The sequence below is a fragment of the Ctenopharyngodon idella genome, chromosome 17 (genome assembly GCF_019924925.1).
Source record: "Ctenopharyngodon idella isolate HZGC_01 chromosome 17, HZGC01, whole genome shotgun sequence".
Classification (NCBI taxonomy): domain Eukaryota; kingdom Metazoa; phylum Chordata; class Actinopteri; order Cypriniformes; family Xenocyprididae; genus Ctenopharyngodon; species Ctenopharyngodon idella.
In genome coordinates this window covers 7,306,061-7,549,853 of record NC_067236.1, presented here as the reverse complement: position 1 = coordinate 7,549,853, position 243,793 = coordinate 7,306,061, and the positions used below count along the sequence as shown (strand labels likewise).

General features: G+C 36.6%; 8 protein-coding genes across 16 annotated transcripts; 4 read left to right on the top strand and 4 right to left on the bottom strand.

Annotated features, from left to right (window-relative positions):
• The first annotated feature begins 1,086 nt into the window (after positions 1-1,086).
• eno4 (enolase 4) lies at positions 1,087-20,170 on the top strand. Of its 4 annotated transcripts, none has more exons than XM_051867542.1 (14): positions 1,087-1,453; positions 1,544-1,636; positions 5,708-5,836; positions 8,755-8,951; positions 9,078-9,220; positions 9,977-10,146; positions 15,786-15,914; positions 17,161-17,232; positions 18,098-18,256; positions 18,382-18,507; positions 18,617-18,809; positions 18,959-19,011; positions 19,446-19,563; positions 19,672-20,170. In XM_051867542.1, the coding sequence occupies exons 2-14, from the start codon at positions 1,619-1,621 to the stop codon at positions 19,761-19,763; spliced, it is 1,599 nt and encodes a 532-aa protein (XP_051723502.1). In that variant the 5' UTR covers positions 1,087-1,453; positions 1,544-1,618; the 3' UTR covers positions 19,764-20,170. The 4 variants fall into 4 exon arrangements, with proteins under 4 accessions (XP_051723502.1, XP_051723503.1, XP_051723501.1 ...); XM_051867543.1 differs by having other exon boundaries at positions 1,384-1,453; positions 1,549-1,636; XM_051867541.1 differs by lacking the exons at positions 1,087-1,453; positions 1,544-1,636 and adding an exon at positions 1,676-5,527 and having other exon boundaries at positions 18,965-19,011.
• Positions 20,017-54,385, bottom strand: shtn1 (shootin 1). 5 transcript variants are annotated; one of them, XR_007925844.1, is made up of 18 exons: positions 54,013-54,384; positions 52,242-52,294; positions 49,830-49,890; positions 40,620-40,714; positions 35,417-35,582; positions 34,399-34,496; positions 33,958-34,039; positions 32,306-32,400; positions 32,003-32,149; positions 31,166-31,319; positions 29,869-29,995; positions 29,518-29,720; positions 28,205-28,311; positions 27,491-27,541; positions 27,188-27,314; positions 26,952-27,098; positions 20,138-20,219; positions 20,017-20,106 (listed from the first exon to the last, which is right to left on the bottom strand). XR_007925844.1 is itself a non-coding variant. In XM_051867544.1 (17 exons), the coding sequence occupies exons 1-16, from the start codon at positions 54,068-54,070 to the stop codon at positions 26,965-26,967; spliced, it is 1,758 nt and encodes a 585-aa protein (XP_051723504.1). In that variant the 5' UTR covers positions 54,071-54,384; the 3' UTR covers positions 20,017-20,219; positions 26,952-26,964. The 5 variants fall into 5 exon arrangements, 4 of the variants coding, with proteins under 4 accessions (XP_051723504.1, XP_051723507.1, XP_051723506.1 ...); XM_051867544.1 differs by having other exon boundaries at positions 20,017-20,219; XM_051867547.1 differs by having other exon boundaries at positions 20,017-20,219; positions 29,518-29,603; positions 54,013-54,381.
• Positions 54,386-54,919: 534 nt separating this feature from the next.
• On the bottom strand, positions 54,920-83,777 carry atp6v1ba (ATPase, H+ transporting, lysosomal, V1 subunit B, member a). The gene is made up of 14 exons (XM_051867550.1): positions 83,511-83,777; positions 72,470-72,525; positions 71,398-71,496; positions 71,180-71,273; positions 70,998-71,075; positions 70,208-70,347; positions 64,977-65,078; positions 64,063-64,160; positions 63,855-63,978; positions 60,217-60,367; positions 58,507-58,589; positions 57,929-58,033; positions 57,691-57,820; positions 54,920-55,974 (listed from the first exon to the last, which is right to left on the bottom strand). The coding sequence occupies exons 1-14, from the start codon at positions 83,617-83,619 to the stop codon at positions 55,832-55,834; spliced, it is 1,512 nt and encodes a 503-aa protein (XP_051723510.1). The 5' UTR covers positions 83,620-83,777; the 3' UTR covers positions 54,920-55,831.
• Positions 83,778-92,825: 9,048 nt separating this feature from the next.
• vax1 (ventral anterior homeobox 1) lies at positions 92,826-99,522 on the bottom strand. Its single transcript, XM_051868668.1, has 3 exons — positions 98,289-99,522; positions 96,163-96,350; positions 92,826-93,845 (listed from the first exon to the last, which is right to left on the bottom strand). The coding sequence occupies exons 1-3, from the start codon at positions 98,503-98,505 to the stop codon at positions 93,297-93,299; spliced, it is 954 nt and encodes a 317-aa protein (XP_051724628.1). The 5' UTR covers positions 98,506-99,522; the 3' UTR covers positions 92,826-93,296.
• A 5,923-nt stretch (positions 99,523-105,445) lies between these two features.
• Positions 105,446-123,404, top strand: pla2g4f.1 (phospholipase A2, group IVF, tandem duplicate 1). The gene is made up of 22 exons (XM_051868665.1): positions 105,446-105,589; positions 107,407-107,550; positions 109,648-109,691; positions 109,829-109,901; positions 110,180-110,316; positions 110,509-110,640; positions 110,751-110,791; positions 110,924-110,966; positions 111,254-111,311; positions 111,535-111,701; positions 111,914-112,030; positions 112,174-112,208; positions 112,361-112,499; positions 114,276-114,412; positions 114,570-114,792; positions 114,895-115,012; positions 117,912-118,049; positions 118,267-118,374; positions 118,634-118,813; positions 119,084-119,253; positions 119,371-119,557; positions 122,099-123,404. Exons 2-22 carry the CDS (start codon positions 107,547-107,549, stop codon positions 122,395-122,397), a joined length of 2,550 nt encoding a protein of 849 aa, XP_051724625.1. The 5' UTR covers positions 105,446-105,589; positions 107,407-107,546; the 3' UTR covers positions 122,398-123,404.
• Positions 123,405-125,250: 1,846 nt separating this feature from the next.
• On the top strand, positions 125,251-140,790 carry pla2g4f.2 (phospholipase A2, group IVF, tandem duplicate 2). Of its 2 annotated transcripts, none has more exons than XM_051868667.1 (20): positions 125,251-125,334; positions 126,014-126,086; positions 126,246-126,382; positions 127,820-127,951; positions 128,123-128,163; positions 129,048-129,090; positions 130,595-130,649; positions 131,065-131,210; positions 131,348-131,461; positions 131,549-131,586; positions 131,786-131,924; positions 132,193-132,329; positions 133,489-133,711; positions 133,824-133,941; positions 134,117-134,254; positions 134,366-134,473; positions 135,551-135,730; positions 135,840-136,009; positions 136,093-136,279; positions 136,673-140,790. In XM_051868667.1, exons 1-20 carry the CDS (start codon positions 125,326-125,328, stop codon positions 136,909-136,911), a joined length of 2,427 nt encoding a protein of 808 aa, XP_051724627.1. In that variant the 5' UTR covers positions 125,251-125,325; the 3' UTR covers positions 136,912-140,790. The 2 variants fall into 2 exon arrangements, with proteins under 2 accessions (XP_051724627.1, XP_051724626.1); XM_051868666.1 differs by having other exon boundaries at positions 131,062-131,210.
• A 21,148-nt stretch (positions 140,791-161,938) lies between these two features.
• chst15 (carbohydrate (N-acetylgalactosamine 4-sulfate 6-O) sulfotransferase 15) lies at positions 161,939-193,499 on the top strand. The gene is made up of 8 exons (XM_051868274.1): positions 161,939-162,142; positions 185,928-186,766; positions 188,182-188,521; positions 188,782-188,925; positions 189,582-189,738; positions 189,896-190,052; positions 192,315-192,462; positions 192,623-193,499. Exons 2-8 carry the CDS (start codon positions 186,338-186,340, stop codon positions 192,805-192,807), a joined length of 1,560 nt encoding a protein of 519 aa, XP_051724234.1. The 5' UTR covers positions 161,939-162,142; positions 185,928-186,337; the 3' UTR covers positions 192,808-193,499.
• Positions 193,500-229,455: 35,956 nt separating this feature from the next.
• On the bottom strand, positions 229,456-242,899 carry gpr26 (G protein-coupled receptor 26). The gene is made up of 3 exons (XM_051868275.1): positions 236,494-242,899; positions 234,756-234,869; positions 229,456-231,064 (listed from the first exon to the last, which is right to left on the bottom strand). Exons 1-3 carry the CDS (start codon positions 237,162-237,164, stop codon positions 230,800-230,802), a joined length of 1,050 nt encoding a protein of 349 aa, XP_051724235.1. The 5' UTR covers positions 237,165-242,899; the 3' UTR covers positions 229,456-230,799.
• Positions 242,900-243,793: the final 894 nt, after the last annotated feature.

Here is a 243,793-nt window from a genome sequence, read left to right as displayed (position 1 = left end):
ACAAATCTCTCTCTCTCTGGGTCCAGGTATCAGAGCAATGCGCGCGACCTGTCCGTGAACCCTCTTTAGTGAGCTTAGAAGAGTGACTTAAACGAGACCGGCTCATTAGGGCAGGAACTCATTAAGGCAAATCTGAAGAGATCTGGAAAAAAATAATCGTATTACAGTTTTATATGTAGGCTACCAACATTTTTTTTTCTTTTTCGTCTGTTTGCAGATGTTGTCCTCATTTTGTTGAAACCGTATGTAGCCTATTTATCTGCGAATATATTTTGATCATTGTACAGGAATTGCATTCTAATGCACAATATTTAACTAGCCTTAAACACTTTTGATTTTTTAAAAGTTGCTGTTATTAAATATATTTTAAACAATCCCATATGGAAATGTGTTTCTGGATATTAATTCTGTTATTGCTTATTATAGGCTATTACGATTATACATTAATTCATTAGGCTATGTTATATATATTAATTGTCAGTATGTAGTCATTTAGAAGCATATGTAAAGCTATAAATTCCCAGATTTGATATTATTAAATAAAATAATTTTAGTTCGAGCTCGAATAAATAGACAAATCTTTCTCGGGAACCTTTTTACGCTTGAATGGGCTAATAATAGGCCTAACTTTTAGTTACGTTATGTTCGTGTAACTGCACGTAAATGAAACAGTTTACCAAATCATTACCAAAATCAAAACAAAACTCAATTCTTGAATTAGCCTATAAAACACCACAAATCTTTAGTGAATTGTAAGGAATTCCTTATTGAGTCCTTGTGGTCGTATTAATTCAGGATGAAACACAAACAGAGAAAAAAAAACTATCGGTGTTCATTCAGATGACACCTGGCAAAGTTTGAAAACATGACTGGACGAGTGCGCGGCTCTGAAAGCATTAATCAGGGCATCGGGCGATGCATCTGGCGACTTAAGGATGGGAGAAGACGCGCTAATTAGGTAGAAATGACCCTTTTTCCCCGTGACCCAGCGGGACCCTTGGCAAGCTGTTTAACATTAGTTAAGCAATTAAAACACGTGAATGCAAATGTAGCTTTTGGTGAAAGCTCTGGCCGTGGCATAAAGTGCATTATATTCAGTGTTTGTTATGATGCACACGATGCATGTCTTAAAAATATGTGATTACTTGCCTTAACAAAGCAACAAGTGGTTGAGTGCGAGATGGTTGGTCTATGCTTGACACGAAGAAATAAAAACATTAAAATTAACCTACTTTCTAGAACTTTTTAAAAACCAAATAATACAAATGTGACAACACTGCTTTAGGCTCCAAGAAGTTATACAAGGAGGAACAAATCAGACAGCAAATGTAGCCTATCTGGGAGTGTCTGACCCACTGGCAGTCACATGTCTTGACAATGTGGATGTCTCTAACAGTGTTGAAAAGCCTGGGCTTCTTCACAGGCCCATGCGGTCTCCCCAAAACAGGCACAGGTCTGTTTAAACAGGGCGCTTTAGCCATAGCGTATTCTCTTTGTTTGGTGACTAATGTCCTCTTGTGATTTTTATGACTCTTTTATGCAGTATAGAGCTGGAGATATGGACTTGGTTTGTCTGTATCACATTACTTTCGGGTTGTCCTAAAGAGAGTGTCTATGGATGTATCCTCAACAAAATGTAAGTCAATAAACATTCTTAATCAAATTAACAGTAGTCAAGTGAATGTTAATTTACGTTTATAGCCTAGTATAAAGTTCTGCATTATTAGTCAAAGAGTTAATTAAGAATTTTATTATAGATCATATTGCTTGATATAGGCTATAAATCGAATCAATCACTGCAACCTAAATTACATGAACGTTATGCTATATTTATCTATTGCTTTTAGGGAAATTAATTTGAATTTTTGTGACGCATATTCAATGCAAAATGTGCAAGTTCTCGTAGGCGGGATAATATATGAAAGAAAATACATAGGCTGGGCTATGTCACAATGATAGCTTTAGGTGCATGTGTAGTTTGAGAGTGCGCAGACGTGGCCGGCTGGTGGCGACAGTAACATGCAGGCATGTTCACTTGAACTCCGCGGTGACCGCAGTGGATGCCTGTATAAATATCTGCTTAAAGTGATTTTTAGGTCAAGAAATATATTTGAAAACATTTATGTTTAAAGACCATCATTTTTTGTTAATCTTAATGTTCTATTAATTAGAGGGAAATTGTAAATACAGAGGTGTTTTCCCACTTATTCATCATCAGATCTGACGCATTCCCTGTGCATGACATTAGAGAACTTAACTAAGCTACTTGACTGCATCCTAACTGATTTCTCTGTGAATGTTTACTGTGTTTCCCCCGCAATGCTCTGTGTAGCGATGCGCTGAAAAAAACTGCAACATCAATACCTGTTTCCTCTAAAATCATACTGCTTTTGCTCCATGCGGAAATACGATGGAGGCTCGGTCCATGTTTAAGCAAGCATATTTTTTTTGTGTCAGATATTATTTGTGTCTTCCACATCTGCACTACCCAGCCAAGCGCAGGAAAAGCCAATGAAACGCGCTCTAGTCCGTGACGTCAGTGACGATGGTGCCCTCTCGATGACTTCCTGTCCTGGAGCGACTGACCTCCGCGTGAACCTGAGCCCGGTCTCGAGCAGAAGCGCGTGTCACATAGGCCTTAAATTTGGAAAAGTAAAAAAGAAATTGTTTTTAGGCCTACTCCATAATGTTCCGTGTAAATAATGCTCTCAGTTCATTCTGATAAGATTATGTTAAGATGGCGTTAATTTCCGCCTATAGCCTAATCTCTTTTAATAATCAAACCCTAGGAATATCTAGCCTTAATGCATGTGTCGTGAAAATAAATAAATAAATAAATAACCATAAACTAGCCTAATTTTCCATAGTTAATCAAGGCACCGACCTTTAACTTAGGCTACTGAACTAACAACGCAAATTGATTTGTAGCTCATAATTTTCGCCAAAAAAAAAAAAAAAAAAAAAAAAAAAAAAACTTGGGTGAAAATATCCTATCCTGAAAAATGTTATATTTGGCAAATTGAATGTAAATTAATTCTCACATTAGCTCGTAACATATAGGCATATATGATTTAAAAAAAGTCTGGATAGAAAACTGCCGTTGACGCTGCTACGTACTCTAATTTCATTCCTTTAGACGCATCCTGGATTTTTGCAGACTGAATATGTTTTATTAATAGGGCACAAGGAACATCGGAAAAAAAATGTAATTAATTAATATAAAACGGTCAACAGGAGTAAAAAAAATCTGACATGTGCTGGCAAAATAAATATTTAAAAGACCTCTCTTTAAACTCCTAAATCAAAACATTTCAAATAATGTGCTTAATTATTAATAATTCACAGTTTATTAACTAATTTATACTGCATGCAAAATTGTATAGGTTATATGTCGTTAAAGAGCCTACGAACTCAGCTGTAAGTTATGTTTGTAGAAAATCATACAAATGCAAGGTTTAAAATGTAAATTCAGAAAGAAGGCTGTATGAAAATTAAAATATACATTAAAGTATAAAATAGTATCTTTGTAATAATTCATACTTTATATCGGACAAAACTGCGTAATTAATCATTTATAAAGTTAAAACTAATAACTAGTAAAGTCAGAGTGAATTTTTAAAAATGAACCAAAACAAATGTGTATTCACATTGCAGCCTTTTCTTTAGTGTTAAAAAAATATATATTATTGTCAACTAAACATTGTTACAAAATATTTACATATATACAAATATACTTAAACCTCACTTTCAGGACTTGTTTTCAAGGATTTAAAGGTTTAAAAATAAATAAACAAAAACTAATAATTTTCCGTATAACAGGCTGTAAGGCAGATTGTAGTGACAGATTGTCTTTTATAGGCCTATAAAATTAAACCATCGGTTAACATTAAAGTGGCACTGGCGCCCTGCTGCTAGGCCTATTCATACCATCTAACCATCCAAACAAACAAACAAATAATAACTTGAAATGGCAACAACTTTTGCACTTGATAGAATAATTAATGTGGAGTGCATACATTCATTTTGTACACGCTTACATTTCCATCAGGCTAAGCAACAGCAACCGCGCAGATCCTCACTTCGATGCGTATAGGCTACTACTACTAATTAGGCTATTATTAATCTATATACCCGCCAAATAATAGCATACTTGTATTATTCTACTATTATTATTATTATTTTATTTTACTATTTTTTTTATTCTATAATACAAGCTATTTTTCTTTCTTTATCAGTCAGGATGTTTGTTTGTTTAATCAGAAAGAAAATGTTATGACTTTCGCGGTGGGGTTAAAGGCTACATTTTTTTTTTTTTTTTACGTTACCGCCTTTTTCGTTTAGTTTTTGTTTACTTTTTGAACACGTAGAATAACCAAATTCAGGTTTTCCCATTACAGTAAAGTATTTAGAGACATTTAGGCTAGTGTCTTTGTAAAGCCGTAACATAAGTGTCTAGTTAAATGGTCTATATTAGCTATAGCCTAATATAGCCTACGTTAAATTTGAAATACCTTATAAACTTGGAGCCCCTATATTGACACGACACTGGTAAACTAGGGTATCTCTGATAACATTATAATATTTTCAACTAAAAAAACGTTCTCTTTAACAGTGAATAGCCTAATCCTTGTATTACAATTTTCATTGATATCACATGGGCCGCGAGAGTAAGATTAACGTCAATAAATGTTAAATTCGCTGAATCTTAACCAACAGCCTGACACAGAGAACCAAACCATGCGGCCAAATATTTTGATATGGTGAAGTTTGTTGGTTCAGGTTTTCTGAAATAGAAATAAACATATTTAAAATAATTAAATAAAATATAGGCAACATATAGGCCACTATATATGTTTTTAGCCTAGTAACAGTTAGGCCTAATTGTTAGGGCTACGAATAATGGTGCTAGTTCATCTCAACGTTTGCGAGTGCATGTAGTTTTTATTATTATTATTATTATTAAGTTTGATTATGTATTATCAAATCTATCATTCAAAGTAGCCTAATTTAAGGCTTGTGAAGGTTAGGAACAAAACGTCTAGAAATATTTAGCATGTTAGAGTTACTAGACATATATGTATAGCCTACCATAAACACTGTCCATCAATGAACGCAGTATTTTACGTCAAGAGGAACGGAGGGTCCTGTTAGATTTATGGAGGTCACAACAGCGTCAAATATTGAGCTCGTTCCAATTAAATGCGTTATGAAAGAGAAACGCAATCTCAATTCTCGCGGTGTTACATCTGAGGTTGCCGAGCAACCACAGATCATCAACAAACCCTGCGAGGACGCGCACATGACAGCGAAAGACTGTAAACAAATGTTGAAATTCTGTCGTAAACAAACAATCATGTCATACAAAGGATTCGTGAGCCATAGCAAAGTATCAAAACAGGACCAGGAGTTTTACGACTTGAAGAACAAAGCCGCAGAGTATTACAGGTCCAACGGGGTCCCGCAGAAGATAGAGAGCGTGCTGAACGAGATGTTTTGGCAGAAGCCGGATGATATCTATGGTTATCTGGTGGGACAACTCAACATACATATGCTTTTGAAATATGACAACTGAAAACATTTCATCTTAGAATTATGATTATACCCGTTTTAGAATTACGAGTCAGTATTGATGTAGGTCAGATCCCCATAATTACACACCAACATAATGAAACGAAATCAATAACTGCCTACTCACTGCTCTTTTCAGGCAAACTATTTTTCCAGGCTCTCCTGTACTCCTGTGATTAGTAAAATCACCGGAAGGGAGGTGTTTGACGGAAAAGGATTGACAGCAGTTCAGACCGAAGTGCACTGCATCATCAGAAATGAGGAAAAGGTAGATTCTTAAATTATCCACAAGTTTTTCCTGCATTTCAGAGCAGCTACCCATTTGTCACATGGGGTTTAGGTGTGTTACATTAAGCAGGCCTAAAATAATGAAATTAACGCCAGTCAAATGTTGCTTTATGTAGGCAACAAGGTGGATATCAGATCTAAGTGTCTCTGTTTTGATGGTTGTGAGGAACTAGAAACTGGTTGCCCGCCCTGTAACCTTTCACCTTGTGCCATTTGCACCATGCTGTACAGTTCACAGAAGAAATTTGTGGTGACACAATGATAAATTTAGGTCACAGCACGTCCACATACTCATGCACACAGAGAAACACAGAACAATTAGAGTAGGAGAGTGTGTGCGTTTATACAGTGACGTGCTTGCCTCAGCAACCAACCACTATGTGTGACCATCAGATCGCTCTCTGTCTCTCATTCTCCATCTGTTTTGCTTTCTCTCTATCGCTCTGTTTGTGTTTGCGAAATAAGCATTATGTCTTCTGGCACAGTGGCCATATTGCAGTTCAGAGTGCTGCTGTTTGGGTTTGTCACATTCAGGGCTTATGACGGTAATACAGCGGGACAGGGAACAGCCTGACTGTAGGCACGAGCTGGAGGGAGGAGAGGAGAGGTGAAAGGAGGAGGGGAGGGGAACAGTACATAAAAAGGGAAAGAAAAGTTGGAAGAAATATAGATAGGAAGAGAGGATTGGAAACACTGCAGTGCTGAAAAGTGATGTCACACTTTTCAATAAGAACTTTCTGACCTCTGACTTTTTCATTAGCATTACCCAATCCCAAACAGACTCATCTTCAGTGTCAACTGAAGCTCTCCTTTGCAGAGATTGAGAGAAATCACTCATCTACAACACTGTTTAGTATGGTTGTAGAGATAAAGAACAGGATAAATGAAGCATCCTCATCACATCAATCTAACTATATTTGGCACTTCACTTATTGTGTATCCACACATTTTGACATTGAAATCCAAAGAAATCCATCTTGACATCAAGTAGCAAACACCAGCACACATCAGATCAACAGTTCATGTGCAGATTATTATATTCAGATCTTGGTCTTTTCAGTCTTGAAATGGCTTGTATTCCTGATCATGAACATCTTGAGAAGAAATAGCAGTATATTTCTTAAACGGCTGAAGCTGTGTGTGCAAATAAGTACTATTGAACTTTTTTTATATAATGCTTATATTATTATTGTTTTGATTATTCTCTGGAAATGATTTTTGAGCTGTATAAGAGCACTTTTTATAACCAGTCCACAACTCCACATGTTTTCAGTGGTTTTATTGTTAAGTAGAACTATTAAAAATTGTTTTTGTTAACTAAAATAAAGCAATATTAAATATTAAAATAAAATATTAAAATAGTAATAATATATACAGTATATATATACACTACCGGTCAAACGTTTGGAAACATTACTATTTTTAATGTTTTTGAACAAAGTCTCTTATGCTCATTAAGGCTGCATTTATTTCATAATAAATACAGAAAAAACAATAATATTGTGAAATATTATTTCAATTTAAAATGATGGTTTTCTATTTTAATATACTTTAAAATATAATTTATTTCTGTGATGCAAAGCTGAATTTTCAGCATCATTACTCCAGTCTTCAGTGTCACATGATCCTTCAGCAATCATTCTAATATGCTGATTTGATACTCAGTTATTATCAATGTTGAAAACAGTTGTGTTGTTTAATATTTTTTTGGAACCTGTGATACTTTTTCCAGGATTCTTTGATGAATAAAAGGTTAAAAAGAACAGCATTTATTCAAAATATAAATCTTTTCTAACAATATAAATCTTTACTATCACTTTTTATCAATTTAACACATCCGTGCTGAATAAAAGTATTAATTTCTTTCAAAAAAAAAGAAAGAAAAAATTTGACCCCAAACTTTTGAACAGTAGTGTATATTGTTACAAAAGATTTCTATTTTAAATAAATGCTGATATTTTTTAACTTTTTATTTATCAAAGAATCCTGAAAAAGTATCACAGGTTATAAAATAATATTAAGCAGCACAACTGTTTCCAACATTGATAATAAATCAGCATATTACAATGATTTCTGAAGGATCATGTGACACTGAAGACTGGAGTAATGATGCTGACAATTTAGCTTTGCATCACAGAAATAAATTATATTTTAAAGTATATTAAAATAGAAAACCATAATTTTAAATTGTAATAATATTTCACAATATTATTGTTTTTTCTGTATTTATTATGAAATAAATGCAGCCTTAATGAGCATAAGAGACTTCATTCAAAAACATTAAAAATAGTAATGTTTGACCGGTAGTGTATATATATATATATATATATATTAGGGGTGTAACAATATATCGTGTCACAATATATCACAATACAAAAATGAAACAATATCGTATTGTGGATAGTGACAACATGTTTTGAGCATAGTTCACCCAAAATGAAAATTACTATGTGAGAAAAAAAACAGGTTTACAGAGTTTTAGTGTCAGTACTACATTAATCTACTATATATAATGTTGAATATAATGTATAATAATGCAATGGGTCCTGATATTTAATGCAATAATGCAATGGGTCCCACAATATTTGTGGGTCCTGATAATGCCAAATGTCTTATGTGACCAGTAAAAAGTGGCCTACATTATTTTAAGTCTATCTAGATAGTGACAGAGTGCAAACATATTCATCTAAAATAAATCTGTGTTTCAGCTTTAGAATCATGAATATTTTTATTCTCATGCCACCATTGTCCTGTGCATTGGGTTACCAGCAGTCCAAGCCTATTCATAATTCATAACATTAATAAATTCTGTAATAATATATAAAGATTTTACAAATACAGTGGAATTTATTATGGGGGCACATTTTGAATTTCAGTGACCTTTTCTGTAAATCATAGATGGTGTGCAGTGCAGTGATGGGGGGCTCTTGTGATGGTTTGGCTGATGGTATGGCAGAGTCTGGGGAGGCGGTTTCTAATAGCGACCAGCAATGTCTCTCCAACACAGCAGCTCTGAAGTGGATCAGAGAGCATCTCAGTCCAATGCTGCAAGGCTTCAACCCCACTGACCAAAACCATGTAGACAAAATACTCAGGTGATCACACATACAATACAGAAAATACACAAGCAAAGATCCACCCACATTTTGACATGAAGGTTGCTATTATAACCAAGTTTTAATACGCACATGCAAGACTGAGGTAGTTTGTATGTTCTGCAGAGATTTTTTGATGGCACGTTACCTGGAGCACAAAGGCAGTCTTAACAGAGAGAAGGAGTTGAGTAATGAAACAGTGTCTGAGGCTCCGCCCCAGGCCACTCCCACACTGCCCCCTGCCAAAGACAAGAAAAATGGTGATAAAGGTAAAGGAGACTAATGTTTTGCCATTTCTACAGGGTTTTTAGTTGTGTTGCAAATTTGAGATCTCACATATAGTATATGATCTCTCTATATTTAGTAGAGAGATCAGAGCCAGCTTAAGTGAGGTAGCCACAGGAGGACAACAACCTGTGCTAGTGCAGCAAGTCATGCCTGTGGGATTCAAAGACAGAAGGTTACACGAGATTCCAGCCAATCTAACTGATCTGTCACCTTATGTAAAAACAGTCTGAAAGATTCCACACTTCTCTCTTTCATAGAAACCCTTTTGGGAGCTGATTTCAGCTACAAAGCCGCTTAGTACTTTATTTCACATTTTCATTCCAAACTTTCTTGAAATCTTAGAGAAATCAAAAAGATATTTAAAGGTGAGAAACTTTTCTACTGTAAAAAACCTTTTACCCCTACAGAAATGAATAGTACTTTTGAAAGATATGTTTGAAATGATGGCCTTCAGTCATATCAATGACTTAAAAAAAGCTGTTTTATTCTTAATGGAGTGGGTCATCTCTCGTGGTGACCGCCATGTCGACATCACACAATCAGTTGAATGCTTTTCACTTTATCTCAGACAGTAACCCCACTGTTATTGGACATTTACGCTGGTATTTATGACATTGATGCTTCATCTCTCCTTTAAGATTCAGATCATGTATAGGGCACTTTAAACCGCACATCCTTTAATCTGACCTCTCCGTCACCAACACTTTCTCTTGCTGTCACTATGTCTTTGTTCCCAGGTAAAAAAGGAAACAGCACGGAGAAGCTACTCCCTCCTGCAGAACCCCCAGAGCCAAGGCTGCCAGGGGCCACGGCAGTTGGTGTTATTTCTTTGGTGGTGGCTAAAACCGCTGCCAGACTTTTAGGAGCACCCCTATACCGACATATCACATCATTAAGAGTCCTGCAGGTACACTACCACTCAAAAATGTAGGGTTGGTAAGACTTTATGATCACTTTTATGCGTAAAAAGGCTGCATTTATTTAATCAAAAATACAGTAAAATTATTATTATTATTGTCAGTGTTGTGCTGCTTAATATTTTTGTGGAAATGTTGACACATTTTTTTTTTTTTTTTGGTGAATGAAAACATTTACTTAAAATAGAATTTTTTTTGTAACATTATAAATAATATTACATATAATCTTTTAATACATCTTTGCTGAATAAAAATATTAATTTCTTTGATTTTTTTTACTGAGCACAAAATTTCAAATCACCTAGAAACAATAATAAAAAAAATATAGCTGCAAGCAGCAAGTAACGGGGTTCAAGCATTTTAAAGCATTTAAGCACATGCAGAGCTTTAAGAAAGCCTGTAGCCACCTAGATCATAGATGGAAAAAATCATTTACAGCCAAAAACAGGCAATTTACTAAGGAAATATATGTTTTAAAGCTTTTTAACAGTTTTTAACAGTTTTAACAGTTATCGAGGTTGAGCCAAAAACCTAGGACTAGTTTGAGAAAGTAGGTTTTTGAAATAATCTCCTATATTTAATGAATGATTAGATTGACAGCGGCGGTCCTAGAGGCAAAGTTACTCAGAATGAGGAGTTCTACCATTTGGTATGAATGTCGTGGGTGAAAAATAGTGTGATATGCAATCCTTTACGTGCGTGAAAAACGTGAAGGCGCCCCTCGGTAGCCGATTTCTTTTGAATTTCTCACAGGCCTCTAGGGCCTTGAGTCAAACAGTCCCAGCGAGTTTCATTCCGATCGGCCTCCGTTAACCTCGTCTGATAGCTGCTCAAACTTCATTGGCCGATGGCAGACGCATTTTTTGAGATACACAAATGTCCTCAAAGGCAGTCTTGACACCTTGGACAAAGACACCACATGCCAATTTTCAAGTCAAGTTCACGAGGGATAGCCCTTTTAGTAAAAGTGACCATGCTCACCATGCGAACGTTTTGGCATCCCGTCACATCCATGAATCGAAATTTTGAGGTTTTTTGATAATTATTGACAATCAGACTCCAAAGAATCTTTCTGCATGGGTTTGGTTCCAATCGGGCCAAAAACCTAGGATTAGTTCGCAAAAGTAGGTTTTTCAAAAAATACAAAAATATACGAAAATTTCTAATCAAATTAGTCTGATCCATTTTGTCCATCTTGAGCCAAGGATTCCAATCATATAAGACGATTTCATACTTTTTAATCGCTGTAGTGATACCGTCAGGCCAATGGCGAGCCTGTCGGGCGGTGAATGAAAGGAGGACTCAAGTTGCGGTGAACAAAAGAACAAGTTTATTCAGGGTGAAACCTGAGACACCAAAAATAATAGTCAAAGTAACTGGTGACAGTTTGAGGAAACTGTTTGGTGGCTCTCGCTGTGTCTTGCGCACACGACAGCTGACACACAGGCAGGAGAGACCACCGAGAAAGCAGGAGACAGGACGACCCAGCGGAAGACGAGCACGAGCCCAACAAGAGAATCTAACTTGCTAGAAACTCCTCGTCTACGGGTCCTGAACACAAAATCAAACAGGTAAAACACAAACCAAAATGCAGTACCGACATGTAACGTCCACGCGACATGAAGTGATCAACTGACAACAAGGGATAGACACAGCTGGGCACATAAAGGGTAGAGGGAACGAGCGACAGGTGTGGGAGATTAGCTCGTGATTAAGCACCGTAGCGCTGATACTCCAATCACGAGCTGCCAAAAAATGACAGGACAAGACAAACAACAGGAAGAGCCGGTGTCACACCCTGAACCTGTGACAGAACCCCCCCCCTCAGGGACGCCTCCTGGCGTCCCCAGAGGACTCACCATGACGCCGATGGAATTGGTCAATAAGAGTGCGGTCCAGCACGTCCCGAGCTGGAATCCAGCATCTCTCCTCCGGACCATAACCCTCCCAGTCTACCAGATATTGATGGCCTCTGCCCCTCCGTCTCACATCAAGAAGTCGCCTTACCGTGTAGGCAGGCAACCCCTCGATGAGTCTGGGAGGCGGCGGAGCAGAGGTCTGGGGCTGAAGTGGGGAGCGAATAACGGGCTTGATCTTGGAAACATGGAACACCGGGTGAATTCTCTTAAATTGGGGCGGTAATTTAAGTCGAACCGTCACCGGGTTAAGCACCTTGGTTATGATGTACGGTCCAATGAATTTGGGTCCCAGTTTACGTGCGGGAAGCTTGAGGGGAATGTCCTGGGCTGACAGCCAAACCCTTTGACCACACACGTAAAGTGGGGGCTTAGAACGGTGACGATCCGCTGACGCCTTGTTCCTCTCGCCAGTCCGTGAAAGGGCTTCTCTGGCGAGCCTCCACGTACGAAGGCACCTCTGAATGAACGAATGCGCGGATGGAACAATGGCATCGGATTCTTGGGAGGGAAATAATGGGGGCTGGTAGCCTAAACAACACTGGAAGGGTGATAATCCCGTAGACGAGACAGGGAGCGAGTTATGTGCGTACTCGACCATGGTTAACCTGGAACTCCAAGTAGACGGCTCTGCCGACGCCACACAGCGCAGGACTCTCTCTAAGTCCTGGTTGGCTCGCTCAGCCTGACCGTTCGTCTGCGGGTGATAACCGGAAGATAGGCTCGCCGTCGCCCCCAGCTGTCGACAGAATTCTGTCCAAAACCTTGACACAAACTGGGGACCCCTGTCAGAAACCACGTCCACCGGGAGGCCATGAATGCGAAAAACGTGGTCTAAGACAATGACCGCTGTCTCCCTCGCTGAGGGTAGTTTGGGGAGGGGAACAAAATGAACCGCCTTCGAGAACCTGTCCACCACGGTAAGAACCACGGTATTGCCACTAGACGGGGGTAGGCCCGTGACAAAGTCCATGGCTATGTGTGACCAGGGTCTTGAAGGGATTGACAGCGGTCGGAGTAGCCCTGCCGAGGGTCGATTAGAGCCCTTACCCACCGCACACGCCGGACAGGCAGATACGAACTTCCGAGTATCCTGCGCCAGCGAGGGCCACCAGAACCGCTGCCTGATTAACGCACACGTTCGAGCCGCTCCCGGGTGGCAAGCTAGACCGGATGAGTGACCCCACTGAAGAACGCCAGTTCGGACCGACTCCGGCACGAACAGTAGACCCACTGGGCACCCCGCGGGAATCGTGACGTCGTGTAACGCCTCACGTACCCTGGACTCCACTCCCCAGGTAACCGCTGCGACCACCTGACTGGGGGCCACAATGGTCACCGGGGAAGTGGGACTAGCCTCAGCCTCAAAAATCCGTGAGAGCGCATCGGGCTTACCGTTCTTACTACCGGGGCGATAGGAGATGTTAAACACAAACCGGCCGAAGAATAATGCCCAGCGAGCCTGCCGAGAATTTAGCCTCCTCGCGGACCGAATATATTCTAAGTTCTTGTGGTCGGTCCAAACTAAGAATGGAACCCCCGCGCCCTCTAACCAGTGACGCCACTCCTCCAATGCCAACTTAACAGCCAGTAACTCTCTATTCCCGATGTCGTAATTCCGTTCCGAAGGAGTGAGACGATGAGAAAAGAATGCGCATGGGTGTACTCTGTCGTCCGAAGGTGACCTCTGAGACAAAATCGCTCCCACTCCTACCTCTGATGCATCCACCTCCACAATGAATTGACGAGACGGGTCGGGATTAGTGAGAATCGGGGCCGAAACAAAGCGGCGCTTTAGTTGCTCAAACGCCTTCTGAGCCTGCGTTGACCAACAGAAACGAATTCGTGTGGAGGTGAGATTCGTCAGTGGCAGGGCGACCTGGCTAAAGTTCCGAATGAATCGTCGGTAAAAATTGGCGAACCCCAGAAATCGCTGGACCGCCCCCCTCCTCAGATAGGCCGGACTGTTGTGATGTAACCACTCCCGTGCTCTGTGCGTTGCTGACGGATCTGTGAGGAAACCCCGCCCTTCGATGCTGGGAACGAATGGAAATCCGGTTGTCAACCCGGATAGCGAGGTCCACCAGTCCGTCAAGCGCGGGGGGTAATTCCAGCGAGTAAATCTCATCCTTAATGTACTCAGCTAAGCCATGGAGAAAATGGTCCCACTGTGCCTTCGAATTCCACCCACAGGATGCTGCGAGTGTACGGAACTCGATCGAATATTCCGATACGGACCGAGCCCCCTGTTGTAACAGCGACAATGCCCGTGCCGCCTCGGTGCCCAGTGACGAACGGTCAAATACCTTGCGAAGCTCCGCTGAGAAATCCTCGTATGACCTGCAGCAATCATGCTCATTGTCCCACATAGCTGTTCCCCACTCTCTTGCAAGCCCGGCCAGGTGCATGATGACGAAGGCTACCTTCGACTTCTCCGTCAAGAAGCAGGAAGGCTGTAGTGAAAAAGTCAATGAGCACTGTGACAGAAATGAGCGACATGAGTTGGGCTCACCGGAATATGGAGCAGGTGGGTTAAGGCGGGGTTCAGATCGGCGGGGGTTTGCCACCTCAGTGTCAGGTAGACCTGGTGTAGTGGGAACCACGGGAGGATGGGGCTGAAGCCGTTCGAGCCGCCGGGTAACCTCGGCTAGCTGGCGTGACATCTCCGTCATGGCATGATGAGAAGCTGACAACTCCTCCTGCTGCCGTCCTAACAGAATGCCCTGTTGAGCAATAGCTTGTCGTAACTCTAGTTCGTTCGCTGAGTCCATCGTGGTTCAGTTGATTCTGTCGGGCGGTGAATGAAAGGAGGACTCAAGTTGCGGTGAACAAAAGAACAAGTTTATTCAGGGTGAAACCTGAGACACCAAAAATAATAGTCAAAGTAACTGGTGACAGTTTGAGGAAACTGTTTGGTGGCTCTCGCTGTGTCTTGCGCACACGACAGCTGACACACAGGCAGGAGAGACCACCGAGAAAGCAGGAGACAGGACGACCCAGCGGAAGACGAGCACGAGCCCAACAAGAGAATCTAACTTGCTAGAAACTCCTCGTCTACGGGTCCTGAACACAAAATCAAACAGGTAAAACACAAACCAAAATGCAGTACCGACATGTAACGTCCACGCGACATGAAGTGATCAACTGACAACAAGGGATAGACACAGCTGGGCACATAAAGGGTAGAGGGAACGAGCGACAGGTGTGGGAGATTAGCTCGTGATTAAGCACCGTAGCGCTGATACTCCAATCACGAGCTGCAAAAAATGACAGGACAAGACAAACAACAGGAAGAGCCGGTGTCACACCCTGAACCTGTGACAGAGCCTTGGTGACATTTTAGACAAGGTGAGTACTACCAGCCCTCAGAGATTCAAGTCTCTACAACTTACAGTTTGGTCTGCCTGATCACTTTTAGGGGAGAATGCTGATTGTTGGAAATGTTAACAATTACAATAGGGTTTCAGTTCTATGCGCTTGAACCCATAAATATTGCTTTAGTCCGAATGAAGACAAACGTTTAAAGTGCGTGTAAAATCAAACACATGTGATACATGTTAATCGTCAAGTAAACATCTGTGTACTTGAGAAGAACTGCATTGTGGGAGAAGGCTTGTGTTCTGCTGGAATTATTATACAGAAATATACTGATCACTATACAGATGTAAATCTCCTTTTTATCCTTTTCCTTCACTTCCCGTGAACTGCTTTAGGCTCAGAATGAGATGCACTTGCCTGTACCAATGATTACAATACTGAGCTGCGGAAAGAACTCTATGGGTAAACTCAACCTTCTGGAGGAGCTCATCCTTATGCCCAGCTCATCGCAAAGAGTCAGAGAAGTATGCATAAGCTCAAAGATCCTACCTTTTCACACTTAAACCACTTAAACACAAATGAAATATACCTTTATCAAGTGTTGATAAAAAAGAATGAAGCTAAAATAAAAAAGTTTTTGTTGTTGTTGTTTAAAAGCAGAGGCTCTGTCCTTTCTTTTGATTTATAAAATGGTTAGTTCCTGTCCTTGATTCTGCTTGGTCAATAGCTGTGTTTTATTCACAATAAAACACGGCTATGACCACTTCACCCAATGGTTCTGTGTATCACTACACAACACCCTTAGCAACCACTCTTAGCAACGTAAACTGTATGTTCTCAATTGATATTGTTCATTGAAGCTTACTGTATTATGTAGAAGAGTGTTGTGAGAAAGAGATCGATTGAGCAAGTTTATTACCTGCATTCAGATTTAGCATTTTCCTTCAGGTCAGTCCTATGTTCATAATAAAAAAATTGTTTAAATGTCTGATGTATTATCTTGTCATTTTAACAGTTAAGGGGTTTTCCTGTGACTGACAGCGCTAGTCAAAGCATTTGTCAGTTGCGTCTTGTTCCATGTTCACAACAATTCAGTATTTCAATGTAAAAGTCTTCGCTACTCACTGACACACTCATAAAGACAGTCTTTGCTGCCATCTAATGGCGTAATAATGCAACTTCTGTTGCTGTTCAAGGTCAGGGACTATTTTTTCTGGCGGAAGGAAGGCTTTTAGGGAAAGTTTACTTCATGAAAGTTGCATTGATACATATTTTTGGCTTTAATATTTGTATTGTGTGGTAACCGCTTTATAAAAGCAATAAGGTACTCGAGGCTAGTGCTGTATTGTGAATAAGTCATGGCTGAAGGGGTTGCACTAGTGAGGAAAGAGTTAAGGGAACGTTCCATTCTGCAAACATTATGGGAAAGTTACTTTTGAATGTTCTCTGAATATACTGAAAAAAATTTAGACAGACATCCAACTAAAAAAGGCTCCATGAACAATGCATTATTAATGTTTTTGTGCTAACATTATTAAAGATTAGATAACTTTGAATGAACAATTTATTAATGTTACTGGCAGAATGTTTGTTCCTAACTGAAAACCTTGCCAGAACGTTAGCCAATGTTCTGAGAACGTTCCCTGTTAGCTGGGCTTTTAGTAAACTAGGCTGTGTATGGCTCAGAAGTGTTAATACTGTCCTGACTGCTCTCGCTGTTGTCCCTACTGTTTATCTATGTGTATGTGTATGTGTGTGTTGACCTTGCAGGTCATCAGCATGGGCCTTGAGCTGCAGTGTGAAATAAGGAGAGTTTTGAATGGATCGGCATATAAAGCAGGGGTAAGGATGCTTTCATATGGTTTGACTCATTGACAAAAGAACATAATGCCGTATGCTCCGGCTCACACAAAAGCATCAAGCAGCACACATGCTTTGATGGGATAATTATCTGCACATCACCATCTGAATGAAATAAACAGTCCAAAATCGCGTGCAGGGCTTATGAATGGCGATTGAACCACTTAACAGCATGTCACACAATAAACATATATTTATGTTTAGATGGGAGGCTATTAGTGGTGCACTGAATTGTGGGAACCTCAAAGCACTGATGCCATAGCCTCAGTAAAGACCTTCATAACATTATGACATCCTGAAAAAAAGTATCAAGATTTCCTCAAAAATATTAAGCAGCACAATTGTTTTCAACATTGATAATAATAAGATATGTTTCTTGAGCATCAAATCAGCATATAAAAATGATTTGTGAAGGATCATGTGACACTGAAGACTGGAGCAATGGTGCTTTGCCATCACAGGAATAAATTACATTTTAAAACATTATAAAAATATTTAAAAACAATTATTTTAAATTGTATTAATCTTTTACAATATTACCATTTAGCATATTTTTTTTAATCAAAAATAAACGCAGCTTTGGTGTGCATAAGAGATTTTTCAAAAACATTAAAATCTTAAAATCTCACCAGCCACAAACTTTTGAACGGTAGTGAATGTAAACAAATAATTCTGTGAATAACTTAAATAACATTAAGAACTTTTTTGTAGGAGGTTAAGGTAATGACCTCAAATTAGTATAGAGTCTGAAACCATTTCAGTTTTGCCATATGTTGCCAATATTTCATTATGAGACGTTTAGCCTAATTTCTTTTCAACATCAAATGATATCACTCACCTGTCTCAGCCTATAGGTATATCAGATGAGGGAGCGTTAGAGGTTGGGTTTGAACATCCCGAACAGGCTCTTGATCTGGTCACAGAAGCTTGTGCTAACCTGGCATTGCCTCTGGGTTCAGACCTGCGCTTGGCTATAAACTGTGCAGCACAGGGCCTCATGGACTATGTGAGTGATGGGAAAACAGAAAAGGGAAATTATAAGGCTCATATTCACTTATGCAAGTACTTTCAAAATGAAAGTCTTAATAACATACAGTAACCATTTTAAATGTGTCTCTTGCTGACTTCTAGTCCCGTGGGAAGTATGAGGTCATGTCAGGCTGTCACAAATCCCCAGATGAGTTGGTAGACATGTATGAGGGGCTGATTAATAAATATCCAGCTATCAAATCCCTCATTGATCCTTTCAGGAAAGAGGTGAGTTTAAAAAAAACAAGTATTTAACCACTTATTTATCTGTGTAAGTGACTTTACCAAGTGCTCATGCAGCTCATCTGGTAGACTGACAGTGCGTCTCTGAGTTTAGGATGTAGATCAGTGGGAGAGACTGGCCTCAGTGATTGGGCAGTCTTGCTGCCTAATTGCAGATGCTGCATCCAATCTCTGTCCTTGCTGGAGTGATGCGAAACCCCTCCCACCTGGGGTCACTGGGGCCATTAATAGGCACCACAATGATATGACCATCTCTGACCTGATACAAAGCATAGCAGAGCAGAAAGGTAGGCCCCAAACATAAGCAAACAGTACACTAAGTGACAACTGTGTGTTCTAGCATAAGTCGTTTTGACAATAATTTGTAGAAGTATAATGTATAAGTCTAAATATATTGACTGTAATAAGTACACAAGTCTTCCCTGTGTGTATTGAGATGTAGAGACGATACTGGCTGCTGGCTATGGCGATACATCAATTATTGACCTGGTGGGTTGTTCATATTTCTTGTTACATTTCTCAGTGACATGCATATAGTCTTTTAATAAAATAATAATATTGAAATCAGAATCATTTAGTTCCTTAACATGTGCCTATGAATATACCAGTCAAACAACTAATGAAGTTCACGAAATTGCATTTTTATCATAAATTTGAAACGAAATGTTAAACACAAACCAATATTTTTTTCCAATTTAGAATTTTTTTTTATTACAAAATATTATCTTAGCATATTTGCACAAAAAGTGCATGAAAACTAAAAAGAATTTTGCTGATTTTATTAGTGACCTATGATGCAGAATTTTAAATATTTCTTCTTTTTTGTTTTACATTTTTCAAAGTCCTAAAACTTTTCCAGTTTAATTAGATTTTGAGTCCCAGGATTTTAGTTTTGTACCTCACCATATTGTATGTGTTTAAAGGCTGTAGGGTCAGGCGTGTCCTTTCTCAAACTGGGCGGGATGAGAGGAGGGGAGCAAATGGACAAATACAATCGTCTGATAGCGATTGAAGAGGAACTGGTGCAGGAGGGGATCCTGGGTGCGATTCTCTTTCACACATTCTCACACTCACATAATGGCAACCACCATTCGTAGCATCTATATTCAAAAAACAAGCGTGTTTCAATGTACCTTTGTGTCCTGTCAGGTGCTGGAGAAATAAAACAGCCTCTGTCAGATCTTTCCGAAACATTCAACTCCGGAAGCGGCTGCAACTCTGTGACCATCTCTACTAAATGACGTCTTGATGTGACTTCATCTCCTGTCTGCCTAATATTATCACAGTAGGGTTTGTCTGACCTGACTGCATGACATCGAATTCATCTTAATTATAATTCATGTCAAAATATCATTTTTAGTGCAAGACTGTAAACTGACTCACCTCATCTAGCAAAAACATTCCTTTGTCATATGCTTTAGTGCTTATAGATGGTTTATACATTAAAAAAAACAAAAAAAACATAAATGTTTATTTTAAGTAAAGCCCACCCAAAATTTTTGATATCTTTTAATATCACAGTAGACACAGTAAACATTTCCAAAAAGACTTATACCAATATAATTATTGTGATTGAGATCTAATACCAATATAATTATTGTGATTGAGATCTAATTTTGCCCACAAAATTAATTTAATTAAGTGTGTCCATATTTTCCTTCCTGAGGTCTTTTCCATTCCATGTGCTCCAGATTTACCTGCAAGATAAAAATTACATTATTACAAAATTAATTTTATACAATTATATAGTGGGACCTATTTATAAAAAATATAAAAACTATATATATAAAATATAATAAATTATAAAATATAATATTTTTAAATACTAAAAATATAGTTGCCCTGTGAAATATTACATTTCAGATTTAAATACATACTTTCTGCATTTAATTACATAATTTAAATATATAAAACTTTTACTATTATTGATTTAAATTCTAAAATGCTAGTGGGATTTCAGAAAACTCAGACAATGAACTCCTTCCCCCATTTGTTCTTCAATTATGAAGAGGCATAAAACAACCCATCACTTCCTTCGCCACATCCTCTTCTCACTATATACAGACAACAGATACTGACACACACAGTGACTGAATGGGGCCAATTATCCAGCCTGTTCAAAAGGGCAGCAGTGTCCGCTTCATACAAGTGTTTGTGTGTGTTTATGTGTTTGTGTGAAAGAGTGTGAATGGACTGTTTTGTGTTAACAAGTGAGAGAAAACACAAACCCACAGCTGTGCTGTGAAACTACAGACCACTCTCCAAGAATGTGATGCGTTGAATCAACTCACAACATGTTCGTTATCTTGTTTACCTCTTAATTGATTTATATAAATCCTAAATTTACTAACATTGCACCTTTTAAGGAGAGAAACGCAGCTCTGAAAAAGTGCACCAAAGTTACATGATGAGAAGACAGCATTTTGACAGCAAGTGTACAATGGGTGACATCTGTGGAAAAAAAATAGCTATTTGCACACGGCAGGAGTGGAGGGGGTTGCTGGAGGCATCCGCAGAGAGAGAAGATTTGAGACCAGCATTACAAGTTACTCTGGCTCCCCACCAGGCAATCATTCTGTTTGGAAAATAAACAAAATGACTAACAAAACAGTCTAAATTAAGTGTTTTACACATACATACACACACAAGCTGGGCTCCAAATTGAGGTTGTTTTGTGTTGCTTGAATATGGTGCAAGACAAGTGTTACAGAACATGATCAAAAAAAAAAAAAAAAGCAAACACAAGACAGACAGTAACGGCTGCAGCCCAGCATGGTGTTTCATCATTATAAGCTTGTTGAGATTGACAGAATATAGTACGTCGATTAAGAGAAACCTGTAGGCCAGAAGAAGATAGAGAGACTACAATTGAGCAAGATATTTACTAATTTACAACTTACATTTTCAACAAATGGCAAACCAGAAACGTCAACAAAACCAAATACACTACTAGCAAGACAGAAGAGCTAGTAAAAGTGTGAGTTGATTATCGATTATCTTTTGCACGCTGCTGGGAAATGTAGTTGAAATTGATGAAAAACTTTCTCGCTGTAAAAGGATCCAGATGCTTTCCAGAGCCTTTATCATCCCAGTTTCTGATCTCATCTCTTCCGCATGTAGTTTGAAGGTTGTGTGTATGTATACACACACACACACACACACACACACACACACACACACACACACACAGGTTTGTTTTGCTATCAAAGTGAGGAGATTCCATTGGCGTAATGGTTTTTATACTGTACAAACTGTACATTCTATCCCCCTACACCATCTCTACCCCTAAACCTACCCATCACAGAAAACATTTTGCATTTTTACATTTTTAATAAAACATTGTTTAGTATGTTTTTAAAGCTATTTTAAATATTAGGACTCATGAAATTTCCTCATATTTTATGTTAATGTCGTAATACCAGCGTAATACATAAATCACAAAAACGCACACACAATATATATATATATATATATATATACACACACATACACACACAATATATACACACACAGTAGTGGCAGATACAGTAGTATTTGTTTTTTACGACCCTACAAGTTTGATTAAACAATTAACATATGAGGAATAGATTTTATAATTGTTAAATATTTTAAATATGAAGGAAAACAAAACAATAAAACTTGGTTACCATTGTTACCAAATTACATGTTTACTTCAAATGTGACTGACTGCATACTAAAACAGTGACTAAATTTGTTTAAAATTTCCAGAAATCATTTAAAAACACTAGAATTTGTCATTTCAGCCGATCATAAGATGTAACTTAAATCTGATGGAACATTAACATGTATTGTTAAATATGGAGGCAACACACCAACGAATGCTTCATAAATAAAGGTGTACCAATGGAGAAAATGCATACAAAATACATCTTAGCTTTTACAAAAGACTTTTAAACCTAAACTCTTGAAATATCTATATATAACAATAACAATATATATTGTTTTTCATGAACAACAGTAGTTTATTGTTGTTTCCCAGATTCACAATGTGTGGCATTACAAACAACCTCATGGCTTTCCTTAGGCTTGAAACTATATCTGGAAAAATTCCACAAAGCTCTTCAATTCACAATGACACAGAACACTTCTCAAAAACAGCCCTGAATTGGAGTGTACAGTGTGTGTTATTCTCTGTTGCAGACCAGGGTAAGGTGAGGAACAGAGTAAAAGGGAGAGAAAAGGGAAGAAAGAGAGAGTGAGCAGGGAATAAAGTTTCATCTTGTGTCCGGGAAGATTTAACCCCATGAAGAGTTCTAAGCCGCACTGGAAATTGTGCCTAAGTGTGTGAAAGCAGTGGAAAGGCGTCACTGAGCCTTAGCACAGACACACACATCTCTTGTTTCACTGCACAACAACATCACAGCAGCTGCAGCTCACCGGAGGAAATGAAATCCTGTTGTGTAACGAGGCATGACAAACGTCACACCATTGTATAAATCTGATCTAGTGTGCGTTTAGGACAGAATAAAATGCTTCTCTGTGGAGTGGATGGGGAAAGATGCAAAATTTCAAGGATCAAATTCACAGCAGACAATGTGAAACATAGAAGTTGTTCATCCAAAATGCCAGTGAATGAACCAAGCAAACATTTAATCACTGACCTCAAGTCAACAGGAGATGCTTTAAAGCCATCCTGAATGATTTTCCAGCCTTGTAGACTACCAAAAAGACCTTTACATCCCATCAAGGTCTGAAAGACCTTATTCACTTTAATTTTTTTTTTATTTATTTGTTTTGATTAGCTTTATGCACACACTACCATCAGTAAGATTTGTTTTTAAAGAAATTAATACTGTTATTAAGAGCAAGGCTGCATTAAATTAATTTCAAATAAATGCTGTTCTTTTGAACTTTCTATTTATCAAAGAATCCTGAAAAAAAAAGTATCACAGTGTCCACAAAAATGTTAAGCAGCACAACGGTTTTCAACATTGATCAGCATTCTAGAATAACTTCTGAAGGATCACAACATTACTGTTTTTACTGTATTTTTGCTAAAAAAAAATGCAGCCTTGGTGAGCTTTAAAGACTCCTTTCAGAACCTTTGAACAGTAGTGTATTGAAGGGCATTAAAACGGCATTATCGGATATTTTTTTTCTAGTAGCTTTCATGTAATATTAATAAAAAAAATTGAGTGTTTTTAAATTGCACTTGATGGGGGGAAAAGAAGAAAAAACTATAGAAATGTGCAATCATGTGCAATCATGATTTGACTACATCAACATTTTGAACTTCATACTGAAAAGAAATATCATGAACCTTTAAAAAATTGCTCTTTCCATTGATGTTTCAAAAGAAGAGTCTTATGTTGTCTTTGCATGTGTTTAGCTCCAGAAAAGGGGTTCATTTCTACCTAAACCAAAGTATTTTTCTGTATAACAGCACCTTACGAAAATCTTGCCAAAATCTTGCCTCCTTAATGAAGAATTTAGAGTGTCACAAAGATCAGCCACCTCTCACAATGTCTCTTCAGGGTGGCCATAAATGAAACCTCCTCAGGCCCGTGGCTATACACACTTTCACAAAGCTTCAGACACTTAAGCCACCCATTTAAACTAAACTGCTTTATATATTCCATTCAATAGTGCTTTATTGTCATGTTGGCATGTGAACAATTTGAAAAAGAATAACACATTTCATTACAGCTCAGTCAATAGATGTATAAATAGCATCAATTTATTGTCTGTTATTTTAAAAATTTGTCTCCGGAATAATAGTTGTGTGTGATTGATGACCCAAAATTGTTTCTTTTCTCTATTGTTGGCGAAAACACCAATTTCTGTGAGAGAAAGACCAATGCTGAATGAGGAAAAAATATCCAGGTTCAAGAAACAGTAATATTTTTAAAGGGGGATAAGTTCACACTAGTGGCTTGTAATTACAGAGCGGGACATTACAAGGTTAATACTAGTCTAGCCAAAGCCATTTGAAAACACACTAGATTGGCGCATGTTCAAGGCTAGTCACCAACGCCCCTCTAGAAATGCTTCTCACATAAACAAAGCATGTGTCAATGACTTTGTTCAGGGAGAATGGTCCAGCCAAAGTATAAGACTGTGGGACTGAGGGGATTTCGTTTCACTACTATTAAAACCTTTTAGACATTCAAAGTTCATCAAAGCGAAGAAAATAATCAAACATTATACCACTAAAAGATCTGTACATGTTCTCAAGCTAATACTTCAACTAATATGTTTCTTACAAACAGAAGTTATTGCCCAGGGGTTGCTCTTTCACAGCTTAGGAGGATAGATTTATCAGTTTTAAAAGGGGGGTATAATGCTATTCCAAATCCTCATAAACTTTGCAATCTTTTTTTTCGAGTATGGGCCCTTGCAACGTCATAAAGTTCATAATTCCTTGTATGGGCACTTCATCCGGAAGAGCGCGCGCGCACATGTCGACCAGAGTGAGAGAGCAAGGCCACTCCCATCAACGTGCGATCGGCTTTATGGAAGTCGTCGGCAGGCAGCGCTGCACAGGTCACAGGACTATACAAAATCAACAATGTCACCAAAGAAGTGTGTTTTTGGTTGTGAGGGAAAGATAACCTTGCTTCCCAAAGAACCCAGCGTTAAGTGGAGCTGAGAGTTTTGTACTCACACATTACATTGATGCGCTCTTGATATTTGTTATTAAAATAACCATAGAAACTGATAGTTGCAATCACTTTTTTATTGGTTAAAATGAATGGAGAATATCTTGTGTTTTTCCGTGGCTGCTCGAGCCCTCACGATCGGCGCTTATGGTTTCATAAACAAGGCCCAGTTCCACGCTGGATTTACAGATCGTTTGAAACTGAAAGATGGAGCGGTCACAGCGATAATGATCCCGGTCATGAGTCGGAACCGCAGGTGGTGAGTAAAACTGCTTCAAATGTCTGTTTTGTTGGCAATAGGCGCCTAAGTGCATATAATGTAAACAACACGAACGTAGTGAATTCATAAATTATTATTCATCATTCATTACAGTGATTCAAAAGTTATCCAGGGATAATGCAATGGTGTATTGTGTGTGTTTAAATACATTTGTTTAGCTGACCGTTGATAGCTCGCAGACGATCGTTACACAAAAGCTGCGCGTGCTTGTCACTCTTTAGCTCTGCTCACACGGCACGCCTCCAGGCGCTCGGCTGTTTTCGGAAAGACTCGGTACAGCGTATGTATCTTTTATAAATATGATAAAACTAAAGACTTTTCGGAGATATGAAGGATACACTACTACTCTATAGGTACTCGAGATTAACATGAGATTGGCAGAAACTGTGTGCGATACCACCCCTTTAAGTATCAATTTTGTCTCTTCTGAAATAAGCCAGAAAAAACTAAAACAGACTCAAATTGTTGACATGCAGGAATAGTATAAAGATAAAAAATGACTGTGGATGAGACAGTTTAGATAATTAGACATGTGAAGAATATTTGAGTTATCCTGAAATCCCAGACTTTGTCTCAAACTGTGCTTAAATTTGCTAAACAACATTGTTGAGATTATAATATCTGAGATCTCTTGCGATTTTTATTTCATTCAAGCAACCTCTTGTACAAATGGAATGTATACTACTGTTCAAAAGTTTGGGGTTGGTAAGATTTTTAAAATGTTTTTGTAACAGTCTCTTATGCTCACTAAGACTGCATTTATTTGATCAAAATTACAGTAATAATCTAAAATATTAATACAATTTAAAATAATTGTTTTCTGTTTAATATATTTAAAATGTAATTTATTTCTGTGATTTCAAAACTGAATTTTCAGTAGACATTACTCCAGTCTTCAGTGTCACATGATCCTTCAGAAATCATTCTAATATGCTGATTTGCTGCTCAAAAACATTTGTTATTATTATCAACGTTAAAAACAGTTGTGCTGCTTAATATTTTTGTGGAAACTTTGATACTTTGATGAGTATGACATTCATGTGAAAGAGACTTTTTTTTTTTTTTTTTTACAATGTAAAAGTCTTTACTGTCACTTTTTGATCAATTAGTGATCAAGTATTCATTTCTTTCTAAAAAAAACTAAACTTTTTTTAATGACAATATATGTTAATATGCTGAATCATACAGTATATAAAATATTTTCTGTTATGGATTTGGAAGATGTGGAAATTGAATATAGAAACTATTTTTGAACCAAACAAAAAAGAAAAAATAGCTGAACAATTGGGATTAAATGGTTTGACCCAGCCAAAAAAAAAAAAAAAACACCCACATTTTCTTGCTGCTGTCAAGTCACATTACGGCTGAACTTCTGCAAGTATTGCATTTTAAAAATAGTATGTAACTCAAGGCATTTCAATTTTTTAGTCACATGTGTTTGGTTAGTTTGGATGAATTGCGCTGGTGCAGGAAGACATATTTTGTGTGTGCTTTATTTTATGGCTCTGCATAAAAGAGCAGATACTCACAACCTATGAGCTCCTATGAGGGCTTGAGTAGGTCAGTGCATACTGTGGTTGGTGTGTGTTGCGGTGTGTCCTGTTCCCTTGTGTGCTGGCCTGGTTCTGGCTGGGTTTGCTCAATCTGCGTCAGATCCAGAACACTACTGGGATTTGCTGGAGGGGAAGAGTTGAAAAGTTTAACGGATGATCTGGCTCAAGGGACAGAGAAAATGTGGTGAAATGTGTGTGTGTTTTTGACTGACTGTTATTCTTTGCAGCCTTCAATGCTTCCCTCCGTCTGTGCAGGGCTTTCTCTAGCTCGGACTTCGGTGATGGTGATGGAGGGCGTGTCCCAGGCGAGGAGGAGGGAGGAGGGCGCTTGACGGAAGTCTAACAGAAAGATTCCATTACCATGCTAACAGCTGGTTTTCAATTGCAGTGCATTATTATTACATTATTTATTTTTTTATTAAAAACATATTTACTTTCATATAAAAATATATACATTTTTTAAGTGATAATAATAATAATTTATATTCAATAAAAATAAATAAAGCAATCCTGACCAAGATTCCCTGAAGTTCCTGTATGGCAGAATTTGACGGTGTCTGTTCTTTCTGCAGGGAAACCCATCAGAAAAATAATTAAGCAGCATGTCATAAAATAAAAGACTATGTAAATGGGTGTTATTATTTTTAAAATGTTAATTTTTTAATTAAAAAAATAACTTATATATGGCCTACTCACAAGGCTGCATTATTTGAGGAAGAATACAGTAAAAACAGTAATATTGTGAAATATCAAAATTAATTCTTGTGATGGCAAAGCTGATTTTCATCAGCCATCTTCAGTGTCACGTGATCCTTCAGAAATCATTAATATGCTGAATTGTTGCTTAAGAAACATTTATTGTTATCAATGTTGAAAACAGTTGTGCTTCTTAATATTTTTGTGGAAACCATGATTCAGTTTTTTTTCAGGATTCTTTGATGAACTCTTGTAATTCTTTGTAACAAGTCTTTACTGTCACTTTTGGTCAATTGAATGCATCCTTGCTAAATATTAATTTCTTTAAAAAAAATTTTTTTTAAGTGACTCCAAACAATTAATTGGGAGTAATTTGATCAATTGATTGGCAATCATAAGTAATTTAATTTAATTACAATATTTAACTGTATAGAACAGTAAGAGCTTAAGTTAAGAGCAGTTAAAGTGGAGAATTTGTATGGCAAGTTGGATTCAGGCTGAGTGTTTTGTTTGAGTTTTTATGAAACGTGTACCAGTCCAGGTCTGGCTCTGTTGGTTGTCTGGGTAACGCGTCGGAGTTGAACTCCGTTTTTGATTCGCTGCATCATCTCATCCACAGCTTGCTGTTTGATGTCCTTCTCTGTCAGATTAAAACACAGATCAACACACATTCATTGCGTGAATGTTCCTTCAGTTATAGAATATGCAGATGCACTTATGATAAACAGCATTTATGTAGATGAACACACGTCTGCTGCTTTTCATCAGCAGTCAATTTAGACACAGAATAATATCAGACATACTGACACAACTAAACGGAATTGCGAGGGTTTCTTTTTGAGCTGGCATGCACAAATATTAAAAAACAAATCAAAAGAAAGGTAATCTATGATGTTTGTCTTTGTTTAGTGGCCTTGGAAAACACTTTTAATCATTCTGTCATTAACTGGAACAAAAAATCTGAATATTATCTGCTTACCAGTCTGATGTTTTTCTGACATGATAAAAATCTCTAAAAAAACATTCTCTTTTCCAAAGACATTAAATTGGCAGTGCGTTTCAGAGCTTAGTATAGTCCAATAAAAACCTTCTATTCATATGAGATCATAAAAATGTTGTTTGACATTAACAAGAACACCAGAAAGAAAACCGCAATTACGAGAAAGTATCTAAGCTTTGGCCTGCACTTATACTTATTATAGGATGTGAAAGAATTTTAGTCAGTTCGTTCAAAAGATTGGATTCCTCGTAAATATTCAAACCCAGTGAAAAAGTAAATCAAGTGCTAGTGATAAAGGAAAGGCTAAAGTTCACCAGTCAAACTCCATAAACCTGAACTTTGTGAATTGAAGAATAGTTCAATTTTTGTAAGCATAAAGTGTTTGTCCTTCAGCAAAAAGCTGCAAGTCTTCTTTTTTCTTCTCTTCCATCTTTTTTTAGAATAAGGCTGAAAGAAATGGCTCAGGACAAACTTGAACTTGACCCAAGTCTTTTACTTTTACCCACTGCTGTGACGAGGAACAGAACTTTACTGGTATACATTAATTACATTCCATCTGATTGAATTTACTGCAGCATTTTAATTGACACTTAACACGGATCATAAAGGTCTGAAATCTTTCATGCGGCTCGATGATGGCGAACACAACTGCAGTCCTGCTAAAGAAACAAAACAATGAAAGAACCCTGAACCATCAGCCATCACTGATTATGGTGCTTTTAAATTATCAATCTATGTAAACTTTGCATTTATTAATTATTACACGCATCCTTCAAACAGCAGAACTTTTAACCTGAGTAGATTTATAGAATTGAAATGGAAATATGCCAGATCTTTGCTCTTTACCTGGCGTTTTCTCAGAGGAGTCTTTCTCCACTAATGCAATTTCAGTGCTCACATTTTTTTTCTTACGAAGTATAGACAGCAATGAGCTGAAGGAGACAGAGATAAAAGAAAGAATTAGAAAATAGCTACTGGCTATTAAACAATAAAAAGAGAAGAAAAAAAGACAAAAGGACAAGTCCTTCGATATGTCCTGTCCAAACTTCCTGTTTTAACAAGAAAAAATGTCATTGAAACTTCCCAATGAGCAAACATAATTTTTAGATTATATTATTGGGCTTTTGCCAAATGCTAACTCTCATAAGAACATGTATACACTCATTTTGATAGCTTTTGGCACAAATAGACACTCACCTGAGTGGGTTGCTTGAGGGGGCAGGGGGTGGAGGTGGAGGAGGTGGGGGCGGGGGAGGCGGAGGGGGCGCTGGAGCAGCTGGTGGAGGGTTGGAGATCTGCTGGAGCTTCTTTTTAAGTTCCTCCACTGCAAAACACAAAGGTTTCTTAGAGATACAAACACCTGGTTGGTTTTGAGTGCTGTCTGAATTTAAGCAGGTATAGCATACACTACTGCTCAAAAGGTTTTTTTTTTTGTTTTTTTTTTAGAGAAATTAAATTAATACTTATATTCGACAAGGATTCATTAAATTGATTAAAAAGTAACAGTCAAGATACACTGCCCGGCCAAAAACTATACTTATATTTAATAGGCAAATATTTAAGAATCTATGAATGGATCATTATTACAGTGATTATTATGTTTCTAGCATGTTATATGCCAAACATATAACATGCTAGAAACACAATAATCACTGTAATAATGATCCATCTATAGACTATAGTATTTGCCTATTAAAGTCCAAACAGCGACTTTTTTTTTGCCGGGCAGTGTATTTATGTTACAAATTTCTATATCTAAAAAATGTCAATTTCAATTAAACATTGTTTGTTTGAACTTTACTATTAATCAAAGAATCCTGAAAAAAATTTATCATGGTTTCCACAAAAATTTTAAACTGTTTTCAACATTGATAATAATTAAGAAATGTTTTTTGAGCACCAAGTTTAGCATATTAGAATGATTTCTGAAGGATCATGTGACACTAAAGTCTGGAGTTACCTGCCGTCATAAGAATAAGTTACATTTTTAAATATATTAAAATAGAAAACAGCCATTTTAAGAGCTATTTTGTAATACTATTTCACAATATTACTGTTTTTACTGTATTTTTGATCAAATAAATGCAGCTTTAGTGAGCATAAAAGCCTTTTTTCAAATGAAACTTTTGAACAGTGTTGTATCTGCAACTGATTTAAATAAGAGAACTAATGTATTTCAGGCATCTGTCCTACAACACAGCTCAACAACAGACGAGACCTGATGAAGTGGTTTATGTGGCTTTTAAAATATGTGAACCTGTCAGGGTTGTACATCATTTTGAATTGAGAATACTGTTTAAATTCCAGCTCAATTCAAGAATTTGAACTGAGGTATCAAACAATATCCAGAATTGAATTTAAACTTAAGGAAGAGGAATGAAATTGGAATGAAATTCCAATTCAACTTTATGTGGCCAATGCAATTCCAATTGCAGATCAAGAATTCAGAAAAGCTTTTAGTTCTTAAACTCTGAATTATTCACAACAATGGTACCTGTGAATCTGAGGTCTTTGGCTTCAGTTTCAGCTTTAGTGTGTTTGTGCTGCCACTCTTTATTCTCCTCCTCCAGCAATTCTGTCTGTCTCTGTAATGCTATCATCTGCTTCTTTAATTCACTGCTGTGTATCTGTTCTTCAAGAGCTTTTACCTAGATTCCACCAAAATACACAAAGCACAACAATCAAAGACAAAAAACATTGGTCATTAAAATGGAACGTGACCTTTGAATCGTAAAGAATGGTTCACTTACAAAATGAAAACTCTGATATCATATAAAGATTATGTCATCAAATTAAATGGCGACCAGGCTCTCTCTGGGTCACATCCACTTTTACGGTATAGAAAACAGCAGCGTGGACACTGGATATGCTAAATATCTCCTTTTGAGTTTCACGCAAGAGTTGCGACACATTGGAACGACACGAGTGTGATGAAATTATGACTTTTTTGGGTAAACCATCCCTTTAAGGCAGTACAAAATAGTGACTGGTCATGATCTTGTCATATTAAATATGTCATATATTCTGGCTGAAAATATAAAGTGGTGACAGACACCCACAAAGTGAGTCAAGTTGACTCCAGTCATTCCACCCAATCCTTTAATCATACATTAATGATTGTTTAAATGCAGAATACTGCTCAATTTTATTTCTTTTACACAAGCAAGTAATAAACTGCATGTGTGAGTTTTTGAGTGACACTGGGAAGGGCTGGTGTGGTTAATTTGATTGGTTTGTCGGTTATTATTTTAATGACATTCAGTCTGTACCCTCTAAGGACACTGTGACCTAAAGGATACTGTGAGGATTAGTGTGTGTGTGTGTGTGTTACCTGCTGTTGATGCTCCAATCTCTGAGTCTCTAGAGTGTGTGTCAGTGAGTTGATCTCTGCGAGAGCTTTCTGCAGAGCTTCTGCTGGAGACACAGTCTGGATCAATATCTGGCTTTGTCTTTTCAGCTTCTTCTGTTCTATTAGCATCTTCATACACACAGAGAGAGACAAAGAGAGAGAGCGTATACACTCACACACCACTTAATTAACATATTCCAGAATTACATACATATTCAGAGTTCCTAGAATGTCTTATGCATTTCAATAAATTAATTATGAAATCAAATCAAACTGAGCTTTCACCTCATGTGCAAACTTCTCTGCTTCAGAACGCAAGTCCCTCTCAAGCTTTAGATCTTCCTGCAAGGCCTCAAACTCATCTAGAGCATACTGAGAAACTACACACAAATACACAGGTAAGCATTCAGATTAGGGATGCACCGATACCATTTTTTAAGGACCGAGTACGAGTACCGATACTTTTTTTCTAGTACTCGCCGATACCGATACCGACGCCTATACATTTATTAATTTCTCTCTCTTTTTTTTTTTTGTGATGTTGCAGTTTTCCAAGCACAACACAGTGAGACTAATGAATGTAGGACAGCTTCTTTATTATTACTCCAATGAAAAAAGTAATAATTTTGTGCTTGTCACAAACTTAAAGCACAAATTTCACAATGTCCAATAATCTTCAAAGGGCATAATTACCAATATATATAATTGTTGTTATATAAAAAGAAATTTACAAACAATACAACAAATACTATAGAGATACAAATTAAATAAACTTGTTTTTCAGATACAATAGGTTTATTTACAATGTATACATTTATTTAACATATTTTGTTGCTTTATTAACATTAATGACAAATATAGGCTACGGTCCCTTTAAGACCGAATCCATGGATACTGACACATATTCTGTTTTCACCCAAATGTTTACATCCACTTAAGCCATAACCGACTGTGTTCACGTGAGATACTCCACACGAACTATGTGTGCATTTGACCATTCAGGCGCAAGGAGAACTGATCACGCGCTGTCTGAGAGAACTGGGATCGCGCGCAAGAAAGAGAGAGAGTGCGTCCGAGAGAGGGAGCGCTTCTGGTCTGTGTCATTCAGCGCAATTCCGCCTATCCCGCCTTCAGTAATCGATAACGAATTGTGATTGAAAGCATGCATTTTGCAATGTGTGGGTTGTCATCATTAATTGTGAAGTATTTCCACACCTCTGAGGCTGACATTGTTTCTGCTGCTGCCGCCTGTGTCTCGGTGCACGGAAAGTTCTGTCAGTTACGTCACGTGAGGTATCGGTCTTTGGTATCGGGGGTATTTTTACGAGTACGAGTACAAGCACATGAGCTTGGTATCGGTATCGGTGCATCCCTAATTCAGATGGTTAGAGTCTGGAGCCTTGATGTCTGTGGCAAACAATTTCAACACACAATCTTTGAAATGTTTATGGTGCACATCAATGGAACGCACATCATTGTTGAATATTCTCTTCTATTATAGGTAACAAATGTGCAGTTCTCTCATGTACTTCATATAAAAAAATGGGTATGGTTATATTCTTAATTGGAAGTAAAAAAAAAAAAAAATTAATTCATACATTAAACTGTCGAACAACTCAAAACACAAAACAAACAAGCAAACAGAAAGTTTAAAAATGAAAATTATGTATTCTGTTCTTTTTCTGATATGTTCATGATCTGTTATGTGTCTATAGTCAAGCAGAAGGTGATAGAAATAACTCGGATTTGGATAAAAATATACTGTAATTTTAATAACAGGACAAGCAACACAGTAAAGGCTTTGAATGAAGCAAAGAAGATGTACCAAAGTGTGAGTACAGAGGTTAGGATCAATAAATGTCTGGATTGGAAAGCAGTAAAGAGAGAGAGAGTGCTTCATGTAAGAGGATATAGTAGAGAACAGGAGCACAACTGACCTCTGTTGTATTTTCCCAAGAGTTTCTTTTGTTGGAATGTTTCGGCTATTAAAACAGTATTATCATGTTTCTCTTTCAGGAGCTTAGGAAGAAAGGGAGAGTGAAGGCTTCACTTATTTGGGCATTAAATTGGGTCATCTGAAACATTGAACAACATGACACAAAGACAGCCCCCTGTTTTCCTATTTGATAATCGTTATTCTGAGTGAAAGCCATTGTGAAATATGGCAAGGGTTAACACTAAAGACATTAAGGAGGTGGATCAAAACCCTTCCGTTCTGTCATGATGAAGAGGTTTTTACATCCATTAAAAAAAGTGAATGGTTTTAGAGTGTATATACTAGACCCTTTTAAAAAAATATGTACAGAAGATTAACCCTCAAGATGAGTATTGGTTGATTAATGCAGTAAAACCCAAGATTAAATGTCTTTCTCACATACCTCCTGTTTAGTTTGGCAGAGCTGCTCTCTTGTTGCCTCCAGATCGATCACTATCTGCTTCTTCTCAGCCAGGATCACCTCTAGTTTATCCCTCAGCTCTACGACAAATAAACAAGAAATGTATTAATAAAAAACCTACAGTGCAAATCAGCCTGAATTCTCAAGTGTCTCGTATATCTTTTGCTGTAGTGTGTCAGTAGGAAATGTCAGTTTACATGTCCAAACATTCCTTTTGCCATTAATTGTAATAATTGAGTGAGATTTTTGTATGCACAAGGAGTTTGACAACACCTGGTATGCTCCACACAGAGGTCTGACCTCACCATCAGAGTCCATCAGGGATTACATGAAAAAAATTGAGACAGACTAAATCCAGAAGAAATGCAGGAACGTCTCCAAGACGCTTGAAGAAACCTACCTGCAAAGCTACAGTACTGTGAGAAGTTTTAGGCACTTAAAAATGCTGTAAAGTGAGGATGCTTTCAAATATAATGTCATAAATAGATTGTATTTATCAATTAACTTCTATTAACTAAATCAAATCAATATTTGGTGTGATCACCCTTTGCGTTTAAAACTGCTTTTGTCCAGGTACACTTGCAAATAGTTTTTCAGGTAGCTGTGGAGGTAGGTTTTTTTCAAGTGTCTTGGAGACGTTGCTACAGTTCTTCTGAATTTAGTTTCTTCATGTAATCCCAGATGGGCTCGATGATGGTGAGATAAGATCTCCATGTTACATATATGTAAAAGGTGGAGTTTTTCATTTCTGCTCTAGTAATAGCATCAGACTGCAAATATAATGACTGCTTTCACACATCATCCATTATTTGACTTAACAGGTGGTCCTGCCTTAATTTCATGAGGAGCCAGTGTTGTTAGACCCAGTTGAGCTGCTTATTCTTTAGCTGCAAGTGGTGTAGAAATTATACACTTCACCTTTAATATTTAGATACAAAAAGGATAAAGTGATAAAAATATTTTATTAAGCAATACATCATGGGACAGTGCATTGACCCACCTGTGATGACAATCTGACAGTGAGAGGAGCTACAGACACCTGACGACTCCTCCTGTGGATCTTCTTCATCCTCATCGTCAAGCTTGATGTCGGCGATGACATCAGCACCAAGACGGGACATATAGAGCATACTCTTCCTCTTCAGAGAACGGTTCTGTCTGTTCAACTGAGAGAAAGATATACATTTATGTACTGTATTTAGCAGAATGACCTTGGTGTTGCCAGTATCAAGCTGTACCAACTGCTACACAACTGAAATGCTAATTTACTTAGTCTTGGAAAAGACAGTGTCTTTTGACAGTGCAAAAAAAAAATTTGCAAAACCAGCACAAGTTAATCTAGTGAGGGTAATGTCATCACATTTATAGGAATAATCAGAGATCAAAATGACACCAGTAACACCACAAATGATATAAAACCCAATCCGGTGATTTTCTGCATTTGCCTCAGAGTGAAAAGATATGAGAAATCAAATCAGCAGCATGTAGACAGACCAGCCCACTGGAACCCCAGTGGGCGCCCATGCAATTCCCCTCAATCACACAGCCAAACACACACAGCACGAACACTCTGGAAAAGAGCAATAATCAAGGGCAAAATAATAGACATTTCATTACATGTATGCAGGGGCAGCAGCAGCAGACACTCCTGTTTTCATAAATAATTACAGCATTCTATCAGGCACAGCCACGAACCCCCACCTTCGCAACATGTACATACCTGCATCCGAGAAATTTTACCTTTTTGAACATCCAATTAAAGTAATTTAAGACTGGTGATTCACACTTCAATTAGGGAGGCCACTTAATGGAAACTCAGAGAGCCAATGGGGGTGGAGGTATGTAAATTAGTCCCGGATGACATTCCGGTCAAAGAGAGAAAAAGAGCGGGAGGCAGGGATAAAATGCCCCCTCTTTAACGAGCCTTTATTAATGACATCCAAGTGAGGACACACACCATGTGAATCCATTTCCTGATGGCGTCCTTCCTGCTGAATGCATCTTTTAAAAACGCAATCAACAACACATAATATGGGGATAAACACGCAGAAACACACGCATACACGCTCGCTCTGTGATAATCATCCAGCATTGATGAGAGCGCAGCGGCAAAATTACACAGTGGCAGAAATCAGACGTGCGTCCCGAGGTGGCCAGGCCCCTCATCTCCTCTGATCACACATCAAAACAAAATGTCATGTGTTTGGATTGCACTTTGATTTGCCTGCCACCACCCGCGAACCCTCATCCATTACTGCTTTTTAATTCAAAATGTCCCAGAGTTTAAGAAATTGATTATGATTTCTTCTTTTTTGTGTGTGTGTGTGAGGGGGGGGGCATTGGGGGGAAATGAGGTGTCTGCCAGCCTCGGGGTCTCTTGGCAGACAAAATTACAGCCATCATACACAATAAATCATACAGCTGAAATGTAGAGACTTTTTGAGACAATTCCACTCGCTATCCTCCAATCACACCTACCAAAATTTTTGGACTCATTTAAATGTAAATTTGGGATGAGCCAATGCTGTAATTTTCACAATGTATCCTTCACATTTTCAGGAAGAGGTGAAATTTTTTTTCCACCGTGCAGTCTTAGATGCAAATCAAGACAAAGTCTTCCACACTTGTTTTATAAATATTCGCAAAATTACTTCACATAAATACAACAAGCAACAAGTCAATATCAATATTTTCATGTCCAGTTATTTATTTACTGGATAAGAAGGATATTGTACAGTCAGCTGGTCATTGTGGCAAAATAAACCTACACTGTAAAAAAGAATTGTTGGTTTAACTTAAAAAAAGTAAGTTACCTGGTTGCCTTAATTTTGTGTTCATTGAAATTAAAATTTTGAGTTAATACAATGAAGGCGATTAGTTTAATCAACAGAAACTAAAAATATTATGTTATCTGAACCACATTAATTATTGATGTCATAAATCATGAAAATAATTTTTTACAGTGTAGGAAAGCACCAATATTACAATTCTGGCCATTAGTGATAAGGCGATTATTATTATCATCATGTTATGGCAGATAATAGATAAATGTCGAGTATTACAATTTTATTACATTTTATGTATATATATTAAAAATCAAACACTAAAAACTAAAATCAACCGTTTTAATATATTAAATATATTAAAATATTATTAAACATTTATTTTGAATTGTAGTATTTCACAATATTCGTTTTTTCCAATATTATTATTTTTGATCAAACAATAAATAAATTAAAAAAAAATCTTAATGTCCTCAAGCGGTAGTGTAAAAAAATAACTGTTGGGAAAATCAACAATTCTAATGCAAGAAACTAGAACTTAAGAGACCAATGCAATGCAAAGTGTTTCCTGCCTTACAATAAAGACAGATGAGGCACTTGAGATAATTCGTCTATGTGCTGAAAGAGCAACTAGTGACAAAAACAACTGCATCCTCAATCAGACATGTGTCCTGACAGATGGAAGATGAGCAAACCTGTGGAGGCCAAAACCTTGCTGTTAGTTCCACAGACGTGAGGGGTTCGGTGTGTGTGTGTGTGTGTGTGTGTGTGGGGGGGGGGGGGTTGGTTCACAGAGCAGCCAGGACAAAGGGCATCTGTACCGGTTTTCATGCACAGTGGCCACCGGCGAACACAGAACAAGCTGGGCTGTGCATTTAAGGATGTCAGGAAACCACTGATTGGTTAAATCAAGCTTTTATCCAACACACAATGCTGAGGCACAAAACGGCCCAGCTGCAGGTCTATTTCCTCCTCACAAATGAAATGCTCTGCGGTCTTCCTCAACCACAGCTTTCAGAAACATCTGTGATGGCTTCACATACAGTACTTCAGGGGAAAAAATTTATACCTCAAGAGAATACCCTAGAACTACATTAGGAAGTGATTTTTAAGAAATGGCAGGAACAAAAATTTGTCGACCATTCTAAATAGCCAAGAGTCCACAGGGTTTTGTCATCTCAGTCTATTTTGTCATACAAAAATGGAAGTGCGTTTTCCTTCGCACAGTGAAACGTCTTCTTTTCTTGGACAAAGAAAGACGTCACGCGACAGCTAGCCTGCTTCTAAAACGCAGGACAACAGTGTCCTTTTTCAATCAAAAGACTATTTTCTCCTGGTCTTTATCTCTTTTATCTGTGTCTTTATTCCTTTCACTGCTACTGTTCTCTCATTTCTCTCTCTGTGTGTGGTGATCAGAGCTCATCACTGACAGACAGCAGAAGAAAGTTGATTCATCCATCACAGAGACGGCAATGAGCCGGTAATCGTTCCCGCTAATTTGCCTCACATCTGGGCTTTTAGAGATCCATTTACCTGCTGAGCGCTCAGCGTAGATGCCACTTCACTTTTCAGACCGGACTGAGCCTGAGCGGCGGAACCGAAACCCGACTAAACAATGTGTGGAGCAGGTACTGATGGCAAATTGAATACTTCTGTAATGAGTGGGTCCAATGAGGTGGACAGGCAGTCAACACCAAGATGCAGGTATACCGGAGGGAGATGGTCTTAAAATTGACTCCAGCGTGAACTGAATGGAGTGACTGCCCATGTGGAGTACAATTGTGTGTACTTTGCTCAGGATGGAGGAGGAAATAAATGGAAGGTTGGATGGATGGAGGCATGATGAATCCCTACCTATTTACCATGAAAGCATAAGCGAAAACATGAGTGTATGATTCTAGAAGTACCGTTTCTGAGAAGAGTAGAGCAATGACTCAAATGAATCAGAACAGAACAGAGGAGAGCAGAATAGATGACAAACAAATGAAACAGAACAATATGGAAACGAAAGAATTTGAACAAAAGAGAATCACATGTAACAGAGCACAAATTCATTAAATGAAACAAAAACATCAGAATTGAATAAATAAGAACAAAACAGATTTAAATGAATCAGAACATAGAGCAAAACCAAAGAAAATTAAATGAAACCGAACAGAACAATATCAACTGACACACAAAAGAATATTAAAAAATGAACCAGAACACAACAGAATCAAATGAAACAGAACAGAGGAGAATTGAATGATACAGTGAAAATAAAATAATAAAAAAAACAGAATCAAATAAATAAATAAAAACAGAAGATAATCAAATGAACAAAACAGAATGGAATACAAAAAAACAAAAGAGAATATCATGAAACAGAACACAAGAGAATTAACTGAAACAGAATCAAATCAAATAAAAACAAACAAAAAGAAAAGAATATAATCAAATGAATCAGAAAAGAACAGAAGAGAATCAAATAAAGTAGAACAGAACAGAGGAGAATCAAATGAAACAAAACAGTTCAGTACATAATAAAAAAAACAGAACTGAATCAAATGACACAGAAATGAATCAAATTCACAAGAGAATCAATTGAAAAAGAACATAAGTACAAAAGAGAATCAAATGTAACAGAACATAATCAACTGACACAGAACAGAATAAAAAAAGAACCAGAACACAACTGAATCAAATGACACAGAAGAAAATCAAATCAAACAAAAAAACAGAATCAAATGAATTAAAACAGAAGATAATCAAACGAACAAAACAAGATCAAATCAAACAGAGCAGAATGGAAAAAAACAACAAAAGAGAATAACATGAAACAAAACAAGTGAATTAAATGAAACAGAATAAAAACAGAATCATAAATAAGAACAGAACATAATCAAATGAATCAGAACAGAACAGAATTAAATAAAGCAGAACAGAACAAAAGAGAATCACATGAAACAAAACAGTACAGAATGAAACAAAACAACAATCAAATGACACAGAACTGAATCAAATGACACAGAACTGAATCAAATGACACAGAACTGAATCAAATGACACAGAACACAACAGAATCAAATGAAACCCTACAGACGGAATAAACAGAAATTGAACAAATGAGAATCACATGAAACAGAACAGACAGAATCAAAAGAAATGGAACAAAAGAGAATTACATGTAACAGAACACAAGAAAATTAAATGAAACAGAATCAAGTTAAACATCAAAGAACAGAATCAAATGAATCAGAACAGAGCAGAACAGAGAAGAGCAGAACAGGACAATCAAATGACACAGAACTGAATCAAGCGAACCAGAACAGAATGAAATGAAACAGAACAGAATCAAATAAATCAGAAAGGAGGAGAATCAAATGCAATATAAAAGAATAAAACAGAACAGACAATCATAACTTTATTGTAAAACCTCACCTTTGAAGCCAAAGCCTCTACACTCTCTCTGCATGTCTTCTCGATCTCTAGATTCTCCTGAATGTTGTTCACCTCCTCTATCACCCTGTGTGACACTGAAGACAAGAAAATGTCAATTATTTTGATGGTTTCCTCAATGCAAATACACTACAGTTGTCACATTGCATTCATAGACAAGGTCACAACAATTACTCTGCCCTAAAACTTAGAACAGCCCTTTATCATGGTCTCCAGACTCCTTTCACACAAGTTGACTTGGGACATTTGGTGTACAAACAGCTAGAACTACAGTTTATATGGTGAACACAACACATGCTAACACAATCTCAGCAAGGATTTGAACTGTTTGGAAATTTGAAAGCTGTTTGAACAGCACTCACAGCAGTCTTCTGTATAGTGTTAGATGCTATACTTCATCTAAAACATCTTGTCAACATTCTTATATAATTATTATACACGCATTTTCTATGATCTATTAAAATGGACATGAGTTTTGTATCCACCCGTCTGTCATTCTATAGGACTATTTCCTCATCTGCTGCATATTTTAACCTTTTGCAACAGTGACTATATGATTTTGATACATCTTTTCAAGCTGGAGACAATTGAGAGACTCATACACAAATACTACAAAAAGGTGCTAATGTTTACTGATGCTCAAAAAAGAAACAATAAATTAAGAGTCAATGGGTGATCATCTGCTTTTAAAAATTTTGAAAGAATTTGGTATTCCATTACAATACACATGCATATATTACGGGTGTAAAGGTTCAAATTACTCAGTTCGTTTTTTATCACGGTTTTAGGGTCAAGGTTTTGGTATGGTTCGGTATGTGCTATGTTCAGGGAAAAAGTACTATTGTCAAATAAAAATAAAGAAAATTACAAATAATCAAACTATAAGCAAAAGCACAAATAAATACAATAAAGCAAAGACACAAAAAAAGTGCTTTTTAGGTTTTTCAGGTATCTAACAATAGTTTTCAGGTACAGAAATTGAATAAAGTAATCAAATGTAAAACCACATTGCATATAATCTTCAATGTATAAATTAAGTGAATGATTTCCTTGTCTTTTGTTGTTTGATTAACATTAAAAAACAGACAGCAGGAATATCAGGCTGCTGTCACTTTAAGTCAGTACAGTACACTGGTACACATGCGTTGTCTTTCTTGACTGCTTACATTCACTTAAGACCTACAACAGGTGCATCTCAATAAATTAGAATATCATTTCTTTCTGTAGTTTAATTTAAAAAGTAAAACTTCAATATATTCTATATATATTAGACATAAAGTAAAATATTTCCAGACTTTTTTGTTTTCATTTTGATGATTACAGCTTGCTGCTCATCAAAATAAAAAAATCAGTATCTCAAATTATTAGAATATTTAATTTCAAGTTCTATTAAATTACCATTCTCAGGGTATAAATACTGGGTTTAGGTCAGTAATCCCAACAGCAGTCATGGGGAAGTCTGCTGACTTGACAGTTGTCCAGAAGACGATCATCAAGACCCTCTACAATGAGGGTAAGCCACAGAAGGTCATTGCTGAAAGAGCTGGCTGTTCGCAGATTGCTGTGCCAAAGCATATTCATGGAAAGTTGACTGGAAGGAAAAAGTGTTATAGGAAAAGGTGTACAAGTGAAAGGAATGACCACAGGCTTGAGAAGATTGTCAGGCAAAGCCGATTTAAGAACTTAGGAGAGCTTCAAAAGGAGTGGACTGAAGCTGGAGTCAGTGCATCAAGAGCCACCGCACACAGACGTCTTCAGGAAATGGGCTACAACTGTCACATTCCACGTACCAAAACACTTCGGAACCAAAGACAACGTCAGAAGCGTCTTACCTGGGCTAAGGAGAAAAAGAACTGGACTGTTGCTCAGTGGTCCAAAGTCCTCTTTTCAGAAGAAAGTAAATTTTGCATTTCATTTGGAAATCAAGGTCCCAGAGTCTGGAGGAAGAGCGGAGAGGCACAGAAACCATGTTGCTTGAAGTCCATTGTGAAGTTTCCACAGTCAGTGATGATTTGGGCTGCCATGTCATCTGCTGGTGTTGGTCCACTGTGTTTTCTGAAGTCCACAGTCAACGCAGCCATCTACCAGGAAATTTTAGAGCACTTCATGCTTCCTTCTGCTGACAAGCTTTATGGAGATTCTTATTTCATTTTCCAGCAGGATTTGGCACCTGCCCACACTGCCAAAGGTACCAAAAGCTGGTTCAATGACCATGGTGTTACTATGCTCGATTAGAGAATCTATGGGATATTGTCAAGAGGAAGATGAGAGACACCAGACCCAACAATGCAGATGACCTGAAGGCCGCTATCAAAGCAACCTGAGCTTCCATTACACCTGAGCAGTGCCACAGGCTGATTGCCTCCATGCCACGCCGCATTGATGCAGTAATTCATGCAAAAGGAGGCCCAACCAAGTATTGAGTGCATAGAAATGAACATACTTTTCAGAAGCCTGACATTTCTGTTTAAAATATCCTTTTTTTTTTTGTGATCTTATGAAGTATTCTAATTTATTGAGATAGTGAATTGGTGGGTTTTTGTTAACTGTGAGCCAAAATCATCACAATTAAAAGAACCAAAGACTTAAAGTACTTCAGTCTGTGTGCACTGAATTTATTTAATACACGAGTTCCACAATTTGAGTTGAACTACTGAAATAAATGAACTTTTCCACGACATTCTAATTTTTTGAGATGCACCTGTATGTTTGCTAGGATAGCCTACTTGCCAAGACTGTATGTTGACATAATTTTTGTGTGAATTTGTCTGTTCAAGCACAAGAAAGAGAACTCAATATTTGTGCACTGTCGTGGCTTTCTGTGTGCGTGCTTCAGGTGAAGGCACACACAAATCTTCTGACAGCATGCCTGAGTTCTCTTTCGTGTCTTCTTGCACTTAAATGTTTGAATTGGCAAGGCTTAAATTAGTTTAGTTTAAACACAGCAATGTATGCTGTTCAGGTTCAGATGATGGCATAAATGACTGGTCATATTAGAGTATACGGCACTGAATAAGGTTTAGGGGAAGCCAGAATGCATATCCATCGAAAGAAACATACATTAGCTTAACTCTGTTTTGTCTGTTTTACGCGCTATTTATTTTCAACAAACCATTTTATAGATGCGTGCTTCGTCAGATTTGAGATGAACCATGGTGCATGCCGATCCATGGGTGGAGAATGGTAAGGTTAGATTTTTTACCAAGAACCATTACACCCCTAATAAAGACCTATATACACACAGTATACACACAGTACCTGTCAAACGTTTGGAAACATTACTATTTTTTTTTTTTTTTTATGTTTTTGAAAGAAGTCTCTTATGCACACCAAGGCTGCATTTATTTAATCAAAAATACAGCAAAAAAGGTAATATTTTGAAATATTATTACAAAATAATACAATAACTGTTTTCTATTTGAATATATTTTATATATTTTTCCTTTGATGGCAAAGCTGAATTTTCAGCATCATTATTCCAGTCTTCAATGTCAAAAATCATTCTAATATGTTGATTTGGTGCTCAAGAAACATTTCTTATTTAATATGAATGTTTAAAACAGTTGATCTGCTTAATATGTTTGTGGAAATGGTGATAATTTTTCAGGATTCTTTATGGGGGGTGGGGTATAATGCTATTTCATGCATTCTGACTTATTTACACTGTTAAAGAGTTGCATTCTCATGCTAAACATGGCCAAAGTTTCAAAACACGAGTTGGACGTATGACGTATTTCTGTGCCAAATACACTCCTTCCGGATTCGAATAAGTTTTGGAAAGTTTTTTGAGTATGGCTCTGTATAACATAATAAAGGGCAGAATTCTTTGCATGGGCACTTCTCCTGATAAGCGTGCACCCACACATTACCCAGAGCGAGAGCAAGAGCATGCCCACCAGCATGCTTCGTTATGGAAGCCGAGAGATTTTTCAACAATGTCACCTAAGGAGTGTGTTTTTGGTTGTGAGGGAAAGATAACCTTTTTCAGCTTCCCAAAGAACCCAGCATTTAGGGAACAGTGGATGGAGTTCATTTTTCCGGGGCAGCAACGGAGTTGTGCACATATGTTTGCTTGTTCCCGGAATTTCGGTGACGAATGTTTTGTAAACAAGTCCCAGTTCGACGCTGGATTTGCAGATTGCAGGCGGTGAGTAAAACTGCATCAAATGTCTGTTTTGTTGGCAATCGGCGCACAAGTCCATATAATGTAAACAACACAGACGATTTTGTTCCCTTTTTTTAATTCATAATGATGTCGCAGCTTGCAGACGATCGCTACGCAAAAGCTGTGCATGCTCGTGCCGCTTTAGCTCTGCCCACGACACTGACGGCAGGCACGTCTCCAGGAGCTCGGCTTTTTTCGGAAAGAGTCGGTACAGCGTATCTATCTTTTATAAACATGATAAAACTAAAGACTTTTCGGAGATATGAAGGATGCTATACTACTCTATACTCAAGATTAACATGAGATTGGCAGAAACTTTGTGTGTTATGTACCCTTTAATGAATATGAACAGCATTTATATGCATTTATTATTAAAGCATGAATTAAATAGAAATCTTTTGTAACATTATAAATGTCTTCACTGTCACTTTTGATCAATTTAATGCATCATTGATAAATAAAAGTATTCATTTCTCTTTCTCATTTTTTTTTTTTAAATCTTACCACAAATGTTTGAATGGTATCATGGTTTCCACAAAAATGTTAAGATGAAAATTCAGCTTTGCATCACAGGAATAAATCACATTTTTAAATTAAAATAGAAAATCATATTTTTATTCAGCAAGGACGCAGTAAATTGATTAAAAGTGACAGTAAAGACATTTATAAAAGTAACAAAAGATTTCTATTTCAAATAAATGCTGTTCTTTTGAACTTTCTATTCATCAAAGAAAAATGTAATCCCGAGTAGTAATCACCAAAGTATCATGGTTTCCACAAAAATATTAAGCAACACTACTGTTTTCAACAGTGATAGTAAGAAAATTATTCTTGAGCAACAAATCAGCATATTAGAATGATTCCTGACACTGAAGACTGGAGTAATAGCTGCTTAAAATACAGCTTTACCATCACAGAAATAAGTTAAATTGTAATAATATCTCACACTATTACTCATGTTACAGTATGTTTGATCAAATAAATGCAGCCTTGATGATCATAAGAGACTTCTTTCAAAAACTGACCCCAAACATATAACCTTATGCTGAAAAATGTTCATGTCCATCTTATTTAGTAACGTCTTTCAGACCCTCTTTTCTGTTGAATCACCTCACTTGACCTTCATACAATAGTTGTCTGCTGTATAGATCTGTTAAAGTCAGCTCAGTGCTGCCCTTCATAATGATCCTATAGGGACAGGAGACTGAGACCAACACAGGCCAGTCTAGCCGAGCTTATTGTTTGGATTAATCGAGTTATCCGTGGTATGTCTTTGCTTTCATCAGCAAATGCAAGAACCTTCAAAGGTCCACAGGTCTCTAAAGATTCTCTCCTTTTGAAAATATTTGTAAATGCTCAAGATTTGTCTCTCGTGCACAAAAAGAGTCCCAAAACAAGACGGATTGAAAGGAAACTTTCAAAATGACGAGCAGCCGCAATCTATCAACTTCTAAAGAGGCGGAAGATGGGGAGACGGAGGAGGCAGACACTCTTAACGCCTGGAGCTCTTACCTTATTTGTGTCCGTAATCACCAGAGACTGGCCACGGACCAGCTCACAGCCTCTTAACTAATTACACATTGTGGTTGAGAGGCAAAAACAGGAATTAGCACCATCACGGCCAGCGGCTGCCTCCCAATGACACCTAATTAAAACTTGATGAACGCCTGTGTCTGCGATATCCAAGTTCCCGCTGTAAGCCTTTCCCTGTCACTCATTAAAGAGTACTTAGCTGCCAGTTGGTCTCCCTCCACCCCATCTTTCATCTTTCTCTCTCACTGGTAGTACTAGCACTAAGTGACAGGTTAATTGTAATAGCTTCTACACATAAACCAGGCTAAGTGTGAGGCAGTTGCAGAGCAGGAGGGGGACGGGGGGGGGGGGGGGGGGGGGGGGGGGGACTTCACACGTCAGGCTTGGCAGCTTTAATTGTAAGTTTTGGCCTCCCCATCAACGTTACATCTTCAAATCTCTTTCTTCTCGTGCCGTTCCTCGTGCACGCGTCTTCTCTGAGACAGACAGTGATTACGTGCACGAGGACGCCGAGTATAATGCTATCGGGCCTGCGTGTTGGAGAAGTGAATTAGAGTCTCTGATGCTGTTTCTACAGCACCGAGCTTGATGAGGGGGCAGATGCCTTTGTGGTCTTATCATTAGAACACAATGGTCATGTTGTCATCAACCTTGCCATCTCCAATTGAAAAGACATGATTGTGTGTTGGGGGCTTTTTCCTTGCTCGCTCGCTCACTCACCATCTCCCCCCCACCTAGCCAGCCTCCCCCTCGGTCCGCTTTGCACTGAATAGAAGCAATTTTCCGAGAGCTATGAAATCACGTAATAGCTCCTAATATGCAGCTGCTCTGCTAGAAGCTGCAGCCACTATTTAAGTGGAAGTCATACACAATACGTGTTTATGGCGGAGGAAACATGAGCAAAGGCCAAGATTATTCACAAAAACACACGCTCTTCTCTATCAAATAATGACCTATTTCATGCATTAAAATGAGAATGTAATGGATTTTTTCTCTCCTCCCCAACACCGGCGGCCATTTGTTGTGCTTTTTAAAATTTCGCCTTTTAATTCACGTGTTTGAATTCCATGTTTCCCTGGAGAAGAAAAAGAAGGTGACATTTGTGCAGACATGCGAGAGAAGTGAAGTGTGGCGATTTGGCGAGGGAGGGACCGTGAAAAAACCCATTTGAGACTGAAACCTGTCGCATTCCCCCTCACTCAGGTGTGTGTGATTGATATCAACTAGGAATGCTCTGATCAGGATTTTTGCTGCCGATACTGACTACCGATTTCTTGTCATCATGATCGGCCAATACCGATCTAAATAAAGATGTGCGATTTAGATCAGCCAAACGGAGCATCCCTAACGCATGGTCAATCAAGACCTGTCAATCTGAGCAATCAATCCAATCCAAGCATGCTCCAGTGTCCGATTGGTCTCGTCCATAGACTGTAAAAAAAGCACCTTCACTCTCTTCCATTGTAGTAACTGAAGCCTCCAGTGTGCCAATATGGCGCTGACATCTTGAGTCTCGAGTCCGCGGGTAGTGAACTTGGAGCCCGAGTCTGCGCAGTAGTGAGCATGAAGTAGAGCCGCGATATCAATGTCCCGCTCAAACTCAGAACAACTCATTATGTCAGTGTGAAATAAACAGTTATGGAAATGTAGAAATTAAAGTTAAAGCTCAAATCACATCGCGAAGATCCAGAAAAAAGTCCATTGGCGCCTCAGTGACTACTTCACTCAGTGCAGCTGTCAATCTCAGCTGTCAATGATGATGTCTCATCCCTGTTTTTGTAGCATCAAATAACTAACTAAAACCAAACTTTTTTTAAGAACGAACACTTGAACTAACACTAGTGTGAAAATATTTGAAATGTAATTTAATTGTTTAAAATGTTATTTAAAAACCATACAGTAGCAATAGTACTATTGTTAAGACACAAAGGCTGCAATTCAGTGAAATATAAATATATGCCCTGTGGGTTTAATATATAATTTAATTATTTATTTACATGCGTATACTGTAGGTTACGTGCGCCTCAGAGCGGCTTCGTTCACAGTGAATGCTGCTCCACATGTTATCATTTACAAGTGTGGAGCAAGTCTCAAATCCCATCTCTGCATATGATGTAAGTTTGGGTTGCTTATAATGTTCATCTGGGAATGCAATGTGCACCACTTCATCAGATTTGTAAGGCAAATCAATTATAAACCTACACCAACACATTAGAATACATTAATATGTTTCTTAATATGCAAACTGTTCATTGTGATTTCAGCCAGTATTAAAGATTAAGTAAACATTTTATTTAAATGTAGTTTGGCCAATATTAAACAAGGATATGATCTGCTGTAAAGTGTAACAACACCAGGTCATTGGTGCCCTATGCAGGCATTTGTTATAATACATAATGTACATAAGTTGATTGTTAATTTTATGTATATTATGTATTTAAACAGTGTTGTTCTATACCATATGATTACTGATTACATATGACTGAAATCGATTACTCGATTAATCGCCAAAATGATCGATCGATTACTCGAATACCAAAATAATCGTTAGTGACAGCCCTAGTCTCAACACATCATCACTACCCACCATACCTGAGATCCAGTTTCCACTGAATAAACCTTCAAATGACGTTGAAAAACACTGCATCACAATTGCCATGCGATCGGATCCCGGAAGTCCTAAAGCTTTAGTCAAGCAGCATGTCATGTCACTCCGTGAGGATTTTCTCAAGATCTACGCATCATGTTATGTTGTGTGTGTCTTTTTGTGTGTGTATTTACTATAGTTTACTAATGTTTCACGGAGTTACAAAGCAGAATGTGGTGCAAAAGCCTCATCTGTATGCTATATACATGCACATCAGACGGCAACTTTATACGGTTTTATCTCATCAAATTGCAATTGGTTCGTGAGATCGGCCAAATTTAGTGACTACCGATCGAGTCTGTGATTATTGGCTGATACCAATATGCGGCCAATTGGTCGGAGCATCCCTATTATGAACCCCAAACTTCAGACTATAAGAGTAAAACGATCAATAGCTCCACTCATGTCTGCAAAAGGAATATCTTAGATGTGAATTTGGCACCTAATGCTTTCATCAAAACATTCTAACCAGCAATACATACCCACTTAAGCAGAGTCAATATAAACTCGAATACATACTTTTTATTCACAGAAGGAATTTTAGTAGGATTATGCCTATTATTTGGACAACTACTCCAGTTGCTTTGATTTAGAGGAAATAATGATTACGGAACAACTAGGTGTGTCTATGGAACAGTGTCCTAGTTGTTGCAAGATTCTGGGATCAAAGTCCAAAAGAGCAAAGCACACAGCCAGTATTTCCCACAGAAATTGAAGCAGCATTTATAAATCAACGTGATTTACAACATACTATTGTTTTAATGTACTACACAGAAGAATGTGATTGGATGGACATTAAGTGAATTTGAGAAGTGAATGAGATAAATCTAAGATATTTAAAACCAACCTTGTTCAAATTCTTTCAGCTTCCGTAAGGCCTCATCTCTCTCCTCTTGCATTTTTTTACACTGAAACAAAATCAAAAAAAAAATTTATATCATTAAAAAATATATAATACATTTGGTTCAGTGGCCAGAGTATACAGTGCTCAGCGTAAATGAGTTCACCCCCTTTGAAAAGTAACATTTTAAACAATATCTCAATGAACACTAAAACAATTTCCAAAATGTTGACAAGACTAAGTTTTATATAACATCTGTTTAAATTATAACATGAAAGTAAGGTTAATAATATAACTTAGAGAACAAAATTTTCAGTTTTACTCAAATTAGGGTGATGCAAAAAAGAGTGCACCCCACTGAAAGTCTCTGGAGCAAAGCTAAATTTTAGACTACAAATGTCTAATTTAACAAGAATTCAACCACAGGTGAGTCTAATTATTTATTACACAGGTGTCCAGCTTTCAGCTGACTATAAAAGGGTGTTAAAACCTCTTCCCATTTCATGCTGTCAGCAATGGCACCACATGGAGAAATGTAACAAGACCTGAGAAAGAAAATAATTTCTTTACACCAGAAAGGTGAAGGCTACAAGAAGATCAGCAAAGCTTTACTTATCAGTCAGAATACTGTAGCAAAAGTGGTACAAAAATTTTAAAAAGATGGAACTGCAACCATCTCCAGACGTCCAGGGAAGTTAACATCTTGACAGGAGCGTCTTCTGATGAGAAGTGTTGAAGAAAATCGGCATGCAAGTTCACTGCAGTTATCTAAAGAAGTAGAAAGCCAAACTGGGGTGACTATTTCCTATGACACAATACGGCATACACTGCAGAGGAATGGCATGCATGGGTGCCATCCACGAAAGAAGCCTCTCCTAAAGCCCAGGCACAAAAAAGCCCACCTAGAGTTTGCCAGGGCCCATGCTGACAAAGATGAAGACTACTGGGACTCTATACTCTGGAGTGATGAGACCAAGATAAATGTTTTTGGAACTGATGGCTTCAAAACTGTATGGCGTCGTAAAGGTGAGGAATACAAAGAAAAATGCACGGTGCCTACAGTTAAACATGGTGGTGTCAGTGTCCTTATGTGGGGCTGCATGAGTGCTGCTGGTGTCGGGGAGCTGCATTTCATTGATGGCATCATGAATTCACAGATGTACTGCTCAATACTGAAAGAGAAGATGCTACCATCACTCCGTGCCCTTGGTCGTCGTGCACTTTTCCAACATGACAATGATCCTAAACACACATCTAAGGCCACTGTTGGCTTTCTGAAGAAGAACAGGGTGAAAGTGATTCAGTGGCTCCTGATCTGAACCCAATCGAACACCTATGGGGAATTCTGAAGAGACAAGTTGAGCATCACTCTCCATTCAGCATCCAGTCTCTAAAAGAGGTCATTCTTGAAGAATGGAAAAAGATAGATGTTGCAAAATGTCGCCAACTTGTTCATTCCATGCCTAGAAGACTTGGTGCTGTCATTAAAAATCATGGAGGCCATACAAAGTACTAGATGTAGTAGTTTTTGTTGTGGGGTGTAATCTAAGTTATATTATTATCCTTACTTTCATGTTATAAGTTAAACAGATGTTATATTAAACTTAGTCTCGTCAACATTTTGGAAATTGTTTTTGTGTTCATTGAGATATTGTTCAAAACGTTACTTTTCAAAGGGGGTGTACTCATTTATGCTGAGCACTGTATAATGCACTGATAGAACAGATTTTTTATTTAAAAGAACATCTGCATTTAATTTATTAAAATCAAAAGCTCTGAAAATATAATTTTAAATGTATAGATCACCCAAAAGTGAAAATTCTGTCATCATTTACTCAACTTAATGTATGCAACCATTTAGAAGTTTGAGGTCTGTAATTTTGTTTTTGTTTTGAAAGAAGTCTCTTATACTCACCAAGGCTGCACTTATTTGGTCAAAAACACAGTAAATATCATAAAATATTATTACAATTTAAAATAATGGATTTCTATTTTTATATATCTTTTAAAAGTAATTTATTCCTGTGATGGCAAAGCTAATTTTCAGCATCATTACTCCCGTCTTCAGTGTCACATGATCCTTTGGAAATCATTGTAATATTTGCTTCTCAAGAAACATTTATTATTATTACCACAGCTGTGCTATTTAATATTTTCATGGAAACGGTCATAGTTTTCAGGATTATTTGATGAACTGAAAGTTCACTGTATGAACAGAAACTGCTTAAAAATATGTAAAGATAAAACTATAAACTATTTATATATATTTATAAAGCTAAAAACTATTTAAACTATTTTCAAAATATTTTCTTTTAGATTTGTGTGAACTATCCTTTTAAGACCACACACAGATGTGGTCTTTGCAAAGAACAAAATACATTTTTGAAAGAAAGGACAACATGACAACAAACGTCTTACCTCCTTTTTGATTTTCTCATGTTCTCTTTGGAGGCTTTCATACTGGAGAAGTACTGCAGAAATACAAGGCCGCCAGTTAAACATATCTCACAACTTCCCAAGAACTACGCAGTTAATGCAATACATAAGAGAGATCAAACTCAAGAGGAAACTTTTACGACAACCCACAACTCATTTCCAGCATGAGGATCGCTCATGGAAACAAGCGCTAATTTACACATAAGTATTTTTAATGTTGCAAAAATATATAATTACAAATAGAGGAAATTCTCCTCATGGATGAGAAACACATTTGCTGGTCAAGACGATGACAGTTCCACTCATATCTGTCTACATGCCGCCTGTAGTATGAATCAGCATCAGCTCTACTGAATATGCATCTAATTTTAGAAGCCATGATCTGTAAAGGGTTTACAAACCACACTGTGTCTGGGTTATTAATGTCACAGTGAGACAGACAATCATGGAAAAGATCATAGCACAGAGTCTCTTCAGTTTAATTTTGTAAAGTTTCAGAGCACAGCAGAATAATGTGAATAATCCTAATGTTCTCTGCCTCTATTTATGAGGTCTGCAGGGCGCTTTGAGCAAAAGGATAGAAAGCAAATCCTGCCTGAAAGATGTCTTTCAGAGAGTTGTTTACTAACCTAATTCTAGAGGGAAATTATACAGCAGTCAGGAACATTTACTCATGTAATCATAACAGTAACATTTGTGGGTTCAAAAAGAATTTATGTATTTTACACAGCTGAATGAAAGTGCAGCCTGTCTTAAATTCGTGCAGTTTTACATGGTCATATGACTAGAGAATTCAGAGATGATGTCTGCATCAAAGCTTCAAAAAACATGTCATAATACAGACACAACTAACATATTAACATTCAAAAGGGCCAATATATAAATCAAATATGTCATAAATCATGATCAAAATATATGTAAACATGTCAGTGGTCATATCTGTGTCCACTGGGAAACCAAAGCCCCATTCTGAATAAGTAATGTAACTGTTTAATACACATTAAAATGGTAGATTTCTACAGTAGGTATTACTACATTACAAAGAACAAAATAGAAACATATATACATTTATTCTTGGTTTATCAATCACAATTTTCCCCCAAATGTATCTCTTGTTTTATTGATAAACTGAGCAATCAGTTTATCACCGGTTACAATTTGTGACCAAAGATAAAGCATATACATATACCATTCGCATTTATCTCATTTATTTTATTTGGGTATCCAATGAGTAAAATATCCTGCTCGCCTAGCTGGGAAAAATGGGATGACATGAGTAAACTTAAAAAAGATAACTGTCTTTTAAGGCAGACTGCCATTGCATAGGCTACATGAAAAACAAAAGACATCCCAGGATGTTCACCAGAAATGTTTGTGCATGTCCAAACAAGCCTCTCAAAGCAAAAGAGTTTATAGAATTATAAGGCTTTGTGGTATTTTCCTCTGCCTGCAGATAGGTTTAACACTACACTGGCAGAGAATGCGATACAATCTTTGTTCTACTTCAGAATATGTTGGTTGGTAAATATTCAAGATTGTTTTCCAGACTTCTACAAGAACTATTACGGATTTTTCTTTCTGGGAATAAGAATAAAATCAAGTCGACATCGAGATGAGTGTTATAACAAGAAAAAAAATCGTAGGCCTGTTATTATACTACCTGTGTGTAGACTGTTACAGACAGTTACATCAACCTAGTTCCTATACACCGAAATACCCGCACTATTCATGCATTTAACGCCGTCACCCTTACCTTGGTTGGACAGTTCTGAATTCATTTTCACTTCTTTTTGCTTTCTCGTTGATGCCATTGAGAGTTCCTGTGGTTACTGATTCAAAACTTCGATTAAGCACAGCGCTTACGATACAGGAAATGGTAACGTTACCTGGACACACCTACTATCACTCGCGCGCTCCGTTAAAGTAAAAAGGCACCGTGTTAACGATAGTTTTCACTCGAACGCTATAATTATGCCTAATACAGTAAAAACCGGTAACATGGTATCAGCAAAATGTCATTAACGTTACTTACAATTTTACGGTAGTGTTTCTTCAACTATGGCCTTAGTAAACTTAAAAACATCGCGTTTCTAACTCTCATAAGTTAATTTACTGTAAATAGTCCACATTGGTAGTATATTATATAATATGTGATATAATATATATATATATATATATATAATGATGGTGGTGGAAATGATGTATAAACATTATGGTGTAAAAAATAAAACCCATCAGCATTTTATATATGCTAAAACACGTAATTAAATAATATTTTCACTTTCTGCTCAATATCACAAAATTATATCTAAAATGGAAATGACAAACACGTTAAAAAAACAATAGTTCAAAACTGATATTTACCTTGAATTTTCTGTCTTCCTTATCTTACAATAAGATCTCTACATAAAAAAGCATTAAAAGAACAGCAAAACAAATTATAATTTTACCTTAAATATGACATCTTTTACTTTCAATAAAATCAGCCCCTGGGGCAAAGAATTGCCTAAAGTTAAAGAAGCACCCAATAACTTAAGGAACTATGATATTGATGTGAAAACTGTTATCTTGGTAGACAGTCCCACCACACAAAATAACATCACTGTTATTAATGGGAAAAAAAAAAAAAAAAAAAAAAAAAAAATTAAGTAGTCAGCCAATCATGATATAACAATATAATTTAATTTATCTGAGAGGTTTGACAGGTTTAAACAGCAAACAAAACAGGTAAAACACGTTTACACATACAAAGCAAAAGGGGAATGTTTAATCAGTCTTACATTGCAGAACATATTTCAAAGAACAGTTGCTGTAAACATCCTCCATTCTCCTCTAAAAGGGAAATAACAGCTGACAGTGACAAGCACACACACTCTATGATCATTTAACACCTACAATTACCTGTCTATCAGCAGAACAGAAACTTTGGTGTGCAAGTATTCATTTGAATTTGTTTTTTGGATATTAAAATAAATAAAAGCAAATATTTTCAAGGGAAGGGCCTTAAATTAATTTGTAAATTAAATGTTCTCATTACTTACATTGGAATGTTTGGAAACATTATTTGTGCACTTGTCACAGTGATGAATGGAGGATGTGAGCAAGCACACAAATGTGCGAGTGAGCCCTGAATATTTCCCTTTGAGCGCAAATGTTTTTAATGTTCTCTTTAGGCTGCAGACAGTGAAATAACTCAAAAAAAAGAAAAAAAAAGAAGAAGAAATGAACTACAGGACAGTATGTATCTCCAAAACAAAACGGTGAAACAAAAGCAAAGCACAATTACTCATCCTATCCACATGATACAGTACACACAAACATGTATAACACATCAATTGGGGGACACTGGAATAATCTCTGGGGGTCATAACACATGACGATAACATACATGTTTTTGAAACAATTTTATGCATGTTAAATGTGTATTATCCCAGAGTTATGCCCTGTAATCCTAAACATCACTTGTCAGAGTAAGGGTGGACACAAGGGATGAGATTTTTTTTTTTTTTTGTGAGACAGGTCATGGTGACCTTTAGCCCATGCCTCCAGAAGGTGTAGTGGTCTTAGGAGGCTCAGTGACGGGCAGTGGACTCTCTCGGGTAGAACTCGGCCAGTGTGCTCTGAGGAATTCTCTTCAGCATTTCTTTGGGGAAGATTCGGAGCAGCTGCCAACCAATGTCCAGCGTCTCGAACACAGTTCTGTTGTCATAGGGACCTAGAGAAATGGACACATGGCTCATAACCTTATCTAAATCACATGACATAACACTCAAGCTTCTATTATGCATCATATTATATAGCAAATACAATAGAATGAAATGTTCTTTAAGAAACTTTATAGCCTTGTATTTGGCTTCACAGTGTTTGAAAGAAATATCCTATCAAAACCACTGACTGACACATAGCATCTTTAATGGTGTATTACAGTTAAACAGAACAGTGATGTAACACTGTATTGTTCTACAAAACCGATGGGAAGATGAGTTAATGCATGTTTTGTTCTCTGTAAATAGAAGCAATAACTGAGAGTGTTGGAGTCCCTTATGTGTCTGAGGAACAGACATTAGACAATGTCCTTTTCTACCAATGGCGGTAATGACACAGCGACTGTGTGACAGACACAAAGGAAGCCGAGAGATTTCATCCCAAAAATAGGGCTGCGATCAATATTAAAGATGTATATACTTCTTTTTGAGTGGAGGATTTGATGGAGACAGAGGGCCTTGCACTGAAGACACATTGAAAAGCAGCAGCACTAAGAAGAACATTCACTGAGGTCAAAGTGCTTTGCGGCAGAGCAAGAGCAATGGCTGAAATGCTGTCTAGTGGTTTCCAATACAGAATAATAGTGAACGCACATGCACACACACACACACAGTCGGCAGAACCTTGGGATCTGAAAAAATTCTATAAAACTGCTCTAGTGTGGTAAACTCTCCTTGAAATAAAGCAAAAGTTCCATTTACCAGGGAAAGACTGAATTAATTGGGTCTTCCCAAACTTTCCTTTCTAGTGCAGACATGAAAAACAGTACAACTGCTCCCTTAAAACCTGGTTAAAAGGTGGGATAAGCCATATTTCAAAAACACTGTTTGGAAGTTAGTCGGCCCGACACCAACAACAAACGTGTAAGCCAATCAGCATTAGGGGGCGTATGACAGTCGAGGAGACAGAACGAGCAAGAGGGAGATGAGACACAATACAAAAGAGCTCAAAAGAATATCACTGGAATGAAGGTTTATGACTGGGCAAGCACTTTAGGACCAGCGTTAATATTAGAAAAGTTTTCCAGGGCTGGAGAGCGCTAAGCGGGAAGGCCTGAAAACAGACGCGGAGGCTGCTTTGATTCCGCTTCACACGTGAGTAACACTGGGTTTGAGTGTCATTGATTGTCTGGAGCTGCTGTGCTGTTGGCGACTAACAACGAACACTTGTTTGCATTTACTCTTGTGTACTGTACTTTAAACTTTTTGTGCTTCCTTGTCATTCTTTCATCATCTGCACTTTACTTTTCGTGAAGCATTATTTTGTTTTGTTGCGTGTCAGACATCCACTCTCGCACTGCGTGTGTAACAGTGGCCAGATAGTGAGAGTTGAGCAGGTAAACCACTGCGTACTGATTACCGCTAGAGAATGCAGTGTTTGGCGTCATTGTCACTGCACTCGCCTCGCCTGCCAGCAGTGATCGGGGTTCGAGACCGACTCGGAGCAGGGTGGTTAGGATTGGAGGGTGAGCTTTGGAGCCGGAGCAATGAAGAGAGGGGTGGGTTTGTTTGGGTTGATTTCAGATATCACCAATGTCCAACAGCGTTTTTGAAATATCACTTACAACACCTTTAAAGTGTCAGTTTAAACATTCATGCTTAATTCAGACCTATCTAGAGTGAATGGGCCTATGCAGTATTGAGAACCGCACATTAGGGGTTTGTACCTTGAGCAATGAAATTCTTTTCAAACTTCTGCAAGAACTCCAGGTACAGCAGGTCATCTGAGGTCAAAGCCTCCTCACCCACCACAGCCTTCATGGCCTGAACATCTTTACCAATGGCATAACATGCATACTGTGGAATTGACAGAGAAACACAGCAAGTATTAGCCTGGGAAAAAAGAAAAAAAAAAAAAAATCATACTAAATGGAATTCTGTTGTATGAACATTCAACTTCTTTACCAGCTGGTTAGAGACATCAGCATGATCTTTGCGGGTCATCCCCTCTCCGATAGCGGATTTCATCAATCGAGACAGAGATGGCAGTACGTTGATGGGAGGATAGATCTTTAAGTGGAAAAAAAAGAACACCAGAGAGTACAGTTTTGAAGAAATATACATTCATCTGGCAATCAAGGGTTCAAGAATGTGTGAATGTACTTCTGTATAGTTTGGAGACAAAATTATCCTCAGAAGTGACCTAAATCTAGAAAAACCTTACCTTAGGAACATTAGGGAACGTCCTAATTTGGAAAAATTTAAAATATATAACTATACATATAACTAAAAATATATATATAATATATATAACTAAAAATAAATACATTAACTAAAGAACAAAGAATTTCGAAGGAACTGTATGCCAACTTCAAAAATGAAGATCAAAAAGGTGACGTATTGAATATTAGTAATAATAAATTCATGTGTAAGAAACATATTAATGGGTCCTTCTGTACTTTTGCAGAGGATTATGTACCACTCTTATCTATTTTCTAATCACAGCTTTTCAGCTGTTTATTATGACTGGCAAAACTTCTCACCTGTCTGTTATGCAGTTGTCTGTCTACATACACCTGTCCCTCTGTGATGTATCCAGTCAAATCAGGGATCGGATGGGTGATATCTGTGTGAAACGGAGAAAATGAGAAATTAGCGGATTTGAGCATTTATCTTTTTTTTATTATTAATATTATTATTATTATTATTATTCAGTCAGAATTATTGCTTATTCTAGTAATAAATTATGATATTTATTATTTGTTACTCATTTTTAAAAATCATTTCATTTGCAGCATCTGAAGATATTAAATGGTGCATTAATATTGTGATGCCTGAGATAGAAGGGCAAAGAAAGTGAGGAAAAAAGAAAGATGGAGGTTTCCTGGTGCTGCTGTAATGTGGAACACCCATTCAGAAACACACACGGGTCCTTCACAAGGATGTTTCTATAGTAACCAAAGCCATCAAGAGTGCTAGTTACTGGGTGCAGTTGCTGTGTCCGGCCAGAACACAAAATAAAGCACATTTTATTTCACTAACTAACACAATCAGCCTGATTATGGCAAGTTTTAGAACCGCAAAAAGACAACTGCACCATTAAAAAAAACTAATGAAAAATATAAAAACGCAAACATTTTATCTGGGAATCAAGTGTGCAAGAATGTGGGATTGTATCTGGCAATAGGAGACAAAAAAAAAAAAAAAAGGGATCACAAAACCTCTCTTATGGAACATTGGGAACATCCTCATTTGGGGAAAAATTTTAAATAAATCAACTAAATAACCAATGAACCAACTAAAAAAAAAACAACAACAAATGATTAATATATTTAAATAACTAAAATAACTAAATAAATAAAACTAAACTAAATAGCTAAAGCAATAGACTAAATATAATAAAAACTGAATTCTAACTTTGACTTCATAGAAAAGTAATAGCACACTTTTAAACATTTCATAGCTCAAATATAGTTGCATGCTGAAGTTAATAGTAAATTATAGTTTATTAATTAATGTTATATAAAAATTAATGCTGGCCAAACGATTAATCGCGATCGCATTCAAAATAAAAGTTTGTGTTTACATATTATATGTGTGTGTGCTGTGTATAATTATGTATATAGAAAAAAATTTTTTATATTTATATATAAAATATGTATATTTATATATAATATAAATTATATAAATATATGTACAGTATATACATGGATGCAATTAATCGCAATTAATCGTTTGCCCAGCATTAGTGTTAGTGTTAGTTCACCCAAAAATGAAAATTCTGTCATTAAACACTCACCCTCATGTCGTTCGGAGCGTGTATCAAACTGCCAGTCACGTGATTTCAGAAAACCAGGCTTTGTTACGTCATAAGTGTTTCGAAATTTCAATGGTCCACCACTTGGGGGCGTGACTTTGGCAGTTTGATACACGCCCCGAACAACTGATTCGAAACAAAAAAATTGTAAGGCTTCGAAATCGCCTATCACTAGATATTGTTGAATAAAGTCATAATTTTGTTTTCTATTTTGTTTTTTAATTATCTTGCTGGCAATGGCCTCACTGAACCATCGGATTTTATCAAAAATATCTTAATTTGTGTTCCAAAGATGAACGAAGGTCTTACGGGTGTGGAACGACATGAGGGTGAGTAATTAATGAAAGAATTTTCATTTTTGGATGAACTAACCCTTTAATAAAAATAGGTCTATGGTCTAATTAAGAAAGCTAAATAAATGTGTATGTGTTTGTACCATCATTAGGCATGGTAAGAATAGGGATCTGGGTGATTGATCCATTCCTGCCCTCCACTCTTCCAGCACGCTCATAGATTGTAGCAAGATCAGTGTACATGTAACCTGGGAAACCACGACGACCCGGCACCTCTTCACGAGCAGCAGACACCTACAACCCGGAACACATCAGGACAGAATTGGTGTTTAACATCATGAGAAGTGAAGTTGTGTGTGTGTGCTGTGTGTATAAAAGTTTTCCATTGTCTCCTTTGAAGTTACACAGAAGCATCTTATAAAAATGGAGTTACAATAAATGAAAGAGTAGCATCTGTTCCACACCAAGCAATCAATGATAGCCATTTCAAGCCGGGCAAATGAGGTTAATCTGTTTTCTGCTTGCTGCATCTGCACACCAAGGCACTTTTATAAGCAGAAAATACACTCAGATCTTCTCCCAAGGTCAAAACCAGTGTAGACACTGTTCTGAGCCTCACCTTTACCAGGCTGAATGGGAGAGGGAGTTAAATGTTAACGCTCCTGTAGCTCTTTGGAAGTGGCTGCCAACTGCAGAAGCCAAAGCAGGCAGCTTTGATAGGGCTGAATGTATCCCAAGGTTACAGAGGCACAAAGGCAGGAGAAAATGGTCCATTCACATGCACACAAACTATTTAGAATGAGCATTATGCATTTGACATGTTTAGACATCAAAACATGTTTGTGGCACAAAAATGATAATCACTGGCATGAGGGTGGAAGAAAGGAGATACTGCCAGTAAAAAAAAAAGTATCTTCAGGAGATTGAGGAACATAGTGGAATAAAGTATACACAAATCTTATTTTGTACAAATCTTCTGTTTATATAAAGCTCCACTGGTGTATTTAGAATGGTATACTACCGTACTGCTACATAATATGTATATTTTTTATACACATGAAGTACAGATTAACCACCATGGCGCCGTATACAACCAGAGCACACTGTATGGAATACAGTATCCATAATACAACACACTCCCTTACCCTTGCAGTGTGACAAATAAATCAAAAGCAACATTAACCTTCTTCACTCATGATTCAATACAGAAACGCAAACAAATGTATATATATTTTCTTGTAAAAATCGGCAGTCTTATCCAATAATTAGTCAAGAAAAATATATGAAATATTGAGGAAGATATTACTTCTGGTTCATTCATCACACAGCAAGTGGAAGGTTTGCAAGTTGAGCAAATTACATTTCGGAATAAAGTACCAAGCGTAGTGTGCTCTAGTTGTGTGCTACATATTTTACATATGTAGTACTCTAGGGCCCTCTGCGGATTATAAGCATACAGAACATTTTCATACTTTGTACAGTATATGTACACAATTTACAGCAGAAATAATATTAGTAGTATGCCAATATGCTATTCAAAACAAAGCCAATGTCTTGGTCTTATCGGGTTTTGTTTAAAACATGATTCTTACACTTCGGCAGATGGTGCTGAAATCCATTCTTTATGATTGGACACAGTGGCTCTTCAACTTAAGCCACACAGGAAACATGATACAAACCGTAACGCTGGCCATTGCTCCAAAACAGTTCTAAATGTCAAGAGGGGGTTACTGTGCTTTTGTTACAGGAGATTGTGCCCATAGCTGTTTTCTGTTCACGGCCAAACAGTTGGAATATGATATGACGGAAATGGCTCTGTACAAGCAAAGTCAACTACTCATATTGTTAATCAGAGTTGAGAGACTCTAAGTAAGGTTGTTATATACATATATATATATAAAATGTGATATAAATACACATCTAGTCTAAGAAGTGCACAGTATAATGGCTGGGAAATCATAAAATAATAAAGGAAACCAGAAAGAGAGACTTAGGATTATTTACATGACAAGGTCAATTATGCTTCAGCAGGTATGAAATCTAAATGGCGAACAACATGATATAGCATATAACAGGGCACTGGAAAATCCCCACAAAGCAGAGAATGTGTTGCAGATTTGTTTTGCCCTTGCATTTAATTGAAAACCTACTTGTGCCTTGAAAGCTTTCATAGGTATAAAATGTCAACAGAAACTGTTTATGAGGTATATGTGCATTATGCCTTTGTAAAAGAGACCTTCTAACATGTTTGTCGAAATGGCTGAATTCACCATAAGATTTAATAAGCAAGTATTTCTTTATTTATTTAAATGCATTGAGAGTTCTTACAGCTTGTCCTTTACCAATATAAACCCATTGGAACTGAATTGCTTCATTTATGGTTACTACAGTCCACAGGGACATTTTTTGTGTATTAGAACAGCATTCATTGGAATGTCACATACTTATTTCTTCTCAAGGAGCACTGGTGGAAACCCTGAATTGTTTGATACAACAAGTGAGATAAAATGTGACCAAAAGGAAAAAAGACTTTATTACTTTTTGAAATAAGGCTGCATTTATTTTGATGATAAATGCAGCAAAAACAGTAACATTGTGAAATATCACAATTTAAAATATTAATATACACTATATGAACAAGTATTGGGACACACCTCTTAACTATTGAATTCTGGTATTTCAATCAGACCCATTGCCACTGCTGTATAAAATCAAGCACCACACAGTCTGCATTTACAAACATTTGTGGGGAAAAAAAGGGTCGTTCTGAAGAGCTCAGTGAATTCAAGCGTGGTGCTGTGATAGGATGCATCCTTTGCAATATGTCAATTTGTGAAATATCATCCCTACTAGATATTCCACGGTCTACTTTAAGTGGTATCATGGAAAGTGGAAGCATTTAGGAACAGCAGAAGACCACTTAAAGTCACAGACCGAGGTCACAGAGTGCTGAGGCGCATGGTGAGTAAAAGTCACCAACGCTCTGCTGATTTCATAGCTGATGATCTCCAAATTTCACTGGCATTAATATCAGCACAAAAACTTCATGGAATGGGTTTCCAATTCTTTTGACCATATAGTGTATATATAGTGTACATAAGTATACTTTATTTCTGTGATGACAAAGCTGGATTCTTAGCGGCCATTATTCCAGTATTCAGTGTAGTTCAGACATCATTCTATGATCCTTCAGAAATCATTCTTATATGATGTTTTGGTGCTCAAGAAACATTTATTATTATTAATCAATGTTGAAAACAGTTGTGCTGCTATATTTTTGCAGAAACCATGATACATTTTTTCTCTTTTTTGATGAAACAAAGTTCACTGCATTTATTTGAAACAGATTTTTTGGTAGTCTTTACTGTCACTTTTGGTCAATTTAATAGGTCTTTGTTGGAATAAAAATGTTAATTTCTTTAAAAAAAAAAGTAAAATAAAAGGATGGGACAGTTTAGTGTAAATGAAGACCTGGGCAAAATAAACAAAAATAAAATATACTTCCAGTGATCCTCATGTATTTTTGCAATATGGAAAAGAGGAACTTTGTTATTATATTCCACCGGACAAAAAGGAATATGAATTTTGATCAACAGAATTTTCCATTTAAAGCAAATTTTTTATATATATATATATATATATATATATATAAAAATAAGTTTTTGGAATTTTCGATTAAAACCCACCTTGCTAAAAAATCTGAGGTTCTTGCATTTTTTTGGCCCTTGTTTCTGGCAGACATTATGAAAAAATAATTTTATCAATATGATATGGTCCTCACCTCTCTCAGAGCCTCTGCATAGGAGCTCATGTCCGTGAGGATGACCAACACGTGCTTCTCACACTGATAAGCCAGATACTCCGCTGTGGTCAAAGCCAGACGCGGGGTGATGATGCGTTCAATGCTACGTAGAAAAGATTCACATATTCAATATGTTATACAAAATGCATTACATAAGAGGATAGAGGTCATTTAAATGAATTCTCACGTAGGATCGTTGGCCAGGTTCAGGAACAAGCACACATTGTCCATAGAACCGTTCTCCTCAAAGTCTGACTTGAAGAAACGCGCAGTCTCCATGTTGACCTGGGATTCAAACAAACAAACATGTGAAACGCTGAACAAATCCAAAGCAAGTCACTTCCTGTTTCACCAGACTCTATTAAACTGACAATGTCAGGTATTTCTTGTTCATTGTTAAAACAAAATCTCCACTATTTTGTTCAAAATGATCTCTTGAAGTACATTTCCTGCTAGGACTGAAAATCCTTTTCCCTTTATAAAAGGTCTAGCATTTTGACCACCCTGCACATGAAATCAAGATATAGAGTTACAAGGTGTCAAAAGCAAATGCATTAGCCATGAGTCCGCACCGGGAGCCCAGTGGCCACAGGACACAAGGCTGGGTCAGCGACATTTCAAGCACGGGTTAATGGAAGCCCTCCACACTTGAATACACAGGTGAACCTGACACCTGACGCTGGTAATACCTGTCTGAGAGACCGCAGACCGCAGCCACTCAGGTGACAATAACAAAGGTTTGGAGAGGAAGCAGACAGTTTAGGGCAGAAGGTTAAGGTGGTATTGAAGAGCAGGATTAAGTCACCTATGAGGACAAACATTCAGCCACTCACACAAAATGGACACAATTATACATTCCATCCACTAAGAGGATCATTTTACACAAGCATCCTGAAATTCATGCAAGTTGACGACTCATGAGACCTAGATATAAAACAGGTTTTTATTTTTTTTAAAGAAAATGAACAAACAAGGAACCTCAAGTAAAACAAGAATTTGATTATGGTAAGAAAAAAAAACAAAAAAAAAAACAAACAAAAAACAAAACAAAACACATGCTTGGAAACTGTGGCACAAATAAAGACATAGAAAACCACTCACCCCCATAGCAGCAAAGACGATGGCAAAGTTTTCTGCACTGTAGTCCATCACATCTTTGGATTTCTGCACCAAACCAGCCTGACGACAGATCTGGGCAGCAATCTGCCAGTCACAAAAAAAAAAAAAAATAATAATTAGTTAGTTAGACCTGTACATTTTTGGTTTTATCCTGGAAATTAATTTTAGAAAAAATAATTATTAAAATTAGGCACATTCAGTTCATCAACAAGTACATGTCATAACTCTACTAAACTAGTTGAGTCACAAGCTATAATTATTTTAATTTATTATTAATTAAAATAATATATACTACTGTTCAAAAGTTTGGGGTCAGTAAGATTTTTTAAAAGTTTTTGAAAGTTCCTTATCATCACCAAGGCTGCATTTATTTGATCAAAAATACGGGAAAAAAAAACCCCAGTAATACTGTGAAATATTATTACAATTTAAACAATTTTCTATTTTAATATATTTTAAAAGGTAATTTATTCCTGAGATAGCTAAGCTGAATTTTCAGCAGCAAATTTTCCAAAAATAAATGTGCCGATTGTGCTGCTTAATATTTTTGTGGAAACCATGATACATTTTTTTTTTTATCAGGATTCTTTGATGAATGAAAAGTTCAAAAGAACAATTTATTCAAAATAGAAATCTTTTGTAACATTATAAATGTCTTTATGGTCACATTTGATCAATTTATTGCATCCTTTCTGAATAAAAGCATTACATTCTATCAAAAGAAAAAAATTCTTTTGAATGATAGTGTTTAATATAAAATTAATATAAAATTCAATTCATTTGTAAAAAAAAATTATTTGATGCTATATTCTGTTAAACATGTCGTACCACAGTATAGAGTTAAAATTAACCTGTTTATGTAATGGACTGTATATGTGTGTGGATGTATATTTGTGATTGCATTTGGAACAAAGAGATTAAGACTATAAGCATGAGGAATTTCACGCTTATCACTTAATGTAATGGTCCTGGACGTCTAATCCAGCCTGACCCCTGACTGAACTCTGACCCTGAACACCTGTTTCTCTGTGTGGATAAAGCCGACTGTGACCCCATGACTCCTGTTTAATGAAACGAGAAACTTTTATATCACAGCACAGCGCCTTCATTAGTGAGACACTGAAACCCACTTTACACTTGGGCTGTTGGAAGTTCACACCATTCAGCCTTGGCTTTTGATCATATATTTTCATAACTGACAATCACTAGAGCTTTATTCTCTCTTCACAGCCTATATACTAAAAACTTTTTATCTCTGGAATTTAATCCAATTCATTAACTATTGCCCTATTCATCTTTTAGCCATGGCAGAATTCAATACTCATCTGTCTTTGATGCATGCATTTCTCACATCACTTTTTTCAGGCCTGGAACATATCAAGATGGGCTTTTCATAATTGTGATAGTTAACCAACAGTCATTGTTAACTTGTAATTGTTAACTCACGAAGCTACTGTAATCATGTTCCTTTAAAAGCTTTTTACAGCTTTATTATATAAATGCTTTTTTATTGATGACAAGGACGTTTTAAGTTATGGAACTTGCAGGATGTAATAATGATACAAAGACCTCTTATATGCCAAAATACAAAGGAAAACTTGATTTCTCATGTCATGACTCCTAGTACAGCAGTTTCGCACTGTACCTTTCAATTCGGGGTTGGAACTGCAAAGACAAGACAAACCCTGGTCTGGAGCCGGTTTTCTTGACCGATTTTCTATACCCAGGGTCAAAATTTGTCTTAACACAGGGTTTAAAATGACATAAACCAAGGTTTAAGTATAGTGTGAAAAGCACCAAAGTGTTGTTGTTTATTATTATTGCCTGTGTGTGTGAGCTTAAGAGTGTTAATGGGAACTTTCATGTTGATGGTTTGTAGAGAACAGCTCTTGAGTTTTAAAATCTCAGGGTTGAGTGAACCAGCCAGCGCTACTCAATGACATTCACACAAGATAATAATTGTGTTTAGGGTAGGAAAAATGTACACAACGCCTCATTTGCCAGTAACTAATTATGTCATGCAATAAAGTGGCACATCTAATAAAGATTTGTAATATCTGCGACTGGACCTAAAACATTGCAGATATGGTATATATTTGATATAAATATTTCAAAATGATGCACCATTTGTTCATAACTGACAAGATGCAACATTTACTAAATAAATGTCCTGATCATGTAGCAAAAGCATTTAAAGGATGGATAAAAATTTTTGGGTGGCCCTGAGAAAAAAAAGAAAAAAAAAAAAAAAAAAAAGCCTTGTCCTTTGCAAAAAAGCCCTTAAAACACTGCAAAATATACAAATTAAAACATACATAATAGAAATATCAGTCAATGCTTTGAGAATGATTCATGTTCTTCTTTACAGTTCAGAGCTGAGGAGAATGTAAAGCCATTTACTCTGCAGATGACACGTGTTTGAATGTTTGAGGCACTTGACTAATGTTAGGTGCCGTAATTTTATAATTCTAAACAATATTCTCAAGACAGCACCAAAACTGAGGGTGAAATGATGGCACTGAGGTTTAGAAATTATTTGACCTTGAATTACTAAATAGTACTTGACAAAACCTTCACCATACAAAATTAATTATAACTATGAAAGTAAACCAGACTGAGAACTATTAAACTTGCTATGATACAAAATGTTAGAAATGATTGACCTTCCCACACATCCAACTATTACTACTCAATAGAGTACTGGCAGGGATGATGTATTTTTGTAGGCCAAAACCCACAAATGTGCTAGCATTTTAGCACTTCTGGGTCCAGCACCCCGAAGTCAATGTATTTTATTTATTTATTTTTATTTTTTTATGGGATTTTGGATAAAGGACTGAAATAAGGTCTGTGGTCAGTAAACACAAGATTGAAATGTTTTCACGTTTTATTTTACGACAAAACACACCGGTATTGCCCCACTCATGACGTTGTGTAGTTTGTTTATAGCTTAAGGTTAGTTTTTTTTTTATTTCTGGCGATTGTATTTAGGCTTCAAAATTATTAAATCTGTGTTCATTTCTGAAAATCATCTTTATGGACAAAACGTTTTGGTATCGTACACTTTTGTTAAAACACAGCTTTTTTTTTGTTGTTGTTGTGATAATTCAAAAGCCTATGGAAAAATCCTAGTGGGTTTTTGTCGAGGGAACCAGTGTGATGCTAACTTCTGGGTTGGCTTACAAATTTACGTCATCCCTGCAACACTCTATACAAGGCAGCCTATTTATATCCTTAACAGCTCATGTCGTGGGTTATAACATTCAATTTCAAGCCTGACGGCAGATAAGTTTGGCAGCTGAGTCACTTACAGCCATAGCCGGTGGGCATAACCAACTACAACATCTTCTTTATGATCCTTGGGACAGAAACTACTAAAGCACAAGCAACCTATTATCTATGTGGTGTTATATACTTAGAAAGCCTTTGTAAGACCTCACTAAAGGGTTTGAAAAGTATGTTCCCATATGTGTGTATTCCACTCAATAATTCCTCTAATAAAGTGCTGGTGGCAAAGAAATGGACTGTGACCTCTGCCAATGTTCTTTGAAAGTTTGAGGAACAAATTCAGAGTTCCAGAATCATTTGTAGTTCTCATCATTCAGTTCAGCAAGGACATCACACTTATCTTATAACTAAACAAACCATGTGACCTAAAGCAGGTTCTGGACGTATTGATCATAACTAAGTGGTTGGTTTTGTTTGCTTACTCTAGAGCTCTTGAAATCATACTGGTTCTTCCCACATTCATACGAGAGGAGAATGTGATGAAACGAACCCTGACCCACCTCACTGTTTCCACAGAAACACCACAGGCTGAAATCAATTACAGATCCCTCTCAAATTAACGTTAATCACACAGCCTTGTCTCACTCGCAAGCATAATACAGAAAAAGGAACTGTGGCTGCCTCAGTGCTACACAATAAAGTGCTAAATTTGATCACAACACTTCAAATGAGGGAATTTAAATAAATCCCTGCAGGTTTCATTAAAATAATTAAAACACACTGGCAAGCAGCATGGTCTGTATTGTATCATCTGTTCCTGAATTGGGCTCTGGCTAAAGACCGATTCCTGTGGAGCATTTTGAAGACAGTTAAAATCTGGCTAGCTGAATGAAAAACAAGGTGAATCTAAGTCCATCTGAAACACTGGAAATGTATGCTGGTTATAAAACAATATAATGGTCAGACTGAATAATTATCTAATATCAATAATATCAAAAAAGGCCAAATATCATCAGGCTTACCCTAGTAAAAAATCTATACCAAACATACCTATACCTATATTTAAAATTCATTGATTTCATACTAAGTATACTTCACACATTAACATTTATTGACAAATCACTTAACACTTACTGATATGAAATTATTATTAAACTTTATTTGGAGTATTTCTTTATTGCACAATGCACATTTATTAATATTATGCCTAAAGTGTTTTAATATCACTATTAATAAGGATTGTACGATTTTTTGTATAATATCAGTCTTTAAATGTAAGATATTTAAAGTATACCTACAGTATACTTGCAATAGTTCCACTTTAGCACAATCAAATATATTTAAGTATATCTTTAGTTGGACCTCAGCACTACTTCTGCACAATTAAAGTGCATTAAGTACAAAATTAGTTGTTCCAATTTAGCGGACTTTAAGTATACCAGTTTAGTATAACAAAAGTACAATTGCAGGGTATTTTTATTTAGCACATAAATAGGTAAATGTATTTGTAATATACTTAGCACAAAACAAATGTATTTCAAATACATTTTAAATTTTTTTTTTTTCACTAGGGTAGCCATGCCCACTTGGCCAATAAACAGAAGCAATAGCTATAAGAGCTATAACTATAGTTTTAGTTAAATAAATAAATAAAAACAAAAAGTACTGCCAGCCTCTAAAATGGACAACACACAATTTATGTTTTTGATTATTATATTATATTATTAAAAATAAATATATAGTAAAACTAAAAATGGGAAAAATTAACTATGATTATTGAATGACTTACTGACTGATAAAATAAAATAAATGATGAAGACAGAAAATATTACATTTTAGAATTTAATTATTTTACACAATCAATTATCAATTTAATAATTTTACACAATCTAGATATCGGCCAATGAAAAGTCCATACGAAAACAGACAACCAGCAGAACAAGAATTTCTGTTGTGTAATGAGCTACCTGTGCTGTTAAACACACCTCATTATGTGGTAGTCCAGCAGCACTAAAGATGGGGATCTTTTGCCCACGGGCGATACTGTTCATGCCATCAATTGCAGAGATGCCAGTCTGAATCATCTCCTCAGGGTAGATACGACACTGAGGGTTGATGGGCTGACCTAAGAGGAATCAAAGGGAGAACAGTGATCTCACATGAGCAGAAAACTTAAGAGTACTTAGAGTCTTCAAGCTACAACTTCTATTTCTAAAGAAGAAAAAAAGAGCTAATAGAAAAAAAGATTTTCTTCAGGCAAAACGATCCACATTGTCTACTCATGGCAAATGAGGCTTATATTTTAGAAAAATGTTTTATCGGTGTATATCAGCATGCTATACACTATTTGGAGTGGTGTGACCTTGAGGCCTGATCAACCTTTTATTACGCCCCCTCTTATCCATTTGGCTCATTCAAACGTTGCTTTGAGTCACCATTGTATACCTTTGATGGCTCAAAAGCTCACCTTTGCCATTTCAGCTTAGCAAAGATCAGGGTCATGAGGTCAGTAAATGGCTTAAAAAGCACACAAAAATTCAATCATTCAACCTCTCAAAATACTCAAATATTTTAAGCATTTATGAACATTTTTGGCCATGCTGGCTTTTCAACTAAGCTGCAGACAAAGAACATTTAACATGGCTGAGAGTAGCCTAATTGGTAAAGATGTGCTGCTAATGAGATCACAGTATTGCTTAGTCACCTATGCACCTCTCAAGAAGACTCTTGTTCCTGCAAATGTTATATAAAGCTTCGAAAAAATAAGCCTTTTACCCATGATGTCCAAATAGTCCTCAGCCAGAACAGTAGGACCCCGGTCAATGGGTTTACCCGAGCCGTTGAAAACACGTCCTGACATAAAATGACAAGTTCTTCATGACATCTGTATTGGTTATGTAGAAGACACATAAAGACTATGATTACATAAGCTGCATGAGCATTAGTCACATGCTTACCAAGCATATCCTCAGACACAGGTGTGCGCAAGATGTCACCAGTGAATTCACACGCGGTCTTCTTCGCATCAATACCTGAGGTTCCTTCAAACACCTAATTGGCACAAAATGTACATATTTTTCAGTTGTAATCTGATCTTAACTTGAGATACTGTAAGTATTTATGTCTAGCAAATATATATAGAGAATAGTTATATCTTAAAAAAATTTCAGTGCACCTGGACGACAGCTTTGGTGCCAATGACCTCCAGAACCTGCCCACTCCTCTTGGTCCCATCAGGTAAGGTGAGGTGCACAATCTCTGCATAACGTGGAAACTAGAGGAGGACAATAAAGACAGATGGAGATGAGGATCAATATGTACTACTGTTCAGTTTTTTTGGGGGAAAGAAATAAAAACTTTTATTTAACAACGATGCATAAATCAAAAGTGACAGTAAAGATGTACATTGTTACAAAAAAAAAAATCCAATTTCAAATAAATGCCATTCTTTTAAACTTTTTGTTTAATAATTATAATAATAATAATAATCAAAAAAGCAAGAAGAAATGTTTCTTGGCAAGCAAAGGATCTGAAGGATCATGTGACATCTGGAATAATGATTCTGAAAATTCAGCTTTGCTACCATAGAAATAAATTACCAATATTAAAAGTTAAAAAAATAGAAAAGTAATTTTATATTTGTAATAATATAACAAAATATTACTGTTTTTTAACTGTATTTTTGATCAAATAAATTCTGCCTTGGTGAACATAAGAGACTTATTTCATAAACACACACACATAATTATTCCAAACTTCTGAACGGTAGTCTATGTTCTTACTTAAACATAAATGACCATTAAACAGAAATAATTTAATCCAAAATCTAATGTTCAAAAGTTTAACTATAAAAGTATTCTCATTTTATTGCTGCATTTGGGAAAAAATGTCCTTATTTCCTTTTTCTTTTACATTTGAAAACTAGAACTATTTTCTGTATTGTCTTGACTAAAAATTATAGAGTTAATGTGAGCACTTCTTGTGTCTATTTGCCTCGTCATGACGACTCGCTTGTTGTATTCCTCACTTGTAAATCGCTTTGGATAAAAGCGTCCGCCAAATGAATAAATGTAAATGTAATGTTACAAATTAAAAGCCAAAATAGGAAAATAACTAGGTGAAACTTTATAATTATTATTATTTTCTGTACTCTCACTTTTTAAAAAGTTTAAATCAAAAGAAAAAAAAAAAACATTTTCTCATATTTAGAGATACTTTGTATGTTAAAACATGGAAAAAGATCTTACTTTGACATGGTCCAAGATAACCAGAGGCCCATTTACACCAGACACAGTAGAGTAGGCTGTGGATGACAAAAGTAACAAAATGTAAAATCATACATAATCCTTTTTACAGAATCTGTACTGCCTGGAAAGGATGCTATACAAGACCTCAAAATTAAATTTTTAAATTTATATCTTCAATTTGCATTTTTATTTGACAATTTGAGACGCCCATGAATAGTAAACATGCAATTATTAAACTGGGAAACTTTTATTGATTCTAGGTTGCTGCAAGTCTTCTTGACAGGTGTGAGTGCAGACATGGTCACACACACGCACACACACGCACACGCACACGCACACACGCACACGCACACGCACGCACACGCACACGCACACGCACACACACACACACACACATAAACACACACAAGCACTCACTGTGACCAATAAAGTGCATGAAATTTGCTACAAAAGCCCACAATCACATGGAAATGAGGACTCTTTCTCTTGACACCTGTGCATCTAATTGTACACAGTGACCTTTACTGGAGTATTCTAAATGGCTTTCATAAATTTCCATGTCCAAATGTCAGGGCTACAAGAACATAGTTAGCACATTCGAGGCAGCTTTTTCAGCAGATGTCACGATGGGGGACGACATCTTCGCTCTGTTCCATAAGGGACAATTACTTGGCTCAGACTATGGTAATTTATGATGGTTCCTGGTGCCCAAAAAGTCTCATACAGCCTATATAAACAATGACATTCATTTTAGGGAGGCAGAATGTCTATCTTTGGGTTGAACAGGCCAAGCAGAGTGGGGCACAGATGAGACTTTAAGACGACACTTTTTTTCCAACATGACCGGGGTTCATGTGACTCCTGAATCACTCTTGTCTTTAACAAACTATGACTCACAGATCAAGCTTAGTATGCCCCAAATATAACAACAGAAACATCAGATGGAGGGAAGAAATTCTGCTAAATCTGCCAGAACAGTATAAGTAATATAAGGGTGCAGGTGCATGCTCAGGGTGGGCCGTCATTAGGAGCAGAGAGTGTGGTCTCATACTTTGGCCTTTTACTTTGCATGGGAAAACATTAGCCGTCCTGTCACAGGAGCCAATTTGGTGTGTGTCCTTTCACTTTGTTTCAGCGTGTGTGTATACAAGTGAAAGAGAGAGATATTGCATGCGAGATGGAGAAGAGTCGGCTTTGTCTGCTCTGGGTCGTCCATCACGCCTCAGTGTGTCGGTTTTGTGTACGCCGTCAGACTGTGGTCTGATATCAAAGGCAGTAGGAAATGAGAATGGACCGTCTCTAACGCCCAGCACAGCAGCTCCACGGGGAGCAGACACTATGCCACTAATTAGGCTTCAGAAAGCAGAATCATTTGTCAATGCACTATTGCCGTTTCCCACACACACACCTGCACATCATGACTTTCCTTACTGGCAGAAGAGAAAAGGAAGACTAAAAGAGAGAAACGTGGTTCCTTCCTTTCCATTTTAAAGTGTTTAAATTTTTACATATATTTTGATTATATTATTATATTTTTGTATATATATATATATATATATATATATATATATATATATACACAATAATTTTATTGTTGACATCTTAGCAAAGTAAAAACAGTTTTAGGGTGTCTTTAGTATCTTTAGCATCTGATTTTACTTTTAAAGACAGAAAAATAACCATAAAGTATAACAGAAAATGCATTCAATACAATAACTATTCACAATCTACATTTCAGCCATTTGTTCACTTTGACCTATTATTTGTTGGTTTAAATCAAGAATTTACATGGTTGCACCACCTTATGAATGTCAGTTGTGCCACCTGACAACATTAATAATGACAGGGAATATGCTGAATACTGAATTTCTTTTTCATTTCAATTACATATAGAAATAATATTTAGCACAAATACAAGTGTTTTCAACAGTCTCTGCTGGAGTAAAAGTAGTTAATTGATCAAAAACTGAATAAATCACATTCAGAACGTAGGAACTGGAATAGGCTACAGTGCAAAAGACTGGTTAGAAACACTGTAATTGATTGTGATTGAATAACAACAAAGTCATGTTTTATATTGATACAAAAAGAACCATCAGCTTAAACAGTTGATCATTTTTCATTGAAATGTTACATTAAAACTAACATTTTAGAACAATAATTAAAAAAAAAAAAAAAAGAATAATAACAGGCAATCTTAGCATAATATTAATGTTTATTTAGCTTTTTTTTTTTTTTTAATTTCCATACAGGGACATTCATTGCAGTTGCACCACCTCCCTGGTTGCGTCACCTGACTTTTGCAACTAGTTTTGGGAATGGTTAACCCTCAATAAAACTGTTACTTGCCAATTTAAAAAGGGACAGTTTACCCAAAAAATGAAATTCTGTCATCATTTACTCACCCTCAAGTTGTTCCAAACTTGAATGAATTTCTTTCTTCTGTTGAACACAAAAGAAGATATTTTGAAGAATGTTGGTAATCAAACAGTTGAAGGTAGCCGCTGACTTCCATAGTCGGGAAAAAAAAAAAAAAGTACTATGCAAGTCGATGTGGCCCATCAACTGTCTGGTTACATTCTTTAAAATATCTTCTTTTGTGTTCAACAGAAGAAAGAAACTCATACAGGTTCGGAATAACTTGAGGGTGAGTAAATGATGACAAATTTTTGACATTTGAGCTATTCCTTTAATTTACTTGCACTGAAATTAAATTATTTTTATTTTAATGTGGTTATCCAAAATCCTATTCTACCATCAGTTCTATACACTTCTGATATTACAGCAAAATTAAATGAAAAAAAGAGGACAGATTATGTTATCAACCATCTGGTATACTAAAGTGTAGAGAAAAAAAATCTTAAAAGATGTCTAATAAAACAAGAAAAAAGATATTAGCTGCACAGGTGAAAGACTTGAGCTACCATTATTGTGATTCCCTGAGTGACACGTCTTCCCTAAATAAATGATTAGTCTCATAATTGCCGTTATTACGGTGAAAGAAAAACAGTAGTCAAATCAGCCTAACACTGAATATTTGCTCTCTCAAAACACACAAAAACAGATGCGTTTGGCAAATTCGCGAACACACTAAAATGCATGCTTCCTGCAAATTCCATCATTTTTCAAGACATTATGGCTTTTCCTTCCCTCTGTCCTTTTTTGCCTCAGCCCAGACAAATTGCAGTATGTGCTTCACAGGGAGGTGCTTATAAAATGGATTTAATAGCTACACTTACCCTACAAATTGCCCATATGTTTCAAAGGAGATGCATATGTCTATTTACTGAGAGGTGATCATAATTACGAGGCTGGAAAATTGCGGCCATATAATTGTACATCAACCCCTTAAAAGTCTCTCGAACGCAATGCAAACTGCTAATGGAAAATAGTAAGGAGATGAAATCTTTACTCAAACAAAGCTCATGATACGCTCCTTTATTGTGCACAACATTAGACGAACGCTAAATGAAGGCACGCAGGTGCTAATCTGCTCTGCCAAAGCAGGACGCAGCTAGTTTTTAGTCAAACGACGCAAGCAAAAATTAATTTATATCTAAATACTCTGGAGAAAAGGCAAAAAACGAGCTGTGCAAACCACAAATACACAGTGTAGAAAAATCTGATCATAATTAAGCAAAAAAGAATTGCTTATTTAAAAAAAAAAAAAAAAAAAAAAACTAGGGTGATTAAATAACCCTGCCGAACCATGAGCCAATCTCCTTCCAGCTCTGTGATGAAGATGGCGGCCCACTTCAACTCCACACACAGAGGATTCAGTGCCGCATAAGAGGCCTTGTAAAATAAAGATTAAAAAATGGCTATACATTCACATGGTGTGAAGTAGCAACATTTCCCATTAGGCTTGAAAAACTTTCCCCACCCCTCCCAGGACACTTGAGTTTGAGTGCGCCGGTCCGAGGGCTAGGCATGCAACACTAGCGCGGGTCAACGTGAGGCCTGTGGAGCTGCCAGGCCCTATTGTGTGCCGAGATGTTAATTGGTTCTAATCCGGCGGTAGAAGCTGTTTTGGTAGCCTGACCCCGCGCCCTGAAGGACACCTTGGTGTGAAATACTAAAGGGCCCATTCAAGTGGTGCTGAAAGGAGGCATGGAGCATTCCAACACATTTCCATTTCTGCTGTGAAAGAGAAGCGCTAAAGGGGGGGGGGGGAGAGAGATGCACGGTGGGACAGGCGTTTTTTGGGCCGGCCGGTAGCGTTGCGCTGAAACTGAATTAACGATACAAAAGCGCAGGCAAAGGTGCCAGGCTTCTCTCATTCATGCACATCCTCCTGCATTTCTTCTTTTTCTTTTTCTTTTTTTTTGCAGAGGATCCACATGGTGGTTTCCCATAAGACGATATAAAAGAGAGTGCTAATTGCCCCATGTTTGGGATCAGATGGACACAAATGCAACTGTCATTAAACAGACAAACAAGCCTCACACAATTCCGCCATGACACCCGCTAAACTTTCCCCGCAAGGCCCACATATTAAGATTTGATAATGAATTCAGAGACATCTTTGATACCGTAACTGAAAAAGACTGATCCTGTCGGAGGGGAGAGCGGTATCCATTCAAAGACGATATATAAACGCATAAGAAATCTCATTCTGAGATTGAATAGTTATCATGTTTTAAAATGTAGACCAACAAGGCAATTTCTTAAAGAAATCCTAAGAAAAAAATTTCTCATTTGTGCATTTACGACAGTGTTTGTTTTTTTACGCCATGTTAGCATCATGGATATTTACATGGCCATTTACGACAGTGTTGTGGACACAAAATCAGAAATCAGCTACTGAAAGTGGATTTTGTTGCAGATCTGCAATGGCTTCATAGTTCATATTCATAATTTAGAGACTCTGAAATGACTAATAGTTTGGTATGACACCTCTACTTTTTGACTGAGAGAATAATGAATAGACTGTTTAAGCTGTATAAGTGAGCAAATGTTCAATGGTAGAATTAAACAAACCACCTGCCAAAAAAACACTACAAATCACGCAGCTATTCTGCAATTACGGACAATGTTGAATGCGACCTGTAGCCGCAAACGTAAATGGCACAAAACGTACGTACTGTGCTTTTGATTAAATGCACATTAGCACATTTCTGTGAAAATATAAATTATTTTCATGATAATAATTGCAACCGCAGTCCTGTAAAGACATATAATAGCTGCTGGATTCTAAACTCAACTTTATGCCTATTCAGAAACATGCTGAACAAATGTAAAAATTGTAGGACACAAAATGCTTTTTGGAACAAAAAGAGAAACGTTGGATGACCAATAGATAGACATATGAAAGACAGTGAATCAGAGCTCACAGGGGACCTTGATGGTATTCTCTTGGACTCCAATGCTAACAGATGGAATCCAATTATGGCACTGACAGCACATTGTGCAACACACTCAAAAGGGCAGTTTTTAGATTTAGTAGACCACGTATCAAAATAAATTGAGCAAAATCGAAAGATGATCATTTTGAATGTATAAAATATTAAGAAGATATTGTTTGGAGGGCCTTCATGACTTTACGCACAAACAAATGATTATAGCCTCTTTGAATAACCCATAAGTGCTAGCTAGTTAAATATGAACCTTCCCCAGCAGAACCTTTACTGTCATTGTAAACTGAAAGACTTCCTGAAATAAAATAAAAAATAAAAAAAAAATATAAAAAACGCAAGAGAGGAAAAAACTAACTAATAAATTATTAAATTAAATATAAAGTATTACATAATAAAACATTAAATGATAACATTAATAAATTAATTATAATTTAAAACTGCAAGTTAAATCAAAGTTTGCTACATATGTTTTCAATTCAGTTCAGGTACTTTAAAAAAAAATAATAATAATAATGTAATGCCCTCTTCAAGAGCCATTTAAGAGATGCAAAGAGTCCGTCTGAAGTTACAATGTTTGGAATCACATAACATCAGGATTAAATGGGACGAAAGAAATTAACTTGACATGCAATCAAAACTACTAAAGCTACCAAACAAAAAAGTCCCCTAAAAAAAAATAAATAAATAAACAAAAGCAAGACCTGCATGCAACACACAGTCAGTCTGATAAAGACACACACACACACACACACACACACACAAGCAATTGTGGCTGTTCATCTGTCCTAACAAAGACCTCCACAGTGATGACACCCCCATCAAACAGGAATGCTTTTAACCCCACAGGTAGAGGCAGAGGCTGTAACGGAGGACTCCCCACACGCATGCACTGATTGGGTCGTGTGTAATCAGACGACTGCGTGTGCGTGCGTGTATGGGGGGGGGGGAACGGTGGGAAGAGCTGTAATCTGTGTGTGTTTCCTGGCGGGATGCAGACTGAAGGGGTGACAGCTAAACTGAGACAGCTGGTTAACCTCGCTGCCTCTCGAGGAGAGGTTGCAAAGTGGTGCAGTTACAATAGATCGAAACAGCCATAATGTTACTGCAACAGTTTGAGAGTGATTTGCTTGGATAGGCGGGTTTTCACCCGTACGCTGCCTAGCAACAGATCTATAACAAAAGTCCTTAGCGGGCCCCCTATGACAAGCGAAGTTTACACTTGTTTGTCATATATCATATTCGAGTCGATGCGGAAGTTACTTAAGTAATTTGTACCTAAGTTACTTCGATGTTGGAAACAAGACAAGATCTTTTAAATAAAAAAACATAGCTACATAAAACTGTAAACAGAAGTTCACGGGCTAATAGAGCATTCGATAGCTATTATTTTATGTACATGTAATGCATATTTTTAAGACAATGATAGACAATTAGCAGACCACTTTCTGAAACATTTTTATATAAATTTTAATATAAAGCATTATCAACAAAATGTAAACATCTTAATAATAATTTGAAATAATATAAATTAAAATATTAATAAAAATTAAAAGAATTATAAACAAATACATGATATTTCATATATTTTATATATTTGAATTAAAATGAACGTGTAACTAGTATTACATACTGAGTAACTATGCGATAGACAGACAAAACTAAACAAAATAATTTAAAAAAAAAACATACTACATGCATTTAAGGCAGAACATAGTTCTGTAAAGAAAAACAGTGTGTCATATGTGACGTGCATAATAGAATAAAAAGGATTTTTTCCCCCCTATTCAATTTAAGTAGTCCATAATTTTATATACTTGGATACTATTTTTGAAAGTTGACTGTTCTATACTCGTCTTTCATTTACTTTTCTTTGATGGCAAGATGAAGTCGAACGCCCACCGCGGGCTTTCTTTTTCACTGTCACGACAATTGATTAATTACAGGCGGACAAAAGGATTAGCAACAGGAAACAGTGGATAAAATAAAGGAGGGCTGTGACATCTGAAAGATTTGTTTATAACCATGTCATTACGGGTAATTGTTTCTTCACAGAAATACCATTACCGTGCTGAATGTCTTTTCAGCACATTTAAACGTCTATTCAGCATTAAAACAAAGCGAATAGACAGTCTGGGTTAATTGCTTTTGTTGCAAATGACGTGATTAAGACAAAAAAGGCCTCTACTTCCACAGAAAAGATGAATGCACTGTACGTTTACTTTGTTTGTTTGTTTCTTCAGGCATCTTCGAAATTTGACTGGGCATAAGAATTATTTAAACACACCAGCAGACGAAAGTGTTGAGAAACTGAAAAATGTGTGGAAAAAAATAGGATAAATTGAATTGCAAATATTACAACACTTTAAATCTACATTCTCTACATACCAAACATTTGGAAACAAAATGCCAAAATACTTTTCAGCTGCTGCTCCCTTTCAATGGCCTCATTTTTAGTTTCTTTTTTTAAATTTGAGATTTTAAAGTTTTAAACTTGAAGGTCTTTCACAGTGTTTTTCAGCCTTCTCTAAGGACAAAGCAGGACCAATCAGACCTGGGCTGACAGACACGGCCTCTCGACTGTGGCGGCATATCAGGCGTTGCGAGGACTCATGGGTACAGATCTATGTGTTTGCCTTCCCATCAGTCTTCATTGCTTTCAATCACAGCCCACTATCAGCATGCACTCTGCCGCTGATGAGGCACAAAATGGTGCTGCTATCTGGCATGCCTACATTAGAGGGGCTTTTTTTTTAACAGTGTGCTGGGGGGCGGATCAGATCGGGGGTCTTTACGCATGCAGCTTCTTTGGCTTTCAGAAGGGAAGGCTTCAATTCTTCCATTAAGTCATTTATTTTCTTCCTGGTTTGCTAAGAGGCTTTCAGCCTGAGCTTTCCTTTGACATTCTTAGAAAAAAAAAAGAAAACACACTACCTGTGCTCCTCGGTGAGACGGTGTGTTTTGAGGTCTAAATTAATGAGATTTACACTGAATAACATCAATAATACACATGAAGGGGGAAAAAAATGAGAGAAAGATGCCAGACGTGCTGTAATTTTAGCAAGGTTCTCCATTAAAGGGGTAAACAAAATTAACTACTCAAGTGCTGAAACATCATACACAAGAGTCAAATTATGTTATTGAAGAGATGCTGGTAACACATTATAACTGCGTGGCGTCATCTGATGTTTCAGCAGGTTGAATGCAGGATATTTCAAGGTTTCGAGAAAAATGGAGAGAACAAAATGTACACACAACAACAAATCTACACATACACCTAAAAGATAAAATAGAAAAAAATGTTCAGTGATTATACCAGTACTGCTTCTCAGCCTGAATTTGGCTCATATAGTGCCTACTTCCCCATAAGCGAAATATACACTTCCTCTGGAATTTAAGCAGGACTAAATCACGAGAACACAAAAAAATCTCACACTTCCAAAATCAGTGGCAGTTTGAGGTCAGTAAGTTGTTTCTTTCTCCCTTTTGAAAGCAATTCGTGAATTTTTTTATTGATATACAATAACAAAATGTAATAATAAATAACATTTTAAAATATATTCCATACTGTTTTACTGTATTTTTGATCAAATAAATGCAGTCTTGGTGAGCATATGAGAATTCTTTCAAAAACATTTTTAAAAAAATCATAGAAACACCAAACTTGTGAATGCTACAGTAAGTGAATGACTAAAAAAAAAGGGAGGAAAGAGGAAAATACAGTATTTTGCAACTGGAATAAAAAAAATATGGTCATCAGCAGTATACCTAAGCTCTACTTCCTCCATTTAGCCAACTATTGCATCTCACTGGGTTTTCCATATTACAGCTAGTGCCAGGTTCGAAACTGACCAAACAAATATACATGTTGAACTGCACTTCAGATCTCATAAAATTAAAATTAGATTTCAGATCAGCCATCTATATCCCAGTGAACTCCTAAACATTGACAAAATACACTTTTAGCATATATAAAACTTAAAATTTACAGTCCGGGAAGTCACGCTAAAAACATTGATGACTCATCCTGCACTACACCATTTTGTCCAATCAAACACTTAGAATGAGAATGCCCCTCCCCCTAATACCACCTACAATCAAATAGGAAAACAGGTGAACCCTTTAATATGACCCATTCGAAATTACTAGGAAATATTTCAACACAGGGAAGAAACTGTTTTTTACTGGTTTTGAATGATTTTCTGTTAGGTTGCATGTGACAAGGCAAACAATTTGACAACAAAACCCTTGACAAGAAATGTGAATGACAAGAGTCAGACAGAGGCTTAACACAAAAAGTCAATTTAAATAGACATGATGGAAAAGGATGAAAAGCACTCCTCAATAGATTAGATAGCCCATATTTCTGATGGAATAAAACAGCATGAGCAGATTCAAAGATGGATCTGTCCCACTGGATTGTTCATTGCGCTCTAAATTGCCAGCAGGCGGTGAAGCCACCGAAAGTGTTGGAGCGGCCATTAAGGATTCCCAACCGACAGAGGGCATCACTGACTTACAGCCAAAACATTGACTTAAAATCACCCGATTTGCATCTTGCTTGGAATGACCGTGTTTGGAAATAAAGTCATGTCTGTACCAGTCATAGTTTCACACGCCACTGTTAAATTAGAGCCCGGCAAACAAATACTTTCTGGTGTGTAACTGTTAATTAACTTCCAAACAGAATCATTATGAAAAACACTATTCTGCGACCGGGCAGATGGAATATACTGATGTTATCCCAGAGGGAAATAATGCAGGGATGAAAACTCTCACTGCTGCTTTTGAATTAAAAGATTATGAAAAATTATTTAAAATATGACAATATGTGACTATACACTTCAGTTACAAGTGTTTTAAATGGGTCTAATGCAAAAACATATTCAACTTTTACTGTTACAAAAAAAGTCACATGATTTGTGTGGAGCTAAAGGTTCCTCATTGTACATTATTCACCAGCTCAGCTGGGTGTCACGTGATCATGTCACATGAGAGGGATCATCACTGTCTGTGTGCATGACCAACTGCGTGAGAAGCGAAAACAAAATCATAATAAAAACGTCCATTCCGATCACTAAATACAGACCTAAACTGCATATTTATATAAAGACAGTCATTCAATCAGTATGAAACTAATGAAGCTCAATGCGCCATTCATAGATGGAGCCTTAAAATTTATATAGGACAGTTAAACACCAACCTTAAGCAATCTATGACATAAAAGTATGGTTTATTCTAGCTTTGGATGAAGATTCCAGATCAGATTAACTGATCTGCCTATAAAAAAAGATTTAGCCCTGCTTGGATAGCTAGCATGTTTACGCTCAGACCTTCAAAGACACCAAAGGTTATCCAATTTCTTATTAAAATGAGCTTAAATGACACATTTAATTTGTTTATTTACACAATGGCCTTTCAAAAAATGAGTAAAAAAAAAAGGCAAAAGAGATGAGCGATGTCCCATAACCAGCTCAAGCTAGTTTTAGCACGACAGACGTTTTCTATTGACTCAAATCTGACATTTGACAACACTAGCGGTAGCTCAGCTCCGTCCTGTCGTTCTTTAACCTCTGCTCAAAGACGAAATGCAGATTAAAGAGCAGTGCAGAGAACTAAACGAGAGAGAGAAACGCCAGATGTATTGATGCTGTTAGCTGTATGAATGAAAGGTGAATGTCACTCACTCAGTCTGGGCTGGGAGATGTAGTTTCTGACCACGGCTTGCGCGTGCTGCCGTGCCGCTGCTTCAGGGCCATTCAGATCCACGGGTCGATTAGCTAGTAATGTAGACATTGTTATTATTTTTCTTAATTAAATGAAACTGTCTATGTGTAAACAGATCTACGCAGAGAGCGGATGAACAGACGGAGTCATATGACACCGTGATCAGGAAGTAGCACTCGTGTATGCGCACGTAAAAGACGTGAGTTTTACGAGCGCGTGCATGAGTCAGCAAGTGTCAGGGTACAGTGCCTATAAAAGGACAATTTCCACAAATTTACACTTTGGTGTCCCATGACTTTTTTTTTCTGGCACAAACTTTTAACTCAAATCCCATGTTGTTTTGTTTTTTGATGAGAACAGTTAGATATGTTATGGTAGACTAGGCCATTATCTAACATAAAACTAACCTGAGTAGGTCTAGCAAGTTTTAACATTTAAAGATAAATGCACAATTTCTAGATTATTACCTGTTCTTAATCTTTCTCCACTGTATTCAACTTTTAAAATCATTCAAGAATATCATAATATGACATATAGGCATACTCTCTTGAGTTTATCTTTAAATGAAAGTAAAAATATAAAAAACAAACAATTATTTTAATAAAAGATTCTCCCCTTGGCCCTTTTCACTGTGAATCACAGTGGACATAATTTGACTTCTTGACACTGATGGAAAAAAGACTAGCCTATTTAATGCCAAAGTGTACTCTACATAATTATCTAAAATAATGTACAAATGTAAAATCTCAAATCATTTATTTCATAGGTTTCACCCCTCAATCATCACTGGTGTGGTTATCTGGTTTTAGAAATCACATTAACAGATTCAAGGCTGTAATCGCTGACAAAAGTGTGTTTAAATACTGACATAAAGGGGCTGAATACATATGAAAATGAGTGTTTTGTGTATAATAAATGTAATAAATTTTGACCAATGTTGTAAAATAATAAAACTTATAGGGGGAGAATACGTTTTAAAGCCAATATGAACTGAGAATGAATGAATCACAGATACCTTATTTTACTGAGGTGAAGGCCTTTCTTAAGAAATGGCAGCGTCGTGTTAATTAAGGCCTGAACATTGAAAAGTAGATGCGTAATTTTTAAAAGGTTCTTACTTCTTTATATTAAATGATTTGAAATGTTCTTACAGCATATTCAGAGCTTCATTGACATGTGTTGTGTTTTTTATAAGAGAGACATATAAAGGCTTATAATTGTATAATCTTTGCACAAATATCTCTTTTAATTCACTTCATTCAGGTGCATGTGTTCATGAAAAAGGGATATTTACATTTTATACAAGGAACACACACACACACACACACACACACACACAGAGAAAGAGAGAGAGAGAGAGAGAGAGAGAGAATATGTGACATCTTGTTGTTGAGAAAATACAACTTCAGTGCTAAAGTCAGCAATGTTTCTTACTCCAATAAATCTGACACAATAAATTGCAACAGCATTCCAGAAGTACAAATTACCATTATTTTCTTTCATGGAGAGAATCAAAACAGACCTATGAAAGAGTTTTAAGCGACATGTGCATAATAAATAGTTAAAAATTTGTTTAATCTGCCAAATTCCCCGTGATGAATTACACTACCCATAATCCTAAAAAGAGCTCCACCAATAGAAGACTTCACTGTTACCATGGAAACGCAAATGGCAGCAAAAGATCTCAGCTAGAACTGCCCACTCCTAAGCACTGTGAATGACATAATCAACTTTAAATGTATTATTTTACTAATCAATGACTGTATGTCAGTGTTTTTATATTTTAGCATTTTGATTCGATTACATCTCACATTTGCAGTGTTTCCTGAAGCAAATAGTTCCTTCCCTAAATTCTAAATAAAATAATATTTTTTTCATTATTATTATTTTGCTTTGAATCGAAATGTGTAATTTGATTCATCTCAGAGCTGGTTGATTTACAGAGAAAAAAAATGAAAAAGTGGACTGTCACTATTATTTTGTGGAAAATGCACTACAGAATTATAGATTATTCAGAAAAAAAAGATCTGCCTCTCATAGTGTAACTCACAGGTGCATGGCCTTGGTGGAAAAAAGGGACGTGTGTGCCATTATGAGGCTTTTGTCACACTCGTTCATCAAAAGCTGTTTCAGTTTTTTGGAAGCACTTAAAACAATTTCTGGCTAGTAAAACCAATGGTCATCTAGTTATGATAATATGAAATCCAATTGCTAGACTAAAAAAAAGTCACCTTAACCTTAACAACATAACTTCTTTTTTTTTTTTTACAGACAATTTTAATTTTAAATTTCACATGTGCAACATTACATTAAAATTATTCAATCATCTTTTTGTACTGATGTACAAAAATAAAAAGCATTTTGAATCAAGTAAATTTTGAGAAACCTTTTATCCCTCGTCCTTAAAGCTTTATCCTTCTTCTGTCAGCTTTTATTCCGATCACATTGGATCATACAGTCTACAGTTACAGTTCTTTCTATATAGTTGAAACCTCTCTCACACCTGAAATCAGTCATCTAAATATATAAAAGCTTACCTGGAGCAGCTGTTCAAGGTTACAAGTTACTCTGATTGTAAATTTTCTTTTAAAAATCTTACATGTATATCCTTAATAGGATAAGTCACAAAGAATGGGCTTTCTCTCTAGTGTCACTTTCAGGGACATAGTGATCCAGCTGCCAATGCCTTCTGTCACTTTATCTTTCCATTAAGGCTTCACAGTTTTAAACTACTTGAAAGTGCTATAGACAAAATAAAAGCAACAAAAGACGTCAATGAGTTGAATTTTTTCCTGCTGTATATGGCAGGAAAGTTAAAAGTTGCCCAGCTCTATACAGGGGTTTAAGAGCTTTGCTCTACTATTTTTTTTTCCTTCTTCTTATCAGCAAACAAATAGCTTTGCAGGCGCATATTATGAGAGAGTTATGGTATGATACTTTTGTAAAATTTAAGTAAAAAAAATATCTTGTTAAAGTGAATATCTTCCAAAAATAAAATGTTGTTCCAAATCTGTTTGACTTTTTTTCTTCTGTGGAACATAAAAGAAGATATTTAGAAGAATGTTGATAATCAAATCATTGATTAATTTTTTTGGGCAAAAAAAATTCTCAAAATAATTTCTTTTATGTTATAAGAAAGTCACACAGTTTTGGAATGACATGATAGTGAGTATGATTTTAAATTTTGGGTGAATTAATGATCAGATTGTTTATAATCAACACAAAACAGCATTTACAACCCATTTTACTTATGAAATGTGATGTATTTCTGAGCGAAAAAAGAATATTCAGAAGAAAGAAATGTAGGCCAGGATTTGATTTTATTAATTTTGTTAGTTTTCTATTTTGATATTTTGTGTTTATTTGAATTGACTAAATTGTGAAAGGTGGCGGGAGGGGTTGAAAAATAAGAGGACTTGATGATGTCAGCCAATCGGAAATTTGTTTCGGGCAAAGCAAGCTTTGATTGTTGTTTTTGTGTGTGTGTGTGTGTGTGTGTGTGTGTGTGTGTGTTTTGATGAAACGTTTTTCTTTTGTTTAAAATAAGACCAGAAATTTGCATTAAAAACTAAAAACTAGGGTCAATTTTTGGATGAGGTTCAATTCAAGGAAAGTTTTATTTTTGTGGATTCCGTTTGCATCTTCATCTGCATGTGTAACTTTCCACTCAACTATTATTACTGTATCACTCTTCCTAGCTGACAGCTACACTAGATGTTTGAACGCACTCTTCAGACACTTATCTGTGATTTTCATTCTCCCACTGGATTTGTCTCTCTCTACATGCAGCAGGTACAATAGGTCCAAAACTCAAATCTAATGTTTGAGATTTGAAGATTTGAACCTCTGCCCTAACACACACACACGCACACGCACACACAAGCACGCACGCACACACACACACACATGCAAACACACCCATACTGTATGCATATGAGTATACACACACATACACACACTCCACTGTGAAACATGTTGGCAGGGAAAAGCACTAGAGTTTGGAGTGGGTGGGTGTTGCGGTGGTGATGCTGCCGTTTGTGAAGTCTCTTGAGAGTCAATCCAAATGTTTCAGACAGAATGCAAAAAATAGCAAATTAATGCTCCTGAAGAGTACCCACCCACTGGAGTCGTGCCCTCGCTTAAAATACATAATCCGTTTCACAATCCGTCCACAAAAAAAACAAAAAAAACAAAACATCAGGGCTGTGTGGTGTGGTTTGGTCCAGGTGGAGGGAGGTTGGAGTGTTGATGTATTTATTATTGTTCGCTTGAAGCGACCTTGATCCACGCAAACGCAAATTGAATCAAAACGCAGGGTTGAAACTCTGACGCTGTGGGAAATAAATCCTTTGCTAGTAGACAATTGTGCTATTGTTAAAAAACAAGTGATTTTTAATTGCTTAAAATATTACACAACAATATGAAAACATTATGAAATGGGCTATTTTGGTGTAGTGCCTCTCACACGGGCCAACCAAACCGATTTGGCTCTCCAACACCTCAATGAGATGCTTGTTGCTTCTAATGTGGCGATTAATGGTGTTTATACCACCTGCATAATTGTTGTTTGAAACCAGTGTGATTTGATAACAACATCTGTATTTAATTTACCACAGCAGGGGCCATCACTGGCATCGCTGATTATAATTTCGAGACGTCTGCTGTGTCAGATATGTAATAGGCTTAGTGATATGCCACCTAGTCAGCAGGTTTCTGTCATAAACAGCCATATGCATCTCTTTATATAGGCAGTTAATCAGTAAATGATTAGATTGCTTACAATTAACACAAAACTAAATTCACAACCCATCTTACTTATAAAATGTGACACATTTTTGAGTTAAAAAGGATGTTCAGAAGACAGAAATGTAAGCTGGAACTTGATTTTATTGGAAACGTTTTAGTTAAATTGTAATAAATGTTGTGTTTATTCATAATCATAATTGATTGAATCATGAAAAGTGGTGGGAGAAAAGGGGGTTGGAAAATAAGAGGACTTGATGATGTCAGCCAATTGGAAATTTGTTTTGGAGGCGGAGCCTTTTTTCTTTCATTCAAAATAAGACCAGAAATTTAGATTTTTTTATGAGATCCAATTCAGGGAAAGTTTTACTTTTGTAAAATCTGTTTCAAAGCTCAAAACACTTTTTGCCTCTGATTATGCTTCAGAATGCGATTTATTCATCATCATCATCATCATCATCATCATCACTTACGGGATTATTTCTTAATCGCATTATCTGAAAGTGTTTCCTTTGCATATTCATAACTAATTTTCAATCAGCATAAGGTATATCGAACTTTAAGAGCCCAAGCAAGTCCTTGTGCCAAAGGTACCAGTGTGTGGCTGCTCAGCTTTTCGAAATCCCCTGATTGGTTTATTGGATCAGTTAGTTAGAAAAGCCTGTCAGCATGTATGACACTTCAGGGAAAGGCCAGGAGAGCCGTGATGGGATTTAGCGCTCCCCAGGAACATCGGGGTCACGAGTCCACTCCACACTTGTACAAGGTTCTTTCACAGCGTGCGTTTACGCTCTGATCACCATATGTGAGCACAAATAAAAGAGGAAGTAAGGGACAAACAAAGAGCACAAAACACCCACAGGATGCTGCCTTTCCTCCAGCCGTAGGCCGGGGTTTAAGGGCTAGTCATGTGACGTGGGGAACGTGTTGGTGGTCTCACACAATCCCCCTTCCCTCTTTCACACTCTCCCCCATCGTCTCCACCCGTTCCCTCACCCCCAACCACAATGCAGCTCGACCTTCAGCCTAATTGGGCTGTGAGGGAGGAGAAATGGAGCGAGGGGGGTGGGGAGAGAGAAGGCCAAGACTGTTTTGTTTTTTTAGGAAGATTCCCAAGACTCAGAAGGGCAGAGACTGCTCAAACGCTCCGAGTAGCAAAGTGACAAAGGCCTTTAGTTAGAAGCCTTCAATCAGTGCACACATATAAACAAGCACACATACAGGTGATGGTTCAAAACTGAAAGCTATAACTGGCATGTAATCAAATAAAAAATAAGCAAAATTTCAGTGTCAAAATGGTAGCGAAAAGGGTTTAATGTTTTAAAGTTTTTTATTTTTTTTATTTTACTGAAAATACAAGTGGGGTCCACTGGCATTTTTACGTATTTTCCTTACTATTTTCTTGTATTAAGAAATTGCATTACTAGTAGGGCTGGGTAAAAAATATTGATTTCTAAATTTTAATCAATTCTCATTTTTACGAACCAATATCGATTTTTAAATCCCAAGAATCATTAGTCTATCCTGTTTTCAGTTGATGAATGTAGCGCGCCTCCCATCCAATAAATTGCGATAATCTTTGTGCTTTGTTTCTTTTGATATGAAACAAAGTCTCAGATTTCAAATGACGTTGATTTTATTATAACATTAAAAAAATAAATACCATTTTGGAGCTGTTTAATGTGACGTGACAGATCGCTGTAGCGCAGCTCAGTTCAAGAGAAGTGGCAGCGCAGCGCACACGTGAACCGATCATCTCCTCCGCTATAATACCAGTTACAGTGCGAAATAAACATGAATGAACATCTGAAGGTACTGTATGTTAAAAGATACAGTACAACTTACCGAAATCCATATCATGTCATGTGTACTCGCTCAATCAGTGTTTCAACCGCAGAAAGACTTCAATAAAACAGCTTGTAAACAATAATGTCACATAACGTCACATTTACCTCAGAAAAACCACCAACTTTTCAGTGAACATAAACTCAGCTAGAGAAATTAACTCTAGAGAGTAGCATTCTGATAAATATATGCACTATATTACATAATATTCATTATCATTTTTAATGTTCTTCAATATTTAATGCATGTTTGAATAAATCAGTTATGACAGCCACGATTTAAATGTTTATATTTCAAAAAACGAATTGGAGTAGAAATATGTAATTCTAAAGTTAGTATTATAACTTTATTTATTACCAAAAAACATCCTTGAGTGTAATTTACTTGTATATAAATAAGTTAATTTTAACCTTCAATATTATAGTAATGTACCAACTGACTCACATGTACCTGTAGTTTACAGCATTAGTTGAAAGATTTTTTTTCTTTGAGAAAATTTGCCATGTACTGTATCTGATATGTATCTAAAATAATCGATATCGAATCAAAATTGAAATCGAATCAAAAGCTTGTGAATAGAAATCGAATCGAATCATGAAAATTGTGTCAATACCCAGCCCTAATTACTAGCACAAATAAAACAAAAAATTAATTTAAGTTATGAATAAATATTAACCAAATTTCTATTTTGAATGAAAGATTTTCAGTGTGAACGGCCTACTGTTGAACCCCAATATATCTGCCAGAAAACATTGTTGAAAAAATGTGTCAAGTTACACTTAAAATAATAAAATTATATAATTAACAAATCATTAAAAAAAAAACTGAAATCCTGGTTTTCAAATGCAGATTTATTGTGGGGTTTTTTTTAAATGCCAAGATGTGGTGACCCATCGGGTACCCTTGAGGGAGCGATACAGATGGGAAAGGAACTCAGCGTTGCAAAACTTGCGAAACTGTTTCAGCACTGAGAAGTTCTGTTTTCGTTTGTCTAGTCATTGCCAATCTACAACTTTGCTCTAGAATACATTTACAAAAAAATTAACTCTCCCTACCCTGTTTATAGCCAACTTCCTTTCACAGTCTCTGTCTTTTTTTTAAAAAAGCAACTGTGCAACAACATTATATTGTTCTTCCAATCACAAGGACAGAATTGTTTTTTCTTCTTTACTGCCCCCATTGCTGTGGGGAAAAAACAGAGCTGTCGGGTGATTTTTTACTTTATCCCATTTAAAATCACTGTATCTCACTCATCAACTATATTTAAAAGCAATAAGTTTTAATTGTGTTGTAAAGAAATGCAAAAATTGTCCAAATGAAAAGAAAACAATAAATTTTAAATAAATCAGATGAATGAAATTAATCACTTTGATTATTTACTTCCTGTAATATCACAGTTGGACCAGTAGAGTTCCCATAAATGTCCTGCTATTGTGTTTGCTACGATTGTTTTTATGTCCAAAACCAAGTCAAGGAGTAACTCTGGGAGATACTTCTGTCCAAATTAAATTCTGATACTCCATTTAGATAAAGTAAGAGCATTTGCCATTCCAGGATGTTCAGACACATTAATTCATGCAAGGCTGAGCTCCTGTATGTCTCTCAAACATCACCACAGCAGACAATGTCAGCCAGCGCTGCGACAGAACTGGCAGTGTTAAGTGACCTTGGACGATTTACACTGATGCTGAGAACGTCACTCGAAGAAACCATCACACCATTTAGAATGTACACAGCTAAGAAAGATGAAATGAAAGACTGAAGAGATTTTTGTTTTGACTTTTTAGTTATATATAATATATATCCACACTCATACCACGGTTCACAAACTTCAAGATATTTAACAATAACACCACCAGAGCTTTCATTGGCTGTTCATTCAGAACCCCCCCCCGCCCATACATTCATTCTTTCATTATTTGCAGATATACTAATGATCTATTTATTACAGACGTGAATAATTTACAATAAAATAACAATTTTAGTTATTCAATCTTCTTGCTTTTATACTACAGTAATCATACCCTGTTCGTCCCTCAGAGATCCGCCTCATTTCAGCTCTGATAATTGAAAGGGTGTCGAATTCTTCTGGAAAACTTTGCCGCATTGGTACAGGGGTTGCTGCTCACGGCAAAACGTCTGGTCCGATAACGCGTGGGGTCTTGTCGATCCTCCGGAGCTTAATTCCAGGAAATGACATCTTGACTTTTCTCGAAAGGTTTTCAGTTAAACACGCACCTAAACATGGAAACCAGGACTACAACTTTAGTACCAGCACACACACAGAGAGGAGGAAAAACTGCATATTTAAGACATACACCTCACAAACTGAGACTGCCTTCAAAACTCGTTTTGGGGAGCACCCTCACAGAAACCATTTAGAGAACAACACAGGACTATTGGACTATTTAACGGTGTGACAGCGTTTCCCTTCGATTTAGTCAGAACATGTTTAACCAAACAAATACAAAATGGTATAGACATTTGATATAGCTTGGTACAGCAAATTCATGCCCTCTGTGTATATAAAGCCACAGTATGACTGTATTGTATGCTAACCTTTCGAAATGAGTTCCGATATAATATATATCTTTCATTATTTGAGACTTGGCAAAGGCAACTCTGTAAAAATCACATTTACATCACTCTTTAAACTGAAAACATGAACAATGTTGCCACGAGTTTAGTTTTTATCAGGGGATCTATGTTCTGTACTGTTGTTGTTTTTGTTTTTTTACCCAGCAGCTTTCAGATTAGTTTTTAATCTGTATACAACTGTCCAGCTCCAAAAAAGGTGTACGGGGAAAAAAGTACCCCGAACATATTGCCTCAGAAAGCATTTTCATCTCTCTTCCCCTCCATAATCTCTTGCTACATTCCTTCCTCAAGCTCTCGTTTGTGTCAAATTTGGAGAAACTTTGATTTAGTGCAAAAAGCTCTGAAAATCCTCGTTTTTGAAAAGTATGAGTCCACCTTTTTACAGTTCTGAGAGGCATCAAGTGTGCAGGTTGACGACATGAAAAAGAAAGAAGATACAACAGCACTGATGGGACAAAAGGGGGCGAAAGTGTTTAAAAAAAGAGAGATAATCAGAGCTCGTTTCAGATTCTAATTTCAAAGCCACAACAACAACAAAGACAAAAAGAAACCCCTAATGATCATTCCAAAACTTTCTTGTCTAGCACTTCTTTGCCATTGGTCCGCGAATAGGGCTCAAAGGCGGAGGAGCTCAGGTAGCGGGCAGAAAGTTCCTGCAAGTTCCCTGCGAGGGATCCGGCCATGCCGAGCGGGGTGGAGGAGATGCGTGAGGCGACCGACCCAAGTAGAGAGGGCATAGGAAAGCTAAACAGCCCGTGGGCAGGCGGAGATCCCTGCAGCCCCGTGACTGTCCCCGAACTGGTCACCGCTGGCAGCGGTGGGCTTCCCCCAGCTGTGCCTGAGCTGGCCGCGCTGCTGCTACTGCTGCTGGAGGAACCTCCATTAGCGGTGATGCCCAGGGACGGCCCACGCAGGGCTGAGCCTAGTGACGAGCTCCCGCAGTGGGGCAGCAACCCTGGCAGGCCTGGGGGAGTGAGGAGCCGGCCCTGCTCCAGGAGACGGAGGACGCTGCAGGTGGCGGCTGTCTCAGAGACCACGGAGCGCAGCTCTGAGTCCTTCCCTTGATCCTTCTTTTGCTTAGTGCGGCGATTCTGGAACCACACCTTCACCTGCCGAAGGACGGAAAGAGAGAAAATAGCTTGAAATAGAACACAACAAACAAAATAAAATGGAAAATAGTGTGATCTTGCAGAATACTACTATAATGCTACTTGGTTGCAAATGTAATAAATAAATAAATAAATGAAAAGTAAAACAATTCTTTGATTTTTAGATACCATGATTTAAAGAAGTCTATTTATAGAAACTATATAAGGTAAAATGTGAATAGATTATATATGCCTAAGGTAAATCTGATTCAATTGTGCATGTAGAGCTAAAATGAAAATAAAATGTGTAAGTGAAACTTATTTTGAAATAAAAAAAGGGTAAATGTAACAGTAGATATAAACCTTTCAATTTCTATAACAAAAATGTGCCTTTTCTTTTGAAAAACGCCACAACACAAGCTCCTTTTTGCAAGGACGGATGGATCAATACTGTTTTGAACCACGTAATTGTACTGTATCCATTTCATTTAGGTTTACAAAGAAAGAGTAATAGCAATTTCCAGATAATACATGTTTAGATCAAGCGAAACAAAGTCATAATATATATTTATTTTCTATAGAGAAAAGGAGGTCCGCTTCATATTCACTGTACTTCAAATGATCGATAAGAACAATGAAGAATGACTAACATCTCAGAATTGTGTCACGCAGTTTAACTGTCACATTAAATGCATCGCAATGGTGGTCATACTATTTAAATGTTTCGTAATAGTACAAGATTATTAAAGAACGAATATGCAGCTCTGTTTAACAAAGCTGTTAGTTACATACCTTAACAATTTCATCAGTGCTGTAAAGGAATGCTAATTATTGAGTTATCAGAATAAAGCTGCCATTGTTAAATTACTAACATGCACATATGTCATTTGTATTTATTTAATCTCGCTATGTTTTGTGGATAACATGAACTGGAAGGTCAAGGAAAACATTGAATTACCAGCAATTCCATTTTCTAAAAACACAATATTTTCCCTCTCATTCTCATTCTTTACGCATACTTGACTTTGTCTTTGAGAAATAAAAAATGCATTGCTGCTACACTTTCACAAATGGATGACTTTCCTTGTTTGATCTTTCCACAGAACATTTTGTGTCTCTACGAACACTGTTAATTTCATGATGCCGTCATTAAGGAGCACTTCACCGTCCTCATCAGGCGGCCAAGAAGAGACACGGGAAGCTTTAATGTAATCAAGGCACGGATTTGAACTGCACTGCAGCACGGGGCATTAGAGAGGGCATTAGTGAAGCTAACTCTATTGTGCTCCCTGTGTTAGCAGCACCGATCTGCCTCAGGGCTTCAAATGTCGTAATTTCGCCCCACAGGAGAGCAGAAGAATTTTAAAGTCGTTAGAGGGGTGATGATGTGATAGAATGTGACAAAGTTCAAATGGCCAACAGAATTAGAAACACTGAGACAGCATTGTCGTTTTGCAGGTGTTCAGGGTGTTTAATTAGGGGAGGCCCGATCAATAATAACAACATATGATTGAATAATTGAGAAAAATTATTCAAATGTGTTAAAATACAAAAAAAGCAGCTATATTATTTTGTTTTATAATATTTTTTTGTGAGCCATCCTGACATTTTTCCTTAATAAAGGCAGTACTTGGTCACGCAAGCATGTGGTATAATGAACATGTTCACTGATGAATAAACAAATAAAAACGTGGGCTCCAAAATTAGCTTTACTACTGCAGTCAGAGTTTCCCTGCACTGCAGATTATACAGGGAGACATGCAGAGGCAGAGAGAGAGAGAGAAAGAGAGAGGGATAAAAAAGGTCAGAGAAGCAGAGAGAGAGAGAGAGAGTGCATGTACAGTTCAGTCATGTAATCTCAAGCTCGTGACCTCTTGCTGACCCCTGCGCAAAGCATGTGCTGCAGATGCATCGCTGGGCTTATTTTTGTAAAGCGAGCCTTTATGCCACTAACAAACCATCAAAATATTGCAAAGGGGAATTATCGAGGAAAACGTCAGGAGATGCGACCGGATCATTGATGTTTTAGGTGCCCTGAAGGGATGACACAGGATGATCAAAATGCAAATAAAATAAAGATCAAAATAATATAGTGAGAACAAATTGTTACCAGGTAGCTCTGCGTCTTTTACGATAATACAGAGAAACAAAAATGCATCTTTTTACACATCAAATAATAATTATGATTAGGTGTCAGACGTGTGTCACAAGGATAAATATGTTTGTCATACATGTATTATTTTTGAGTTTGTCTTGTGCTTCAGTAGTCTTTAAATTAATTGTTTTGTGTGTTTGTAATTGTATTTGTGTGTATTGATATGTGCATTTGAGTGTGTACCTGAGTTTCAGACAGGTTAAGTTGTCGGGCAAGTTCGGTTCGTTCCCGTCCCACAACATACTGGCACCGCTGAAACTCCATCTCCAGTCTGTACAGCTGTTCTGCTGTGAACGAGGTCCTAGTACGCTTTGGTCGGTCTAGATCCAAACCCTTGGGGAGAATAATCTCTCGAATCGAACCTTTGGCATCTAAATGTCAAGGGGAAAATGTTTCAGTAAATACCTGCTATAATATTATCATTAAAATATTTGTACATACAATTAGCAGATATCATTATGTAATAAAACATGCTAAAAGTGTTTTTTTTCTTGAGAAATGAATATAGATATTCATGCAAAACATATTAAACATTACAAAACGTTTTTAATCAAGAAAACCTTTTTTCCACAAAGGCCGTCACGTTTTTGAAGGTATGTCGTGGCATGTAAGTGCTAAACAAATGCGGACTACTCCTTTATTATTTTAATAATAAAAACATTGTCTGTTCTTTTAAATACTAACAACTCAACATGTAGGAAAACAGCGTTGTGTAAAATAGTATTTTAAGTCACATAAATCACAAATACACACACAAAAATCAAAACAATTTTCTGTTTTTCTGTCTTTTACATTTTAGTTATAAATATTTCTAATGGTTCTACTTTATCTTAGAACAGATTAAATGATTACTAAAAACTTTTCATAATGAAGTTTTCTAATAAAGTAAATAAAAAGGAGGAAAAGAAATGTGTGATTTAAAACCTAAAGAAATAAAATATTTAAAAACATAAACCAAACATGTTAGCTGGTTATTTAGATTTAAAATCAACAGTCTTTTATTGTTGTGACATGGGGAACCGTGCCCCAGCATGCTTATTAAAAAATTAAATCAATTAATACATTCTTTTTTAAAACAAGTTAAGCTTTGTGACAACTTCAAAATCATAAAAGAAAACACACACACACACTCACTCACACACATACACACACACAGGTCTACAAAATTATTCAAAACAAGATACTGAATTATTGTATTGGCTGCTGAATTGTGACTAAAGAAATGACACAATAATTTCATAAGGTTAATTTCCTCATATTTCAACAGGCCTCTGAGACTGACCTAGATTTAGCTTCACAACCTAAATAAATTAATGGAGCTGATTGCTCTCCAGAATTTTACAATCAGCTGACAGTAGCAGGAGGGGCTTCACAACTATGTTAGTAATTTGACACAAATATTGACAAACTGATTTTTAGCCAACTGATTGCAAAAACATTAACATTAACATAAACATTCTCCGAAAACTTAATGTGAAAAATGTTCAATGTACAAATACACTGCTGTGCATTCTCCACAATCTCAATTACACTGTTTCTGGAAGAAAAAAAATTCAGATCTCCATTCTGATACCTTACTAATATTTCCGATGATGGACAAAAAGCACTGAAGCTCACATATACATATATATATATATATAATATATGTATATATTATATATATATGTATATATTATATATATATATATATATATATATATAAAGCAGAGATTATAAGACCATCTAAAAGCGATAATCAACATAATCAGTAATGTATATAAAAAGTTAAATTTTCCCTTAAGTTATGTACAAAGTAACTACATTTTTCCTTAAATCTTACAATCACAAAAACTGTACTTTAAACAAATAAAACATCGTCAATCATATAGTACAGTGCTTAAGTATTTTACAGCTTTGATAATTATTCTATTAATTTTAATTTTAACTATTAATTTTATGTCTATAAAAGTAATACACAGTTGAAATTAATCTAAATAGCATTTGCAAATATTTGCAACCAAAAGGCAGCGGAGAAATTGGATCATTGAGCTATGAGACCCACCATAACAGCTGATAAAATAACAATCATAATTCTTTATCTACAATACAGAACACATTTTCCCTGTTTTCAATTCAGCGTACATCAATTTACACTTGTGAACGCTTGAATCTATTCACACTCACTCGTGGAAGAAAACAAAACAAAACCAGCGACACAGAAGAACTAGCACAAAAAGCAAAATTAAAAGTTCAAGTTTAGTCAATTTCTTGTTTTTTCCTCTGGAGTGCAGAATGTACTGAAAGCTCTAAAAGAGTGTTTTTAAACTTACCTCGAACTAGAATCCTACGGCAGTAGTCAGGATCTCCTGAGCTTGTCCGGCTCTTTTCGCAGTTTTCCACTGGTCCGGATGGAGAGAAGGACTCCTGCTGGTCCTTCAGGAACGTTTTTGAAATGTTCCCCTGAGAATCCTTTCCCTCCTTCCCCTCTTTTAGTCCATTCTTCAGCAGCATTCCGGACTCTGAGTCTTGGCTGTAGCGGACTTCCATAGTCACTTATCCTCTGCAAAGATTTCTCCTTCTTTTTCTCCTTGTTGGGAAGAAATAACTGTTTGGGTATGGACACACACTGCTTATTCTGGGTAATATAGGTTTGGTCTTTCTGTAAAACAGCAGCTTGGAGTCAGAGTCAGATAGCTAATGTGCCACCAGCACTTGCCCAGTCCACTGATCTGCCCTATTATCTCTGTGCAGACTCACTTGCCCAATGATCATAGACTTCTCACCCAAATTCAACAGCAATTTAACAGCTCCTCTCCTTGTAACATTCACATCAGGCTGATCTCCGGGTAATCAGAGCTGTGGACGGACACATGCTCGCCGCTTCAATTGATTACGGTAATTTTGCTGCCTCCACATTTGCGTAACCTCATGAATACTCTAAACTGTTTGGGAAATACACATTGTCCTGATAGAGGGGTCCACTCACTCCGACCCCCCTCTCCGCCCTCGTTCACACAGGATCAAGGGAGATGATTTGCCTCGAATCGCCACCACGCACAATCACGGAGCCAAAGGACCAACAGAAAAGTTCCACTTCATTCCTCGATGCCCCGGCACTGGCCGTTCCTCTGCTCTCAGGATGTAGTTCGGTCGGGCTAACTTTGCGAGCAGGCTGACGAATCTCCCCCCGGATAACGGCCCGAAACCACACACTGAACCCTCAGAGCTAATACAAGCAAAGAGCGAAAAGAGAGAGAGGGAAAGATCGGTAGAGAGCAAAGAGAGAGAGAGAAAAAGAATGAGGGAGGCGGAGAGACCTGAAATACGAAAAAAATGGAATCCACTTCCCTCGGAATCTGTAGTGGTAATGAACACGGATTCACAAAAGAAAGGAGATGAACACAAGGGAACTCTGTCAAGCAGGGGACAGTGTGCAACAACCACCCCGAGTTACCCAGCACCTCTAATACAAACCGAAACCGAATGCTATGATCACTCAGCCCCCTTACTCTAAAAGAATCCTGCTAAAGCATCGCTAAAAAACTCAACCTGTCCGAGATCCCAATGCTAAAACCCAAAGCGACCCCCCCTCCTCCCCTCTCCCACTCCTTCCACACCACTACACACCCACCCACTCAGTCTCGCCTATTTTCATTGTCAAAGCAACAATATCTGGGGGAACAGCAGTGGTCTGTAATCCAATAAGACCATTGATTAGGCTACAATGATTCAATTCAAGCCAATGGTTGCGAGCATGGAACAGGCTCGGACCCTTCTTGTCACCTTGCAGGGCCAGAGGCCCTCTTCATGCTGAACTCCCCCTTCCCGAAGCCATTCAGTCCTTTATGGGAAACGGAGAGCAAAAGGAGTGAAAGATGGCAATTATCTAATTGGACTATTAACAAACAATTCTGTGAGTGTGTCTGGTAGGGAGCAGAAGAGGATGGGGAGGGGGGTGCTGGACTAACTTCATTTAGCGAGTGTGTGGGGCAGCCTGTTGGAGAGAGGGAAAGGTTGTTTAAAGAAAAGATGAGAGGGAGGGATTGTTTAAAGAAAAGGTAAGAGGAGGCTACAAAAAGGGGCTGCAGGGGCAGCGGGGCAATTCTGCCCGAGCTTGGGAAAAAGAGTTTGGTGGGACGTGTACCAGCTGTGGTCCGAGACGTTCCAGGTCAACAAAAGATGAAGATGTCCTGAACGGAGACTATAGGACACTAAACTGTCTTGGTACGGAGGCATCTTCAAATATCTGTTGCTTTTTAAAACCGTCAGTACTGTATAATACCTGTTGAAAAGAACAACACATTATGTTTGGGATGTATTCTAAAATTACCTCTTATTGTACTAATAAGATACATAAGGTACGAATATCACAAGATACTAATGTAGAGCCTTAAGGTATGAATGGCTATGAATGGACACTAATATGAACCCTTAAGTTACTAATATGAATCCTAAAATTACAAATTTCAAGCCTTAAGGAACTAATATGTTCCCTTAAGTTAAGAATACCAACCCTTAAAATAATAAAAAGAGAACGTGACAGAGCTTGTAATAAAACAAGAATAAACATCAGCTTGGCTTTTCGGAAATAGCGAGAACTGAAGGATTTGAAGTGTAAAATTGAATTGAGATGGCAACTTTATTACTCGACAGGTGAAAAAAGGGATTTTATTGATCAGATAAATTGCCGTATGTAGCTCTGTAACAGAGTTCATTGTAAAGCATTATCTATTGTGAAAGGTCATTTCATTATAGGATGTTGAAGAGCTGTGCTGGAATTTATTTTCAAGGAAGTACCATGTCTGTTAATGGGTATAGCTACAGTAACGTCTTCAGCTAGTCAGTTTGAGATCCTTTCCATCTAAACTGGTTATATCTCTTAAGCCTAGTAGTAAATGTTTTATGAGCAGTAGGATAATCTCTCTCTCTTTTTTTTAGTTATAAGAAAGAACCATATTCATCCGCAGTCACTCAGAGCTGAAGCTCAACCAAAACAGTGTTCTTCTGCAAAATGCATGCTGTTTTGTTTCTGAAAATCAATTCTTAAGGTACTATGTACCTTTAATTTATATATATCAAACCTTAAGATACTAATATGTACTGTACCTTTAAATTACTAATTATCAACTCTTAAACCTATATGTACTAATATGCAAGTTATAAAAAACAATCTAAAAAACAATCCTTAAGATACTAAAATGTACCTTTAAATGACTAATATTAACCATTATACTAATCTGAACCCTTATAGGGTTAGTTCACTCAAAAATTACATTTCTGTCATTAAGTACTCACTCGCATGTCATTCCAAACCTGTGAGACCTTCGTTCATCTTCATCTTCGTTTCCTCTTCCCTGAGGAAAAATTGTTGAATAAAGTCATTATTTTTGTTTTGTTTTCGCGCATAACAAGTATTCTCGTCGCTTCATAAAATTAAGGTTGAACCACTGCAGTCACATTGACTATTTTAATGATGTCTTTACTACTTCTCTGGACCTTGAATTTGGTAATTTCGTTGCTTTCTATGAGAGCTAAAAAACCTCTCAGATTTCATCAAAAATATCTTAATTTGTCTTTCGAAGATGAACGAAGGTCTTGCGGATTTGGAATGACATGAGGGTGAGTAATGACAGAAATTTCAGTTTTGGGTGAACTAACATTTTAAGCTAATAATATCAACCCTTGGGTTACTATTACCATCATTACCATTAAGGTTCTAGTATGTTTACTTTAGGATAATGCACAAAGGTGTACCATCGAGGGCACTGCCCCGTTAACAGCCTAAAAGTACAGATATATATTTTCAACATTTTTGACAGTACAGGCTTTTCAACTAGCTTAATCAAGAATCCCTTGATCAACCAGTTTCCAACATGTCTGATCAACATAACTGCTATACTGGTCCAGTAACTATATGGACAACCTATATATAGCAAAGGTTTATAGCAGAGTGTACTGCTGAGTGGGAGAATGGGATCGGACTTAAACCTAGTTGAGAGCCATCAGTTCTTACGTGTCCTGAGCATGTGCACAGTCCACTGCACCTAGCAACATGTCAGAAAATGTTTGACATTGTAGTCATGCAAATTACTAATCAACATTTTGATACTTATAAGCAAGTATATAAAGTATGTAGTATCAGTGAAGCATTATCTGAAGCATTGACTATTTCACTGTCTAAAGCCTGACTAGACGCAACAATTTAATGATTTATGTTGGAAATGAAAGTCCTGACCTTCAGTTTAGTCATTTCTGTCATTAACAAAAGCAGTCATAACATTGTGAAATGCTAATATTTTTGATGTGACATTTTTTTGGCTTTCATCATGTTTTTTTTTTTTTTTTTAAACATTTCTGTGTGAAGGTTATTCAGATATTTCCTTAATAAAGTAGCTGTGAGGATCCCAGAACAATATGAGTGCCATTTCCTCTTCCTCGGTTTGCCGCTATTGTGTCACTGCTGGTAAAGCCTACCATCAGATGGTAAGCAAAGCCCACAGTGTCAGAATGGCAAAACTCACCCACCTCATTTATTTAGAGACAACAAAACACTTCAGCGTCAAAAGAGAAGAGGGACAAAGAAGAGATGGGTGGAAAAACACAAGATAGAGACAAAAAGACAGATGGTGAGACATATAAATAGATAAATAAGAAACAAGCCATGACAATACCTGAAGATGGGAAAATAAATTTTGTGCAGCTCCTTTGCAGCATTTGGGTTACACAGCTATCAGAACTCCAAGATTTTACAAACCTCCTGTGGATTATGGAGAAAAAAAAAAAAAAACAACAGGTGTGCATAAGAAGGATGGCAAAAAGCCAAGAATATGATCACTACTTTCATTTTAAATATAGAATACCTGCTTCATAAAATGTCTCTGTTTAGTTTTAATGTTATAGCTAATAAACGATAAATTGCTGATATTAAAATGCTATACTATTTTTCTATATTTAATTTTCTATATTTCATTTTAAACAGTGAATTCAGACATCATAATTTAATATATACAGTATAAAAAGTGTGCCTTTTAACAGTGTTATTAAATAAGTCTTAAAAATGTGCACTTTAAGAATATCATACCATATCATATCAATATCATAAAATGAAAAAATATCTAATACTGGCCGTTACACTGATATGGTACCGATATGCTTCCCTAATTACTAATTATTACCATAATTGGTTTGTAAAACTACATCACAAAACTGTGACTGGTCACTTGCTCCTATTAAATAAATGTGCTAAGCACTAAAGTCTAGGTACTTCTGATTCATAATAAAGTATATGTATTCCCCAGTTTCAACAAAAAACCTTGAAATTACTGTAATAGGGTAAAACATACATCAATAAGAGATTCCACTTGCCACTCCCAGTCCCAACTCACACCAGTGCGTTCTTACTCTGCTAATACACCCATTACTAGACAAAGTGTGTTTTGGCTGCAAAAGAGGCCGAGGGGGAGAGACTTGAGTCCTATCTTGCTCTTAATAGCTCATTAGTAGAGCTAAGCAGGCTCTCTTCTGTATCGCTAGCACCTTTATTCTGCTAATGTTCATTGTACCTCTTTCTGCTATCTACAACATGTCAAATGTGCATGGAAGCAAATAGAGCCAAAACCTGGGGATGGTTTCAAAACATACCACGCTGCTACCAGAGAGGTTGTTCTGAAATTATATTTTGAAAAGTCCGTCCTCTCGCACAAAGGTGGATTGTTGTTTGTGTTGGGGGGGACGAAATAGGCAGCTGCTTCTGTATAATCAAAGTAAGAAAGTTCAGGAGTTTCAACCCTCACATGACATGTGAAAGCAAACACAGCCTGCTCTTAAACTCAACACCAAGAGGCATTATGTAATGTCTAATGAATCCACGCCATAATAATAATATGATTTATGAGAACATAAAACTTGTAATTGAGAGAGGTAAACAGTAAACATTGAAAGAGAATTTAAATAAATTAAACCTACATATATTAAACAGCATACAATATTTGGCTCTCCTCAACAGGATAGTATATATGCTACAAAAATAACATTTAATAAAATATTCAATAGTAGCTGACAATCAACTAAACATTTAAAGAAATTATTGTAATGGCTCGAAATATACAAAAGTTGTGTACATTTGCAAGGATTAGACAAAGACCTGACTGTTTTTAAACAGAAGTGATTTTCAGATAATTGTTCTGGAGAGCATGTGGTCAATGTTTTCTTCTCTTTCTCTTCCATCATGTTACCTAAAGCCTCTCATTCAGATTTAACAGATCAATACCGTCTCTCAGCCTCTGCTCTCCTGTTCAAAACAGTGCTAGGGACCATCTTCAAACCATAATAAAGCATTTAATACCAGCAGAAACCTATCTGACCTGGAGTCTGCGTGCGTGTGTTTAAGTACACAGGTGTGTGTGTGTGTAAGTACACAGGGTAAGGATTCTCATCAGAGCACATTTTGTTAAGGTCTAATGTGGGGTTTCAGAGCCATTACAGGTGAAGCAGGAGGGGTGTCTGTAGCCATGGCTCTCATCTTTGAGACGTAATCTCAGACAATCGCTCCAATTTCAATTAAATGAGCTGGGCTGCAGAGATGAGGAATTTGTGCATGTTTTTGGTTTTCTTTTATGTCCGATGAAAGCTTTAACAAAGGCAAACGAGTCCTGTAAAATTAAATTGTAAAATTAAAAAGTTATTAAACGTCTATAAAGAATTTAAAAAGGGGATATGAAAGAAAAACCATTTAATCATCTAAACAAAGAAACTGTAAACATTATTCTGAACATTTAATTATTTTCTTTTCTCTTTACACAAAGAGAATCAACCACGATGTTTGCAATGATAAATGCATTCTCGTTCAACTAAAATAACAGATTTAAAAAACATTTCCTAACAAATAGTAGAAGTATTATGTTACCAGTGGGACAATTTGCAGTTATAAAATGTCATGCAGCATTTAGGCTTTTTAGGATAAAGATCTCCCTTCCCCCTCCAGTGTCCCACTTTAGCTTGGTTTCAGGATTTCATCCACAAAGCTCTACTTATAGGAGCATCCTAAAGACCTCAATCTGTTACAGAACAGCTATGAGTTTGAGGGTAAATTAATGCGACACGCTGTGGAATATAAAGGGCAGACGATTTGCAGGTGTGTGGGCGGGTTTTGGGGAGTACGGGATTTGTAGGCTGGGACTGTGCAAAAGTGATTCAAACCTTAAAAGTCAAATGCAATGTCTGGTCAAAAACACACTACTGCACATACACTTATATCAGGTGTTTTCTAATATTTCTTTTAGCGAAGCACGTGAGCAAAAGATGGGAACACATACAGTCGGTAGCGTCTGGGCATTTTTCACTAGTGCTTGGTTAATTGAGCTACTGACTGGATAGGCCTGAAAAGTATATATAATCAAATGTAGCCAGAAGAGGAAACGTACGAAAAACTGTTTTACAAAGATGTGTAAATAAAAATAGAAACAGACCGTCACCACAGCCTGCCACCGTGTTTCCAAAGTGTTTGTGGCGAGCGAGTCTTCATCAGTCTCCTATAGTTTAGCGACTGACTCCATCTTCTGGTGGTATAACGACATCACATGCTTGTGACGAGGCTAGTTGACACTTTTTCCGCCGGTGAATATCTCCTAGTGTAAGTATTTTTTATTTTTTTATTTAAAGTAAATTATTGTATAATCACATTCCGTAAAGTCTTGGCTACAAAAAGCTTTTGCAAATGTCCATCTTTTCGCTCAGTAAAAAAGATAAAGTTCACTGAACACACTTTGATAGTAAATATCGCGTCACACTACGAGTTTTTACGATAACCTGTCAGTCTATTAGCCTATAGTATAGACTTTTCAGGTAAATTTAAATGTTTATGAAACACGTATAAAAAGCCAACAAGCCATTGTTTTGGTCAATAAATATTGGGATTAATACATTAAATTGAAATAAATTGTCGGTTTACAGTAGGTATATGTATACAGGTTTGGCTATAGACCTTGTAAGGGCCAATTAATATACTAAAATATCATAATAAACAGCGTGTGAGGACATTTATTGTGTCCTTACTTAACTAGTAGTTAAATGCTCATGAATCGACCAAATCGTGTTTAAATAATGTGCACGTGGTTCTGTTAAGACAAAAATTATGATTAACCATATAAAATCAATGGAAGTCAATGTCATCATGGAGTCAAACAAACCTGTGTGTTTTTTTCATACACCATTTCGGTTATAGTACTTGTGTGGCTACAGATCAGTGAAGTCCATTTGAAGAGAAAAACTTTCTCATCTTGGTGGATGATGATAAATAGTTTAAAATCTGTGTTTTTATGGTAATAAATATATTTATAAATAGACACCAAAGTAACAGGATCGTATATCTGATATTGTAGGTAAAGGGTAGGCCTAGATGTGTAGTTGACAAATAATTGTTTTTAATCTTTTAAACCTTTTATCGTTTTGCCATTGACCCCACAATGTAACAGAGAATTTTAGAAGAGAATATAGGCTATGTAGTTAAAATTAAAATGGTGTCATGAAATGTATAATAATTATAAAAGAATCATTTTAATAGGCAAGATCAAGTACAGCACCACAGGACTAGCTTGACATTTCATGTCAACTGCTTAAAAACAGATTGCACAGTGTGAGAAGAGACTTTACTATCTGAATTAGTAAAGAATACTATCAGATTTGACAATGCTTTTTGTTGTCTTTTTATATCAGACATATTTGATGGCACAGCCATTTGTGTGAACGAAAACCCATACATTTTATTAAATTATACAGAGGGGAAACACACACCACTCGGTTTTTCTGTTGAGCCGTAAACTTTATTTTGCACATCCATTTACTCTATGGAAGACAGACAGGTTATACACGTGATGTGATTAGTATGAGGGTACACCTACTACAAATTTTTAACAATCTTAATGGTGATATTATGTATTTGAGAAGGGTGAGTAAAAACCAATTTGGTTATATGTCAAAATGCAGGTGGAGTAGAGACACTGTTCTAAGAAAGACAGGAATTAGATATTGCACAATTGGTGGAGTCAGTTGACTGAGACAGCACTCCTTTTGTACGTTACTAAATATAAAAATAAATACAGGTGAACCCACCACACCCGCTGACTTGGATACTTTGGGCAAATTGGCACATGCAGACAACTACAACATGATGGCAACATTAATACAATGATAACATGTTGACTCTTGTTATGTAATTTATTACTTTAAGAAAGTAATAGCCTATTATAGGATAAGAAAGGTCTGGTTAAGTTTTTGCATTTGTTCAATTACTGTCAAATGCTGAAAGAACAAAATAATAGGTATAATTGTGTTTTGGAGCTCTTCATTATTTCTTTTGCTTTTCATTTAAATATGGTTATGCAAAATAAATGCTTACAAGAAAAGGGAATTTGCATTTTAATGACTCAGTAAATGATTTTGCTGAATAAGTTGACACAGAGCCATTGAAAAAAGCTCTGGGTTGACAGCCATGACCTTGTGACAAATGCCTGAAAGAGGAACAGCACTGAAGCTACTTCACAATTTATAGGCAGACTCACTATTCTTCTGAAGCAACCTTGCATCCATTGATGGGTGAGTATCTTTTTAAAATCCACAGAACAATAAGTCAGCAAGCGAATATAGCAATCTAGATACTAAAGACTGACATAATGCTTAACTTAATGTAAGCATAGCATCAGAAATCTTTTTAGAAACGTTATAAAAGAGGGGACAAAACATTGCAATATGAACACTTGCATGTTTAAAAATAAAACTTATCTGGGTGAAACATTGGCAAAGAGATGACAGCTTTACAGTGTTTTTGTAGAAACGAAATACTGTCATTGAAGAGGAATTTTATGTTGAAACCCACTGAGTTGTATGTAATCAATATTTATGTTGTTATGAAAACCTGCCATTGCAGATTAACATGTATAGGCTAGGTGACTTTCTAGGAAGACCTATACAGGTGCTGGTCATATAATTAGAATATCATCAAAAAGTTGATTTATTTCACTAAGTCCATTCAAAAAGTGAAACTTGTATATTATATTCATTCATTACACACAGACTGATATATTTCAAATGTTTATTTATTTCAATTTTGATGCTTATAACTGACAACAAAGGAAAATCCAAAATTCAGTATCTCAGAAAATTAGAATATTACTTAAGACCAATACAAAGAAAGGATTTTTAGAAATCTTGGCCAACTGAAAAGTATGAACATGAAAAGTATGAGCATGTACAGCACTCAATACTTAGTCGGGGCTCCTTTTGCCTGAATTACTGCAGCAATGTGGCGTGGCATGGAGTCGATCAGTCTGTGGCACTGCTCAGGTGTTATAAGAGCCCAGGTTGCTCTGATAGTGGCCTTCAGCTCTTCTGCATTGTTGGGTCTGGCATATCGCATCTTCCTCTTCACAATACCCCATAGATTTTCTATGGGGTTAAGGTCAGGCGAGTTTGCTGGCCAATTGAGAACAGGGATACCATGGTCCTTAAACCAGGTACTGGTAGCTTTGGCACTGTGTGCAGGTGCCAAGTCCTGTTGGAAAATGAAATCTGCATCTCCATAAAGTTGGTCAGCAGCAGGAAGCATGAAGTGCTCTAAAACTTCCTGGTATACGGCTGCGTTGACCTTGGACCTCAGAAAACACAGTGGACCAACACCAGCAGATGACATGGCACCCCAAACCATCACTGACTGTGGAAACTTTACACTGGACCTCGAGCAACGTGGATTGTGTGCCTCTCCTCTCTTCCTCCAGACTCTGGGACACTGATTTCCAAAGGAAATGCAAAATTTACTTTCATCAGAGAACATAACTTTGGACCACTCAGCAGCAGTCCAGTCCTTTTTGTCTTTAGCCCAGGCGAGACGCTTCTGACGATGTCTGTTGTTCAAGAGTGGCTTGACACAAGGAATGCGACAGCTGAAACCCATGTCTTGCATACGTCTGTGCGTAGTGGTTCTTGAAGCACTGACTCCAGCTGCAGTCCACTCTTTGTGAATCTCCCCCACATTTTTGAATGGGTTTTGTTTCACAATCCTCTCCAGGGTGCGGTTATCCCTATTGCTTGTACACTTTTTTCTACCCCATCTTTTCCTTCCCTTCACCTCTCTATTAATGTGCTTGGACACAGAGCTCTGTGAACAGCCAGCCTCTTTTGCAATGACCTTTTGTGTCTTGCCCTCCTTGTGCAAGGTGTCAATGGTCGTCTTTTGGACAACTGTCAAGTCAGCAGTCTTCCCCATGATTGTGTAGCCTACAGAACTAGACTGAGAGACCATTTAAAGGCCTTTGCAGGTGTTTGAGTTAATTAGCTGATTAGAGTGTGGCACCAGGTGTCTTCAATATTGAACCTTTTCACAATATTCTAATTTTCTGAGATACTGAATTTGGGATTTTCCTTAGTTGTCAGTTATAATCATCAAAATTAAAAGAAAAACATTTGAAATATATCAGTCTGTGTGTAATGAATGAATATAATATACAAGTTTCACTTTTTGAATGGAATTAGTGAAATAAATCAACTTTTTGATGATATTCTAATTATATGACCAGCACCTGTATATTTGTTTGTGGTAGTTCTTGGAATGTGCAGTATGATGAATAAACAGGAAAACTAGCTTTTCAAGCTTTGCTTGCTCTCACAAGTACAGTACTCTCATTTGTCTTTGCAAAGCTGCTGGATCCAGATCTCCGCACAAACCCTCAACAATGCTTAAGGTTAGTGAGTCTTTTCTCTGAATTTCTTTAGAAGACTTATAATTGAGATTTTTGTAAAACAGTATTTTTTGACTTGACTTAATTTGAACTGTCTAGGTGAGTAAACAGTGTAAATCTGGTTGTTTTTCTTTCAACAGAGAGAAGTCAAGCCATACTGGAATCTGTCTGTCAAAGTTTTAAATGCGAAGATCCATCGGTCATATGACTACTGTGAGACAATTCGTGCTCTTAACATCAGCTAAATATATTTATTTACACATTTTAATGTAGCCTTTTTAGCAGAAGTGTAAAGCTTACAGCAAACATGTCTAAACACGTTTGAAGTTTTGATAAAAAAAAAAAAAAATATATATATGTTGTTGTGTGGACTTGCTCTGCTGGTTACATGTGCCTGTTTAAGAGCATGCACTTTTTTATGTAATATAGGGTACAATCAAGGTTTATTGCTCACTGTCAACTTCTCCAACCCCACCTCAATTTCTCTTTAGTGTCTGAATCTGATTGCTATGTCATCCTGAACTTACCCACGGCATCAGCCCGTACATATCGCACCAAGACTATCACAAATAGTAACAACCCTGAATGGAATGAAACTTTTAACTTCAGGGTCCACAGCAGCGTCAAGGTAAACCACTAAAATATTTGCCTGATCTAAGAATGTTTTCTTATACTATATCCTATTTCTACTGTATCTCTACTATTTATCTCTCCTGTAGGATATGTCATATGAACTAAAAATGATTTCAATTATATCTCTCATTAGAACCAAAAAATGTTACAGTACACTTTCAGTTCTTTCTTCTCTTCTCCTACACAGAACATTCTGGAGATCTTGATGTATGATGAAGACCCATTCAACAGAGACGACCAGTGTGCCACGATCTTTTTTGACATCAATAACCTTACACCTGGGAAAAAGGAGACCAAATGCTTTATTATAAATGATACGGTCAGTGCTATATAGAGATCTTCCATCTAGACTGACATAATAAAATGGACACTTGACAGAGGACTTGATATTTGATTGTGAATTTGTAACTTTGATACTTTCTTTTTCAGACTAAGGATGAACTGTGGGTAGAGTTTGAGGTCACTAAGAGGTGTGAGATTGCCTTTAGCAGTTCTCGTTAACATTTGCAAAAATAGTTGCTAGTAAGAACCTGTTTTACAGATGCATGTGCATGTCCATACACATAAATATGAACAGTCAGTTTTGTGTGTGTCTGTTGCAGCTCTGAGACACCAAGGCCATGTGTATCTAATGGAGTATTGGTGGTACGAAACTTTACTACAACTTTCTTATCTATATCATGGGTTACAGTCAGAATATTTAAAAGTAGTCACCATTCTGTGAACTCTGATGGGAATGGAGGATTTTTGTATTGCAAGGTGTACAAGAATCACTTATATGAGTTATAAACTATAAGAGGGGCTAAAGGTGTCTTCTTAAATGCTTTGGTTTCAGTATAGGCTACATTTACTTTTACTACTAAAACCTCAATAAATAAATAAAACCTACATAACCTTAATCAGATGAGCTTTATGCTTTCTCATGAAATCAGACAAGTCCTTTTTGTGAGCTGAATGTGGATATAGACACGCTTCTTAAGAAGTCTGAAGGTAAATATAGACATTTTCATCCAAACTTCACATAGATAACAGATGGCTACTGAAAACACACCAGAATTCGATATTCAGAAATAGATGTAATAAAAAATAAAATGTTAAATTACTCTGTTCTTTAAGTTAATTTTGAAAACATAAGCAGTGTAAAAATAAACACAAGAAAGTCTGATATAATCACAGATTTATGTAATTTCTGCTTATTCTCTTTGTGTTCCAGCAACACAGAACATGGTGTTAAAACTAAAAGGAGCATACAAAGAGGATTTTGTGATCTCAAATTCTGAGGAAAGCTCCAGCTTCCTGAGAGCATTACGTTACTACATCAACCGAGACCTGGAAACTGAACTTAATCTGTCTTCCGAGACTACTATCACCCCAGCAAATGTACGTCATTGATGTGCAAGAGGCATCTCTGACACACATTGTTAATTAAAAACAATTACTTTAAAAACTACACATTCATTCTTGATATGTAGTGCCATAAGAAACAGTATGTATGTATGCCTCACATGTGGGGTTGTAGATTTATAAACACCTAAAACAGAAGTGTGCATCAAAAAGGCTTTAAATGTTTGTTTAAACATACTTTTCTCCAGGCTGGGACAGAAGTGGATGCCGCTATTCCAAACCCTGTAGACACTGGATTGACTTCTATTCCTTTAAAACCACTACCAGCCAAACAACAGCTTACTGTCTCTTTGCCTCTAGGAGAGGTGAGTAGTGTAAAAATCAACTTTGCTTGTAGATTAATTGATTAAATATAATATAATATAAACAATACTGTATTTGTATTCATACTCTGCATTTTATCTAAATGGACCTTTCTTTCTTTCTTTCTTTCTTTCTTTTCTCAAAGAATAAAGTTGATCTGCAACTGAAAACAGATGATCGGTAACCGTGACTTCATTCACACCTATCCTCAGTAGTAGTTTAATAGTAAATTATAATTTGGACATATAAAACAAAACATTGTAAGCATCAATACTATTTATCAGTTTTCATTTCATCTTAGAATAAGGATGTTTTTGTATTTTGTTCTGAAGCACTGATGAACAGCTGGATGTGCGTCTGGATTTTGATATCCCAGTGGAGGAAAAGAATTTTCTGGTGGAGAGACGAAAAGTCGTGTCACAAGCTCTGCAGAAAGCTCTGAATCTCAGCTCTGCACCTGAGCCCAGCAAGGTGCTACAAATGCAAGCACAAAAAACTCAGCAAAGAACTGAAGAGATTGTGATGTTTTACTACAGTGTACGCAAAAATACAACCCAAATTTTGGAAATGTTGGGACGTTTTTAAATTTGAATAAAATTAAAACTAAAAGACTTTCAAATCACATGAGCCAATATTTTATTCACAATAGAACATAGATAACATAACAAATGTTTAAACTGAGAAATTTTACACTTTTTTTTTTTCACTAAATGAGCTCATTTCAAATTTGATGCCTGCTACAGGTCTCAAAAAAGTTGGCACGGGGGCAACAAATCCCTGAAAAAGCAAGAAATTTTAAAAAGATTTAGCTGGGAGAACACCTAGCAACTAATAAAGTTAATTGATATCAGGTCTGTAACATGATTAGCAATAAAAGGGATGTCTTAGAGAAGCAGAGTCTTTCAGAAGTAAAGATGGGCAATCTGTGAAAGAGTGCATAAAAAGATTGTGGAATACTTTAAAAACAATGTTGCTCAACGTCAAATTGCAAAGGCTTGCAATCATCTACAGTGCATAACATCATCAAAAGATTCAGAGAAACTGGAGAAATCTCTGTGCGTAAGGGACAAGGCCGAAGACCTTTATTGGATGCCCATGGTCTTGGGGCCCTCAGACGACACTGCATCACTCATCGGCATGATTGTGTCAATGACATTACTAAATGGGCCCAGGAATATTTCCAGAAACCACTGTCGGTAAACACAATCCGCCGTGCCATCTGCAGATGCCAGCTAAAGCTCTATCATGCAAAAAGTAAGCCATATGTGAACATGGTCCAGAAGCGCCGTCGTGTCCTGTGGGCCAAGGCTCATTTAAAATGGACTGTTTCAAGGTGGAAAAGTGTTCTATGGTCAGACGAGTCCAAATTTGACATTCTTGTTGGAAATCATGGACGCCATGTCCTCCGGGCTAAAGAGGAGGGAGGCCTTCCAACGTGTTATCAGGGTTCAGTTCAAAAGACAGCATCTCTGATGGTTTGGGGGTGCATAAGTGCATACGGTATGGGCAGCTTGTAGGTTTTGGAAGGCACTATGAATGCTGAAAGTTATATAAAGGTTTTAGAGCAACATATGCTCCCATCCAGATGATGTCTATTTCAGGGAAGGCCTTGTGTATTTCAGCAGAACAATGCAAAACCACATAGTGCAGCTATTACAACAGGATGGCTTTGTTGTAGAAGAGTCTGGGTGCTGAATTGGCCTGCCTGCAGTCCAGATCTTTCACCTATAGAGAACATTCGGTGCATCATTAAATGAAAAATACGTCAAAGACAACAACAAACTCTTCAGCAGCTGGAAACCTATATCAGGCAAGAATGGGACCAAATTTCAACACCAAAACTCCAGAAACTCATAACCTCCATGCCCAGACCTCTTCAAACTGTTTTGAAAAGAAGAGGAGATGCTACACCATGGTAAACATGCCCCGGTCCCAACTATTTTGAGACCTGTAGCAGGCATCAAATTTGAAATGAGCTCATTTTGTGCATAAAATTGTAAAATTTCTCAGTTTAAATGTTTGTTATGTTATCTATGTTCTATTGTGAATAAAATATTGGCTCCTGTGATTTGAAAGTCTTTTAGTTTTCATTTTATTCAAATTTAAATAACGTCCCAACATTTCCGGAATTTGGGTTGTAGATTTTGATTCTAATGTTTGTATAGAAGTGCAGCATTTTCAAACAAATACCAAACAGTAACAAACAGATGGAATCTGATCAGTTCTGTGTTTGATGTAACTCCTCAGGTCCCAGTAATAGCTGTAGTGTGTTCTGGTGGAGGGACCAGAGCATTAACAAGCACGTATGGTAGCCTTAAAGGTCTCCAGGAGATCCAACTTCTTGATGCAGTTAGCTACATTACTGGGGTTTCAGGTGCCACTTGGTGAGATCAAAGAGCCTCAGTGTACTTTAATTAACCTAATTTAAGAACAAAATAAGTTGATGGGTCACCACCATGATCTGAATGACTGCATGACACTGCCACAGTGTAATATGGCTAAAGAATTGACTATGTTTTTTGTTTAATCTTTGTATTTCAGGGCCTTATCCTCTCTTTATGAAGAGCCTAACTGGTCAAAGGGGGGCCTTGATAAGTCTATGGAGTCTGTAAAGAAAGAAATCTCTAAAAAGATGCTCAGTATGTTTTCCCTGAAGCAGCTAGAGGAATACAAAAAGAAGGTGGAAGAGCGTGAGAAAGAAGGACACCTTGTGTCTCTCATTGATATGTGGGGTCTGGCTTTAGAGTATCTTTTCCAAGGCAAGGTAAAAAAAAAAAAAAAAACAACACACAAAATGTGTTTGCTGTCAGTTTTGGCTTAGTATTAACATTTGGTACACTATATAAAATACACTTTCCTTTTATAGAAACACATGGGTACACTATCTGAACTGCAGAAGACAGTGTCCGATGGCCAGAACCCTCTACCCATCTTCACAGCTGTCAACCTGAAGAATGGTAAAACAGAAAGTATAGTAGATGCAGGTATGTAAAAAGATAATGGCAGTTCAGCTTCTATTCTCAGATTAAGACATGTAAGGAAATGTACATAAACACCTCATGTGTAACAATTTTGTAATGCAGCTGTGTTAATTTGGTCAAACAAATATTCCTGACCTAAGTTCATTTTCTGAACATCATTTGGATAGATAAAGATGCTGCCTGCTATACTGGTCACACAAGTTAGTCATGTACCAAGTTGACATGTGTAGGAAACTCAGAAGCAAAGTGAAACGAATACCATTTCTGGTGTATCTTCAGCAGGATTCTTTAAAAGTCCAACTAAGGAAGCTATACATTGTAGTTTTATACACAAAATTTAATGGGCAGTCCTTACAGGTGAATACAAAGCACTCAGTTCACAACCTTAAACAAAGTATGCAAAGGATGTAAACAGTAGCCCAGACTTTGGAGTTTTACAATCCAATCAGCATTATTCTACCATGCTGATACCTCACAGAGATAAAGACCACACCTTAAGTCGTTATGATCAAAACATTTGCCATAGCTACAAAGACTGGGCCAAGGGCAACAAAAAACAGACAAAAGGTGATTTCCTCAAGTACTATTCTTGTTTATCTACCAATACGGTGATCAGGAACTGACAGAAACCTCCTAGAATGTTTGCTTAAGAAAAAAAAAAAAAAAAAAAAAAAAAAAAATCAAGCACCTACAGCAGGCATGCAGACTGCTTCTACAAACATTTGTGAAAGAATGGGTCGCTCTCAGGAGCTCAGTGAATTCAAGCGTGGTACCGTGATAGGTTGCCACCTGTGCAATAAGTCCTTTCGTGAAATTTCCTCACTTCTAAATGTTCCACGGTCAACTGTTAGTGGTATCATAACAAATGGAAGCAATTGGGAACAAGAGCAACTCAGCAACGAAGTGGTAGGCCATGTAAACTCAGCCACGGGAAACAACTCAGCCACGAAGTGGTAGGCCACGTAAAATCACAGAGCGGGGTCAGCGTATGCTGAGGCGCACAGTGCGCAGAAGTCGCCAACTTTCTGCAGAGTCAATAGCTACAGACCTCCAAACTTCGTGTGGCCTTCAGATTAGCTCAAGAACAGTGCGTAGAGAGCTTCATGGAATGGGTTTCCTTGGCCGAGCAGCTGCATCCAAACCTTACATCACCAAGTGCAATGCAAAGCGTCGGATGCAGTGGTGTAAAGCACGCCGCCACTGGACTCTAGAGCAGTGGAGACGTGTTCTCTGGAGTGACGAATCACGCTTCTCTGTCTGGCAATATGATGGACGAGTCTGGGTTTGGCGGTTGCCAGGAGAACGGTATTTGCCTGACTGCATTGTGCCAAGTGTAAAGTTTGGTGGAGGGGGATTATGGTGTGGGGTTGTTTTTCAGGGGTTGGGCTTGGCCCCTTAGTTCCAGTGAAAGGAACTCTGAATGCTTCAGCATACCAAGACATTTTGGACAATTTCATGCTCCCAATTTTGTGGGAACAGTTTGGGGATGGCCCCTTCCTGTTCCAACATGACTGCACACCAGTGCACAAAGCAAGGTCCATAAAGACATGGATGAGCGAGTTTGGTGTGGAGGAACTTGACTGGCCTGCACAGAGTCCTGACCTCAACTTGACAGAACACCTTTGGGATGAATTAGAGCGGAGACTGCGAGCCAGGCCTTCTCGTCCAACATCACTGCCTGACCTCACAAATGCGCTTCTAGAAGAATGTTCAAATATTCCCATAAACACACTCCTAAACCTTGTGGAAAGCCTTCCCAGAAGAGTTGAAGCTGTTATAGCTGCAAAGGGTGGGCCAACTCCATATTAAACCCTACAGATTAAGAATGGGATTTCATTAAAGTTCATGTGCACGTAAAGGCAGGCGTCCCAAAACTTTTGGCAATATAGTGTATATCCCTTTAGTTTTTGTGATGTTATGTCAGGACGTAGGATCAGCAGATCTTAAACAGATTCATAAATTTGTAATACCACACATGATAATATTTGGCGTATCTATATATTCTGCTTTGTTTCAAGAGTTATTGTATGTTTGTGCACTTATACACACAGGATTACGTAATGCTTATTTTATGTACTTGAACAGAGAAACTGTTGTGCCGTTGTTTGAATAAGCTAGTGTTCGTATCATCAAATTACAGACAGTTTACATATCTGTCAGACTTTCGTCTAATTGAGTTGTTCAAATTAAGCCAGACTTTGTATCCGATTCTGATAGTTAAAAGTTCCCTTCACTTAATAAATTGCATTCATTCGGTACAGCCTGCAACGTTGTCAAACATAGATGACACCTGAGTTGAACATATTATACATTATACATTACCATATGTTTTTGTAATATACTTGTGTATACGGTATAATACATCCATGTGTATTTATATAAATGTTATTTTAAATTTAATTAATATTATCATATTTATAAAGGCTAAATTGAGTGATAAATGTCTGCTGCGATGTTTAATATGAAAATAAATGTAATTTGGTTATGTTTTGTTTATCTTATTTAATTATAATCATGAGTGTTGCATTGTAACTGTTGCATCTCACACACTTTATACCCTTGAGCTGTCGAGTACAATCCACACCTGCTTTTCACCACCTTTATTTTATTTAAACTACTTTAAGTGCTGGAGTGATCCGCAATAAATATTGGGTAAATTTCCCTCTCAGCTTCCTGTGAAGTGATCTATCGATGGCTATACAAGCCTATTCAGCAATAGCTTCTGAAGATACTGTATAGACACATGCAAATGATTTCCCCAAAGACTTACAGAACATTTTCATAATAGGTTCAGTAGGTTTGGTTGAGTAGATAAACAACTTGCTTGTAACTTGACAGTGTTGTGACTAAAAGTGCATATAGCAGATTAATAATCCCATGTTTATTTCTGGTCTCTATTTAGAATGGTGTGAGTTCACCCCATATGAGGTTGGATTTCCTAAATACGGTGCCTTTGTACCTGCACAGAACTTCGGGAGTGAATATTACCTTGGTCACATGGTCAAGAAACTCCCTGAGACTAGGTTGTCCTTTCTTGTCGGTGAGTGCATGTTTGTTTTTGCACAGACATGAAATAGAAGACAAACTGAATGCCATAAGGAAGAGAAAGAGAGCCATGTTGTGTTTAGCGTCTGAAAATTTGTGTTGCTCATTATGGCCAGTAGGGCTAGTCTGGCCCTGATCCTGTGCTGTAAGCAATCATGTAAACTGGAACCAGTCACCATTAGTAAGTCCAAACTCTGTGTGTGTTTATAAAGGAATGTGGAGCAGCATTTTCTCTGTAAATCTGACGGAGATCTGGCATCTTGCCACAGGAGTCGCCCCCTCCTGGACCCCTTGGTTTGGAGGAGGAGTGAGTAACACAGGTGAGAGTTTGTGATATATTATTATTATTTAAAATACAATGTTATATATTAAATTATAACAAAATTGCACAATGTTATTGTTTTTACTGTATTTTTATCAAATAAATGCAGACTTGGTGAACATAAAGGACTCTAAAAAAACATTAAAAAATCTTACTGACCCCAAACTTTTGAACAGTAGTTAAATTTGTAGTAGTAAAGAAGTCTTTCATGATTATATTGACATGACATAATTGTCTTCTTGTCCTCTTCTTTAAAGAGACTCATAGTAAACCAGCAGCACTTGGCACATACCTGATCGGCCCCGTAACTGACTTTGCAAAAATGCTGTGTGGCTTTATGACCAGCCGTCCCATTGTCAGCCAGATGTACAACTTCCTGAGAGGCTTCAACCTGCACAGGAACTACAATGAAAACACAGGCTTCATTGCATGGAAAGGTCTAGAGCTCTATTTATTCTATTGACCGCTTCAAGTGTGATTCTGTGTTTTTCACCCAACTTTTGTAGTTAACCAGTTTTGACAGGATTACAATTGCTTTTTATTTTTTTATTTTTTTAATAAATATTACTTTTATCCTGCTATATCTCTTATCTTATGTCTTATTTCGGGTTGATGTCTGTCATTGCATGAGATATAATCATTTCCTTTTACACATGAATAGCTTTGCAGTCTTCCATAATATCTGTCTAAAATCTAACTGTCTACAGACACACACCCAGATGCCTTTCCTAACACCCTGACTCCAACTGATCATGTGCTGGGTTTAGTAGATGCTGGATTTGCCTTAAATGCAGGATTCCCTCCTGTGGTTCGCTCTCACAGACATGTGGACGTTATTCTGTCTCTAAACTACTCCTGGGAACAGGAACAGTTTAAGGTGAGGGAGACCTGGAAGATTATATAAGATTTGGTTGAAATGCGTATGTCAGGAACTTAAGAAACTTTAAAATTAAAAATTAAAAACTATATATTTATGATTGTTTGTGTCCAATAGGTCATTAAGCAATCTCAGGAGTACTGCACTGATCGCAAGATTCCATTTCCGAAGATCGATTACAAAAAAGTGGAGTCTGAGCCACTGAAGGAAGTTTATGTGTTTGAAGATAAAGACAATCCAGAAGCTCCCATAGTGCTTCACTTTCCCATGGTCAACGTCTCATTCAAGCAGTTCAAAGCTCCAGGTAAGCACTACCAACTCGACATACCTAATAGGCCAACCCTAATGCCATATTCTTAATAGCAATTACAGTGCATGCAAGGCAGGACATTTACTTTTAATATTATGGTTAGAATGTTTATTTTATATTATATATTAGACCGCCTATCATAATAAATCTATCAAAAACTTTTTTAAAAATAAAAGTTTTATTGTCATTTATTAGTTAAAAAACAAACTGAAACAACTAAATAGTCTTTATTCACACATAATAACCAAAAAAAAAAAAATACATTTTATTTTTATTTTGTAGGCCTCTTTTGGCCTTGATAAAGCTGGCATTTTCCCCAGTCTCTGTTGTTTTTGACTTCCAAATAGTTTCTAGTTGTTCCCAAAGACTTACTTTTGATGAAACTTTTGTGTGATAAATCTTTGAATCCATTAAATCACCACAATAATTATATTTTAGTATTAGAAACACTACTGTGACTAAAGAGCTAAGCTTTCACATACTGGTGTGGATTAACCATTTCAGAAACATAAAAAATGATTTTGATACTCCAGTCTTCAGTGTCACATGATCCTTCAGAAATCATTTTAATATGCTGATTTGGTGCTCAAGAAACATTGTTGAGCTGTGAGTTGTGCTGTGTAGTATTTTTGTGAAAACCGTGATACATTTTTTTCCAAAATTCTTTTGAAAAAAAAAAAAAAAACCAAAAACAATATATATATATATATATATATATTATATATACAATTCAAATTATATATATATATATATATATATACACACAGTGCCACTTGAAAGTTTGTGAACCCCTTGCAGAATCTGTGAAAATGTGAAAAATTTTAACAAAATAAAAGAGATAATACAATATGCATGTTATTTTTTATTTAGTACTGTCCTGATTAAGATATTTTACATAAAAGATGTTTACATATAATTCACAAGACAAAAAAATAGCTGAATTTATTAATATGACCCAGTTCAAAAGTTTGTGAACCATTTACTGTATGTTGCTACCTGGATGATCTACGACTGTTTTTTTGTTCTGTGACAGTCCCTTGTTTGTTTTGAGCAGTTAAATTGCCCAGCGTTCTTCAGAAAAATCCACTAGGTCCTGCAGATTCTTCAGATTTCAAGCATTTTTTGCATATTTGAACCCTTTCCAGCAGTGACTGTATGATTTTGAGATCCATCTTTTCACACTGAGGACAATTAAGGGACTCAAACACAACTATTAAAAAAGGTTCAAACATTCACTAATGCTCCAGAAGAAAACACGATGCATTAAGAGACGGGGGTGAAAACTTTTTGAATTTGAAGATCAAGGTAAATTGTACTTAATTTGTCTTCTGGGAAACATGTAAGTATCTTCTGTTGCTTCCAAAGGGCAGTACTAAATGAAGAAAATTGATATTTAAACAAAATAAGAAAAATTTGGACATCTTCATCCTGTTCAAAAGTTTTCACCCCTGACTCTTAATGCATCGTGTTTCCTTCTGGAGCATCAGTGAATGTTTGAATCTTTTTTAATAGTTGTGTTTGAGTCCCTCAATTGTCCTCAGTGTGAAAAGACGGATCTCAAAATCATTCAGTCACTGCTGGAAAGGGTTCAGATATGCAAAAGATGCTGGAAATCTGAAGAATCTGCAGGACCTGGAGGATTTTTCTGAAGAACAGAGCTCAGTTTAACTGCTCAGAGCAAACAAGGGACTCATGAACAACCATCACAAAGCAAAAAAAACAGTCGTAGATCATCCAGGTAACCACACACAGTATTAAGAATCAATGGTTCACAAACTTTTGAACGGGGTCATTTTAATAAATTCAGCTATTTTTTTGTCTTGTGAATTATATGTAAACATCTTTTATGTAAAATATCTTAATCAGGACAGTACTAAATAAAAAATAACATGCATTTTGTATTATCTCTTTTATTTTGTTAAAATTTTTCACATTTTCACAGATTTTGCAAGGGGTTCACAAACTTTCAAGTGGCACTGTATATATATTGAAATAGATTTTTTTGTAACAATGTAAAAGCCTATCACTTTTGATCAATTTAATGTATCCTTGCTGAATAAAAGTATTAATTTCTTTAAAAAAATATCAGACTTACTGAATGGCAGTGTATTTTTAAGAGAAATTAAAGCTTCAAGTTTGAAAATCTTCCTTTTACTTATATTGATAGAATGCTCAGCATTCAATTTGTAACTAAAGATGACAACATTTACATTTTTGCATACTTATCTGATCTTTCTTACACTATTTGCATATTTAGTTGTGATTGATCTTGTTGTCTTTGCATATATTAACCCATTTATACTTTTACAATGCACATACTGTCATTAAAGGCAAAGCAGCTCTAACTAAAACATTATTCTTTTGCTACCTGGTATGTTCTTCAGGAAATGCAAATCTAGTTTTTAGTTGATGTTCTATGTGTTACCGGTTGGATTGCAGTATATTGTGATTAGACATTGCCATTTTTCAGTATGTCAGTTCAAATGCTCAAATAACCAATGATAATGTAAAATGATGTGTATATGTGTGGTGTAGGAGTGAAGAGAGAAGGCGAGAAGGAGCTGAAGGAGGGAGCGGTTGATGTTGAATTTAACAGTACCTCCTCACCATATCTCACTCAAAACCTGACTTACACGCCGGAGGACTTCCAGAAGCTTATAAACCTCACTTCCTACAACATCCAAAACAACAAAGACATCATTTTAAATGCGCTAAACAAAGCACTACACCGAAACAGAGAAAGGCAGACAGGTGATGAAAGCTGCAGCAAAAAGAAGAAGAAGAAGAAGAAGAAGAAGAAGAATGGCGGTAGGAAAGACCAGTTCAGCGTCTAAACCGAATCCAGGATCACATAAAACAAAAGACTGAGGCGCGGTGATCTGCAGCTCTGTTAATGTGTAGTTTCCAGATCAAAAAGTCTCTTTTCTGCATCCCTAATTAAAGCCTTTTTTTTTTTTTTTTTTATGTTTGTGCAGTAAAGTCTTATCGTTTGTCAGTCATATTATTAAATAAAAAATTGTTTGCGATAAAATACTTAAATATTAAATAGCTTAAAGCATGATTTTTATTAAACCCTTGACTTAAAACTGCGTCTTTGTTTCTGTCTATTTAACTAGTCATTTCAGCTTGATTTTCCTGGTCAGTAAATAAATTCAAAAGGGTTGAAAAAGTGCAGTAACTTTTCTCAGTTTTTAGATTTTTTTATTTAAAAAATGAAGGCATTATTTTCAACAACAAAAACTGTTTTGGTAGGTTAAGGCCACTAATTTGGCAGCCAAATGAACCTAATTTATTAATTAAAAGATTTTATTTTATGTATTTTATTTTTTTATTGACATTATTTTAGATATTAGCCTTCTGTCTAAACACATGCCAGCCAACCCAGCAATATATAGTGTAAAAAATGGTTAATTTCTGATTGGCTAATTACAGAACTGACAGGACACTCAGGATTTGAACAATATCAGGTAGTGAAGATATTTTATGGGTGGAATTCCAAACACAAGATATGTGGCAGTTTCTTTTGGCCAGTATGACTCATTTAGTTGGACAGACTGAAGTTTATGCCCTTTCTTGCTGCGATTCTCTATTGTTTCTCTGTTGAGTGTTGTTGGGGTGTGCCATATTTATGCACAATGTACGTCTATGACATCACTAAATAGTTTCAATATATGACTGATAATAACCATCCTAGTGTCTACCCTAGATTAACAACATGCTTTGAGGGCATGATCCAACTGTAAAAAGCAAAAAACAAAAAACACCCATCTACTCTGATGTGATTATAGACATGTGTATTTATGTATGATTAAAATACATAAACATTCTGTCATCAAGAAAATGTTATTGTATAATTTTTTTTCCACATTTCATACACATACATCATCTTCTGAATAAACAAAAACATACTGCGTAAGCTTTACAAGGAAACAATGCAGTGTTAATGGTTTATAATGGCTCAATTTTCTCAGATTAGACATTAAATCACGTGAATGAAAGAGGGCTAGGCTGGTATTCATGGGCTTGGGAGGGGTTTCTTCCATACACAACTTCCTTATAATATAACCCGAAATGTAACTCTCCATCTTAGTATTATACGCCTTTACAATGTATCACCTTCATTTTTTTATAAACATAATCAAAGACAGTCCACACCAAACAAGATATATAAGGTTGGCATGCAGCCATTGACAGCTTTTTTTTTCTTTTTCAAATGTGTTTTCAGTAAGTTTTTTTTTTTTTTTTTTTTAATTCTAAAGTTTTTTCTTTAGTTATAAAAAATGCTAGGTTGTTTCAACCCATGTTTGGGTCAAATATGGACAAACCCAGCCACTGGTTTAAATTTTGGTAACAGTTTAGTGTCCAATTCTCACTATTAACTAGTTGCTCATTAGCATGCATATTCCTAGGATATTAGCTGTTTATTAGTACATATTAATGCCTTATTCTGCATGACCATAATAAATCCCTTAAAGAATTAGTTCTCTTTGAAATGAAAATTAGCCCAAGCTTTACTCACCCTCAAGCCATCCTAGGTGTATATTTCTTCTTTCTGATGAACACAGTCGCAGAATTATTAATAAATATCCTGACACATCCCAGCTTTATAATGGCAGTGATGGGGATCAATGAGTATGAGCTGAAGAAAGTGCTTCCATTCACATCCATCCATCATAAATATGTGCTCCACATGGCTCTGGGGGGTTAATAAAGGCCTTCTGAAGCGATGCGTTTGTGTAAAAATATCCATATTTAAACAAGTTATGAAGTAAAATATGTAGCTTCCGTCAGACTGCCTCCCGTATTAAAGTTACGAAGAAAGTGTAAACTGACGCTGCGTAAGTTACACTTTTCCTGTAAGTTGAATAGGGAAGGCGTAGGACGTAGCGTAAGCTTTTTGAACTGCAAGAGTTTTACATTTTCTGCGTACGTTGAATACGGAACGCGGCGGAAGATAGATATTTTACTTCACAACTTGTTAATTATGGATATTTGTTTTTTAGACAAACGCATCGCTTTCCTCTCAGAAGGCCTTTATTAACCCCCCGGAGCCGTGTGGAGCACATATTTATGATGGATGGATGTGGATGAAAGCACTTTCTTCAGCTTCACACTCATTGCCATTATAAAGCTCAGACACATCAGAATATTTATTAATATTTCTGCGATTATGTTCATCAGAAAGAAGAAAGTCATATACACCTAGGATGGCTTGAGGGAGAGTAAAGCTTGGGCTAATTTTCATTTCAAAGTGAACTAATCCTTTAATCTTAACCAATATCCTAACTTAGTTTATTGAGGCAAAATTTGTAGTTAATAGTTAGTTAATAGTGAGAATTGGAACCTAAACTTAAATGTGACCAATTTTTTTAATTCAATTTTAAACCCAACAGCTGGGTTTGTCCATATTTGACCCAAACACGAATTGAAACCTATAATTGAAACAAACCAGCATTTTTTAGAGTGTAGTTTGAGGTCCCTCTAAGGGAATGACGAGGGAGACAACATTCACAAAAACATATACTAGTAATGGAAGATGACTGCAAACAGAGGGAGAATTTTGAAATGAAAAAAAAAAAAACATGAACCCACCCTTAATACTTTAAACACAAAGCACCATCAAATATTTTATCAGGGTGTGAAGGATTGGAAACAAACAAGTTCCTCAGGTTTTATGTGTTATATCACACTTAGTAAGACTAGTGAGATCTTCAGTTGATCTACCTTTGAGACTTCACTGTAGGCTTGCTGAGGAGACAACAATGCTGAAGGTATTACTTTAGCTCACATATATTTGACAGTAATGAATTAACCTACTTGTTTTGTAGCATTGCTATTTTAGCTTAAAAACACAAATAGCAACTTTTTGTACAAATCTGCAGGAGCTTGATCAATAATCCATTATGACAGTTTTTTGTAGTTATTATGTTAACTCTTTCAGCTCATTTTTAAAAAAGAGAACAGAGTTGGCACTTTTGTAAAATATTTGAATGTTAATATAAAATTATTTGGATAAGAATTTGTAAATTTTGTTTAAACAATTAACATATAAAGCTCTCTTTGAGTCAGAATAGTAAATGATTTATTTTAGTTGGTCCACATCAAACAAGGTAAATAAAGTTGGCTATTGTTTTATGTTAATTTTATGTAAATATAATAATTTTAACAATAATATTCTAAATTAAAATTCCATATATGACAATTACAAAAAACAACAATACCTGTATGATAATGAATACATTTTCACATATTAAAAGCAAAACTGACATGTCATTTTGTCATCCTATATTTTATATTTTCATTTGTTGTGCATGTTTAGCCTCAAGAGTTCAGTTCAAATGAGTGAAATGAATTCACACGTTTCTTATATCTTCTGTATGAAGCATACGTATGTTGCTGTTACAAAATCCAGTCTGTTTAAACCAGTTTCATTTTACTTCTGTCTCACAGAAAGAGTTTATGCCATACTGGAACCTGAGTGTCACAGTGTTGCGAGGAAAATTCAATCAGTCGTACGACATTTGTGAGTACATCAGCCCTCAAATACATTGCGACCTATTGTGAAATATTAATAAAATGCTTTATAACAGGTGATCTGGGTGTATTATGTGTTTGTGTGTCTTTGCTACATACTCCACCTAACAAGAGTACTTAATGTGCACTAACTTTGCTCTCTCTCCAGTGTCTAAATGTGACTGCTACGTCGTCTTAAAGTTACCCACGGCCTGTGCCTGCTGTCATCGTACCAAGACTGTGAAAAACAGTAACACACCAAAATGGAATGAAACCTTCCTTTTCAGAGTGCATAGTGGTGTCAAGGTGATGAAAACTGTTTCAGACAGTTGCAAGATAACTCTTTTACATAACGCCCTTACATTTTCTTTACTGAAAGGGTTTGTTACAACTGTGCCTTGCCCTTTCAACCTCAGCTGACATTGTGAACCGATTCTCCACCCTGATTATTCTTGAATAATTACAGTGATGAATGACATGCTGGTGAGGCCAGCAAAGTCATTCTTCATAAATAATTAGAATAATTATTTAATCTAAAACTTTAATTACAATAATTCAACTCCCATAATATTTTCAAATATGTAATTGTTAAATTGCCAACCAATGGCTAAATTTGTTCCATTGCCCTGGAAAATAATTTTAAATAGCCTATAATTAAACACTAGTGGTTAAACGGATCGTTGTTGATCCGTGATCTGGACCAAGCCCCACGGTTCGGCACGCATGTGATTCGCGGATCAACTGCAAGTTTAACCGCAATAGAGTGAAAGGTTATCATTTGCACGTGTTTTGTCTTGCTAGTTTACACATTAAATAGATATAAAAAACCATTCCAGCGCTAGAAGAAGTAAAAGAGGATTTAATTCGGTATCGCACGCCACGCTGTTATCGGTGCGAACAGACGCACACACAAGTCTCGCGCGCACACAGAGAGAGGCGCGTTTCAAATAGCTCGCGAACTCCAAATTGATTTTTCTTTCGCGTCCTCAATGCACTTGGATGGACACATACACGCATTATGTCAGTCAAAATACCCCTGTCGTCAAGTATTCTCGTAAACACATTCGGTTATGTTTTAATTGAACGAGGTGAGAATTCAGATGTGTGTCTATTGGATGTGGGCGTGCATGGGGTCTTACTCTTAAAGTGACAGCAACCTATAAATACCTGCTGTTGTCTGTCATGTAAATCAAACAGCAAAACACAGCTTTAACAAAGATTAATCTATATTAAATTTATACACTGAATAGTGTCATTTTAAATTTAATTATTACATTTCTGTACACAAAAATTAATACTACAGCTAGACCTTAAACTTTTTTTGTAACTTTATGTTGTATTTATCTATGCTTGTAATTGGTGTACAGTATTTGTTCTTTTTACAGTCTGTTCACTTGCCTTTAATAATGTATTAATTAGGCTAGTAGTTTCTGCTGTGGTATCGAAGTAGTTAAAGTGGGCTAAGTAATAAATGCAGTTACCCCCCTCCCCCCAATTTTTTTTTTTTTTTTTGTGCTGATCCGAAAAATGATCCGATCCATGACTTAATAACCGAACCATGAGTTTTGTGATCCGTTGAACCACTATTAAACACAAACTGACAGCTTTTTTGTTTTATTTTGAGCCTGTGTAATAGTGCTAAGATGTGATACATAAGATATGATGGGTTTGCTATAGGCAGAACTTTGACCTTATGTTTAGGGGCTTCATAATGACCTCACCTCTATGTTCATGTCTGTTCAGAACATTCTGGAATTCCACATTTATGATGCTGACAAGTTAACGAAAGATGACTACTGCTCCACCATCCTATTCGATATCAATAACCTCACGCCTGGACAAAAGCAAACAAAATGCTTCATTTCAGATGATAAGGTAGATAAATGTTTGAAGATGAAACTATCCTTTTATTATTTTATATTATTTTATTGTATTTAATTTTAGTCTTTGAAGTGGAAGTGCCTTTGGTGTCCATTACTTTAAACATTGCAAATGTTGAGTGAGTATAGTTCCATCCATGATTATGATGTACTTTTTTTCCTTCAGAAAAAGAGTGAGCTGTGGGCGGAGTTTGAGATGACGGAGAGGTGAGTGAAAATGTTCACAATCTGTGAAAAAAAATGGCAAAAACAACAATGGTGGTGTCATTACCAAGAATGTGGTAATGCATATGTAAGCAATAAGGTATGAGAGGCTGTGCACTAGCCTCGCGTACCTTATTGCTTTTATAAAACGGTTACCACACAATACAAATATTAAAGCCTAAAGTATGCATCAATGCAACTTTCATGAAGTAAACTTTCACTAAAAGCCTTCCTTCTGCCGGCAAACATAGTCCCTGACCGTAAACAGCAACAGAAGTTACATTTTTACGCCATTAGATGGCGGCAAAGACTGTCTTTATGAGTGTGTCAGTCAGTAGCGAAGACTTTTACATTGAAAAGACTGAATTGTTGTGAACATGGAACAAGACGCAACTGACAAATGCTTTGACTAGGGCTGTCAGTCACAGGAAAACCCCTTGTTAAAAGGACAGGATAATACATTGGACATTTAAACAGATTTTTTATTATGAACATAAGACTGACCTGAAGGAAAATGCTAAAACTGAATGCAGGTAATAAACTTGCTCAATCGATCTCTTTCTCACAACACTCTTCTACATAATACAGTAAGCTTCAATGAACAATATTAATTGAGAACATACAGTTTACGTTGTTAAGAGTGGTTGCTAAGGGTGTTGTGTAGTGATACACAGAACCGTTGGGTGAAGTGGTCATAGCCGTGTTTTATCATGAATAAAACACAGCAATTGACCAATCAGAATCAAGGACAGGAACTAACCGTTTTATAATAGTTAATAATTGTACGCTTCCTCCCTAGTAAAAAAAAAAAAAATACATTTACAATTACTAGTACATCAGTCTGAATTAATCAGTCATTTTAACTCTTTCTTTTTTTTTTTTTAAAGCTCTGAGAAGCCTGAACCATACTTCTCTAATGGAGTGCTGATGGTAAGAGTTTTTTGATACATTAAAAAGATCAGGTTAGAAATTATCTTGACATTTTATCAAAATAATCTAATTTTATATTTCAGTACATTTAAGCTTAAAAACAAAGTTCTCTCATGAAACTCTAGATGGCGCAGGTTAATTGGTCCTTTAACTCAACCTGCTCGTAATCCATCATGATAGGGCACAGCTGATTGGTTCCTGCTGTATCAGTAGCCAATGAGCTTGCCTTCAAAATACTTTGGTAGCATTGCCTTGGCAGTGCAGCGCGCTTTCAGAAACCCTTCACGTTCCCCAGCTCCACCTGTATAGATCTGCTATGGGTAATTCATGTACGCTATATTGTACAGCAGCAGCATGTCTTACTTGCTCACATCAGCGCGTTGTGTATGTATCCCTTACAGAAAAGAACTGTAGTATATTGAAGTACAACTGCAGTAAAACTGCGGTACAAAGTAGTATAATTAAGCACAACCATAGATTTGCAGTATAATGGAGTATAATCACAGTACAACTGCAGTACATTGAAGGTCAACAGCAGTAAAACTGCAGTACCTACAGTATAAGTACAGCTGCAGTAAAAATGAAGTACAACTGAAGGTTTGCAATATAATGAAGTATAGTCATCACAAGAGATTTCTGGAGCACAGGGAAGTATCAAAGTAGATCACTGGAGCAGAGGGAAGCATCACAGGAGATTGTTGGAGCACAGGGAAGCATCACAGGAGATTCTAGAGAATGTAGTTGTATTCTGTACTGCAGTACTACTGCAGCTGTATTGCATTATTATTTTAGTACTACTTCAGCTCACGTTCCCTATTAGTGGGTGAACAATCCAACTACTTCAGCTGTACTGCAGTATTACTGCAGTTGTATTGCAGCTTTATTTTAGTAATACTTCAGCTGTACCACAGTTGTATTGCAGTTTTATTTTACTAGTACTTTAGATGTATTGCAGTAATACTGCAGTTGTACTCCAGACATCTATTATTATAGGCTATACTGCAATATTGCATTTTTTTCGTGTCCAAAAAAACTGCATTTTACTATATGTAACAAAAACTGTAGTATTACTTCAAAAAAACTGCAGTAATCTTTTGTAAGGGTATTGTATAACCTACAGCAGCAGCATAGCAGATCTATTTCACCAAGACCAAACATACAACATTGTCATACCCATTACCATACCAAACACTCAGAGAGATGTCATGACAGAAATACAGCTAAACCCACCTACACTTAATAAAATGTTCACATGATATTGCAAAATAAATGTACATATTGTATTCAGTAAAATCACTTGGATGCTTTACTTTCATTTGATAAATTTGACATCATGTGGCATTTTTTTATGACTGTATATTTTACACATACATTATGTAAAAATCTTTAGCAGTATCATAAGCAACAAGTTCAGGTTGCCATAGACCAAAATTGACTTTACATTGGAAATCTTAGTTGAACTATGTAAAACACTAAAAGCACTTTCAATTTCCTTAATTTTTAGGCAGGCCCATTCTGTGCATTGGATGTGAAGGTGCAAAAACGTCTAAAAACTAATGGTAAATGGTTCATAATGGTAAATGGATGTTTACAATATTAAGCAGAAAGTATTTTTTAAAATGTATTTACATTTTAATAATTTCATTGATATGGCATGTCTTGTGAAGGCAGAAAATGATTGCTTAATTAATATATTTATAAGACTGATATAGATATCAGACCCTAAATCATATATTTAAATATACATGAGTCTTTATTTAATAACCAATGAAAGCATGAGAAAGAAGTAATACTAAAATATTTTAGTAAAAATTCCATTTCATAAGTATAAATAATAGCAAGTCTTCTAAAATAAAATAAAAAAAATGTTTTTTGGTTTTATATAAAAAGGACCTTATTAATTTTTACAAAGGTGCTGCAATAAGAACAGTGCAAAAAATGATCTTGTATTTTTCTCTGTGTTTACCTCAGCAGAGAAGAGCATGATGTTAAAACTGCGAGGCGCATATAAGGAAGACTGTATGATCTCGAGCTCTGTGGAAAACCCCAGCGGCACACAGACTATGTGCTACTACATCAACCGAGACCTGGAGACTGAGTTTAGTCTCATCCCCCCAAAAGTGTGTCATCGATTAAGTTGATATTCTTAGCAGAACATTTCTTACTAAAATGATTTACAATAAAGCATGCACTTTACAAGAACAGCTGAAAGTATATGATGATTGTTTATTTCTTTACATGTTTGTTGTTTGTCCAGGCTGGGGTGGAAGTGGATGGGACAAATCCAAAGACTGTAGACATTCTGTCATCTGTCTCTGTAAATCCTTTACCAGCCAAAAAGCAGATTAAACTCTCCATGCCTGTTGGACAGGTGAGTACTGGTAAAATCTAATTTTAATGTTATTTTCCACAATTTAAAGAAAAGGTAATAACTAACTGCAGTAATAAACTCTTTTAGGGTGAAGTGGATCTGCAACTAAGCACAGCAGAGGGCCGGTAAACAATTTAAATGACTTTTTCAGGAACCATTTCAAAGAAACTACATATCAACCAAAACTGTGATTTTAACTGCGTTATTGATCATTGTTAAATGACACTGTATACCACCAAAATGTCCTATTTCGGTCTGATTCCATAAATCCCTCAGAATAATCATATGTGTGTGTGTGTGTGTGTGTGTGTGTGTGTTCTGAAGCTATAATGAACAGCTGGATGTGCGTCTGGGATTTGATATTCCAATGGAAGAAAAGAATTTTCTGGTGAAGAGACGAAAAGTCGTGTCACAAGCTTTTCAGAAAGCTCTGAATCTCAGCTCTGCACCTGAGCCCAGCAAGGCAAGAATACATGAGTATAAACATAATTATAAACACATTTAACAGGCTCACACTTCCTGGCAAAGTGACCAGACATACTATTGTTCCCACAATTTACTAATTGTTTTAATTTAATGTAAATAATAATTTGTATAATTATAATTAATTAAATACGATTTAGTAATTTATTTATTTACATTTTAATAATTTCATTGAAATTACATATCTTGTTATGGCAGAAAATGCTTGTTTTAATTAATATATTTATAAGACTAATGTGAATCCTCAGGTCCCATTGGTGGCTGTGGTGTGTTCTGGGGGCGGGACCAGAGCAATGACTAGCTCATTCGGAGGCCTAAGAGCCCTGCAAAAACTCCAAGTTCTTGATGCAGTCAGCTACATCACAGGGGTTTCTGGCTCCACCTGGTGTGTATAAAGAGCACTACAGGCTCCAGTTTGAGCTGTTTAAAGAGTTAGTTAACCCAAAAATTAAAATTCTGTCATTAATTACTCACCCTCATGTCGTTCCACACCCGTAAGACTTTCGTTCATCTTCGGAACACAAATTAAGATAGTTTTCATAAAATCCGATGGCTCAGTGAGGCCTGCATCGCCAGCAATAACACTCCCTTTTTCAATGCGCAGAAAGCTAAAAACATATTTAAAACAGTTCATGTGACTACAGTGGTTCAAAATTAATATTATAAAGCGACGAGAATACTTTTTGAAAAATGACAAAATAGCGACTTTATTCAACAATATCTAGTGATGGGCGATTTGAAAACACTGCTGCATGAAGCTTCGAAACTTAACGAATCATTTGTTTTGAATCACATTTTTTTTTAAAAAAGCGCCAAAATCACATGATTCCACGTGACTTTGGCAGTTTGATACGCGCGAACCAATGATTCGAAACAAATGATTCGTTAAGCTTCGAAGCTACATAAAGCAGTGTTTTGAAATCGCCCATCACTAGATTGTTGAATAAAGTCACTATTTTTACAATATTTTTTTTTGGCTCACAAAAAGTAGTATTTTAGTCGTAGCTTTATAATATTAAGGTTGAACCACTGTAGTCAATAAAATTTTAAATATGTTTTTAGTAGCTTTCTGGGCATTGAAAAACGGATTGTTATTGCTGGCAATGCAGGCCTTACTGAGCCATCAGATTTTATGAAAAATATCTTAATTTGTGTTCTGAAGATGAACGAAGGTCTTATGGGTGTGGAACGATATGAGGGTGAGTAATTAATGACAGAATTTTCATTTTTGGGTGAACTATCATTTAAATCTAAATAAGTGGTTCTGGTTTTCATCAGGTTTTGCTTCAAAACCCAGAGTTTTCTTTGAATTAAATGTCATTAAAGGGTCATGAAACCCCAAAACACATTTTTTGAGATGAGAACAGATAGCCTATGTACAGGCTGCACATCAATGAAAACACTAAAAGCACTCATAAATTTAACCAAAAAGTTAAAATTGGATATTTTTGCGCTTTTCTGAGCAATTTCGTTCTTCCGGGTTGAAAAGGAAAGTCGAAAGTCATGACACTTTAATCATCAAACTTTCTCTTGTTGTCTTACAGGACTATGGCTTATCTTTATAATGACGCTAATTGGTCAAACAATGACCTAAATGGGGTTATGGAGTCTGTGAAGAAGGAGATCTCTAAAAGTGTGTTCAGTATATTTTCCCCTGAGCAGCTACATCACTACAAAGAGAAGATGGAAGAGAGAGTGAAAGAAGGACACCTTGTATCTCTCGTCGACATGTGGGGTCTGGCTATAGAGTATCTCATCCAAGGGAAGGTACATAAAACCCTTGATTGCACAGACATAAAATACATTTTAAGCATAAGAATGCAAATAATTTTGTTTCTCTATCAGAAACGTCTTCATCATAAATTCTTTTCTTCCTCAGAAAAAATTGGGTACACTATCTGACCAGCAGATGGCACTATCAAAGGGCCAGAACCCTCTACCCATCTACACAGCTCTCAACATGAAGAATGGCAAGAGAGGAAGTATCATAGAGACTGGTAAGTAATTCAATTTGCCTGGTTTCATTTGCCTGCTACTTTCAGTCCTACAAGATAATGGTCCTATATGGGCAATAAGTTAATTATGTTTGTTCCTTAACAGATTAATTCTTTGTATTGAATGCGACTAAAGTGCTTACTGTAGATATGTTGCTTCTCTTTACTCTCTTCTCAGAATGGTGTGAGTTCACCCCATATGAGGTCGGATTTACCAAGTATGGTGCCTTTGTACCTGCACAAAACTTTGGGAGTGAATATTACCTCGGCCACATGGTCAAGAAACTCCCTGAATCTGGGATATACTCTCTACTGGGTAAATAGATGTAAATACTCAAAAAGGTCAATGAATGGTAAACAATTTTAAGTTAAAGATATTAAATTATTTGTATTCAACATGTTAGTGTTTGCTGTGCTGTGTTTGCAGGGATATGGAGCAGTGTTTTCTCTTTGAGTCTGACTCAGCTGTGGAGTATTGTGACTGGAGTGACCCCATCTTGGGCCAGTAAGATTGGAGAAGAAGTGAACCACACAGGTAAGAACAAGGCAATATCAATGAGTATGAATACCTGAGCAAATGTTTCCTGTGTAGCTTCTCAAAAGTTTGGTTGACTTTCAACTTTATTAAAGAGTGCCCTTGTGGAAAAAGAAGTGCAATTAATTGTATTAAATGTATACTTGTAGTGTACTTCAGATCTTGAGAGTATTTAAAAAAAAAAAAAAACTGTACTTGAAGATAATATAGCACTAATGAAATAAAAGGCCTCTTAAAGGGTAAATTCACCCAAAAATGAAAATTCTGAAAAATTCTGTCATTAATTACTCAACCTCATGTCGTTCCACACCCGTAAGGAACACAAATTAAGATATTTTTAATGAAATCCGAGAGGATCTGACTCATCAATAGACCACTTTCAAGGTCCAGAAAGGTACTAAAGGCATCGGTATAATAGTCCACTTGACTACAGTGGTTCAACCTTAATTTTATGAAGCGACGAGAATACTTTTTGTGCGCAAAAACAAAACAAAAATAACTTTATTCAATCATTTCTTCTCTACCCTGTAAATATTTATTAAATGGATTTCCACTCTAATAAAAAATTATATAACAAACACAATAATTGTAACCATTTAAAATAAAAAAAATGGTTGTTATAGCTTTTGTAGCAAGAGTCTTCTTACCATCTTACAGTACTACAACCTGTGACGTCACGGGGTTGGTTGGATCCATTGGATTAATAAAGAATAATATTTATATATCCCTAAATATGGGGTAAATAAGTTGTCTCATTAAGGATACTGCAAGTTATACCCTTAAAGGTACAATTTTTTTTCCTGACAGTGCAATTCATGAGGAGATTTGCAAATTAAAATAAGTACAATACAGCACAATCTGAAAACTTCTGTTCTAAAACTAGACATTTCACATACAGACCACTATGCAAAATATATAAAAACTTCAAAAATCAAAATCCCATTTAAACTTTTTTTTTTTTTTTTCAATTTTTTTCCCAGAAAACTAAGTATATACATAAACTGCTGTGATGTTATGTTAAAATTCATTTTATCTACATGCAAACAATGAATAAATGTCATTCTCTCTTATCTGTAGACACAGACGACAAACCAACAACGTCGGACACACTTCAGGTCAGCCCTATGACTGACTTGGCAAAAAAGCTGAGCAACTTTTTGACCAGCCGCCCCATTATTAGCGAAGTGTTCAACTTCCTGAGAGGCTTTAACCTGCACAGGAACTACTGTGAGAACCGTGACTTCACCGCATGGAAGGGTCAGAACATAATTTATGTTGTTAAGTTTAGCCTACTTTGTACCATTACCCTTTTGATTAAGTTCAGTCAAACTGGGAATGGCCTAATTATAAAGTGGACTTTCTGCAGACACACACCCAGACGCCTTCCCGAACTCTCTGACACCAGCAGATGCCACACTTGGCCTGGTGGACTCTGCTTTTGTCCTCAAGTCAGGTTTCCCTCCTGTGTTACGGTCTGACAGACATGCAGACGTCATTCTGTCCCTGAACTACTCTTGGGACTCAGACCACTTCAAGGTGAGAAATCCTGAAAAATTCAATGGATTACAGGGAGATCATGAGGAAAATAAGATTTTGATGTTTATGTGTGTGTCCAATAGGTCATTAAGCAAACTGAGGAGTACTGCACTGATCGCAAGATTCCATTTCCGAAGGTCGATTACAAAAAGTTGGAGTCTGAGCCGATTAAGGAAGTTTATGTGTTTGAAGATAAAGACAATCCAGAAGCTCCCATAGTGCTTCACTTTCCCATGGTCAATGTCTCATTCAAACAGTTCAAAGCTCCTGGTGAGTACTGCCATCTGTAGCTTTTACAATTAACATCATTTTTATCATCAACACAAGTTTGAATTATTAAAGGGATAGTTCACCCAAAAATGAAAATTCTGTGATCATTTACTTTCCAAAAGTAGCTATTTTGATTTTTTTTTTCGCCATGCAACAACTTTGGACCCCACTGACTTTCATTGACGTTCTTTCAATTTCTTAAAAACACGGGAGGCATTTTCCTTCTGTGTTCTTCAAAAGAAAGAAAATCATACAGGTTTAGAATGGCATGAGGTTGAATAATTAATGGAAGATGATTTTCATTTTTTGGTGAGCTGTTCTTTTAAAAAGATACTTTGATACGAAGTGTATTCATATCATCTAAAAGCAATTATGTGTGTGTTTGTGTGGTAGGAGTGAAGAGAGAGGGTAAGGCGGAGATGAAGGAAGGAGATTTTGATATTGACTTCACCAGTATGTTCTGTCCATTCGCCACTCACAACCTTACCTACCAGCCGGAAGATTTCCAGAAGCTGGCCAACCTCGCCACCTACAACATTCTGAACAACAAAGACGTCATTTTTAACACGCTGAACAAAGTGCTTAAGAGAAACATGGAGAGAATTCCTGTTACAAAGGCATCAAAATTTTGAGTTGATTTTGAGGCCGGAAGTTAAGGCAGGAGTAATTAGCCAGTGATTTTTATATATTTAACTCTAAAAAGATTGATTTAAAGGGAGAGTTCACTCAAAAATATCATAATTTTTTCACCCTTGTGTTAATAATCTATTCTTTACACTAAAAGTGAAGGGTAACCAGAGCCTGTCAAGCTCAAAACTCCTGTGTTATGGAATAACACATTATACATTTAAGTTATACATTTAATATTACATTTAACTTTTTATATTTCAATATTCATAAAGCGTTTTAGGCTAAATTGTGCTTTGTGGCTTTTGGATATGAAAGATGAGACCAAACTCACACATCAGCAGTATAACTTAATTCTTCACATTGCCAAATAAAAATATGGACACTGACTAAAAGCTGTTGAGTCATATGGTTTCCATTACACATATTCTGAGTTGTTCCAATTCTCATTCTGACTCTGAGCATGACTGTTGCAACACTGTTATTTTGCAAAAGAGGCCAAGGAAATCTAATTCTGACCTCGTGTAAAGTCAGACTGACGATGCAGGGTGTAAATATGACGCTTCACGATCATTCATGATCATGATCATTTTTTGTAACTCAGATGATTTCACCAATATAGCTGAGCTATATAGAGGAAATCCACCATAGAAGTCGGGAAATATTGCAACACATATATTACAAGAGTGTTTTTGTATGTTTAATATTACACATAAACAAGCTATCTAAGTGAGTTATGTGACTGTAAGCTTAGTGACATGTATTTTTAATGCTTAAAAGATGAAGTTAATGAAAAATAAAAGTAGAAGTTTCAACAAACAGCAGAGGACAAAAAAATCTAAACAAAAGCAATGGAAGGGTCACCAGGGGCTGTCAAGCTTGAAAAATGACACAAAGCATCATAAAAAAAAAAAAAAAAATCTATAACAGTTGTCCATGTGACTCAAGTACCATTTTCTAAGTGTTAGCTTTGTGTGAAGTGCACCCCAAAATGTAAATATTCACCAAAATTCTCTTCCATAGCTCTCAAGATCTCATTTGTGTAATTTTCAATATGCACATATTCTAATTTGGAGCACTGTACACTCTAAGAAAAGGTTCTATGGAACTTTAAAGGTTTCTGTCAGGCTCTTCATATAGAACCATTTAGGAGTTCCCATCATGGGATCATTTTATGGATTTAGTTTTAATTAATAATTTTGTTTTAATTCATTTTGATTACATTTTATGAATTAAATAGCTCATAAACATACTTTATCACTAGAAAAAATTGAAATAGCCCATCAAACATGAAAGTATTATGCAATCATTTGTAGACTTTACTTTATGTAGAACCTTTTTGACATAAAGTGTTTTTAAAATTGAATCAAGAACCATAGTACTCAACTGAACACTTTTTTCTAAGAGTGTAGCTGTTATGAGACACAAGATCCAATGCCGTTTGGCATCATTGGTCATGACCAGTGTTGAGGAAAGTTACTTTTAAAGGTAATGCATTACAATGTTGTGTTATTCCCTAAAAAAGTAACTAATTTCGTTACTTAGTTACTTTTTATGAAAAGTAATCTGTTACATTACTTTTGCATTACTTTTTACCTGGGCTGGGTTTGCTTGTTTGTTTTTTAATAACAAAAAAAGTTCTATTTTTTGCCAAATGTTAAGGCCCTTTCACACCAAAAGTAAAATGTGGAAGGAAATGCATATTTACGCCTGTACAGTAGAGGGCGCAACTCAAACCTTTCAGCTGTGCTGCCATTCTGGATTAAAGAAGATTAGGATACAGGAGAAGGAAGTTCAACATTCTTATTTCTAAATCTAATCTAAAGTCATTTTTGCTTATTAGTATGGTTGAATTAGATCATTGAAGGTCAGCAGCAAAGACACTGGTAAATAAAGTGAGATTAAATACATAAAGTATACTTGTGTAATTTAATGCAGTTAATTATTACAGGTTTGCGTAAAATTCTGAGTTTGCATTTCACTGTTTTTATTCATTTTGAGGAATACTGAATGTTTTCATGCAAGTGAGATGAGTAAATGCATGTTCACATTTAGTTTAGAACTAAAATAAACCATCATGTTCACACAGCCCACACAACACCTCTGCACTTTATTTTTTCTCAACATGGGGACAGGAGAGCTGTCAGTCAATAAATGTGGAAAAGCAACTAAGATATTTTGTTGTAAATTGAAAAGTAATGCGTTACTTTTTTGTTACTAGTTACTTAAAAAAGAAAAAGTAATCTGATTACGTAACTCAAGTTACTTGTAATACCCCCAACACTGGTCATGATTGTGACATCATGATGCACCTTATTTTGAATATTGAGGAAATAACTGCAGTTTTCTGGGAAATAACCGCACATTTTGTTCTTCTTCTCACATGTTTAGCAACTTTTTAGGTGCTTTTTGTCATTTTTGGAGCTTGAAACTCATTGATCACATGGTTTATTACTACATTGTTTGGTAATGAGCAGAACATCTTTTGTGTTTCATGGAAAAAGAAGTTTTGGAACAGCATGAAGGACAGTAAATGATGTAAATAACAGAATTGTCATATATATATTCTATAACTTTTGTTGAGGAGTTATTCAACTAGAGATTTTATATTTGAAGCTAAATGGATGTTAAATTTATTATGTTAAATATGTATACTGTTCAAAAGTTTTGGGTCGGTAAGATTTTTTTAAAAAAATCTTTTGGGGGAAAAAAGTATTTTGCGCATGAAGGCTGCATTTATTGGATCAAAAATACAGTAAAAATTAAAATATTGTGAAATTTTATTACAATTTAAAATTCTACTGTAATATATTTTAAAATTGAATTTATTCCTGTGGTGGAAAAGCTGAATTTCATTTTATACTTGCTTAATAATAATATTAATTTATATAAAAAATCTTATTTTTATGTAACTAGTGTAACATTGGTCAAAGGTTCATGCTATATACGGTTACACTATTGACCACTAGATGGACTTGCTCGCTCATGTCTCAGGCCTGGCTGTCCTCAATTCACCTGAGACCAGCACTTTCTCCAATGTATATCACTATTGTGCTTTTGCAGTTTTTCTCGGGTTTAGCACCCCTCTAATATGTTTCTGACTGGTTTGCAAGGAATTATGGGAGTCTCTCAGGATACTGCTGTTGCCTGTCATGATTTGCTCAACAAGAGTGACATTGATGCACAATGTTCAAAATACCTCAGGGCTATGTATGTGAATGTGTTACCAGACTAAAAAGACATGTTTTATTAATCACCAAGGGGAAAAGCAGGTGCAATGCAGCACCTGTTTGTACAGATTTGATTGATTTGCCCTGGGTGACACAAGCTCTTTGAATTCAATTGAGCTTTTTTTTTTTTTTTTTTTTTTTTTCAAATATCCATGAAGTTATAAAATTTGTTTTTCCTCAGTTTAAAATGTAGACATAAAACTGATCTATATTTAAAGGAATAAAATTAATATTACATTCAACTTTTTATATTTCATTATTCATAAAAGGTTTTAGGATGAATTGTGGCTCTGTGGCTTTTGAATATGAAAGATGAAACCAAACTCACACATCAGCAGTATAACTTAATTCTTCACATTGCCAAATGAAATATGGACACTGACTAAAGGCTGTTGAGTCATTTGGTTTCCATTACACATATTCTGTGTTGTTTCGATTCTCATTCTGACTCTGAGCATGACTGTTGCAACACTGTTATTTAGCAAGAGACCAAGGTAAACTAATTCTGACCTCATGTAAAGTCAGACTGACGATGCAGGGTGTAAATATGACGCTTCATTGTGATCATGATCCTTTTTCGTAACTCAGATGATTTCACCAATAGAGCTGAGCTATTTTTAGATGAGAAAGAAAGAAAGAAAGAAACCCACAACAGAGATCTGGGAAATATTGCAACAAATACTACAAGAGTGTTTTTGCATGCTTAACATTACACATTATAAACAAACACTAAAGCTGCAATCTAAATGAGTTATGTGACTGTAAGCTTAGCGAAACATATTTTTAATGCTTAAAAGGCTTGAGGTTAAAGAAAAACAAAAGTAGATGGCGAAGTTTGTTTCAACAAACAGCAAAAAAGAAAAAAGGCAATCTAAACAAAAGCCATGAGATTTATTTATGTGTGTGTGAGAGAGAAAATGAAGATCAAAGAAGCTTTGATTGAACAGATCTTGAATATCTCACACAGATTACATGTCCGAGTTTGTTTCATGTTTATAGATTAAAAGGAAATAGCAAACTATTTTCCCAGCAGCAATTTGTGATGACGGAAAAACAAACAACCGTTCACTGTAGTCGATCGAAACATGCATTTATCCAAATCAGAACCATGTGCAGCGCTCAATGGATTTGAATATAAGATGAAGCATCATCTGAGTTTTGTAGTGTTTGGAAACAGCAGTGGTGTTGTAGTAATTCAGCCTTATGATTAAGTAAAATTTATTTACTTAATCAGTATTTTTGCCATGTTTTTAAATAACATTCATCCATTTTTAAAACTGCATGAGACATTATAACTTGTTTTCAGAGACTATATCTTGAATTGTTTATTTTTCCTACCCCATTAGTGAAATGTTTAAGAATCTTAAGATTTTTTTAAATTTTTTTTATCAAGGTTTAAATATTAAGCAGCACAACTGTTTTCAGCATTGATAATAATAACAGGGTTCCCACTCTTTCATGAACACCAGATTCAAGGACTTTCAAGGACTTTTTAAAGCACCATTTATATTATATCAAGCACCTATCAAATTCACATCCCAGCATATGGAACGTCATGAAAGACCTCTGACAGTACTTAAAGGGTTAGTTCACCCAAAAATGAAAATTCTGTCATTTATTACTCACGCTCATGCCGTTCCAGACCCGTAAGACCTTCGTTAATCTTCGGAACACAAATTGAGATATTTTTGTTTAAATCCGATGGCTCTGTGAGGCCTACATAGGGAGCAATGATATTTCCTCTCTCAAGATCCATAAAGGTACTAAAAACATATTTAAATCAGTTCATGTGAGTACAGTGGTTCAAAACTGCTTCAGGAAGATTCGGAGCGTAATGAATCAGCGTGTCGAATCATGATTCGGATCGCGTGTCAAACCGCCAAACTGCTGAAATCACGTGACTTTGGTGCTCCGAACTGCGGATTCGACACACTGATTCATAACGCTCCGAAGCTTCCTGAAGCAGTGTTTTGAAATCAGCCATCATTAAATAAGTCGTTATTTTGTTTTTTTTTGGCGCACCAAAAATATTCTCGTCGCTTTATAATATTAATATTGAACCACTGTACTCACATGAACTGATTTAAATATGTTTTTAGTACCTTTATGGTTCTTGAGAAAGGAAATGTCATTGCTCCCTATGTAGGCCTCACGGAGCCATCGGATTTAAACAAAAATATGTTAATTTGTGTTCCGAAGATCAACAAAGTTCTTACGGGTGTAAAACGGCACAAGGGTGAGTAATTAATGACAGAATTTTCTTTTTTGGGTGAACTAACCCTTTAATATTTTAACCCTCCTATTGCATTTGCATCCATTTTAACCCGAAAGAGGTACATAATCAGTTGTACATTAATTTTGAAAATATATTTAAACTGCTTAATGTTAACAATTATTCCACACTAGTTTTGTTTTTCATTTTTATGAATCATTACTTGAGTAAAAACATTATAATATAGAGAGATTATAAAAATAAATTTTGCAATTGAGTGAAAAAAAAGGATTATATGGATTGTAATTGTGGCTTATAAAGTCAGAATATATACAATATAATATAGATATAAACTTGCAATCGGAATTGCAATTTATATCTCACAATTCTTTTAATTGTAACTTTATAAGACACAAATGTGGCTTTATATCACGCAATTCTGACTTTGCAACTCGCAATTGTGAATTTAGGGTAGAGTGGGGGAAAACGCCCATCTACTGTTTTTTCCCAAAATTACCACTAAATAAAGTCAGGATACATTTTTGTTGTAACTATGGACTAAATTGACAAGAGTGATGTAGAAGTATTCACCATGAAGCTTATGGTGATGTAGCCTACCTGAAAGAAAATGGATTTCACTATAAATTATCTAATTTCAGCAGTAAGAAAAAGTGTTTTAAAGTTTGCTGTTTTGTTGAACATACAATAATATATGATAAGAGAATAGTAAGGCCTGTAGATAGGGACTATGTGTTATTTAAGGAAAAGAATTATATTTTCAGATTGACATTTTTTTCAAACCTAGTCTGTGTGGTAAAACGCCCCAGCCACGTGTGGTAAAATGCCCCCGGGGGAATGGCTTCCCTCTATCATAATTACTGTAGCTACTCTGTTCTGAGAATGAAATTCTTTGTTTTTCCATCAAATGTAATCCAACTAGGTGGTTGAATAAAAATATTTGGACTTTATGTTTAAAAATTACCAAAGTTAAAAGTTAGCATCAGGTAGCTAGTTAGCTAGCATCAGCTAACAATATTTTTCAAATAGGATGTTATAATTTTGTTATTCATAATTGATTATATTCTTTTTAATTTTAAAATAAAACTTCCTGTACTCTGAATTTTGCTGTAAATGTGTAAAGCAAATTGCTTTGTCTGACTGGGGGCATTTTACCCCACCAGCGCTCGCCTGAGGGTGCTATACTCCCCTTGTCATTTGTCTGAGTACAAAACGGGTGGGCGATATGGCAAAAATATCATATCATGATTCATGATTTGATCACAAATCTTTTTCATGTTGGTTTTACTATTTTGCCAGTGACTGAGCAGTACAGTCAAACTAATTTCCCTGTATTAAAAATGTGTTTGGTTACTCACATTCTTCAAAATATGTTCTTTTGTGTTCAGCACAAGACAGAAATTAATACAGGTTTAGAACAACTTTAGAGTTGTCATTTTTCATTTTTGGGTAACACTTTAGAATAATGGTCCGTCATTAATAAGTAACTGTGCAGGATGTAATGCAGGACTAATGAGTAGTACTACATTAACACTTCAGCTACTAATTAGAATATTGTGAAAAGGTTCAATATTGAAGACACCTGGTGCCACACTCTAATCAGCTAATTAACTCAAAACACCTGCAAAGGCCTTTAAATGGTCTCTCAGTCTAGTTCTGTAGGCTACACAATCATGGGGAAGACTGCTGAATTGACAGTTGTCCAAAAGACGACCATTGACACCTTGCACAAGGAGGGCAAGACACAAAAGGTCATTGCAAAAGAGGCTGGCTGTTCACAGAGCTCTGTGTCCAAGCACATTAATAGAGAGGCGAAGGGAAGGAAAAGATGTGGTAGAAAAAAGTGCACAAGCAATAGGGATAACCGCACCCTGGAGAGGATTGTGAAACAAAACCCATTCAAAAATGTGGGGGAGATTCACAAAGAGTGGACTGCAGCTGGAGTCAGTGCTTCAAGAACCACTATGCTCAGATGTATGCAAGACATGGGTTTCAGCTGTCGCATTCCTTGTGTCAAGCCACTCTTGAACAACAGACAGCGTCAGAAGCGTCTCGCCTGGGCTAAAGACAAAAAGGACTGGACTGCTGCTGAGTGGTCCAAAGTTATGTTCTCTGATGAAAGTAAATTTTGCATTTTCTTTGGAAATCAGGGTCCCAGAGTCTGGAGGAAGAGAGGAGAGGCACACAATCCACGTTGCTTGAGGTCCAGTGTAAAGTTTCCACAGTCAGTGATGGTTTGGGGTGCCATGTCATCTGCTGGTGTTGGTCCACTGTGTTTTCTGAGGTCCAAGGTCAACGCAGCCATATACCAGGTAGTTTTAGAGCACTTCATGCTTCCTGCTGCTGACCAACTTTATAGAGATGAAGATTTCATTTTCCAACAGGACTTGGCACCTGCACACAGTGCCAAAGCTACCAGTACCTGGTTTAAGGACCATGGTATCCCTGTTCTTAATTGGCCAGCAAACTCGCCTGACCTTAACCCCATAGAAAATCTATGGGGTATTGTGAAGAGGAAGATGCCATATGCCAGACCCAACAATGCAGAGGAGCTGAAGGCCACTATCAGAGCAACCTGGGCTCTTATAACACCTGAGCAGTGCCACAGACTGATCGACTCCATGCCACGCCGCATTGCTGCAGTAATTCAGGCAAAAGGAGCCCCAACTAAGTATTGAGTGCTGTACATGCTCATACTTTTCATGTTCATACTTTTCAGTTGGCCAAGATTTCTAAAAATCCTTTCTTTGTATTGGTCTTAAGTAATATTCTAATTTTCAGATACTGAATTTGGGATTTTCCTTAGTTGTCAGTTATAATCATCAAAATTAAAAGAAATAAACATTTGAAATATATCAGTCTGTGTGTAATGAATGAATATAATATACAAGTTTCACTTTTTGAATGGAATTAGTGAAATAAATCAACTTTTTGATGATATTCTAATTATATGACCAGCACCTGTAGTCATAAAATGCATCATTAATTACTCAAGTGTTACCTAGTACTATGCAGGAACTACTAGTGATCAGGACCATTATTTTAAAGTGAAAAACATCTTTTTCACTTTAAAATAATGGTCCAGATCACTAGTAGTTCTTGAAGACTGACTAGGTACTTGAGTAATTAGTGGTGCATTTTAAGACCATGTTGAGAGTAAAAAAGGACATTCTTCAAGAACTACTAGTGATCTGGACCATTATTTTAAAGTGAAAAAGATGTTTTTCACTTTAAAATAATGGTCCTGATCTCTAGTAGTTCCTGCATAGTGACTAGGTAACACTTGAGTAATTAATGATGCATTTTATGCATTTTATGACCACATTGAGAGTAAAAAAAAAAGACAATTTAATGTTGTGATTAGTAATTAATCAGTAATTCTTTAATAATAATTAGTAATTCTTTAATAATAATTAGTAATTCTTTATAATTTGTCATAGTTACCTATTAGTTCTTAATGATGCCAGTCTCAATCTCTAATTATTGATTAGCTAATAAGGAACTATCTTAGTTCTAAATTTGATATTACTTACTGATTAGTTAAGCTTGTTTCTATATTAGTTAATAGTAGTAGCTGAAGTGTTAATGTAGTACTACTCATTAGTCCTGCATTACTTCCTGCATAGTTACTTATTACAGTCTTTTTTAATTGCTTACACACATTTTCAAAACTTTGTCTCTTTTTTTCAAAACTTTACACAAATCCAAGAATTGCACACACAAAATGCAAAATGTCTTACATCTCTTGCAAAATGAAACTCTGCATTCAAAATATCACAAACACATCTCAAAAGCAAACATTTGTCTTACTTTGCAAACACAATTGCCATAATATTTTATTTGCAGATCATATATACACAATTATTCAAAACCTGAAGCTCTTCTTTCATAAGCTGCTATGTACATTTCTGTACAAGATTGAAAGTAATTTGCAGAGAGATGTTGAAAAATTCATGGTAAGCGTGAAAGCAAGATTGAAACCATACTTTTTTTTTTTTTTACTGTAAGCATTTGTGGTTGTGAATACAGTATTGCACTGTATGAAAGAAAATAAATACATCAACCATGTGTAGTTGGACAAAAAAAAAAAAGAAGAAGAAAAAACTAGCAACCAAAAAAACTAGCATAATTTTGAAAAAGGTGAATATTCCAAGGAATGGTGTGTATGTGTGTCCTGGTAGGAGTAGGAAGTAATACCAGTGCATTTTGACTTTGTGAGGACATTTTTAAGTCCCCATGAGGAAACAAGCTTATACATAAATCATACAGAATGATGTTTTCTGAACATCTAAAATAGCAGAATGTTTTCTGTCATGGGTAGGTCTAGAGGTAAGGTTAGTGGATAGAATATACAGTTTGTACAGTATAAAAACCATTACGCCTATGGAATGTCCCCATAAAACATGGAAACCCAACATGTGTGTGTTGTGTGTGTGTTTGTTGGTGGGCGAGATGGTTGGGTGCATCTAGGCTCCATCTCTCCTCCTGGCTGGGTCCAGCCACAATAATTCATTCACTTCACATGCTATGTTCTCTCTTGCGTATCCTTGGATGGAAGCAGCGTCAGTGTCTCTACATGCCTCCTCCATTGCCCGGAGAAGTGTTATGTTGACATAGGGACGACGATCATGCACTTTCCAGCACCATCCTCAATAGGGTTTAGAAATGATGAATATGGAAGCAAGTAGACAACAGAAAAGTTGTTCAAAACCTATAACTTGACCTTTGGCCTATTTATAGGCCTATTCTAAAGCCATGATTGGTTGGTGTTAAGTAAAGCAATACGTGTTTGCACATGTGAGGTGTTATTGTGAGGCACTGATGAATTAGTGTGGCATTTTGATTGGTTGTGTTTGAAAAAAGAAATCAAGATACTTTCTGTTAGATTTTTGTGTGTTACATAGAGAATTGTGTGCTGTGTTTTGCAAAAAGTGTTTTATTAAATTGAAAAATGAGTCAAAGGCCGAGAATTAGTGTAGGCTATGTGTTTGAGTGTCAGGTTTCAGAAATTGTGTGACAAGTAAGGATTTTGTGTGTAAGCAGTTGAAAAAAACTGTAATGGCGGACCATTATTCTAAAGTGTTACCCATTTTTGTTTGAACTATACCTTTAAGGACAATTCGCAGCATGTGTTGTCTGTCCCTTTAAAGCTTATGCGCGCATCTAATATATTGACACGCATCTGATTTTCTCTAAACTGTTTACTTTCACTTCACACTTCACCGATGGCGTAAACCTTGTGTGTATTGACAGTATTAGCAGTATAAAATGCGAATGATAACTTTGTCCAGTAAATGCAGTGTTTGACAGGCTTTTAGAGTGTGCGTGCTTCGGGTTTACCCACTCAGAAAAGCACATGTCAGACCAGCACACGGATAAAATGTTTAACTGGCAAGGCTTTAAAACGCATGCAAATAATAAACTTTTGTGATTGTGAATAACTGCAGTCTTGTAGTCTTGCAGTCTGCTTGTATAGCAGAATAGATTTACTGTCCTCTGAAAATAACTTAACATACAGCCATTATTGTCAAAATAGCTGGCCACAAAAGTGAGTACACCCTTAGTGATAACAGTTGTATGTTGTTTAACCATGCAAAGCCACATGTCCTATTCATCATGTTCATGTTTTTGCTTGACAGGACCATACAAATGTGTGGATCTTGTATTAGAGCAGTTGGTGAAAATTTGGTGCTTTGAGTACAATTCTCTCATTCTGATCACTGGATGTTCAACATGGCACCTCATGGCAATGAACTCTCTGAGGATTTGAGAATTAGAATTGTTGCTCTCCACAAAGATGGCCTAGGCTATAAGAAGATCAGTAACACCATGAAACTGAGTTACAGCACAGTGGCCAGGGTCAGAGAGAGAGGTTTTCCAAGATGGGTTCCACTCGGAACAGGCCAAAGAAGTTGAATCAAAGAAGTTGAGCCCTTGTGCTGTGCGTCAGGTGCAGAAGCTGGCTTCAAAACACAGATGCATGAGTGCTGCCAGCATTGCTTTAGAGGTTTCAGAAGCAGAAGGTCAGCTTGTCAGTGCTCAGACCATACGCCGCACACTGCAACAAGTCGGTTTGCATGGCCGTCGTCCCAGAAGGAAGCCTCTTCTGAAGCTGGCTCACAAGAAAGCCCGCAAACAGTCTGCTGAAGACAACCTGTCCAAGAGCGTGAATTACTGGAACCATGTCCTGTGGTCTGATGAGACTAAGATAAACTTGTTTGGCTCAGATGGTGTCCAGCATGTGTGGTGACGCCCTGGTGAGGAGTACCAAGAAAATTGTGTCTTGCCTACAGTCAAGCATGGTGGTGGTAGCATTATCATAGTCTGAGGCTGCATGAGTGCTGCTGGGACTGGGGAACTGCGCTTCATTGAGGGAAACATGGATTCCAACATGTACTGTGACATTCTGAAGCAGAACATGATGCCCTCCTTGCAGAAACTGGGCCAAATGGCATGATAATGACCCCAAACACACCGCCAAGATGACAACTGCCTTGCTGAGGAAGCTGAAGGTGATGGAGTGGCCAAGTATGTCTCCAGACCTGAACCCTATTGAGCACCTGTGGGGCATCCTCAAGCGGAAGGTGGAGAAGCACCACGTGTCTAACATCCAGCAGCTCCGTGATGTCATTATGGAGGAGTGGAAGAGGATCCCAGCAACAACCTGTGCAGCTCTGGTGAATTCCATGCCCAGGAGGATTAAGGCAGTGCTAAATAACAATGGTGCTCACACAAAATATTGACACTTTGAACACAGTTTTGACATGTTCACTTAGGATGTACTCACTTTTGTTACCAGTTATTTAGACAATGACTGTATGTTGAGTTATTTCAGAGGACAGTAAATCTGTACTAGTATACAAGCTGCACATTGTCTACCCTAAAGTATATCCAGTTTTCATTTCTATAGTATTGTCCCTTGAGAACAATACTTGAGTCCCTTATAGTAAAATGGTTGCTGAAAACATCCTGAGGGACTCAGACTAACAATGTTCATTAAGCTCTGGAATTGTCATCACCTGACTTAGATTAAGGCTTACCAAGTCAATTAAGATCTGAGACCTTAGAAAAATGTGAGGGGTGTACTCACTTTTGTGAGATACTGTATAAGCCTTTTGAAAAATGGGGACATGGGGTAATGTCCTCATAAGTCTTGTAATACCTATGTCATACCCATGTCATTATACAAATTTGTGTCCTGATATATCACAAAAACACGCGCACACACACGCACACACACACACACACACACACACACTTGTTTTATGGATGTTTACATATTTTTATTGGAACACGAGGTGAACACACTTTAAGATAAAGATAATTAAAATTTAGATAATTATTTTCTTCATTGCTGTAGACTTCCATGACAATAATGAACATTCGTTCATGGCTTCATTCACTTTGCTGGATATATTATGGAAATGCATGCATGCATAATATATAGAACAGCAGGGTTTCCACGCTCTGATAATCAAGCATTTAATTTAATGTAGGACTGAAATAGCAATATTAAACCAGGACCCAGTTTTGTGGTTCCTTTTCAAAATAGTTTGGAATTAGAGGTCAATAACGCTAATTTGAGTACAAAAAGTGCCGTTAAGAGAGACTCTGAACAGAGGACAGTGTTGTGAAGTGATGAAATGCCATCTGACCCGTGCATGGGGTCATTTTCTGTTCACAGCCCATCTCTCTTCCACAGCGGTGGCGTTTTGTACGGACAGGAAGAGGTGATTTTGGTTTGAGATGAGCATTTGGCCTCCTGGCCCTCTGGTTTGATGGAAAACTTCAGCCGAGGGGAGAAACAGTCATGATGACTGGAGTCTGTGGGAAAATGAACATGACGTCTCATCTGAGGATGGAACCACAAGAATGAAGAGAGAATGGAAAAGAAGATGAGACTAACAAGGTGGCGGGTATGGGCTTGAGCGAGAGAAATGAGGGCAGCGAGATGGTAAACAAGTGTTTTTAAAAAGGGAGATGGGCAAGGCAACGAAAATGGATGGAGATCTCAAGAAAGGGAGGGACGAATGAGTATGTTTAGTGTCCTTATTCTCAACCTGGACCTCAGCATGAACTGACGATAAAAGTCAGAGGGGTTACTGTTCTCTAGAACACAGACATCTCTCTGACCTTATAACATCTGCAAATGTTCTTTATATTCCCCAAATATGGACATTTCATGCTTAGCAGAAAATGCCGTGGGGTCTATCATCTTCCAGATGGGATGCATCCTGGAACTGTTAAAAAAAATGTGAGACTATAAATCTAAAACATAAACAGCAACAATTATCTGTGTTAAAGATGATAGATGGTTTTAGATTGCACTGTATTTAACTGATCCTGTCTACATTATAATTTCCTGTCCCCCCTACACAAAAACACAAAAAATGAAATGTGTGCACATGCAATGAAGCAAAAAGTTTTGTGCCGAATCGTTTTGCTCTTGGTTTTTTCTTCTGCATGCTAACAAAAATAAACATTTACATATATTACAATGCAGTTATTGGAAGAATTAGTAAAAATATATTACAATACATTTTAATATTAAAATATATTAATAAAATATAACAAATTATATATACATTTTAAGGCAAGTAGTTACGCAAAATTATCTTAATTTTACATACATTTTTATTTACACTTAGTCAATGTTTTTAGTTATATAAGCTCAGTTATGTTAAATAGATTCTAATAAATTCAAGTCTGTGTTTTGAATAAACGTTAAGACTTTTTTGCAACTATACAGCACAAATAGGAGATTATTATTACCGGATTGACATTAGCTCAGACTATTGCTCATTTAATAAAGCAACATTGTAGTCTTAAAGGTATAGTTCACTCTAAGTCATAATTTTCTTTCCCTACATCAGTTCTAATGCTGTATGCCCTTTTTTGGATCACATCAGCAGAGTGAGTAAATGATAACTTAATGATAACTTAATTTTCATTTTAGGGTGAACTATCCCTTTAATACATGTAGTCACCTACATACTAACCATACGCTGTACTTCAACTTAACAGACACTCTTTTAAATGTCAAATATAAATCAGCATTAGACATTATCTTTCCCTTCACTCAAAAACACATTCTGTAGTTTCAACATTTACTCTCCCGATCCACCGCCCACGTTCACTTAATACAACAAAAAATATTCATTTAGACTTCAAGTAAACTTCAGTATCATATATTTAAGTGGATTGAACACAATGAAATTAAGTTGGTACAAAATGTATAGTAATTGCATTGCTTAGTTTTTAATTAAGTAATTTAAACAAACAGCAAAACTATTTTTTTAGTGTGGCATGTGCAAATGTTTGAATACAATATTAGCTTTAATAACACCCATTTTAACAGACATCTTAACCTCCAACATTTCTTTTATACAGAAACGTGTCTATTCTTGCTGCTTCTATTTTAAAATTTTATTACGATCATCCTTCATCCACTGACTGCATAAGATCTCCTTATAGATTCACAATAATAGGGCCATGCACTGTCTTAATCTTTCATTTCGTGAGATAGTTCATAGTTGAGGTATGTTTTAGATTTTTGTGTTGTTATGTCTTGCTTCTTATCAGTACTTCCTGAATATGATGATGGAGAATCCACTCATTCCTTACTCCCCCATATCTATTGCTACAGGCTACCATGCAACTGCCAAGCATAACCAACCTTCCACCGTTGCTATTACCTGGCATTTGGTTTTCTTTTCCTTTTCATAAACCATTAAATCTTCCTGCATGTCCTTTGCATTGATGTAGAGATTATATAGTACTGTTCTTGATAAATGTACAAGCAGTTTTATTTCTTCTATCAGATTTTGTATCGATTTGAACAAATCCCTTTTAAAGCCCCTTTATTTAATTACATTACAAACCATGAAAATCGCAAGCAGGAAGCACATAGATGGGCTTCCTCTGCTCTGTACGAGTCTGTTTTTCTCATCCTCTGCCAGCCCCTTAGAAAAGCCCAGGGTTGTTGAGCGTATCCACAACATCCTGAGGGACTCAGACTAACAGTGTTCATTAAGCTCTGGAATTGTCATCACCTGACTTAGATTAAGGCTTACCAAGTCAATTAAGATCTGAGACCTTAGAAAAAAGCTCAAGTGGATCAAGAATGGCCAACTTTTTCATAAAATGTAACATTTTTAAAATAATAAAAAAGATGAAAAGTTTGAATTTTAAGTTTGCAGAGGTTAACTGTTTCACTTAAAATCATGGACATAAAATATCTTAAAAAGTGATATTAATAAAAAAATATTTACATATTTCTTTGCTCTGCCATGAATAAAATACAAAGTTCTGTCATGAAACTGTAGAGCTGAATCCTAATTCAAAGGCTGGATCCTTTAAAGGACTCGGATTTCAAAGGCCACACCTTCAAAGTCCGTGAAGGACCTTGAGTTGTTAAATAGGACAGTCTAGACTACAGAGGACTGTTCTTGTCGCCAAGCATCTATGACAGCTGACTAGCGGCAGTAACGTTTAAACTGGACTTTTCTGAAAGGTATATTCAACTGCATAAAAACCAAACAGCATTCAAAATATGTTCACCTTGGCCCATTTATGTACATAATAAAGAATATAAACTATATAAAATAAAAGTGGTTCAAATGTTTATGTTCAAATATATATATATATATATATATATATATATATATATATACATACATATATAATTTTTACATTTGTATCTTATTCGAGTAAGTTGAAACCTAATACTACTTACATTTAAAAGTGTAATCCAGCAATTTCTCTTCTCGTCGTTACAGGTGCGCAATGAATACTGGGGTAGGATCCATCCGTTTTATCCTTCATTGCCTGCGAAATGAAGGACGCATTTGAAGGTTGCATTTGAAGGAGCCTTCGGATTGGGACAGCCTTAAGGCCCTTTCACACTGAACGCGAAATTCGGCGCGAATTTTCGACGCTCTTGAATCGAAACAATAGATCCCTATGAAGCCATTCACACTGGGCGCGATTCGTGAACATTTGTGGCGCGGAAAAGCGAGGATTTTTTTTCAACCTGTGTGTCGATTTTTCCCCCTGTCGCTCCGCGATGAAACGTGCCGTCCAATTTGATTTAAGCTTCAGATCACGTGCCCGGAGCAGCTGCTGTTGCACAGAAGGGCGAGAGTGATGGCGCTGTTTCAAAAACTAGTGTAAACACCGAAGAAGAGTATCATTGGTATCTAAGAACAGACTTATAGAGTACCTCAGGGATGACGTGTTTTTGTAGGCAAAACCTGGAAGCGAGTTAGCATTTTAGGACTTCCGGTTCCATCGCAGTAAAGTCTATGGGTTTTTTGAATGGGTTTTTGCTAAATCGCCTGAAATAATGTCTATGGTTAACAAAGCCTCTAAATATTTTCACGTTTTGATCTATGACATAAAACACACCAGTTATAACCCGCTTGTGATTTTTTAAACCTTTATTGTGTCTTAAAAATTGCGGTTGGTAACAAATTGCTAAAAGGGACTACTTCCTTTGGCTGGGACTTTAGACGTCATCATTTCAAACAGGACATTTGGACAGCCTTTCTAATGAAAAAGTGGATAAATATTCATACACAGCGCAGATCATAATCAGCGAGCATGTTTTTAAATAAAGTTGTTTTTTTAAATAAAGTTTGAGGAAGCTTAGTGGTGGTGAAGTTGATCCGCGACCATGGTGTGCTGTAGTCCGTTTATAGCCTACTGTTAGCTTTTTATATCTGACGAATTTATTTAGGCTTCGAAATGTATAAATGTTGTGTTAACTTGTAAAGATTATCTTGATAGACAAAATGTGTAAGTGTCATAACTCTTTGTTAAACACAGAGCTTATTTTTTGCGATTTTCCAAATGCATCGGCTTTCAATCGAGGGAACCCATGCGCCGCTAACTTCCGGGTTGGCCTACAAAAACACGTCATCCCTGAGGTACTCTATTCTCACATGTTCTTATACAGAATATCATTTCTATTCATTTTCCACTGAATTATGTGATCACTGTACGTTTTCTTCCATGTGCGTGAGTGTTATGATTATGAGAGCGCGTTTTAGATCTGTCAATCATGATGTAGGCTAATTATATCTCCTGCTCTTCTGTATATAAAAATTGAGAGAAACATTTTTCTACAGTTAAATATGAAGGCAAATAGACACATGATTATGACGATATGTTTTCTGTGTGCTTTTATGCAGCTCACGTTATTTTTATAACAATAAAGGATGTTTATGACAAATGATAAGCAGATTTAGCATTCAATCCATTATAAAACATACAAAGAATGCATGTCTGCCCATTATCGAATCAAAACCCTTGCACACAATACCCCTAACACTTACGCACATGGAAGAAAATGGACAGTGATCACATAATTCAGTGGAAAATGAATAGAAATGATATTCTGTATAAAGAACATGTGAGAATAAATCTGTTCTCAGATACCAATAATAATCTCCTGGATACTATTTTTCTGTGTTTGTTTACACTAGTTTTCGAAACAGCGCCACCACTCTAGCCATTCTGTGCAACAGACAGGGAAAAAATCGACACATTTTTTTTACACCGCGAATGTTCGCGCCCAGTGTGAAAGGCTCCATAGGGATCTATTGTTTCAAGAATTCAGGAGCGTCATCGTCCTTGAAAGGGCCTTTAGTCATGCCACAGTGGCACAATTGGCCTTATCAGAAGCCAGTGATTATACTGTAGTTTATAAAGTTATAAATATGGATATTTTTTACTTTATAAATAAAAACACATTACTTCACTTCAGAAATCCTTTATTAACCCCCTGGAGCTGTATGGATTACTTTTATGATAGATGGATGTGCTTTTTTGGGCTTCAAAATCTAGGGTACATTCACTCCCATTATAAAGCTTGGAAGAGCAAGGATTTTTTAATATAACCCTGACTGTGTTTGGCTGAAAGAAGAAAATCATATACACCTAGGATGGCTTGAGGGTGAGTAAATTATGCTGTAATTTTCATTTTTGTGTGAACTAACCCTTTAACCATCCTTTTGACAAAGTACAGAGCGGCTGTCAAGTCATATTCTTGCTTTACGTATAGGCCCATATAGCGTATGTGCGTCAATGTATTATTAGTCCTTGAAACATTTATACCCATACCTTGTCTTTACTCTCTCATAGTGACAGCACACAGGAATGTTTTCTGGAATACTGCTGAACTATTCCATCCCAGCTGTACATATATTCTCAGCTCTTTGGCACACTCCACCATGCCCTGAGTATAAAGAGAGGATGGGGTTATCTTTATGACCACATTTTTTCATTTTCTTTGGTGTTTGTCACTGCTCTGTTAAAAATATATTTTTCAAAAGGACAGCTCTGAAAGAAAGAATAATTACCACACAGAAGAAAGTATAATTAATGCATTTTATTACATGGCTCTCTGGAATACTTAACTCTGATTGATCAGTCGTGGAATTCAGTGGTCAGATATTTTTTAATATTGGCTGTCATCCTAAGCAAAGTAACTAAACCCAGCACTACCTTGATTTGTCTTTGTGGACTTGATTTCCTTTGTTTCATTCAAACACAAAGCAGCATTAAAAATAAAGGTTCCAAAAGATGGCAGTGATGCCATAGAAGAAATATTTTCAATTCCCCAAAGAACCTTTCAATGAACAACTCTTAAAGTAACATTTTTTTTTTTCTTATAGTAAAAATTAACCTTTTTTTCCATTATAAAAAACCCTTTTGTACATGGAAAGGTTCCATGGATGATAAAGGTTCTTCATGGAACCATAGATGCCAATAAAGAACCTTTATTTTTAAGAATGTGGTGCCATGTTGCATCTCAAGTTGCACCTTGATTGATAATTCTCTGTTACTAGGTAAAAGAAAATTTGGATTCCTTGATATTTCAGCTTGACAGCTGTCAAGTTTTGTTTCCTCTTTTGTTATTTTTAGACACACTTTGGCCCAAGTGTTGGCGACATTTAGTTTTCACGAGCATGTAACATGCTGTAGTTTTCAAGCAAAGTAAATTTAGTGTGGATTCAAGACGTTTTTTTTCTTTTCCAGCCCCCAGACAAATATCTCCCAACTGAGATCTGTAACAGCTTGAGAAGAGACTCTTTAGGAACAATAGATAAAAGAGAAATAAAACACTCATCTCACAAAAACATCTTCAAAAACTAAAGGGGAATATTGACATCTATACATCTACATATTCCCTGAAACCATGGTTTGCTAAAGAAATGGTACATAATCTACCGGAATTCAGATGTTGCAAGCTTTAAATGATGACTGTGTCTGAAATATGTAGAAAGCCTAAAAAATGAATTCTGGTCATACATTTGCAGAAGCAAAAATATAGGTTGGTTTGATGAGATTTATTCAGTTGTCTCTACTGGTGTCCTATTTTGACATTTCATCAAGCACCCAGGTAACATTTGCAATGAGTGGGCTGCCTGCCTGATGACAAATTAGAGATATGACCTGAATAAAATATCAAAAAGTAATTTGATATTCCTCATCGACTTGATTAACATCATCAGCTTCATCAAGACATGAAGGATTTCTCAGAGTAGAATGGCGAGTTGATCAGCATTCAGATGAGATGTTTATAAACACAACTCACCCATCCATGTCTCTGTCATGAATATGGATGAAGAACAACTGGCTTATTCAAAGAGCATTTCCACTCAAAACAGAAATAAGAAAACGTATTTTCACTTTGACAAGCACTTTGGGACTGATCGAAGATTTATTTCAGAAAAGATTGCCTACTTTATAGATTTGTTGTGTTGCATTCCCAATGTCTCCCCCAGTCCCCCAGGTTTTCAAACATATAACAGTGATTTAGACAATGTGGAAAGAATTTCATAGATAACAAGCCTTGGATAACAGCCCTCCTTTATCTTATCACACAATTAAAAGCATTTTAAAAAACATTTTTATTTAATCTTTATCGCAATTTTGCTACATTCCCCTGTTGACTCACCAACTGTGTCAAACTGGCAGAATAATCCAGCTGGGTTTGGATGATTACATATATTTTTGGAACCATTTGAGGATGCTTGAATCTGTTATTTTGTTTGCAGTGTAACATTACAAGTAACTTGAGTTATATAATCAGATTACTTTTTAAAGTAACGAGTAAAGTAATGTGTTACTTTTAAATTTACAACAAAATATCTGAGTTACTTTGTCTTAACATTTATAGACATCTACTGTACATGAACCTTACTGTAAAGTGTTACCAACATTTCAAGTTAAGAACAATAAAAATGTATACAAAATAAAAAGTTCTTCTTACTTAAATTGAATTTCTTAACTTAAAAATTTTGAGGCAACTGATTGCCTCAAATTCTTTGAGTTTTACCAACTTATTTGGGTTTACAGGGTATTACTTTTAAAATTTCTGAGGGATTTTACTAAGAAAGGGAGAGAAAGGGGGAATCTATGTGAAAACATCTCCACAGACTCTCAAACAGATGTCAATTGTGGCATCCATCCATCCATCCATCCATCCATCCCAGTGTGGATCTCAACCTTTTAGACTTTAGTCACCCCCAATGTCCACAACAATATTTGAAGGCCCTCCCTCACTCACAATTCACAATTTCTACCTAATAAAAAAATTATAGCTTGGCATAAAGAAAGATGTATATTCATCATAAAAATAACCAAATACTAAGATCTATCTGAGTGGATCCAACGCTATCTCACAACCAATTTGTACGTATTTTACGAGGTGGTTAATTCGTACGAATTCATACGACCTCACTCGTACCAATTCATACGATTTGTCTAAACCCCATTGAATGGGGTTAGGGGTAGGTCATTCGTACGAATTCATACGAATTTGGCAACTCGTTAAATACGTATGATTTAGCAAAAAACGTACAAATTCGTATGAGTGTGGTCGTATGAATTCATACGAATTTGGCAACTCGTAAAATACGTACGAACTGCCGTGAGATTGGGTTGGTGGATCTCAAACTTTTTGACCTCAAACCCCCAACCCCCCCTTTTTAAACTGCTGTGTACTGTGTTTATTATAAGGGGGTAGAATCCGCAACTCAGTACTCGCGCTACTCGCAGTACTTTTAAATAAGCTTCTCTTTTACTCTTACTCAAGTCGTTTTTTGGACAAGTACTTTTACTCACACTACACTTTTTTGGAAAGTAATGGTACTTTTACTTGAGTATATTTTTTCAGTACTCTTTCCACCCCTGGTTAAGGCCTTCTAGTGGGCCCCGGCCACAATCAATTTCATCTGTTTCTGCATCAAGACAAGACCCAGTTGTTCAATCTCTGATTCTGAGTTGAGAACAGACCATTGAACAAACACGAGGATGTGACAGTGTTAGTCAAATCCCATTCGTTACGGCGAATTAAATTTTGATTTCCCAGAGGGCATCTCTCTTTGAAGAGGTGGGCTGCTGGCACTGATGGCGACATGGGGAGATAGACAGAGAGTGAGAGAGAGAGAGAGCGATTAGCTCTGAGACATGGCATCGGAATCTAGAGCATGCTGCTGTAACAAACACACCAAATGACTGAAATATGAGAAAGTAAGGTAGGCCTACAGAGTAGCTTTCAAAAAAATATGCAAATTAATATTCCATATTTACACTTCTGAGGTTTACAAAAAGCACAACTTTTACAGAAATTATAGATGATGCTCTGCCTTAGGACTCAAGTTTGAACTCTGACTCATTTTCCAGTCTTCATCACAGCCGTCTGGGAATGACTGTGCTATTGCTACACATTCACTCTATTGCAAAATATCAGGGGACTGACAGAGGGAGAATTCTGTAAGTGTGTATATCCATATTTGAAAATGACTGCTTTATACAAAATGTATCATGCTAAAAAAGTTCCAGAATAAATAGTGAAACACACAAGTTTCATGTTTGGTTGTTGCAAGTGATCCCTTGACGGAGTAGACAGGAAAAAGCACATCTAGAGCGTGAATGAGTAATCAAGGGCACCAATAATAACAGGAAAACTGAAACAGAGCAAACAGAGAGAAAACGAAATTAAACAGAACATGCACGTCTCAAGAAGTATAGATTATGAGTAAATTTCTGACACATTTATGGCATAATGGGAATTTACACAGCACAGTGCCTTTCCAGTGAAAAAAGAATTCCCCTGCAAAATAAGCAATGTGAGAAAGTATGATGAATCCTGACTCAAAATTAGGCCTGAGCCCACAGATTTCTTCCAAAAGCTCAGTAGATTTGCTCATAATTCAAAGCTCAACACATTATTTTACTGTTCACTGAATTGTTATAACATATTTTTGGTCATTTGATTATACATTCAGTAACTAATAAGTTTCCTACTCAACACAGAAAAATATAAAGATCCAAGATTTCGACCAACTTAAAAAACAATGTTCATTCTCAGAATGTATGCACATGATTCAGTGTTCAGAACTCTGAGACTGACCAGTCACGTTTTGTGATTGTGTGCCAAAGTACAATTGCCTGCAATTTGCACAATAACTAAATGCACATGGCTTGTTGATCAAAACTGATTCTCAGTTGATTCTCAGTGAAACTGTCAAACTCTTCACAACTTCTAAACATTTTTTCATTGTGTGAGCCATCACATGCAAAATGACCCATTCAGTTATCAAAATCTGTCACACATGCAGGTACTTTATATTACATTAATATCTCACATGAAATGTTTGTTATTTCTATTAAATTGGCAAATGGCCCATTGTAATGAAATAGGAATCACAATCTTATAAATCAAGTTTGGAATTATACATACATGGAGTATGGAGTTTGCCCAGCACCATCACTAACAACCCTAAACAGCAACAGTTACAGCAGTACTGTATTTATAGAAATGTAAAACACATATAGGCCTACATTTACAGTAATTAATCGCCAACACACGGCACAGTTAACAGCCTTTTAAAAACATTTTCATTCTTTTAACATTTTAAAACGACCCTCAAATATCACAGATTGTATTATCCTTCAAATGGAGCTTTATATAAACACGGTAAAAAAAAAGAAACATTCCTGTTTCAGGATACTGTATTTTAACCATAATTTTATAAAATCCAAATAAGCTTTACAGATCTTTATTGGAAAGGGTTTAAACAATGTTTTTGCCATTTTTGTCTTCTGTAGATGCTTGAATTTGCATTACCTTCAGCCTTATTTAAATTTTTGTGTGAAAGTGCCTTTACATTCGCCCAAAAATAGAACTTTTTTTGTTATTAAAAACAAACTCAAACAAGTCCATGCAGCCCAGGTGAGAAAAAGTAATGCAAAAGTAATGTAACACATTACTTTTCTTGAAAAGTAACTAAGTAACTAACAATTTTTAAGGGAAGCAATTTTTAATTACTTTTTAAGGGAATAACGCAATATTGCAACGCATTACTTTTCAAAGTAACTTTCCCCAACACTGCATAAAAATGTTTACACATGTTAAAACATTTGCTGGAAATAAATGCAGTTAAAAGTGAGAGGACGTTTCTTTTTTTGCTGAGTATACATTGTCATCCCCCTTATTCAGTTTAACAAATGAAAAGTTACTGAATGAGGAGGACAAACCACAAGTCTCTTCTCAATACCTTTTGGACTTGGTGAATAATAGCACAGCTAAGTACAGCTATATTTTGTAGAAACTCTGATTCTTGGTTATTGTCTTACTTGACAAATTGCCAAGCCTGCAGTCTGAGTGCTAGAAAACAGATTAATCAATTTTGAATCAATAACATTTATGCAACAACTTCTGTTCAAACTGCTCATGCTTCTTTTCACCACTGATTTATTTTGGCATCTATTGCAGTGAATTCATCTTGTATAATCATTCAGTTCTTTTCCTCCCATTGGAAAAAGTAGCTATCTGTGGTCTGCCAAAGGTTTTGACTTTTTGGTTTTGTCATGTGCTCGACCACACACACCATCAATTTCAAAGCTCTACCATGGACCTTTGTGAATCCATCAAAGAGAAGAGGAGCAAGGGGGATGTTTATTTTATTTAAAAGCTATTCACACACATACCAGATTGTAGATGTATAAAAATAACTAGTGCAGTGCAAAGCTGGTTTCCTTGGCAAAAAACCATTAAATTAGTTTCTGATTTAACTAATAGGCTGCATGACAGTCAGTCAGTACAAACATGGGGAGAGATTAGATATAATGAAAACCCAGAATTGGTCCAAGGGTTTGTGTTAGAACATGTTAACCAATGAATGGGTGAGATTTCGCCAATTTTGAAATTTGAAAATATGTCTGTTACACTTCATAGGCATCTTTAAAGTTCTTGCAACAAAATCTCTTCTTTGATAACCTGTTTACTGGCATGAGGGTGGGAGAACTTGTCACACATAATAGCAAACCACAACATTCAATCAATTCCCCATGGACAAAATCATAATTGTTAATTTCATATGTGTACTTATGTACCTACAGGTTGTTTTGCTAAACTGTAACGAAACTCACGAAATAGTCCATTAAATATTTTTTCTTTTATGTTCTGTTTTATTATTAATCTCGAGTAGATTGATTTCATAAATTGCTGGGATTTGTCGGAGCACAGCACATCAGTAGCAGCATGCAGCATCCCACCCCCTCTGCTGAACCCCTGATGATAGAGAGAGAGAGAGAGAGAGAGAGAGAGAGAGAGAGAGAGAGAGAGAGAGAGACATTTGTGCTTGAATAGAGACAGAAAGGCTTTCATCAACTCAGTCGCTCAGAAAGTTCTCTATATCACGGTCTCAAACGCAAACAGAAGCGTTCATTGGAATATTAGCCTAAGCTGGACAAGTTGTCAAGGTAAGTTTTCTACGCGAGTAATATGAAGGTATTTTTGACAAGATTGTTCGAGGGTTTTCGTGTTACACGTTTGATTTAGGCTAGTAGATTTACCAAAACATTAGATGAAAGCGAGCGATGCTCCGTCTGACACTGACTGGATGTTAAAGCGTCAAAAAGATGATTTCTAAAACTGGTCCATTGAGAAGCGCTTCATAGCGGCTCTCATAAGGATTTTTCACACCCACAATGTTTCATTCAGATCGGATGGGATGCTGCTGTGACATAAGATTCGCTGTGTACGACCTCGGGCAAGTTCAACGGCATTACCCTTACAAACATCGTTACCACAGTTTACGCTAAAATACCATAGTGACAGTTATTATTACTGCTGTATCAGGGGTCAATTGATAGGCTAAGGTTTTCGCTCTTTGTTGAATCTCTTGTGAAACAAACATTAACATAAGTTCATGGGTAAACGGACAATTTGAGTGAGACCAAATAACTTTTGTTATCCTAATTAATGACTAAAGTTTTGTTTTTGTCCATTTATACCAACATAATTCAGGTTGAGGGGTTGGATAGTTAACAAGTGTTACAAAAACAAAACAGAGGCAGACAGAAATAAGGGAGACAAACAGGAATAAGCAATTAGGACAAATATATTTTTGAAAGCAAACTAATATCACTCAACACACATTTGCATGATGTGACTGTATTCATGATATAAAAACTTGAACAATTATGAGATATGATTCATCATTTTCACAGAATTTTAAAATTGACCAAATGTATAGGCCTATTGGCAGACATAATTTATCAAATGCTTCTGAACCTTAAATTAAAATGTAAAAGGTTTACATAACCAACATATTTCTCCAGGTTAATTTTTTTTTTTTGTAACATTTGTAGCTAAAGGGGTTCATTTTTGTTTAAAAATGAAAGTTGTCCTCACCTCCACAGGTTTTAATCTTTAGTCTTAATCTTAATAAAATCAATGAATGTAAAACAGTCTGTGCAAACATTTCGAGACATCATCTTTTTTGGTGATAATACCAAGTTAGTAAGTATTTTTTGTTAAAGCTAGGGCTACCATGGTAAATCTTTGGAAGGGTAGACTATTGCTCTTGAGCTATTTTTAGGTACCAACAGCACACTAAACACACTTGTGCTTTCATAATCACACATTATTTCATGTGATTTATTCATGTACATGTACAAGCAGACAACATATGTACATATATGGAATATGTGATTAAGTCAGTCAGCCAATCAGTCAGTCATGACCAGTTTCAGGTCATTTTCCAATTGATCCTTCGCCAGGAGTTTGATTGACAGGCGATCTAACCAATCATAACGCCGAATCCGCCATTTTGTCCGACAAAGCAGTCAGGGGAGTTAGCAGATTAACGTCTGTGGACTTGGAACTTGAAAAATGGCGTGTACTGACTTCTTTCCGTGATTGAAACAACATTCCTTATGATGTTCATTCATGTTTATTTGATGCTATAAATTAACTAGTAAGAAGAGATTATCGGTTCACAAGCCCCTAAACACATTAAAGAGCCACAAAATGGTATTTATTGTTTAAATTTCTTTAAAAATGACAAAATTTGAGACTTTGTTTCATATGAAAAGTAACCTGCTCTGTTTTGTCTGTCGATGCGTTGTCAGTGTCCTCTTTGCTCCATGATGTATTTTTCACTGCGTGAGAACATGATGGTGAGAGGTCAGCATGGCTTGTCGGACGTAGCAGCAGTAACTAAAGGGGGCCGGTCTTTGCGAACGGTCAATTGATATGGGCTTTATCTAATTCTGGAACTCTGGCATTCACTTGCCACCATCCAATAAGCTCCACCCCGGATGGATTTTAGGAACTGAGTTTAGAATGAGGGAAAGAGACTGGTAGGAATGTTGTCCTAGGAACAGCAGTGGTTGTTGACAGAAGAACATGTTTCACTTGGGTATCATGTTGTGCGTATTTCCCCCATGGAATTTATTGACAGATATGTAAGAGAAAAGAACAGATGGATCTAGTCTTACATTATTCTATGGCATCAGGTTGCAATGTCAAAACCTGTTGAAATCCATGCTGTACCATAAAGCATCTGTTAATCAGGCTGTAGCTGGTTAATTCTAACCAATGCATTCAGAACAATTTAAAGTTGCTTGAAATTTTTTATTATTTTGTAAGAAATTAAAGAGAATTAAAGCACTCTATTACCTCAGGAAATTGCCATGGAGAGGTTTCATGTTTGTCATGGCTACTGCACTCTGGAGTGCCCACAAGGCTGTGATGTATTAGTAATTGTTGGCACAAGGAATATGTACTGGATGGCTGGAAAGTCTCTTCCTTAGAAAGACATTCACCAGATCTTAACAGCTGCAAAATATATAACTTAATGCTGAGTCAACATGCTATCCATACCAACAACTAAACCCTTCATTGCTCTGACCCACTGTCTGCCTAGACACACACACACACTGGTTTCCATGTTTTATGGGGGCTTTCCATAGAATTAATGTTTTTTATACTGTACAAACTGTATAGTCTATCCACTAACCCTACCCCTAAACCTGCCCATTACAGAAAACAAAAAACTTTTTAGATTTTTACATTTTCAAAAAATTTATATGAATTTATATGATTTTTCAAAAAATTTATGTTTTCTTCATGGGGACCAAAAAAAAAAAGCCCTCATAAGTCAAATATTACTGGTATTGCTATCCACACACACACACACACACACACACACACACACACACACACACACACACACATATTTCAGTTTCACATGGCATAAGGTTTGGTTTGTGAAATCAATCATATTTTACCTCATAATACTGTACTTGTGTCAAGAAATAACTATTGTAGCTTTTCTTTTTTCTTAGTCTTACAACAACATTTGCTACTTTGTTTTTTTGTTTAAAAGGAACTATTCTGTTTAAAGTTTTTTTCAACTGCTTACACACATTTTCAAAACTCTTTTTTTTTTTTCAAAACTTTACACACAAATCCAAGAATTGCACACACAAAATGCAAAATGCCTCACATCACTTGCCAAATGAAGCACTGCATTCAAAATATCACAAACACATCTCAAAAGCAAACATTTGTCTTACGTTGCAAACACCTTTGCCATAATATTATATTTTTGGATATATCATATACACACCGTTATTCAAAACCTAAAGCTGTTCTTTTATGAGCTCCATTTCTGTACAAGATTGAAAGTGATTGGCAGAGAGATGTTGAAAAATTCATGGTAAAAACAAAAGCAAGATTGAAACCAAATTTATTTTTTTACTGTAAGCATTTGTGGTTTTGAATACAGTATTACACAGTATGAAATAAAAGAAATACATCAACCATGTGTAGTTGGACAGAAACAATGGTTGTGTTTGAAAAAGGAAATCAAGATACTTCCTGTTAGATTTTTGTGTATTACATAGAGAATTGTGTGTTGTGTTTTGCAAAAAGTGTTTTATGAAATTGAAAACTAGAGAATTAGTGTATGGTTTTGCAGATTTGGTGTGTGGATCTGGTGTTTGAGTGTCAGGTTTCAGAAATTGTGTGACAAGTAAGGATTTTGTGTGTAAGTAGTTGAAAAAAACTGTAAGTGAATAGTGTTTCTAACTTTATGTTACATCCATTCACTTGTTCTCGCATTCTGTCATATTGAAAGACTGCCAATATAATTTTCTTATTACATGTCAGATTTTATATGTCATGGTCATTCGGCAATTTTTTTTTTTTTTGTGTGTTACGCTTTGCCTGTGATGGTACAACAAATTTGACTTTCATGATATTTTCCATCATCATAACATTACATAAAACTATACAGTTTCTTCAGGAATGCCATAATAGCATATTTTGTATTAAGGGGGATTTTTATATACTGTTCCTATTGCTTTCAGCAGTGAGATGAAACTCAGTAGTGGAAGACAGCAGGGGCTCTCAGACCTCACACTATAGGGCTCAAGGCCTTTATTAACATTTCTCTTCCTTTTTCTTCTGAGAGCCGCAAAACTTGGCCAGACAGGTAGACAGATGCCCTTTGGCTTCTGACATGAAGCTGTGTTTGTGCGTGTGTGTGTATTTATGTGAATGTCTCTTTCCTTCTACTTATGTGTGTGTGTGGATTGTTTGTGCCCAGCCCCTGGCAAACCCCTCTTTTAATTTTTTTTCTTTTTAGAAAATGAAAGCTGCCTCCCATAACCTTTGGGGGGAAATAAAAGGGGATGAAAGTTGGAAAAAAAGCCAATGAGAAAGAATTCAGTTATTTATGGCTCATGTCATCTGTTCACTGGCACAATTTATGCTCTATAAAGGCTCTCCATTCTCTCTTTTTGCAATTTCATACCCCAGCAAATCAGATATTACACAGCATTGAATTTTTAATATTGTGTGGCCTCCATGTGATAGAAAGAGTGATCTATTAAAAACTTTGAAAGTAGTTTATATCCAGTACTTTAAGTTGAACATTATACAGGAGGAGAACTGAGCTCGTAGTCACAAGGGCTGGATATCTCACAAACTATAAGGCTTCAAGTCATATATACACTATATTGCCAAACGTTTTGGGACGCCTGCCTTTATGTGCACATGAACTTTAATGACATCCCATTCTTAATCCGTAGGGTTTAATATGGAGTTGGCCCACCCTTTGCAGCTATAACAGCCTCAACTCTTCTGGGAAGGCTTTCCACAAGGTTTAGGAGTGTGTTTATGGGAATTTTTGACCATTCTTCTAGAAGCGGATTTGTGAGGTCAGGCATTGATGTTGGCGAGAAGGCCTGGCTCGCAGTCTCCGCTCTAATTCATCCCAAAGGTGTTCTTTCGGGTTGAGGTCAGGACTCTGTGCAGGCCAGTCAAGTTCATCCACACCAAACTCGCTCATCCATGTCTTTATGGACCTTGCTTTGTGCACTGCTGCGCAGTCATGTTGAAACAGGAAGGGGCCATCCCCAAACTGTTCCCACAAAATTGGGAGCATGAAATTGTCCAAAATGTCTTGGTATGCTAAAGAATTAAGAGTTCCTTTCACTGGAACTAAGGGGCCAAGCCCAACCCCTGAAAAACAACCCCACACCATAATCCCCTCTCCACCAAACTTTACACTTGGCACAATGCAGTCAGGCAAGTACCGTTCTCCTGACAACCGCCAATTCGGCTGAGTTGATGTTGTTCTCGATTGCTTCCACTTTGTTATGATACCACTAACAGTTGACCGTGGAATATTTAGTAGTTAGGAAATTTCACGAATGGACTTATTGCACAGGTGGCAACCTATCACGGTACCGCGCTTGAATTCACTGAGCTCCTGAGAGTGACCCATTCTTCCACAAATGTTTGTAGAAGCAGTCTGCATGCCTAGGTGCTTGAATTTATATACCTGTGGCCATGGAAGTGAGTGGAACACCTGAATTCAATGATTTGGAGGGGTGTCCCAATACTTTTGACAATATAGCGTATGTCCTGTAGACCGGTCCATTGCATTACGACTGCAAGCAGTATCAGTAATGTCAAAAATGTGATGTGCAGTCAAATGTCCAGTGTGTATGCTGTTTAAAGGAGTGTTTTCGCTGATATGCTTGTTGTACTTCGTGGAGTTTTGATGTGTTTTATAGACTCGATATTGTTTCTTATTCAAATGTGGTGAACAGTCTCCCCCCCCCCTCCCCACAAAAAACAAAAACAAAAAAAAACTAAAACAAAACAACAACAACAACAAAAAAAACCCCAGCACCCCAAACCTAAAATGTCTCCCTGTGGCCCAGATGAAATTAATACTTTTATTCAGCAAGGGCACATTAAATTGATCAAAAGTGACAGTAAAGACAGTTATATTTTTACAAATAAATACTGTTTTTTTTAAAAAATATTTATTAATCAAAGAATTCTGGAAAAAAACTGAAAATTGTTTAGCATGTTTTTTTTTTTACAGAAATATTAAAAAGTGTTTACAACAATAAATACATTCATGATCACTAAATCAGCATATTAGAATGATTTCTGAAGGATCATGTGACACTAAAGACTGAAGTAATCACACTGAAAATTCAGCTCTGCCATCAATAATAATAAATTCCATTTTATTATAAAAATATATTAAATTGAAAACAGTTATTTTAAATTATAATAATATATCACAATATTACTGTTTTTACTGTATTTTTGCTAAAATAAATTCCACCTTTGTGAGCATAATGTTTTTCAAAAACATTAAAAAACCATTACCGACCCCAAATTTTTCGGTTGTGTATAATGTATTAAATTTACTAAATTTGTAAATTTTGTATTTTTATTTATAAATAAAAATAAGTAAATATATAAAAATAAAAAAATACAATTCTATAAATTAAAAAATGACACCATTAAAGTCAAAGTTCATGCATGTCACATGAGACACTTCATCCTTATGACAAATTGTGAACTTGAATTCTTGAACTGGAATCCTTCTTTATTGTACAGGCCCTTTTTGCTTTGCAGGACTCGCAGCCACTGCAGTTTAAGTGAACTCCATAGCAACAATGAAGTATTTGTTATATTTCACTCCACACTTCACCAATTGTTAACATCAGCCTAGTCAGCAATGTATTTGGCCATCCGTGGGAATATAATCTTGTGTCGCCTCCAGCCATGTTGTGTATTTGAGACATGCTAACAGCATTCCTACAAGCACAGAAGGCCATGAGTGCCATTGTAGAGTCATTTGTATGCAGCATTAACTTGCATGAGTGCTTTTTGTTAGTCTTAATGGTGTCGGCCTGAGTGGTATTAATCTCTTGTGTTGTGTTAGCCTGTCTTAATGGTGTAAGCCTGTCTGAAACCGCCAAATAGGGAGATGTGTCTACCTGCTTCAGTGAGCCATAGTGAGCTTGTGTTAATGGACCACTGAGTTCAGTCATAAAATATTTCTGGTAACTCTTAAGTGACCTTGTGACATTTACTGTAATGGACCTGCTACTCAACTCATGCAATACTTGTTTCCTGTTTATTGCGTAATTGCTTAATTTGGAGCTTAAACTGATTAAATTTTGCAAGGTTTGCGGTTTGCAAGGACTGCTTCAAAACTTTGATAGTATGGATTCACGCCAGAGAGAGGGAAAGAAGCAGAGTATCAGGGGAAGTAATTTTCAGGACGATGGCCCATTCCAACAGGATGATTCATCATGCAGGGCGCCTCGAGGGTTACGTTGCATTACTTTTTGATACATTTACGCACAGTCTATTTCTAAAAAACATGTTTTCGTTTTATAAGCTTACATAAGTGAGTACTAAATGTTAAAAATGAACTTTAGCAAGCTGCTGTAATGTACTTCCTGCATCACTGTATAGTGTATATCTTCTGTATAAGAGTAAACCTGAGGGAAATATATAATTTATGCATTTCCTTGCCCAGTGTTTGGCTCAGTGGCTTAAATGCCCATCTTCATTTCATCCCCAGAAAAAAGAGAGAACTTGTTTTGCAGTTTGTCTGTGCATTTCTATGCTCTTGTCATCCTAAACATAGTCTCAGCCACAGACGGCACACCCACAGACCGCCCACGGTCCGCTCACTGACCGTCTGATGCATATTGGACACAAACCTGGAAAGTACTTTCACAATCTGGCAAGCTATTATCTGATTGGCTGGTCTTGTGCAGTTCAGGGCACACAGGTTTTCTTACTCAGTTAGCCTACAAACAGTCTGCAAGCGCTTTTGAGGATTTGCCAAAGTTTGCCAGGTTAGTATCAAATCTTCAATATTAATATTAATATTCAATTTTGTTTTAAAAATACAAATAAAAAAAAACAAAATTAATAATTTTAAACTACAAGTTTAGGCATGTAAATTTAAATGAAAATGAAGGCATCATAACATTGTAACATAAGATTAAACTTTATTTGGTAACACTTTATTTTACAGTGTCATTGTTACATATGTTACATGTAATTACTATTGTAATAACTATAAATTATGAATAATTACATGCTACTAGCCCTAAATCAAACCAAACCCTAATCCTAAACCTATAGTGAGAACATGTAGTTACCTAATATTACTCAGTACTTAAATGTATAATTACAGTGTAACAAAGACACCTTAAAATAACCCTTTTTTTTAAGTTGTCCTTATTACAGTGTAATTACACATTTAAGTACGTTAGTAATATTATTTAAGTAGATGTACTTAAATACATCCATTAATACTTAAATGAGTTTGGTTGAGGGTTAGTTGCATGTAATTATGCTTAATTTACTGTTATTACTATAGTAACTACATGTAACATATAACAAGGACAGTAAAATAATGAGTAACACTTTATTTTAAGGTGACATAGTTTCATGTTACTACATGTACTTACTATAAAAACAGTAAATTATGCATAATTACAAGTAACTAACCCTAACTCTATAGTAAATACATGTAGTTAATTAATATTAGTCAGTACTTATTTAAGTACAACATAACCAAATAATGTGTTATAACGTTAGTGTAATAAAAGATTAAATAAGTGATCATTAGATGATGCAATGGTAAACTAATGCAAGAATAGAGAAATGTGTGAGAATGAACAATTGAATATTTAAAACATTTACATATGTTTCCAATATTTTTTCCAAAGTCGGTCTCTTCCTGTCTTTTTAGATTGTTCTTCGCTAGAATAAGCTTCAATAAGGTCCAGACCTTTCTTTAATCAGAGATCTGGCTACACAAGACTATGCAAACCACAAACAGCGAGACATTGGCCTTCCCAGTGTCCCCTTCCCCCAATATAGTGTATTTTTAGCAACTGCACTAGTGAATAGGTATTATCAACAGGCACAGAATTAGATCAGATTAAGTCCTAATATGATTTTACTTGAAGCGTCAGGCCCCCTGAGGCTCAGTTCTAAGTTCTGCTTTCATGGCTATTTGAAACATAAACATTGTGCACTAGTATCAATGGAGGGAGGACGGGCTCTAAATGCTGGGCTGAGTGAGTTCACTTCTCCCCCTCTCTCTTCTGGTCATGTGTGCCAGGAGCATTGGTCTGCTGCCCTCTTTAATGATGCATGGAACATTAGCCAGCCACTATCCAAAGATAGGACGAGGCCAATGGCATTCTCTGGTCAAAAGAGGCTGCATTGTTTGGGTTCAGAAAAGCATGGTCTACTGAGAAAGGGGAGAACAAAGTGTGCTGTCTGTCTAGTTTGTTATGAAAATTTGTTGCCACAATCGTAATTTGTGATTGCCACAAATTACATTTCAAAGTCTTTTATATTCAAGCACATTTCTGCCATGCATGGAGTGATGGGAAAGCAGATGGTGTTAGAAGTAATATAGATACAGTACTTGCTGGTTTATTTCACTTAGTTTGACTTTTTTTGTTACACTGTATTTACACTAGGAGAGCATAGATATATAGATATATAGATAGATAGATGTAGATTTTAAAAAGTAAAAAAAAAAAATCAGTGATGAATCATGATTATATTTATGATTATTCAGTAAAAAATTGCAAATAGTTTTGTGATAAAAAAAATGATACATGCAAAAAAATAAAAATAAAAAGAACTTCCTGATAATATTTTAATTGTGTCTTTTGACATGAAAATAAATAGCATTTTACAAATTATTTAAATAACAACATGTTGTCTTTATAATATTAATGGGGCTTTATACTGCACATGAAAATACTTTATACTGCCTTTATATTTTAGCAAAGGAATCTCAAGGAACACATATTTAGAGTTCTTTGGAAACAAAGGGTATATGAAAAACCCTGGTTTAAAGAGTTAAGTTTTGACTAAACTATAAAAAAAACAAAAAGATCAATAGAAACATAACAAGGAAGGGGAAAAAAACAAGAATATATTGTGATAGGCAAAACCTTGTGTTAAGAAAAATGAAAGCTGCCTTCCATAACCTGCATTCGGGGGTGGAGAAACATAAAAGAATAGGATGAGAAAGAGAAAAAATAAAACAAATGAAAAAGGATTCTGGGAGTTATTTGTAGCACACGTCTGTTCATTCGCACAACGGATACTCTATAATGAATCTCCCATCCCTCTATTTTCAGTTTGTATCTCAACTCTTTATATCACAAGTCCCAGGCAGCAGATTTAATTAAGAAGCCAGTCTAATACATCATTTATTTATGAGATAAATTCAAGTGGCTGCTATCTGACGGTATAGAATCTACGTGACTCTGCATTTTTATGCACAACTGCACTGCTGACATTTGCTACATATTATCCTTGTGAATTTTCCTTGTGGAAGGTAACAAAGAACAGGCTATTGATTAAATGGCAAGAAGAACTTGGATCTATTGTTGTACTGTGTGTGTATCTGGGACATAAAAGGTCTGGGAAGAGGTGTCCTGAGTTGCCCATCAAGCACACAATAGTATTTCAACAGTGCATTGTCAGGAAACACATAACAGTTGAACACACAACCATGGAGCTGTTAATTAATAGCAAATGTTGTAGATTTAGTAGTAGATTTTAAAAAAGTCTCTAGCAGTACAGTTAGTAAAGTAATTACACCACGAGTATCTGCATGAATTGATTCTGATAATTCTTTGAGAAGTTTTTATCTGTCTTTTTGATAAAATAAATAAAATAAAACAAATTATATTAGTTCAATCATGACAACTCTCGGAATGAATTTAAACAGCGTTTATTTATATACATGGAATTTACATAGGTTTGGTCTTGGTGGACTAGATCTGCTACGCTGCTGCTGAATGAAATTAAAAATGCACATTAAAACACTGAAGTGAATTTAGGCTGCTGCAAGGAAACATGGGGAGAACCGCCCGAGCAGATCTAAGCAGATGGTGCTAGGGAAGGTGGAGGACAGACGAAATCCCATGGTGCACTGCAATGAACTGATCCGATTCGAAGTCAGGAATAAATAGGTTATGTAGATAGAAAAACGGAAAGATTGGACAACCCATTGGCTTTAAGTGAACCAATCAGCTTCTCGGAAGTGTTTCATGACTGAACTATATATTTATTTTAATTTTTTTTTTATTATATATATACACTTTTATTTTTATGATTATATTTGTATGGAAGTTTGTTTCTGCCACTGAATAAAAAATAAAAAAGGTAATTGTGGCTTTTTATCTCACAATTTTGATCTCACAAAACTTCTCACAGCACTTTTTTCTCAGAATTGTGATATAAATTCACAACTGGGAGATATAAATTCCAAATTTGTGAGATATAAATTCTGAAAAATAAAGTCACAATTCTGATAAATAGTCCAAATTGCGAGAGATTCTCAATTCTGACTTTTTTTCTCACAATTGACCCTTCGCCGGGAGTTTGATTGACAGGCGATCTAACCAATCATAATGCCAAATCTGCCATTTTGTCCAACAAAGCAGTCAGGGGAGTTAGCAGATTAACGTAGGTGGACTTGAGCTTGTAAAAAGGTGTGTTCTGATGTCTTTTCGCGAGTGAAACAACATACCTTATGATGTTCATTCATGTTTATTTAATGCTATAAATGAACTAGTAGGAATAGATGATCGGTTCACGAGCCGCTTGAGCTGAGGCGCTACAGCGATCTGTCACGACACATTAAAGAGCCAAAAAATGGTATTTATTGTTTAAATTTCTTTAAAAATAACAAAATTTTAAATTTGAGACTTTGTTTCATATCAAAAGTAACCTGCTTTGTCTTGTCTGTTGACGCGCTGTCAGTGTCCTCTTTGCTCCATGATGTATGATGCTTGAGAACATGATGTGTGGCAAAAGGTCGGCATGGCTTGTTGGACTTAGCAACAGTAACTAAGGGGGGCGGGTCTTTGCGAACGGTCAGTTGCGAGTTTATATCTCTCAATTCTAAAATGTGTGAAAGATACTGATGTATAAGGGTGCAATCATCTTAACAGAGATCTTTCTTTCTTTCTTTCTTTCTTTTATATCTGAAAAGTGTTTATTCACATAGGCTGCTGAGTGAAGCACCTGAGGGAACTTCTCTCATCTCTGTTGTTTAATTACACTTTTTTCTTCTGCGCTACTGCTCTTTTCAGCATGGATTACATAAACACTTCTCCCCAGCTTCCTTGCTGTGGTGCTACACACGCTGCACAGAATAAGACAATAAAGCCTTCCATCAATGCATTGACAGCCTGAAATCAACAGCAAACCACATGCCCCATGTTTCAAGCACTGAGACGCAAACATCTTCTTCAAACCGCAAAACAAATCTGCCAAACTGAACGTGAGCCTGTCATCACATATATGCATGCTGGTGTATCAGAGAGGGAATAAAGGGGCACTGAGAAAGGCCTGCTTCAGCAGGAGTTCACATAACATCACCCATAAGCGCATCTGTCTGCCAGATGGGTCCCAAGTTATACAAGATGTCTCTAATAATAACTGCTGTATTATTTATGTCCGTAAATTTATCAGCTTAGGAAAAGACAAGTAGCATTTTAATGAGAAAAGTTCAGGCTTTACTGACCTACTGCAATGATAAATACCAAGTGCACAGTGCTATAATTTAGTGTCACATGGTTTTTAGTGACAAATAATAATAATTTAGGCTCTGATTTAGTATAGGTTTGTGTAAAAAAAAAACATGTAAACTTAAAAGCTCTATACAGTGTCAACTGGTATAGATTTTCTTTGGTTGAATATGTAATTTGGGGGGTGTCTCCATTAAAGTGCACAATCAAGGCCAGTGTCAATGCAAACAAATTACATTGTACCTGCAAAGTAATTTGTCAAGTCTGAAAGTACGTTCGTAAACTGCGTGTGCAAATTAACATGACTGAATGGCAGGTATTAATCTGATTCGGGTTATGCACCAGCTGCTGTCACTATGATAAAACAGACACTGAGAACAGAGGACACACAGATATATGCAGTGCTGCTCAAATGGATTAATGCGATACAAATTTATTTCTATGCAGTTGTTTTATTCAAAATTACATTTAGCACACAAAATTATCACTAAATGTAATACAATATATAAAGCACATTATATCTCTAAGAAAAATGCAGTGATAGATGGTACGGTGAGCACAGAACCAGCTTTTGCTAAAATTGCCTTAATATGAAAAGGATAATTCACCCTAAAACAAAACGAAAATTAAGAGATTTTAAACAAATGCTCCAACTGTTTTTGCCCATACAATGACAATCAGTATACGTGCAAACACACACACACACACACACACTATCAAAGTGAGGACATTCCATTGGCGTAATGGTTTTTATACTGTAAAAACTGTACATTCTATCCCCCTACACTATACCCCTAAACCTACCCATCACAGAAAACATTCAGCATTTTTACATTTTTAATAAAACATTGTTTAATATGTTTTTAAAGCTATTTTAAATATGAGGACTCATGAAATGTCCTCATATTTCATGTTTACGTCGTAATACCAGTGTAATACCCACGTCATTACACAAATTTGTGTCCTCATAAATCACAAAAATGCGTACACACACGCACACGTGCACACACACACACACACACACACACACACGCACGCACACGTGCACACACACACACACACACACACACACACACACACACACACACACACATAACAAAATGACATTGCACAGACATTTTGGGGGGCAGGTGGTCAAGTTAAAAAAAATGTACACTATTACACTATTTAACACTATGGGGCTGTTATACCAATTAAATGAAATCAGTATCAACAAAATCCATCTTACCATTTATTAAAATCCATTTACATTGCAATTAATTGCCTACATAGTGTTCTGAGATTAATGTTCTAAATATAACATTTTGAATACAGAAATATGAAATGCGGGAAAAAGGGAAATTATTCTATATGAAACTAAAAGGAAATACAAATAATGAATATATGTAATAAAACTAAAATAGCGCATATTTAATAATATAATGCCTCATTTGCATATTTAAACATTTCAGAAAACTCAATCAATGAACTGGGAATTATGGTAATATCTATTAAATTTATTACCCTATTTTTACCCTGCATTTATACATAGCCTACTTTGTTCACCATAACAATCCGACTGGATTTACAATAAGACTTAATTTATATATATATATTTATATATCTTTGAATTTTTACCATTCTCTTTAGATAGAGACATTTTCAAATGCTGTCTAGTGTTGACAAGGGGACTAAAACGTCTGAGGTTATTCACACTGTGACTATATTAATTGAACTGTCATTCTCTTAGCTTTTTTTTGGTTTCTGTTTATCAGATGTCACATCCTTGTACTCAGAGCCTTCACTCATAATGTCCTTTGTCTTTCTTTTCCATTTCATTTGCAGGGCATTTAATCAACACTGTCATTGTCAGTTGGGAAACAAATTTAATGCATTAGTATTGAAGACATGCAACATGCAACCAGACTTTAGAAGTATTTGCTATTCTCTAACATTATGTATAATTGTGTTTAAACATTGCCAGATAATACAGTAAAGTTAAAAAGTGAGACCACATTGAAAAGCTTTTTTTTTTTTTTTTACTTAAACCTGGAAATAAATTTATTAAAAACAAAACAAAACAAAAAAACAAACAAACAAAGAAATGAATTCAAACAGAATAATAAGATTTCATGTTAGTTTTTTTAATTCAACCTTCCACCCAGTTTGTTAAGCTGATGAAAAATCTGGTAAATTATTTTAAAAAAGCAAAATATAAGAATTTATGACCTCTGAATTTGGCTATGTATGGTAGTTGTCAAAATGCTTTTGTTGAGCATTTTTGGATATTTGCTGATATTTCAGCTCAGCTTTAACGCATTAATAATCATCGCATAATAAGCCTGATTCTCCTTTAATTATGAGAGTCCAGAAAAAAGGTTGGGGGAAAAAATAAAAATAAAAAGAGTGAGAGTGAGAGTATTATTTTGAATAGGTGACTTCAATGAATATATAATCAAGTGGATCCATTACAGATTATTCAGTTTGATGTAATAAATATACTAATATAACTGACTGATGCCATTTCAGAATCGGCTTCACTGAGCTTCATTATCCATCTCTATGGTTGCCGCATGCATTCATTTCCTCTTACTTGTACTGACTGTGGAATAGATGTTATCCCTGCATGTTTTCCCTCTATTGACACTGCACAAATGGAATGTGTACTTGTTAGTCCGTATGTGTGTGTATTTGAGCATGTGTATATTAGAGGAGAATTTAGATTAACTCAGGAAGAGATGATAGTGAGCGTTTTGTTTTCTGTCTTCTTTGAGGTGGAGAGCTGAGATAGATAGATAGATAGATAGATAGATAGATAGATAGATTGATAGATTGATTGATTGATTGAATGATTTACATTTGCCTGAACTAACTTATTCAATATAGAAATTACATTTGTTTTTTCTGTATGAAGTATTTACTTCACCACAGAATTTTTTTTAGCAGTGTATATCTATTGTTTTATCATTCAAAACTTTTTACTTGGAAAGTGTGTTTGTGCGAAAATGTTCCTTGGTTTGATATTTTGTTATCTAATGCAATGACATTCATTCTTTTTTGTGTTGCTTGATTGTACAAACATTTTTTATGACCACTGTATATGCACAGGCATCCACAGATCTTTGGCCCATCCTACTGCTATGCTTCTCCTCACAATATTCTAATTTAAGTATTGTTTTTTTCCATAGTGAATTGTGGGCTGCAACTTAAGCTATGACTTTCCCCCCGGATGCTTGGCATCCCCTTCCATCCACCCGGATCCATTCCTGCATACTCTGATCAGTTAGTCATGGCACTGGCTGGCACGGACAGAGTAGCCTCTGTGCTCAGAGGCAGTGGTCTTGACAGTTCTGCCACCCTCTTTTTATGACTCTGGAAATGGGTGAGGGAGGGGGATCAGAGAGTCGTATGTGAAAAATGTCCTGCAGCACTCATAAAGGAACTCATAAAGGAGTTTTGGGCAGGACAATCCGTTTGTTCGACTTATGGATGATGGGGGGTGTGTTCCGGAAACAAGTGTTCCGGGGCAGTTGTGGCCTAATGATAAGATAGTCAGGCTTGTAACCTGAAGGTAGGGCTGGGACAATAAATCGATGCATCACAAATTGAGAAATGATTCTGGATCGATTCTGAGATTTTTTGAATGTATCACGATTGTTTCTCGAATTGATTTTGAGCTTAGTTTTTAACAGCAGATGGCACTGCGTGCTTTAGAAATAGCCTGTACTCTGCTTGCTTCCAATTCCTTACACACACCACTTGAACCTTCTATAAAATAATCATTCATAAAGTTAGAAAAGGTTGAAGTGAATTACAAGTGTGTTTGCAGTGGGCTGTTTACATTAATCTTGCGTCATAAAAGCATTCTGAGGTGCTAATACATTCTCAGACTCAGCCGAACGCACAAGCCCTCTTCAGCGCTCTTTTTCGTGAGCATTTGAGCGTGCAGTTAAAAACTAGCCTAAAGCGGCATCTGCTGTTAAAAAATAAGCTCGGAACTGTTTCGAGAGAGAATCGCGATGCATTCGGAAAATCGCAGAATTGAGTGATGCATCGATTTATTGTCCCAGCCCTACCCGAAGGTTGCGGGTTCGAATCGGGTTCGAATACTGGCAGGAAATGACTGAGGTGCCTTTGAGAAAGGCACTTAACCCCCTTTCGCTCCCCAGATGCCACAGCAAAGTGGCTGCCCACTTCTCCGGGTGTGTGTGTTCACTACTCACTACTGCTAATGTGCGTGCACTAACTTGGATGGATTAATTGGAGAGGACAAATTCCGAGTATGAGTTACCATACTTAGCCTTCACAAAAAAACTAAAACTAAACAAAAAAAAAAAAACCTGTTTGAAACAGTGCTAATATTTTAAAGGGGTCATGAACATTTAAAAAAAAAAAAAAATTATAATGTTCTCTGAGGTCCACTTATAATGTTAATTTTTTCAATAAAAACATCCTAATTTACAAGTAATAGGCTATTTTCTATCCTGTTTTTGACCCTCTCTTTGAAACACTCCATTTTGATAGGTGTGCCGCATTCAAGACTTTGAAGTAAACGCCCATTGCTGTGAATGGGTAACAGTTTTGCAAATTAAAATAATTTTCAAATATAAAATATACAAATATTTATTCCTTATGGATTTGTGAGGTAGTGTTGTATTTGATGACATTACAATAGTGTTGAAACGAAGACGCTATAGAAAGGTGTTCATCTTGTTAATAGTTGAAACTGTGAAACATTTATGCATATTACATATGCTTGTGGCTGTGGCACATAAAGTTAAAGTTTAAAGTTTACTTCAAGTTAGAACAGTTATAGTTATATATAGCAGGATAACCTACAGTGTTTTGTGTAAACAAATTATGAATTAATGACCATTGTTTTTATATCCATTGTTCATCATTCTCAGTAAAATGAAAGTAGGGACTGTTAGTAAAGATATCAACCGATCTGTAACAGACAAAGCAATAGTGACACATGGTTAAAACATTGTTACACTTGTGTGTTGCGATATTTACTGTCGGATCCAATATACTCGGCACTGCAGCATCTCTTATTTTTAGTCTCTCTGAAAAGCCTGCGTCGAACTGTTTTAAAAATGAATCTGCAGTAAAATGAAGCGAACATGAATCGTGTCTTACTGATGCAATCTGGAACTTCATTAAAAATAAAGTTCATCCATGCTTTCTTAATGTTAGGATCACAAGGAAAGCAATGCAAAACTTTTTTTTTCCACAGCATGGTATTGCAAAATGCTTTGTAATCTCTCATCTCTATCGTTTCAGTGCTGGAGCAATCCTGTGTTTGTGTCTCGTATTTACTACTTCATGACATGTGGGGCGGGTGGCGCTAAACAGGAAATGATGTAGAAAATCCCCTCTGATCTTCTGCAGAGGGGTCTTGTCGCATAATGACGTAATAATGTGACAAAATCCGAAACTAGTCGTTTTCTGAACTTGATTTCAATAAAAACTTTCTTTTGGACAAACGACAAAGTCTTGAGTTTTCATGTCTTCGTATAAACTAAAATAAAAGTAAAAATGGGCACAATTAATTGTACACTTAAAACATATATAACCTGCCTGCATTTAACATGAATATGCAAGAAAATTTTTTAAATAATTTATTGAATGAAAATAAATGATTTTTTTTTTTTAAATAAAGTCTATCAGTTAGCGTTAACTTTGAGAAACTAAAATAAAAAGCTGAAATAAAAATTAATTTAACTATAACACAAATAAACTACAACTAAACTAAAAATAACAATGACAAAAGGAACACTAATGAAAGTTTGATTAACTTGAAAAGAAAAATTTAAAATCGAATGTTCAATTAATTAATTCAAATAATGTGAAATCTGTCATTATTTGCTCACCCTCGTCATTTCTAACCTTTATGACTTTCTTTCTTCTGTGGAACACAAAAGAAGATAATTTAAAAAAACATTTTTTTTTTTTTGTCCATCTAATAAAAGTCAGTGCAGTCCAATGTTGTTTGGACACTGACTTTCATTGTATGGACAAAAACAGTTGAAACGTTCTACAAAACATCACTTTTCACAGAAGAAAGAACGTCATACAGGTTTATGAGATTTGGGGTGAATAAATGATGCAGGATTTCCATTCTTTTGTGTGAACCATGCCTTTAAAATTTCTAAACTGTAAGTATTTTTTAAAATGACACTAGTTGTGCACATATTACACTCTCAAACAGATAACTTTGTAAATGATAACAGAAGGGATAGTTCATTTTTGGGTGAACTATCCCTTTAACCTGTAAGGAGTTTGGACTGTGCCAGCTTTGCATAAACAACATCGAAAGCATCAATAGGCATGCACTTTGTAGAGCTCCTCACTTGTCGTTTTGATTGACAAGCATAATGATGGAGCTTCTCAGTAATGAATCATTGAGCTGTGGACTGCTGTGGCATTCCCGCAGCGAGTGCTCATTTCAACACTAACACATCCTCTCGCTGTCCCGGGCTCCTCCTCTACTTCAGTCAGAACCATAATGAAAACGCGCGCGCAGATGCCTCACCTCCCCACACTTAGAGCTGGGTTTGTTATTCTGAAATATATTTAAAGTGGCAGCACACGTCAGCCCAGCTCCATGCTAAAGTCATCAGAAACGTAACGCTTGTGCTTAAAATAAACACCCACGCTGACAGCGACGAAGGTCCTTATTGCTACGGTTTACCTCAAACTCTTATTTTCGGCACAGATAGCGAGACCTCACTTATTTTCAATCAACGTGACTCAGGGCGCACAATCTGTCACTAGGATGTCATTTAAGGTCAGCGTACACATACAAACAATTCCAGAGTCTATTTTCCATAGCAACACAGATCAATGACACCTGCCTTCATCTCCATGGGAACGCACATGTCCTCCTTTGACTACCTTCCCTCTCTTTTCTTTCATTAATCTCTCCCCATTTGTCTGTCTCTCTCTTACTCACTCTCTCTCTCTGAGCGTTATACAAACCATTTATTTTCGTGCATAAATAGGAAATTATCTATAATTTATGAGACCCACATCTATTTATTAGTTCAGCATGGAATACTGTGGTCTGTGTGGGCTTCGGTAGAATCACATTTCTGTTAATGATCTCCCCAAGGTAAATTTAACCACAATTAGGCGGTAAATAACATCCCTGAACTGTCTGTTGAAATGATGAAGGCAAACCGTCCACCAGAGGATCCTGCAGGCCCTTTAATTTGCCAAAATAAAAGGACAAAATCAAAACAAGACCAAAAATGGCTTTTTTAGGTTTTTAAAACCTCTGCTCTAGAATTTCCAACCCTGCATTTTCAGCGATAAATGAGCCATTAGATCTACATTGAGGAGAAATGATTTGTTGTTCATTTTTGTGCACCCCCAGCCTGACTTGTGACGTTTGTAGAAAGAGATGGGGAGGACGTGTCCTTGAGTTTAATACAAACACACTATTACAAGGAAGTAATGAGAGCATGCTGGTCCTAAACATTTACTTGCAGATATTTATCAAGAATGAAGCCATTAGTTTTAGAAAAACAACCCAAAAACTTTGTATCCACTGGATACAAAAATCTATTATTATAATAATGATATTCCTCTAAAATAACATTAATAATGCATGATATACAGTGCTCAGCGTAAATGAGTACACCCCCTTTGAAAAGTAACATTTTAAACAATATCTCAATGAACACAAAAACAATTTCCAAAATGTTGACAAGACTAAGTTTTATATAACATCAGTTTAACTTACAACATGAAATTAAGGTTAATAATATAACTTAGATTACATATTTTTCAGTTTTACTCAAATTAGGGTGATGCAAAAATGAGTACATCCCACTGAAAGTCTCTGGAGCAAAGCTAAATTTTAGACTACAAATGTCTAATTTAACAAGAATTCAACCACAGGTGAGTCTAATTATTGATTACACAGGTGTCCAGCTTTCAGCTGACTATAAAAGGGTGTTAAAACCCCTTTCTATTTCATGCTGTCAGCAATGGCACCACATGGAAGAGAAATGTCACAAGACCTGAGAAAGAAAATAATTTCTTTACACCAGAAAGGTGAAGGCTACAAGAAGATCAGCAAAGCTTTACTTATCAGTCAGAATACTGTAGCAAAAGTGGTACAAAAATTTAAAAAAAATGGAACTGCAACCATCTCACAGAGACGTCCAGGTCGTCCATAGAAGTTAACACCTCGACAGGAGCATCTTCTGATGAGAAGGGTTGAAGAAAATCAGCATGCAAGTTCACTGCAGTTATCTAAAGAAGTAGAAAGCCAAACTGGGGTGACTATTTCCTGTGACACAATACGGCATACGCTGCAGTGGAATGGCATGCATGGGTGCCGTCCACGAAAGAAGCCTCTCCTAAAGCCTCTCCTAGGCACAAAAAAGCCCGCCTAGAGTTTGCCAGGGCCCATGCTGACAAAGATGAAGACTACTGAGACTCTATACTCTGGAGTGATGAGACCAAGATAAATGTTTTTGGAACTGATGGCTTCAAAACTGTATGGCATCGCAAAGGTGAGGAATACAAAGAAAAATGCATGGTGCCTACAGTGAAACATGGTGGTGTCAGTGTCCTTATGTGGGGCTGCATGAGTGCTGCTCATGAGTGCTGGAGCTGCATTTCATTGATGGCATCATGAATTCACAGATGTACTGCTCTATACTGAAAGAGAAGATGCTACCATCACTCCGTGCCCTTGGTCGTTGTGCACTTTTCCAACATGCCAATGATCCTAAACACACATCTAAGGCCACTGTTGGATTTTCGAAGAAGAACAGGGTGAAAGTGACTCAGTGGCTCCTGATAAGAAAAAAATAATAAATAACAGAAGACAGATTTGTGCAATATGTATATATTGTATATACAGCAGTAGAATAATATATATATATATATATATATATATTTACACAACTAATTTTTTACTCTATCTCAAGTACTAAAAGTGAATACTAAAACTGGGGTAATTGCTATGTTAGCTGTTTAAGCTGGAGATAGCATGGGGAAAAAAACTGTTCTTATGCCTAGATGTCTGACGGCAGAAGTGCAAACAGGTTGTGTCTGGGGTGAGAGGGGTCTGTGATGATGTTATATGCCTGTTTCTTCACTTTAGAGTTGTACAAGTCCTGAAGGTTGGGCAGGTGCACACCAATTATGCTTTCAGCTGTCCTAACAGTCTGTTACAGTCTTCTTATATCTGATTTGCAGGCTGACCCAAACCAAACAGTTATAGAAGTACACAGAACTGACTCAATAACAGCTGAGTAAAACTGTGTCAGCAGCACCTCTGGCAGGTTGAACTTCCTCAGCTGGCTCAGGAAGTACAGTCTCTGCTGAGCCTTTTTCACAATGGAGTCAATGTGATTGTCCCACTTCAGGTCGAACACCTATGGGGAATTTTGAAGAGACAAGTTGAGCATCACTCTCCATCTAGCATCCAGTCTCTAAAAGAGGTCATTCTTGAAGAATGGAAAAAGATAGATGTTGCAAAATGCTGCACATTCTCCCCTTTCTCAGGGGACACCACGTCATTGTCAGGACGGACAACATGCCAGTGGTGTCTCACATAAATCGACAAGTGGCATTTTTCGGCAGAGAAATCTGAGGAGCAGATGGCGCGTTCATCAGTATAGGATGGCGAAGTACGAGCGTCGGGGCGGCGCCCGCGCCATCAGCCAATGAATTGGCGTGATTCTATACAGGCTTCAGACAATTGGCACACCCAGAGGGCGTTCCCATTGCGTCATAGCTACGCAGCGTCTCGTTCCCTATTCAGAGAACATAGGTTATGCCAGTAACCTCAGATGTTTTTGTGTTACTGACAGTTTTCTGAGTAGTCTTGTTGTTCCTGGTTCTGATATCTGCCTTGTCTTGGATTTGGACTGATAACTTGTGCTTTGACCCTCTGCCTGGTTTTTGGACTATGACTGTGGATGTACGTTCTCATTAAACTGCTCATTAAACTGCACATGGATGTTCTCATTAAACTGCACTTGGATCCTCACTCTCTGTGCTCAGTGCTGTCCTTTCGTAACAGAAAGGAATACTTTATCCAGCAAGGATGCATTAAATCGATCAAAACTGCCAGTAAAGAAAATGTCTGATTCAAAGAATGATTTGGAAAAAAACTGTTTCACAGTTTCCACAAAATATTAAGCAGCACAGCAAATCAGCATATTAAAACGATTTCTGAAGGATCATGTGACACTGAAGACTGGAGTAATGATGCTGAAAATTCAGCTTTGCCATCACAGGAATACATTACATTTTAAAATATAATAAGATAGAAAACAGTTATTTTAAACTGTAAAAAAATCTTACAACCCAAACAGTAGTGTAAATAGCGTATACTTGTATGCATAAATAATTCTATACAACTTCTGTATGCATAAATACTTCTAAAGACCAATTCACACCGCACAGACAAAAACCAACAAACACCAACAAACAAGTTGCCAGTTGGATTTTAGAATTTTATGAAAAATAACTGTCATGTTCGCACTGCCCCAAAAGACACCAACAAACACTGATTAAACATTATCAGTCAGGAGAAAACAAACTCCGACCAACTCCAACAGACGCCAACAGGGGTAACACACTGATCAGGCAAAACCCAACAAACGTGTGGCATGAATTGGCCTTAAGACACTAAGCCTTTTGTTTTTGACTTCCTTTGGTGTGTCCAGGCCTTAATTAGGGCAGGTTAGACCCCCTCAAACCTCCCTGCATTTCCATCTCCTCCTCACCCTTTGCCATCTCTTTTCTCTGAATTTCCGCTTTCATTTCACAACCTATTTCTTATATCATTTGTATCATTGCCACACTCTTGTCAATGAGACAGTACCCTTTAAAAAGGTTCTAATATGTACCATTTAGGTTCTAATATGTACAATTTTGGTACCAATATGTATGTTTTGAATGGGTACCTTCCCAGTGACTTTTGTACCTTTTTTCTGAGACTACAGGAATGAAAGAAACAGTAAGTAAGAAAGACACAGAGAGCAGAACAGTGAAAGAGAGGGAGTGGAGGTTGTCAAATAAATGTATCTATTAGCTTGCAGCTGGTCTACTATGTTCTTAATTAGGCATGTCCTGAGGCTATCATGTCTAAATGGATTAAACTCTCCAAAACACAAACAACACACATACACTGTGCAGCCGTACATACATACCCACCCACACCATATGCCACACAGTCTGTGGCCTGTGTGATCTTCCTGCCATTCTTTCTCTGATGCTTATCCAAACCCCATCACAGAGTTACTGGCATGTGTGAGAGACAGAAACCAACATCCACTGCCTCCAAGATTTAAATCAATGAACCAACTTTGTGTATTTATGGTTTATTGCTTTTTTTGTCTTGCAGGAATAGACCTTTCTGTTATCTGAGCTGCTGTTGGGTCGTTTGTGACCTTGACAACTAAATCTGCAGTGTGTTTGTGCTGGTGCGCTGTCAACCCCGCTGCCGTTGTGTCATTTGTGGCAGCTAAATTGAAGGAGTGCTCCAATCGTCTCCCACACGTCTTGCCCCTCGCCACGTGTGCGGGAAGCCCTGCTCATTCCACTGTCTGTCTTCATGCCCACAAACATCCCATCATAAACAATGACCTGAAGCCACACAGCATCTGCTGCACGAAAGATGTTGATTTCATTGGCAAAACACAGATCTTTTGGGTTATGGTGCACTGAGCGCTATGATGGAGCAGACCTTGTACAATAACTCACATTGATGGGATTCACTTTATATGCAAAGAAAACATCTAATGTAACACAAAAATGGACCACAAGTATGGCCTTCTAAACGCCCCTGAAAAAAACCTGGAGTACTGCAAAAACAAGCCCAGCAACAGGTGGACGAGTGTATGGACTGTCATAGAATACAACAGAGCACAACATCAGGCATGGGGCCCGCGGACACTCGGGTCTTTAAGGAAAATCAAAATCTTAAGCTTCCTTTTTGGACTTACAGTAACTGTCCTAATCATGGCATCCTACATCTTGACGAGGGACCAGAAAGGGCTCTTTTTAACGCCTTCACCGTATCACCTTACTGTAGTGTCTCATCCGGCACAGCAGCCCCTCAATCTGTCCTTCAGTACTGACTACACAGTGGTGAGAGAGGTGGTGAGGAGCATTGTGGCCAAAGTGGATTTCAGTCGTAGAAAAGTGCCTGACCTGGGAGAAGTGAGAGAGAAAGAAGCAAACGTATGTGCATTTGAGTTACATTGTTATATACAATTGCAAAATATACTGGATTTTTTTTTACAATTAATAAAAAAAAATCATAAATAACATTTGAATTTTAAGCTTTAGATTATAGATAGCAATTATATTAAATATTTAACCCTTGTTAGAGCGTATGTCAGAGCAAGTTTTTTGTGTTATAAATATAGATTTAGAATATCAGAACTTTAAAGGGTTAGTTCACCCAAAATGAAAATTCTGTCATTAATTACTCACCATCATGTCGTTCCAAACCCAGCAGACTTTCGTTCATCTTCGAAACACAAATGAAGATCTTTTTGATGAAATCGGAGAGCTTTCTGTTCCTCCATAGACAGCTATGCGACTACCATTTTGGCACTTCAAAAAGTTCATAAAGCGATCGTAAAACTAATCCATAATCGAGTGGTTTAGTCTAAATTTTCTGAAGAGACTCGATCGCTTTATATGATCAACAGATTTACTTTAGGCTTTTATTCACATTAGAACATTGATCAGCGAACATAAAAGCTCAACCGAACCTGTTTGATGTGCAAGAACGAACCTCTTCTGGAAGCTCAAATGTGCTGCGTGACACACGAGAATCAACCTCATTGGTTCTCGCACGTCAAGCAAACATGCTTGAGCTTCCATTGTGTGAGTTGATGAATGTTTATATGTGAATATAAGCCTAAATTCAATCTGTTCATCATATAAAGCGATTGTGTCTCTTCAGAAAATCTGGACTAAACGGCTCAATTCTTATGGATTAGTTTTACGATCTTTTTATGAACTTTTTGATGCGTCAAATTGGTAGTCGCGTAGCTGTCTATGGAGGGACAGAAAGCTCTCAGATTTCATCAAAAAGATCTTCATTTGTGTTTTGAAAATGAATGAAAGTCTTACGGGTTTGGAACGACATGAGGGTGAGTAATTAATGACTTTCATTTTTAGGTGAACTAACCCTTTAATATTGGAGCATCCCTACTAAATAATATCATGCCAAACCAAATTTAAACAATTTCATAGCTCATGATAATGCCATATAATTTTTATAAAAATGGGTGGCAAACTTAATTTACATAGAGAGTTTTAAAGTCAAAGGATATATCAGTAATTCTTCATGAGTTGAATTGGAAAGTTCAAACAGCATTTTTTTTTTTATAGAAATCTTTTGTAACATGATAAATGTCTTTACTGCCACTTCACATCAATTTAATGCCTCCTTGCTGAATAAAAGTATTCATTTCTTAATTAATAAAATCTCAATTAAGATCAATACAAACTTACTGACCCCAAACTTTTGAATGGTATGGTATATAAAGTAAATACACACCTTTATATATAAAAATGTGCAAGCTATACTCTGTCAAATCTTAGTTTACTATTATAAGCCTTCTGGTCTTTCTCGTCCACAGATATTCACTGCAATTCCTCGAAAATTTCTTCCCCATCTGAAGAACCCCTGCTGGTATGAAGAATTCTTTGGGAATATCACGGCCGATCCATATAGGAAAAACTTGTATACCCTTTACTCAAAGCGCTTCCAAGCAATATATGACCACCTGCGCAGGGCGTTTCCAGCTCACCTGCATCAGCATGCAGGTAGACATTACCGCCTGCGCTGCCTGCCCTTCTTTTACATCATCGGTCAGCCCAAGTGTGGCACCACAGATCTCTACGACCGGTTACGGCTACATCCAGAGGTCCATTTCACCACTATGAAGGAACCACACTGGTGGACACGAAAGAGGTTTGGTGAGTTTCACAAAAAAGATAAATCAAATATGTAAATATATGATGCTGGTTGGTCTTTTTGCCAGCAAAATGTTCATCCTTCACATCACTCCCATTTTCTTTCAATGCAAAGCATCTGCTTAATGTTAGACAGATCATTGGGTTCTATCACATTTAGTTTATTTCACAAATTTTACAGCTACAGAACAGATGCCCTGTAATTCTGTTTGCAAGCTCTTTTACAACTGAAATAATTGTACTTTGTTTCCCCCTGGTTTAAGGTATCATCAGGTTGAGTAATGGTTTTAATAACCCCTATCCACTGAATGACTACCTGGACCTTTTTGACCAAGCAGCCAATCAGATTCAAGATCACTTGATGAGCAACTCCTCCAAAAGCCACAAAAAAGTTGACATCATAATTGGTAATATTTATTCATTTTAATTGTGTTTTAGGTTTAGTTACTTGTGTAGGCCCTTTCTTTAAGGCAGAGATTCCCAAACTATTTGTAAGCCGAACCTCTCTGACATAAAATATTTACTTTAAGTACCCCCTGAGATTTTAAGATAATATTTCAAATATTTAACAACACATTGGCATGTTCATGGTTCTCTGATGTCAGTTAATAGTCACATGACATGCAGGCAGAGTAAACAAATAAATATTTTGCTTTATTTTGTTTTTATTTTAAAATGATTCATAATTTAATTAATGATTAGCTTTCCATCAACTCACAAACTCCATGCAGTTCCCTCATGAACCCCAGTTTTAGGTATTGTAGGCCTATAGTTTTTGAGGCTGCTGCTGAAAGTTCTCCAATTAAATTAGCATCATCTAGAAACACAGACATTCTCATTAGGGGTGCCAGATGTTATAGTTAAGGTCTGTCCTCTTGTTATGACTCATACCAGAGGTATTAAAATAAAATTAGAGGCCTGGAAAATTACAACACAGTCAAAAAGAAAAACGAACATCATTCATCAGATTATTCCTGTCTTAAAATGAAATATTAAGTTGGTTGGGATCAAGCAGGGTTGTAAACTTTAACTAATATTTTAATACACATTTTTTGATTGACAGGTGAAGCGAGCGCATCAACAATGTGGGACAATAACGCTTGGGTTTATTTCTACGACAATGGAAAGGGGGTGGAGCCTCCTTTTCTGGTGCAAGACTTCATTCATGCTGTCCAACCAGATGCCAGATTCATTGTGATGCTCAGAGACCCAGTAGAGAGGTACTAATCCACTTTTCAAATAAGATTAGGTATATTTATCACTATGGTTCAGATATCATAACAAGTAGTAGGCTACTGTGTGAGAGATGCTCTTTAGATTGTCCTCTTACCTTTTATTGTGTTTGTGCACTGTGTGTATTTGCGTGTGGGAGAACAGGCTTTACTCAGACTATCTGTACTTCGGCATGGCTAATAAATCTGTGGAGGATTTTCATGAGCGAGTATCAGAATCGCTGCATCTGTTTGAGGGCTGCTTGGCTGAGAGGTCCATCCGTTCCTGCATTTACAACACCACTCTCAACAACCTGATGCCTGTGAGTGCAACATGAATCATGATCACCTCAAATGTGAATATTTTATATGATATTGCAATCTTAAAGGGATAGTACACCTAAAAATGAAAATTCTGTCATCATTTACTCAACCTCATGTCGTTCCAAACCTTTGTGATTTAAAAAAGATGTAGTAATGATGCATTGAAAGTGAACTGGAAACAGGGGCTGTCAAGTTTCTAAAACGATTCCTTCAACTCCTTAAGATATTATCTTCTGAACGATAGATGATATTTCTCCCCAAAGCATCACAGTTGGTAATTCTCATTAGGGATGGGCACCAAAGGCGGCTGGTGTGAGTCAGAGTCAGATTTTGTTCAGTGTGATATGATGTAATTGGTTTAGCCACCAGGTGCAGCCGTGTAGATAAGATATACCCACCAGGGGATGAGCTGTTCTGGCTCTTCCCCAAAGCTGTGCAGCCAGTAGATGATCTTCACCTCTTGAGAAAGCTGTTGGAAGGTGAAATGAAAGCAGTTTTAGAGAAAACTAAATGTGTTTTGAAAAGTACATTGTTTTGCTGCACTGATCTGGGGATTAAAGTCATGAATGATTTATGGCTGTGATGCTGGTAAAGCGGGTTGATGAAGCAGCAAAACTCTGGATTGCTGCATCATTGCTGCTTAGTCTGGTACAGTAAATTGGATGTAATATAATCAGAGATACTCAAGTAATTATTTACTGTTATTTAATTACTTTTCCCTTGAAAAATTAAAGTAATGGATCACTCTTAATTTTTCTGTAATTTAATTAGTTGCTTTGCATTAAATACTGGATAGACTATAGAACAATTCTACATAAAACAATAGTGGATTTAACGTCAAAAATTTAACGTCTAATGTTAAAATGTATGTTTTTAATTTTAAATTTAACTTTAAATACTTTGGTCAGTTCAAGAATAATTTATGTAAGCAATAAGGTACGAGAGTCTGTGCTGTATCGTGAATAAGTCACGGCTGAAGGGCGTTGTTAGGCACGACGCGAAGCAGAAAATAGTCGCTGACCGTGAACAGCAACAAGTTACATTATTACGCCATTAGATGGCGGCAAAGACTGTCTTTATGAGTGTGTCAGTCAGTAGCGAAGACTTTTCCATTGAAAAGACTGAATTGTTGAGAACAAGACGCAACTGACAAATGCTTTGACTAGCGCTGTCAGAACTCCTTAACTGTTAAAAGGACAGGATAATACATCGGACATTTAAACAGATTTTTTATTATGAACATAGGACTGACCTGAAGGAAGATGCTAAATCTGAATGCAGGTAATAAACTCGCTCACTCAGTCTTTTTCTCACAACACTCTTCTACATAATACAGTAAGCTTCAATGAACAATATCAATCGAGAACATACAGTTTACATTGCTAAGAGTGGTTGCTAAGGGCGTTGTGTAGTGATACACAGAACCGTTGGGTGAAGTGGTCAGAGCCGTGTTTTATCGTGAATAAAACAGAGCTATTGACCAATCAGAATCAAGGACAGGAATTAACCGTTTTATAAGCAATTTTATATTATTTATTATATTAAAAGAGCAGTTTCATGTCTATCCTTATAACTAGCTGAGGTTGATATGGGATTTACAAAATTATTAGTAATAAGTAATGCATTACTTTTTAGAGAGGGTAATTAGTACAGTAATCTAATTACACTGTTGAAGATGTAAGCTAATAATTTATTACATTTTAGAGTAACTTACCCAACATTGAATATAATGCAAATAGAGGGTTGTTGCACCATTCAGAATCGAATTGAGAATGTCTGTTATATTCTGAAGGTATCATTTGAATTGTTATTTCACTATAACTAAATTTATTGTCATTTTGTGGACCATAGTAAACCATTATAGCTTTATCCAGAATTATAATATATAATCGATAGATGTTAATTTATTGGTATAACATTATCTGAAAACAGCAGTGTGGTGGACACTTTTTGATGGCCGAATTTTTTTATCTTCATATCAAGGAAAATTAGTTGAAATGTTTACATCAGAAGCTATTTTTAAAAAGATATAGTAACTATATCACCATGATATATAGCAATACATAAAATTATGTTATGAAATAAAAAAAAATGAAGGATTGTCTCACTGCTAAATGTTATACTGAACCTTTGGGTCCCTCTGTTGGTGAACTCATGCATTCACTTCAACTAACATCCCTGGGGGCCACAAGATGACTTCAAATTATTTAATTATAGTATTATTTAAAAAGAGTGTGGCACTGTATTTCTCCTTTTTGTAGGTGAGGCTTCAGGTGGGACTGTATGTCATGTACCTGCTAGACTGGCTAAGTGTTTTCAGCAGAGAGCAGATACTCATCCTACGACTGGAGGATCATGCTGCCAACCGGAAAATCACAATGCGGAGAGTCTTTAAATTTCTTCAGTTGGGTGAGTTACGTAGTTTTCATGCTTTTACATAAATTAAGTACGAAAATGTGTGTCTGTTTGTTTAACCTCTGAAGTCTTCATAAATTTGTCATTATGTACAAATAAGTGCAAGAATCTATTATTTCACTGACCGTGTGTTTGTGCTTCATCGACCTTTCAGGTCCTCTTACTCTGCAGAAGGAAGCAGACATCACGAAGAGCCCTGCCTCCAACACAAGACGACCAGCCAATCGAAATCTTGGCCCAATGCTATCCATAACCAAGGAGATCCTGCAGAACTTCTACAGGCCTTTTAACCAGCACCTGGCGCTGGTTCTAAAGGACCCTGCCTTTCTCTGGACGTAGCCCTGAGGAAAAGGGAATGAACAGACATATATTACTGTAATAGATTAAAGTGATACAAATTTAACACTATTAGATTTGTTAGGCCAGTACTTGGTGGCTGGTATCACCTTTGGCCAGAATTTAAATTAAAGCAAACTTTTTCTATATAGTGATACCACTGACTTTATTTTTTTATTTTTATTTTTTTCTTTGGTTATTTGGTGCTGGACACTTTCATTATTGCACTTTGATACTCTGAGAGAGTATTTGGTCACAATGACCGCTGAGAGAGACTATTTATTTAATGTATCTGTTATATGGATCTGGAAGGTGTTTCAACAAATAAACAGAAAAGGCAGCAGTCAGAATTAATATACACTAAAAACAACTAACATTAAATAATAAAAGTGCTGTCAATGTGGCTTTTACAGCTTTAAGAGTTTAGCACTGAGGAAAATGTGAGAGGGCCAACTGTTGCCTGAAAGGACAGAACTTGATCTAAAAGACAATATAAAGGATTGTGGAAACAGAACACAAAAGCCATCATGGACATTGTACTGGACGAATGACATCTGGTGTCACTGTAATGTAATTTTAATGTTGTAATCTGTTATTGTGACTGTACAGAGATAAGGGCAAAAATACATTCATTCCCACTTAATTCAACTTTGATATCTTCTGATTGAATCGCAATAAATAGTGTTTCCTTAATAGTTTTTCTCTAAAACTCAATAATTTGTCAGAAGAACTGGTAATAGTAAGATTAATCAAAAATAAATTAAAAATATTATTTTTATGTAAGTGTCTTAGATACACAAGCCACTGATAATATACATGGAAACTAATTAATACTTTTAATTAATTTTAATTAATACTTACTAAAACACTTCTCCCGGCCTGTCAATAGATTACAATAATTTTTCAATCATATGCTATATTTCAGAAATGTTGGTGTAAGATTATTTGTACCCTAACAAAAACTGTGAATGTTAAGAGCTTTTAAAAATGGTTACTGGTGAAAATCTACTAAAAAATAATTAAATCTTTGTAATTTAGCTTAAGGCTATATGCTTCTTACATTTTTTGTTAGTATAATATGCCTATATGTTTACTTTACAATGGCAAGTGGCAATCAATGGAAACGAGAAGTTTCTCACCTCCCCAGTGCCTTTAATGAATTGTTATATCCTTCATGACATCGGACGATGATTTTCTGGTGGGGTTGGAGGATGAAGGGCGTGGGAACATCAACAATTATGATTCATATGATGCCCTTTGCGGCCCTTCTCCAAATCCACTTTGGTGACGCAATGCCGCATAGACGGTGGGGTTTTTTGTGTTTGTGTGTGTGTGTGTGTGTGTGTGTGTGTGTGTGTTTTTTAATTAAATGCTTGAGAAAAAAAAAATAAAATACGCGTAGACGGTGGGTATCACTGCGTTATCGACAAAGGTATCGTCGCGGCCGCAAGGGCGGCGCTCTTGAACGCTCTACGGCCTCGTGGAATTCACGGGCACGCGGCGGCCATCTTGATATGAACACGGTATTCGTGAGTACTGGGTATTCGGGCATACTACTCATTTGACTCATTTGCTTTTTGCTTACTGTACAATAGTATAGTAATAGTAATAGTGTTAATACTGCTGCGGTGGATAATTTAAAGACGCATCTGTGTTAGTGTGTAAGATTTGAGAGCTATGCCAGATTTTAAGTGAACCACAACTTACATTTCCGTTGGTTGCTCAAAAGTATGGCTTTAGAAGTTTTGGAATATATTTCATAAATCATATGGATTAACGTTGCTACTAAGGACTACAGTGACTATGCAGACATTGCCATTCCAGTGAAGAAACTGGACTGACTGGTGAGTGGCCTATTGATGACAGAATGTTTATTTTTGGGTGAGAAATGATTTTAAAGACGTAATAGTTTCCTATTAAAAAATTGGACGTGAACGTAATCTCAAGTCGTATTTTCCACTGGGAAGCTCTGAGATAATTTTCATACCCAAGTTCTGTAGGTGGGCGGGCCATAAACTTTGAACACGGTAGTAGGGGAAAATTGCTCAGGGGGCGTCTACACAAATCCGTTTTCAACTAAAAACGTTTTGGCCGTTCATTTACACGACAACGTCGTTTTGGGGCCTGAAAACGGGTTTCAGAGTGCAAGCTTTTGAAAATACCGTTATTGTCTCCGTGTACCCACACAAACGCAAATTTGTGAAAACGGTGACGTCTTGCGCATGCGTATTACGTGTTTGGTCTGTAGACGTGTAGTTTTTCTTTACAAAGTCATGGATAATACAGCGGTTTTATCACTTTCGGGGATCCGTGTAAACAAGGGCTCGTTTTGACAACGTTGTTGTCTGTACGCAAAAACACAAAGGAAAAACCTTTCCTTTAGTAGTAAACGTACCCTTAGGTTCTTCCACAACAGCGACATCGTCTTGTCTTGTAATTAAAGTAGCTAATTCATGTTGAAATGGTAGGCAACATGATCAAAATCTTATATCACGATATGATTAATTTTGATACCATAGGCATTTCATAGTTCTTGTCACCAATGTCTAGGCTATATCACAAAAAAAAACCCTAATACTAAATTAAAAAAAAAAAACCCTCAAGCTTACTGAACACATGATAAAATAAGAACAAATAAACTAATTAAAAGTAATAGGACCAAAAAAAAAAAAAACCTACAATGGAACCAGCACAACTAAAATAGACTACCTGGAAAACTTCAACATAAGAAATGCTAAATAAGAAATGCTACATAAATTGTATAAAGCAATAAAAAATGTATATATATTATGGAAGCCCGTTTCCGCCACAATTGAGTAAAAAATATAATTCTGTAAGTCATAATAATGAGAAACTTTCTCATAATTATGACTTAGTATCTCATTATATTGAGAAAGTTTCTCGTAATAATGACTTAGTTTCTCATAATAATGAGAGCAATAAAAAATGCATGATGCAAAAAATGCATAATAATGAGAAACTTCTACGCATGCGCAAAGCAGCGGAACAGCTAGCGACATCCGCTGGTCAAATGCGATAACTCCGCAACCATGGAACGTTCTGCAAAAGTGTAATCTATGATATCATTAAATAAATAACATTATTGATAAATTATCAGTAGCCTATGAGACGGGATATAGTCGTTTATTCATTTGTAACATTCATTTGTATTTTTGTGTACGAACAAGCAGAAACAAAGAGTGGTGATCCATGGATTTCAAACAGATAGAGGAATGATAAGACAGGCACCCACCTACATATCCAAGTCTGTTAAAGAACGCTTCACCTGGAAAGCTGTCTTTTGCATACATTCTAATGAGTCATAAACATCTTAAAAGGTGTTTTCTGTAGGAATATCACTGGAATGAAGGTTTATGACTGGGCAAGTGCTTTAGGACCCGGTTTATATTAGAAAAGCTTTCCAGCGCCTTGTCTAGGCAAACCTGCACATCAAATAGCCTAGACTCATCCGCGAAATACGTGTTAACGTTAACACATAAACCCACACATTTTATGAAGACGTTGCACTTAAACTTAACGAATACATGTCATATTCCTTCGTTAATCTGATAGTTTTGTAAGTCGTCGCGTTCATGCAACAGTTACCACGGAAACCACTTTGCGTTCCACCTTCTCGTGCGCATGGAAAAGTATTGAAGATATACTGATAATTTATAATAACTGATGTTATTTAATGATACTATAGATAGACTGCACTTTGTAGATTACTTTAACGAAAACAACTGTTTTGCATAACGTGCCATGTTTGCTGTTCTCGCATTTACGAGACTTTGAACAGCGGATGTCGCTAGCGTGCCACGCCCTTCTGCTCCGCTGCTCTGCGCATGCGTAGAAGTTTCTCATTATTATGAGAAAGTTTCTCGTTATTATGAGATACTAAGTCATAATTGTGAGAAAGTTTTTCATTATTACGAGAAAGTTTCTCATTATTATGAGAAACTAAGTCATTATTAGAAAGTTTCTCATTATTATGAGATACTAAGTCAAAATTAACGAGAAAGTTTCTCGTTATTATGAGAAACTAAGTCATTATTATAAGAAAGTTTCTCATTATTATGAGATACTAAGTCATAATTGTGAGAAAGTTTTTTATTATTACGAGAAAGTTTCTCATTATTATGAGAAACTAAGTCATTATTAGAAAGTTTCTCATTATTATGAGATACTAAGTCAAAATTAACGAGAAAGTTTCTCGTTATTATGACATAGTAAGTCATTATTATGAGAAAGTTTCTCATTATTATGACATAGTAAGTCATTATTATGAGAAAGTTTCTCAATATTATGACTTAAAGAATCATATTTTTTACTTTACTGTGGCGGAAACGGGCTTCCGTAATATAAATATATATATATATATATATATATATATATATATAATATATATATATAGTGTGTATGTATGTATATATATATATATATATATATATATATATATATATATATATATATAAGACCTCAATGTATTGTCAGGAGCCATGGGTATTAATTTTGTTTTGTTTGCATATCTCAAAGTGACGGCACCCATTGACTTCCATTATATGAATCACTGAGGACCACAGTTTCAGCTAAAAATCTTCGTTACTGTTCTACTGAAGAAAAAAAAAGTCACCTACATCTCAGATGGCCTGAGGGTGAGTAAATTAACAGCAAATTTTCATTTTGGATGAACTATACCTTTAAAGGAACACTCCACTTTTTTTGAAAATAGGCTCATTTTCCAACTCCCCTAGAGTTAAGCATTTGAGTTTTACAATGATATTATGCAGTATCTCTCACAAATGTCTCCATGGTTGCAAGGCACGCTCCCTGTGCAAGCTGGGGGTCACAGGTGCTGCGTAATATCATTGCGCCTGCTGCACCCATGGTACGGCAGCAAAGTTCCTTGATTATTACGCCGGAATGAGAGTATAGTTCCTAGCCATATCGGCCTAGAAAATTGCAACTTTTCATTTTCCATCTGTCTTAGTACATGATGTAACTACAGAAGAGTCAAGTTTTAAATAGGAAAAATATCGAAACTCTTTGGTAATTTTTGAGCGAGATGCTAACGGTCTAATCAGATTCAATGAACTATGCTAAGCTATGCTAAAAGTGGTACCACCAGACCCGGAGAACGGCTGAGTGGATTCGAAAACGGTAAAACTCAACTGTTTAACTTTAGGGGAGTTGGAAAATAAGCCTATTTTTTTTAAAAAGTGGAGTGTTCCTTCTTGTGGAGTGTTCCTTTGTTGGTTCCGTCATGGTACCAGCAAAGCCTGATTGGATTGGTTCAGTTTTGTCAACTCAACTAATCCTGTAACCCTGAATTTGTTCATCTACCATCATGGTATAAGCCCCTGGTGTCCTCCATGAGTTCTGTTCTTTCCACCAACAAAACACTTGAATGCGTCAAGCTCATAACCTAATTACGACTTCAGAAGTGGGAAGTAGGAAATTTCCAATAGTGCAAAAGGCAGCATTAGTTTTACTCACAATGTGACACTCTACATAGAAATATAGTTTTTTTTGTTGTCTAATAGATTGTATAGGCCTATCAGTGTGTGGCAGTGTACACTCTTATTTTTTATTTTTGTCTCTGTATTTTAATCATGTTAAGCATTTTTATTTTCTGTGAGTGACCTATAGTCCTAGTTAAATGAATTCGGTCTGTATGATAGGATTTATTGTTTTAAACGCAATTATGCAGTATCAGCACAAGGGGGCAGAAAAGGCCAGTTTAAAATATCGTGAATCCTTGTGGAATCTCAGTGCCTGATTCTAAACCAGTTATTAACTCCATGAAACATAGATAGCAGATATTCACAATCAAACAGACCCAGAGACAATATATATGAGTCAGGGTTTGTCTATGTTGAAGGGTCCAAATGTTGTCACAAGAATAGTAAAACCTGAATTCCTGTGGATTGTGGTGTCTACACCTTGATAAACATAATGCATTAATGAAAATGTAAAAATGTTTTAAGTTAGGTTTAGGGTGAAGGGATGAAAATATCACATAAGAATAATAACAATAGAAGTCAATGGAAAGTCCCCACCATAATAGATTAACACTTTTGTATGTCAGGGACTGTACAATGATGCTTTGGACAATAACAGATTACAGTCATTAAGGAGCTAGCTTGATAAACTGTGTAAAATCTACCATTTATGCAACACATATATTTGACAAAAAATCTAAATATGAAAGTTTAATTGTATTTGGAAAGAGATTTTCTTTTTGCTGTGTAGGCTGTTGTTGTGTATGTGCCAAAAAGTTGAAAAACAAAGCAGACTCTTTGATCACTTTGATAAGTTTAATAAGCTTTCACTGCATCATTGTGAGTGTCTGTATTAAAAAGAGCTGTGGAAGAAGGCAGGTCTCTCAGGGTCATGCTTTAAAGCATCTGTCCTTTTTCTCTCTTCCAATTTTGCTTTTGTATGACCCTTGACCCAGGTCAGATTGTCCACACCAATTGGTGATATTATTTTGAGCAGCAGTTTTCTCCACAGTCTGACCATTATTGATAACATTGATCATTGATAACCCACAAATTTGCATGAAAGATACTGGCTTGATCGCCACTGTGTCAGACAGGGACTGCTTTACAATTGGTTATAGATGGAACTACTGAAGTAGGGAAATGTCAGTCTTGATATTTGGGTGGTAGTAAGGTGATTTTTGTTGAAGTGTGTAAGAAGACGTGGACAGTAAAGCAAATATTTACACATCATAGCAATATCTAAGGTTCAAATAAGGCAATATTAATTATATTTTTGACAATATGTAATAAGCAATTCAGCTGACAAAGATACTGTGCTTCAGCTAGTATGTATATCTGGTCCCTGAGTGCTTAAATATGTCAGATAGACACAGAACAGAAGAAATCTTAAAATCTTTACTGGGTCATTGTAACATTGTTAGCTTACATGTTCTTCTGCAATAAAGCAGCCCAGTACCTTGTAAATTCACTATTGCTATGTAGAGCCTTTTAACGTTCAGTCAGTTGACCTAAAAATGTCAGGCAGTTCTTACGTTGAGCTCTTTTTTTCTCCATTTGGTTTTTGAATGCCGAGGAAATCAGGACTTCCAAAGATACACATCAGCTGTGTTCACACCTCAGAACTGCACAGAGATGTTTTTGACAGCCTCTTGCTATTGTAGAGATTTTCTAATCAAAATAGCACAACACCTCCTCAATTTGTTGCGGAGAGATGACAATCTCTGTGCACATCTAAACCAGAATACAAGGCTGTATTTGTGAAGCATAATATTAAACCTTTCTTTATATGACACATCATTAATATACCTTTCAGCCTCTATGCTGAGATTTGACTCACGATGAGCTGGCTACACTCTGATGGAGTATGACATTGCAGACACACACCCCTCCACACACATTATTCATGGCTCTCTGCTCCATTTCCTCAAACACATTTCTCACTATGTCTGCCTCCTTTTCACCTGCTCTTCCTAGAATCCTCTGAGTAATACAGGGGTGCCATATTTCTGGGGGTGGATGGAGAGACAAGCGTGCGCATGACTCATCCATTGTTTGTCTTTAGCTGTAATCTCTCAGAGGGAAAAACATATTGTTTCACGGAGATGGATTTCAGGTCTGGCCTCATATCTGTATGACCAAAGTAATGTAGATAAAAGTGAAGTTTTGATTGGCTGCTTGGTGCTGTTTTGGGCTATTGTATTGCAGATAAGAACATATGCTCTGTCTTTGGTGGTTTGGTGGTGCATCCTGCTTTGACGTTCTCGCGGCATTCAGTGGTTTTGATGTTTGGAATTCAGACCTTGATATATTCACGGCAAAGTTTATTTTTGCTTGGAGGTAAAAGAAAGTTTGAAACACTTTAAGCTTTTTTTCTATCACAAGATGTTGTTGACAAATATTTTTGCTGTCGAATAGTCTTTCGATGACCTATTTTAAGGGCCTGGAATAACGCGGTTTGACCAGTGCGGTGCTATAGCACAATACTGTAATGCACCCATTCCCAATCCATGAAGCCAATCCAAGAAAAGAAGACGAAAAGTGCGAACGAAGTTTAATATAACTACAAAAAAAGCTGTTATATGCCGGGGTGCCAACTCTCACACATTCAGACTCACACAATTGACACTGTTTTTACACCACATGTCCATTTTCTCACACAGTCCTAATAAAAACACAGTATAGTCATTTTAGCAGTTGGCCTGTTGATGACTTCTGAGGACAGAAAACCTGAAGGAGATTGGTCTATTCAGTAGGGATGTGAATCATATCGATTCTTGGGGTCACGATTCAATTAAAAATCAATTTTGAATCAAATTTCGATTCAATATATGCATAGATTTGATTTTAGATTTGAGTCTAAACTTTAAATTTTAAACTTTTGAATCTTTTGAACTCAAAATAAAATGAAACTGGAAAAAAAAGGGAATGAAATTATTAATTTAAATATTAGGTCAACCAATGTGCAGTGGTGTGTCAGAGTGCCTCGGTGGAAAGATTGAGGAACTGTGCATATCCTTCACAGAAACGGGTGATCTAAATCAGAGGTTCACAACCTTTGTCCTTGCCCCCAATTGACTGATAAATACAGTAGAACTCATTGGTGTTATTAAACTTTAGTGAATTATTATTATTTCAGTCTCATCATCAATCAAATTATAATAACAAAATATTTTATATTGAACTATTTTATTCTTAATAAATTACATTGTCTGCATTTTAACTTTGTAGGATATTGGTAAAACTTGTTATTGTTTATACTTGTTCCTCTGGTACAGTTTTAACATGTTTGCTTATTATATTGCGTTTTAAGGGGCTTGTTTTGCTTTATTGTGATATCTGGTAATCCTTAACTTTAATGAGGAGAGGGAAGAATTCAGGAAGAGAGCAGAAGAGAAGCAGCATGAGAACTGAACAGCAGCTACTGTTAGTGCCAGTTGGTCGGGAGTTATTTTACAAAGTAATTTAAATTTTACACACCTTGTAACTACGTTATTTTACTCTAGCCTGTCGCCACTCAGGGTTCATATTCGCCTTTCATGAAGCATCACGAGCATCAGCGCGTATTTTGCATCATTAAAATGTGATCTGTTTATGTGTGAACGTCAAGTTGACAGACATAAAGAATGACAGGAAGTGATTATGAGCTGGATCTGATCAGTGGCTGATCGTTTGGAGTTAGAATATATATTATGGGATGTTGCATTCTCAATATTTCTTACTTTAGCCTCAGATACAGGACACATTCGCCTTTAAAACCGTTTGTGCATCCATGTTGAGTGCGCTTCTTGTATGTAAAAGCTAAAGTACCTGTACATGGAAAGAAAAACGTGAGAAAATCTTGACGTGCCAGTAACTAAACATTATTAAAGGCTATTTTCTATTGGTTAAGATATTGATATGATGTTGTCAAGTAAGCTTCATAATGCTTCCCTCGTTGCAAGCCTGTGTACTCTCTAAACTGTCCAGATGCTGCACTCAGTACACTGCTCTCACAGAATCCTGTTTTATATATGAATCGATTTTTTTTTTTTTTTTTTTTTTCTCCCCCCCCACCCCTACTATTCAGGCTCGAAGTTAATTAAAAAGACATTTTCAAAAGCTGAAGTGATTTCCTTGTTTTATTTATTTGTTAGAATAAGTTTAACTCAATATTCGAACTAATTGCATAAGCTGAATAATCGATCAAAGCCTGCTGATTAATCTGTGAAATAATCTACGATTAGTTGATTAATTGTTCTAATAGTCATTAGACTAATCGGTTATCATCATAATAGTTTGTTGCAGCCCTAGTTTGAAATGACGCCACACCAGTTTGTTCTTCGATTCGCTTTTAAGTATATCAGGGCATTCATGAATGTACAATTTTTATTTTTTTTTAATTTATGTATAGTTTGATATTGGATATAAATCAGAAAATATTGGCTATTTAATTGAATTGTGCAGGCTCACAGATTCATACGTAGTGCAGCAGGAATCAGAGTTCACTGATCACGTGACAAGAGTAAGTGACAAGATGACTGACAAGACCATGGCAGAGGATTCCTTGCTCAACAGAGCCTAAGCATCTAACAAATGTCTTATCATTTTGAAAGCGGCTCCCTTATGCATGCAAATATCTCTCAATATAAAAGCTATTTTAGGCTGGGCTGTGTAGTTGTAACCATCTCTTAGCTCTGAATCATGCTTGAAGAAAAATTGAGAGAGTACTTTGATTATGGTTGCACTTATTGTTTGCACTTAAGACTAAGAGAAAACTGTTATTCATTTTTATTTATACTGTTTTTATTTCTATGATCAAATTGTGGAAAGGAGTTCAGTTAGGAGGTCAAAAGTTGTTAAAGCTCATATAAATCATGTACAGTAAGGTCTGAAGAGACTCATGAAATCATACAGGAGAGAAACCAGTCAGTTGATTTGTGGCAAAACCTTTTACAGTGCTTGAGTACTGTTGTCTTTTACTGCATTTGATAATTCATACTCACAAAGTAGAACTGAAATGACATTCATTAAAAGATGATTAGTTAAAACATTTCAAATGCACCTGCAGACTATTTTTCTAGTCATGTATTTCGTCATTGAGGATTTCTTAAAAATACTGTGTAAAAATCTCATCTTGTCTCGTTCTCGTGAACTAAATCTCATGTCTTGTAAGCAAACTGTCTCATCACACCCCTATTACTTTCGCTGTCATCTAACCAAAGGTCGCGTTAACCGTATAATTTCTGTCATTGACTGAATTTTTTAGCGGTAACAGAAAAATCTGAAGGCCATCTGTCATTTTGACAGATTACACTGAGGGTGATCTTTTGTAACATGTAACAAAGCTATATGCTTATTATAATTAAAATAGGAAAATTAAATGACAGGTAATAATAGATTATGACAGATTATTAATACTTTGTTCATCAAAATGATGGACAATGAGAAAGCTCAACCACTATATAAAATACTCACTTTATCTTTGAATTGCTAATAATTTAACAACATGCAAATTTCAAAATTAATATTCATTTTTACATTGTACATTATAATGTTGTGATACATTTACTTAGATTATTTATTTAGACAGAATGGAATTTTAATATTAGAATTTTAGAGTTTTAATAAAAAAATAAATATCTGCCTGTTTTACTCACTTTTATATTTGAAAAGGTTTGTGACGTTTTCAGCACCTCTATCCTGATTTCTTTGTGCTAGCATGCAGTGAAAGCACATAGACTCTCACACATCGACACATACACACACACACACACACACACCACTTTCACACTGCCCACAATGGTAATTTAGGCTTGATAGAGAGCGCTTCAGGCTGCAGGGCATCCTCAGATGGATGATTTTGTGATCCATTCAGACAATAATGAGTATGAATTTGATGCATTGGCCGCTGTGGGGGAAAGAAGACAGCCGCAGATGAGCTTGATTGGTTCAAAAGCAGTTTTTGACTTCATGAGACTTCATGATGTTCTTCAATCCTGTTCAATTTACTAAAGGACACCTATTCTACCCTAAACTTAGAGATGCACCGATGCATCGACCGCCGATATTTATCGGCCAATTTTTGCTCAATTTACAACCATTGGCATATTGGCTATAGCAGGAAAAAGGCAGATATAACAAACCAATGATTTATTAATTAACTGCGTGAAGGCACTGAGCTGTATAATGTCATAATCCTAGCGCTGCTCTCTGTGCTTTAATGTTAATCAATTAACAAAAGACAAAAAAAATTGCACACTATTCTTGACTAAATAACTTTTGTAACTGTCATAAGTGTAGCTGAAGTGTAGTTTGTTCTGTTGTATTTATGTAGGCCTGCTGAATCCAATCCATGTTCATTAGAAATTATTTGATGATGCAGCAATAAACTATCTAGTATAATTTAAAGGGTTAGTTCACCCAAAAAATGAAAATAATGTCATTTATTACTCACCCTCATGCCGTTCCACACCCGTAAAATCTTCGTTAATCTTCAGAACACAAATTAAGATATTTTTGTTGAAATCCGATGGCTCAGTGAGGCCTCCATAGCCAGCAATGACGTTTCCTCTCTCATGGTCCATTAATGTACTAAAAACATATTTAAATCAGCTCATGTGAGTACAGTGGTTCACTATTAATATTAAAAAATGACGAGAATATTTTTGGTGCGCCAAAAAAAACAAAATGACTTATAGAGTGACGGCCGATTTCAAAACACTGCTTCATTAAGCTTTGGAGTGTTATGAATCAGCGTGTCGAATCAGCGGTTCAAAGTCACGTGATTTCAGCAGTTTGGCGGTTTGATACGTGATCCGAATCATGATTCGACACGCTGATTCATAACGGTCCGAAGCTTCATGAAGCAGTGTTTTGAAATCGGCCATCACTATATAAGTAATAATGTAATAAATTACATGCTTAAAAGTGTGTATATTGCCTTGTAGCATGGAACAAATGGACAGTATAACAAGCAAGAGAGGGAGCTGATGTTATCTATGTGATTCCATAGCAACTTAATTTAGTGGTTTGCACTTACTTAAAGCACCCAGATTTATCTCTAAATTTTAGCTCTGATACCACACAGATATATCTCTGACTACATGACAGCTAGAATATTCTTATTTGATCACCTGTGTTGACAGTATCATGAGACTGAAACTCTGCCATTTGTAGATTAGCATTTGTTTCTCTTAAGGCCAGCCCTGGTGATGTCATAACAATTTAATCAAAACTTTTATTTTAATCTGTATTTCTTTTCAGAGATGAATATTCTTATAATGAATTATTCAAATGTGCTCCAAGAAACTGGAGAAGATAAAGTTGATGATTGAAATCTCTCTGCATAAATTGTGAAAAATTCTGTTTAGAAATCGCACAGGCATATAATTCATTATTCATGCAGTTGTGAAGCCTAAGAGGAAAAAATCAGTGGACAATGAATATGTAGCTCACATAAAAGATATCTTCAGTTCAGCACACTGGGAGAAATGGAGCAGTCTTAAGTTTATTGTTCTGAGGTTTTACCACAGAAACATCCTTGCGCAGAATACTATTCTATCCTCTGTTTAGTAACCATGGTGATTTAACTTGGGAAAAAGAACTTTTTCCAAAATGAAGTCAAGAATTAAGATAAACTCTTGATTCCTGAACATGGCAATTAGAGGATCTATTTCTCAAATTTACAAGGACATACAGTATAAACCTCAGCAGTTAGAATGATTAAATCTGTCTGTCTGTCTGTACATTTATCCAATGCATATTCATTTTTTTGTACATATACCACTTAAATCAGTATGATTATATGTAGTGCTTTGTGTTAAATCTCTCCGTGTTAAATCATAAACAGATCTCATCTAAAAGCTGCTCGTTCAAAAAACTGAGATCATCAAAGACATAACATCTCTCTGAGTAATTAGAATCCACATTGATTATTGATTAAAACTGCACCATGACCAACTACTTCAGACAGAGCCTTTTGATGTATAAAGAAGAGCTGGTCTTTGAATTGCTGTAAGTTTCATACAGCAGACCTGGTTGATGTCACACTGTGTATAGTGATTGGGGATCCTTAAGGACATCTGTTTGAATTTAAAGCTGCTGTCTGTAACTTTTTTTTTTTTTTTGGTTAAAAATGATCCAAAATCAATTTTTGAGCATGTATATAACCAGCCAGTGTTCAAAACTATCTCCTTACCTTAGCCCGATTCACAACAGTAAGCTTGTAACAATGTTTTATAGTTTGGGTGGTACTGGTGGGTTTTTGCGGGAAATTCGAGCATGTCGCCGTTTGTCCTTGCGTCATTGCGTCACATCTGTATACATAAAGAATGAGTCCCAGGTAGTAGGCGATTTGGCATGTGAGGCGGATCATTTATAGCCTTTTCTCACAGCAGCTGCAATAATTCAACATCATTTTGATGGCAGATTGTATAGTATGACAAATTTACATTAGAGATTAGACTGTACAGAAATTGAAATCTACTGTACAGCGCTAATACACACTAAATACACATAGTCACGCAATGCTGATGTTGATAACATTAACAATTTGAGAACAAAGTATAACAATAATTTTTTGGTTGTCATTTGTTGAAATAAATACAAAAAATAAAATAAAATAAATACACTGTGTCGGTGTCTGTCATAGTCTGTAAAAAAGAGTGTCTGTCCGCTGAATGCCCCTCCGATTCTCCTCCGTGGTCATAAGGGGAAAGTGAATATTTACAAAGAAAACATTAAAACTACAGTTACATTTACACCCTTCCAACAAAGAAATGCGTCGACTTCTGTCAGCTTGTTGAACACATTTTTTTTATTTGGACATTTTCTACCATATGATGGCTGAAGCAGCAGCACGTGACACTGTTTTCACGGTAACCAGATCAACATTGTGAACGGAATTCTACAAAACTGAAGTGAAAACTCCAAATGATCACGCAGTGGGATAAAATATCTTCCCAGTAAACGATACCATGAAGAATGTGAATATTTAACCAAGTCAAAAACAAAAAAGGTAAGCAGGTATCCATATTCATTTCAGTATCAGCAGACGCAAAACAACATAAAAAGGTGACAACTTTTAAAGTTAAAAAACGATATAAGTTACGTAAATGATAAAAGCTCGTTGTGGTTTCTCGGTTTGATAGATTTGAGCAACCATAAACTACGCAAAACATAGGAATTTTGAGTTTGTGATAGGATTCCTATATAGAAAAACCACTCCTTGCCCTCCAACCGCATTTCGCGCTGCAATGATGTCATGTGCAAACAACCTATAGGAAGCATTCTAACTCTGATGTATGACAGATGTACAGACATTCTGACTATGACGTCAACAGATGTACAAATTTATATTTGATTTGTTAGTCACAGAGCGGTAGCTGAGAAATTAATTAATTCTTATACGGAATAATCCAGGCTGGTCAAACATTTGGCACATTTTCCTGTTTTTACACCACTTGTGGTTTTTAAATAACAGGAGTCTTCCGGATGTTTTGCATCTCCATATGGTCCACAGTACTCTTCTCAATTATGGAGGACTGCATTGAGAAGAAGAGAGAGACATAAGACATGAACATCTGAATGAGAAATATTTGTCATTGTCACACAATGCAATGTAGATCCCTTGGCCCTCTCCAAAAAAATTTTATTCCCACTGAAATCTAATCCTTACATATGAATAAAAGTTCTAATTATAAAACTTTGTTTGCGTGGGAAAAAATCCCTTTTTCAGCACTTAGTGTTTTATAAAATTCAGCTTCAAATAGTTCAAATACTTTAAATGAGCAAAACAGCTATAATATTTTGCTATAGGAAACAAGAAAAATGATTCAGGGGCTTGCTGTCTCTGTCTGAGGTTGTAATCAGTGTTTTTTTTAAATAATTTATTTCAGTGTACAAATAATTACCAAAGTTTTTAACTAATTTTGGGATCCTTGAAGTATTAATACATGATGATACTGCAGCGGCTCCCTCTCCAGCCAACAACAGGCCTCAACCCATTTGCATTCTTTTCTTCTTGTCCTTGTTCTACTTCTTCATCTTTTAAAATTGCATTGACATTTTAAGAAAATGTTTCTATGGGAGACATGCAGTGTTTACGCAATAGCAGGTCAGTGCAGTTATTGAGTGTTAACATTAAAGCTTTTTTCTGTTGCAGAACACAAATGTTTTTTTGTGTGTTCTTGTTATTGTGAATTTATATCTCACAAATTAGATGTTTTTTTTTGTTGTTGTTGTTGTTTTTTTTTAAGTAAATGTCACTTTTGGTTATTCTGACTTTATAACTCAAGTACATAATTTTCTAGAAAAATTCAAATTCAGCTACTTTCTCGAAATTGTGACTTTCCTTGTAATTACAACATATCTCACAATTACTATTTCTCACATTTACAACATTTTTTTTTGCACGCAGTTACAACTTTTTATCTCACCTTTCAATATACAATGTGATTTGTAAGAGAGAGAGAGAGAGAGAGATTTTTTTTATTAAAATAAAAAACGTTATTACAATTTATTTCCAGTTATAAAAAAAGATAAACACACCCATTTAAAAAAAAAAATAGAATAAATGTTTATAAATAGAATAAAATGTTTATCTACAACAGAGCACAATACCCCTCTATAACACCATACATCTTCAAACTTTGCAATACATGAAGTAGCTTTATAAAAATTAAAACAATCTTGACTCAATTTTATCTTTCCTTCTCATGTATTTTGCCAATTTACTTTTACCCAAAACAAAATTTAACAGCTGACACTCTTTCTGCCATCTCCTATATTTTACACCAAATGTGGTGGAGCATGTAGGGATTAAAGGTTGACAACTAGTGATTACACCACCCTGGATTCTGGAATCTTGCCAGAGACAATACTAATTTGAATTTCCTCTTAAGGCAACACAGGTTGGCTCACAGTAAATTGGCATGAGGCGTAGATATAAAAGAAAAATATAAATTATATTAAAGATAAAAAGATTTTACAAAAGCACAAAGAGAAAAAGAACAATCACTAAAATCACAAATTAAATGTAGAAAACAACTTAATTGCACAGTTTAACAAAATATTGTTTTTTTTTTTTTTATTAAAACATTTAGGCTTACAAATTACTTATACAATGTATTGCCATTAACTTCTTCAAAATCCATGTGCATTAAATGTTCTGATTTCAGAAAAAATTCACCATACTCATCTAAATTAGATGAAATCAACGACTTTGGAAAAAGATCTTTATCATTAATTTTCATTATATCATTAAGTGAATCTCTCTCATCTACTGTGAGAAGAGTCTGTATCTTTTGTAGTAATTTTCTGATCATTCGAGTGGATCTAACACCCAATTGTGTTGCCACCATATACACCTCGATAAGATTTGGTCCTGCCAAACTTATTAATTGATGAAGAGTTACTACCTTGGCATTTATAAAGGCTTCAGTCAGTGAAACTGATGCACTAGTTATGTCTAGATTTGTGCCATTAACCAATGGTTCTTCCAGAAGCCAATATAAGGATTGTTTATTCTTTGGAGTTTAAAAAGACACCAGACTTTGAAAAGGTTTGTAATTTAAAAAGACACACAAGAGTATATTGTTGACATAGTTGCTTAATATTTATTTCCAAATGTCCCCTCTATTCTTGGATAGAGAAAAAAAGATCTTTTTGTTCTCTAAAAGACTTCTTAAAACCTCTTTAAACTGGAAATCTAACAATGTCACATTAAAATGCCAATAAGGACTATTTAACATATATTGAAAACATAATCTATTGCTGTATTCAATTTGTCTAGAAAAAAACAGTGTCAATCTTTGAGGTTAGTGCATATATACAAACAAAAGCAAAAACATAACCTTCAAATTGAACCTAGCTCTTTAAAAATCTACCTTTTACAATCTTTTTTTACTGTAAAAGATGAGGGAGTGAAATTTTTATTAAACAAAATTGCAGTATGTATTATGACTCAGAAAAAGGAGACCGCTTTCTTAGCTTATTTGATAGCAACTTTTTTCATCATTGTGTGTCTTCTGTAAAAACAGGACATCAATTTTATTATTTTATTACTTTGTATATCTGTGCTCTCTTTCTGCAGTCTAACATTTTATAGATGCAATATGAATGTCGCTGGTCATTGAAAAGGAAAAAGAAACTACACTACAGAGAGCAAAGCATCCAATAAGGGCATAAAGACTAAATCATATCATTATCATTACTCAATTGGAGTTGAATTTTTATGATGATTTTCTTTAAACTTCACTCGTTGAACAATTATATTTTCAAGAAGTCTTCTGAGATCTGGAAAGTATTCTGCAATTTGCACTCCTCATATTTTTAGTCAACTTAATTTTTTTTTTTTTTTTTTTTTTTTATCTCTTCCACTCCATAGTCAAGACTTGACCAACTGGATTGAGAATAACCTGAGATGTTGGAATTAGAGCACTCGCTTTTACTAATTTCGTTGTCTACCTGTCTACCATTCTCTTCCTGATTCTTTCTGGCCTCTTTCAATACTGTGATTTTTTTTTTTTTTCCTAAAAACAACCTTTAAAACAACCTGATCCATGTCCATTAAAGGGTTAGTTCACCCAAAAATGAAAATAATGTCATTTATTACTCACCCTCATGCCGTTCCACACGCGTAAGACCTTTTGTTAATCTTCGGAACGAAAAATTAAGATATTTTTGTTGAAATCCGATGGCTCAGTGAGGCCTCCATAGCCAGCAATGATATTTCCTCTCTCAAGATCCATTAATGTACTAAAAACATATTTAAATCAGTTCATGTGAGTACAGTGGTTCAATATTAATATTATAAAGCGACGAGAATATTTTTGGTGCGCCAAAAAAAACAAAATAACGACTTATATAGTGATGGCCGATTTCAAAACACTGCTTCATTAAGCTTCGGAGCGTTATGAATCAGCGTGTCGAATCGTGATTCAGATCGTGTCAAACTGCCAAACTGCTGAAATCACGTGACTTTGGCGCTCCGAACCGCTGATTCGATACGCTGATTCATAATGCTCCGAAGCTTCCTGAAGCAGTGTTTTGAAATCGGCCATCACTATATAAGTCATTACTTTGTTTTTTTGGCGCACCAAAAATATTCTTGTCGCTTTATAATATTAATATTGAACCACTGTATTCACATGAACATATTTAAATATGTTTTTAGTACATTAATGGATCTTGAGAGAGGAAATGTCATTGCTGGCTATGCAGGCCTCACTGAGCCATCGGATTTCAACAAAAATATCTTAATTTGCATTCCGAAGATTAACGAAGGTCTTACGGGTGTGGAACGGCATGAGGGTGAGTAATAAATGACATTATTTTAATTTTTGGGTGAACTAACCCTTTAACATGTTATTATTTTGAAATACACTCTCCACCAATGGCCTAGCATCTGGGTATGCACATGCATATGGGCCCGGGCAGATTGGGGGCCCCACAGCATATAGAATTCAGCACATTAGTAGTAGCCTACTAGCAACTTCATCTTCATTTTGCATAGTTATTTTTTACTCCACCACTTTGCCTACTGTGATGAGCAATGTTTTCTGGGCACCCACATATCAAGTGACCAGACTTTCCACACCCAAAGCGCTCAATCGTGTCTGTAGTAACAAAAATGGTGTAATCAAAATCATTCACTTTGAACTTAAGATTTAGGTCAAGATCCAGTTATCCAGTATCATATACATGAATTGCCTGAATGACACACTCTAATTTTACCAACTCTAATTTACTCCCTATAGTGATCTTGTTTAGTAGAGCAATCAGTTTGCCAAAGCGTGACAATTCCTTAGTCAACATTTCATCTTTAATGAAACGGGTACATTTGAAATGATGACTATTTTTGCGGGATTAGAAAGAGGTAGTACTGGGGTAAACAAACCATGTTTATTCCCATAACTTAATTTGCATTCTCTACTGTGCTCAGGAACAGTAAAATTGGGTTTTGGATGCCGCTAACAGACACTCATGACCAGGGCCGCATTAAGACTATAAGGGGCCCCTGGGCTTTACCTCTTGAGGGGGCCCTTCATCCACCAGAACTATTACCTATATTCACTCAATCTTCTTAATCACAAAGCACAAGTTATCAGCCTTTTATTTTGCATGAATAAATGCCATTGCCAAAACATCTGAACCTATAGGTCTGTCATAAAATATAAATATCACTGCATGAACTATATATTGGCACATAGTCTGAACTATTTGCACAGGCTACTTACAGTACTTAGAACTACTGCCTACATCAGATCCATCTTCTTATCAAATCAGCCTTTTGTTTTGCAGAAATAAATGCAATAAATCTTTCATACAACATTTCACTCGGTTTTATAATTTCATATGAAAATATACAAAAATGTTCCTTTCTGAATGCTTTTTTTATAATGCTGAAAATGTAATCAGATCATGGGGGTTAACTTACAAAGGTTTGCTTAAGCTTTTTCAGGACAAAAAAAAAAAGTCTAAAATAAAATACACATTTTCGTGATTTTATGCTGCTCAGATTTGGTTTCTGTGCTGCTTTTCCATGTAAAGATGTCTATTGAACGTTTTCAGAAACTGTGAGCAATTGTTTGTATTTTTATTGGACTTCAGACAGAACGTTACCGATGATTGCAGGGTTGAAGTGAGTGAAGGGTCGCATAGGTCGAGAAGCGCAGCGCCGCACCACGTCTTTAAAATTCGAACATTGTTTTCTATGGGGCAGTTCACATAGAACGCGTTTTTGCTATGAAAAATGCGAGAAGCGGGCAGTTTCTGTGGCTTGACTACGTTATAGCCTATGCTTCATATAGAAACCTATAATAATATAGATCGTGCTTTTGTCTTTCCGTTTGTTCTATTTTTTTTTTTTAAACACCGAACTTGAAACTCATCAACGCCATTTCTTTTTTTTTTGTTAATTCTTGAAGCGAACTTTTGCCTGTTTGGTTTAAATTTAACGGTTTTGGGCTGCTGTTTTGAACTGAAAGCGACACGTCCAGTGTGCGATACCTGTAAGTTGCTTGCTGCTAGACGTGGTGGGTCTTGACACACTTCACGCGCAGGACTTGAAACACCCGCACATGAATTCAAAGCAAAGCGATGTTAAAGGGACAGTCAACACATTATAAAATGCGGTTATATTTTTGCCAGCATCACCGGGGCCCTCCCTCAACCCCCTCCCTAAGCCCGTGCATTAATGTGGCCCACCTCATGACCCACTACATCACCAACCGCCAAACTACACTCCTCCACACTCTTCTCAGACACCACCTTTACTCCGTGGCGCTGCGTGAGTGAACTTAGAGCATTTGCAACTCGAATCGCCATGCTTCCCAGTACGAAGACTGGTTTTGGCGCCCAATTATGAAATAGGTTTCTCTGCTAATTTTACAACAAAATAAAACTTTACAACAACAGAAAAAAAGAAAAATGGAGAGAGAGTCTAGAATATATTTCTGATTGTTGCACACAAACTTGTAATGATGCTTGGGCGTTAGCATGTCTGCCTACACGTGTAGCCTGTGAAAAACTATGAGTCATTCATCACTGTCTTGGAATTTAATCTCTGCCATAACCCCTGTATTCCCTCTTCAGGCTGACGGCATCTGAGAGTATAACAACATATTTCTCGGCAATAGATTGTTGAGGACAGTTCTTGTCATTATCGTCCATAACATAAACCTGACAGCAATTGAAAATTCCACAGTAAGAAGTTTATCTAATCTGATACACTTCTGAGAACATCATCTATTAGTAATATTTATTTAATACTTGAGAATACCTCATACTAAGTAGAAAAAAGTTAAAAGGGCTCATTGAAAGGTAATGGATGAAGAGTCAGCGATTTCACAAGCTCTAATTTGATTGATTGGCTTTATGCAATTTCATTTTTGTATACAAGGACTTTTGAGGATAAAATAATCACTGGATTTGTCAATGCTTTTTTAGGCCAATCTTTGCAAAATATTTAAAGTTTAGTTAAAGGCTCTTAGTAGATATCCACATACTATGTATAGCTGTATATTTTTTTAAATAGCCTGTACTTTTGGATGGGCAGAAATTCTAATTGCACATTTTCTGCAATTTTTGATTTCACTGTTCAAATTAATTTTTCACTTCACACTGTTAGTAGGGTTAGCTGTCACAGCAGACAGTGACTTGCAACCTGATAAAGTTGGATGCTATTGCATAGAGGTGTAAATCTTCACTTGCCTCATGATTCAATTTGATTATGATTCACAGGGTAACAATTCGATTATAAAACGATCACGATGCATCTTTTCCTCTCAATCTTTTATTACTTGCTTTTTTCCCCAGTGATCTTATTGGTTATTGGATATTGGTTATTTTTGTTATTTTAGCTTTGTTATTAAAAATGTGGACAGAAATACAAATAACAAACAGTAGAACAAATACAATATAAGAAAAAAAACAAATTAAATTCACAGTGCTTTACTTTTTTTCTTTTTTTTTTTTCATTTTACATCTATTTGACAGAAGCTTTCAGGTAAGAAATAATACAGAAATTGAAAAATCACTGCTTACAGTAGTCTTTAGTGTATTAATTACAAATAAATTAATTATTGTTGAAGCTACAAAAGTTATTTAGTAAAGAGCATTGAGTGATTCCCTATTTCCTTTTGTTGCTCAATTGACATTAATAACAGACATCAGCAGGTTTATCATATTAAGACCTAATACACTGATCTAATATAATGTTATACATCAGATTTTTTTTTTTTGCCCCAACTGTTTACGTTCACTTAAGACATAACCGACAATGTTCATGTGAATACTTGCCAAGACAGATATTTTGAAATAATTCTGTGTGTATCTGACAGTCGGCTTTCTGTGGCCACGTTTCGACCGTGTGTCAGCGTGAGTAACGTATTGAGATCTTTTTTTCTGGCTTATTGCGCTTAATAACTGTTTAACATCAAGCATGTCCTGCACTTTTTCACATTCATGAATGTTCTTTTCTTAAAAACCGAAATATCAGATGCAAGTGCTTCCTAAGGACATACGCAACTTTTATAATAAGAGTACCCTCTTTTATTTACAATAAAACAGCACATGCAGTATCGTTTGCATCAGCATCGTGATGCATCATACAATCAATTATATTCCACAGCTCTAAAGCTAAGCCAACAGCACAGCCTTGTGACATTGAAATTAATTTTTGTCTGTCAGCATGCATGGAGCTTCAATAGGCGTCAGTTTTTGACCAAAAAACCTTTAATGTGGACCAGTTCTTTTTTCATTTATTTAAAGGTGTGTGTATACGAGACAGCAGGCTAAAGAAAGAATTGAGGAGTCAGTAACTAACCTTCATCTGAGTTTGAGCAAATGCAATCTGCTGTGGTTGAGCTGAGGTACGACTTCATTTCTGAGTTCAAGCCCAGAGCATCATTTTAATTAACCTGTTCCAGTCTCATTTTCCAAGAGGCTTTGTGAGATTAAAATTAACCTCTTTGGAAATAAGAGACTGGCACATATTAATTAACTAATCAATGTAATCAAGCATTTGTTTAGAAAGCAGGGCATGGAGACGTTATACCTCTTATATCCTGACGCCAATTTTTAAACCTGCTATTTAGGCAAGGCAAGTTTGTTTATTTAGCACATTTCATACACTATGGTAATTCCAAGTGCTTTACATAGAAAAGGAATTAAAATAATAAAATAACAATAAAAGCAGAGAATAGAAATTATTAAATAAAAGTTATAAAAAGAATTTAAAATTAAAAAAAAAAAAGATTACATAGATCAGTCAGTCAGACAGTGGCTCTAACTGCCTGAATCTCTAAGTTCGGGTGCCCATCTGAATGGAAGAGTCAGAGACCTTCGGTTTGTGGGACACCTTAATAACAACTGCCCAGCTTATTTCAACACCTTCCGCCTCTGTCCTTCCGACTCCTCAGTGGAGTAGAGTCCTCTGACCCCTTGATGGGGTGGAGTTATCACCAACTATCTGCCTCTGATGGCTTTCGGTAAGACACCAGCCTGCATCCAAAGAAGCAAAACAGGTTGGCTTCTGCGTGATGTATAATTTAGTATAATGTTATTAAATGCTTTATAGATCTAGTATTACTTCTCATATTTATTGTCATTAATATTAAGTATATTAAGCAAATTAATTGGCGTCACATTGAACACATAACAACTAAGGATGCACACTGGACTTTCAGAATAAAATTTTTTTCCTTCAAAAAAATTCTGCATATTAAAGAAAAAGAAAAGAACTGTGAAAAGTTTGCTGTCTGTTTTAAATATTGTTACCATAGCAACTGTTCATACATATCTACCCCCTCCCCCCCTTCTGTACCTCTCAATTTCTCAATAAACTTTAAACTTTTAATGGCAACTAACCCACTGACTAAGACTAAACCTGGTGATTGATTTTTTTTTTTTTTTTTTCTCCAAAATAATTGAATAAAACCACACAACAATCCATCTTTATTAACAATCTGAACACCAAAGAGAGCCTCTAACATCAAAAAGGCCCATCTGCTGTTATTTTTTTCGGTTTCCAGTGTTTAGAAGCCCCTGTCTAATTGACCATTATTCAATTTACTGGTACATTTTCAGTTATGAGTAATAGTACCATGAGTCATACAGAAAAGGGGTTGGCTGTTATCTTTCCAAGGCCAAGTGGAAGTATTTAAAGAAATGTAGGACAAAGGAAATTAAGAAAAGGACATTGTGTTTTGCTCTTTGTAACTTAAAGATATTTTAAACCTTGCCATTGGATGACCTTGCAAGCAAGAGTTACAACTGCAGTTCCAATCGGTTATTTTCAAGTTAACCCAAAGACCTTGGTTAATTGGTTCAGGTGCATTTAATTAGATGAAACTAACTTTTCAGGAAAATAATATCTCACCTAAAGCAACCATGATTTATTTTGTTTTATTATGTTTTGGTTTTGTTTTGTTAGTATTTAGTAGTTAGAATTTTTTACTGTATTGAACCATAGATTATTTTTATTTGAGCAGAGAACTTGTCTTGTCTACATTTGTCCTTAGATTTTTATCAGTTAGCAGGCTCTTTATCCAATATACACCATTATCCAATATGTGGGGGAATATTACCTTGATCACAAATGCAAATATTCTTTTAAAGACCCTGAGAAACTGTCTGAATGGTGTTAATGTTTCCAGCATTTGACACAGGCACATTTTTGCCTTATCTGAAGAACTGTCTCGATCATTTTCATGCTTAAGGTCACAAACACATCAACACAATTTCCATTGTCCCACGGGGGCCTGGTGACATTTATGAGAATGAACATCCAACTGTTATTCAGGAAGCAGAGTGGACACCCTTTATCTTCAGAAATGCTTCTTAAATTGTTGTACTGTTCTGACGTTCCTGTGCTGCCCACGATAAGCCACAGTGATGTGTCTTTAATTGATGGGCAAGCATTAATCTGAGAATGATGGGAATTGCACCTGGGCAGGATGAGGGGACTGGGGTTAATTGATTTTAGTGGGCAGCTAGATAATTCCTGACTTCTCTCTTCAGCTCTGACATTAAAGGGTCGTGAATTTCAGCATGAAGTAAAAGAGTGATTCAGACTTTTGGTTCAAACTGCCATATAGATCTGAATAAGATTGTGCCAAACAACAAAACGGATCTTATACACCTTTTTCCTTCAAGAGAATAATGTAACACTTGGTATTTTAATGTTCAGACTTCAAGAGAATAACATAGCACTTGGTATTTTAATGTGACATGGTATCACAAGAATATCTTTGGTAAGAGCTCTTTTCAGTCACTGCATTCTTTTCCTCCTGATTTTTTTTGCTTTTTTCCCTTTGTATACCGCTGTAACAGTATGAAAATGCTGCACATTTGTTCTGCCAATTTAATTCACAATAAATTCCATTAATAATTCACTGGAATGCACCAAGAATCTCTCAGGCTTACTATAAAGGCTCAGCTTACTACTTAGGTATAATTAGGTATAATTCACCCTCATGTTGTTTCAGACCTATAAGATTTTTCATTCAACTTCCAAACACAAATGAATATATATATTTTTTTATAAAATTTTATGAGAGATTTATGTCCCTCCATTTAAAGTCTATTCCATTATTTAGTTCATTGTTATCTCCTACATATATACTCCCTGTTCTCTTCAGTCCTTTGTCAGTTATTGCCTTTTTGTAATGTTTATCTCCTGCATTCAGTCAGTTTTGAATATATTCCTATTTCATGCGTGTTCTACGACACCAAACCGTTACAATCCCTACTTCTAAGTTTCCTTTTAATGTTTGATTGGTTGGTAGGTGAGTAGAATAATGTCACTTTATTAGACTCAGCTTTTAAAGAAGTGTATTATTGCATTTATAAAGTGAGTCTTTCGCTGATTGTTTGCAGATTAATGGAAGTTACTCCCATAATTTGTGCAAAATTGTGTCAGGGAGTAGGACAAAGGTGGATAAAAAGTAATGAAATTGTAGTGGGTCTGGGCAATAAATAGGTTTTAGTCTTATGGTCTTGATCAGTAGAATTAAGCCAACAAATTTCATCACTGATGAAGTAACTTACAGTGAAACATCCTTCAACAGTCCAGTTACTATTGAAGCCTGTTTCTTCCTGACAGAAAACAATAGAAGGTAATTGTAAGATGTAGTTTAAATAAGAAATAAACTTAGTATTTGAAGAAATAATGTCACAATTATGAGAAACAACAGCCACTTTATTAGGTACACCTTGCTAATACCGGGTTGGACCCATTTTTGCCTTCATAACTGCCTTAATTCTTCGTGGCATAGATTCAACAAGATGCTGGAAACATTCCTCAGAGATTTTAGTCCATAACGACATGACAGCATCATGCATTTGCTGCAGATTTGTCGACTGCACATCAATGATGTGGATCTCACATTCCACCACATCCTAAAGATTCTTTATTGGATTGAGATCTGGTGACTGTGGAGGCCATTTGAGTATAGTGAACACATTGTCATGTTCAAGAAACCAGTTTGAGATGATTTGAGCTTTGTGACATGGCGTGTTATCCTGGAAGTAGCCATCAGAAGACGGGTTATCACTGTGGTCATAAAGGGATGAACATGGTCAGCAACAATACTTAGGAAGGCTTTGGTGTTTTGAATGATGCTCAGTTGGTACTAAGGGGCCCAAAGTGTACCAAGAAAATATACCCCACACCATTACACCACCAGCACCAGTCTGAATTGTTGATACAAGGCAGGATGGATCTTTTCATGTTACACCATATTCTGACCTTACCATCTGAATTTCACAGCAGAAATCAAGACTTATAAGACCAGGAAACAGTTTTTCCAATCTTCTATTGTGCAATTTTGGTGAGCTGTGCTAATTGTAGCATCAATTTCGTGTTCTTAACTGACAGGATTGGCACCCAGGGTAGTGTGGTCTTCTGCTGCTGTAGCCCATCTGCTTCAGGTTTTGACTCTGTGTCCTACCTAGTTCGTTCCTTTGATGTAGCCTGGCAAGACCAGTTTCCAGAAGAACGCAGGTCCATTCTTAGTATTGAGAAATAGCCCATGTCTTCAGAGTTGCTGCCATGTGATTGGCTGATATTTGCTTTAACGAGCAGTAGAACAAGTGTACCTATTAAAGTGGCCAGTGAGTGCATGCTTAAAGATATTTTGATGTCGGTCTGACTGTCAGTGTCAACTGGTAAGGAATGCTGTAAGAGAATGTGGTGCTCGTACTCTGATTAAAAAAAACAAAACAAGAGGGCTAAACTGAGATTTTTGGTGCCATTGCTGATGTTTGTATGGCAAAAAAGTAACATTACACCACAAAAAGACATGCACCTGTAATTATTCTAAAAGGCCTTTTACTGGTTAAAAAAATAAACAAAAAATTATCAATCAGACAATAGATGGTATGTAGACAATAGATGGTTTTCATCACTGCAGACCCTATATGGCCTTTTCTGACTCTGAATATCTGAATATGAGTCACTCGTCATATTTTCTGATGATATTTTGTTATTCAAAACCATGACAATACACTCTGTGCTTTGAGTGACAGTTATTTTAGCAGTCACATCAGTGGGTGAACATGGTTCATACATAGTGGGATCAGCTACTGTCATGAGAATCAGTGAGTGCATGTCATCACTTGAAACGTCATTGCTGACATGCTGCAGCAGATGCAATTATTTGCAAATTAGGATTCTAATTTTCCTGTTTAATTAAGTGATTATAGTGAGTGTTAATTAACATGTGCACACGCAGACATCTGCCTACACTTTCACACGCACACAAAATATACTCACAGTGGTTTTTAGTAATTATGAATCCTGCAGGAGTCAGTCTAATGGCCACTGCCTTTGAATCTCTCTCTCTCTCTCTCTTTCTTTCTCTCTCTCTCTCGTTTTCCTCTATATCTTTCAGCTAATTGCATGTTTTCACTTTGGCTCTTTATTTCTCCTCTTTGATTTCTATCACCTTTTTTTTCCATTTCATACGAAGTGTAAAATTAAGTTTCTGAGTTTGTGAAATGTCAATTCTCAATTTTATATATAGAAAAATGAAACTAAAATAAAAATGATTGCCATTAGTTCTCTTATAAGCAGTGAAACAGTTGTATTCTAAAGCAGTGATTTTAATTATTGGCATAGTTCAAAAGTTTGGGTTTGTAATGATGGGCCGACAGCGTGAGGATCCATTTGCAGTTTCTTTATTGTAACAACAAAGCACAAAGCAGACAAGGGCAAGACAGTAGCGGAAACAGGGACAGGCTTGGGTCTAGACAGGCGGCAGAGATACAGGGTCTTCAGGGCAGGGCAGGCGGCAGGCAAACGTAATCCAGGAAACAGGCAGGGTTCGAGGCAGGCGGCAGAGGTTCACAGGAGATAAACAGTCCAAACAGTAACAGGGTAACAGTCCACAAGAAAACGCTCAGTAGTGATCACCAGGGCAAATCAAGACTTCGCAGTGTATGGATGCGTGTGTGCGTCTTAAATAGTGTGAATGTAATGCGGTGCAGGTGTGCGCAATCAGTCCCAGGAATGAGGGCCTATGGGTAATGTAGTCCAGAAGGAAGTAACTCAAAACTCAGGTGATGGCTCCCTCCGGCGGCCGGGAGGGGGAGCCGCGGGAGCCGTATTCGTGACAGGGTTGGTGTAAGTTTTTTTTTTTTTTTATTATTATTAATTTATTTATTTTTGTTTACATCTTTGAAAAAAGTCTCTCTTGCTTATTATGCTGCATTTATTTAATTTAAAAATACAGTAAAACTGTAATATTGTGAAATATTACTACTACAATGAGCACGTTTACATGCACACTAGTAAGCTGATAACTATTATTTCAATAATCTGATATTTGTTAGTTTTCCCCGTTTACATGCAAACCAGTTAACTGACAACGCAAGTAAACCACGTTTACATGACTTTATTAATAAATTGGTTTATTTCCCTGTAGTGACGTCAAAAATAATCATTTGCATATCTGACTCCGAGTATTCCATATGTTATGTCTGTTGTGATGTTAAAGGGATAGTTCACCCAAAAATGAAAATTTGATGTTTATCTGCTTACCCCCAGTGCATCCAAGATGTAGGTGACTTTGTTTCTTCAGTAGAACACAAATGATGATTTCTAACTCCAACCGTTGCCGTCTGTCAGCCTTATAATGCGTGTCAATGGGAACCTTCGTCTATAAGAGTAAATAAAACTTGCTTAGACAAATCCAAATTAAACCCTGCGGCTCGTGATGAGACATTGATGTCCTAAGACACAAAAAGATCGCTTTGTGCGAGAAACCGAACAGTATTTATATCATTTTTTACCTCTAATACACCACTCGCTCGCACTCATTGAAGTATAAGCGCGAGACATCACTTCCGTTGTCAGAACGCGATCAGACCTCACTAACCGAATGCTGAACGCAGTTGGACATTAGTGGTGTTTTAGAGGTAAAAAATTATATAAATACTTATATAAAAAATTATATAAAAAAAAATATAAATACTTTTTGATGCATCAATGTGGTAGTTTCGTAGCTGCCTGGAGGGACAGAAAGCTCTCAGATTTCATCAAAAAAATCTTTATTTGTGTTCCGAAGATGAACAAAAGTCTTAGGTCATCACATTAAAAAGTGCCAATTAAATTTCATGATAAAATTTACATAATTTGAAAACTGAGACTTTTCTTATCAAAAGTAACAAAGCTCCAAGCTTAATGTGATTATTAGATGGCAGGTATGCTACTAGTAATGAAAACAGCATAGGAAAAAAGAAGATCGACTGAAAACGATTAATGGAAATTGTCAATCCAGCCCAAATGACAGTGTAACCAAACACAAAGGCTTGTGGATTCCTATATTTCATGGGTTTTATATTCTGAATTCATTACTGGAGCCATGGTGAATAGTACTGAAGCTGAACAAAAACTCTATAGAAAGATCCTCAGAGGCTATGTCTCCTTGGTGACGGCCATGGACTTGACCCAGTCTGACAGTCATAGGAATCAGAAAAGTGCAAGAGTGACCCGGCCTTAACCGACTGCTTAACCTCCATCATATCAAATTTCACCTCCCACGGGACTGACAGGGATATAATGGTGATGTGTGTGTGTGCGTGTGTTTGTCTGCAGATAATGAAAACAGGTTAATGTGTTTTTTTTTGAGTGTGTGTGCGCCGGATAAACCAAGTGAGTTGTGTGTGTGTGTGCGCGCATTTTGATGCATCCCTCAAGCTACCTTCCAGGCTTTAGGTGCTATTATTATAGAGATTTTGACCATACTGTTTTCTGAACCCTTATCAAACGACGACAATCAAACACAATCATGCAAACAGTATCGCCACCATTTCCCTGCATTCATATGTAATTTTTCCAGCTAGTGTGGTTGATGAGGTTGATAAACTGCCCTCTGGATCTGGCCTGATGAAGCTTTCATCTGCTTCACTGATTCTGACCATTTGGTGAGTTAATTATTATTCTATTCCTGTCTTTGTGTTTATTAAATGCAAAGTGATGAACAGATGTTTCTATAATGACTCATTTGAATGGATGATTAAAATATGCATCAGATGTGTTTGTTGACGCAGTGTGACTTGCTAAGATTTGATCCAATGAATGAACAAAGATCTGTTCATCCACAGAGCTGTTATTTGAAGTTTGAGCTGCATAATTGTACTTATTCTTGTGTATCTTGCCTTAAGCATTACATACTTTTTTACAGTACACAAAATTACATTTAATGCCAGTTAATTAACTATCGCCCGGTTTCACAGACAAGGCTTAAGCTAGTCCTAGACTAAAATGTATGTTTGAGCTGTTTTAACTGAAAGTAACTTGCACTGACATATCTTAAAATATGTTAGAGCTGTTGTTTTGTCTCAAGATGGTCACCAGTAATGTTTTTTTTTTTTATAGTGTACATTTATAAAAGCAACTTAAATTGAACTAAGGCTTTATCCTGGCTTAGGCTAAACCCTGTCTGTGAAACCGGGCCTACAACTGCTAGTTAAGTAACTTACTGTAGGCAATTATTAAATCTCAATTATGTGATTGACCTTGTGGAAAAAATGGTCTCTATATAGCATCCATAGATGCAAGCCACTACTATAAAGCTTGGTCCTACACCTGGACATCAGATATAATATGGTTTAGGTCCTTTTTCAGTCAAATTCATCTAAAATGGCTAATCATGATTTCACTTGAACAAATCAGCAGGAAGCTATTGGCAACTTGCAAATCACTCCTTGTGAAAATGTGCAAGATTTAATCCATAATGCATAGCAGAGAGGGAATGTACTGGGGAGGAAGGGGAAAATCGCAATTATGGTCCAAGTTTTGGCTCCTTCCCACTGGTCTTTTGGGTTGCTATGGAAACAATGAGCACTAATTGCTTGGATGCTGGGGATATCTTTTGAACAACCTATCAAGTTTGTGCGTGGGGTGTGTGTATATGTGTGTGTTTGTGAGCGCTAAACTCCTGACAATTTGACACAACATGCCAAGGCTTATTTTAAGCTAAAAAGCACAGTTGAGTAATGCTGGAAGGAGGTAAATTTTGTTAATTTGTATAGTGCATCTGATAGCAGCTTTAAATGTACTGAAGTAAGTAAATTACTTGCTTGAGATGACAAAAGTTCCTTCTGCAGAGGAACGAGACCCATGTGTTACTGTAGTTTCCATAGACTGTATATTCTTGATTCAAAATCCAGACTATTGCTATAAAAACTTCCTTAATCCAATCAAATGTTGTAGAGGCATGCAAAATAAGTGGGAGGAGAACCTAATAAAACAGACAGCAAAACTGTTCATGGTTGTTAAGAGCCATAAACAGATGCTGCAATTTCTTTCTGTTTTACAGGGTGTCAACTCAACTGTAATTGTTTTCTCACTGTGAGGAATTAGTAATCTCAGTCTCTTTCCTTCTGTCTGGGATATTTCTGTCCTTGGGGTGAATAGAGAGGTTGAATTGTCTGTGCAATTTTGGATATAAACTGTCTATGGAAGTGATCAGAATAGAGCAAAAGTAACTTGGCGCTTCGCTAGGTGAAGTTACGTCACTAGGTGGCGACAGTACTGTAAAAAAAAAAATTGTCATTGAATCATTCAGTCAAGAAATTCGTTCAAAAACACTGATTCATCCAGTAATGAAACAAGTGGAGAGATTGAAGCATCGGAATGTGGACGCTTCATCTTTTGTGTGAAGTACAATAAAGTAAAGTACATCTGTAAAGTTTTGGCCATCATTCGGAAGGGGTCCGGTACAACTGGCTTGTACTAAAATAGTGGAAGAAGACAATATAAGTTATAACCGTAATTGAACTAAACTATACCTGTTCTATCTCCATGCAGCATATATTCACAGTTTCTGACATTATAGTGCGTCCTGACTGACTCCTGACACCAGCGAATCAGCTCTTGAAGCTCCGCCCTCCTAGGCAGAGCGCAGCAGCTCATTTGCATTTAAATGGCACACACTGAAACAGCGCGTTTTTGCTCAACCCCAAAAAGTGGCAATTTTAACATGCTATAAAAAATTATCTGTGGTGTATTTTGAGCTAAAACTTCACATACACACTCTGGAGACATCAGAGACTTATTTTACATCTTGTAAAATGGGGCATAATAGGTCCCTTTTAAAAAAATACTAAAACTTGTAGTATAAACCATGCCAGTTTAACCTGGCAATACATGTTATTGGAATAATATAAGCAGAGGAAGAAGTTCCATTGTTCATGTTATTGCCCTGATTCCGATTTTCCTTTCATTTGTCCCGGTGTCTCTCCCAGTATCTCTTGCAGACTCTTCACAGTGGTTATTTCTCCAGGGATTTAGCTGTATTAGCTCAAATAAACCTTTGACTCTGTTCATTTATAAGGAAGCTCACAGCAATCGTTCTCAATCTACCATCAGTGAGTGTGTTTGTGTCTGCATTGATCACTCTAAAAGTCCTTCTCATGTGGATACATGATTTCAAAGCCTTAAAGGAAGTACCAAGTTATCTCATGTTCAGATCCCCTTTAAATTTTACCAATTACAGCAAAGAACGATGATCTGAGAACAAAGCATCACTGCATTATCTTCTGGAAGCTCCAGACAGGGATTTGAAGTAGTCAATGAGTGAAAACAACACTTCTTATGTCATACATAATCTCTCAAAGATCTTGTTAACCCCAAAGAAATCAATCTTTAAAATAATTTCTTTTTTTCTTCTGTGAGGAATGCGTATTGTGGTGTCAGAGGGGATGCATGTCATTTCAGATTGACCCTAAACAGTTGCACTTAGTGCAGAATAGTCTTTGAAGTCTCTGAAGAGTTGCTCTCTCACGAGTTGTACTGCTGTGAAGCTGTGCCGTACATGAGTGGAAATCAGAGAAAAAACAGACAACACTCTGTTTTCCTTCTCCTCTCTACCCCTCTCTCTTTCTGTCTATCCGCTTGCTTGGTTTTTAATTGGGCTCACTGCGTGCGTCCCTGGAGAGCTCTGCGCTGTGTGTTTGTGTGGGTGAGTCTTGGAGTGAATCATAGTAATTTAGGAATTTGGGCTTGTGTATGTGTGATTGTGTGTGTGAAAGAGGTTAAATGTTTGTACAAGTATGTCCTTAAATGACTATGTTTAAGAGTGTCTTTCTGTTGAATATATGTGTGGAACTGTAGACTGTAGCCCACATCCTGTTTAACAAAAGGTAATGGTGGCATTGGGGTTTTAGTATATAACAGCAGGAGACTTTATTCAAGATGGCAGCATGTAATAACTTTTACATGTAGTCATTTAGCAGATATACCCAAAGCGACTTACAAAAGAGAAACATCACAAGCAATTTATCAAACAAGAGTAAACAACACTCAGTATGAGTTTCCAAGTTTCTAAGGTAACTAGAGGAAAGAAAAAGATTTCCTTAAATTTATTTCTGTTGAAATGCCTTTTGGTTATGATCGTTATGGTTAAGGCAGGATTAGGCCTTAGTTAAATTAGGACATTTAAGTAGCTTTTATAACCATGCCTTATGCCGGGTTTAGACTACACGATATTTTTGTCGGTTACGATAGTCACTGTGTCAGATTATACAATTTTGACTCCTAAAATCTTGTCATGCCGTGGACAAGAAACATGACAGCCATAAGAAGATCGTGGCAAAATCGGGCTAAAATCGTGTAGTCTGAACCGGACATTAGAAAATACATTATGCCCGTTTCAGACTACAGGATTTTACCCCAATTTTGCCATGATTTGCTTGACGTAGGGTGTCGTGGGGATTCGTAAACGAGAATGGGCGTTGTGACGCAAGATTCGATCGTTTCAGCTCGTGTAGTGTGTCAGTGGACGACAACCTGATTTGGCGTCTGCGGTGCTTCACAACATCACGACAGAAAGACTAGCATGTTTAATTTTTTTCTCCGTCGTCCACGACAAGTTCCGTCACGTGTGACACTGGCCGATAGAAGCACCTTCCTACAAAAAAGAAAGAGACAATGGCATCGTTCCTGCTAGGTGGAATTTACAATGGAGGAAATGTTTGTGGAGATACTCCTGCATTTATGATGTTTCCTCAAGGGGCTAAGTTACAGCGATAGTGTGAAAGCGGGTAAATAAAAGATGTCACCTCAGTTCTCTTTGGAGGAAATCCAAATATCAATGCAATCCAGATATGTGTCCACTTTTGGTCTTTTCTGATGACAAAACAGAGCAAAACACGCTGCTAGCCATTGTTTGTTTACTCTCACGGCACCTTCTGTCAGTCGATAGTCCCGTCTTCTCAATGACAGCAGGCGATGAATGGTCGTTTAGCAACGTGTGGTCTGACATATTTCTTGTATAGTCTGAACCCGGCATTACTAGTGCATCTTGAGACAAAACCTTTTAAGATATGTCAGTTGTTGGGGAAATTTTGAGTTTCTGTATAATTTCCTTATGATTTTACTTATATGCTTATGGTTAAATGATTTTGTTTTTCTCAGAAGTGTTTAAGTATGCATTCTTTGGGTGACTTAGGGTGACAGGGAAAAACACTGAAGTGGTAAACATGTTCCTAATATGGTAAAAGGACAGAGGCTTCAGCCTTGGAGGTTAGAGATATGAAAGTGAGGGGAAGCTTTCATTCTTTGTCTTACAGCTACTTGTGTTTCTGTATGACTGTCTGACCTTTATTGCAAGAAATAAAATTTTCGAAAGACAATTGGACGTGTTTGTCTCTTATGCAGTAAGAGTCCTTTTGATTTGTGCCACAACACAGTGCAAGTTGCTTTCAGGTAAGATAGCTCAAACATGCATTTTAGTCTGGGACTATATATATATATATATATATATATAATATAATATAATATAATATTGACTATCTATCACTGCCTAGTTCTAGGATTTCACTTCCCGGAATCCTCTGCCCGGACTCGTTATTGGCGCCAACTGTTCGTTGTTTCCTTTGGACTATTTATACGCTTTCTGACTGTTCATTCGTTTGTTGCGAAGTCTTCTGATTGTTTTCTATTCTGGATTATGTTTTGATTGTTTACTGACCTCTACCCGTGTACTATGAATTGTTTATTGTCTCTGCCTTGTTTGAATTTACTATCTTTGGATTCCCTGCTGACTATCTCTGCCTGTTTGACTACTGCCTTTGCCTTTATTTCAGTAAACGCTGCACATGGATTGAGAACCTACTGACCAAGACCCTGCTTTGTCACATCAGTCAAGCTGTGAATAAACAAATGATTTTTTTTTTTAAAATGCAATAAACTGTTACTGGAGATGACAGATTAGACATTTTGCTTTTGTGCCACTGCATCAGTACTAATCAAGTATTGTTATCTATAATCTATAACTAGAACTAAACCTGTCATTACTATTACCTACCATTATTACATGGCTCTCTGGAATACGTGATTCTGATTGGTCAATCAAGGAATCCTGCGGTCAAATATTCTTGTGTTTTGACCTCTAAACTGTGTAATTGACTGTTGTCCCAAGCACCATACTATACCCCTTTGTAGGGCAGTATTTATGGATCATGGAGAAATGGGGATGACATACTCAGCAGTGGAAAAAGTCTATAAAATTAAACAAACACAGCAGAGATAGAGAAGACCTGAGTAAGGATATAATCTGGGGGCTGTCAGGGCTGGATTCTTACGAATCTTTCTTTTGTTCTTGTTTGCATTGCAAGTGGGGGTGGTGATGAGGTGGGCAGGGGGTGGGGGGGCGGTAATAATTACTCAGAATTCTTTAGTGGTCTCATTTCTTGCTGTTCTCTAACGTCTGCCTTCACGCTCTCTACGTTTCTTTTTATCTTCCCTCTTTTCTTTTTCTTCTGAACCTGCAATTACAGGGACTTCTTGACTCTTTCTCTCTCTATTGTGAGGTTTTTGAGCTGGAGCACGAGTGCAAAGTGCAAAGCTGTCTTCGTTTCAGCTGAACAGAGGAGGGATGAAATCTGTTTTAAACTGTTTCAGAAAGTAATTGTCTCTCCCACATTCCTATCGTTCTCTCTCACTTTTTTCTCCTACTTTGGGATTGAACTTTCCATGCATTTCTCTTCCTTTTCTCAGATAGAAGGAAATTTGGAAGGCGAGGACTCTGGCGAAGACCAAATACATCAGATATGCAGAGCACAAATTAGACTTTGTTGCTTACAATTAATTTCTTTTGTGTTTTCTGCTCTCTGTCAAACAAATAACAAAAATGTCTTTTCAAACCCACTGTTTATTGTCAGCAAAGTCACAAAGATATTTATGTAGCAAAATTTAAAACTACATTTTTTCTGTTTAACAAAAATAGACATGTTTCTTCCTAAGGCTTTACATTTGCACAAAAGAAAACATTTAAACATGTAGTTTTATACATAAACACCCTCAAAGTGTAATAATATTCCCACTTCCAAATATCACAGTCGCACACATACCTGTACGTGCACGCTACAAAAAATAAAACAATACATATTTACTATAGAGTGACATTCAGATATAAATTACCCTGTAGAAATGATTTACTCTTTAAAAATACAAAAATGTGTATGCATATATACATTGACAAAGAACAGCATTGTAGAACTCAACAGGAAAATTGGGGAAAGAAAAATATATATATTTTTTTCATTCTTTTTTCCCAACGTTTAGGTCTTTTGCAAGTATTTTTTTTTCCTATATCTTGTGGCCAGTGTTCCCACACAGAGAACATTTAATTAAATTCACATGACAGCACTTCAGGCACTTGCACAATATTTTCACACATAATTTTCAGAGGCAAGTTAGAAAAAGAGACTGTTTGTGCTGTCAGAATTTAATCTAACATTTTTTTTTAAGTCCTATTGTGTTTCACGCTCAATAAATACTTATTTTATCTCCTTTGTACCTTTGGTTTATACAACATGATTTCTCTACAATTCTCTGCTGAAATGAGCTTCTTAATTTCAGTTAACTAAAATTCAGTCTATAGAGGTTTTGTTTTAAATAAATAATTAAATAAAATAAATAAAGGCACCATAAGAACAGGTCTGCCATTTGCTTTGGGACTTCATATCTAAACCCTGAAAATACAATACATGCTACAAAAATATCAAAGCCACATGCCATTGAGTTCCACTAAAACATCATCTAGAAAATATTGTTTCTTATTCTGTTTTGAAAAACTCACAATGTTAGAAGCGATCTGCTGTTTTCTCACATTTGACCATGTTACTCAACTGAAGTCAAAGCAGTCACCTATTCATAAATCTAAACAGCACTTTATCACTATAACATAAGAGACAAATCAGACCACGATAAGTAATAAGTCCAACGGATTCTCTTTGAATGTTGGCTAACTAGCAGCTCTCGTGGATTGCAGCTTTACAGTAGTTTGACTTCAGAATGGATGAGAAAGAGAAAGAAAGAATATTTTTTTTAAAAAATCTCTTTTGCTACTAAAATCTCTTGCTACAGTAACATCTTAAATTCTTTTTGAGTTGAGAAATGCAGCCTGATATCCAGCTGCCTCTTCTACTTTCATTGTTTTCTCTCCTTCCAGAGTCGAAGCTATATCTTTGTGATTGTTCATCTCTATAGCAACAGGAGTCCTCAGTCTGTAGGTCTGACTTTGGCTTCCCCATCTTTTACGATTTCCTTAGCTCTCCCAATCTCTCCATTCTCCTGCTGATGCCTGGAGTCATTCAGGGAACTGCGCTTCATGAGTCGATTTATGATGTCACTGCAGGTCTTCCGATACTGGTGTCGCAGAAGAGAGTAGACGAACGGATCGCATGCAGCTTTGCTGTATGCCAGACTCTTACACAGCACGCCCCAGTATGGATTAAATGGCTCTGTCACAAACAGCTCCACAATCCTAAAGATATGACACAGATATAAGCAAGACATGGTGCAAAGTCCAAAGACCTGATAGTTTACTCTGCAGTTACCACATTTTCAGTATTTTCTTTGCATATAGAAGTTTATATATTTGTATATAAGAGGTAGTGAATGCAGAACAATTTCTGTTTTCAGTTTGGTTATGTAAAGGATAATTTGTGGCCTGAAGGACACTAACAATTGCTCTTAAAAATTGTGTTTGACAGGCTTTGAGGAAGAAAAGCTGCAGAAAGAGTCAGGGATACACAAGACAGTTCATCCTTTCATCTCCTCTGAGCTCACCAAGGTTATATAACATGCCTAATCAGGGGGGCCCTTTTCATTTAGTCAGGTGGACATACATGACCAGTGACAGTAGTACTAGAACTACAAGCTTCATATTTCATAACTTGTAGGAAGTTGTAGGGGAGACCGGTTTATGAGAACTTTTCAAATAACCATCCATCCATCCATTAAATGTAGTGTAATATATTTTAATATATATACACGGCCTATAATTAACACTCGCCAAGTGCCAAATGTGAGTATAAATCGGTGCTGGCGAGTATATGAAACTGTGTCAGTTGCCAGATGGCTGGTAACATTTTTATGAATTCTAACAACGAAATGTTACGAGAACATGAACGTGAACACATGTGAACGACGCTCGGGGCAGTTGATGAGTTAGTGCTGCGTCATCACGAAAATTTAAGCCTTTCTAATGTAAATATTGAAGCGCTAGAACACGTGAAATGGTGCGCTGTGGGAAGTTCAACATCCAAAACATCCAAATCGCGCGCTCTGAAAGTCGCGTCTTCAGACAGCGTGCAAATACTAAGTTGAGCTCTCTACATGCCTTCCTGTGCTTGACCGGACAAATTCACACAAAATGATGTCAAAAAAATGCCATCTCAATGAGTATCCTAGTAAACATAATCATATATGTCTTCAGTTGAGAAAGAAAAGGCATAATCCGTGTGTGCATTCACTCTTAAAGGGACAGAATCCTAATTAATCCTGCTGCTGTTTGAGTTTTTAATGTTAACCGAGCACCAATGGTGTGAGGACCCTATTGTAATTGCTCTGTCAATTCTTCTTCTTCTCCAAAATGAGTCGCATTTTCGAGGGCCTAAACATGCTCGAAAACTCATAAAACTTTGCACACGTGTCAGAAGTGGTGAAAATTTACATCTGATAGGGGTTTCAGAATTAGGTGAGGCAAAATGGCTCGATGGCGCCACCTACAAAATTTCAATTGAACGCCCTTCACACTATGTTTCATGTACAGGTATGAAGTTTGGTGGACACATGTAACAGCTCAATACCTACAAAAAAGTCCCTGGGTGCAAAATCTGAAAACCCAACAGGAAGTGAGATTTTGAATTTTCTCTGCAAAATTTTTGCCATTTCCAGATGTTGTACTTTAACAAACTCCTCCTAGAGCTTTAATCAGATCAACATCATATTTGGTCAGTCTAATCTAAAGGCCTTTGCAATGTTAATTTGCGAAGATCTAGAGTTTTTGCTGAAGGGCGTGTCCGTGGCAGCCTGACAAAATTTGATGTTTCGCCATGAAACAGGAAGTTGTTGTAACTCGGGCTTACAACGTCCGATCTGCTACAAACTTCACATGTTTTATTAGAGTTCTGGCCTGAAGACATCTTCATGGCAATAATCAGTTACAGTCATAGTGCCATCTGTGGGCAACAGGAAATTATATGTTTTACACTGTGATTAACTCCTCATACATCATATTTGGTCTGTCTAATCTTAAGGCCATAGCGATGTTAAATTGCGAAGATCTTGAGTTTTTGCTGAAGGGCGTGTCCTTGGTGGCCTGACAAAATCTGATGTTTCGCCATGAAAAAGGAAGCTGTTGTAAACGTGTAGTGTTTTCAAAAGTACCAGTACTTTGGTACCAAGTCGGTACTGAAATTTTGAAAATGTGACGATACCAGCATTTCTGTAGTACCGGGAGTACCGAGTATCCGGGTATATTTGGTACCCACTGATAGGTCTGTGCCAGTATTTTACGTGAATATGACACGAGTGAAGCACAAAGCTTTGTTTATAGAAGAAATAAGCTAGGTTAGCAATTAAATATGACATCACAGCCATGGAAACATTTTGGTTCATGCCAAATGAGAGGTACGCGAGTCCATACATTTAAGCTTTGTTGGCTTTGTATTCTGTTTTGCGAATTGCGATCTGGTCACCCGATTAGCAGAGAATTTAACAATATTCCATTAGTTATTCCACTGAACATGGAATCTCTGTTTCTTTTCCCAAATCTTCACTCACGCAAGGGAATTTTAAACGTTTCTTCCTTTGGTTCGCTTTTAATTAGGCCTATTATATTCACATTCTTTACTGTGGTAAAGTAGAAAAATGTTTTTTAGAATAATACTTTATTATTTAGGTTACCATTATTTACTGATATTTATTTCATAGTTTTACAGGCTGCAGTGTGTCGTTTCACTGAAGGAATAGCTAAAATAAACAGCACGTCTGTTTTATATTTCAAAATTTATTTCATTGAGGTATACATACACACACAAACATAGGCTAGTTAAATAAAATAGTAAAATCGTTCCAACAGATTTTCCTGTGGTACTGAGAACCGTAAAATTTTACTGGTACTGGTACCGACTACTGGAATTTTGGTACTGTGACAACACTACATGTGTGAAAAGAGTCCTGGCCTAAAGACATCTATATGCCAATATTCAGTTAGTCATAACGTCACCTGCTGGCAACAGGAAATGGCATGCTTTGCACTGTAATTTACTCCCAGAAATACATTTAAATATGCCATGAAGTACCAAACATGCTGGAAACACATTAAATCATGCAACACTTGGCTAAATGCTAAAGTATGTGATTAACGCCATGAAACAGGAAGTTGTTGTAAATCAGGCATACGATGTGTGATCTGGTCCAAACTTCACATGTTTGATAATAATCATGGCCTGAAGACGTCTACATGGCAATTTTTAGTTACAGTCAAAACACCACCTGTTGGCAGCAGGAAGTGAGGCACGTCAAAATGATTTCTCCTGTATTTACTCGCTTACATGCATGTTGTTCTCTATTCACTGTTTTCCCAAGGCCACCGGGTGGCTGTGGCTCCGGGTGCGAGGGCTCTTTCATCGCTACTTGCAGCTTTAATTTCATTTGTAACTTTGTTGCATTGTATTTATTTGTGCTTTTGCTTGTAATTTGATCATTTGTTCTTATTTTACTACTGTTTACTTGTCTTTAAAAATATAGGCTATTTAAAATTATATTAGTTAAGCTAGTAGTTTTAACTGTGGCATTGCAATTGGAATAGAGGATTGTGAATTTTCTCATAACTGCCTGTTTTTGTTTCATGGCTGGTAAAAAATAGTTTTGGCCGGTAAATTTTCTTAAGTCACTGGCCATTGGCAGGTGTGGCAAAAAGTTAGTTTTAGGCCCTGTGTGTGTGTGTGTGTGTGTTTACATGATTATTTACTGTTTTTTATTTAACTGACCCCAGTCTTCCTTGAACAATACACAGTGTCCTCCAGCTTTTGAGTATTAAATCAAGCAGGCAGTGTTAATTACATTCGGGGATCTCAACCTGGCCGTCACAATAACACTATAATAACAGCATGACTGCACAGATGCTGAGTCTCTAGGAGCCCAGGGAAGAAAAGCAGATGGCTCACCTGGTGATGACATAAGGGGTGAAACAGACGACGAAGGTTCCGATGAAGGTACTGATTTTGCGGGTGGCTCTCTGTCTCCTCCTTTTTTGCTCCTCCAGACATCGCTGACGAACACTGGACAAAAGACCTCCATTTAGATGATTTCTCTCACTCGACACTGTGTATTATGCTGTTTTGCATATGAAATGGGATGAGATGCTTCAAATAGATATGAAACTGGACCATTTATGGACCAGATTAAATTGCGTACTTCACCACTGACATCATTAGGAACCTCCTGGCAAAACATTCAGGAGACATAACAGGTGTTCCTATAGAGTGAAGATGTTTACCCAGGCTGTTTCAGTGAATCATTGAAATGTCAGATTAACTATGTCACACCTGCACTGGATTATTTAACACTTGCTCACATGGTCGGTTGTGTTACCGGTGTGTTAGGTTGACTGTTATATCAGTCTGTAAAAAGCTATAGATTTTTTTAATTTATTTTTTTATTACATGAATCCCAAAAGAGCCAGCAGCTGGCAGTCATTTTCTTATCTATTTGAATGTGTGGAGTGCTCTGGTACATCCCCTGTCTGAACACCAGATGTGCTCATTACATGTGGTGCATAGGAAGGACTATTCTAATTTGTCATTGTTGGTTAACAAGTTATTGTCATCAACACATTGCCATTGAAAGTCATCCAATGCTCTGGGCAGTGAGATGATGATTTTCACTCTCTGACAAGCACAAATGTCTCTTGATATCTGTTGGCACACAAGAGAGGTGTGTTTACATCAGCCACTAACTTTTTTTCAGCCTCGTTATTTGGTAGCACAATGGTATTATTTGGTGCCACATTGTATTATTTAAGATTGTTGATTGATTTAAAAGCAGACATTTTTGATAACGGTTCGTTTGAGGGGTCTACTGTGAAGTCACATGACCTGAGATGTTTAATTTCAGTTTAAATCCATTAAAATATGCCTTTTTCAAAGATCAATCTAATCGCATATAAATCACAGGACACGTAATGTGGCAGTTTTCAGATTTGTGAGTCTTCTACTTTGTAGTTTCCCACCCATTACAATTTTGACCAATAATGTTTTAGATGAATTATTTTTATTTTTCATTATTATTATTTTTTTAATATGTAGTTTGTTGCATTGGCATATCCAAAAAGCAAAATACATGTGTTAATTTAGTTGAGAACAATTATATAAGACGCAGCATGTTAAATTCAGGTGGACCAAAACTGTGGTGCTGAAATGCAGCAACTCTAAAGAGTTTCTCTGGGCTCTATTTACACTTAAGTACTGAATATGTGATTTAATATTTATTTGTGCAAACACTTAAAATCAAAAGTAAAATTTAAAGAATGAAAGTACAACACTAAAAAACAAAAAAAATAAAGCAATGTGAGGAAAGGGGGAATTCCCAGAATTCCCTGTACAAGCCATATTAGGTTTTTTTGTAATTGGTTTATTTACGTTTGTTTGGGTTTTGTTGCATTTTTATGTTATTTATTTAAAGTGTATAATGTTTATGTGTGTTAATATTAGTGTTTTTGTGTTGGTAATATAATGTTCTGTACAGTTATTACTGACTATATTTGTTGCAATTGACAATTTTAGTGTAGCCTAAATGGGCCGTCACTACACTTGTATCATCGTCATTGTATTTCTACGGTGAAGTTCTGGAAACCAGCCCTGGCAGTTTATTTACTTTTTTTAACCGTAAAATGGTCATTCTTACCTCGGGTGAATGTCCACTAGCAGTACGAGCGTTTGCATGGTGATCACGTCTATGCGCTTGCAGTGAAAGCGCGCTACTTTGAGCACTTTCAGGTACGTGACGCAGAGCACCACTGACACCAGCAGGAACGTGAACGCGTGCAGCACCAGCGTGTATATCGCGAACTGGGTCTTGGCATGGACCGCCCTGCCGTTACAGAGTGTGCACGAAGCATACAGCTGATGGTAGCCCACCCAGGAGAGGCACGCGGCAACCACAGAAAAGGACAAGGAGTGCACCCACGTGTAAGCCAGAGCGATCACAGCGTCCCGGTGACGGATCCTGGAATGATAACTCAGAGGAAACACCACAGCAACCCACCGATCGATGCTGAGCGCTGCCATACTCAGCATGGAGTTGGTAGTCAGGAAAGTGTCCAGAAACCCGACTACCTGACAGAAAACCTGTCCTCCGGGATGCGCTTTACTCAACACCCCGAAAAGAGTCAGCGGCATGCTGGAGGCGGACAGAAGCAGGTCGCAGAACGTTAAATTGAGTATAAACAAGCCAGGAACCTGCTTGCGAATTTCTGCATTGTACAGGAAGCAGATCAGCACCAGCACGTTGGACAGCAGCGACACTACGATGATCACGACAAGTAGGACAGAGAGCGCGAGCTCTGCGGTGTGCATGGTGTTCCCCGCTCTTAAAGCCCCTAACTTTGAACCGCAACTCCAGGACAGTTCATAACGGGGAACTAAATTGCATCAGTACAACTTGTAGATTCCTGGACGTGATATCCAGCGGTGCACGGGTGGTCGATGCACTGCTCTCCATGACTCTGACCTCCGTTTATTCCGCAAAGAGTTGGCGTAATCCATCCGAGCAGTTGATTCGCGAAATCTCGAGACTGGACGATTAATCCGCGCTCCCTCAACGAATTCCTCGCGCAATTGCGCAGTTCGGTTTTGCGCGCGCTTCTAATGCAGAATTCGCCCTTGAAGCAGCTTTATATGTCAAAATGTCACCCCCACCCCCCCAACACACACACTCACGAAATGCTAACACGTGACTAGCTTCAAAGGAATCGTCAGGGAATTGATATTTTGAGGAGACTAAATTTAGAAAGTGTTATATTTGTCGAAAGGGAACTCTTTCACGTCACGATGAGGCAAAATCCCGGGTCTCCGGGTAAAATGTTATGTTTCGCTCGCGCACACAGCTTCATTCACCCTAAAAGATCTAGAAGTGCAGTAGTAGTCACTTTTTATGCATTTAGAAACACGATGTCACACATTTAGTTTCAACGTTTGTAACTTGGTGGTTTACAGAACTATATGTCTCAGACTTTGATATAATATTGACATATTTACCTACTTCGAATAAAAGATGTTTAGAAATTCTTAAACTGTGTAAATTAGTGTCAAGGAGTACACTAAACACATGTATATGGGCCAGAATTAATTGTGTAATGAAAAGGACATGCTTTTATTAAGATATGAATATCAGGCACATGTTAATGTACTGCCTGAGTTTGGCTGAGGACATTCTGTCCTCACCATTTAACATACTGAGAGACACGCTGAAGATTTTTATGAAAATTGGAATTTTAAATTATAATCTCTGACAATCAAATGTTTGATTAATATCAAAGTATTTCTAGACAGGGTAAAAAAATAATCGGATTAACTGAGAGCAGCTCTTCTTAACAGCAAATGGAATAGCTAGAGGCAGACACAAAGAGAAATAGAGAGTGAAGGAGAGGTCTAGCACCTTGCGACTTTTAATCAAAGCTTTGGTAAAGTATTGATTTAAGCTACCTTGGGGAGAAATAGGATGTATTTATTGTTAAAGCCAAATCGTTTTCAGTATACATCTGCACAGGGTTTGCATGCTCTAAATTGAACAGAGAATCATGTTTCTGTTGAATTCTGTTCAAGTTTGCAATGTTTTGAGAGTGCAGCTTAAAAATTTGGCTGATGTAATGTTTTCACAAACACGTTTAGTAGATACTTGAAGGTTATATTGAGTTAAAAACACATACCACACTTTTTTTTAGCATGTTTTTAAAAGTGCCATCTCTCAATAATAATGTACTATTGCTAACAAGAAGAACAGCCTATGCTGTGACTTGGCTCCACTTTTGAATACGAAAATAGAGATTGAGATTGAGGGGAGAGCCAAGCTTGATGCATTTGGCTCTTGTTTGCTTGGCTGCGGGATATGTCAGAAGAATTTCCTGTCACTTTGTGTACATGAATTTGTATGTGTGCATGCCATGTGCACGTGTCTGTGTGAGTGCACGTGTGTATGGTTGCATATACACCGATCAGGCATAACATTATAACCACTGACAGGTGAAGTGAATAACACTGATTATCTCTTCATCATGGCACTTGTTAGTGGGTTGGATATATTAGGCAGCAAGTGAACATTTTGTCCTCAAAGTTGATGTGTTAGAAGCAGGAAAAATGGGCAAGCGTAAGGATTTGAGCGAATTTGACAAGGGCCAAATTGTGATGGCTAGACGACTGGGTCAGAGCATCTCTGAAACTGCAGCTCTTGTGGGGTGTTCCCGGTCTGCAGTGGTCAGTATCTATCAAAAGTGGTCCAAGGAAGGAACAGTGGTGAACCGGCGACAGGGTCATGGGCAGCCAAGGCTCATTGATGCATGTGGGGAGCGAAGGCTATTGTAGCTCAGATTGCTCAAGAAGTTAATGCTGGTTCTGATAGAAAGGTGTCAGAATACACAGTGCATCGCAGTTTGTTGCGTATTGGGCTGCATAGCCACAGACCAGTCAGGGTGCCCATGCTGACTCCTGTCCACCGCCGAAAGCGGCAACAATGGGCACGTGACCATCAGAACTGGACCACGGAGCAATGGAAGAAGGTGGCCTGATCTGATGAATCACATTTTCTTTTGCGTGTGTGTCGCTTACTTGGGGAGCACATGGCACCAGGATGCACTATGGGAAGAAGGCAAGCCGGCGGAGGCAGTGTGATGCTTTGGGCAATGTTCTGCTGGGAAACTTTGGGTCCTGCCATCCATGTGGATGTTACTTTGACACGTACCACCTACCTAATCATTGTTGCATGTACACCCTTTCATGGAAAAGGTTTTCCCTAGTGGTTGTGGCCTCTTTCAGCAGGATAATGCACCCTGCCACAAAGCAGAAATGGTTCAGGAATGGTTTGAGGAACACAACAACGAGTTTGAGGTGTTGACTTGGCCTCCAAATTCCCCAGATCTCATTCCAGTCGAGCATCCGTGGGATGTGCTGAACAAACAAGTCCGATCCATGGAAGCCTCACCTCGCAACTTACAGGACTTAAAGGATCTGTTGCTAACATCTTGGTGCCAGATACCACAGCACACCTTTAGTCTAGTGGAGTCCATGTCTCGACAGGTCAGGGCTGTTTTAGCAGCAAAAGGAAGACTAACACAATATTAGGAAGGCGGTCATAATGTTATGCCTGATCGGTGTATGTCACAATAGGGAAGAAAACACTATTGCAAAACTTCCGTTTCATGTTGACTTTAACAGTATTGATAACAATAGCACTTTTTGACTGGCACGAAAATGACATTTGAAGTTTTTTCCTTTTACCAGATATTGGGGAATTACTTTCTAATTAGAAAGCAACCTTGACATTTACTTTTACGAGAAGATCAGTTTACACAGACACACACCAGCTTAGATTCTAGTTTAGATGCATTTCTATTTCACTGCAGTGTCTCTTACAACATAACCCCCCGTTTGCACTGCAGCATGAAGCACGCACTCACACACACACACACACACACTCTCACTCATACTCATTAGTGGCTCGCTGAGGCCGCGTAAAGATCGCCGCTGTCCTCTGTTACCACGGAAACGCCCACGCTGTCTGGGCAGTGGGTGTGTGGTGGTCCATCCCATGATCCTTTGTGACAGCATGAACGATTTTGACCAATCAGTGGAGCAGCTGCACAGATCTCGTTATTCTTCTTGAGGGGGCGATACGGACAGCTTATCTTGATGTGAAACATAGGCTTTTATCTCCATCTCCTTTTCTGCATAATTCAATAAAATTTTCCCCCTTTTTTTTTTTTTTTTTAGATCTAATTAGTGTTTTAAAATATTAGCAAATATTGTTTAGTCTGGAAAAATCATACTTTAAGTGGAAGCTTAATCATTTTGTGTCCCTGCCAAAGCTTGCTTTGACTTTGCTAAATACTTGCCATTATTTTGTCATATTATTATATTATATTATATTATATTATATTAGTCCACAGTCAAAAGCCTCTAATATTAATGGACATTTTGAGCTTGCAGGAAGCGCAGTGGTTGAAATACGTTGGCGATTCTGTTGATGTTGGACTACTGGTATCATTCTTGCCACAGGACATCATGTTCTTTTGGTCCACTGAATTCATGTTTCTACATGGTACAAAGGCTGTATAGCTTTGCTAAGGGACTCTCATCTTTTCCTTCTCGCTGGGTTTCTTTCATTGAACTGTTGATCTTTTATATTAATTTGCTTATATGTTTTTTCTCAAACTTGACAGTCCATTCATCTAGGCATGCATTAAAACACTGAGAAGCACAGGTTGACCGAGCCCAAGGCAAGGAGGATGTCAAAATCATTCATTTGAATGTACATATTTCATTTTGTGCTCCAGTGGATTATACTGATGGTAATTGTGTCTGATTAGATGATGCTATTGTTTCTATAGCCCAGAATACACAGCCTGAGATTTGTGTGTACTGTAATTTCCCCAAACCCTGTGAACGTATGTAATGTACACATGATCTGCATGGTAAAAACCGTGAAATGCTACCCTGTAGACTAGATGCGTTGCATTCTGGTTCCACTGCTGAATGATTCTGCTAGATTCATTATTGTGTTGCTTGTTGCATGTGATGTAAGGCTTGCGTTCACAGTCCAGTTTGACTGGTTTAAGTGCTGTATTTCAAACATTGATATTTAATAAGATATTTAATTCAGCTCATTTAGGTTGTAAAATATTCTGGTCTTCTGCTTCAGGTCCAGGTTTTCTAAAGAAAAAAGGAAAAGGCTGCAAATACTGCAATACATTGATCTGTGCAATGAGAGTGTTGGTAAAGTTCCACTACCAGATTTCATTCGAATGTATTTTTGCTAGATTCAAATGGGTCCTTTTTATGTCAGGTTCTTTTGTGTGTTTGTGGCTCCATCTGGTGGTTAAACTGGTTAAATGTTTGACTGCAGTCCTTGTGTAATAAGTTCTGTTGCTTTGGCTTTGGGCTTGAGCTTGATTAAAACTCAAAATTTTATTTATTTATTGTCAGTTTCTATTTGTTTGAGGGCGGTTATATTTATTATGTATGCACTGCATATTCTGTGATTTGTCTCTGAGGCATTTCATCTTTATTTTGATATAGCTCATTTATTTTCTGTGGTGATTGAACTGATTAGTCACTCACAGCTGGAGCCCAGACTGAACAAAGTCTAGTCTTCATCTCACAAGCATAATGCTTTCCTGATGAAAATATGTTGTTTTGACACTAGTTGTTGTGTGATTAGATGGGAATTTACTATTTATGGGGCCTAGGCAAAGACAGGAATGGGGCCCTCCTTTAAATCAACATTACTTACCTGGGATTTCCCCCAACTTCTTCCCAATACCCAGCTTGCTCTGTGGTGTTCTCCACTGCTAATTTTGTTTGAAAACAGTCCTGTTATGGTTGTTGAGCTAATTGGCTTAATCAGCTTCTAGGTATTGCTAAGTTCGGCCCTACTTACAAATGGTACTGTATATGCTTTTATTTGAATAATTGCTTACTTTTCTAGATGTTTGAATGTGAGCTCCTTGTTTTTACCACTAGAGGGAGGGCTTGACCTTTACTGAAACCATTCTTGTTAAACAAGTTTGTCATCACTTCTTAGCAAACATAATAAACACATCATCAGCATCCCATAATGCCTATGTGCATTGTCTGGGCACAGACCCAGGGGGCAGAGTATAAGTGCTGTTTGGTCTGTTTACAGAGGTCACAGTCAGGGTTAATCTGTCATGTTTAGCAAGACTGTGAGGGCACTATTGTTTTCCAACTGAGTTTAATTAGATAAATCATAAAAATAAATAAATAAAAAAAAAAACAGAACAAAATAAAAACATTATTTACTCGCCCTCATATAGTTCCATACTTGGAACTTTCTTTTTTTTTTTTTACTTTTCTCAAAACACAAAAGAAGATATTTTTAAGAATGTCTCTGCTGTTTTTGTCCATTTTGTGAAAGTCAATGGAGCTAAAACTTTCAAGCTTCACAAAGGACGTACAGTTAACACACAATTTATAATTGGACAAAACCTGATAATATGGACAAAACAGCTGAAACCTTCTCCAAAATACCTTATTTTACTTCCATTAAAAACAAAACAAAATAAATGGAAGGGCCAGTTCATGTTTTTGTGTTCTACTGCCAGTAAATTAGTTTCCAAGGCTCTCTCATTGGTGTATGGTGTGCACAGGGCAAGTACTAATTAGTACTCATTACTCAGCTGTCAAATAATTAGGCTGTTTTAACAGTAGTTTTAAGTTATTTGGCTAATTAGCTGAATTTAGATAAACATATTAAAGTTCATTTATTACAGTGTTGGACCAACTAGAGCATAAATGTCTTGCTCAAGGGCACAATGGTGTGATAGTTGCTCTTTGTGTGTTTTAACCTTTCAGATTCTGGGTGAGATCTTTAAATACTATGCTACACCATCTCAGAGCGAAGTTACTTCATTCAGACAGGAAGCAGCAAAGAAAGAAAAATATGTTTTAAAGAATTTGTCAAATTAGTTCTGCCAGCATTCGCTTTAAAACATAATAACATCAGTGAACTTCTTGTTACAGTGTGAGCAGCTTGCAAGGGGAAGTAAGGCCTCTTAGCTAAACACAATGAGATCCTTCTGATGACCTTTCAAGTGTTGCAGAGGAATGTAAGCAGATCAGGCAGGAATGTGAAAAAGATCGTCCTTGTGAAAACCGGGCTTGTTGGAACTACGGAGAACGGAAGTATATTGAACGGAAATCTGAAATTGAACTATTTAGGAGGAAAAAATAGAAAGGTTGGCAACTCTTAAGTGTCATAACTGTTCCAGATTTTGAGTAGTATGTCCAAAATTTGTCTTGACATAATAATTCACTGTTAGTTCCATGATGTAGATATTTTGGATCTTTTCTCCTGCCAAATGTCTTTCTTTGTCTCTCTCCATCTCTGTTTATCTATGCTCGGGTGAAACAGCCTGATCGGTGAATCTGCCACTGGGTGTAAGATGATATTTTGTCCTCTCTCTCTCCCCTCT

What these genes read in the sequence shown, in the direction of transcription:
- gpr26 (XM_051868275.1), bottom strand. Translation starts at nt 237,164, where the DNA reads ATGCACACCGCAGAGCTCGCGCTCTCTGTCCTACTTGTCGTGATCATC. An exon ending in CTAGTGGACATTCACCCGAG is followed by an intron (nt 234,870 to 236,493) that starts GTAAGAATGACC and finishes TCTTTTGTCCAG; the next exon opens with TGTTCGTCAGCGATGTCTGG. An exon ending in ACCCCTTATGTCATCACCAG is followed by an intron (nt 231,065 to 234,755) that starts GTGAGCCATCTG and finishes TCATATCTTTAG; the next exon opens with GATTGTGGAGCTGTTTGTGA.
- shtn1 (XM_051867545.1), bottom strand. Translation starts at nt 54,070, where the DNA reads ATGGCATCAACGAGAAAGCAAAAAGAAGTGAAAATGAATTCAGAACTG. An exon ending in TCTGCCAAACTAAACAGGAG is followed by an intron (nt 34,040 to 34,398) that starts GTATGTGAGAAA and finishes TTTCTTCCTAAG; the next exon opens with CTCCTGAAAGAGAAACATGA. An exon ending in GATTGGAGCATCAACAGCAG is followed by an intron (nt 31,320 to 32,002) that starts GTAACACACACA and finishes GGTGGAATCTAG; the next exon opens with GTAAAAGCTCTTGAAGAACA.
- vax1 (XM_051868668.1), bottom strand. Translation starts at nt 98,505, where the DNA reads ATGGAAGTCCGCTACAGCCAAGACTCAGAGTCCGGAATGCTGCTGAAG. An exon ending in CCGTAGGATTCTAGTTCGAG is followed by an intron (nt 96,351 to 98,288) that starts GTAAGTTTAAAA and finishes CTTGACATTTAG; the next exon opens with ATGCCAAAGGTTCGATTCGA. An exon ending in TTAACCTGTCTGAAACTCAG is followed by an intron (nt 93,846 to 96,162) that starts GTACACACTCAA and finishes GTCCTTCGGCAG; the next exon opens with GTGAAGGTGTGGTTCCAGAA.
- pla2g4f.2 (XM_051868666.1), top strand. An exon ending in CTAAGCACAGCAGAGGGCCG is followed by an intron (nt 131,587 to 131,785) that starts GTAAACAATTTA and finishes TGTGTTCTGAAG; the next exon opens with CTATAATGAACAGCTGGATG. An exon ending in CAAACAGTTCAAAGCTCCTG is followed by an intron (nt 136,280 to 136,672) that starts GTGAGTACTGCC and finishes TTTGTGTGGTAG; the next exon opens with GAGTGAAGAGAGAGGGTAAG.
- chst15 (XM_051868274.1), top strand. Translation starts at nt 186,338, where the DNA reads ATGGACCACAAGTATGGCCTTCTAAACGCCCCTGAAAAAAACCTGGAG. An exon ending in TGAGAGAGAAAGAAGCAAAC is followed by an intron (nt 186,767 to 188,181) that starts GTATGTGCATTT and finishes TCTCGTCCACAG; the next exon opens with ATATTCACTGCAATTCCTCG. An exon ending in GTGGACACGAAAGAGGTTTG is followed by an intron (nt 188,522 to 188,781) that starts GTGAGTTTCACA and finishes CCCTGGTTTAAG; the next exon opens with GTATCATCAGGTTGAGTAAT.
- pla2g4f.1 (XM_051868665.1), top strand. An exon ending in GAGTTTGAGGTCACTAAGAG is followed by an intron (nt 110,792 to 110,923) that starts GTGTGAGATTGC and finishes TGTCTGTTGCAG; the next exon opens with CTCTGAGACACCAAGGCCAT. An exon ending in GGGAACAGGAACAGTTTAAG is followed by an intron (nt 119,254 to 119,370) that starts GTGAGGGAGACC and finishes TGTGTCCAATAG; the next exon opens with GTCATTAAGCAATCTCAGGA.
- eno4 (XM_051867540.1), top strand. Translation starts at nt 5,156, where the DNA reads ATGGAGGTCACAACAGCGTCAAATATTGAGCTCGTTCCAATTAAATGC. An exon ending in ATGATATCTATGGTTATCTG is followed by an intron (nt 5,528 to 5,707) that starts GTGGGACAACTC and finishes TGCTCTTTTCAG; the next exon opens with GCAAACTATTTTTCCAGGCT. An exon ending in GGTGCAGGAGGGGATCCTGG is followed by an intron (nt 19,564 to 19,671) that starts GTGCGATTCTCT and finishes GTGTCCTGTCAG; the next exon opens with GTGCTGGAGAAATAAAACAG.
- atp6v1ba (XM_051867550.1), bottom strand. Translation starts at nt 83,619, where the DNA reads ATGTCTACATTACTAGCTAATCGACCCGTGGATCTGAATGGCCCTGAA. An exon ending in TTATCTTGGACCATGTCAAA is followed by an intron (nt 71,497 to 72,469) that starts GTAAGATCTTTT and finishes GTCCTCCTCTAG; the next exon opens with TTTCCACGTTATGCAGAGAT. An exon ending in AACCTGGCCAACGATCCTAC is followed by an intron (nt 63,979 to 64,062) that starts GTGAGAATTCAT and finishes TTTTCTACGTAG; the next exon opens with CATTGAACGCATCATCACCC.